General features: G+C 51.2%; 6 protein-coding genes and 1 long non-coding RNA gene across 37 annotated transcripts; 3 read left to right on the top strand and 4 right to left on the bottom strand.

Moving 5' to 3' along the window:
- Positions 1-12,323: 12,323 nt before the first annotated feature.
- On the bottom strand, positions 12,324-17,099 carry ENDOU (endonuclease, poly(U) specific). Of its 2 annotated transcripts, XM_056322287.1 has the most exons (8): positions 15,768-17,099; positions 15,549-15,584; positions 14,686-14,857; positions 14,356-14,555; positions 13,972-14,085; positions 13,785-13,891; positions 13,238-13,380; positions 12,324-12,865 (listed from the first exon to the last, which is right to left on the bottom strand). In XM_056322287.1, exons 1-8 carry the CDS (start codon positions 15,979-15,981, stop codon positions 12,751-12,753), a joined length of 1,101 nt encoding a protein of 366 aa, XP_056178262.1. In that variant the 5' UTR covers positions 15,982-17,099; the 3' UTR covers positions 12,324-12,750. The 2 variants fall into 2 exon arrangements, with proteins under 2 accessions (XP_056178262.1, XP_056178261.1); XM_056322286.1 differs by having other exon boundaries at positions 15,549-17,099.
- Positions 17,100-24,024: 6,925 nt separating this feature from the next.
- RAPGEF3 (Rap guanine nucleotide exchange factor 3) lies at positions 24,025-38,985 on the bottom strand. Of its 6 annotated transcripts, XR_008819060.1 has the most exons (27): positions 38,754-38,985; positions 33,735-33,788; positions 33,314-33,420; positions 33,024-33,145; positions 32,731-32,905; positions 32,408-32,492; positions 32,117-32,177; positions 31,798-31,874; positions 31,542-31,688; positions 31,251-31,360; positions 30,899-30,987; positions 30,213-30,291; positions 29,809-29,959; positions 29,631-29,713; positions 28,750-29,006; positions 28,529-28,675; positions 28,304-28,401; positions 27,971-28,096; positions 27,704-27,885; positions 27,536-27,626; positions 27,095-27,145; positions 26,824-26,911; positions 26,611-26,675; positions 26,322-26,376; positions 26,159-26,230; positions 24,687-25,421; positions 24,025-24,596 (listed from the first exon to the last, which is right to left on the bottom strand). XR_008819060.1 is itself a non-coding variant. In XM_056322359.1 (26 exons), exons 1-26 carry the CDS (start codon positions 38,835-38,837, stop codon positions 25,300-25,302), a joined length of 2,775 nt encoding a protein of 924 aa, XP_056178334.1. In that variant the 5' UTR covers positions 38,838-38,985; the 3' UTR covers positions 24,025-25,299. The 6 variants fall into 6 exon arrangements, 2 of the variants coding, with proteins under 2 accessions (XP_056178334.1, XP_056178335.1); XM_056322359.1 differs by having other exon boundaries at positions 24,025-25,418; XR_008819061.1 differs by lacking the exons at positions 24,025-24,596; positions 24,687-25,421 and having other exon boundaries at positions 26,158-26,230; positions 26,322-26,526.
- A 14,136-nt stretch (positions 38,986-53,121) lies between these two features.
- Positions 53,122-68,693, top strand: SLC48A1 (solute carrier family 48 member 1). Its single transcript, XM_056322393.1, has 3 exons — positions 53,122-53,305; positions 63,735-63,902; positions 65,718-68,693. The coding sequence occupies exons 1-3, from the start codon at positions 53,167-53,169 to the stop codon at positions 65,852-65,854; spliced, it is 444 nt and encodes a 147-aa protein (XP_056178368.1). The 5' UTR covers positions 53,122-53,166; the 3' UTR covers positions 65,855-68,693.
- Positions 68,694-71,277: 2,584 nt separating this feature from the next.
- On the top strand, positions 71,278-96,799 carry LOC130141425 (twist-related protein 2-like). Of its 3 annotated transcripts, XM_056322391.1 has the most exons (5): positions 71,280-73,132; positions 73,296-73,423; positions 77,305-88,382; positions 88,829-89,413; positions 95,597-96,799. In XM_056322391.1, the coding sequence occupies exon 4, from the start codon at positions 88,922-88,924 to the stop codon at positions 89,405-89,407; it is 486 nt and encodes a 161-aa protein (XP_056178366.1). In that variant the 5' UTR covers positions 71,280-73,132; positions 73,296-73,423; positions 77,305-88,382; positions 88,829-88,921; the 3' UTR covers positions 89,408-89,413; positions 95,597-96,799. The 3 variants fall into 3 exon arrangements, with proteins under 3 accessions (XP_056178367.1, XP_056178366.1, XP_056178365.1); XM_056322392.1 differs by having other exon boundaries at positions 71,278-73,132; positions 77,305-89,413; positions 95,901-96,799; XM_056322390.1 differs by having other exon boundaries at positions 77,305-89,413.
- An 85-nt stretch (positions 96,800-96,884) lies between these two features.
- Positions 96,885-188,378, bottom strand: HDAC7 (histone deacetylase 7). Of its 10 annotated transcripts, none has more exons than XM_056322379.1 (26): positions 188,241-188,350; positions 171,236-171,322; positions 116,054-116,250; positions 114,316-114,406; positions 112,157-112,268; positions 111,584-111,699; positions 111,293-111,415; positions 110,682-110,791; positions 110,139-110,255; positions 109,718-109,916; positions 108,613-108,821; positions 108,096-108,305; positions 107,043-107,268; positions 106,439-106,572; positions 105,678-105,798; positions 105,388-105,437; positions 104,165-104,272; positions 103,881-103,936; positions 103,575-103,662; positions 103,133-103,252; positions 102,580-102,677; positions 102,368-102,486; positions 102,033-102,166; positions 101,839-101,923; positions 101,458-101,596; positions 96,885-100,807 (listed from the first exon to the last, which is right to left on the bottom strand). In XM_056322379.1, exons 1-26 carry the CDS (start codon positions 188,257-188,259, stop codon positions 100,762-100,764), a joined length of 3,114 nt encoding a protein of 1,037 aa, XP_056178354.1. In that variant the 5' UTR covers positions 188,260-188,350; the 3' UTR covers positions 96,885-100,761. The 10 variants fall into 10 exon arrangements, with proteins under 10 accessions (XP_056178354.1, XP_056178360.1, XP_056178361.1 ...); XM_056322385.1 differs by lacking the exons at positions 171,236-171,322; positions 188,241-188,350 and adding exons at positions 153,573-153,993; positions 155,390-155,600; XM_056322386.1 differs by lacking the exons at positions 171,236-171,322; positions 188,241-188,350 and adding exons at positions 153,573-153,990; positions 155,390-155,600.
- A 26,834-nt stretch (positions 188,379-215,212) lies between these two features.
- Positions 215,213-240,198, bottom strand: LOC130141229 (endoplasmic reticulum-Golgi intermediate compartment protein 3-like). 13 transcript variants are annotated; one of them, XM_056322005.1, is made up of 5 exons: positions 239,894-240,178; positions 238,551-238,598; positions 238,132-238,251; positions 231,259-231,315; positions 215,213-215,787 (listed from the first exon to the last, which is right to left on the bottom strand). In XM_056322005.1, the coding sequence occupies exons 1-5, from the start codon at positions 239,997-239,999 to the stop codon at positions 215,720-215,722; spliced, it is 399 nt and encodes a 132-aa protein (XP_056177980.1). In that variant the 5' UTR covers positions 240,000-240,178; the 3' UTR covers positions 215,213-215,719. The 13 variants fall into 13 exon arrangements, 3 of the variants coding, with proteins under 3 accessions (XP_056177980.1, XP_056177978.1, XP_056177979.1); XM_056322003.1 differs by lacking the exon at positions 215,213-215,787 and adding an exon at positions 228,911-231,067 and having other exon boundaries at positions 239,894-240,198; XR_008819024.1 differs by lacking the exons at positions 231,259-231,315; positions 238,132-238,251; positions 238,551-238,598; positions 239,894-240,178 and adding exons at positions 218,488-218,548; positions 219,454-220,475; positions 232,962-233,126.
- LOC130141230 (uncharacterized) lies at positions 222,304-225,944 on the top strand. Of its 2 annotated transcripts, none has more exons than XR_008819027.1 (2): positions 222,304-223,936; positions 224,495-225,944. It is a non-coding gene; the product is annotated as an uncharacterized LOC130141230 (long non-coding RNA). The 2 variants fall into 2 exon arrangements; XR_008819026.1 differs by having other exon boundaries at positions 224,457-225,944.
- Positions 240,199-242,629: the final 2,431 nt, after the last annotated feature.

The following is a 242,629-nucleotide window of genomic DNA, read 5'->3' as shown; positions in this document are numbered from 1 at the left end:
GCATAAATGCACGCAGGGAGATGTGCACATACTCTGCACCCGTGGCTGTGCAGAAACACTGGGATGTGTCCCGCCTGCTCTGTGAACGGTAACACATGGGTGTCCTGGCTTCACCCTAAGCCATCATCCCTGTGGAGAGTGGGACTGTGGAGCACCCACGAGTCCTCATTTCCCAGCTGTGCTAAAAACCTGAAACAGTGTCTGGCTGCCATCGAGGCCTCTCCTCCCCACGGCCTCTCACGTGGGGACCCCATGTTCCGCATGTCCTTGCACAGCTCAGTGCCTCTCTGTCCCCCAGTCCTGTGTGCCGGCTGCTGCTGGCAGCCCAGTGGGAGCTGCTGAGCTCCTCATTCCTGCAAGCTGTGCCCAGCACGCGGCTGCCTCTGCCCTACACAGGGTGAGGGCGGGGGGCTCTCTGGGGGGACCTGCAGCTGCAGTCGTGCTGCAAAGAGCTGGGGAGATGCTGCAGCTCCAAGTGGGGACAGGGCTGAGCTGCGTGGGAGGCATGAGCTGGGCAGGAGGGTTGGCAAGGAGACCTTGTGTGTCCCTACACAAGTGGGCAGTGGCTGCTTTGGGGAGTGGGCTGGGGGTGCACCTACCTGGGGATGGGTCTTGCCCTGCCCCAGACTGCACTGTGGGCTGGGGGTTATTGCAGCCTGTGGAAGCAGGGTGACCCTTCCCGGTATGTATGCACAACATACATATGCACACACACATTCAAAACACTCCAGCACTTCCACACATACGCACACAGGTTCATCCATACATACAGAGGTACATCCATGTGAGCACACACAGACTCACAACCCTCTTGCACAGCTCTGCGCTAGATACCTACACAAATGTGCACACACACATTCCCCTGTACATCCACACTCCTACAGGCACGGACATGTGTGCACACACCCACCCGATGGCAGTGTGACCCCCACGATGGTGCTCTGGGGTAAGGACAGTGGATTGGCTGCCTGCTGGTGTGCAGGGTCCAGCTGTACCCCCAGTCCCCCTCCCCGGCCCTTTGCTTGCTGGCCAGTGGCCAAGCCCTGCTCAGTGCCAGGTCCCCCAGGCACGTGTGCGCCCGACAGCAGGGGGATAGTCCCCTCCAGCAGCCCCAGCCTGTGCCAAGAGGGTGAGGACCTGTGCCAGGCTGGGGCAAGCGCTGCCCTGCTCTGGCCCCTGCATGGCTGCATGTGTGGGGGTGTGTGAGAGCACAGCTGGCCCCCAGCACGCATGTGGGGCTGCGGGGACACCCCTGCATGCATGTGTGCGCACCCATCTCTGCAGGACATGGAGGCTTGGCGCTGCTGGGATGGCAAGGAGCTGGGAACTGGCACACCTACTGCACCACACGCTCCCCAGCACCGGTATAGTCCAGGAGCTGACAGGGAGATCCCTTTTTTCCCCCGTGTGGCCCAGATGGGATGGCTCTCCACCGTAAGCCTTGGTGAGTCCCCACAGGCCACCCCCCACCCCTCCCCACCTCACACCAGTGTGGGGGGAGGCTGGTAGAGGTCCCACAGCTAAGGGGTGGGGGCAGGACAGACTGGGTCTAGGTGCTGGGAAGGGCACTGGGAGGGCAATGCTGCATCTCACCAGCCCTAGTGAGGACCCACAGGAACTGGGGCCCTGGAGCTGAGTCCATCAGCTGCACTTATGTAGCCTTAATGACTAATTAGCATCTAGGACAAAGGAGTCCTTGTCAAAAATTGCCCCCCATCACCACACCATGATGACACAGCTGAATTTGGAGGATGCTCTTCCTCCTGGAAGGACCAGGGAGGCTGAGGCAGCTATCTGGAACTTCCAATGGTCAATGGTCTCATGCTCCAGCATCTCCAGTTGCGGGGCGAGCACTGGTTTTGGGTGCACAGCAGCAACCATTCCAGACACCTCCCAGATTTCCAAAGCTTTGCTTCAACTCTACCAGGATCTCCATCGGGGTCCATGTGGAGGTCAGCTTGGATGGCAGAGCCAGACCCTCTCTGGCATGCCAGCAGCCAGCTCCATCCTTGGGGGGAACTGGCTGAAGACCAGAAGGTTTGGGTTTGTGGTGTGGTTTGTTTTTTTTTTTTCCCTCTCCTCTCTCTTAAGGATACTGGAAGGAAAAAACCAGCTGGGGACCATGCAAGGTGAAGGATGACCATCAGAGCTGTAAAGGCCAGCTGGGAACAACCTCCTACACCAACCTTCCCCGGGCAGGTAGAGAAGAGCCTAAGGGAGGGATACTTCATCCCCCATCATCACAGCACTCTCAAAACTAGCCAGCTACAACAAGGTCTTTTACCATCACCTACTAAGTTAACTTCAATAAGTAGTTAGCACACCTTGCCCCGGCACGGCCACCAATCCCCCACAAGGTCTCAAAGGTCCATCTATTGTTTGTGCTGTTTCTTCATACTCTTCAGGCCAGTCCATCTGCTTCTCGACTCTGCTGCCATCTCCTTGCCTCTCCTCCCTTTGCTTCTTCCAGGTCTCTCCTCACCCAGTGCCCCTCTTCCATACCCTTTAGAGCTATTTAACCACTTAGCAGGAACCAGCCACAGCTGCACCTTATCCACATCAGCCAACCCACGCCCCTGAAGCCAGCCCACAGCTGTATATTATCAATGTTAATTAACCCAGCTTCATTCCTCTATACACCATCCCACATGAGACATTCCCATGGTACCTGTTGGGGCATCCAGCACCAGTTGGACACACAGCTTGGTGAATGGTGGTGGTGTCCCTGGAAGGGGACTGCCCACCTCACCCTGGGAAAACCACTGTTGGGAGCAACTCTTTGCTCCCAGGGTCCTGGCTTGAAATCACCCCTGTTTCTACAGTGGGGAGTGCCCAGAGCTGTATAATTGCTAAGTCTTTTTAAACCCCAGATTTAAAGGCTGTAATTCTGATATTGTTTGTAATCTGATAACACTGTGAGCCACTGAGCTCCTAATGTGCCCAGCTTGGGAAACCATGAGGATTTTCCCACTAAGCCGAAATATCAGACTGTTGATTCTTGAGTTAATCGTCTTTGCCTCCTTGGGGACATCAGATTTTGGCAACTAACTTTCTTGCTGATTAGTGTAGGCTGGTGGGAGTTGGGCATGGTCCCAAGAGGATCAGCATCGTGGCACCATGCTTGACCTTGGGAAAACTGGGATGTGCTAGGACACAGCTTGCCTGCACCCACCAGGCATCAAGGGCTAAATTGGGCTTGTGCAAAGCTGTGACACTCAGGTTCACACCACGTGTTGCAAACCAACCCATCATTTGCACGTTTTTGGCCTTCTGGATCAGTCTTTTCTTTCCATGAGTCCAAGCTATTGCTCTTGGACATGGCTGTGTAGGTGGGTAACTCCTGAGCACGGGGTGTCCCTGTCCCCACAGCATCCAGCATATCATAGGATGGATGGAAGGGACCTTAAAGATCATCTCGTTCCAATCCCCCTGCCATGAACTAGGACACCTTCCACTAGACCAGGTTGCTCCAAGCCCTGTCCAACCTGGCCTTGAACCCTTCCAGGAACGGGGCATCCACAGCTTCTCTGGGCAACGTGTGCCAGTGTCTCACCACCTTCATAGTGAAGAATTTTTTCCTTATATCTAATCTAAATCTACCCTCTTTCAGCTTAAAGCCATTCCCCCTTGTCCTATCACTACAGGCTGTTGTAAAAAGCCCCTCTCCAGCTTTCCTGTTGACCCCTTTAGGTGTTGGAAGCTGCTCTAAGGTCTCCCCGGAGCCTTCTCTTCTCCAGGCTGGACAACCCCAACTCTCTCAGCCTGTCTCCATAGAAGATGTGCTCCAGCCCTCTGATCATCTTTGTAACCTCCTCTGGACTTGCTCCAACAGGCCCATGTCCTTATTCTGGGGGCCCCAGCATCCTCCAGTCCACCCACCTAGCATCCCACCAAGCCCTGGAGCAGTGTGCATGCGGGCTCTGGCCACTCAGGTCCTTGGAGCATGGGACCGGGCAATGCTGCAGTACTGGAGACTGATCCCCTTGGATGCGCTGTGGGGATGGATGCCTGGGAGAAGAGCCTGGCCAGCCTTAGCTGCAGTGCAGCACGTCCTGGGCTGGGATGCCCTGGGAGCTTTCAAAGGCTGCACATCATCTAACTGGGGTCCATGGCTGTCCCACCACTCTGCTACGCCCCCTGTACCCTGACTGGGCCAGGGGAGGGCAAGGTCCCCTTCCCACATCCAGCCTGGTGGAAATGAGTCTGGGCTCCTCATCCCACTGGCTCCTCTGGAGCCTCCCGCCAGCACGGGGTAGGTAATTCACACAAATCCCGGCACTGGCTTCACTGAGCCCCTAAGCTCTTTGCCACGCTCCAGATCAGCTGCAGTTCAATCTGTTTGCAAAGCTGTACAGAGTGTTTACGCAGCGGGGACTGGTCCAGAGGATTAGGGGGAATGCTCCCCCTGCATCTGCTCAGTCCAGCCACGGCCAACGCTGAAGCATCCTTTGCCTTGGGGGGCCATCCTGGCTCTATAGGCCTTCCACATCCCCACCCTGCCATGGGATCCAGGGAGCGTCCTGGCTCCAAAGGTGCTGTGGGTCCTCCAGGAACCCAAAGGGATTTCGCTGCTGGCTTATAGTGGAGGACCTCATGGTCTTACCCCAGTGCTGACATAGGTCCTGGTGAGCTGGCTGGTGCCGAGGGCAGCTCAGGGTGACCAAAAGGGACTGTCAAGCAGCTGAGAGAGGTGTCATCCCTTCCCCTGGGCTCTGAGGAGTCTCAGGACATCCCTGATTGATGAACCCATGGGTACCTGGGCAATACTAACCCCATGCCATCCTCCAGCAGCAGCAGGACCCCTCTTGCAGGGTATTCTCCTTCCTGAGCCCCTCCTTGGTGTCCAGAGCCAAGCCAGAGTGTGGTGGCCATGCAGAGAGAAAGAGAAGCAGATGCCACCATGAACTGTGTCTTACCCCAGCTAGGCATGCAGGGAGCAGTGGCCAGGGTGAGGGATGACCATGGGCTGCACTTGCAGGTTGCCATCTGCAGCATTTGAGCAAACTTCTCCCACCATCTGCCCTGGTCTGGAAGCCTCAGAGATTGTTTGGCCCATGAGGGATGTTCTGGAGGTGTCACTTGGATGAACCCTGGTGCTTCAGCATAGGGGATGGAAAAAAACTGGGCCACCAGAAGAGTTGTGGGGATGCGGCTGCTCATCCTGCGATGAGGGCTTGGCTGAGGGCTGTGGTCACTGGCCGGGCTGCTGTTGGAGCAGGAAATTGTGTCCTGCAAGAGCAGAGCACATCGCTGTCCTGCACACAAGGATCTGTGCTCCTGGAAAGGGCTGAGAGCATGAAACACCCTGAAGTCAGCTGGGATGTGACCTGGGCTGCACACCCTGTCCCGGAGGCTGAGCAGCTCTGTCAGGACTGGTGACAGCTCAGGCAGTGTGAGCAGGAACAGGCAGCCCCGGGCAACCCCCGGCACCCTGGGCAATGCCCAGAGCCTGCACTGGCATCTGGGTGGCACTGGGCATCACATTCAGCCTCTTCCCTGACATGGGAGATGGCAACTGACACGCACCAGCCAGTGCATGTGTGTGCGTGTGCGCGTGCGCATACACACACACACACAAACACACACACAGACACAGATACACACACAGAGACACAGAGACACAGACGCGCACACACACACACACAGGGTTTGGTTGTTGGGGTTTTTTTTATATTATAATACAAGTTCAGGAACCTCCCAGCTTAATCCCCACCAGATAAACTAACATCAGAGAGATTTGGAGTTATTGATGAAGTCTTGCTGCTCGGGTGAGATTAGAGCTCAGCTTAATATTGTAGCAGGAGGGTTTGGGGACGGTTTAATCAGAATTTGTACAGGAATAATCCTGTCTTTAAACTCGTCCCCGGCCCAATCCCTCCCAAGTTGTAATCAGGCAGGAGCCTCTCAGATGAAGAGGCCTCGGTGGGTATTTCCAGCCCAGATATTGCAGGAGGATGTAAGCCAAGGGCAGGCAGGTGCTGAAGACCCTGCATGCCCCTACCCAGGTTGCTGTCACCTCCTCCAGCCCTTCCCTGAAGAGGAACCTGAGGCCCCCGGCTCTGATTCTTGCCGTCCCTCTGTGGGGTGACTCAATACCAGTTTCTGCAAAGGATTAAGCTTTTCTGGATTTGGCCACGTGCCCATGAGATGCCCAAGCCAGCATCGACCCTGGAGGTACCTGGAGCCTGGGGGACACTAGGATGTCACCTGGCCAGGAAAACATGAAGCCCTGCCCCCGGCCAGGGTGACACCAGGACCAGCCCAGCCCTGAGGACTAACCCAAAGCTGAGGGCTCAGCCTCCCTCCCACAGCACCCACCATGCTCCTCAGGGGGTCCTGAGCAAGCGGCTGTGCTGGGCTATTCAAAGGAGGTCTCCTATGCAAGCAGCTAACCCCACAAATAAAGATTAAATCAGCTGCAGCCAAGGTTGCAACCAGCTTTGAGAGCTGGGCGCACACTTTTGCCCTCCAAATCCTGCCGTGGGTGCTGTAAGCCACTCCCTTAACCATGCCGTGCCTCAGTTTCCCCCCTTCCGGGTCTGCTGGGATTGCCAGACCCTTGTGCAGCGCCAGTGCCTGGCAGGGACACGGCTGCTTTTGTGCGTGCCGGCTCTTTCAGGGAGCACAAAGACAGGACACGACGGCACAGATGGACCCTTTCAGAGGGGAGCGGGCTCCTTTCTCCGTCTGCCGCCGGGCTCTGCCTTCCGTCGCAATCCCCCTTAATTGAATCCGCACTTTCATAGCTCATTACCCCCCTGATGGATTGGATTAGCCCGGGCTGCAGCCTGCCAGCCTCTGCGGGGAACAGTTGGCTGCTCGGCGTCCCTGCAGGGAGCAGGAGAAAGGTGCGGAGGGGGCCCAGCGGGCTCCCGGCCATTAGCTGAAGCTCAGGAGCAACGGACGCAACCCTGGCTTGCCTCTCCAACGGCTGGACCCAGCTGTGGTCCAGCAAGCAGGCATCCCTGCTTGCTCGCTGTGCCATGGCCAGGGTGGAGGCAGTGCCCGTGGCGGGTGCGTGTTCCTCACCATGCTAGAAAGCCTCTCTGCTGTAGGGTGTTGGACCCCCCGGGTGACATGCTGTGGTCCTGGTTTTCCCCTGTGGTATTTATTTGATCATAGGAAGCGCATCCCTGGAATGGGAGGGATGTGGGACGGATGCAGAAAGGATGGGGGGGACCAGCTCCAGAGACTGGGGTATCAATGACCTAATACTGCATCTGGGGTGGCTTGTGGCAGCACAAGAGGAGAGGGGGCTTTGCTACCCTAAGCGTGGGGTGGGACACTGGCACGCGCTGATCCCCCCCCACCGCGCCTGCCACCGCCACTTGTGTGTCCATATGGGCTAACGGCCGCTGCCACTGCGGCTCCCTGCCTCACTCGCTCATTAACCTCTGCTCTGGGGCTGAACCCCCAGCCCAGCTGCCAGCAATGCTCCACGCCCCCTCCTTGACTGCTTGGGGGGCTGGGGCGGGTGGGGCTCTGCTCTCCCCCATCCCTTCCGTCCTCAGGATGAATCACTGAATCACTGTCAAAGGAGGATTTACCGTACCTAAATCCTGGCTGGCCTCCTACCCCGATCATGGCAAGACTCAGCCACTCTCTGCAGCATCCCTGGTGGGCTGGGGAAGAAGGAGGATGCTGCTGTGGGGCCTCTTCCAGCTGGTTGCTCATGGACCCCCACCATGCACACAAAGGCTGGGTTACTTTGGGTTGTTTTCTCAGTCAACTTGTTCTTAGAGCTGGGACAGAGGGTTTCTGAGCCACTTTGGAGTTTCCCATACACAGGATGGCACCTCCCTCACCGCAGAGCTGAGCATTGCAGCTGTGTGCTGAGCCGCGCTGAGGATGGAGCAGAATGCGGGGGGCATTTCTGCCCCCCTTAAAGTGCTGAGCCCTGGAAAAGGGAGGTAGTAGCATCCACACCAAGCTTTTTTGCAGGAGCACCCCAGCAGAGCTTCTCCAGTGGCCAGCAGCGAGGAAGGATGCTGTGGGAGCAAGCTGAGGGCCAGAGCTGTACATCCAGATGGAGATCCTGTCCTGCCAGCTCAGACATCTGATCACAGCGGATAAAAGAGTGCCTGCAGCATAAATGGTTTAGTGTATTCCCCTCTGCATCCTCATCCTCTTAGCAAAAGGTATAGCTGGGCACTCCGGCAGGCTCTCCTACCAGATGTGGCCAGAGTCCCATCGGGGTAGTTAGTGCCATATCATTTACGGGAGGGGATTAAAGAGCCTCCACTTAGAGTCATGGTCCCCAAGGCCTCTCGGATTAGGATATAATGCAGCAGGCTTTGCCTTACAGGGACTCAGATGGAACTGTAACCCTCTTCATCCTCACTTTGCAAAAGCTCTAATGGCCAGGAGCTAGTGGTGGTACTCATGGCTGTGGCTGTCCAGAGCCCTCAGTTGTAATGCCAGGATAAATGCTGGAGGGATCTCTTCCAAAAGCTCAGCTATTTCCAGGGTGAGACAAAATGGCAATAACAAGGTGAGATAGATGTTGTCTGTGGCAACATCCACGGTGGATGAGCTGGGACAAGGACCTGTGGATGATGAAGCATTCCTCTGCCTGGGACCACAAATTTTCCACATCCTTCCTTCAAATCATGGGGGACCTCCCTTCCCTGCCCCCAGAGCTATTCACCTTGCCCAGGGGTAGGGGAACAATTTGGGCATGCACATGCAGGTGACCTGGGAGATGCTCAGGGTGTCCTGCCTGGCCGCCAGCAGCCTCTCTCGAGCCCTGTGGATGTCTCCCAGCACCCTGGGCATCTCAAAGGGAAGCCCTCCTTGCCCCACTGTCTGCACACCAGCTCATCCAGGTGTGGTTCACCTTGGCCTTGCATAAACCTTGATGTTGGGAGCCCAGGCCAGGCTCCAGGGATGGAGAGAGTACCACTGCCCCTGCACTGGCAGGGGAGGGATGCTGTGATGGCCAGCCCCTCATTCCTCCTCCTCCCTGGTTCCCTGTGCTCAGCATAGCACAGGAAAAAGGGGAAAACATAGGAAAAACACCCTGTGTCTTCTGGTGACTCAAGATCATGCCCACAGAGCTGTGCCCGGGATCTGGCTGTCCTAATACTGGTGTAAGTCAGGAACATCTCCACTGCGGGGCCAAAGCAATTCTACCTGCAGGATTTTGGTGCCAGCCCCCACAGATCAGGTGAAGAAGCCCAAGCTCTGGCCCTGGTTTTGAGGTGGTTGCTGCACCCATCCCTCCCATGTGCAAAGAGGGGGCTCATCTGGCCAGACAGTTCTTGGGGGGAGCCGAGGGGATACCCCAATATTCCTTCCACACTGGGAGCAGGGGACGAACAGTCACCCAAGCCTCCCCACGAGCTCAGCTGTGGCGAAGGCACCCAGGCAGCCTGTGAGCCCCATGGAGGGAGGGCCAGCATCCCCCTCCAAAACTCCCCGACACGGCTGCGCTCAGGTGGGGGATGTGACGGTGCAGTGTCCCCCCCTGAGAGTAAGCACAGTCCCCATCAGGCACAGAGCTGGGGGGGGGGGGGGCCTGGAGTCCCCGAGCTGGCAACAGATGGCTGGAGGCAGCTTGCTGACACCTGCCCCTCCTCTCCACCCCTCTCCTGCCTTTTCCTTTCTTCTCTGTTTGCTTTGTTTGATTTTCCAACACTTTGGGTGAAGCTGGAGGGTGATGCCATGCTGCTTCCCTTGGCTGAAGGAAGCCCGTCCTGGGAGCTGGACTGCAGGGCAGAAAGATGCGGGGGGTTAACAGTTGGACTTGATGATCTTAAAAGTCTTCTCCAACCTAAATGATTCTATGATGTACTGGCCCCAGGGAGGGCCAGGAGGTCCTTCAGATGAAGGGTGATGCTGCAGAGAATGCCGTGGTGTCTCTGCCAGCAGTAGGTGGAGAGTCTGGCGTATGGCGAGCCTTCCTGACGGCTAGCTTTCCTCTGCTCTGCCTGGCCTGGCTGGCTGGGTTTGACCTGGACCCTCCTAGTCTTGGCAGGCTGCTGCCTCACATCCTGCAGCCTGAACGGATGCAGGCAGGGGGCCCATCAGATACACAGAAAATTGCCCACTTTGGCCCTCCTTGCTCCCCAACAACCTGTGGCAACCAGAGGAGTTCCTTCTGGATGTGGACAAAGGGCAGAACAGCTCCCCAGCATCCCCTGAGCACCTCCAAGCACTGGCCAGTCCCCCAGTGCTACACCCACCACCACAGCAGCAACCTAGGCCTGGGGGGACAACCTTTCTCTGTGAGGTTTTTGTCTTTGTTCACCCCAGAAATGGGCGCTGGAAAAGCAGCTTCCCAGCCCTGGGCACAGGGCTGGCAGTGACCACGGGGCAGAGGGGACTGGCACTGGTTGTGATGCCTGGCAGCACTGGAGTCCTTCTAGATGGAAAGGTTTGGCATCAAGGAGGCTGGCAGCAATGCAGGCACGTGGGCAGGAATGGCAGTGCGCTGAGGGGTGCAGAACCAGGAGGAGGAACTGGGTCCTGTGACAGTGCAGTCCTGCAGCAAGCAGCAACCACCCGCTGCCTCTTGATAGCTCTGGTGCAAACCTTTAGGACAGGCTCTAGGAAGGGTGAAGGTGCCTGGAGCATCCTTGTTCCACAGTCAGGCTGTGCCCTGCCCTGTGCAATCTGCCCTTGGCAAACCACCTCACCATGACAGCATCTACCAGCTTGCACAAGCCACCTTGCTGGGGGCCCCAAGCTGCCCCACAGCACTTGAATCTGCAGCATAACACCTCCATGGCTCCTGCAATCCGCCCCTGCTGTGCCCTGCTCCCAGGCACAGGAGAGGAGCAATGCCCGTGCTGCTGGGAAGGGAGCTGACGGCAGGGAGCTGACCTGCACCCTCCAAACTGTCTCTTCCCCAGTTTCCCAGTGCATTTCTATAAATCAAGCTCTGGCATGCTCCCCTCCCCTGCGGCAGGGTTTGGGGGTCACCTGTGACCCCTGGCAGATGGTGCGGGGACTCCCACCCCTTCCCCAGGAACTGTTGCAGCCGGCCATCTGTCAAGCAGCTCAAATCTCCTCGGTCCTGCCTGGGCTCTGCCACACAGCATCTCCACCCTGGGAGGCAGGCTGCTGCCTGCCCTGCCACACAGGGGGTGCAGGCAGGAGCAGAGGGGAGTGGACATCAGAGCTGGTGGCCGTCCTGTGCACTGCCTACCCATATCCAGGGGGTGGGTGGGGTAAGCAGGAGAGGGGGTTGAGCACGGGGGGGGGGTGTTGGGGATTATGGGACCCCAGTGCCTGGGGGGAAGCTCTGGGGTGGAGCTGGCATTGTCAGGCATGGGACTGGCAGGGGTCTTCTCCCAAGTGTGGGGCATCATTTCCCTGGACCAGCTGGGGAACAGTGAAGGGAGTTACAGTGGGTGCCATCCTGGGGGTCTGGATTTGTCCCCCAGAGCATGGTGCTGAGAAAAGCACCTGGAGCCCTGAGCAGCCTCAGCGCTGGGTGTGGGGTTGGGGGGTGTCTCTGGGGACCCACATCCCCTGGAGAGAGCACAGCTGGGCGAGGATGGAGGATCTACCTACTGCAGACCCTAATTTCCTTGTGGATTGTCCCCAGGGAAAGGCTGCTTCTGGGACAGGGACCCGGGGGCCCAGCAGCTCAGCCACCCCCTCAGTCCCCAAGTGGGGCAATGCCTTGGGGCAGGACCCACAAGCAGCTCCTGGGGCTGAGATTCAGCAGGGAGTGAGGCTGAGTCTGCTGCATCCCAAGGAGCTGGGTGTAGGGATGGATAAAAGAAGGTAGGGGACAAGTTTTGGGTGCCACACTGGAGGGGTAAGTGGCACAGATGGTGGCCCTGACCTTGCCTGGCAGAAGCTTGCTTTTCCCAGTATCCTCACCCCTCCAGTATCCCACCACCCTCAGACCTACGGCAATGAGGGGCTGCTCCCTGGAAGCAGGGGATATAAATGACCATCCTATCTGGCAAGATGCCTCAGTCCTGGGGCCTCTCAGCCATCCCCTGTCCCCTGGAACCCCCAAAAGAGCCAGGTCCCCAGTGAGGTGCCCTCCCATCGGGCCAGGCTGCTGCAAGCTGCAAGCACTTCAGGGAATAGGGGGTGGGTGGGGGGTACATTGCAACCCTGCAGCCCCCCCCCCACCTGCTCCCCCTCCTACACAGGGCTCCTGGAGGGGTTATGGGGATCATCACCCCAGGCTCAGGCTTTGCTCCATGTCCCCCACTGCATCAGTTTTACTGGGGAGCTCTGGGGCTGGAGGCTGCAGCAAGAGGGGAAGGACGAGTAGCTCATCCTGCTACACCCCACGGGCTGGATGCGGCCCTGGCAGCACCCAGGGATCTCAGCAGCCACCCTGGGCTGGCACCTGCTCTGTCCCTGGCACAGAAGTGGCGGGGCAGAGGAGCTGCTGATGGGTGAGCCAGCTGCATGGCAAGGAGCAGCTCCTGCACTGCAGAGTTAAACACGTCTCCATCCAGGGTCTGTATTTATTTTGCTTGGGGGTGCTACTTTCCACTGCAAGTCTCTCCCTTCCTCCTGCTCTTCTGCTGAGACCGAGGAACAACACTCGATGGGACCGGGGGGGGGCGCTGAGGCTGCTGCCTCCATTCTCTTGCTGTGTCCATGCGGGGCATGACCAGTGCTGTCCTTCCCAGCTCCTGCTGGTACCCTGCACTGGTCCTGCAGCACGGCTGGCTGTCTCCCACAGCAGGACCAGTCCTGACCAGTGCCACAGGCCCCTGGTGTGGGGCAGCCCAGGGCCCCAGAGAGGGGCTGCTGGCACCCCGACTCCTCCCAGCCTTAGGGTGAGATCACATAGGCAGTGGCAATGTACTTCTTGCCGTTGCTGTAGGTGGACTTGGTCCAGGCATAGGTCTGGATGCTGATGCTGTAGCCACCCAGGCTCAGGTGACATCTGTGGGAACACAGCCTGTGTCATAGCCCTGCTCCGTCCCAGAGCCCCATAATCACATCTCTGGAGTGCTCTTGGTATCCCCACATCAGCGCTGCTTCATCCCTGAGCCCTGCAGTCGCATCTCCAGGATGCTCTCAATGTCTGCACACCAGCATGGCTCCATCCCCGAGCCCCCTGCCCCCAGTTGCATCCCCAGAATGCTCTCAGTGTCCCCACACCAGCGCTGCTCCATCCCCAGCCCTCCGCACCCACCATTCCCAGGAGCTGTACTGGGCTCAGGGGCCAGCCCAGCTACCAGTCAGGCTCAGGAGGGCACTGCTGACACCACAGCCAGGGGACAGCCAGGCAGATGCAGACAGATACGGTACTTACGCCTTCCCAGGACGTGCAACGAAGCACAATGTGTACAGGCCAAACTCGAACTCAGGGCTGCAGCCGATGAAGGCAGAGCCCACCTCCTTGTAAAAGCCGTCCCAGCTGAACTGCAGCCCCAGAACATCAGGGTAGGTGTCCCACTAGAAAAGGGGGTTTGGGGCTCAGACCCCTGGCTCCACTTGGCTCCAGGTGCAGCAGGGCAGGGCATTCAAGCAAAGCCCATCTGCATATGAAGCCAGGCAGTCTCATGCCCTCCCCAGGGACAGAACCAGAGCAGCTTTCAGTTGGTCTGAGGCGCTGCCAGACAGAGATCCCCAATCTCAAATCTCTCACTTGTGGTTTGAGAGCCCCTTTTACCCACTGCGTCGTCTTTTCTGGACCTTCCCACCTGCCTTCATCCCAGGGTCCACACAAGGAGGCAGAGGGGACATGGAACAGTGAGTATCTCTGATGCTTCTGACTCGCCCCATTTGGGTTGTAGCTGATTTGGGATGCTGCTGGCTGGTGCAGCACCTCTGGCTGTGGACCCTGTGGGATCACTTACTGGCCCGTTGAAATTGTGGCTGAAGTAGTTGATGATGCCCTGCTTTTCAAGGAGGTAGAAGCGAATCCAGTTGTGAAATCCAGACACCTTCCCTTTTTTCACTTCCCCTGCACACAAGCAAGACCCTGGGGTGAGCCCTCAAGCCCAGCACTGCCCGGCACCCCTGTCCCACAAGTGCGGGCTCTACCTGAGAAGACATGCTCGAAACCACTGGAGTCCCGCTCACCATCCCCTCTGGAGTAGAGGCCGAACCACATCTCCTTCAAATCAGCAACAAACTCCTGCTTGGAGCCATAGCGGTCTACAGGCAAGGTGGTGTGGAGAGATTGGGATGGGAGCACGGGGAAAGGCAGAGCCAGGGCTTCTCTCCCCTCGCCTCCCCCCATCCTGAATCCCTGATCTGCTTTGCCCTGCTCAATTGTCCCATGTCCTGGCAGCTCTGGAGAGCTCACTCCCCGTGCTCCTCCAATCTGCATCCTCCCAGGTCATCTCCCACCTATCTTTCCTTTTGGATTCCCAACATCCAGGGACCCCATTCTCCCTGGTCTGCCCTCCTGTGCTCCACACTTACTTTTTTCATGGAGGAAGGTGAAGAGTTTCTTCATGAGCTCAGTTTTCATCACCTCCTTGAGGAAGCTGTCCTGCTCCCTCAGCTCCTCCGCTGTCACGTCCTCCTCCCTGCCAGTGGCCCTCTGGTAGTTGTCCAGCAGTTTAATGAAGCTTGCATAGGTGGGTTTGGAGAAGAGCTTCTCATTGACATATTTGTAGAGCCTAGGAGAGAAATGATCCTGCACTCAGTAGGGAAGCAGAGGTCCCCTCCAAAAGCAGCCTGGCTACCTGCTCTCTGCTGTGGTGACCCCTGGCTGCTGGCCACCCTCCAAGGATGCCGCTGCACACTCACGGCTGCGGGGAGCGGTCCTCCTGGTCACCCGTCTCATCAGGGGATGCCTGGTACTGGGGCTTAATGGTGATGTCGGTTGGCTGGGCTTTGTTGTGATCTGCCTGGTAAAGCTGCTCCGAGATGTGCAGAAGGTCCTCATCGGTGATGGTATCTTGCCTGCTGGAGAAACCCTCTGCAAGGAGAGGCAGGAGGTTGGCAAGAGTAGGCAGCAGCTCCCGGGGCTGCAGGTCAGCTGCCTACAGAGAAGTGAGGATGATGCAGCACCTGATGCTGCGTTGATGCATGGGTGTCGCAATCCCAGGACACTGTGGGAGCCAGGTGCTTGACATGGAGGGTTTAAGGGGAGCAGAGGTGATGGGGGGCCCCAGCTCTCACCAACCCCATGCCTTGGGGACAAGAGCTGACCACAGGGTTGCAGGCACAGGAGCTTTTCATTAAGCACTGTGTGAGCTGGGAAGCATCAGTCCCTGTCTCCCAGGCATGGCACTGCTCCTTGCAACATGTCTGCTGGGATCAGCCCCCTCTTGATCTCCCACATCTTAGGGGCATGGTGACCAGGGGATGCAAACACCAGCTCGCCCCTGCCTCTAGCTGTTCGGTGCCTGCCTGCTTCACCCGGCTCTGGTGAAGGGAGATGATGCTGGGGCTCTCACTGCACTGTCTGCTCAGCAACGACAGGCAGCAGCTTAGAGTGGCCAGTGATGGGGTGGTACAGGCACAGACATGGCCAGAAACCAGTGCAACACCCCAGTGCCATTGATCCCCACAAGCCATGGGAATCAGAGGAGTGAGCTGCCCTGAGGCATGCGGGGTGAAACCGGGGTGGTGGTTTATTGCCCTTGCTCAGATGTGGAGCTACTCACCGCGAGTGTGAGCAGCTTCCTTGGCCCATTCTCCACCTGCACAGAGCAGAAACAAAAAGAAGGTCAGGGTGATAGAGAGGTGGGCTGGGGGCTGCCCAGGACCACCCACACAAATGCACATCAACACAGGTGGACACATGCTTGTAACCAACCCCTTTGTATCCCACAGCTGTTCTCTAGCAGCTTCAGGATCACCCCCCATCACCCAGGGATGCTCACCGGGTTGGCAGTGTCTGTAGTAATCCTCGCAGCAGTTGTGGTACATCTCACACTCGGCGTTGCAGTGGCACTTGTCATTCTCATTGTAAGGCTCCTCACAGCGTTCCTTGCAGGAGTCAGGGGCTGTGTACAGGTCTTTGGAAGAGAGAAACAACAGTGTGGTCCTCAGGATGCACCACCACCCTGTGCCAGCCAGCCCACAACCTGGGAGCATCCCTCCTTCTGCCCATGTTCCCCTCCTGGGAGAGCCTGAAGGACCAAAAGCACCCACCCTGGAACTATCTGGGATCCTTTGTTAGCATTTAGGGGTGGCATCTTGACCAGCTGAATCCTTGGGATGCACATCTCCACGAGTCACTCCTCTTTGGCCATGGATGTCCACCACGTCAGGTCCACTTCACACCAGGAAATTGCTCCCCACCCTTAATTGCTCCTTCTGATTCACACTTTTAATATCAGGATTAAGAGTGGCCCAGGTCCTGCTGTCCCAGGTCTGGAGGAGGAGTGCCACATTCCAGACACCCTTATTTACAACTCAACTGTCGCTCTTTCTGCAATGTTGGGAAAACTGGGAACTCCTTCCTGAGCTATTTATATGATAAATGTGTCATTGAGCATCTGCTTTATTACACATGGTGGCAAAGCTAAAAATAACACAGCAACTCAAGCTATGCTTTGAATAGGGCAAGTGTCATGTCTCGGACACTTTGCCACCAAGCAAATAGGGGCTGCAGGAGACAAAGATGTTTGGTTTGTACTAGGAGACAGCCCAGAGACCATGTGCTTAAGCAAGGTGCGTTATCCTCTGTGCTGCTCATCAGCACCTGACAGGGGGAATGGGACAGCAGGCAGCTCGGGCACGGCTTTCTCCACATCCCTTTGCTCCAGCCAGGAAGGTGACCATCTCCAAGGATGTGCTGAGAAGCCACATCCCAACCAAGCTGCCAGCCTGTAAAGGGATACCTGGAGGGAAGGGTGTTGCTTTCCCTTGCAGACCTGCAATCACACAACATCTTGAACACCTCTGGGTTGCCTGCCTTGAACTCCAGCAGGTGAAACATGCCCTCGGGACAAATCCTGATAGAGTAGTGATGACAGTGACCTCCAAGTGTCACGCTTTGCTGGCTTCTCTCTGATCCCACATGGCTTGCTTTGCCATCTGGCATTTCACCCAAATTATTTGTGCTTTTCAGAATCATGTGATCGAGCTCTCGCTCATGCTAACGAGAGAGATAGAACCTCTTCATCCCACCAGCCAACCCAAACCCAGGCTGGCTGACTGTGCTGCAAGGACACACTGCTGACTCCCGTTTTGCTTCTTGCCACCAGGTCTTTTTCTGCAAATCCACTTTATAGCAAGAGGGCTGTTAGCAGGAAGGGGTTGCTTGAGATGCTCCTGGAGGCTGTCTGCCCTTGATGCTACTTTAGTCCCAACTGATGCAGGGAGAACTGGGAAGGGCAGCAGAGCGAAGGGGCATCCCATCATTTGGGTGGTGAGTGATGCTCATGGTGTCCAGACACCCTGCTCTCAGTCAGTCCACTCAGCAGAGCAGCCAAGTCCAGAGCTCTGATGGACTTGGCAGCTGAGATGCCTGTTTCTCAGACAGCATCCCTCTCGCTTCCAAAGAGGCAGTTGGGATAAGCCAGCCTGAATCTAGGCTCCTTTTCCAGCAGCAGTTCCAGAGGGGTTGTGCAAGGCAGGAATTGCCCACACATACGTCACCACTGAGACGTTCCTGGGGCATGTGCTGCCAGAGCATGTCGCAGCAAAGCACCAACACTGGGGTGTGCAGTGACTCAGTGGAGCTGGGAGCCATGCAGAGTCCCTGGAGGAGTGAGCTCAGCACTGCCCCATCTCCCGTGGGGCTCAGCTGCTTGTGCTGAGGCTTCTCCCCACATGGGGAGCATGAGCAGGGCAGGGGGAATGGTGCAGGAAGGGTCTTCACTCCTCCTCACACTGGTGTGAGCCGAAATAGCTGCAGAGCAGCTGGCCATCCGTGATGGTCACATTCAGAGGAGCTGCTGGAGCTTTGGGGGAGAGAAGTGTTGCAGGGAGAGCTGGGAAGGTTGCAGGCAAGGGATGGTGGCCAGAGCAGAAGGACACAGCCAGCAGTGCTGAGCACGGCACATCCACACTCAACTACTCAGTTGGTATTTGGCTGGTCCAGCCAGTAAGTATTTTCTGCCTGCACAAACCCAGAAAAATATTTCTTTCTCATTTTTAGCCCTTCACCCAGACCCATCCCACCCCTCAGCACAGCTTTTTGGACACAAACAAAACCACTTTCGTTTCTGCAAAAAAAGTTTTGTCCACAAAAGTGAGGGCTACTTCCCCAGCAGCTCCATTCCCCAAGGTGTGGGGCAATGTCTGAGATGTGACGGAGCTCTCCCAGTGGCTCTTAGCTCGATTTAGCACGTGAACACGAGTTGCAGCTCACATCAGAGCAGCATCTGTGTGTCCCTGGCCTGATCCAAGACCTTGCTGCACTGTGCAAACAGGCTGAAGATCAACGCTGCCTCTAAAAGGGCCCATTTGAAGGACAAATTAACTGACAACAAAAGAGCCATCAATAGTTTGAGCTCCCCAAATGTTTAGTTACATGCTCCTGGCCCCCAAAACCACATCTAACCCTGGGTGGAAGCTGTCTGTGAGATAATCAGGCAAAATCTCCCACCACGGTCCTGCCTAGTTGAGGATAAGGGAAGTTATTACACAGTGGGGGTGCTACAGCTCAGACAGGTCCATCACGGTACTCTGGTAGCTCTGGTCCAACGTGTGTGCCAGTGACAGACCACAGCACAAGCCAGTGAAGCTGCCCAGCTTCCCAGCCTCAGTAAGCCCAGTTATTCCTTCTAGCAAGAACAGCTTAGCACTTGCATTAAACAAGACGAGACCACGGCAAATCCTCCTGCTTTCAGGGCAACCCAGCAGCTGGTTTGCAGCAGAATTGGCTTGTCTTCTGCACTGGCCTTGCCAAACTCCTCACCATTCATCCCAGGGGGAGTCACCTGCTTCTGAAACATCAGATGCAGCCCACTGGCAGCATCAGAAGTGATGAAACTCCCTTATTGCAAACAGATCACCGTTCACATTTTGTGCAAGAGGATCGCAATCAAGGCACCTAGTCGCATGCAGGCTCCTGGTCAACCAGGAGCCAAAACCTGATGCTCACAAGTCACTCCTTGCTGCAGCACCTGCTTTAGAGACAGAGCTATTCTTTATCATCTCTCCGAGCCTGTTTCCTCCGGTAACAACTGCAGAGCCAGGAAGGACAAAACACCTGAGTTCATGTTGCATTTTCCATAGCATCTGACTGACTCCTCTGCTTACCTCCAGTGGCCATGAGGGCACTGCGCATAAGGTGTTAGAAAAATATTTCCCTTTGTCCTCCCACAGTGGGGCAGGATGGAGGAGCCAGAGGAAGGTGGGTTTGCACAACAGAAGCACAGCAAGATGCACCAGGAAGCAACTAGCGGACAAGGCTAAAGACCAGGGGAGGTCTCAACCCATCAAAGAGAAGGATAAACCACCCTCATCACCAGCAGAGTCCCCCAGAGCTCGAGGAAGCCCTCCAGCATGAAAACATCCCTCACCCTTTCCCTTGTGAACCTCTGCTGGATCCAACCTTGCAAGGAACCAGCTGCCCCATTACAGCCAGTGCTCCTGGCTTACAGCAGTACCCTCAGCACCATCTGCTTTCAACCCATCACTGGCCCCTTCCCATCAGATGCACTGGCCGGTTTAGCCCCTCTGCCAAAGCAAGGCTCCATTACTCACTGCCAGACACAGAGCCCAGGGCTATTCCCATCCCAACAAGGAGGATCCAGGTCTTCATTGTACCATAGACAGCAGGCTGGGTGTTTTGGAGAGTCCTGGAGAGCAGGTTGGGAATGATGGTGCTTCCTGGTGCTCCCTGTTATATGTGGGGCCCCTGGGGGCATGGAGGGGAGGGAGGAGCGTGGTGCTGCTGAGGACTTCACAGACAGGCTGCACGCAAACTTTGCCAAAACTCATTAGGTGCATGGCTTAATTATAGGCTACCTGGAGTGGGAGGAGAGCTGGTAAATCCAGTATTCCAGTATTGCTCCACTCCTCACATGCATGACCCCGGGGGGTGATTGAGGAGCACGAGGAAAGCTTCTCAGTGGGGTCTTCACCCACCCAGAGCCCAGCAGGTCCATTAGAGATACAAGCTGGTGGCCAGTACCACAGCTTGGTCCCTTGATGTACCACATGCTTCTGTACAACTGGTGCTAACTGGGGGCAACTTTCTGCTCCCCAATTAATTGAAGGTAGTGATGTCCCCTTCCTCAGCTTCTGTACCCCCCTTATGGCACAGACTAGTCTCAGTTGAAGCCTCCAGATCCTCCAGCAACACAAAGAAACCCTGAAATATCAGAGATAAAATCAGCCACAAGCCAAACTTCAGCATCGAGACTGCTTAGGAAGCAGGTTTTGCGGGCTATCCCCGTATGGTCTCACTCCTGGGGCAAGCCCAGAAGTAGTCCATCCCCATCCTGCATGGTGTAGAGGAATTATTGAGGAATGAAGCTGGGTTAATTAACATTGATAATATACAGCTGTGGGCTGGCTTCAGGGGCGTGGGTTGGCTGATGTGGATAAGGTGCAGCTGTGGCTGGTTCCTGCTAAGTGGTTAAATAGCTCTAAGCACTGGATGAAGAGAGACCTGGAAGAAGCAGAGGGGGAAGAGAATGTGTTGCCTGCCTGCCCTGGATGAGGAGCCCCAGATGAAGAGAGAATCTGGATGCAGCAGAGGCAAGAAGTAGAGTGGACTGGCCTGAAGAGGCTGAAGAAACAGCACGGACAGTAGAGAAACTTTTGAAACCTTGGGGGGGGGGGTGGGGTGGGGATTGGTGGCCACACCAGGGCAAGGCATGGGAACTACTTATTGAAGTTAACCTGGGGTGGGATGGTAAAAGACTTGTTGCAGCTGGCTAGTTTTCTTAGTGCTGTGACAGTGCAGGGCTGCCTTTCCCCAGGGAGCCTCTGCAGCCCTGGGTAATACCAAGGGGGAACTCAGTCTGTGCCTGGTGTGGTCACCAGTCTCTTTCCTGCCTGCAGCAGGGCTAGCCCAGGCTCAATTCAGTGCATCCGTGTGGAAGATATTCCCAGATGGTGGGTGCTTCGCTGTATCCAGTGGGAAAGACAGCTTTTTTGTTGCCACAGCCAGGGGAGGACCAGTCTCCCACTGGTTCACGGTCCTGGAGCATGTTGTACATGCTGACTAGTACACCCAAAGGCATGAGAGTAACCAGGCTGGAATAGCTCAGCATCCATTCTGCCTTCCAGGGCATCTTCATGCCACCTCTGAACCCTGGTGCAGCCTCCCTGTTTTCAAAGGGGTATTGCAATTGCCCCTGAGGCGAACTCCATCCCCATCCCTCCCCTGCCTAGCTCAGTTGCTTGCAGGGCTGTGCTCAAAACCGTATTGTGAAAATAATCCAGACCAAATTTACCATCCTTCTGGAGGCTGGTTTCAAACCTGCTGGTTTTTCCATTCTGGTTTGGAGAGCAGTACACTAAGGCAAACAGGAAGGAACTTCCTCAACCAGTTTTGCTGTTGGTATTTGTTGGGGAAGTTCAGCTCTTCTACACATCTCCCCATTTCTTCCCAGCCATGGTCCCTCAAGGGCTGACCTCAACCCATCCATCAGGGAACACAGCTGTATTGTCCGCAAGCATCACCCTTCCTTGTCTTTCCAGGAAAATGACGAAGAGACAGTGCTTGTTGGTGCTGCATCTGAGAGTCCATCACAGGCACTGGCTGGTTCCTGTGGCTTCTCAGAAGCCTCATCACAAGCCTTGCCCAAAGCCCAAATGATGTATACCAGCTGCTTCTCCGCCCCCCTGCCAGTGCACTGTGACAGACCCACTGGCTGGTCCCTTCTGGTCCACATCCCTCTGGTTTGGCCAGGCATTTGCCCGATGTGATGCCGGGAAGGCTCCCTGGCCAGAGGCTCCTGGAGCTTCTGTAAACAGCCCTGGGCTTTCCTGGGCTGCCTGCCCCAGTGGCTACTAGACAGCCTTGCTCCCGATGCTTTCATCACCAGAAACAACAGGTCCCAGACAGGGTCTCCCCACCAAGGAGGGGATTGCTGCCTGTGCATCTCCACCTCAGCAGGTGATAATTGATGTCCAAGTATCACCTGAGCGCAGGGGAGGCAACATCTAGCCTCCATGAGTGGAGTGGGCAGTAGCTGCCTGCAATTTTTCCTGCCAACACAGCAGCATTGCAACAGCATTAATTCCCCAGGGTGTGTTAGCTGGCACAGGAGAGCAGCGTTTGGTGTAATAAAGACCAGGTTTGGCTTCTTTCTCACCCCTCAGTCATTTCCTACCCTCCACTCTGGGCTGGTGACCCTGCTGACCTGTTCTCCCTGAGCGCAGCCTTGTTTTTCCTGGCATCTTTGTGTCACCCTCTGCTGAGGCTGCTTTTTGAGCCCATCAACTGCCTCATGCCCAAGCCAGCCTTTTCCCAGCTGCAGGCTGTGCTTCAAGCCCTATTGGGGGTGAGGAGCTCATGTCAGCAGGGCTGGACATTGTGGATGGATGGCTGCAGCCACTGTGCATCAGTCTTGCTCCTCTGAGATGCCCAGGAAGAGCAGAAGCCGCAGCGTCTGGAGATGGAGCGAGTCCCGCAGCTCTCAGTGAGGGATCTGGATGTCCACCATGGAGGAAGACACAAGTGGAGCCTGTCTCTTCTTGCAGAAGGCTGCTTTCCCAGCCTTACCATGGAGGATGATGCCTTTTGCCTTGGGCTTAACTGGGAGTGTCAGCTCCACCAGCAAAGATGTGGGAACAGCATGTTAGTCCCCATTTCTCAGCCACACCTTCCAGAAGCTGCTGACTGGGTGTGAGCACTCCCCACCTGCTGTCCTTCCACACCCCCATGGTCCAGCACATCTTGTTCCCATCTCTGCCTTCCAGCTGTGCTGGACCTGCAGGCACCAAAGCCCTCCAAGCTCCTGGGGACCACCCGCCTCTCCTTGCCCAGTTCCACATCCAGGGAGAAGAGTGGCAGGTGTGCACGGGGCCACGGTCCGGAGTCAGTCATTGGTGACAGAAGGGCAGCGTCACTGGCTGTCACCGAGCCCTGTGACCCTGTTCAGGGTGCTGGACCATGAGGGATGTTGCAGGAGGGTGGTGAGTCAAACACCCTGGGGCTGGGTCCATGCTGCTCTTGCATTCCAGAGGGGATGTGGATTGCCAGGGGTGCTGGGGGGAGGGGGAAGCTGGGAGTCCAGGCAGCCATCCAGTGCCCAGCTCTTGCCCCTTGCATTACACCCTCGCCCAGACCTTTACTCATGATCTTGCTGGAGGAGGCAGCCATCCAGCCTCTCATTTTTGTGCAGTCCAGTGTTTTCCGTGAGCAGGGCTACCAGATGCTGAGCTTCATCCCCATTCCCTTCTGCCATCTTCCTCTCCACATCCCCCTGGACTCATTACCCTCTTCCAGAATATTTATCCAGGTTTTCCTCTCACCCTTGGGACATCATGGGGCTTCTGCAGCTCCATTGGAATTGCTGGTGGGGCTGGACCTTCATGCTCATGCTCCCAGGGAAAGCACAGTTTGTGGAAGATACAGGCTTGTGGGTTCTGGAGGTGCATGGACCATGGCGAGCTCCCCAACGGGATGCTCTTCACAGCCTGCACCAGGAAAACCAGACAAGGGTCAGTTTTTTCCACTCGAGTGGTGATGCCTCCAGCCAAGCCAGCTGACCAGGCCAGCATTCCACCTGCAGCTGAAGAAAGGAAAGCCCCAGGATGCATCCACTGACCTGACCAGCCAACCTGCAAACTGAAGGTGATCTGCAGGCCCCAAACATCTAGAAAACGTGCAACTCTGGGTTGACCCTTCCTTCCCCGCACATAACCTTTTTCATTTCAAGGCTCCTTAGGTCCTTCAGGGTAAACATCCTGGGAAAAGTGACTGTGGGAGGTGTGGGCTGCCCAGTTTGGGTCCAGATGCCAAGGAATTTTCATTTCCTCTCTGTTTTGCCCTGGCTTGCCTGGACATGCACACTGCTGGGACCATGTGTGGGGCTGGAGTTAGAAACCTGGAAGATGCCAGGTGTCAACAGTGGTCTCCATTGAGCACGGCCACCCACTGCCTTGCAGAGAACCTCAGAGCTAAGCTTTGCATTAGGGAGGACCTGGGGTTCCTGGGAGGGACATGGTGCTGGAGCTGCAAGGAGCCCACATCCCATCTCATAGCTGGCTGCATCACTTGAAACATTATTTAGGTGTGATGGGGACTTTTATTTTAAGCAACCCATTCATCTGCATAGTGAGACTGAAAAGAGAAATTGATGCAGCAGTGCCTTGGTCCCTTGTAGCCCAGCTGTGCTGGGGAGGGGAGCTTTGGCTTGGGGCTTGGTGCTGCGGCTCTGAGGCATCCCGGCTGGGGCACAGACCTGCCAGGGGCTGTGAGCCTCCCCCGTGCTGGTACCCTGCAAACATGGGAGCTCTTAAGGGTTGTGATCTCCCTTGAACCCCATAGCTTCGTCCAGGCCTGCTCGGAGTGTTGGGAAGGTCATTGCTAAAACTGCTCCATGCACATACAGAGGTGCTCCGGAGGGAGGGATGGGGGTCCCCACCTCTGGGGTCCATCAGCTCTGCCTCCTTCAAAGCCATCTCCCCCAAATCCTGTTTGCAGCCCAGCAACAACTGGTCATGGGTTGGGAACGGCCAGATCAGATTACCACCTCCATTATGAGGCCACCACAGCCTCCTTCCGTGATGGATGCTGTCCTGCCTCTGCACCACAGCTGTACACATCTATTCCTGCCCCCATCCATGTGGGGAAACTGAGGCACGGAGAAAGCTATGATTAGGCCAAGGTTTGGCAGCATGGGCTGGTTTAAGCCCCAGCAGTTCTGGGGTGGGGATTGAGATACTTTTCCTGCATCCCTGAGACTGGAACAGTGGACACAGCCAGCACCATCCATGGGACACACAGGACAGAGTGAAGGGCAGCCTCCTCTGAGGCTGTCCCCAGGATCTGTGGGGCAGCACAAGCTAGACCCTGAGCTCAGCCTGGTGTCTGCATCCCGATGGAGACAGACGTAGTGTTCCGTGCTCACAGGGATGCTCTGGCTTAAGTCCCTCCAGGAGGAGGGGGCGTCTTCCAGCCCAGCACCTCCAGGACAGGCAGCATCAGGGGGCAGCCATGGCTCCTTCCTCCCCCTTGGCCGGTGCAGGGAATGAATCCAGGCTGCTGCATGGAGAAGAAAAGGGAGTGCAGCTTTGCATACAAAAATACCTTTGTTGCTTACTCTGCTGTCCGTGGCCCTTGCCTGCCTGCAGTCCACGTGGGCTCCCGGCTGCCTCGTGGTGCCACCCCTGGTGCCACCCTGGTGACTGCAGCCAGTGGCACAGTCAAGCAGAGGCTGCTCTCGGCTGGCTCCTGCGCAGCCCTGTGCCCAGTGCTGCAGTGAGCAGAGCCACAGGGCTGCCCCCGCTGCCGGCACACAGGCTGCCCCATCCCCGCTCAGGGACCCCTCCGGCCCGTCAGGACTCCAGGTCGTGGGAAAGCCGCAGCAGCTCCTTCTGGCTGTCGATGGCTTTCAGGTGCTGCAGGTATGCCCAGGTGGAGACTGGGCTCCGCATACTCAGGGACTGCTCTGAGCCTGCTGGGGAGAGCAGAGATCAGGGCTGAGCTCCTGCCTCTGCCTGGGCTCACCGACCCCCCTCCATTGACTCTGGCACAGCTTGCCAACCCTCTCTCATAACTGCTGGCTCATCTCATGGACCCGTCTTCAGTGCCTCTCACCTGACTTACTGACCCACTTCCACTCCTGCTGACTTGCCCCACTGAACCCCTCCATCACCTCTAGCTCAGCTCATCAAATCTCTCTATAACCTCTCCCTTGGCTCACGGATTCCCCTCCATTGCCTTTCCCTTGGCTCATGGATCCCCCTCTATCACTTCCAGGAACCCACTAGAGCTGAAGCAGCAGAGGCAAGTGGGGACAGACTTGCTTTATGGCACAAAGTGATGCCCCAGCCTGCTGCCTAATAACCAGAGTGCTTCGGGCCTGCTGGAAGCACTCTGTTACTCTCTTCAGCATGAGGAATTGCTGACTGGTGCCTCCAGCGAGCACCATGCCACCCACAGGCTCACACCACTTGGGAGAGGAAGCTCAGCCTCCATCCCTGGGTACTCCGAGGCATTAACAGCACCTGGACCAGCTTTCACCCACTGTAGCCAGGCTGATGCCCTTGGGACAGCCCCACAGGACACCCCTGACAAGGGATGGTGGGTGCATGCTCCCCTGGGCTGGCCTCCTCCAGCCCCACAGAGTCCCAAGGGGTGGGGGGTCTCCCAGCATAGGGGTGGGGGATGCAGATGGGTGAGCCCCAGACATACACGTGGAGATCCTGACGGCCCTGGGGTCCTCTGTCCGGTGAGGGGAGCGATTTCGCAGTGGGGAGAGTGGAGCTGTGTGTGGACAGAGAGCAGGAGTTCAGCTCCATCCCCAAATGAGCGCTGGTGCCTGGCCTCATCCTTGTCCCCACTGGGGAGCACTCACCATGTGCGTGGCCCCGGCAGCGCTGCAGGACACGCACAGTCTTTGCCATCATGTGCTGTGGGCAATGCACAAAGGTCACTTGCTGTCACCTGGCCCCACTTTGCTCCCAGGCTGGTAAAACACAGTCCCCTCCAGCTTCAGCGGCGGCTGCCCTGTGGCCCCTGTGAGGGGACAGCCAGGGGTCCTGGCTGCCAGGGGGGCTGTGCTAATGCCAAGGAGATGCTCTGGATCTGCATCCCAGGGGATGGGGGGACAGCAGGTCTGTGGGGAGCCAACCCACCCCACTCACCATCTTCTCAAAGTTGATGAGGTTCTCAGCCAGCGTGCGATTGCCCTCATGGATGAATGTCATGTCTGTGGGGGGGATTTAGGGATCAGATTTGGCTTCCTGGTCCCTGGGGAGGGCTGGATGCATCCAAAGGGGTCCTCGCCACCCCAGTCCAACCCATTCCCGCCTGCCCCCCCAGCAAAGGCCCCACAGCTCCTAAGCAGAGACACTCACCTTTGAGGAGAAGAGGCACAAAGGGGATGATGGGGGGGCTCAGCTTGGCCACGGCCAGGCGATAGACCCTGTGGTTCCATGATGGGTCCTGGGGACGGAGTGGGACCTCAGGGCCGGCAAGGCACACAGCCCTGGCTGCTCCCTGCCATGGGTGCAGGGCAGAAAGGGGGGGCAGCACCTCCACAGCACCGCTGTGACCTTGAACCTTTTGGGAAGCAGGGCTAAACCCTGCCGGGAAGGCGGATACAGGGCGGGAAGAGGCTGCGCTCACCAGCATCCGCTCCAGCACAGAATGCAGCTTCCGGATCTTGTGGGGCAGCCTCTGCAGAGAGGGGGTCACTGGCACTCGTCTCTCCTACCCTCGGGGAACCCCCCAGCACCCCTCCACCCACCCCATCGCACCTCTGCAACACCACCTGTTCTGGGTGCTCACAAGCAACAGGCTTGGAGCTCACTGCCACCCTGGTACAGGGAATTCTGGCACCCACCCAGGTCTAACCAGACCCCAGGGCTGATCCTGGCCAACTGCCTGGTGGGAAATGCATTCCTGTCCTTCAGCTGCTCCTGGCTCCTCAGAGCTTACGGCTGCAGGGTCACCCTGGATCCCAGCACCTGGGCCACCCTTGCCCCTTGCCCAAGTGAGAGGACCCAGATCCACCACTGCAGCCCTCAGAGGATCTGACAGGGCTGGCAGCAGCCCAACGATGGTTACCTCCCAGGTCTTGGCCAGGCGGCTGACAGCTGTGTTGCTCACACCAAACATCACTGCGAAGAAGGAATTCAGGTTCTTCTGCTCCTTGAGGCTGTAAGTGGGGACAGAGTCAGGCGGGGAGACCACCACTGGCTTTGTCCTCGCAGGACCGGGAAGCAAGGCACTCACTGTGCAGCCAGCTTGATGAACTTGCGGAGGAGCTGGGCTCGCCTGCCCACCTCGGGACAGAGGCACAGCTCTGTGGCCACCCAATACTGCAGCTCATTGAACCGCCGCATGACCCGCTCCAGGTTGGCCGTGGTTACATCGTGAAATTTCTGTGGCCCGATGATGTAGTGGATCATTTCCACCTACAAAGCCCAATGTGGTGGCTGAGGGGTGTCTCCAAAGCCGCCGCGGAGGTGTCTCCCACCGCAGTCTGGGTGCTGGCCCTACCTGGTGGATGCTCTTGAAGAGGTTCCAGTCGTAGTCAGTGAGGTGGCTGGCCAGGTCCTTGGAGCTGATGAGGTCCAGGGTCTCTGAGGAACCGACATGGGGGCCCAGCTGCTCGGGGTGGGGGGTCTGTGCACAGGGGAGGATGCCCAACCCCTCCTGCCATTAGCCACCACAGCAGAGAAGGCAACACCAGCCCTTTCCCCAGGAGAGAGGAGCAGGGAGGGATGGATGCTCCCAACCCTGCGCTGCTATGGAGGCACCACAGTCCCAAACCCCATTCAGGGGTCCAGCCTGGTGCTGCCCATTCCCAGGACCCCTCTGCCCCATGCTCACCAGACTGTCCAGCTCCTCCACGCTCACGGCAAAGAGCCTCTCATTGAGCCCCAGCGCTGTGAACACCCCCACGGCATCCAGCTGCAGCCCCACTTTGTCTGCGGGAGAGAGGGTGGTCGATGCTGGGATGGAGAAAGGTCCAGATCCTCTCTGGGCACAGGGCAACCACCACCATGGCACAGTGGCAGCCCAGGCATGGTGGCATCCCCAGAAGAGCCCGCTCACCTCCGGCCGAATTCACCTTCACCAGGATGTGCTCCCCATCCTGGCCGAGCTGGGGGGCGAGGGACCGCAGGATGTCCTGCACCGAGGCGTTGATGGGCAGCACTGTGATCAGGCATGAGTGGTCCGGTCTGTAGATCTCGTAGGGCACTACGGGGAGGTGAAAGGGCTTTAGTGTTCCTAGCCACCGGGGAGGGGAGAGTCTCCACCATGCATGGCAATACCTTTGTCCTGGGCTCTTAAAGCACAACTGCTGTTCAAAACTGCTTCCTCCTGGCTTGTGAGCCAGTTCACTGAACTCCGAGTCTGTGGCCAAGGTGGGAGAGAGCAGGGACAGTGCCCCCCCACTGGCCACCCCTCCTGCTGGGGGTCCCCAGAGGGCAGGTGTGACCCAGCTCTCCACCCCCCCGGTGCCCTGACACCTCCCAGGGCCGCCTCTACCTTAGGCTGGGGAGAAACACTGCTGTGTCCATTCTCCAGCCTGCAGAGAGAGCAGAAGTGGTGTTAGAGCCCTGCAACACACATCTGTGCTGGAGACAGAACCAAGTCCTGCAGCCCCCAGGATCCAGGCCACCACTGAGCCCCCCGAGCATCCCTTCCCCACCAGGCACCAGGGAATCCTGGTGGTGTTTGACATCCTCCCCGTGACTGGGAAAACCCCACACTGGGGACAAGGTGGCCCGAGAGCTGCTGGCATGTCCCTGGTCTTGGCAATCATTGCTTTGCTGGCCAAAAGCTTAGCCCCCACAGAAACATTCAGGTTAGAAAAGACCTTTAAGACCATTAAGTCCAACCATTAACCCAGGACTGCCAGGTCCACCACTAAACCATGTCCCTTAGCGCCATATCCACGTGTTTTTCAAACACCTCCAGGGATGGTGATTCCACCACCTCCCCGGGCAGCCTGTTCCAATGCTCGACCACCCTTTCACCGAAGAAATTTTTCCTAACGGCCAACCTAAACCTCCCCCATGAGATGTGCAGTCCCCTACTCCAGGCACAAGGGGTGCAGGACCCAGGGATGTGGGCATGAGCAGCGGCACCACCGGGGGACAGAGCCAGGCTGTTTTGGATGAGGACACCCCTCCTTCCCTGGAGGACTCACACTCGTGGCCGCCGGCGGTCCTGTGCTTGCTCCTGGACCAGACCTCCCAGGCGGGGGTCCTGGCTCGCCAGGTCCGCGAGGTTCTACAGGAGGAAGGTGCCCGGCAGTCAGCGTAGGGTGGTCACAGACAGACCCCTCTGGGGACACTCCCCTTGCCCCTTGCTCCTGCTCCCAGTACCTGCAGCAGGGTTGTGGTGCTGCGGTCGCCCTGCAGCAGCCGCCCGTAGAGCAGCACCCACTGGCTCACCAGCCGCAGGATCTTCCGACGCTTGTGCAGGGAGTAGGTGGCCTTCTCCTGCTCCGAACCCTCCAGCGGCTCCGCACGGAAACTGGGATCAGTCAAGGGCACCAGCACGAGTGGTGGGGAGCAGGCAGGGACCCCCATACATGTGCGCCCAGGACAGGATGGGAGATGGAGATGTGCCCTGTGCTCAAGAGCCTAGGGGATTTGGGGCTCCCCTGGCCAACCCCTGAGGTCCCACCAGGTTGACAGGGACCAAGCTGAGCATGCCAGTCCCTAGCTGGGGGTGTGTGGTGCAGGATGGAGCCCAGTCCACCCCAGCTCCAGCCACAGAAGGATATTGGTGCAGCAGAGCTCTGCAGAGCTGCGAGGTCGGCATGAACACAGTGTAAGTCAGCAGAAAGTCCCCCAACAGGGTATCTGGAAGAGACCAGGCCACCATCACTGCCCCTTCACAGTGCCCAGTGGGTTGGGGACACAGTGACTGCAGCCAGGCAGTGTGGCTGGCTGGGAAAGGATCACCCGTGCCCTGCGTGGGGTTGGCCTGTGTCTCCCCCATCGCAGTGACCATGCTCACTGCAGGTCTTTTTTTCCTCCTGAACACCGTGGAAAGGGCTGGCAAGGTTGCAGGCTGTGGGGGATGAAAAAAAATTTTAAGGGCTGCACTAAAAGCGCAGTGCTCGCAGTGAGTTGACTCCAACGCAGCGGCTGATGACGCCAGCTTGGCAGCTCTGATTTGTTACCCGCTGAGGACATCTCCTGGTTCCTCTCTTGCCCAGTTTTGCTCCTTTCCAAAGGCAGAGGGAGATGGAGGAATGCGGGAGAGGAGACGCTGCTGGCTTTGGAGTTGCCTCCCTTTCCCCAGCTCAATGGGGGATTTTAGGGTGAGAGGAGGAGCTTTTGGGGTCGAACAGCAGGAATAAGGAGCCCCACTCGGCGCTGGTTCCCCCACCGGCACCCTGTTCCCAGCCCCCTGCCCATCTCTGGGGCGTAGTCCCTGGAGCAGGGGAGGAGACCCCCCACCTACCCACGGGGTCATAGAGCGTGGCGTCGAGCCTCATGAACTCCAGCAGATGCTCAAGGATCTTCTCTGGCGTCCCGGCCATCACCAAGTACCTGGTGGGCAGAGCACAGGGCACATCAGGGAAGGATGCAGCACCCCAACTGTGGGCAGGGCCACCATGTTGGGCCACGAGGCCACTTGACGCAGCTGGTCAGCATGGCCTGGCACCCCTGTTCACCCACTGGGGACGCAGCCCTGCCAGCAAACTCTGCCAAGGGAAGCCAGCAAGTGGCAGAGGAGGCAGAGGCACAGACAGCATTGGCTGGCATTGCTGCTGGCATGGCTGCAAGGAGGGATGGGGACAGGCTGCTGTCACCTGCTGCTCCGTGCCTCGGCTGGCTGGCTGCTGCCACCCTGCAGGTTCTTCTGCAGGACAAGCACCACCTTCCCGTGCTCCTTCAGACGCATGGTGTTGGCCTCCACATCCTAGGGAGAGAAACCAGCCATGAGCCCAGGTTGGATCCATCAGGTAATGCCTGGCTGGCTGCTTGCACCCCAAAATCCCATATGGGCATAAAGTGCAGTGTCCTCCCCCTGCTAACACCATGGAGGATGCATGGTGCATCCCAGCTCAGACCCAGCACCCTGCAAGCCCCCTGCCCACCACCTTGAGGATGTGGTTGAAGTCCTGCTTGTCCACACGGAGGAAGTGGCAGTTGTCCTCTCGCAGGATGATGGTGGCTGCACGGGGTGCATCATTCACCAGCGCCAGCTGCCCAAAGTCATCCCCCTCATGCAGGGTGGCCACCAAGCCCTGGGAGGGGGCATGGACAGTGAGGGACAGGGTGGGAGCCCTCGTCTCCCCACTGGGGAAGACTGACATGGGGTGTCTGCAGACCCCCTCTGTGCAGGGATGCACCTACCTTGCCATGGGTGACCACATTCACCGAGCCCTTCCAGATGATGTACCATGATGTGCCTTTATCTCCTTGGCTGAACACTGCAGTGGAAACAGCAGTATCCAGCAGCTGAAGAGTGGGACCCTCCAAGCACCCCTCTTCAGCCACCCATCCTGAGCTCCCGTATCGGGTGAACACGGCAAGTGCTCTGGTCCCCTCCATCCTTGCTCCATGAGGAACATCCACACTGATAGCAAAGACTCCAGCCATCCTCCTCAGGCTGGGGACCCTTTCCTGGAGGACTGGCCAGCCCCGCACAGCTCCTGGGGCACACGATACTCACGCACAGTGCCTGCTCTCTGGTGCGACTCAAACATCAGCACGGATGCCAGCTCCCGCTTCACCTGTGGCAAGAGGCACCTGCCATTAGGTTTACCCCAGCCCAGAGCTGAGCGAGGAGGGGACACGCATGGGCATGGGGGACAGGGTGGGAAGGGGGCCCAGGGACGCTCAGAGAGGGCCAGGACAGGATGCCCAGACAGGAAGCAATGGGATGCAGGAGGATTTGGGGACTGGGAGCAGGCTGGGGGGGGACACACATGTTACAGGGGAAGCAGGGCACAGCCACACTCACTGAGTTGGAGAGATGAGCCACAGCTTTGATGTGGAGGAGCTCCTCAAATATAAGCTCCAGCTCATCCTCTGTGCGCTGGGCAGGCCTGTGAGGGGGGGGGCACGGCGTGAGCAGCCAGCCATGCCATTCTCCCTGCCCAGTCCCAAGAAGCAGACACCCCTCTCCAGGCATAACCCCTCTGGACGGGCAGCCTCTTTCTCTCCCTGGTCTGACAGCCGTAGAAGAGATGCTCAGGTTGACTCATCCACAGCAGCGCCTTCGGTACTCCAGACCCCCCTGGAGTGCGGCTGAAAAGAGCCCTGTGTCCCCCCAGCCCCACTCACGGCTTGCGCAGAGCCATGGTGAGCAGCGCATCAGGACCCAGCTGGGCTAGGAAGGCCAGTGCCTCCAGCAGCTCCTCCGCATCCCGGAGCCCAGCACCAAGCTCAGGGCTCAGCTCCAGCTCAGCAAAACGGTAAAACTGGGTTTCCTTGTCCTGGAAATGCCACTCCTGCTTCACTGCAGAGGGAAAGCACATGTGACCTTGGCCATGCACCCATGGGAGACCCCAGCAGCCATGAGTCCCGCCTTGCGAGATCCCAGTGCCACGAAGGGGGCTGTCACCCCCCGCCCTCACCATGTGTCAGGACACCTCCGTCCACCAGCACCTGGCAGATGCCGATGGCCTGGCTACGTGTCTGGATGGTGAGCCCAGCGCTCAGCAGCCAGTCCACCAGCTCCTTCCCGGAGCAGCACTGCCTGCAAGGGGAGAAGGCGTGAGAAACACCCCTAAAAGGGCTGCGGCACCCAGCACCCTGGGTGAACGCTGCCTGGGATGGGCAGAAGTCCTGCTGTCCCCAGAGGGCTGCTGGGATCCTTGGCAGCCCGCGGCACCCTCCAGCATGGCAGGGGTGCCAGCCATCCCACCTGTAATGCCGCAGGTGATGCTTGTGGTCCCGGATGAGGCTGGGGTGGGTGCTGGTGAGGTGGCTAAAGAGGAGCTTCCCGGCTCGCCAGATCTTCTCTGAGGATGCCTGAGGATGGAAGGGGAACTGGGGAGAGCATGAGTGCTGGACCCTGACTGCGCTGACACCCTGCATGGTCAACCATGCCTCCAACACCCCGCCAAGGTGCAACACGCCTGCATGCCCACCCCAGCACCCTGGCATCTCCATCACCCACCCCTGGGAACGGCTGAGCCCAAGGGAGCGACCAGCCCAGAGCTGAGCTGAGGGGTCCATGATACAGGGGTGCTCTGGCCCCCCACCCCTCACAGCCTTCAAGGCATGCTTCTCTATCTCCCACCGCCCCAAACTCATGTCTTTGTGGGTCTTCCCAGCCCACCCACCTGGGTAAGGCTGTGTCCATAATCCAGAGTGGATTCAGTGTCCAAAAGAGGGGTCTGAAAAACAAAAAAGAAGGGGGTTGATGGCTGCATGGGCTCTGCCATGCCCCCCTTCACCCCACACACCCCAGCAGGGCTCCTGTCCCCCGCAAGGCACAGTTCAGCTTCTGCTTTTCACCAGGCGAGGAGGCAAGCATCCCTGCATGCTCACCAGCACCCACCTCCTAAAACAAAAGTAAAACCTTTACTCTGCCCCATCCTTGCTGAAAACAGATGTATACCCAGGGACCTAACCCCCAGAAACCCCCTGTGGTTATGTTTAACTTCAGAAAGGGAAGTGCATTCAAATGAGGGAGCTGGGAGATAAAAGGAAGTTAAAAGTAAAAACTTTGCGAACAGGGATCAAAGACATCATATGTGAGACACGGAGCTTGCCACTGGAGGAGACTGACTTCAGAGAGACCTGGGGAAGCTGCCACAGCCCCAGGCGAGGGAGAGGTGTCCAGAGCCTGGGGGATTTCCTCCAGCTTTGAAGCTGGGTCCAAACAAAGAGGACAGAAAAGATTCCAAACTCTGGTGGGTTATGGAAATGGCCCAAGAAAGCCTTGGGGAATTGGAAGATCAGCTTGCAGAGGACACCAAGGACAGGACCCGTGGCCAGCCTATCCCAGTGCAGACGATGGCGAGCAAGAGCTCTTGCAGAGGATGAGGGTAGCAGAGCACCATAAGTGTGCCCAAACCCTTCCCTGCAGGCAACTTGCCAGTAGACTGGTCTCAAATCACAGCAAGGCCAGAAAAACTTAGGCATTAAATCCTGAAAAATCAGCTGTAACAAACCACCAGGACGCAAGGTCCCTGGCGCCCAGAGCAGCACAGCAGCAAAAGAGCCAAATTGCTGTGGGTGATGTGTAACCTGGCACTTCCCTTGGTACCAAAGAGCTGGTGAATATGAAGCTGTTTTTCCAAGGATTTTAGGGGAGGTCCTGGAAATGATGGACCAGCAAGGCAGAAAGTCACCGAGCACGTGCTGGGTATGGGGAAACAGCAGCGGGTATAATTCAAAAGACATGCCCAAAATAAGGCATATGAGAAGAAAACAGGCCTAAATTTCCCTCGCTCATGGTCAGAGGCTCTGAGTTCAAGCAGGAGCATGTGCTGGTGACTGAAAATGTGAACTACAGCCCTGACAGCTGTAAAAAATGCAAATAGTGGGATGGGTGTCAGTAGGAAGAGAGCAAAATAGGAAACCTCACTGATCCACAGCACACCCAGTTCACCGGCAGTTCAGTGCTCCCTTAACCTAAAGGAGAAAAACACACGCTTTGGGGATGGAAAAACCCCAGGTACCCACTGAGATTTTTGCTCTATTTAACTTATATCTGCACGTGATGAGTTAATCCAATGCTGTTTTCTAAACTGGCTTCTCATTAATGACTTCACTCTTTACCGATCCTAAAATAGCATCCCTCTTTCTGGCTCGGGGAGTCCCTCCTGGAGTGATCTGTCATCAGCATCAGGAATAGCTGGGGACCGTCTCTGTCAGCGGCATACGCAATGGTCTTAGCCAGGTCCCCACTCTCTGGGATGGACTGGCTGCTGACTGCCACAGCACCACCCAGAACCAGGTTCAGCTCCACTGGGAGTCATGCTGATCCCTGCTGGGCCATGCTTGAGTCCTCAGCTTCTCCATGACCACTCATCCCTCCTGGTTATCCCGCATCAGCAGGTGCCGTTTAATCCTTGTGTTAATTTTTCTCCCAGGTTTTCCCCTCAGGGAGGGGATGCTCCAGGTAAAAGCAGGGCAAAGAAGGGATGAGCCATTGATCAGTCCAGCTGCAGCCCTAATCCTGGTGCAAAGGCAGCCAAGCTTCCCTCCCGGCGCTGCTGAGATGGATGAGGGCTCCCTGGCTCCTGCATGGCCATGGCCCTGAATAAACAACCTTTCATCTTGGCTGTGTATACAGGCTGGGGAAAGCCGAGCACCCGTCAGACCTGTTCTCCACACACTGCCCGGCCAAGGCAATTAATGCACTCTGAGCATTAACCTCAAGACAGGGGTGAGGGCCATCCTTCCTTGGGGTGCTTTCACCTGTGCAGTGGTCACCTTGAGGGGAAGGCTTTGTGGTGTCCCCCCTGGTCTGCTTCTGGCTGTAAGGGGTCTGCAGCACTCGGGCTGGCGGTGGAAGTGGTGTGAACTCCACACGTGGTGATATCCTTGATCTGCTGGCTCTGGGCTGCTTGGAAAGGTTTGAGCAACCCGAGCAAGAGGGATGATCTGGATGAAAGCCTCAATTAAGGAAGCCAAGGGCAGGAGTAATTAGCTGCAGAAGCATTCTTTGGAAATGAATTCAAGGACAAAACAACCTACCAAGATCTGATGGGAAACCAAAAAGCCCTGGCACCTCCTGGCCCAGGCAGGAGGGTGATGGAGGTGGACACCCACTGATGGGTGCTGTGGGTGCTCTGCTTTGCGCTGCCTGCTTGCCTGTCCCACACCCTGCCCAGCTCAGGCTGCTCCCTCATTTTCTCCAGCCCTTTCCATACCCTCAGGGCTTCCTCATCCTTCTCCAGAGAGCCTGAGCCAGCAGTTTGCAATTGGCTTAGGAGAGGTTTGGGGAGCAGACGGAAAACAAGCAGCTCTGTGAATGCAGCAGGTCCCTGGGGACACTCCGACTTGGCCATGCTGCCACTGAGGCTGGGACACTGTGACTTACTCACTCTGCAAACCTTCCTGAGCCTCGTGACTGCCCTGTGGAACAGGAAACGTGCAGGCAATTGCAGAGCAAATGTTTACAAACAGGAGCTGGGCTGTGGCCATGACATGGAGTTATCTCCCATGGGACCCGGGGTCCGATTTCACCCCCTTGGGTACAAGTGAAAGCTGCTCCGGTCCTCAAAAAGCCTCTTCTGTCACCCTGTAAGTAAGGCCTGTCCTTGAGGCAGAGAGCCACGGTCCTGCTCCAAGCCACGCTCACAAGGACACTGAAAGAGACTTGCAAAAACCCTGCTCAAAGATGACAGCTTGGAGAGATTTCTCCCTCCTGAGGTTTCCTCATTGCCAGATCAGCTCTGAAACACATGCAAAATCTCACAGCTGGCCCCCAAAATCCCTTCCCGAAGCATCCTTGCTCCCCAGGTAACAGGTCCAGACCCACAGGATGACCTCCCCACCCTCACCCCCTGCCTAATTGTCACAGCATTGTGGCCGCCGTTTCCAAACAGCTTCCTAAGGAGTCACCTCTTTCCATCTTCCTGCTTATGGGACACGCGGGCACTGAGATCCTGCCTGTCTCCAGAAATCCGGCGGGCAGCTGGCCAAGACCAGCAGCGACTGTTCTGTGCTCACACGCTGCTTTTGTTTGGGATCCCAAGGAAAACAACAGGAGTTATTTCAGGCTTTACAGCTCCAGAGAAAGTCCTCGCCCATCCGCAGCCTCAAAAGGCATGGCAGCCAGCCAGGGGCTTGCTGTCCCCCCAGGAGCCTCGTTGGGGAGGGGGGCTCAGGGGACCTGCTCTGTCCCCTCTGTCCCCTCCACGGACGCAGTGAGAACTGGCACAATGGCACTTGTATTCGAGGAAGGGTGAAGGACAGAGCTGCTTGGGGATGCCGGGCTGCAATGTCCTGCTGATGCTAGGGGACAGGAGCCTGGGCCGGAGCCTCACAGCAAGCAATAGAACTGGGAGGGATTTGCTGGCACTGGGATCAGGCAAACAGGTCTACAGGAGGGATGGGACAGAGCCAGGGTGCAAGGAGGAGTTTCCAGGAGCCATAGGCTTGCAGCAATGGGGACAAGGGACAATATAGTTGCCCCAAGGCACAGCCAGATGGTTCCCTACTCTTCACATCTCCTGTATCAGCCCCAAGGAGTGGATGCACTGGGAGTACTTGCAAAAAAGTGGGGAAAACACCCCCCTTCCCTACAGAGATAGATCCACAAACAGCTGGTGGTTGCCCCCACGCACATGAAACCACTCGGGGAGGGGGCACTCCTGCCACACTTTGTGTGCCACCGTGCTGCCAGATTTTGTCAGATTTATCCTAGTCTGGCAGTTTAGCACAGTACTGCTCCAGCCTGCTGCTTTCCCAACCTCCCTGGCTTTTTGCCACTCAAGAAAACTCTCCCAGAATTAAGTTCCTAGAAGTTATGGGGAGAAAAAATATCAGGAAGAAGGGGAAAAGAGAGGAAAGCTTTCTTATTTGTGAAGAAGCTTGTGTGCTGTATGGAAATACTGAAAAGGGGGTTGTTTCCTTAAAGTAATTTCACTTTTTTCCTTAAAAACATTTGCCCCAGGTCAAGCAGTGTGGGAAGGGGAAGGTCATGAAGCTCAGCTAGGGCAGGTGAACAGGCTCCAGGTCACATCCCAGTCCAAAGGGGACAGCAAGAGGCCGAGAGCAGGGATCGAGTGCCTTGGTACCCAGAGATCCCCAGCAGCTCCTGGCCAGGGGACAGCACGGATCTGGGGAGGGAGGACAATGCCAAGCATCGTCCCACTGCCAAGACAGAAGTTTCTCCTGTAGAAACAGCCCGACCTGGCGGGGAGGGAATGTTTTGAAGCCAGCGCGCCACAGGGCCGCGGGGAAGGGCTCCCCTGCTCCCAGGCTCGGGCCCGGGTGCGCTGCCCGCTGGCCCCGCGCTGGCCCGCGGTAGCCCTGGGCTGGCTTCACGCCTGGCTGCGGCGAGGGGAGCAGGGCGCGGGTCGCAGACCACAGCCCCCTGCCTGGCCGGCTGCGGGGCCGGAGATGGGTTAAGCCCGGCCAAGCCATGCTCTGGTAAGGGGCTGGCGGCAGTGAGAAACCGGGGGGACCCCACTTGTCCTTTGCAGGGGCTCCACTGAACCCCGTTTCCTGAAGCCCTGCGGCCGGCCAAGTGCAGACCCCGGGGCGAGGAGGGATGCTTGAGAGGGTCGGTGGGGAAAGCTGGCAGCGGAGGGGCCTCCCTGCCTCGGGGGGCATCCCCCGGGGGGCATCCCCCGGGGCGCTCGGTGGTGCCGGGGTCCCCCTCCCGCCTCCCCCCTACTCACCCAGCGGATGCCCTGGATGCGGGGCAAGCTGCCCCCCTCGCCCTCCAGCCGGATCTCGTAGCTGGAGCTCCGGAACAAGTGCATCTTCTTGAAGAGCACCGAGAGCCGGCTACCGTCAACGCCGGGCCCCCCGGAGGGGGCGGAGGGGGCCGAGCAGCACCGCCCCCGGGCTCCAGCCCGGCTCGCCGTACTCCCTGCCAGCTCCGGGCTACCGGCGCCCGCGGGCCCCGCCACGCCGCCTCCCCGGCCCCGCGCACCTTCATGCGGCGGCGGCGCAGGGGGGAGAGGCCATGGCGGCCGCAGCCCGGGGCTGCTCCGGCGGCGGCGGCTCCGCGGTGCTGCGCGGGGCGGGGCGGGCCGGGCCGGGCTGGCCGCGCTCCGCCCCAGAGCGGGGCTGGGACCGCGGCCGGGGCAACCCCCCAGCCCCGCCCCGTCCCACCTGGGCTTTTGGGGACATGGGGACACTCCGCCCCCCCCCCCCCCCCCCGAGGGTCGTGGCTGTCCCGGGCGGGGGGGCTGCCCCTGACCGCCCCCCGCGGGAGTCCCCGTCCAGCTGAGCCCCGTGCGTTCCCCCAGGCCAGTCCCCGGGGCTCCCGGGCTCCCGGGGAGCCACTGTGCCCCACCGAGACCCCGGGGATCGGGGGGTCCCCAGGAGCCACTGTGCACCCCACCGAGACCCTGGGGATCAGGGAGCTTCAGGGAGCCCCAGCGCACCCCACTGAGACCCTGGGAATCAGGGGGTCCCCAGGAGCCACTGTGCATCCTATCGAGACCCCAGAGATCAGGGGGTCTCCAGGAAACCCTGCACACCCCACTGAGACCCTGGGCATCGTGCTGTCTATAGCAGCCCCTGCACTTGCTCTGTGCACCCCACTGAGACCCTGGGGATTGGGGAACCACAGGGATACCCCTGCCCAGGGCCCAGCATGGTTTGGGGAGAACAGGGCACAGAGGTGCTGGAAAGTGGGAGGTGATTTATACTGGGGAGGTGGTCCCCACCCTCTGACTGGGAAGGACAGAGGAGCAGACCTGGAGCGTGGCCCAGAGGTCCTGGGAGCACTTGTGCTGGGACTTTTGGCTAAAAAGAAAGGGTTTTCTGCCAAAAGGAGCTTTTACTTTTGAAATAAATCCTATGTTTTTATTTAAAAAAGACGACTTAAAAATGTATATATTTAAATCAGCCCCCACCCCAACCAGCAAAGTGATGAGAAATGTCAGCTGGATACAAACAGTTTGGATAGGCATCCTTGGTGCGCTCCTGCTTTGTCTCTTGATCAGACACCCCAGGGACTTTGGGGGTCACGTCAAGCTCCCCGGGACAGTCACTTCTTGGGGCCACCCCACGTGGGCCTGGGGAGATAGAATCTCCCAGTGTGGCCTTGGGCAAATCCAGGAGTAGTCATGCAGGACAGGGACAGCAGTCCTTCCTCCCACCATCTGCTTCTCCTGTGAGTGCTCAGAGGCAGAAAAGGCATTTTCCTGGAGACCTTGAAGCTTCAGGTGCCGCAGCCACTGCGCTCTGCTGCAAGTGGGATCACACCAACCACCCATGCACCATTATGGCGCTGAAGAGTCTCGCACTGAGATCTGTCACCACTGACACCATGCCTGGAGCCTGCTCTCACGTGCAGCTGTTTGGTCCAGGATCTCCAAGCCAAAGCAGGGGAGCTGCTGCATAACTGTCCTCTGTGCACCCTCACTGCCCCACTCCCCCCCACCTCAGGATCTCGCTAAAGGACTCCCAGCTAGTTTCACTGGTAACCCAGTATGGTCACTGGTCCCAGCTGGGGAGGGAGAGATGCAGCAATGCAGGGGCTGGATGAGGCCTGACACTACCTGGAAAACACTTCAAGTGGCATTTAAAATGCACAGTGAAGCAGTTCCCCGTCCTGTAGCACTGCTGGTCCCATTTCAATGCTGAGGCCCCATGGACAAGGCAGACGTGGGTGGGTTGGATGACCTGGGGACTTGGGATGTTTTAGGAATGGGCACCAAAGTTCCCATTTGATTATTATGCTGCAAATGATGCATCTTCTGCACCCCTTTCTTGAAGCCTGGCACAGTGGAGTGCACACACAGACTGTACCTGGGAAGTGCAGGCTCCTTCTGGCCCTTCTCATGGGGTGTTTATGTATTTACAACCTTAAACATAATGCCCTTTCCCAGGAAACCACCAGTGCCAAAAGCTTTTCCCCCCTCAGCCCTGGGCCAAGTGCCATGCTGTGGGCATGGACGGTGCAGGGGAGGTGACACAGGGATGGTGGCACAGGGTCTGCCCCAAAACATGGCTGCGAGTGCTGTGCCAGCGCCTTGTCCCAGCGAGCTGGGGCTTCTTACTTTGAGTCCCAGCTTGTTCTTTAGAGGTGTCTGAGCACCTCCACTGCCTGCGTGTGCATCTGCCTGCGCGTGCGTCTCTCCTGTGCCACACCAAGGGTGCCAGGGAGGGCTCTGAAGCTTTTTCCAGGCATCCACCCGCTTCAGGTGGCACTGGGTGTGCAACACTCTATGAGATATTTTGCGGCCCCTCCCAGCCCCTATGGCCCATTACAAAGGAAGTCTCCTCAGCCGCAGCCCACTCCTACCGCAGCTCAAAATGGGTCATTGAAGGAGAGTTTGGCACTGGCAAAGGTGGCTTGGGGTTCAAGCAACCTCCCTGCTGCTCGACTGCCTGTTGCTGGCTGGTAAAGCCTATCTGGGAGCGATTCTTGAGAGCTGCTCCTGCTCACAAGGAGCTGGTGACGTGACAGAAATGCTTGTGGGGCAGTGGGCCAAGATACGGCCTTGCTGTTGTGCTGAGGGAAGCTGCTGGCTCCGCTGCTGCAGGGAGGAACCTTTGGAAAGCTCCTTGGCCTGATGGAAAGAGCTCTGGGCTGCCTTGCACTTTGCACATCAAGGATCTGCTCACCTTTGATGGGCCCCTGGGTCTTTGCTGACATGGGTGAGGGATCCCTGCCTTGCACAGACATGCCCCCCATGCAAATTACAGCCAATTAAGAGAAGGAGGAAGAGGTCTGAGGAGGGCAGGAGGCTCTTGAAGCGGCATTTCCCTGAGGGAGCCCTACTTAAGCAGCTGTGTGATGCAGTACAATTGGCCCCACCAAGGACCGTGGGTGGTTCCTCTCCCTCTCCCTGCATCTTAGCTGATGCTTCCACCACCCCATCCGATCCGATCCCATCCCATCCGATCTGATCCGATCCCATCCCATCCCATCCCACCCCAGTTTAGACCCAGTGCTGAAGGATGCCCTGCCACTCTTGCCGAAGTGCTCTCCCTGCCCCTTTGCTGCCATCTCCTCACTTCCTCCCACTCTGCATTCCTGGGAACAGCTCCCAGCCCCGGTGGAATTCAGAAAACTTTCCAAGGCTGTAGCTGGTGCAGCTGTGCTGGCAGCGAATGGCATGGAGTGGGCCCGCTTGCTTGTGAAGCAGGATGGTGCATGGGGAGCTGGGGTGGCAATCCTCCACAGAGACCCCACAGCCACTGTGTGCTGTGGATGTTGCTAGAGGTCTGAATCCCTTGGGAAATCGGGAATTAGCATCCCACCATGGGCCGGTACATGTTTGAGCATCTCCCAGAGATGGTGGCTCTGGAAACTGAATAACTTTCATCCAGACCAGTGTCCTGTCTTTACTGGACCAGTGAGATGCTTTAGGGCCAGAGTGTGAGCACCATGCAGCAGTGCTGTATGATGTACTCCTACCAGAGCCAGCAATGTATGGCACAGGAGTGTCATGGAGCTATGTGGAACACTGCTTATCTGATGGCAGAGATCTCTGGGCCAGCGATGGCCAGTGTGGGATCCTGCTGCCAGGCATGGAGAAACCCAGCATCCAACAACCCCAGCTGCTACTGCTGCACTCTTTCAATTCTCCTGCAGTTTTTCCAGGTGCAATCCAGATGCAGGAATGCTGAAGGATTGCTGCTGTGCCACAGCTGCACACCTGGCCAGCATGCCAGGTCACTGGCTTCGGCCGCAGGGACACATTTCCAATGGGCTGCACCAGCTGCCTGAGTCTGATTAGCTCCGAGCAGAGAACTCCTGCCTTGCCATAAAATGCAAACAGAGCAGCTCTGCTTTATCTGGCTCTTTATCACTGTATTTAACTTGCTCATTTTATCTGCACTTGAATAATAATTAATCTCCCTGAGCAGGCAGGCATGGACCCATGGAAATGCAGCTTTTGTGCAGAGTATGTGCAGCTTATGGGACCTGCTGGAGCCAGGTGATTTTCAGAGGGAGGGGTTTTGGCTGCTGCTCGCAGATCTTTCCCAGTGAATCTGGTGGTGCTGGTGTTGGTGCAAATGGCTGTTTGACCTCTCAGATCTCATCAGTGCTCAGACCTTCAGTGACATGGGCTGGGAGAGATGCACATCCCATAACAAAATCCTCCAGGCTTTGATCTATGTGTTCCAGGACTTGGATAATTCATAAGAATGGCTGTTACCACCCATGTTTTGGCCAAAAAGAAAGAAAAAATAATAATTTCCATTTTCATGGGTAGTTCAGGGCACAAATGATTTATTGTTTCTTTGCCACCTCCTGCCTCCCTGAGATTTACTGCCCCTGGTGTGGGTACCTCAGCCCTTACAGGCAGGCTGAGTTCCCCTTGCAATGCTGGAGCCAAGGTCTCGTGGCTGCCAGTTGCTTCTCCACTGTTCATTAACACAAATCACTAATTTCAGGGCTGCTCTGACACACACCTACCTCCCGCCATTACCAAGGGACCACGGTGGCAGCTACCCAGAGCCGAGCCTCCAGGAAAATGGTGTCTGTTCCCTGAGAGACGAGGAGCTCCCTGAGGTCTGGGAGCTGTGGCCAGCATTCCCAGTCAGCATCTCGACAATAAACCCCATCTGTGGGATCGGGAAACCTTTCCTGGCCCCTTCCCAGAGGCTGTAAATCAGAGCAAGGCTTGCAGGGTGACAGGCAGGGCTGGTGTTTCCTCCCTGGGGCTTGCTGCAGCCCCAACCACCCACCTCCAGGGACATAGCAAAGCCACCTCCCTGGGTGGTGGTCAGCAGTGGGGGCTGGGGGCAGCAGCTGTATTTTGTGGTTGGTCATTTCCCTGGTTGAGGGACTCTGCATTCCCAGGGCGAGTGCCCAGACGTTGCCTACAGCTTGAAGCTTTAAATAGCTGAACATAAATAAAGGTGGCAGCAGAGACAGTCTATCCTGGGGCGAAGCTGAGGACTGGGTGAAAGCAATGGGCAAGGGGTAAAATCGTGGGGTGCTGCCGTGGGGCTGGGGTACAGCTCTGCTGATCCCCCAGCAGTGCCCACACTGGGGGCTGCTGCTTTGGTGGGCACCACTGGCAGCACTACCCCAAAAGCCTCACTAGGTGTTTTCTGGGGTGTTTTCCCAGCCTCTCCCCCGTGCCTGCAAGACTTACGAGGCCAATTTAAAGCCCCCTCCACCTCCAGGCTCCTCTCAGGTTCCTTCATAAATCAAATTGGGGATAAAATTGCATTCCAGGAACACAGTGAGCCGGCCCCGGTTTTCTGTGGGAAAAGCAGCAAACGCACAGTGTCAGCACTTAAATAAAGCTCAGGAGATGTCAGGCTCATTCTCTTTATAGCTCCGGGGCTGGCCTTTCCCACCGAGCAGTGGGTACCCGTGCCGGCCAGCAGCCTCCGGGTGCAGCAGAGCCATGCCAGCCCGGCGCTGTGGCAGGTGGCCATCAGGGGTTCAGGTGTTTGCAGGGCTGGGGCAATGGGTGACAGCACAGGCAGAAACCCATGCACAGGAGTGTGCTGCGACCTTGGTGGGCAGGTGGCTTTGGGCTGAGCTCTTGACTCTGCTGCTTGTGAGCTGTGCAGGGATGGGGTTTATTTCCTGCAATAGGTTCGGCTTCCCGGCTATGCTGCGTGCCTCCTCTGTCCCCTGGCCAGCCGTAGGACTAGGAGCCATCAAGCTCCATCCCGCTGCCTCCAGGCACATACAGGATGGCAGGACCCTGTGCCCTCGCCTTTTGGACACAACTTTGTGCTGGCTGATAAACAGAAGTTAATCCTGCAGCAATTAGGGGCTAAGGTACAGACCCAGATTTACTTGTTAAATTACAGGTGGTGATGCTACTCCCAAGATCACTCAATTGCAAGCATTTTAGTGATGTGCTTGCAAACCAGGATCACATCAGCAATGCTCTCATCTTTCACTTGCCCCAAATTGACAGGCACAGGTTTCTGGAGCGGCTCTTTCAGCCTCCTTCCAAATGCAAGGAGCTTGGTTGCCTCCATGCCCAGCGTGCCAGGCTGTCACTGCAGCAAACTGGAGCCGGGCATCAACACCCAAAGGGGCTTCAGCAGGTGAGATAAGGAGCTCTGAGTGTCAGGTTGTTTGACAAAGCATCTGGTGGAGCTCAGAAGTGCTAAATCGCGGCACTGGTGGTGGCAAGATGCACGGGGGCTGTGCTAAAGAGGAACTGCAGATACATGGGGCAGCAAAATGCTGAAACCTGCTTCCCCTCCTGCAACCACTACCCAAAGGCAGGAGTTAAATGCTGGTATTTCCATTACAGCACCTATTTTTGGCATTGTTTCATGACAATGAGTGGTAGGGTCTGGTGCATTTGCACAGAAGAAACTCAAGAAGAAATGGCTGAACTTTTTGTATTACTGATGAATGTATTTCCTGGCAGATGGTTGTAGAAGAAGTCTTTTATATTTATCATCTCTTTGGCTTACCAGGACAAGATAACAAATCAGTGTTGAAAATACGATTCTGGGGAAAATGGCTTTAAATTACTGCACTCTAAGCATGTTGTTTTATTCTTTAATGTAGCTACTTTATGTATTTCTTTTCCTCAAACTATATATATTTCCTTTTTATTGGCTAAGCCTTCCCTAATTTATATTTTCATTACTTTGATTAATACTACTTCCACAGTGACATTATTATTCCAGCGCAGTTTTGCAAGTGTCTTGTGGAAACACTTGGCGTTAAATAATCTTCGGATTTAGTCTGCATGATTTGTAATTTAATAAGCAGTTCCGCTCCTGCATTTTATCTCCTAATTGGTATAGAATTAGCAGCTCTTCTGGAATTAACACAAGCTATCGCATGCTTCTTTTTTGTTGCAAAGAAAACACAATAGGTATTATTTTAGCTGTAGTCGTCCAGCCATAACTATAGCCATATTAGGATCATTGACAGGATTGTAGCTCGAGCAGGAACATGCTGCCATGGAAGTGATGCTGCTCTTTTAGGAAGGAAGATTTCAGTCTCCCAGGCAGTTGCATTTCATACTACTTTAATTATCATTTGGTGAGCATGATGCATCTCATTCTCCTGGTATTTCCGTACCCAGTTTGCTTCTTCCAATTCTTCCTGAAACATGATTCCCAGATTTGCATCTCCAAAGAGCTGTAAACACTTCAGATATGAATCCAGCAAGGGCTTATCATCAGCCTTCCAGAAAATTATGGTTTTCACCTTCATTTGCAGACAAAATATCTTTGAATCATGAACAATTAGCATTACGATTGGTCTAAAAGTGGCAGATTTCACTTGGGAAAACCAAGATTAAATGAAGTCCTCAGCTGCATTGTGTTTTGCAGGCAGGCAAGTGCCGAAGCGATGCCAGGGGAGGGCAGCAGTGGCCATCAGCTCTGCAGAGCTGTGAGGTGTATGTCTGCCTGGCACAGAGGGCAGATGCCCTAACCCAGTCTGTCACATGTAGATGTCAGCACCCCTGCACGAGCGGGTCTTGGTGCAGAGGCTGATCCCAGGCAGGTCTAATTTATGGACATGAACCAACCTAAGGATGAAAACTAGGCTCAGGGCCAGTTTTTACTGCTGCAAATGCACTGCTCTACCACAGCTCAGCCCAGCCAGGCTCATGTGATGGCTACAGCCCCTTGGAAATGTTGAAATTAAGAGGCTTTGCCTTACAAAGTCCTTTAGACCCATGGAGGAGACACCAAAACAGAGACACTGGGTCACCGCGACACCACATTGCCAGAACAGACACCGAATAACCAGAACACCAAAATGCTGAGACAGAGAGACACGGCGGCTTGGTGGCATCTGAAGGACCTCCCCTAGCCCCAGCTCCAGCAAATTTAATTACAGATCACTGTGGTTTTCACAGTGAACAGAGTCAGGTAGGAGCCCATGAGGAACTGGCAGGCAGTTGTGGCAGTGGGGTTACGGAAGGATTCATGAGAGGAGGAGGAAAAAATGAAAGTTTTTCCCAAAGGGTCATTTTAAGACAGCATTTGCAACCCTCCCCCAAACCAGGAAGGGCTGGGACCTCCCCATTTCCTTAACTTTTCCTTCTTTCTTTTGCCTTTGAGTCTTTAATAATCACAGGGTCTAAATAACTATTTTTCCCAGTTATTCCCATATAGGAAGTGCTTCTTTGAAGGAGAGAAAAAAAAAAAAGCCTCAAGGACAAAATCTCAAGAGATGAACAGGATAAAACACCAGCTCATTTCCAGCTTTCTGAAAAAAAACAGGGCTACCCCCATCTCGAATGATTTTCCTCCTTTTGTTCCCAGATCGAGCCACCATCCAGCTTTCCCACCTGTGGCGTGTGGGCTGGAGGGAGGAGGAGGAAGGTGATCCCTCATCTGGTAAACACGGCTGTCTCCCAGCTGTTGCTGTGACTTTGCAGGCAGAAGCAATAACCAGAAGGAAAACTCTGCTCTGGGCAACCTGGCCACCAGGTGCTGGTGGGGGAGAAAAGGGCCAAGGTCCAGATCTCTGTGAAATTAAGATGCCATCTGGGGTTGCCTGCTGTTGTGGGCAGTGCCAAGGTGCTGGGAAGCCTGCATTGGCTTGAGAGGTGGAAAAACATCGTTGAGAAATGATCGTTAGGTTGAGAAATGCAAGCAGGCCAAATCTGAGCTGTTGAACAGGAACCTCTGTATTCACATCCGAAGTGGTTGCTCCTCCTTTCCCCACTTGCTCATTGCCATCTCATCTGCCTTCACCTGCCAGAGGTTTCTACCACTTGGAGCAGCACCACCCACAGCTGCCCCTGGTGGGGATGCTCCAGGGTAGAGATGTCCTGGGGTGGGGATGTCCCAAGGTAGACATGTCCTGAGGTGGGCAACAGCCGCTGCTGTGGACTCCTGCTAATGTGGAGCTGCCATAAACTGCTTGGGAAAGGTCTTTCCGGCTGCAGGAGGGGCTGGCAGCCACCACCACCACCATGGCACCACCATGGCCCGCCCCCCCCCCCCCCCCCCGCTGCTCATGGCTCCAGCTCTCCCTGCAGTCAGCCAGGTCATGAAGCTGGGTTTAGCCTCAGACCGCATCCTGGTTTTGACTGGGATGGAGTTCACTTTCTTCTCAGTAGCTGGTGCAGTGCTGTTTGGGCTCTGATGTGGGAGCACTGTTGATAACACACTGATGGTTTTAGTTGTCGCTGGGTGATGCTTATACCAAGTCAAGGACTTCCTGGCCCTGCCAGCCAGAGGGCTGGGGGGGGCACAAGGGGCTGGAAGGGGACACAGCCAGGGTAGCTGACCCAAACCAGCCAAAGGGATATTCCATACCATGGGACATCATGCTTGGTATATAAACTTGGGGGTTTGCCTAGGGGGGATCATTGCTCGGGGATTGGCTGGGCATGGGTCAACAGGTGGTGAGCAGCTGTACTCTGCATCACTGGTTTTCCTTTCTCCCTTTTTCTTTGGATTTTATTCTTTTCTCCACCTTTCCATTGTAACTGTTATAATTATTATTGTTGTTGTTCTTACCTGTTTACTCTGTTTAAATTATTAAATTGGTCTTATCTCAACCCACAAGTTTGACATTCCTTTCTGATTCTCCTGCCCACCCCTCTGGGTCAGGGGGAGTGAGCAAGTGACTGTGTGGTGCTTGGGTGCCGGCTGGGGTTAAACCACGACAGACTGCTTGCAAGGCAAAATAAACAGCTCTGCAGTAAACTGGGCATTAAACCACCCAGATGCCGCCTTCTCCAGGGCTATCGTGTCCCCATGTGCCCAGTCCTGTGAAAGCAGGGATTTCCTAATGATGTGGTGTGAATCTTGCCCTGGAACATGACCAGTGAGTGCTGGGTTAGCAGCTCCAGCTCTGGCTCATTGTGTCTGCTCAGTGAATCTTTTATTAGGCCATGCAAATTCCAGCAGCTTCTAATGATCTTAATCCCAAGGCCAGCTTGAGGTTGCTATTGCTTCCAGTGTGTTGGTGTCTGCACGCCCCTCTGCTTGTCTGAGGATGCTCCAAACTCCTTTTGTCCAAGAACAGACATGGTCCTGGACAAGGGTGATGCGGAGGCTTAGGTAATTGTGGAAACCACATCTCCTCTATCTTAGCATCCCCAAAAAGCTGGTGGTCAGCTAGACACAGTGCGGGACTCTTGTCCAGTGATTACATACATCTGGACAGGGAAGGAGGACCTATAGACTGATCATGCCCAGGCATCTCCATGCACACTCGTCTTCTTGTTACCTCCTGCAGATTTGGGGTTGTTCCATGGATGGAGAGAATCCCATTTGCTGGGAGGATGCTAATCCAGGTGGCACTGCCTTTGTATCTGGGGATCAACATGCTTTTGCACTGTAACACCAAACTGATCAAAAAGCTGATTGCTGCCCATACTAAACTCTTTAGGCATTGAGGTGCATGCTCATGCCAGCTGCCAGACCTGCCTTCGTGGTACTGGCAGGGATTTAAGGTGCAATGGCTTCTTAGGTGCGATTCTCCTGAGCTGACTGAGATCTTTGCCTTGGGATGAGGTGACTCACGCCCCAAAGTGCCCATTTCTCTACTGCTGGCTGGCCCAGACACGCATGTCTGCAGGGCACCAGCCTACCAAGGGTGATGTCAAGATCTCCTGGGTGCCTATCACGACCAGCATTGCCGCTCTCACGCTGTTTCTGATGAAGGCATGCACACGCTACTCTCTTCTTCATTGGTTTTTTTTTTTTTTTCTCAGCTGCAGCTCAACTTATTTGTGTGTTGATTCTGCTCCTGTGCCCTATCATGCATCTGAGCTGGCACTTGCACCCTCAAGCTGAGCTGTTTGACAGATCCATCCTCCAAACCTGCCCTGTATCTCAGCATCTCTGCATGATCTGCTCACACCCACCTGTGCCCAGCACAGAGCTGGGACACACTGACACAGCCTTGGGTGCCCAGGGGCACCTGGCAGCCCATCTCCCACTGGCTCGAAAGTCTCACCTGGTGGATAATTATTAATGTGGGAGAGTTGTTTTCTTCCCATCAGCAAAGGTGAAGTAGCACAGCACAATGAGTACCTTTAAAAATCAACATACGTTATCTGCACGAGGCCACTTTATTCTACTTTCCTGTAGAGGAATGAAGGCATTGGGTTGATTGACATTGATAATGTGCAGCTGTGGCCTTGCCTCAGAGGCAGTGGGTTGGTTGACATGGATGATGTGCAGGTGTAGCTCATTCCTGCTAAGTGGTTAAATAGCCCTGAGGGGGTTGGGTGGAGGGGAGAGGTGTGACCTGGCCTCTGGAGGAAGGTGATACAGCGAAGACAGTAGAATCTGACCAGTGGTAAAGCCTTGTTGCAGCCTGATAGCTTGCTTGTGCTGTGACAATTGGTGCCCTGTGTGAGGCTGAGTTAGACTCCAACTACAACACTTTCCAAAGCAGCATTTACTCTTTCCTGATATTTACCCATATTGATGTCCTGTTGTTTTCTATGTGAACAGCCCAAGGTCTCTTGATACCATCACCCAGCCTGGAGACAGATTTACCTGCTTGTGGTCCCCAGATCCCTCCACAGCCTTTTAAAAGACATGTTGACCACCTCTGAGGTCAGGCTAAGTGATAGACCTGCTCCCCTTAGTATATCTCCCCAGATCCTTCTGCATGACTTTCTGCTGTGGCCTGATCTTCCCTAAATGATCCATTTGAACCATGATTATCTACAAAAACCCCAGAATTTCTTGTTTCTGATCAGGTCAGAGGATTCTACCTGAAAAACTTTTTTCCACAAAATCTTTTTTTCTTTGGCACCAGCCGTTTGGGCAGACTCAGCAGGGTTAGGATGACATTACAGAAGTCATCTCCAAATTTCTGCTGGGTAATTGGCAGAAAGTAGGTGTGAGAAGAGTCTGGGCAGAGAGAAGGGAGATGGAGCTGACTTTACCTGTTTTGACACAGAATAATGACTGGTGGTTGCTGATGCTGCTTATTGTGCTTTCAGGTATGTGCGCACAGCATCTGGATTCCTGTGAAGGCTGCAGAAGGCAGGAAAGAGGGTTTTTTGCAGGTTTCAAGGATTTTATGCTAAAAAAACACTAACAGCATGTCCCTTCTGCAGGCAAAGGCACCCTGGACAAACAGGTCTTTGCAGCCAGCCATCCCAAGGGCACCCAATACTTTATTAATAGTCACTGAGACTTTGAGTTCTGACTGTGTTCAGCCCTGGGATGTGCCAGGCTGAGAATCAGTGTTGCTGAACCCAAACGAGCTGCAAGATTATCCACGTTTTCACCAGTGACTGTGATGTGCATTCAGCATCTCAGGCATGAGGTGTGTGTGGAATAATGTCTCACAACATGGTCCAAGAAATGCTGTTTCTCCTCTGAGCCCTGCGGTGAGCTCCCCTGTGAATTTTTCCAGGTCTTTAGCCAAGAATGTGATAAGGCTTCATGGGTCGGTCACACTGCATAAACATTTTCTGCTCTGAGATCCCATGACCTGCTCTTGAACTGGCAGAGCTGAATCCCCAGCCACATTTCTGAGCCCCAGTGAATGGGAGCACTTGCAGACATGCCATGACTGCCCTCATCATCATGGTCTCCAAAAAATGAGGATCCTCCACATCCTCCCCATGTTCTCTGATGCTTTGTCACTTGCTCCTCTCCACTTAGCACTCGTTGCACTACATCTAGATGCTGTGTCCAGTTTTGGGCCATCAATACAAGACAGACATCAATGAACTGAATTCAGTGGAGGGCCACCAAGATGGCTGGAGCATGGCTGGAAGCTGGAGTATGGTTGGAAGCTGGAGTTTCTCCATGAGGAGAAGCTGAGGAAATGGAGTTTGTTCAACCTAAAGAAAAGTCTCGGGGTCACATAACCTCCCTGAGCACCTACAAGGAGGTTATGGAGAAGATGGAGCCAGGTTCTCTATGGTGGTTCACAGCAGGAGGCTGAAATCATAGAGGTTCACATGGGATATGTGGAGAAACTCCATCCTTGGTGGTTTTCAAGACCTCGAGGGAAGGGGAGATGATGTTTCAGGGACGTTTCAGGCTGAAAGGGAAGGAGGCTGCTGCCATCTAGAGCAGGGAATCCTGTGCTTGTGGTCACGGCAGCCAAGCTGCACTTTCCCAGCCCTGGAAAGATCATCTTGGTAAAGACTAAGCCTGGAAAATTAAGGAAAAAACAGTATGAGCTGTAATAGAACAAGTAATGGATTCCCAGGCTCTGGGCAGAGCATGTCCTAGCCATCCTTGAGTGGCAGGCAATGCACCGCTGACATAAGTGCAATTAATAATTGATCTGAATGAAATAGGTGGGAAAAGCCCATTCCTGTCTCCATCCCTGCTGCATGTTTCTGCCCTGCTGCCCCCTGGGTTTAAGTGCAGCCAAACCCAGCCAACAGCTCAGAAAGTGAAAAAATGTTTGGGTGGGGGGAGAAAAAGAGAACAGAAACCCCCCTAAAACTATTTAAGAACCTTTATTAGGTGTCTTCAAACCACAATCCCACAACCAAGCAGGATGGTGCTGGTTGAAGAAGGAAAATGCTGCAAGAGAGGAAGTGAAAGCCGGGCAGTGAATGTCCCCAGCCCTCCCTGCTGCCCCAGCTCCCGGTGTCCCCCCGTGCCTCTTGTGTCCCCCCACCCAGCCCCACTGCCTCCTGACCCCCCATGATCCCCACATGCCCCCCATGCCTCCATGTCCCTGTCTCCCCACCCTGATGTCTCCAGCCACTGTGTCCCCACGCACTCCACGTCTCTTCTGTGTCCCCCTGTGCCCCCACCTCCCCATGCCTCTATCACCCTCATGTCCCGCTGTGCCCCCCACACCCCTGTGCCCTCACTCTCCCATGCTTTCATGTCCCGTGTGTCCCACCCCCCCAGCCACCGTGTGCCAACTCCTCTATGTCCACCTGTGTCACCCACGCCCCCGTGTCCCCACACCCCCTGTGTCCCCACGCTTCCCGTGCCCTTCACGCCCCCAGCCGTGTCCCCATGCCCCCCATGCCCCGACCCCCGTGTTCCCGTGCCCTTCACGTCCATCCCGTGTCCCTCCGTGTCCCCATGCTCCCCACGTCCACTCTGTGTCCCCCTGTCCCCACGCCCTCCCAATGCCCCCCCCAGCCCCCCCACGGCCCCCCCGCCGTGTCCCCGCCCCCCGCCGTGTCCCCGCCCCGGGCCTCCACCGGGTCCCCCGGCCGCCAGGGGGCGGGCCGGCGCGGGGCGGGGCCGGCGGGCGGGCGGCGCAGCGTCGCTGCGATGGCGGTGAGCCGGCTGCTGGCGCTCCGGCTGGCCTACGCGGCGGCCGGCGCCCTCACCGGCCTCTCGGCCTTCTTCACCTGGAGCCTCGCGCCGGCCTTCCGGCAGCCCGCCACGGCGGCGGCGGGGGGCCTCTCGGGTACGAGGCGGCGGGAGGGCCGGGGGGGTGCCGGGGCGCCGCCGCCGCCTGAGGCGGTTCCCGCGGCGGGGCCCGCCGGTGGGCGCTGGGGGGGGGGGCGAGGGCGAGGGCGACGGCTGGGGGCGGGGCGCGACTTCGCCTCGGCGCGGTCGCGGGCGGTCGCTGGGGGGAGCGAGGACGGGGTGGGGGGGAGCAGCTCTCCACCGGGGACGCGCACCCGGCACGCTGCGTGAGCCCGGAGCCCCCCGGGGGCCGTGCCGGGGTGGTCTTGGCTCGCCCGGGTCGCCACGCGGCCTGTGAGCGGCGCGAGCAGCAGCTTGTGCGGGCGCGGGGGGTGGCGCCGAGGCCAGGCCGGCGCCTCCGAGCCCCTCGCTGCGGCAGCGCGTTTCGTTGCCTGCCGGTGGTAAAACCGGGCTTGTGGCGTGGGGATACAAAGCCCCGTGGGGGCGGGAGCAGAGCGCAAGAGCGTGTGACCGGGGGGCTCGGGTGGGCTGCGCTGTGGTTCTGGACGTCTGTGGGTGATGCTTTCCCGAGCTGCTCGGGAGCTCCTGACCTCCTGGAGGGGCTTGCTGTGCCCGTGAAGGGCTGCCTTGTAACAAAAATTCTTTGGGAGACTTTAGCTTACAGTGTTCGTTGTATTTGTAACTTGAAGCACAAAGCCGTGGTTTGTGGGATGTGTTAACTGCATCTGTTGATGCTTGTCCCTTAGGAAAAAAGGAAATAGTCTATTTTATAACCTTACTGCTAGTAAAGATGGAATTATTCTTGTCTTCTCCTTGGTACCAAAAAGGTTTTTGCAACGACATCTAGCGAACTTTCTGTCTGTAGTGGAGTAGCTTCTGTTAATGATGGTGTGTAACTTGTAGGGAGGCCAAAGTTCTAAAAGTTTGAGGTTTAAATTGTGTGTTGCCATCTGAGTAAGCCCTCTAGGCTGGTCAGCATTGTTACTGAAAAGAGGATTTTATTTCAGAATTACAATTGAAAACTTTGCTGACTTTCCTAGTAAAATTTTAGTCTGTCAACTTGTCTTTGTGTGCTCTGTTTTTTCAGGAAAGAAAAGAAAAATGCCAGCCTCCTGCCATTTGTAGCCGCTGAAAGCATCTGCTCCAGGTGCTCTGAAGTAGGCATTTGGGCTATTTGTAAAGGCCAGAAGCTGTAAATTGCATCTTAATGTCCACTGAAATCAGTGAGATTCAGATGCCTGCATTGGTTGTGGATCTTAGCTAATGGTTGGGTTGGAGCGGAACAGTCCTCTCTTGGTGTGTCAGCTTAGCAACTCAAGGTTTTCTCTGGCAGAATTCCTGGAGGAAGAATAGAAACTTCGTAAAGAATCTGGTTTACTTCTGGTATTTGGACAACACCAGTGCTCATGTGTACCTTTTGGTATTTGCTGTGCTGTCAGGAGCAGCTGTGAGCTGTAGGGTTGTGGTTGTCTCTGCTTCCCCTCACTCCAAAAAGCTTTAATTCCAGCTGGGTTTGGAATTAAGCAGAGAACTTCTAACACTTTGCTTTAGTAGATGTCACAAGGGAAGATGGAGTATTGTACCCCAGAAATGCACCAGGCAATAGCAAGTAATATTTTATGCTGCATGCATATACTGTATTACGTTCACAGAGGAATTTCGGAATTCCACATTGTAGAAGGGGGCTGGTGAGAAAGCAGAGAGAGGAATCATCCTGTACTTTCTGTGCTGAAGTTACTTAGATTGGTTATCTGCTGGGAGAAGGAGGTTTGTGTTAATTACCAGGTAATTCAAGCTAGTTAAAGTAACAAGGAGGTAGATAAGCAAGAAACAAAATTTAAAAAATGGTCATTTGTTAGGTTGGACTATCTGGATTTGCCTGCTCTCAAACATCTGTTGAATTGGATACAGGTAGAGTCACAGTAGGATCACAAAGCCTGAGAAACAGATTAATAAATGCATGTTTTAGTGTTAGACAAAGCTGATTTAAGAGGTACCTGCCATGTTAAATTCATGGCCTCTTTTTCCTGCCCTTCTGCATTGCTTTTCTACCCCCTCAATATTTCAACAGGTGAAATATGCCCCAGGTATTAGAGATGAGACTTGTATTTTAGGCTCCCACCCCTGAACTCTGAGAGTATGTAGTGTTCTGTGTCACAAACATTATCCCCACAAAGGAGGGGTCAGGAAGGAGGGGAAATAAAGCCACTTGTGTATGGGGAGGACCTTTTAAATTTCTTCCGCTGCCAGACAAACATTAAAGTTGTGCCCTCAGTTCATTGCTAGCCTTCACAAGTCAACATTTCATGTCCTGCACATTGGAGTCTGCATGGATAGAGCCAAGTGTGGGTGCTTGTTTAGTTGTGGAGGGGTAGCCAAAAAACCCCTTAAAAGTCATGTTTTTTCTGTGCATTGAAGCCAAGGCTACTTGGTGAAGTAAGATTGTTCCAACAAAAAATCACAGCATGTGGGAGGTTTACATTATGCTTAGACACTGTGGATACTTCAGGTTCAGGTAAACAAGGTGTTCACTTGCTTTGTTTCTGGCATACTTCATTAATTCTTCCTTCTTCTATTGTAACATGCTAACTGGTACTTCTGCTGCCAGAGAATATTGGGAAAGGAAGTGGGTGAGCTGAAATTTTCCGCTGTGTAAGCATCGCAAAGTTAATTGTCAGGCATTGTTTTGTGCCCTTTAGTCTACTAATAAACCTGTTGCAACTTTCTGCGTGTTGTACAGGATAACATCATGCAGAAAGATGGCTTCTGCCTCAATATGTGTGACTAAACTCAAGTGCTGGGGTGCAGTGTGTGCTCTGCTGTAGCTAGTATCACTGTGAAATCAAACCCCTGTGCTGGAGTGTCTGTTGTTCTGGGTGGGTTCAATGTGTTCAGCACAAACGGGATTTTTTTGGGGGGGGAGGCCCTGCATGTGCCTTTTTCATTCAGAAGCTTCAAAAAGTGATCTGAGCACCTGAGGGTGAGTTGCAGGTTGGGCCGTTGTGGCTGGGAGGCCGTGTGTGTGGTAGAAAGTTGTTTAGGCTGGAGTATTTGGCAGCTTTGCAGCAGTTCTTTGTTAATATGCCTCTGATTAACACAAGGCTTTGCCTGCCAGCCTGCTCCGCAAGTGTGTGTTTGTACATGTTTATCTAGTTTTGACTCTTTCTGGTTTTCCCGTAGGCTCCTGTATGTTTGTCGTTGCTTTTCTCTTGCCTCTGTTGGTGAGATGGATTGCAGCCTGCTGCAGCTTTTGTTCATGTGCCTTTGGTTTGTCAGGGCTGTGTGTTTTCAGATATTTATCCATATACTTCCTCTCTGTAAGAAGTTCTGCTGGTTCCTGTATCATTAGAAGTCTGTATCTTTCTCTTTGTAATCAGTTTATCTTCTGCTTATCCTCTAGGGAACCTTTCCTGCTGCATTTTGCATGGAAATCTGCTGTCCACTGCTGCTTGTACTTCCACTTGCTCAGATACATTTCCTATAATTTAAAGACTTAGATATCTATTTACTCCAAGTTCTAGCATTAAAGTTCTGTGGGGGGAGAACTGCCACATACTGATGAGTCTGTAACTAGAGCCCTCAGTTACCTCTAGTTATGAAACCAGAAGCATGTTAATTTAAGGTGCTGAGCAAACTACCTTTCCAGTCTTCCCAGTTAGCTTTCATAATAATAAACCCACCCACCCCCAATGCCTAGTAAAATCAACTCACTAACCCTCAAAATCTTAACTATGCCCCTGGGCATGCATACTTGGAAATTTTGGGATCATCTTAGACACAGACATTGTGTATCATATCCTTGTTTTAAGCAGAAACACCCTATCGAGTGCTTCTGATAACCCAAGAGACAGCAACTTAATCGACTAATCACAGGACCCAGAAAGTCATTCCTGAGTTAATACTGGCTGGCTCGATGGTTTGCCATTTCATTTTGAACTAGTCACAGTGCCTTTTATAATTTACTGCTTGTTTGTATGTTTGACCTTCTCCCCTCACTGCCTTAAATTAATACTTTATTTTTTTTAAGTAGGCCATGAATCTCTGAGCAACTCTGATGTTTTCATTCTGCCAGAGGCAGTTTAAAAGGGAAAAAAGCAATTAAATGTTTTCAGGATGTATCCAGCCCTTTCCTGAGTGGCTTTTAATGTTCTTGTGTATGTATCTTCTCTTTTTAAATTTAGTAGAAAAAGAAGGGGGCTTTTTCCGCTCCAAAGAGGCTGTTTCCAAGCTGCTCAGATATTTCTGGCAAGATACAGAGCTCGTGCTTTGTGAATATAATGTAGACCAGATATTAAAGCAGCTGCAAAGAAGATGAAACACAAAATGTACTTTCAAGACGCTTGAAACTTTAAAAATACTTGATAAATGAAAGTAATAGAGGCTAGTTTATGCTGAACACAGTATCTGATGTGTACAGAAGTAGTGATTTTCTGAAGGCCCTGATGACTAATCTGCCTTGCATATGTTAGATACATTTATGCAGATTGGATTGTTCCCTATCCAGGACTGGAACAGCACGGCCAAAAAAGCACTGCAGTTATGGAGTAAAGCATTTGTAAAGGTTTGGATTTGCTTGTGAGATACTACATATTGTTCAATTAAGGTTTGGTTCATGACTGCTGTAGTCCATTGTCTTAAGGAACAGAGAAAAGGAAGAGAAAGCTCGCTAAAAGAAAATACAGAAAAGACTGCACATGGCTTATGCTTAATTGTAATTTAGTTAGGTTGCGAGGAGAGAATGAGTCCCTCGTTAAGTGCTGCTGATGTGATGTTGGGTTCCTCTTAAATATGAATGATGGAGGCACGTAGCATCTGAAATCTGTACATCTTGTTTCCTGCTTCTGAAAATGGCTGAGCAGACCAGCTCAGTGCTGAACAACAAGCTGAAATGCCAGGCTTTTTCTTCATGCACACGCGTGGCCCTATCTCCTTTCCTCCAAACCGAAACGTCATGGAATGGTAAAGCAGTTGATTGCATGTTGGCAGAGGGAAATTTTGCCAAGTCAAAACCAGTTTTTACTAGAATACTCCAAAGACTCTTCTCCTTTGAGAGCTGCTTTCCTAAAATATTTCAGTGTTGATCCCCCAGCTATTTTGGCAGAGGGCTGTTCAAGAAAACCCATTTTTAACCTCTTCCAAAAACAGCTGAGGGCTGAGCTAGCTTGGCTTTAGCTCCCGGAAGAAAACATTTTACTCTTTCTGGGAATCAACCAGACGAAGCAAAGTTCAAAACTTAGAAATGGCAAAATGAATGTAGGTTGGCAAAGCTCAGACTCCTTCTAAAGCAGGTATTTCTTTCTAATGCTCCAACTAGAGTAATAGAGCGTATAAAGGAAGATTGTTTAGATGGAAAATGACTGAAGGCTTTGTAAGCACTCTGAAGGAAAAAAAAAAGTCTTCTAACTAGTCACCACAGACTTCATATTTTCCAGGACTGTGCAAGTAGGTTTTAATATTGTTCTTTATTTTTATTGTCATTTTGTTTGCCGTCATTTTTGTCTGCCATCATCAACATGCATTTTGAGCTGCAGAAGGCTGGAATAAGAATGCTCATTGCAGAACAGCTTCTGTGTGTGTGTCTCTGTTTTTTTTGCCTGCATTGCACATTTGTTGTTTTTTCCGAGAATCTGTAGCGCCCATTAGTGTTGTACAGTGTCCTACTGCGGTGTGCAAATGTGGCCTGACATGTTTGGCCTCTGGCAGCTCTGACCTCAGGGAAGGCAGCTGTGCTGTTATTCCCCGTCAACAATGCAACTTGTTTTGCTGGGACCAAAGAATTGGTCAGTGATGAGCAGGGGTCTGAGAAAACCTTTTGTTTGTCGCAGGTTTTGTTTTTATGTTTAGAGTAAGGGAAAGTTTTGTTTCACTTGAGCTAAAGTATGCTAAACTTTCCAAAGGACTTATCAAAATATTTAGATACTGGTGTTTTTCTGTACCAGGTTACAAACCGAGGGCGAGTCTGCTTTTGAACTTGCCTTTTAGAATTCATTTAAACGTGTTCCAAGTATGCTGCAAGTTTTTGTATTTTGAATATGAATTAATCTTGTCAAAATACCTGTTAACTTTGGTTTAAAAAACCCCTGCCTCTGTTGCTGTTGTTTCAGATGTACTTGTGGTTGTTTGATGGGTCAGTTTCCTTTTCCTGGAGCTTTGTGTACTTGGGATAATTAGTTTTGATTTAGAGGTAATTTTCCCGTTGCTCTACGTCAGATCCCTTGATTGTGTCCTATTGAGCAGCTCTTATTTTAGGGTCATTCCAACCATGATGTGTGGGGTAAATCCACCAAGACAAATGTTTCTCTGAAAGGGGTGTGAGATTTTTGATGTTATTTTAAGCAGGTGATGTAACAGGAGCTGACAACCACCATTTTTACTCCAGGGCTACGTCTGCAGGTTCAGGTTTTGCTTCTGTGCATAAATGCAAAGTGCGTCTGTGAAGGAGGAGGGGATTTGGGGAAATCGCCTGAGGTGAAAAAGAAAACCTGAAGATCCTACAGATAATCATTCCAAGCTTTAAATGGGACAAAACTGTTATTTCCTGTGCCAATAAAAACTGTTTCAAAACCTGTTTTTGAAGCTGTACAGCTGAATGAGTTAGCTGTTTTTCTATTACCTACATATAGCTAATGGGTGTGTGTTAAATCTGGAAACTTTTTGCTCTCAAGGTCTACAAAATGAGAGATTTCACATAAATCAAAAATACTAGTATGGTTTTCATTTCTCTGTGATAATGAAAGTATTTACTGTAAATCAGTGCAACTCATTTGTTGTTCTCACCGCTTAGCTTATTTATATTGGTGAATGGGAGGTGATTTGCTGTTTCCTCAACCCAGTTTCAGCTGAATTAAACATGAATGAGATGCTCTATTCTAGCATTCATGGACTTGTTTCCTCTGGAATTTGTTAGAAAGTGTGGGATTTTTCCTCCTGAATGCTGTATGTAGATAAGCAGTTGGCATAAAGAAGGGTTTTTAGAAAAGGTACATGTTTTCATGTATTTAAGCATTTAATTAGTGATATTTAGCAATATACTCTGCTAAATTAGGTTCCCTGCAATAATTGTTTTCCTTGTGTATTCAGACTCTGAGTTTGATTTGCCATGCCTTACTATTGTGTAGCTTCATCCCACTTGGGATGCCCCTTGTATTCACATGTATTTGTTAACATCTGGATGGTGGTTTTGCTTTCTTTTGTGGCTGTTAGCTAGTTCTGAGTGGCACTGGTGGGGTTTGGGTGTCTGCCTGAGGATGATCTCACAAGCTCAGGATGAGCAAATTAAGCAGTTGAAAAAGTAAGTCCTGTTCCATTTCTCCTACCTGGCCCTGAATGCATGCAGCCAATGTTTTTTACGCCAGTGCTGATGTTCCAGTGCTGATGTTTTTCAGTGTTGTGAGCTGGTGTAACTTGTTGGTATGCTTTTCTGCGATTTTAGAAAAAAGAAGGGGAAAAAAAGAGAAAACCCAATTGCTCTGCAAGTTGGCTAGCCTCACCAGCAGTTCGGAGTGGTGTAGGGGGGGTAAGGGAGAGGAGGCAAACATGCAGCTGGAGGTGGAGGAGACTCCTTTCCCCTCTGTTTCACGTGGTAATGAGCGTGATGTTTGTTGAGCTGCTGGTGAAAGGATGCCCAGTCTTTTAACGACCCTGTGTGACCAGACTCGGTCCTTCAGCGATGGAGGCTGGTTTTTGCTTAGTCATGTATGAGGCAGTTATTCTAGATGTTAAGAATTAACTGAACACAAGAGTTTGCTAGACAAAGCATCCTTCAAAGTGCTGTGTCAGGCTTTAGGGTCAGGGGAAGGTGCAGGGTCAGGCCTGGGGGTGGGGGGAAGATCGGGTGGCAGCTCATGTGCTGCCCCTGCTCTCCCCATAGAGCTTGCAGAGCATCAGCAGCCCTTTTGGCATGGGAACACCAGCAACTTGACTCAGCAGTTCAAATAAGTTGTGCCAAGTCATCTGAAAGAGCCTGGGGTAGCGGGGGAAGCAGCTTGTTTTCCTGACTGAAATACACAAGTTCCTCCTTTTTTTTTTTAAAAAAAAATGTCGATTGAACTTTCTAGAGTACAAGTTTAAAGGTGAGGAAGTGGTTGTTTAAGCAAGCTGATAGGCTTGTCTACTAAATCCCATGGCAGGCTTTTTGAAGAGCATTGCCAATGCAATTATGGTCATCTGCAGAACTCCAAAATAACTTCTGCCAGTTTTGTGATCTCAAGCATGTGTGCGTAGTGCTAGTCTGTGTGGAACCAGTCATGGAAAAGCAGTATCGGTTGCTGATTTTATGAGAGTCTCAGAATTAAAAGCCTGACTGCCTGGAGCCAGAAAACATGCTTAGGTGCAGCAGTTCTGACCAGATGAAGTAATGGACTGATTCTGCCTTTCCTGTTGACTGTGATAAAAAGTCTGTAAGCTCTGTCTCTCCTGGATAGCAGCACTTTACCCTTGGGTTTTTAGTGTATCCTGAGTGCTTTTACTTTTATGAGGTTTTGGTGGTGGTTTTTTTTAAGGTTGTCCTTTTTCCACCCATCTCTTTCGGAGGCCACTGTTGAAGGTACTTTAATTTGCTGTGCCTCATCCCAAGACATTGAGGAGGCAAAAAACATTGCCGGAGTTCTGTGTCTAGCCTGGAACTGAGTTTTGTGTATATTCAGCTTCATTTGATGTGCACCTGCAGTGCATCCATTGTTTGTGTGGCCAGCTAGGTCAGAAAGCCTGGTAGAAATGAGCTGAAAAGCCAGTCCAGCGGGTTTGCAGGGCAGTTCTCGGCTCTGCTTATCTGTTTGTTTTGATGCAGTTATTTTCCTCTGTGCTCTAATACATTCTTGTAAACCTTGGGAAGCTGTGTGTATAATGACCGTATCCAGTAACAAATGAGCTCTGGCAAGACTTGTGACTGTCCTTAGTATTAAAATGTTTATCTTGTAGTGGGCAAGGCTGGTTCTGGCTTCCTTTGATGTTGAGAAGTAGCTGCAGAGGGAGGTCTGTGTTATTGCAGGATACCATATAAAGCAGCCTGGTATTTTTGCAGTGGTGTCTTTTTTATTTTTTTTAATTATTTTTTTCCCCTGCTGCCCTTAAAATCTGTAAAGGAGGTGGCAGCAAAGCAGAAATACAAGCCAGTTAGTTGCGCCACTGGAGGTTCAAATTTCAGAAGTGCTGCAGAGGTCTTTGCCAAAATGAGTCAAATGTTTTAAGTCTGTAAAGTGGCTCTAACTACAGGTTGAGTTTAGCGGCTTAAGGAGATTTAGCCATACTCTTCAGTGCTGTCACTTCAACAGAGGGACAGCTTGCTGTAACTGGAGTTCGTGATGTTGCTTGTATAATGGAGAATGACAGGCAGCCCTGGTGGGTTTTAAAAACTTTTGACAAGCTTTAAGCATGTGAGTGGACAGTTCTTACACTGAGTGTCTCGTCTAATTTTTTTTCCTGAAGTGTGATAAAAAGTGAGCAGTTTCTAGAACAAGGTTAGGGAAAGATGCATTGTTTTCCCCTGTATCAGAAACTGTTTACAGATATTGTTTGGACGCTTTCACCCCTTTCCCCTCCTGTTTCCTCCCTTTTGACAAGGGAGACGAAACTTGGTTATGGACTAGTCACCTAAGCTTAGGGAAATGCTTCTTGCTGTTTCTATTAAAATCATAGTAGATTTGGCTTTACTTTGGAAAAAAAAAATATATAAAACCCAAACATGCTCAGATATTTGGTTATGTAATCCATATGTTTTGGGCCAGACCCAAAAGTTGAGAGAGATTCAGACCACCTTAAAACTCTTAGTGAGCGTGCTTTGCCGTAAGTGGCAACTGTATGTATGAATCATCAGGGAGCTGAACGTCACACCCCTTTACTTGAAATGCTTGAAGTGTTTGGAGGGGATTTGTATGAATGCACTCTTTAACTGGAGGTACATTGGAGCTAAAAGACGTGATGTGAATCGCTGAGTACTGAACAGGTCCTGTATAACTTGATTTAGGTGTCTAAAATCGATGGTTGTGTAGTGGTGCTCTTTATCATTGTCTCACGTATGTAAAAGCAGCTGCCTGGCCTTGTGAAAAAGTGCACTAATTCTTGCCAAGTGCTTGGCTTGCTATGTGTGATGTCATGAAAGCTGTGTGGAGAGTTAAGTAAATATGCACTGAGTATACATTAAATGGGTCTATCCTAAACAGGAAAACAAGTTTTTTAGGGGAATACGTTCAATGAATGAAGTCCTTTCTGTACCAGCCTGTAATCAAGATACATATCTTAAAGCCTGTGCAAAAGCAGGGGGCCTGGGGTGGTCATGAAGAGTGATACTTGCACAGGCAGCCATTTATTCTGATATTTCCCCTCTCTTTGGCAGGGGACATGACCATGAATCATTAGTATTCCTTGGTGTTTCATATGGGGTTTAATGAGTTGTATATTTATTAGAGACCTTGCTGTGTTACAATGTGATGCATGGTACTGATTCCCCTTGCTGTCTAATTGAGCAGGTGTTCTGGCGCTCTGGGCCCTAATCACGCATGTGATGTATGTGCAGGATTACTGGAGGACCTGGTTAAAAGGGCTGAGGTTCTTCCTCTTCATCGGGATCCTCTTCTCAGCTCTCTCAGTGGTGGGATTCTGCACATTCCTTGTTTTGGCCATCACCAAGCATCAGTGTAAGTACTTTGTTGCAGTAGGCAAATGGGAGAAATGACTGGCAATGCTTGGATTACTGGGATTGGATTTGAAGGAACAGAAGACCCTGCAAAGCAGAGCTGGGGTGAATCTGGGGGTGCTCCTGCCTTCTCTTCTGAGAGGTGTTGAGAGACTTTGGGGGAAGGGTTTCAAAAATGAATTTAATTTTTCTGCTGTGATATCTCACTGACATGAGTAATTTCGCTGCCTGATGAGTGCCACTCCCTTAGGGCATCTTGTAATATTTGATAGCAGCTTTAATAGGCGTGGTCTATGGGACTGCTGGCAGGCAGTCTACATTTTCCAGCATTGTTCCCTATAGGAACTGAAATTTACTTCTGTGACGAATAAAGGGACTGCTCTGAACATTGTCTCACATGTTGATGAGGATATTGAAATCTAAACACCAGTCAGCAGGGAGAAAATGCCTGCTACATTTACTCAGCATACAAAGCTGTGTTGCTACAAGGTGTTTAACATTGTCTAAGGAAGGTTCACATAATTACTCCCAGTATTAGCTTAGCAGTAGGCAAAGTAGAGAAAGTTTGGGGGTTTAGGTTGTTTTTTTAGAAGTTGTCTGTGTTTGTTGCTTGCTGCATCTGGACTGATAGCCACTAAGAGTCCTGTTGTTGTTGTACTCATGGTGGTGCGCAAGCTGTGTTGGGGTCATAACCCACCAAAAGCCCTTGGCTTAGCCTAAGTATGCTCCCCATGGAGATTCGAATGCTTCAGCCTAGTGGAAGAGTATGAAAATACTTGTACGTAGAACACCAAATATTTTTCATCACCTCCTTTCTTGGAAACATGAGGAAAAACTGTTTGGGGGAAAATTTGGGTTTTATTGGGGAAAAGGAGGTATTTTAGGGGAAAGCCCTAATTTGGGAGTCAAGTAGAACATGTGCATAAGTTATTTATATGTGGAAAGTTTAGGGCTGGTAAATCTAATGAGTGGGATTTACTGAGTAAGTATTTTTTTGTGTATTCTTCAAAAAAATTATTTTTTAATAATTATCAAGCAGCTTGTACTTTAGAGCTGGAATTGTTCTAGGCATTAGGTTATGTAAATGTATTTCAAAATTGTTGACATCTCTGGGACAAAAAATCCCCTTAAACTTTTGAAAATAGATATGAAGACTGCTGACATGCACTGAAAAAGCAGAACCATACCCGCCTGACTTCAAAGCTGTTAATGTCATTCAGTACTGTGTGATTATTGCAGCACTGTATTGAAGACCTGCAGTACAGATTGAAGTGCACCAGTATCATATACTAGATGTCAGTAACAATGATTGGTAAAAATTTTTAGGAGGAGGCTATGTTTTATTTCCTGTGTTTTCCCTCCAGATGTGCAGATTTGTTTCCCCTTGCTGTGGTGGGGAGAAGGGAATAGTAGTAAGCCAGGGTGTGAGAAATTAAGAACTGCAGCTTGAGGTTGTTTTCTTGAGGCACATGTTTCTACCATCCTGGTAGAACTTCATCCCTTGGGCCCTAAGCAAGGTGAGTTTGGGTGGCTGACAGCGTGGTCTTACAGCTGTTAGGATCTGCTCTCTAGAGATGATGATGAGCTTCAAGCTGTGACCATAATACCTTTCTGTGGTAGAGATGAGGACATTTTACAATCTTGAATTGAGATAGCTGGGACTAAGGCACTGATAAGACCTTGTTCTATAAGCAGGGTTTGTAGATGCAGGCTGGAAAGCTCCTAGAAACTGGGGCCTGAGTTGGGCTCTTCCTGGCCAGACTGCATGAAGCATAAATGGGATTTTAAAATATATCTGTATCCTTTTCTCTCCTAGCCCTGACTGATCCCAGAAGCTACTACCTGTCATGCGTCTGGAGTTTCATCTCCTTGAAGTGGGCCTTCCTGCTTAGTTTGTATGCTTACCGGTACAGGAATGAGTTTGCAGACATCAGTATCCTCAGTGACTTCTAACGCTTGGACTTCAATCCTGTCTGAAGGTGCTGGATGTTTGAATTGCCCCCCAAAGGCATGGTACATGCAAGAGACGTATGAGAGGTGGAGAAGGAACCCACCCAGTGCTGCTCGGTTTGTCTGTCAGCGGTAGGGGTTTTTTCCTAATTGCTTTTACTCAACCATTTAAAGTTTGGCTAATGACGTCAGTCTAGTCTTTCTGTAACTTTCCTGTGTCTGGTAGTGAGGTGAAAGACTCCATGTGCTTACATGCAGCAGGCCTAGATCCGTTCTTTGTGTTGTTCCGAAGTCCAGGGGAGCTTTCCAGCGGGTAGGAGGTCCTGGGCCCTTCAGGAGCTGTAGGTTCTTACCTCACAGGTGCAGCACCCTGACATCTTGTTCATGCGAGTGCATCGCCAGCCTGCTGGAGATGGGTGCCTTGGGTGTGTGTAGCAGAGATCACTGCTGTGTGAAAGCTGGCTTCTTCTGCACTGCTCTGCTTCTCAGAGTGGAGAGATGAGCATTTCATTGTGGCAGGAGGTCCCTATGTACCTTCCAGCCAGCACCCCGCATCTTCCAGTATTTTGTTTTCAGACATTGTACGCAAAGCCAGCTCTCTCCTATGGTCTGGATGAGCCTGAAGGGATGCGCCAGCAGCAGAGAAGCACTAGTCATCTCAAGGCTCTGTCAGAGGCAGAGAATGCTGTTTCTGGCTGCTATCCAGGATCACTTCAAAAAGAAACTTTATTCTATATTTAACGCTCAAATTGGTAGCATGTAGAATCAGGTGTTTGGGTGAAAGATGTGCTAGGCAAAGGCTTACCTACCTGAACCTCCGGAGAAACATGAATATGATTCTTATAAAAAAAAAAAAAAGCAGTTCTGTGTTTCCTTTTCTTTGCTTAGCTTCCCTGTAACAGCAGGGTGAGAGAGGGAAGGAGACATGGTACTCAAAAATAAGAAAAGTATCCAGAGTCAGCTCCCAGCAAGCCTCTGTAATGAGTGTCACTGGTATAATGCAACCTTGGATAAATTGCTGGGCTCTTGTGCAGTGAGTCAAGGCCTTACAGGTCTGCACTCATGGGCTGGTGTGCTGGAAACAGCTGGGCTTGACTGGCACATCTTTTGCCTGATGGCAGTGAAGCTCTCCCTCTGCATTTCAGCCATGCGTGGCCCTGCTCTGACAAACCTAAAACCTGAGTCAATTTAGTGACCTCTTCAGTTTCTGTGTTTTGCTCCCTGTCAGCAGCTACCCTGAGAAGCTTGAAGCCTTCAAGTATTTACATTTTTCCTTGTTAACTGTATCTGCTTCAGATGAGCTAAAGGTTTTGGGCTGATGCTCTGGCAGAATCTGAGCCGGTGTTTTGCCATGTTGGGCAGATGGTGCTGGCCGCTACAAACTAAAAGTGGCAACGTCCATGAATAATTCTGTAGGTGGATGAGAATAGAGGCAGGAGAAGCCCCTTTTCTCCTTGCAGACTGATGGAAGATAAACAAGGCAGGTATTTGAAGGAGTCTCCCAGACGTGGTTGTCCTGCCGCTTCTATAGGTACTGCTGGAGCCTTCCTTGAAGAGCATTTTTGGCAGTTGGTGGCAGAGGGTAGGTGATGGGACCTGCTCAGGGTTTTGTGACCAAGTGAGGCGCAAGTGGAATGTCCTGTGTGCTCTGTTGTCAGCTTTCTCTTGTGCCCCACAAAACCCCCAGTCTGGTTTTGTGCAGCTGGCTGCTGGGGAGTACCTTGGACTATCCTTTCTGTTATGTTATCCTAGCAGTGCTCTGACCTTGCTGTGTTTGAATCCCGCTCCACACTCAAAAGGCTCCATCCACAGCTTTGCTGATACGTGTTTCGCTTTGGAAGATGGGTGGTTGAAGCACACCATTCAAGTTGTTGAGGGGATTTTGGAAGTGTTTGATAACACCTGTTGATAGCATTCTCCTGTTTCTTGGGTGGGAAGATCCTCATGTGACTTAATTAGACTGAGGAACATCTTTGGGTCAATGTATGTACCAAGGTTACAGCCAGCTTTTGCCGGGGGACCTGCTGGAGTCACTAAGCCCAGACAAAGGCTGTGGATGTGAAATGTGCTTACTTATGAGATTAATACTCAGGCTTTTAAATACTAAAATCTCCCTTACTGCTGATGTCGGGCTTCCAGTGTGCCTGGCAGGGGATGGAATAGCTCATCTCGCTTCTCTGCCCAAAGCCGTGGCACCCACTGTGGAGTTCACAAGTGGTTTTAGCATCAGTCATTTCAATAAGCCATCTCTTGTCTTAGGTTTCTTCCACACAACATTGCCCACACATTTGCTGTGCTGGGGCAAGCCTCAGCTCTGATAACCAGACTGGTGTGAGTGCTCGGGATGCAGAAATCCCAACACCGGTCAGGCTGGTGGAGCTCTGCTACTGCCTTACACAGCACCAAAACATTGTCCTTTTCTGTCACTAAATTACAGAGCCCTCCAGCCTGCGTGCCACTGGCTTCGTTTTTGGGCATGTGTCCAAAAGTCCTATCAGCTTACCCCAGAGTTTTTTAAAGTTTATTTTTGTGACTGTAAACTTGCCTACAAACAGCTCACTGAATCTAACCCCTGTTTTCACCCTGACATGTTTTAGCTCTGAAATTTATACGTGCATCTCAGCTTTTTAAAAGATGTGTATGTAAATATATAATATATTTTTACATTGTTTATGCTTTGTTTGCACGCTTGGTGTAAGATTTGGTCCTGCGGTGGGATGATGTAACTCACAGTGGGGTTCATTTGTGTGTATCCTGGTGTCTCCTTGTACTAAACGACACTATAACTTGTATGTTACACCACAGTAAGAGCAGAAATACAGTCATCTTTCTCACCAAACAAGTGTCTGGAGTGATTTTCCCTATCAAGTTGTTAAATTCTGTCTTTCTCACTCCCATGGTGGCAACCTGCAGGAGCATTACTCTTTGTGGGAAGGAAAGGGGTGAATTGTACACCCAAAAAAAGCAAAATGTTTTGATGTGGAGCTCCAGCATTTAACTCTGTCATGCTCTGTCCTTGCACCTTTATCAGCACTCCCAACATCTAGATCCACAAGCAGTGATGCCTAATGTGTTCCCTGCCCCCCAGCCCCCTTTGCATTTTGGGATTTCACACAAAGGAATTTTTGAGCAAATGATGTTGTTTCCGTTCCCTTTTTATTTCAGCTACATCCTGTGTGTAGTCTGCGCCTGCAGCAAATGGGCGAGGGGAAGAGATGCTTCTAGGTGGGGAGCAGCTGGATAATCTCCTGTGATGAGCACTCCTGGTTTCCGAGCTGTTGCCATCCCCATCTTGGGCACACCACTGCTACTGTCTGCAGAAGCTAAAACTCAGCCACCTTTATAGCAAACCTGGCTGCAACTTCAAAATAGTCTGTGGGGAGAGAATATTTTATTTTCTGTGCAAAACCCATATGCTGACCGGGGACAGCGTGCTGACTTTTTTTGCCCTCTCTGGGACTTGAAGACTTTTTGTTGTTAGAATGAGACAGTCTTGGTCTCTTTTAGCTGTCTCACAGTCCCTTTTACTGTCTTGGCAGCTTGGCCGGAACTTGCTGTCAGCATGTGCTAATTAGCCTGGTGATGATCCCAGCTATCTCAGGCAGCTTTTTGTTTTATTTTCCCCTGTTGGCCTCTGATTCCTCTTGCCTTTGCAGCCTGAAGAGAGACAGTACAGGCGCTGCTTATCTAATCTTGTAGGTGGATCATTTCACCCAGGCTGTGCCCATCTGAATGTGGAGGAGTTTGGGTTAAGCCATCAGTTTCCTAAAGGATGGCGAGAAAAGGATGTTTTGGCCTATGAAGGCACTGTGGGATTTCAGGGGTTGCTGGATGCAGTGAGAGCTTGGTGTCTATCTAGAAATGGGCTAAGAGAGATGAGTAGGGTCATTTGTCTGCCAACGAGTCCTGGTAATAGGTGTATGTATGTGCCTGGGCTGGACAGAGGATAAAAAGCCTCCTGCTCCTGCCCAGCAACAGGTTTGATGCCATAGTGGGGCAAGGGTTAGTGGTTTGGTGATACCTAATCAGGGTCAGACCCATGGGGATGATGCATTTGCCCTTGCCACCTCCAAGTCTGAGTAAGCATTTGCCCAGGCTCCTGGTGCACTGTGAACATCTGCACCTCCTGCATGGCCCTCAGTGGAGAAATCTACCCTTGTCCTGAGGAGCAGCGGGCTGGGAGGCACGAGTCCTGTGTGGAGGCACCTGTCCTGCAGCCCCAACTCTGTCTCCACCTGCTCCCGACATCTGAGCAGCTTTGCCTGGCTTCACATGCACCCACAGGTGAGATTCCCAAATCTCGTCTAGGTTTGGGTGCACAGAAGCTTCCCTCTGTGCTTGCGCTTCTGGTGTTAGGCCTGTCTAAAAATGGCTGCCAGGGTTGGAGGAGCAATTAGCTCTTGCCTGAACGCCAGCTGTGGTCTCAGCAAGTTCCCTGTCTCAGCTGGCAAGCACGCTCTGAGCAGGCTTCTCCAGCACCTGTGCAGAAAAGGGGAAACAGGAATTCTGCACCTCTTCTTCCTCTTAGGATTTTGGGAAAGAGAAAGCAGTTTTTGGAAGCTGAACAGGGAGGGGAAATGCAAGACAATGTATTCGATTCAGCACTGAGGGTTGGCTGGAAGTTTGGTGGGAACCACTGCTCTGCTTTTCCTGTGGCTGTGAGCACCCCTTGTGGGCTGATGCTGGTGGAGATCCTCCCCTCTCTAAACCTCGCTGCAGGCTGGGCACCACACTGAGCCAGCCCTTGAACAGCTTTCTGCCCGGTGGCAAGAGTCCTGTCGCTGATGCTGGGATCAGGACCCTGTGCCCCAACCCGTGACCGAGTCCTCTGTGGCGTGAGGTTTGGGGTAGCGGGAGGCCGCTGCATCTTGATCCCTGATCATCTGTTTTCTGTAGCCCAGCCAGTGAGTGAGGCAGCTAGTGGGAGGCCACAGTAATTAGAACATTTGGAATGAATTTGTGAAGTGCTGGGACAGTGTCTCCCCTTTGATGGTTTTCCTGCAGGAGGGAAGAGTCAAAGGCTCTGCAGCCCCGTGCCAGCCAGCGGTGCTGCATGGTGAGCTCTGATCCGACTCCAAATACACACGAAACAAGTTTGCTGGGCTCAGCTGCATCCTTGGCAGCACCACTTGGTGCCTTCTCTGAAGGGACTTGGAGTGGCTGTGCTGGGGACTTCTGGGGTGAGAGGTCCCTTCCGGGTAAGGGAGGGGGGCAGGAGCCCCAACGCAGCACCAGCAGCTTTTGGTGGCAGTGTGGGAGGTGGGGCTGAGCCCCCGGCCCGGCTGAGCACCCAGGGGTGCAGGATGGGCAGTAGCCAGTTGAGGGCAGCAGTGGCCTGACCGTGCTCGGGGGGTGGGGGTGGGGTGGGGGGTTGGAGCTAGCGCCCGCCCCCCCCCCCGCAGGAGCAAGCTCTTCATCCCCATCACACCCACATCATGGGGATGTGCGTCCAGGTAGGGGTCTCCTTGGAGCTGCTGGGGGTGGGATGAAGCCAGATGCCTTTGGGGACCACCAGCTCCCACCATGATGACCTGACTGTCCTAACCAAACCCCGTTTCCTTGAAGACCGAGTTCTGCAGAAGTCCTTGTTTCACATCTGTCTGGTCCCAGGGTGGCAGCAGGGTCTGACTGCAGGGTCTGACTGTGTCCAGCAGTCACTGCAGGACATTCTGTGGCTTTCCTTCCCTTGCTGGGGTCTCACAGATGGCTCTGGGAGCTGCTCCTGCACCGGGACATTGCTCCTGGCACCATTCCTGGCTCGTTCATGATGAAATCCCAGCTGGTTTTATTCTCCAAAGGAGCCACTGAGTCTCTGCTGCTGACAGAGAGTGACTAGCACTGTGGCACATGCTCCCGGGGTCGCCACATGAACCCTTCCCAGGGTGAGTGCCAGAGGGGACTTCTCCCCCCCAGCCCTGTCCCCGTGTCGGATCCAGGAGCTGAGCTCAGTGCTCAGGTCCAGCACCATGTCACCTGGGCTGGGGACTGGATGGGAGCCACTGAGGAACTCAGCGTGGTTCAGCCCAAAGGATGCATGGGCATTCCAGGGCCACTCGCTGGCATCCCCATCCCAGGATACTTGGGGATGTAGGTTCCTGCCAGGCATCACCAACACTGCTCCTGGTCACTAGCACGGTGGCGCTGGGTGTCATGCAATGCTCTCCGGTCCCACTACCTCTCTGGGTGGGTTCACAGCCACAAAACTGCCTCTCAGGCTGGCTGCAAGGGCCAGCGCAGAGCAGATAGGAAGGAGAGGGATCTTCCTTCTCTACTTGGTTTGCAGTGGGGAATCTGACTCCCCGGGGCTGCAGTCTCCCGCCCATGCTATGGGACAAGTTTTAGAATCATAGAATGGTTTGTGTTGGAAGGGACCTTAAAGATCATCTAGTTCCAACTCCCCTGCCGTGGGCCAGGCCACCTTCCACTAGACCAGGTTGCTCCAAGCCCTGTCCAACTCGACCTTGAATGCTTCCAGGGATGGGGCATCAACAGCTTCTCTGGGCAATGTGTGCCAGTGTCTCACCACCTTCATAGTGAAGAATTTCATCCTAATAGCTAATCTAAATCTGCCCTCTTTTAGTTTAAAGTCATCACTCTATGTCCTGTCACTACATGCCCCTGTAGAAAGTCCCTCTTCAGCTTTCCTGTCGGCCCCTTTGGGTACTGGAGGGGTGCTATAAGGTCTTTGCAGCTTGGTAAATGTAAGGTTTTTCAGGTTTATAAGGTTTTGCAGCTTGGTGAATCCAGACACCCTCCAAAGGAATGGTAGAGCAGCCCTTAACTGCCCTGGTCAGGAGGGGAGAAGCCTTCTCCTCTCCTGGGGAAAGGTTTCCAGCCCCTGCTCTAAGCCAAGCAGAGCAGCACCCCAGCCCAAATTACCTGCTTGTCCTCTGGTACTGGGATACAAGGAGAGCAGAGGTCTTGTGTTGATCTAAAGAGTCAGAGCAAACCCCTGGGCAGACTCAAGTCCATCATGTTACTGAGAGCCCTCTTCTACCTGCAGGCTCCTCAAAGTCACGGCGATCCCCGCCCTGTTCTCAGGGCATACCCAGCTTTACCATCCAACAGGACCTTTTTCATGCAATCGCCCCGTTTCCCTTTGGAGGAGCAGCAGCGTTCATATCACCTGGCACTTGGCAGCGTAAGGGAGTCGTCAGAAACTGGGCAGCATCTGCTGGATTTGGAATGTGTGTTGGGGCTTGCAGAGGATCTTTGGTGTGGGAAGGAGCCTGCCACGAAGCACAGCTCTACCTGCCGCCCACTGTCACACCACAAGTACAGGTCTCCAACAGCTTGCTGCAACCCACTGTCAGGGTCTCAGCACCCTCTGAGAGGGTCCGTTCCTTGCCTGCGTCGGTGGCTCTGATCCCACCTTCCTGCCTGAGCAGCGCCTGAAGATATTCAAAGCAACATTAACAAAAACAACAGGTTTTTTGCATTTTAGCAATCTGCTTTCAAGATGTGGGGAAGACGGAAGCGGTGTTTCAAAGGCTTCGAGCGCTGCAGCCCCGCCAGACATGGAGGCCTCCGCAGATGAGTCATGCTGGAGCTGCTGAACATGGGCCTTCCAAGGTGGGTTTATGTGGAGAAGGGTGCTCAGTGCCTGCTGGCCCAGGTGACACTGTCCTCAGTGTGTTGAGTCCATAAATCTTGGCTGTGTGTCCTCTAATTGGGCTCTGGAGCTGTGCTTAGGGGTGTCCAACAGCTCTAAGCATGGGGCAGAGCCTGGAGCTATGTGCAGCCAGGGCAAAGAGGTCTTCAGCCATCCTGGAGGTGGCCATGAATGGTTCTAAGCATGGCTGGGCTGGGAGCAGAGTGGTGAGAGGGACCAGCCATGTAGACAGCAGGGTCAAAGATCTGCCTGGATACTAGGTTCCTTGGGGTTGTCCTCCCACTGAGCTTGACAATGCCACATTGGATCCCATCCTGCCACTTGGCCAAAGTTGTGCTTGCAGGACCCATTGCCTGGCAGGGTGGCTGCTGAAAAGGGGAATCTGTCTGCAGTGCCAAGCAGAGCAAGGGAGAGGGGACCATTTTACAAGTCTTGCAGGAAAGAGGGACCTCAACAATGCATGGTAGCACTGCTCTGCAGGGCAGCCCTGCCATGCAGATCTGCCTGGATGCACAGTCTGCTGCAAGTGCAGTCCCCAGCTTTGCAACAGAGCTGGCCCACCCTGTGAGGAGGGAGCCGACTCAGCACACATTTGCTCTTTGGTTACTGGCTGTTGCTTGTAAAAAATAATAAAAATTAAAAAGAAAAAAGAAAAGAAAATCCCCCAAATTCCATTTAATAACTGCAACCCTTCCTTGCACGGAATGTCCTGGTTGGAGCAGGAGGGAGCTGCATGCTATCATGTGCTGGCTGGAGCAAGATGTAGCGGGCATGGGGTGTTTTTGGACACAAATGAGAGGCTGGGGTAGCACTACCTCAGCGGCAGTGCTGAATGGGGCCAAGACAGCAATGCGCTGGAGGCAGTAGGTATGGGGGTAGCCCTGGGTATGGGACAGTGCTGGATATGATGGGTAGAGGGTAGCAGTGGATGTGGTAAGGTGATCTTGGACATGGTGGGTCAGGATGGTGTTTGGCATGGCCAGTACGGGTTAAAAGAACAAAACATGGCTAGAAGGGAGCTTTTGGTAGTCTTTGGTCTGGCACCTTCCTCACAGCAGGGACAACTGCAAGGTCTCATTGTGTAGCCCTGCATCCAGCCCCATTCCTGAGTGTGGCTCTGGATCTGGATGGGGTGGAGAAGATAGGACAAGCTGCCCAAAGGGAGCATGGCATGGAAGAGGCCCTGTCTAAGATGTCTTTGATAGGCCAAGTAACCCCAGAGGTGTCTCGTTGCTCCCAAATGTCATATCTCAAGCTGGATGGGTGCTGGACTCGTGGACACGAGCCCAGACCAGGTTCTTCTGGTCATCATCTTCAGCCCCAAGTCCTGCCAGGCTGATGCTCTTCCCAAGGGAATTCATGGTCCTGCCTTCTGCTTCTCACAAGTCAGCAGGTAGAGGCAGGTTTTGGTAAAAACTAGCAGTGGGATTAAAAGTCCCCAATGGAGCTGGTTTAGTGTTGGGATAAGCTAACCAAAGTGCAGATGGAGCTGGGAGGCAGCCATGGGCTGAGGTGTGGGGGGCAAGCATCACACAGAGAACTGGGAATAGTTATTTTTAGGACATCTTTCAGTTTGGAGAAAAACCAAGTGAGTAAAATGGTTCAATATGGTTCCAATATTTAACAAGGAGGCTGAAAATTGTCGGGTTGGAGTATCTAGGAAGAGCCTTTGAGACAATATTTATGGAGAGCAATGATGTGCAGCCAAGAGGAGCCAAACCACAGCTTTGCAAAGAGGTTATTGGATGGTCCTGGTACCTCTGCGGAGGTTACTCTGCTGTCTGGAGGGCTCTGGTCCTCTCCTGCAACAGCCTATGTTGAGCTGGGTTGGCAGCAACTTTTCAGGGAAGGGCTGTTGCTTATCTTCCTCCTAAACTAAGAATGAAAGAGCAAAGAAATGAAGAAAGGGCTAAAAAGCCAATGATCTGAAATATTTATTGCAGAGTAAAACACAACTGCAAACAAAAAGGCAAGCAGTAGAAAGGGTGCCCTTCCCCTCCTCCTGCAAGTGCTTGGGGCTGTGAGATCCTCCACCAGATCCTATTTACTCCACGCCTGATGTAGCTGGAAACATCTCGCTGAGCCAGTGCTGTGCCAGGACATGTCTCTTGGCCCGCAGTTCCTTGACACAGTTCAGTGGTTTAAAGACCTTGTGGGGGAGAAATTATTCTGGGAATAATTATATTAAAAATCTTGTGGGTTGGTAGCTAGGTCCTGAAGCTGAGGGCTCCAAAGCCTAAGATCAACCCTCAAAAATAATTTTTTCTCCACTATCTCCCCAGTGCCTGGAAGGTGGATTTGATTTGGGATGTGCAGAGTTTGGGATGGGCACCCCAAAGCCCACCAGGCCAATGCATGCTCCTCTTCCTTTCCACATTGGAATTTTTTTTCCCCCCATCTTGGGGAAGATCTGTTTGGTGGGATGGGTTCAACCGTATTCTGGTTGGAAGGCAGCTTCACCCAGGAAGGGTGTTGGGAGAAATGGGGTGTCCACATTGCAAGTGTCAGCAGTGGGAAGAAAATTTCATCAGGAAGGGGATTATATTTCCAAATGCTGAATTTACATTTGATCTGGTTCCATTTTTTGTTACTCTAATCCTTTCATGCATCCAGGTCTTGCACTTAGATATTCAGATCCTCCTCTCTGCTGCCAGTGCCTTTGCACTGCAATGACTTGGTATCACTTGCAGATTGCTTTAACCTCCCTCTTGGATTTTAGGCAAATGAAGATACTAAGAAAGCCTGTCCCCAGCTAGTCCTCGAGGCACCTGAAGCCTATGGCAGTCCCTCTTCCATGAAGCCCCTTTTAGACTATTCCTTCCCCATTTGAAACCCCCTTTTCTCCAGTTTACCTACAAGTACCTATGGAGCAATTTATCAAGTGTGTTAATAAAATCCAGACAGAGGAGATGTACTGTATGGCCTTTGTTCAGAAAATAATTTTTGATCAAAGACGATTATTGGGTTAGCCCAAGGTGAGCTTGTTCTCTGCCATTTTTATCCAATTATCTCCCTATCTTTGATAGTTTTTGCCTTCCAGATTTCCTCCAAGCCCTGCACACTGCCAAGGTCACGTTCACTCTCCTCTCCTCCCCTTCTGACAATAAAAGCTCCATATTTACTGTCTTTACTCAGTTGGTGTTATTTTCCACTGAGTCGTATTTATTACAGATCTGGGTTTCAGTGCTCTAGCACACAATACTCACAGAGATTTGCCTTCACCTCCAAGGTGCTTGCTTCATAAACTCCTTGTGATGCACCTTTCCTGTGTCCTCATCCTCCTCACTGAATTGTGGAGTAATTTGGGGAGATGTCTGAATTATCTTTAAGACCAATCCTACCTGCACTGCACAGATATAATCCTCTTTTTTTTGCTCTCTTTTTATGTGTACAGCTAAAGGGCTTTCTAGCTTAACTTCTTTAGCCAGATCTGATTCAGCCTGGCTTAGGACAATTCTTACTTTACCCCTACAGAGTTCTCCAAGAAAGGGATGTTTTCTTTGATTCTTTTTCTTTCTACTTGTAAATGGAACTTTTCACTGGAGTTTTCCCTCTCCGTGTCAAAAAAAAAAAAAGTGATTCTCTAGTGAAACACTTATATTTTAGCTATCCATTTAGTTTAACCCATTTAGTTTAAGCTGCAGCTCATGATCACTCATTTCAGATTATGCTTTATCATGGCCTCCCTTGGCAGAAGGTCTGTTTCCCATGTCCCCTGACCTACAATGCTCTCTCCAGCCCTTGGAAAAAACAAACCTGCAATGAGACTATTTTGTTCCCCTGAAAACACCCAGCCCCACGGTGCTTTGTATCACAGGACATGTTCCTTTTTATGTTACAGCCTGGACAAAACCTTCTCATTCTGGTGATGGAGGAGAAGGTGAGGAGCTGGAGGACTCATTCCTCGATGGGGAGGAGAACAGCAAAGGGGACCAGGCAAACCAGCTCAGACCTACAAGGAACCCAGCTCCCAGTGAGGCAGCGATGTGGCATCTTGTCCTTTAGGAGTTTTTCCACCAAAATTATCTTCTCTGTGCCTTGTCCAGCTTTCATCCATTCCAGCTCAACGCTATGTGCCTGCACCCACCAGATAACTTGCTTAGTGTCACCTGGCAGCCATGCAAGGAGACCTGTGGACAGCAACGGGTACGGCTGAGCAGCAGGTATGGCTTTTCTAGAAAGCACAACCTAGAGCGAACCTGAAAGTGCCTTTGTTGCTTGGTCTGGAGAAGGAACCATTGAGAGGAGACCTGGCCATGGCCTTTGGGGGCTGATTTACAGAAGAGAAGAATGATCTGCTCTTCTTGTCCGGTCCAGATGGGGTAAGAAGTAATAGGCTTAAACTGCAGCACAGATGTAGGCTAGGTCTTGGGAAGGATTAGTGAGGGCAGTGGGTTGCTGGTGTGGACTGCCAGGTCCCCTTTGCTGGCAGGACAAACCAGACAGGCATTTGCAGATATGGCAGAGGTGCAACCCATCCATCCTGGGGACAGAGGGACACATGGGTCGACCTCTCCAAGTCTTCTCGACTGCAATTTTGCATGACTTGTTCTTTTATCCCAGTTAAAATTGCTGAATTTGAATTCATGACTTCAAATGAAGGAGAGGATGCAGCAGGATGCATTGGTGTAGGAACCACTTGCTGGGGACACGAGGTTGGAGGGGCTTCATAGCCAGCCCTGCTCACTGGCCTGCCTGCTGATACTCAAATCACCTCTGTAGCATCCCTGATTTTTCCACTGCCTCGGGCTCCTCTGCTCAGGACCATGTGTTCAGGTCTGTCTGTGCTCCCCCAACTCTGATATGATTTCTCCAAACATTACCCAACACCTTCCCTGCTTTAAGCTCTGTCCCTCAGGTAGCCACACAGCTTAACACACATCCCATCGCCCCCCCCCCAGCCCCAAGTATTTGATATTGATTGTCTCTATGTCCTGGACTCTGATCAGTCCAGGTTTGGTGCTGGGTAACCCCATCCCAACACAGCAGTGACATACAGGCATGCGGTGGGAGGAGAAGAGAAAAGAGTGTTTTTGGGTACCAGGGTACTTGGCTCTGCAGCCGGCATGGCCCTGGACAAGGGACTTGATCCCTTCCCCCTCTGTGCTGCACAGCACTTCCTTTTTTTTTAATAAACCCCTTGAAGTCATCTCCAGATTTTGCAGCTTGTGCCCTTGCCTTTCCCTCCTTTGATTCTTACTTGGAAGCTTTTAGCTGATACATTAGCCCAATAAAGCCCAACAATTGGAGAGAAACCCAATCTTGCCCCCACCCTATCCCCCTTCTCCATTGAGATCAAACAGGTTTTAATCAGAATAGAATTTCCTTTGACAAAATGAGTAAAATCTGCCGCTCGCATCTGCCCAGCCAGCCACTCCTCAGCCCTGGGCTGTGTATCTCTGCTTGGCAGAGGAGCTGAAATCCCCCCTTTCTGCTCACCCCCATCCTGCTGCCAGCCCTGGCTGCACAGCCCATCCTCACTCATGGCTTTGTCACCCCTGAGGGGCAGTGGGGTCCCACTGCACTGTGCCAGGAGCCCTCCCCTGCAGAGGTACAGAGGATGCGAGCACCAGCTTCAGCTGCTGGAGCATCCCAGCTGGCCCTCCTGCAGCGCCTGGCGTCCTCCCGGCGTGCTCAGGGATGCACTGAAGTCCTGTGGGTGATTCGGACATCTGCTCTCATGGCAGTCCCGTGGCTAGCTTGCAAAGTCCCTCTGCAAATGAAGGCTCCTGCCGTGGCGCTCAGGAAATGGGCCTCAAACCCAACTCCAAAGCACCAGCAACTCGTTCCAGCCGCGGAGGGAAAGTTTCCTTTCATCTCCAGCCAGGAGTTTAACCGGCCTTTCGTCTCTCCCCAGACAGGGCTTTGAAGGCTTGCAGCGTCCTCCCACATGTGCTGCTGAGGCTGGGAGTGGTGTTAGCTCTAGGACTGGGAGGAAGGACCGGGTGGAAAGCAGCATGGGAGAAAAGCATTCGTCCCTCTGGGAGATGCCCAGATGGAGCAACTGGAGGCACTCCTGCCAACCATCTTCACCCCGGAGGGTCATGAAGAGCAGGGGGTGTGCGGGGGCTGGGGACATCCATGGGCTGCAGCACTGTGGGACATGCTGTTCCATGGGTCTCCTGGTGGTTTTGAACTTCTGCACAGTCTGTTCTCCAGACAGTTTAAAAGGTTTTGGAGCTCTTTGAGATGGAGGCAGAGATGCTACCCCCTGCTTTACCAGGCTTTTGGAGGCTCTTTGGGCTTGGTGGGGCTGCTTTCTGCCCAAGACTGTGCTGTGGGGAGAGCAAGGGTGGTTTATAACGGTTGCAGAGATGGAGTTTGATTCTTACAGGCAAACGTGAGATTTGTGGGCATGGGTCCAAGTTGTCTAACACCCTCTGCTCCAGCACTCACTCAATCCCCCTTCTCCAAAGTCCTTGCTCCTTTTTCTGGCCCTCTGTGTTTTGTTGATAACAGACCAGGGCATGGGGTGGTGCTGATAGGGGGTGATGCTGATGGCCCTTGCGGCTGGGGGTGGGAGAGGGCCCATCCTGCCCTCTCCCTTCCCACCCAAGTGTGTGCTAAGATGTTGCTCATAACGGTGCTTTGCCAAGCATGGGCTGCCTGGGAGCCACGGGAAGTCACCAGGCTGTGAATGTGAGCTACTAATTTGCTATAAGATGCTGGTGGTTTGCATGAGCATGGACTCTCATGCAGAGCTGTGTGAAGAAAAACCAGTGTGCTGGCTTTTCTGAGACCCTATTTTCCTCAGTCCCTTGGATTGGCATGGCTCCAGTTTGGCTCATGGCTCGAAGGGAGGAGATGCAGAAATCTGAGTCAGCTTTGAGTGCTTACAAAGTTGCTCACATAAAAATAACTCAGCGTTCTTTGGGATGTTCGTCATTAGTATCATCCGTCTGTCTGTCTGCTCTGTACTTTTGTGGCCTTATCCTGCTGGTAGGCTTTGCAGTATTTAGATAACAGCTCAAGGAAAACTGTTAATGTTAAATGTATGTGCTCGCTAGCGTCCTCCTTTTTTGCCTCCTTGGATAGGACTGGCCTGGCTCTGGTTGCCCCTAGGAAAAAACCCACATTTCCCCCCCCCCCCCCCCCCCCCCCCCCTTTTCACTCCGACCCAGTTTCTGAACCTGAATGTCTGGTCGATTTGCTGTGAGCAGGAGCACGAGGGACCAAGACAGTTTGTTTGCTGCTTAGGAGTAACACCAAGCAAAATCCCATCTGGACAAAATGCTCTTGGACAGTGCACTCGTGGGGCAAATTCACCCTTTGCTATCACCTTCTTGCACAGATGTTTCCAGAGGCTGTTTTGCTCACAGATTAGACAAAACCTACCATAAATGTTTGCCTTGTTGCTAATGGCAGTTTTCAACTTCGCTTTCCCACAAATACATGAGCTGTTGTTGGAGGATTGCATGGCGCTCTGCGTGGGGCAGATGGAGGTCAGGATGGCTTTGGCTTACTGGATCCTTTCCAGTTCTGTGCAGAGAGAAGTAACTGCACACAAAAAAATACATATTTGCCTCAATCAAACTCCTTTTAAAGCAAGAAACTAGGTTCAGTGCATCAAGGGAAAAAAAAAAGTCAACTTTTGGGCTTTATTGGGATTTCAGGATCATGTGCAGGGGAGAGGGGAGGGAAAGCTTAGTAGTGGGATGGCAAAATGCATGGCCATGCACATGGTAGCTAGAAGGAAAAATGTGAAGGATGGATGAGTAGACAGCTACTTATGTATGGAAATGGAGTTAAAGCTGCAAGAGATGTCCAGAAGTTGGATGCTGAAAGATCTGTGTGAAATAGGGATGGGCACAGGGTGACCCACAGATAACACATCCTAAGGGTCAGGAAAAGGCAGGCAGAAATGGGCTGGTATGGAGCCCAGGGGTGCAGCTTGCAAAAATAATGACTGTATTTCCTCTTGTGAGCTCCCATGCTTCAGAAACTCTGCTTTTGTGGGGTTCATAGCTGCAAGGGGAGGCTTTGATGCCTTTGCAAGGGGGAAGCAGGCCCGGAGCAGTGTGGTTAGGCAGCATTTACACATTCAGAGAAGATTAAGCCATGAAACTCCCTGGAAGCAGAAAACAACCCTTTGGTTTCCCTTCCCACGGACCTGACTGGAGGCTGTAGGATCTCCTGGCTGGAAGTGACTCACCACAGGAGCAGCTGAGCTGATGCACAGTGTGATGGGAAGATGCTTTGTGCTAATGCAGCCACAGCTGTCAGAATCCCTGCTCCATCTGACAGTGAGTCACTGACCTCTCATCCTTGGGTGCTAGCTCAGGTCCAGCTGGGTACTGGGAAACACTAGGATGAAATGTAGAGTTCCTAGTCAAGCCCTTGCATGCAACATGCTCACAGCACACCTTATTTCCTTGCCCTCAAATGCCTCAAACAGATCTGTGGTTTCACCGTGCCCCGTTCCTTACCCACACCTGCTCACAAAGCACAAATCTTGGTGCCTCCAGCTGGAGGGAGCCCGGACAAGTTGTCCTCAGCCAGTGGTGCAGGAAGAAGTACATGGAGGTAGCAAAGAAGAGGGCAGAGATGGGTTTGCTTTGCACCAGGAGAAGGAGTTGCACATGTGGAGCTGTGGCTGGGTCCTGCAGCTGGGTCTGTGGAGCCGGGGAGCTGCGGTAAGCCAGGATGGGCACCTCACAAGGTGCCTTTGTGCCTGGCATTGAAATCCAGGACAAGAAATTAAAGCCAAGAATGACAGGTTTTTATTTGTTTCTGAGGTGCAAGACAACAACAGGTGTAAGCACAACTACTCACAAACTACAAAGATGATGGAGCCAAACTCTTCTCAATAGCATTGGGTGACATAGCCAGGGGTGAGCAACTCCTCATGTCTGAGCAGGGGAACTGGTCCAAGAAATGTTTGCTGAAGAGGTGAAGTAGACTCAGGGCTAGGCTGCTCACCAGGCAGGAGTGGGTTTACTGCTTGCAGGAGCATCTGGGCTGTAGGGCTCTTGCTCTTTCCTTCCAGGGAGTTTCTTTACCTGCAGAGACTGCATTTGTGCTCTTCATCCCATCTCCTGGGGGAATGTTTATTCTGTTATCTACCAACCACAGCATGCATGTCCCCCCACCTGCCCCATCAGCTGGGGTGCCCTTGCAGGGTGGCTTCGTGTCTGCGAGGCTTTGCATGGGGTTTGCAAAGCAGCTGGGTCCTTTGGAAGAGAAAGCTGGAGTAAATAGGAGGAGCAACTGCTTGTGATGATCTTCTATTACTACCAGGAAAGCAGATCCCGGGGGGTTGATCCACTTTATCACTGCCTGGGAATGACGGAAATTCAGGGGGAGAGGAAGGTTGTAATTGCAGGCAGTGCTTGGTCTCTCAGCCAAGGCTGTTAGCGGTGGTGGCCGGAGAAGGGCTTGGCTTGGTTGCTGTGCCCCAGGCAGGAGCCCATCATGCTTGGCTTCCCCCCCGAGCCTCGGCTCATGTGGTAGCCGGGGCTGGGGTGGAGGCTGCTTCGGTGGGAATTATTCAGCTTGTGGGGAGAGCGAGGAGGCTCTTGGCAGTGGGACCCAGAACAGGGCGTTTTGCTCCTTTGATGGCCAGATGGAAACAGATGGGGAAGAAGGGGGAAAAAACCCCCAACAACTTTCACATGTAAAAATTAACTGGAACGGGATGGTCGTCAGTGTGGGGTGGTGGCTGGCATCTGCACACAGCATGTGGGGTGTCCTTCCATTGCTTGGCCCCAGTGCCACAGCTCATCCCACTGCCCCGTCCCACAGCTCTGCTCCCAGGGAAGGGACAAAGCAAGGCAGAAAAGCACTGTGACCCAGTCTCACCAGTAACACCATGGCTAGGCCCCATCCACCCCCCCATCCCTTCTGCCCCCCATTTAGGGAGGGGGGGAGGGGGTGCGTTTTGGTGGGGAACATCTTTTAGTTCTTAAAAAGTTCAGCAAGTTCCAGGAACATTATGTCACTTTGACAAGGAAATGAATTGTGAGGCCATCAATCAAAGCTGCAGGCACGCAGATCAAAGGACCCCGCAGCGCTCGAGCTCCCTTTTACAGCCAGAGCCCTGCACAATCCCCCTTGCTCATATTCCCTGCGGTTGCTGCAGCAACAGCACGCTACAGCGGATGCTTCACATTTTTATTCGCGCCACACATGTTTCCACTCTAACACTGCAATAACTAGAAAAACCTGTGAAACCAAAGCTGCTTCCCCAGCCTCCAGGGGCAGCAGCTATTCCTGGCTCCCTTTAATGTTCTCAATTTATTAGTGTTATCCTCCTTTTTTTCACACAGGATAAAATAGAGATTATTTTTGTTCTCTTTAACAAAGAAAAGAAGCTTGCAAAAAACCAAACAAAACCAAAAAAAACCCTACCCAAAAAACCCTCTGCATCAAGGCTTGGCCTCTGATTTTTTGCCCAGAATTATTTGCAGGCGTAATCAGGTCCTCGGCCATCAAAGCGATGCTATCAATAGCACTGGGCTCACACATGGACTGTGTTACCCCTGCACAGCCTCATCTCTTTGCAGCAACAGGCAGGTTTGCAGCCCCGTGTTACCAGCCTGCAAACTGAGGGTGGAGCTGGGGGTGGCACTTTCTCAGCCTTTCTAGCCCCAAACGGCATTTGCACACAGACAGTGATGTATGTCCTGGCCCAACCCCACTCTGCCCACCAAGGGCAAGTCGTTATATCTGTGGTGGTTGTCCAGGTTGAATCCAGCTCTCTCATTCACTCCTCTTTACACTGTTATAGCAGATGCAGCCCTGGTTTATGTCACACAACACAAGAAAAATCATGCGTTCAACCCTGTCCCAAAACCCAAGGATGCAGAAGCCTTCTGTCCATCTGCCTTACATCTGTGGTGATGGAGCATCAGTTCCATACCGAGCTCTTCTGCAGTGTGCTTTGACCCAAGGACCCCATCTACCACCTGAGACCTCCTCCCATCATAGCCAACCCAGCTCAGGGTGTCCAACAAGGTCATGACAGACTTCATACTCTAGATCCAACTCAGGAAAGCCAAAAGATACGACATCTTTCACCACTGAGTAAGAAGCAAATCACTGTAATAACTTTGCTATTTGTGATATTAAGTGGTTCCTCTGCTCTCTCGTGGGGTGTCCTGAGTGGGACAGAGCTGGACCTGGTGACAAGGCAGTGCCATGCTGTCCTTCAGACCATGCAGAGAGCAACGGCCTCTTGCTCTAATGGACCACCTCTGCAGATCTGTGGTGGATGGGGAGAGGCCAGAACATCCTGGCACAACAGTCTGATGTTTGTGTGAGCAGGCGAGTTGTACTGAAACAAGGTGAGAAAGCATTTGTGCCAAAGCTCAGCTTTGCTGGGACTGAGAGGAAAGCCTGGTCCCCTGTGGGGACAGCACGGAGCAGAGCTGGGATCTGTGAGGGGCTTTGGAGACCTGCTGATGGGGAAGAGGCTGAAAGGGCTTGGCTTTATTTGCAGCCAAGCAGATGGCAGAGAGGGGGGTCAGACATATCCAGGAGTGAAGGCTAGTGAAGAGCATCTACAGGCAATGTGAAGCTCAGAGACAGAAATAGGCTCAGGCTGACCAACATGTGTTTTCAGCCTACCAAAGGACCTGGTTTTGATGGGATGCCTCAGCCATTTTCTAAAGAAACCTTGGCTCCCACCTCAGCTCCATGAAAGAGCTCCTACCTGAGGTCCCACAGCCTCTCTTAAGTTACTGCTGTGCCTCAGGCTTGTTTTTGCAGGTAATGGACTCCCTGCTCCCTTGCTCTCTGCCCATGTGTGGTTTGATAGTGTCCTTGCTTTCTTTTCTTTCACCTTTCCTTTCTTTCCAAAGGGCTGTCTGCAAGAGCCCTGCAAACCATCTTCTGGGCTCAGACCTGCTGAGGACATCCCAACACTGGGGACTTTTCCTACCTAAACCAGAAAAAAAAGCTGCTCAGGAAAGATGGATATGAGTAGGGAGAGGATGGAGGAAGACCAGGAGGCGAGGTGGGCAGAGGGGCTGGGACATGGTGTGAATTCAAATCTTCCATCTGGTGGCTTCTCACTGAATCAAGCAAGCTAAGCTTTTTTTTTTTTTCTTTCCCTCTGCATATTTAAGGTCTGAATTTTTCACTGATCTGTCAAAACGAGCGCTATAAAACTCAGCTAGCTGAAAAAGCCAAGTTATTGAAACCAGTTTGGTGACTCGTGACCTTTCCATGAAAATTTTATGTTAATATTCTTCCAAAAAAACCTCACTGGAAGAACAAATTGGAAAGTTTAAGGGAAAAAGTACTCTTGCCACAAAACATCCAAATCTGGGTAAAAAAGCCCACTCAAGCGGTTCAGGGTGCTTAGCTGAACCTTCCTGCAGATCAGAGCTCATTGTATTTCTCCTTTTGCTCAAGGATATCAGCAACAATACCAAACTTCACTTCCTTCATCCAAAACAATTCTCCAGGGAAATTAGATTAAATGTCTTTTTTTTTAAAAAAAAAAAAAAAAAAGGGAAAACAATAAAAAAATAATAAAAAAATAAAACGCAGGCACAAGCCCGTGCCTCAGCTGGTGTTAATTGGCAGCTTCCCAGCCCTTGGCAGAGCTGAGCCAGCTCCTCCAAGCGCGGGATCAGAGGACCCTGGATCCTCCTTAAATCCTGCCCTCCCTGGGGTATTTTTTCCTTGCCCTTTGTTTTCTCTCGCTTTCCCAGGCCCCTGTGATCTATTGTCTTTCCGCATTATGAACATCTGATATTAGTTGCTGTCTTGACAACGCTCGCGTGTGAGTAATGTGTTGAGCCGATGCCCTGCCAGCACCATGGGCTTTGGTGAGAAGGAAGGAGCAAAGTCACGGGGCTCCATCCCAGCAGGTCCGAGTATCAACCAGTTTCTGAGCATCTCTTACTTATTTAAGCAATATTGGGTGTTTTTCACACTTCGTTTCTCTGCTAGTTCCCATCTGTGGCTACTGCCATCCCTGACAAGCTGACATGAGCACAGGGAGGATGGGGCTGAGCCAAAGCCCTCTAAAAACCAACATCATCATCCAGCATCACTCAGGTCTCCCTGGGAGAGGGGCTGAACGTGGCTCTTTGAGGTTGCCATAACACTTGGGCCCCCACCTAGCATGAAGGATGTTCAAGAGAAACCTGTGGAAGGATGAGAAAAGCTCATTGTATTTCTCCTTATATATCCTTAAAATAGAGAAAAGCACCTGTAGGGCATCCGCATCCCAAGTGAAAAAGCAGCATTTGGGTGGGTATAATTCGGGAGGCAAAGGGGTTGGAAAGGGTTTTACTGTGAGCACTGATGGACAATGGGATGTGTGTCTGGTCAGCAAGGCTACAGATGCTTGGCAGGTCTACAGAGCATATTTTTAAGAAATACCTCATAGCTGAGCTTGAATGGAAGTTTTTCTACTGGAAACCTTTGTAACGTGCTTGAGCAAAGTTGGCCAAGTCTCTTGCTGTTATTCAACTCCACCCCAAAGAGCGGAGAGGCCATCCTCCTCCTCCTCCTGCTCCTTTCCAGGCTGTAGGGCACAAGTCAGATGTTCTTGAACAGAGGTTCAAGGAAAGACTGCAGTACAACAGTATAGGGTATCCAGGATGAAGATAGTACTGACAAGGTGAGAATATTAGTTTGTTATATGCAGCAAGACAATAAAAAAAAGGTCGTTGCCTTTTGAAGGACTGCATCCTCCTGGTCATGCTCAGCCTGAGTTGCTGCATCTGCATTGTTGCCAGTCTGGGGGGAGGAAGGGGATCCCACCACAGCACAGTGTAGGCTCATCAGTGGAGGGGAATTCTGCAGTACATTATATATTTCTGCTAATAAAATATACTATATATGGAAATTTGTTAGGTGGTATAGAAAGGAGCTAATTTAAAAGTATCTATAGAGAGACAGGCATATGTCAACTCAATAATTTATGTTTTATTGATATTATTTTGATAAATTACTGATACTGTTTTAAACTATTGTTCCCATAATACCCCTTTGTGCTCTCATTATTAGACAGAATAGCAAAGCAAAAGTGTAGCAAGGGCTACGGAGCTCTGCTGGGGGTGAATCCCAACATCCCCAAGGAGCATCATGCCAGGATTTCAGGATCCCTCCAAAGACACTCAGGGTGAGAGTTCCCAATGACCAAGAGCCAGGAGCAATGCCAGGAGAGCACGATGAGCAGAGACAGCTTGGATGAGGCCAAGACATTGTGAAGAAGAAACACATTGGAGAGGCAGAGAGGGCACAGGCAGGAGATGGAAAGGTCATAGGGATTCCCAAAGGTGTAGGAGCTCTTTGGGGGCAGGTGGCTGGATGTGGGAGGATGGTGGGCCACCAGTTGACTCCAGTTTCATGTGCTGATTCTAGCAGTGTGGTAACAGAGGGCTGAAAACTATCGAATATAAGGAGGGGCCTGTTCAGAGTATTTTATGGCTTGGTAGTCTGACCTTGGGTAAAAGAGGGTGCAGCTCTCCCAGCATTTCTGCAGGGAGGAGAAAGTGGGTTTATTTGTAGGCAAAGTCAGGACTGCTGTGAGGAAGTGCTACTGCTTATAGTGCTTGATTTCCTGGACGTCGGGGGCTGAGCTGGCTGTGGATCCAGCCAGGAACAGAGTCTGGACCTATCTGCAATAGCTGCTGTATTTATTTGAGAGGAATATGATGGTGGATGAGTATTGGCTTCCATCTGTATAATAAGGGCTATTGTAGACTGCCAGAAATGTACAGACAGAAGAGAGATGGATGGATGGATGGATGGATGGATGGATGGATGGATGGATGGATGGATGGATGCAAACTCAAATTAATTTTTAGTTATGCCATTTTTTAAGAGCAGTATGGATGCCTATCACTGTTGCTTCTTCCTTTGGACTGAGAGAATATCTCTATTGCTCTTCAAAACATACGTGGTGGCCCATTTCCACTTGAATCTCTCATGGATAAAAGTCTCCTATTCCAAACTGAACAAGTGAGTATCTCTGGCTGGCTTTTGCAGGGCCAACTGAGCTTAAAATGTTTTAAAAAGACAAAAAAAATCAAAAAAGCCTCCCCTGAACTCCAAGGCTGGTGCTCACATTAACATAGGCAATGTCCCCTGACATCCGGGCAGGGCAGCAGACGGGAGCATCTGTGCCGGAGGGCTTGGTGGTGTCGGTGGAGGAGGGAGGGAGGAAATCTGGAACCCATAAGCTCCACTGATGTTTGCATTACCTTGCACGGCTGCATTGGTCTGTGCCTGGTCCGCCCACAGTGCTCCTCGCCCTATCAGCAAGAGCCATTCCCCAAAGTTATCCAGACACCCTCCTCACTGTAGCCCAAAGGACAAACCAACGGAGCTCCTTGGAGGGCTCTGCAAGGCTTGGGAAATTTGGGGAGGCTGAAGGGTGGATGCTCCAGGGTGCACCTCTTGAGCAGGCGCTGGCTCCTCTCCGGGCCTCCTTGCCGCTGTGCCGTGGCTGTTGCATCTTGTGAGAGCCCAGAGCCCTTTGCCTGCAAGGAGTTGAGAAGATGAAAGAGGAAAGCATGTGCCCAGACTCCCCTGAAGGCAGCCTGGTCACCAGCGAGGAGGAAGGTGAGCGGCTGCATAAGAAATGCCTCCGCAAGCGTGGCCAAGGGGGCAAGCCGCTGGAGGACTGTGGTGCCCCCTCGCCGCAGGGCAAGCGGAGCAAGCGCAGCCCCGTCCCGCAGTCCTTCGAGGACATGCACACACAGCGCGTAATTGCCAACGTGCGGGAACGCCAGCGGACCCAGTCACTCAATGACGCCTTTGCAGAGCTGCGGAAGATCATCCCGACACTGCCTTCCGACAAGCTGAGCAAGATCCAAACCCTCAAGCTGGCTGCCCGCTACATAGACTTTTTGTACCAGGTCCTGCAGAGTGATGAGCTGGACCACAAGATCACCAGCTGCAACTACCTGGCCCACGAGAGGCTTAGCTACGCCTTCTCCGTCTGGAGGATGGAAGGGGCTTGGTCCATGTCCACATCCCACTGAGCCGGGGTATGTATCACCACCTCCCCACCAACCTCTGCACGTCCCTCGATCTTGCATCCTCCATCCATCTCCCCGGCTCTGTCCCGCGGTGGGGAAGCACACAGCAGCTGCCCCCTCCTCACACTCCACGTGCAAGCAATTTGCTTTAACAAACCCCAGACACTGCCAAGGCTGGCGCTCGGAGGAGGTGGTGATTCCCGACCTCACCGGGGCCAGGAGGACATTGCTGGGGGCTGAGCTGTGGAGCCCTCAAGCGACTGATCTCATTTAACGAGGTCTGGTCCAGGGCAGGCTAGTGAAAGGTTTAAACCCAGGGCTTAAAACTCTGATTTATCCTCCCATGGTAACCTGGGAGGGCACCTAAATCAGCACACACCCTCCTGAATGTGCTTGGGTTACCAAGGTGTCAAAACCACATGAACGGGACTGGCAGTAGCTCAGCAGCCATTGGCCAACAGCTGCTGCTGCTCCCACTGCGCAAAGACCCCAGCCTTGTCCTGGCCACCTGGGTGATATTTGGCAAGTGGTCCCTGAAGCCATTGGGTGGCCCTGGGGTCTCCAGCCTGCCAGGCTTTCTCCTACCCCTCTCCTAAAGTGCTGCACGTAAGATGGGATCTGTAATCCCTTTGGATCTGTAGGAATAAAATATTGAGCGAGTATGCCAGGGCAATGACATTTGCCCATTTGTTGCACTGCACCCCTTGTCTGATGTACCCAGCACCACCAGCCACCACGGGCACAGCTGCTGAGAGGAGAGGGGGTTAATCTTATTTTCTGTGCTGTAGGTCTCGTTGGGCTGAGAGAAAGGGGGAATGGGGGGAGAAGGGTCAGCTATGTGCTAATGTTTCCTGTGGCCCATGAGCAGGAGCAGAAAACTCCGGAGGACATTCCCAAGCCGCGGACTTCAGGGACACTTCTTGGGAGCCCAGCCCAGCTCCCAAGAGTCTCCATTGTCCCCTAAACAGGATCAGGGTATCTAGCTTTCCTCCGGCCCTAATTCATTAGCCCCTGCCTTGTGTCAGCCCTGGCACTGGGGCTGAGAGACCAGCAGGTCTTCTGGGGAATCCAAACTTAAAAGGACTCATTTTTATTGCACCCACCACTACGAAAAGACAGACCCTTACTATTTTCTGCAAGTAGTTGGGGTCAGCCTCCTGCACCCTCCTTGTGTGCCATTTCTCCTCCTGGCTGGTTGCACTGCAGTCCTGATTCAGTGCAGGCACCTGCATGACTGTGCCCAGCCCTGGTTTCCCTGCAGGTAGAAGCAGCATATTTATAACACGAGAGACTCCAGACCTTGGGATGAGAAGTGCTAAGGGCTGCAAGACCCTAATTTAATCCATGCTGACCCTCAGCTGTGGCAGGGACTGGTGTGATGCTGCAGCCCAGTGTGGTGAGACCACTGGTCCCTGTCTCGTCACATCCTGCTGAGGACAATGATGGGCTCCCGGTGCCCTTGCCTTTAGGGTAGATCTTGGGGAAGCCATAGTGCAAAAAAAAAAAAATCTGCCCTCCAACTTGGTCTCACATTTTGAAAGGCCAGAGGGAGTGGTAATGGGAGGAAAGTGGCCTTTCTGAGACAAAATAAATTATAGCAAATGCCTGCAAAGTGGCCCAAGTGATGCCTGGACAGCAGGGCACCCTCCACTGCAGCCGGTGTCCCCCTGTAAGCACCACTGGCCCTCCTGCCACTGGGCTTTGCCACTTAACAGCCCTGAATTTCAGGCTAGATCTGCAGATGTAGGTGCAAGGGCTGGCTAAACGTGTTGACCAGAGGGATTTCATTTCAGGATGTGCCACATTTAAAGTCTCATTTTCCTGCAAGTCTTGCTGAGATCTCTTCTACCCAACAGGAAAACTGTCAGTTTCCTAAACCCATGTATGGATCTAAATTTTTTTGGGCAGACCTGGTTGTTTAAAAAAATGACTGTCCTTGCTGGAAGCAGGATTACTGCCCCTGAGCCATGGCTCAGGACACCTTCCCCTTCAGGACAGCCAGAAGTGAAGTGTGCAGTCACTTGTTCTCACTTTGAGAAGCCAAAAAGCTGCTGGGGACAGTTGGGATGCTGAGCCCCTCGAGCAAAGCAAGCCTGTATCCCCACCAGAGCCTCACTCGCCCTTTTCTGGGCATCACATTTTTGCAGCCGAGTGAGTTTTCCAGTTTGTAACTGGGTTATCCCATGTTGGGGGATGCGGGGTGCTTCATGGATTCACAAGAGAGGTGTAATCAGCACGTCAAGTGTACGGGTTTCTTTGCCAGATGGTTTTCAGGTTCTTCAGCACTATGCTGACAAAGTCTGTGCTGGTGACTTGTGCACTTCGTTAAAGCCCAGCTAAAGGCATCTTCACCTTGGGGAGGTGGAGGGGTTTTGAGTCTCCCTCCACATCGTCCCCAAACTCAGGGCCATTGGTTTCGGTGCACGCATGTCTGCTCCCAGTTGCGTGTGTGGGCTGATGTGCAGCTCTGCATCCGGTCATTGGCTTTAAACCTGTTTATTTAAGCTGAGTGCTTGGCAGGAATTGTGTTCCCATGATAAACAGAGGCATTAAAGACCCTTAGTGATCTTAAAGACCCCTCTGCTAAATGAAAAAGCCTGCATGTAAAATCCCTTGTGTCCTGTGAGCATGGTAGGCTCAGTGTGCTTATCATTGCTGGTTAATATTCATTCTAAGCTTGCTCCGGTGCTTGCCTTGAGGCAAAGCATCCTTTAGCTGAATAGATAATAAGCTGCTTTGTGCCAGCCTGCAGTGGCATTCGGGTACCAATTAGCAATTCCCAGTTGGGCAGGGAAGTAATAGGAGGAGGATTTGTTAAACAAAGACCAGAAAGAAGGAATGGCCACGGGGAAGCGATGCTAGAGTTGGAAAGGCTGCATCTCTCTCCTGTAAGTGAATTAACCCAGTGCTTGCAAAGGGACTGTAATTTTATAATGTAAAGCAGCTAACGGCTGCTGCGAGTGCCAGCATACTGGTCTCCACTGGAACTCAGCCTATTGAATATCAAAGGGTGCTGGAATAGCTGGATGTGGATATGCCCTTGTTAACCAGGAGACATCATCCGGTGAAAGAGGGATTGAGCCCTCAGGCAAGAAAAATAATGTTTGAAGTCCCCCAAGCTCATGGTTTTTCAGCACAGGCTTGAGCACATTAAAATGTTTTTTTTTCCTGCTGGAGGAGAAAATGAGGCTGGAAGCTGACACTGCTAGGGAGAGAAGACTGGGGAGTTGTAACGGGTGATATTCCTTGCCCTTCATTTATCTCCCTGGATTTATTGTCTTTCTCGCTTTGCCCTCACTTAATTGTCTATCCTGAAAGACCTTGGGTAAATCTTCCCTTTGGGGACTGTTGCTCTTGCTTGGATTCTGCTTTGTCGGGTGTCTGTTTCATTTTCTTTTATTTATAAATATGTCTCATTGCACAGTATTAAAACACCAGAGTATTAAAGGAGCTTGGGGAGATCTCACTTCCTGATTCAGAACTGCTCAGAAAATGCATTTAAAAGAGCAGCTGCTTCAGAAACCTCTCCGAGATCCCTCTGCAGATTAGCAAGAGAGCACAGTTTCGTCTGCTTGAGATTCCTTGCCATCCTGGATCAGTCCTTTGAAAGCAGTGAGAACGGGTTTCCCTCACTCACTGCTGCTTAAACTGGCCAGGGTGGTCCAGGACCTCTGGGCTGGGCTGGAGCAAGCCCAGGCACTGGGCTCCTCCTTGGATGGGTCCAGCAGGCAAGGAGTTGCACTGGCAGGAGCCACCTCGCTTTCACTTTTGGTTTGAGTTCCCAGAAGAGACAAGGAATTGCCCATATCCTGGGAAATCTGTGCCTGGGTGATTTTTCTTTTTTCCATTCTGGTCAAGGGGCCGTGTTGAGTACCAGCTGCTCCCCGCCATGTGCTCTGGCAGGATGCTTCTGGGATTTGCTCCTTCCTCTGGCAAAGAGCAGGTTTAGAGGCCAAAAGGTTCCTCCAAAGGCTGCCGTCTTCCCACACAAGTGCAGAGCTAGTGTAGCATTTCCCATGGCATCTGCAGGACAGAGAGGGAGAAGAAATGTTTGGTGCCTTGAAGGCTCCGACTTTGATGCCCCAGGACAGTATGAGCGGCGCAAGATGAGGGATGCCAGACATCCCCCAGAATCCCAGGGCTGATCTCTGGGTAAGGATGCAGGACCAGATGGGGCTGGGGATGATTATCCTGACCACCACCAGCCCAGCCTCTGCCAGGGCTGTCAGGGGACACTCTGACTGCTGTGCAGGAGCAAGGAATGGCATCACCTTGCTGTCCCAAGCTGCTCAGCCCAGAGCAGAGAGAGCTACAGGCTGTCCAGCCAACAAGGACATGTTAAAGAGGGGACTGGGGCTGCCATTAGTTTCATTGTCAGAAAAACGTTCTTCAAGCAAAAATTTCCACCTTTCTGTTAAAGATGGAAGCACTCGCCAAACCTGCCTGGTGGAACCAGGCTCCTCTCCATTGCAGCAAGACAGGTTCTCTGCACTATTCAGGATTAGTTAAAATTAAAACAGAGATAAAAATTACAGAGCCAGCCCTCATGAGCATTAAAATGTCTGCTGCTTTATGATCCCCATGAGGAGACAGGCTTGCTAGATCTCAGCTGCGCTCGCTTAGCCCAGAGGAATGCCTTTGAAACGAACCCATATTTCACCACTGAATGTCACGGGAATGCACCTGGGATCTGAGGGGGAACGAAGGAGATGCGTTAACAAGATGGGCTTTGCATTTAATTTCCTTTTATAGGGCTGTATCTGAACAGAGATGAGGGTGTTAATGCAGCAGAGGGAGGGAAAGACAGTCATCAACTGGGGTGTTGAGGACGGGATTGCAGAGCTTTGCATCTCCCCAGTTCTGTGGTCTGGTCCATGCCAGCCCTGTGAACGCCCATCACCAAGTCCTGCACACTCAGAGCAAGGCTGGTCTCCTCTGGAGGCTCCCGCAGTCCTTTGGCAGCCGTCGAAATCGTGCCATGAGTGCGTTATTAGGCATTAGACCTTGTTGGCTTGAGACATGGCTATGCCATGAGACAAGGGGAGATTATGAAGTTTTATATAGGCTGCATATAGGACAGCCCTGTCCTGCATAGGACATCCCTGGGCAATGCCAGCTGGAAAACAGCCTCTTTGGTTGCCTGTTGTGCCAGACACTGTTGCCCTTGAGCACTGTGTATGTGCACAGTGCCCATCACAGACCTTTTGGACCATGGTCCCAAACAGTCAGCAATGGGACACATCAAACTTTGGGAACTTTTTCTCTCTCTGCCACCCAGCTTGGGCAGGCTCTGGCCTGTTGGTAGCCCTGCAGGCAGCCCTGCCAGCCTCATCTGCATTATCTCAGCCAGTGCCTGAGTTGATTTATTGGAGGGTTTGACTTATTCCTCTCCAGGCTCCTCTCCAGAGAGTTAAAGGTCTCAGAAATTGTGCAAGGAGGGACTAAAAAAGCAAGAGGCAGAGCTGGGGAGGGGGTGAAATAAAACCAGAGACCTGAGGGTGATGGGGAAGAAGCTCAGAGGGCAGCAAAATGAAACCGTTGCCCCCACAGGGCTTGATTCTAATTTCTAATCTCATCCAGCCCTGGCAGGAGATGTTTCCCCCTGCCCAAGGCCTGGATCAGGCTGCTCTGCCCCTCTCCTGCACTCGGTTCACCCACACCATGCCCCCTGGCTCCAGGCTGGTGTCCAGCGTCAGCTGGAGGCACCTGGCAGCTGCGTGGGGTCCCTTCCAGCATCACCCTCCACTGCCACCCACCCTGGGGACAGCCCTTCATGCTCTGGGCTGGAGAGGAAACAGTTCGTCACAGGTTAATGCCTGTCCTCCTTGCAGAGGGGAGGGAAAGAGATGAGAGGTTTGGTTGCTTTCCTTCTCCATCCTTGCTGTGCTCCCAGAGGAGCATATTGGGGGTAAAAGCTGTGGGGTTTTTTTTGAACACCCACTGTTGTGGGCTCAAGGTGCCCATGTTCACGTCACAGTCGACATTGCCCAGTACATCCCATGCGGCTACGGGGAAGTCTGTGAATTCCAAGGCATGAAGGCTCAGGAGCCAGAACCAAACATGGCTCTTCCCTCCGCTGGCTACCCAGCCAAGCACTGGATTTGGCATGATTTTGGGAAGCCTGGGCTGGCTGTGCCAAGCCAAAACCTTGGTGACTTGGCAGCCAGGTTGACCCTGCCTGTCTCCCTTTAGGTCTTAGGCCTCCACTTCAATGGAAACAAGCAGCAGCTCGCCAGCGCCCAGGCACCCAGACCCAGCCACCTTGCTCTCCTCCAGCACCTGAAAAAATGACAGCAGCCTCCCCAGCGAGCAGGAGAGCACAAGTCCCATCCCACCCTGCCAGCCTCCTTGCCTGCTGGGGCTGCTCTGACCCCTCCAAACCCTGGGGCTGGGGCAGAGGGACTCAGACCAGGACCCAGGTGGTTTTGCTTGGAACAAGCTTGTTTGGATGCTGTGTACAAAACTCTTTAGGTTGTAATTTATTTTTGACTCGCAGGTAAGAAATACTCAAGTTATCAACTCCTGTAATAGCTGCCTGTTTTCCCAAGCCTGCAGGAAAGCTGATGTCTCTGGCTCAGCGGACTTGGTCTTCCCCACATCCCCACTGCCTGCAGCCAGGATTTGCAGGCAGCTGCCTTCTGCCAGGACCAGGCAGGACAATTCCTTTTGGGATGATAAGTGCTCGTGCCCTCCCTCACTGGTCTGGTCCTCACCGCTTCCCAGAGTCCCCCTGGGATGTGAAAATGCAGCGCCCAAGGGTTTGGCCAAGGACTGAGCATGAGTCGTGGGTTTTGTCTGCTTTTATCCTGTTCTGGAGGTCTGCACCGTAACAGCATCATGGTTTGTATTGCTAACTGGCATGTGGAGAGGATCTGAGGGGGGCTGCTGAACCCCTCAATGAACCTTGAGGCTCACAACACCCTCCATTCACTCATAGTCCATGGATGTGTCTCAAAACCACCCACTCTGTTGGAACAACCCAATTTCTTTGAAATTACTGGAAAAATAAGGCTGGAGATGTAACATACAGCCCTTCCCTCTTCCCCATGAGAATTGGGGGAGTTTGGGGACATCTCGGGAGTGGTGCTGCCCTGGGGAGATTCAGGCTCTTGCAGGGGTGAGATTGACTTGGCGGGATGTGGAGACAGTGGGGGGGACAATGGAGGGGTGTTGGGGTTTCTGCATGATCCCAATAAAGTCCGGGGGAATTTTCCAGCGTTCAATCCTTTTGTTTCCAAAGGAAATGGTGCTCTCATTAAGCATGAGGTGGCACAGCTGCGCACCCACCCCTGCACCCTCCATCAGCACTGGTGCCTGGTCATTGTTAAGTTGGGCAAAGGAGAATCAGGTATTTTTGCTTGTTATAGCAGAGAAAGGGGGGGGGGGGAGGGGGAAGTCCCTTTAAATGAGGTTGTAACAGGCATGCAAACTGAAATAATCCATGCGGGAGAGAAGTGTTATAAATGACTCAACAGCAGAGTTTCAATTAGTGATCATGCTTTATTACACACCAGAGAATCCAAGGAGAAGCAACAGCAAGGTTCAGACTATCTTTTTCTATATATTTCTCAATTTTTTATGTACAATGTGAGTGGATTCCCTGTGCTGGGGAGCTGACCACAGCCTTTAAAAAAATCTGAATGTGCTTAAAAAAATATAAATTCCATTAAAAATAGGGTTGTGGATGGCTTTGTTAACTGCATCAGACAAAGTATTTTACACATGAAAAATGAAACCACCTTTAGAAAGATAAATTTTCTTTCAAAAATTAAAATGTCCTTTAAAAATAAAGGGGTAATACCTCTGCAAAGTGGAGAGTCAGGCTTCCAAGCCTAATTTAAAAAAAAAAAAAAAGGGTAAATATCTTTTTAAAATTTATTTTTTAAGTAACATTTTGTTGAGTCTTTTTTCTTTTTAAATAAATGTGTATATTGACTTATTTTAAAATGAGGGAAACATCAGCCCTAAGGAAGGAACAACAATTTGAACCAAGGTCTTGGGTTTTTTTTCAATGTTCACAGCCACAACCATAGTTGTTGTTATCAAAGACACAGAAAGTTGCTGGGGGAAAAGGTGTTTGGGACAAGGAGGGATAGATCTGGAGATGTTCTGGCCCTTAGCATCTTCATGTGTCTTGGGAGAAAAGCCCAAATAAACCTCATCCCTGAGGGACAGTTCCTCCAGCACAATGTTGGACATCCCACAGCATCCTTGGCATGGGTGGCCAGGACATCATCCGGCATTTTTTGCCACACCAACAAACCTTCCCACTGGCTGGACAGTACGAGTGTCTTCTGTGGGAGCTGGTGCCTGGTTTGGAGGTCCCATTCTCCATTTACAATGCGGTGGGGCAGGCTCGTCTGGGATGCACGGGCACGGCAACAGGGATGGCTCCTCCCTGGAACTGGAGATGTCCACCATCAGCTTCATGGTAGGACTCCTCTGCCTGATGTTCAGCTGTTAAAATCAGGCAGATGGGAACTCAGTGAGTTCATCCACCCTAACCAAGAAGTAGTGGGAGCACCCAGGCAGTGATGCACCCACCCATACCTGGTCTTCAGCATCACCATGGAACTCTACCCATGGAACCCCACCACCTCCTCCAGCCTCCATGCTCAGTGGACACCACTGAAAGGGGCATCTAGGGGGGGACCTGGGGATAAGGAGGTGCTACCCCATGGGGAGAGTGGACCCCTGCAAGGAAGCACATGACTCTGCTAGAAAAAAATGTGCTCGCACAAACACGCCCTTACTGCCATGTTGTTTGGCCCCATCTTTGGGGTTGAAACCACAAGTCCCCAGTTGGCAGACGGGGCCGGCACTTTCCGTGAGCTGTTTGACACATCAGCTGCTGCTGTGGTGACACAACAGGGGAGCGAAGGCAGAGGGGCTACTCAGTTTTGGATCTGGTTTGGGGTGACCTACCATGCCGGGTGCAAAAAATGAATGACTTCTTGGCCATCCAACCCAGCCCTGGCCAGGTAACACTCATGAAGGTCCTGCTGGGTGCTCCTAGACAGATCTGTCAGGCTGGAGGCTGGGAAGGGTCAGCCCTTGAATTCATGAGCTTATTTAATCACCGCTTTTCTTCCTTTGGGTTCTTGCCCTGATAGACCCAGGGGAAATCTGAAAATGTTAAGTACTAAAGAAGAAGTGAGGAAAGAGGCTGTTTGCTTGGGGCATGTCCCTCTGCAACAGCTTCCACAGCTGAGCTCACCCAGTTCCACCCACGGTTTTCTCCTGGAGGGAACTGGAGCATAAATCCTCATTCAATGTTGACCTTTGGGCTTTCTTGGCGGTGAGGAGCAGCTGTGGGCCATGCCACATCAGGACTGCTCCTGGGGTCCAGCATGAGTCCAGCTGGGATCCACTGTGAGAAATGAGGGTGACATTGGGACTGAGCAGGGAAGTGGCACTGAGGCTGACCGGTGGAGAGATGGTGGCACTGGAGGAGCCGCAGCAGGGTGCCCAGTTCGGCTGATGGGAAGGAGCAGAGGGAAGAGGCCACAGTGGCTGGCACTGGGCGAGACACCAGTAATGCTCAAGTGCCCAGAGGCTGGAGAAGCAGCAGGTCCTTCCCACCACCCAACCTTGGCAGGAGAATCCACAGAATGGAGGGCCAGTATCTACAAACACTAGGCTCTGGAGAAGACAGAGGGTTGGAGGGGAGGGGGGGCAGGCGCTTTTTAACCCCTTCCTGCCCAAGCTGTCCTACTGCAATGTGATGCCCTCCCTCCCGTCCAGCCAGAAGTTGCCCATCACAGGACCACCTTGCAGGGCGAGCGCAGGTACCAGAGCGCCAGCAGCAAGGAGGCAGCTGTCGGGGTGCATGGGCAGTGGCATCTCTGCTTGTCACCCAGCCGTGATGGAATTCACACCTTCCTCAGTCTCTGTGTCACTGGCCAGTGCTGCTGGACCCCAGCTCTGGGCAGTTTGAGACACAGAAACGTTTTATTCTTCCAATATATTCCCCCCGGCCCCCTTTCTTTTTGTTATTTTTTGGTTTGTTTGGGTTTTTTTCTTTACAAAATCTCCTCCCTGTGTCTGCAGATGGATCTAGCTGCCTCCTGAGCTCAGACAGGTATCAATGTCCCATCCACCCCCACCACCTCAGCCCAGCTGTCCCCAGACTCTGCTGCAGCCCAGCACCACGATGCCTGAGAGGGGACCTACCTACCTCTCAGAGTGAGGAGGCACATGATGCCCTGTTGCAGTATGAGATGGGAAGAAGGCAAATCTAGGTGGACACTTCATTTTGGGGGGCCTGCCCCTGCCCCCCCAGCCCCACAGGATCTCAGCTGGAGGAGCCCATTGGGGTGCTGGGGGTGTAACTGCAGGGTGGGCTCAGGGTGGTGACTGGAAGACAGCTTGGGCTGCCCCTGCTTCAGGGATTACAGGGGTCTACATTGATACAGATCCTCAGGTCAGCGCGTTGCTGAAAGGGCTCAAGGCACCTTGGTAATGTCCACATGAAGAGCTGTTTGTTCTCAAAATTCCCATGGAAATAAGAATACATACGGTTCACATTAGCACACATCAATTGTATATAGTGCAAATCAGAGCCCCAGCACCAGAGGGTTCACGGTCTAGTTAGTGGTTAGGATGACCCACAGGTGCAACCCTGGGCACTGCAGACACTCCAGCCCTTGCTCTTCCCCAGCTGCAGGGCATCGGCGCATCATCTACAGCTGTCCAAACCCTTCTCGTGCAGAACTTGCTCATACCCCACGTCACTGTCACACTTGCTCCTGCCTCATGCCCCACCAGAGGAAGGGGAGCCAGGAAGCCTTTGTGGGAAGACACAGGGAGCCTGTCCCTCCCGAGCAAAACACAGGGCTGCTTTCTCAAAGGCATTGCTGCCTGGCCAGAAAGGAGCTCTGGATGCAGTCCCGGGGGTGGTTCTAACCACCCAAAGTACAGCCACAACGTCCGTCCCAACACCCACCCCCCTCCCCAAGGGTGAGGAAGATCCCAGGAGAAGGGCAGGTCTGTATCTGGCTGCCACTGCAGCCAGAGGGCTGGAGGCCTCTCATGCACACCCCTGGAGGGGTTTCACGTCCTGAATGTTGGGAACTGACTGCAGGCACGGTCTAGGTTTGCAAGGCCATGCCATGCAGAGGGAGTTAGTCTTTTTTCCATCAGTCCCGAGGAGGAGGACATCCTCCAGGTAGCTGCAGGAGCATCCTTTCTGGGACACCTGCAGAGGTGGCAGCCAAAGGTCCAGGCTGTTTCAGGACCATGACTTGAGGAGTGAGGATCACGTGGCAAATGGGAAGCCAGGAGTGAAGAGCGACCACTGGGCTCAGGAGAGTCCAGCCACATCCTGGAAGTAGAGGAGCAGAGAATATCACTGCTCATCACTGGTTCATGGGCTCCTCTTCCTCCATCAGCTCGTCTTGCGGCCTGAAACGGAGAAATGTGACACATGAAATGAGGAGACCTGTGTCACACAACATATACCGCTCAGCATCACGGAGCCTTCTGGCAAGTCCAGCTTCTGGGGCTATCCAACAAGCCTCCCAACTTGCCAGTGCTTCCCACCCCACTGAGACCCATGTAGACTCTGGCTGAGTCCTGGTGAGGATGAGAAAAGGTGGTGGGCAGGTTGGGGATGCTGCTGAAAGGAGGTGACCCACCTCCACACCTCCAGCCTCCAAGGAAGGGAAGAGGATTTGGTCTCATTTTCATTTTGTTTGGGAAAACCCCAGCACTGCATCTCCCAGAAGCCAATCCAGGTCCTGACCATGTGGATGCAGAACCTCAACCCACCACCCAACAATGCTGAACACTGGGGCCAAATCTGCCAGGACGTGAGGGCTGCAGGATCAGAGATCTCAGTGGGGAGGACAGTTAAAATTTCTAACTCCCCCAGACCAAAACCTGCTTTAAGCCAACACGGTCCTGACCTCCCAGAATCTCATCTGGCTGCAGGACATGGCTTTTCTCTGCTGCCACCCCCTTGACAGCAGGGCTCGGACCCAGGCACACAGGGAGTGAGCGGCACCTACATCATCCAGGCACCCACATCCCCCAGGATTAACTAAGAGCATTACCTCTTCTCCACCATCACAGCCACCGAGAGGGAGGCCAAGGCTGTGACTGTCTCCACCTCTTCTGCCTCGTGGTGCTGCGCCTCCAGGAAGGAGCAGCCCAGCTTGGAGGCAAAGCGCTGCACAGCCACCCAGTATTTACCTGCAGGAAAAGCAAAAATCAGGAGGTGCCAGGATGGGGTGCCCCAGATCTCTGGGCTTCCCTTGCAGTGAATGCACACGAGGTATCACCCTCCCATGAGAAGGATGATGATGGAAGAATCCACTAGAGTCTTTTATGCCAGCTGTCCCCTTGGAGGTCATAGGGTTTACTGGAGAGGGGAGAAAATGTTAACTCCTAACTTCCACGTTAACTAACTGAGCCCCCAGCCCTGGGACACTCACTCTGGACCTGGATCACTGTTTCCAAGGAGCGCACTGCGTTGGGGTTTGGTTTCTGCCTCATGCTTTCTTCTGGGAGAGGGTCCAGCTGTGGAATGAAGACACAAGGGGGTCAACAAGAGGGAGCTGTGCCCAGGGCTCGGCTTGCAGGACCAGTACAGCCCCACTGCCACGACCCGCTGACCCCCAGCTCTCACCTCGTTGCCCAGCAAGGCTGACACACAGGCCTCGGATGCATCACAGATGGCCGTAAGGTCATGGCCACCTTCTAGTGCAAGGACAATGGCTCCACCAGCCAGGCTCATCAGCTGCTTTGTCATGTAGCCGAAGCCTGGAGGAGAAGCCCGAAGAATGGGGAGTCAGTCTCCCTGCTCTAAACGCTGGGGCCCTGGCCCTCAATGCTGGGCAGGTACAACCCCAAAGATCTCCTCTGACTCCCTGGAGAGCTGCCACCCCTATGCAGTGGCCCCAGCCTGGGTAAACAGTGGGAACAACCTGCCCTGAGCCAGCAGCACTGCTTCTACCTCCTTACATTTAGCAGAGACTTTATAGCCGCCCAGGGGTGGTGGATGGCCATCCGCTGCATCGAAGCCAGCTGACACCAGCACCACATCAGGGGAGAATTCGTGTGCGATTGGCATCACTACTGTCCTGTGTGGGTAAAAAACAAATATGAGGTGTTAAGTGCTGGCTCAGCCTAACAAGGAGGGAAAGAGGAGATAAGCAGAAACACAGGAACAGTACCTGAAAGCAGCCAGATACTCAGGGTCACCCATCGGCGGGTCAAGCCCTCCAGTCCAGGCTACGTTGACATTAAATCCCTCACCGGGGCCAGCACCAACCTGTGAGAGAGCAAGGACAGCAATGAAGGCCTGGATATGGCCTACAGGGGTGCCAGGGCAGTGCCCTGAGTGGGCTCCATCACTTCCAGGCTCTGGGGAGGCAGGGTGTCCTGGACGCTCTACCCTGTGCCACAGGAGCTGGCTGGGTTTGCAAAGCTTGTTGAAGAGCAGGAGAAGCTGTGGCATTTTTCTGACACTTCCCAGATCCTTGCAACCATCAGTCACTGTCCCTCTGCCGCTGGCTGCGGGCTGGGATGAAGCCCCACCTTTGCAGCCAGCTGGGTGAACCAGGCAGGATCAGGCACCAATAAGGAATGAGCCCACAAGGCACTGACACAAAACTATCCCCTGCTCAAACTTGTCAGTGCCCTGTTGTCCCGGCTGTGCCCTTTGTCACCAGCGCTGCTTCCTCAGGCAGAGCTGCACAGACCTCACAGCACATTGGTGCTTTTTACCTCATCAGCAGCCCCGCTACCGGGGAAGAAGTTGCCATCATCATGACGATGCAAAGAGATGTAGAGAACATCAGGGTCCCTGTAGAAGATTTGCTGAGTCCCATTGCCGTGGTGAACATCCTAGAGGGAGAGAGATATTGGGAGAGTGCTCTTTTTTCCAGCCTTGAGGGTGGCCCAATAGCCTAATGGAGCTAAAAGCAACTGGATCTCTACCCTGCTCCAGGGCTGGGTCCTCCATCCCCAGGATCTGCTCCTGCTCCCCCATCCTGACATGCAGGAAGGTTCCCAGCCACACTCCTTCCGGGCAGCCGGTCCCCAAAGGAGGAGGTTTCACTGCTCTCCGGTCCAGCTCCAAATCAGAGCTGCAAGGAGGTGCAGACACCTGCTCCTGGGGATGTCCTGGAGAGGAGTAGGGACATGCTGGGGAACAGAGGTGACTTACCCAGTCCACAATGAGGATCTTGCTGAGTTTCCCTTTCTGCTGCAGCTGCCTTGCAGCAATGGCCACCGAGTTAAAGAAACAGAATCCCCTGCAAAGAGGGAGTCACAGATGGTTAATGCTCTGGGACCCTTCCCTCCTGGCCCACATGCTCCCTAAAGGGTAGGCTCACCCTCCCCTCTCCCCCTGGCCTGGATACAGATGGGTCCTGGTGTTTATTCTGGAATGATTTTCAGCCAAGGAGCTGTTTTTTGTGGCTTCCCACATGCCAGCCCCAAGCCCTGCAGCTTGGGAAGGGACGTCTCTTACATGGCAGTGGAAGGATCCGCATGATGTCCAGGTGGCCGCACCACAGCAAAGCCATTCTGGGGACAAAAGAAAGGTGAGGCCATCAGAGCTGCTTCCCACAGCATCACGCAGCCTCTTTACACCCCGGCTGGCTGGTCCTGCTGCATGGGGACAGCTGGGGACGGAACCTGCAGCAGCACAGGGCTGGGAGTACCCAGTACTGGCTGGTGAGACCCCACAGCCCTTCTCTTGCCTGGCCACGGGGCGATGCACAGCCCTGGGACCTCTACATGAAGCCAGCCTACCTTCAGCTCCCTGGTGGCCACCCTGAAGGCCAGCTCAGTGACACTGCCTGCAGCCCAACGGGCAGCGTTGGAGGAATGCAGCTCGTTCCAGATGGTATCACTGTCCACCTGGAAGCAACGGGATTGATCAGGTAGGGACAAGGCACCAGTGGAAGAGATCCCAGTCATGGGACCCACGCTCTCCGCCAGCTGCCCTACTTGAGACTAGGGGCTGAAGTCCTGTGCAGGCTGAAGGGCCAGGCACCGTGGAGCCAGACCACCTTGCACGCAATGGGGCAAGCCTCCCACCAGGATGGCAGCTCCTCCGTCTGCTCTCAGCCCCAGCCCCCAGCCCAGTTCTGCACAGAGCATCTCACCCTGCACCCTGGAGCTGGAAGGACTGACTGAGAAAATGCTCATTACCTTCTTTATCTTATTTTATTGTTTAACCAAACATCTTGGTTTGATCAGGGTCACGTCAAAGGCTGAGCCAGAGCCGGAAAACTCAAGTCTCTTCTGATCAACGCCATGTGCGCAACTCAAAGGCTCCCCTCTGCCCACGGAGAAGGGCAGCTCCAGCTGCCCGCGCGCGTGGGAGGAGAGCAGGGAAGGGGAGGCAGAGCGGGGAAAGTAGATGCAAACGGGGCTGAGAAGAGCTGGTGCCCAGCAGTGGGGGCAAGGAGAGAAGAACCAGAAGAAGCAGCAGGAAGACATGGAGTGAGACCCACCCTGAAAGAAAGAGAGGACAGAGACGGTGGGGAAGAGGAAGAGAGGAGAACGCAATGAATGGAGAGAAACCAGGATGGCAAGCTGTGAAAGGAGAGGCCACAGAAGTGTCTGGAGAGAAGTGGTGAGCTGCTGTGCCCATGACACCACTTCTCTCCCTCAATGGTGACAATGGTTTGCGGCTTCCCCTAGCCATCCTGCCAGTCTGCTCCCTTCTAATGCCCTGGGCTCTTAGAAATGGCTGTGAGGGGCTTTTTGGTGCTGGGTCCCCTAGAGTAACCAGGCATAAAGGATCCCCTTTCAAGGGTGGGATGCTTAGGACCATCCCAGGGACAGGGGGGATACAATGATATCCTGCCCACATATGGGAGTGTTCCCGCCTGAGGCTGCCCAGCCTTGGCAGCCCAAAGGCTGCAGGAGCTCCCTCTCCACTCAAGCCCATGAGGGGGCCCTTGCTGGGGACAGATGAAAGGAACAGCCCCATCCAAAACCAGCCAGAGCAGAGGTCAAGCACTTACCCCCACCCCTCCGCAGGGCAGCATGACAAACATCCGCTGCGACAGGATCCCTGCAAAGAGAGGGGACAGCAAGGACTTCAGAGCTGAGAAACTGGAGAATGGTGGGGGACAGGGCACTTGGCACAGGCAGGGAGGTTTGGCCCGGCTGCTTGGCCAAAACAGTCTGCAGGGCAGCTGCTTGGTGTGGTTCCCACAGCTGAGAGTGCTCCGACACCCGGAGTGGGTGTATGGCCAGGGACAGGCAGGTGAGGGCACTGCTGCCCGAGGGAGCCGTGTGGATGTGAACTTACCTGCCAGCTTCCCGTTGTCCAGTTTCAGGCGGTTGAGGGGGTTAGTGCCGTAGAGGAAGACATGGCGCTCGGTATGGACACACTGCAGCTCTTCCAGGGTGGCTTTGCGTCCCCGCAGACACTGTGGCAGACAGGGGCTGTGACCAAGCAGCTCCAGGTGGGAGATACAGGCTCTCCCACCCAAGCACGCCAGCCTCCGAGGGTAGAAGTGGCATATCCTGCTGACCAAGTACAGCCACATTTTGTGTCACTGCAGCTGGGGAGGAGGCAGCTGCAAGGTTCAGCACGCTGCTTCTTGCATTGGATTTGAACTTCAGCACCCCCTCATTTGCAGGGATCAGGCAGGAAATGCCAGCACCACCTTCCTACAACTGCAGAGCCCTGTGCAGACCAGTCAGCCCAGCTAGACCTGGACAAGGTTTCTAACAGATTGGAACTGACACCGATGTTCCCAGAGTTGGCAGAACACCCTGTTCCCGTAGGGATCACACTTCTCCCTATGCCCATCTTCCAGCAGAGCAGACTGCTGCTGCCATCTGAAGCTGGAGATGGTCAGACCAGCATGCTCCAACTTGGCACTGCCAGCAACGGACAAGACCAAGCCCTCTGGATAATGGTGGTAAACAGGCTGAGATGATCTTGGAGCAAAAGGGATGGAGATGGGAGCAGGATAACCTATCACACCACTGGCGTGAGATCTGCTGTACCAGCATCCCCTTTCTGGACAGGCATGCTGCTCAGACCCTGCCACATGCACTCACCTCACACTGGCTGCGCAGGCCTCTCTCCTGCAGACGGGACCAGATGCTCTGGATCCTGCCTGCATGCTCTGGGTGGTTGCTGTTGTCACCACAGGAGCACTGGTGTTTGAGCATCACAGAGTCATAAACCAGCCCTGCAACACACAAGGAGAGCTGCTACTCCTGAGACTGAACTGGACACCCAGGCCTCGATGGTGCTGACCCTAATTCAGCTCCTTTTCAGGGGCTGGCTGAGACCCTAAACACTTGTAACTATTTGGTTTCACTGAAACACTTCCCTCAAATCATGGGAGCCTGTGTCCCAACACGTTTGAAGCAAATCCTGCCTTGGATATATGTAAGAGAGCTGAACCTTGCCAGCATCGCTGGACCAGGACAGCAGTCAAGGGGCCAGGGAGGCAAGTCCTGCTTGGAAAAGCCACCGTAGAAGGTGACCCTCATGGTCTTTCTGCAGCCAGCCAGAGCACTCCCAAGGATCTATAAGTCTGGGAGTGACTAGGACTGATGCTAAGCTGCCCCTGGGCATCCCCAGCTCTCTTGCAGCTCTTATCCTCAGCCCCTGCAGCTCCAGCTGTGACAGCCCTGCACAGGGGCCGGGCCATACCTGTTATGAAATGTGGCTTGGCTGGCTGCTCCTGCACAGGCAGGGAGAGTGTCTTGGAGGCTGTGTCCTGGGCAGGAAGGGAGACAGTTGCGGTGGCAGGAGATGACTGGGCCCTGGAGAGGGGCCTGTGCGCTGCATGGATCGTGGGGACAACGGGAGACTCGGCCAAGGGCTGCCGCTTGAGGAGCTGCTGCTGCACGCGCTGGTAGGAATCCCAGAGATAGGCCTGATGGAGAGAGGCAGTGGTGAGCACAGTGTCCAGAGCAAAGTGCCAAGGCAGTGAGAGTAGAATCACTCGGCACAGGGAAGGGAGCCCTGCACTGCGCACCCTCCCAGGGTCTGGATACGACAGCCCCCTCCATGCTGTGGGGCTTGGAGCCAGTTTGCAGGAGCTGGGACAAGTCATGCAGCATCTGCTGCTCTCTGCTGGCTCAGTCCTGCAGTGCTGGGCAGCCCTGCTACAAGGCGCAGCAATCTGGAAAATGCACACCAGTCTGGGGATGATGCCCAGCAATCTGGAGATCATGCCCAGTCTTGCTGATGCCAGGGGTGGCTGGAGCTCTTGTCTCTGTCCTAGCAAACCACCCCAGGCTCAAGGAAGGTACAGATGTGGTGCCTGTGTCCTTAGCCATACAGCACCCCTTTGTGGGGGTGGCTTTCACGGTCTTATCTGAATCATCCAAGGCTCAAGATACTACCAGCTTTGCTGGGTTTGTGTAAAGCCTTAAATGGGAGACACCAAGGGATGGAGAAAAGAACTGCTCCAAATTGCAGGGCAGTGATCTCTGCATGCTGCCTGTTCAGGACTAATGCTCAAAGCAATTAAGCCACAACTGGAGAGATGGACAAGGCTAGGAACTCCACCTCTTACAGTCCACTCCTGCCTGAACCTGTTATGAAAGCTTCAAACCACCCTAAGGGCTCCACACAGCTCAGGACAGCCAAGGAAGGCACTATCCTTTTTTCCTGTGGGCTCCTTGTGCCCAGCTGCTTCAGGTTGGCAGCCTCGATGCCCCCCCCAGGGCTCTCTCATCCCTGGCAGCCCTTGCATACCTGCTGTAGGACAAGCTCCTCTTGAGGTTGCATCATCTTTGGCATCCTCTCGGGCTCCTTTATGATGCTCCCTGGTCGTGTGGGCTCCACATGTGCCCTTGCCGGGTCACTACTCTCAGCCCCAGCCTCTGGGAGTGTCCCCTCCGCCTCCATGTCCTCAGAAGAGGGTATCTGCCGTAGACGGGGCTTCTCACTGGATTTAGCCATGCGCTGCAGTTGGAGCGGTCACAAATGAGCACAGACAGGTATCAGGGCCAGGCCAGGCCAAGAAGATTATGAGGGGTGGCAGGGCATCTCAGGGCAGGAGCATGATGAATGAGGGAGCCAAGGAAGCCAAGCATGTACCCTCAGCTTGCTGCTATAGGCCTGGGCAAGGCAGCATCTTGCATGCCTGGCTAGGGCTTGGCCCTGGACATCTGGCACCCACTGCCTGGCAAGCAGGGATGCCACCACGCACCCTTCTAGCATCTGTCTCCCATTGCCTCCTACATGCCCAGGCTGGGCCTCCACGACTTACCTTGCCCAGATGTGTCTGCTGCTTGAGTCTCTCCAGGAACTGGGTGTGATGCTGCTGGTACACCAGTTGCTGCTGGATGGCCTTGGGGTTCTGGGGCAGGGGCTCTGAGCGGGTCCTGCCCAGCGGTTTATGGTGGCCTGGGAGCGACAGACGCTCTGCAGAGATGAGCGAGGGGGTGAAGGAGAAGGGGACTGTTCCCAGACCTGGCACTGGAGGGGAGAGGAAGGAGAGATGAGGGATGGCATTCTCCACTGGGCAGACATGATACCCTGTGCAGCTGTCAGTCCACACCAAGACAAGCATCAGTGCTGTCTAGACCCGTGCGGACTGTCTCCAGACAGCCCTAAAAATGACAGTGACCCAGCCCTGGAGCCCAGTGCTGGTAGGCTAGGATGTATGGGTTGTGCCTTTATGGTTCGCTTCCTTCTGTCCCTATCACTTTGGCCTCACACAGCCCACAGTGGTCTGGGGACAATATCTGTCTGACCTCAATCATCTCAGTCCACCCCCAGCTTCACCTTCAATGGGAGAAGCTTCCTTCACTGCAGGTATCATGGGGCAGGGAGAGATGGAGTCAGGAACCTGCACATAGGAGCCAGTTCTCTTTCTGCTGGTCAGAGCAGATTACCCAGAGGGGCTTGGGGGAAAAGAGGCACAGCCAAAAGGTCTGAGCTGCCCTGCTCAATGCAAGGTCTGTAGTGAAATCTGCTGGCACAAGAATCTAGGAAGAGGCAGGAAAGACCCCTTGGAGGGGGACTTCTGGGCTGCGGGAAGGGTGAACAGCTCCACAGCAGCCCAGCTCAGGCAGGGTGAGGGGCAGCTGGAATGAAGAGCCAAAACTAATGGTGCTCTCTGCATTGTCAAGGCCATGGTGCGTGCTGAACTCTCGTTTCATCCATGGCAAGGACATACTTGCTGGCTAGCCAGAATCAGGGTCAACTTCTTTCATTCTCTCTGCCACGGCTCATGGGAGAGTAATGGAAAAATCAAGGCCACTGAGCTTTCCTGGCACCCAAAAAACCTGCCCACCCCAAGCACAGCTCCTCACTGAGCCCTGGACAGCACTGACACAGCCTCAGTGCCTGTCACCAAGCTCAATGCTTACCTGCCACCAGTGGAGTGTGGGTGACCGAGGGCTCAAGGATGATGACGGGCTGGAGCCGAGGGGATAAGGGGCTCGCAGCTTCATGCTGCTCCAAGCCAGCTGGTATTAACATGGGTGAGTGTGTGCCCGTGAGGACAGGTCCGTTCAGCACAGGCACCCGGTGTGCCAAGCTGGAGAGGGGGCGGAGATCTGACTCTCCCTGCAGAGAAGAGAAGAAAGACTGGGTTAGCAACCTGCTGGAACACAGCACAAGGAGAGGACAGCACATCCTCACTGTGGCCACAGGCAGTGCCTGCAAATACTCAGAGCCAGCACACACCTGACATGAGCCCAGGAACCCCAGGCCCAAAGAAAAGGGCTTCCCCTGCCTTGTGGGAACCCTCTGCCCAGTTCTGGGGCTACCTAAAACCTGGCTACCTACCCTGGTGCTAGTGGTAGCCGGCAATCCCAGCGTGATAGCCGGAAGGGAGGTTGCACTCTGCAGGGCAAACTGGGCCAGTGAGCTCTCCTGCATCATCAGGCGCTGGGCCAGGGGTGTCTGCATCAAAGACAATTCATTAGTCTCCTGCTCCAGAAGCGGCAGAGCTCAGCATGGGACAAGCAGCTTGGGCACAGGCAGCAGAAGAGGAGCTGAGCCCCAGATGCCTGGGGGAATGCCTGGGAGCAGGGCAAGGGGCACTGGGGACCCATGGGGACAGCACATACACTAGGAGACAAGAAACGCACACTGCAAAGGAGGGCAGTGCATCAGGAGCAGTGCTGCGCCAGACACAGGATCCCACTGTGCAGGGAAAGCAGGGCTAAGGGCAGTTCCTGGGCAGCAGGGTTCCAGGGCTGGGGTCTCTGGGGGAGCATGCTACCTTCATCTGAGCCTAGGATGGGAGTGGGAGATCAGGGCACCCAACCCTAGGGTCAGGAAGCCCCACACTGCAAGACCCCTGGCTGTGAGGCTGTCGGAACTCACCTCGTGGGCCATGCTGGAGGCAGCAGGGAGGGCTCCATGCTCAGCGGGGAGACTGTCATTGGGAGAGCTGCAGCCAGACACTGGGGTGCTGCTACTGCTTGGGGAGGAGTCTGCACAGGGAAGAGAAATGGGGGCGATGGGCACAAGCACCTGGAGAAGGGCTGCACAGCCCCCGCCTCAGCCCTTCATAGCACTCTCTCCCTCTAACAGCTGCCCACCTGCCTCCCAGGGCCAAATCTCCCTTTGGCACAGTGGAGACAGAGCTGCCTGCTAGCGTGGGAAGTACCACACCACGGCGAGGAAGCCTGACCAGCTGCATTTGCTCAGGGCTTTAAACCCTTCCAGCCTTGTAGGTCCGTCCTGGGCCAGAAAAGCAGCAGGGTAGAGCTGCAGCAGCATCCTTTCCTGGCTCATCTGTCCCTGCACCATCACGGCAGAGAGCTCCCTCCATGAGCTGTGCCCTCAGGAAGGCACTGATTACATGCCAAGCCCTTGAGACATGGCCCCCCAGGCAGAAGGGGCGCAGGATCCTGGGCAGACCATAGCTGCTCCAGCCTGGCCCCAAGGTCTCTCCAAACCCCAAGATACGACTGTCCAGGCAAAGCCCTCACCAATCGCTTCAGGTGGCCGCCTCTTCAGTGAGGGGGGAGCACTCTCCTTCCGCATCAGGGGGTTCTTGCGTCGGTCAAGGCACTTCCTGGGCTTGCAACGCACCTTCAGGTTGGGCTCAGATGCTGTGAGCAGATAAGGCAGTTAGTTCCAGCCCCGCTGCTGACAGGGGAAAAGCTGGACTGGCTTCCTGGGGTCAGGCCACCCCACTTTTCAGCTCCAGCTGTCCCCTGCAAGTGGGCTGCAAGGGCATCACAGTGGAAGGGGAGATGGCATTATCCCCAAGTCCTTACCTGTCTTCCGCAGAGGAAAATGCTCTGGCGGGTCAAGAGAAGTGCTAGGGACAGGGGACAGGAAGGTGCTGAGCACAGGAGGGGAAGGGCCTTCAGGATCCAGAGGCTCCAAAGACCTACAGGGAGAAGCCATCTTGTTAGAGACCTTTTCTACTTGGCAGCCATGTGCCACTCACATTACACCCTCCCATGCAAGGGTGGCCCATTGCCTTTCTTGGGCATGGGCTAGTCTTCTGCCAGTGGCCAGAAAAGCTTGCCCTGTCCACTACCACAAGCACCTATACAAGGGATCAAGCTGCTGTTTTTGCCTTGTTTTGGGACAAAAGACAAGAAGCCTGACAATACATTTTGGGTCACGAGTGGGACAAGCCATCCAAGTACAATGAGGTCACGGAAAACAGTGTGGGAGCTTCATCCACCTCCTACAAGCACTTAACACAGAACAAAGCTACCTAACCCCAACAGATATTAGCTAAGCAGTATCTCTAAAGACCAGGAAACAGAAGATATCAGCGAGATCTTGCTCAAGATAAACATCCACCTTTTCCAGGTTCTGAGGATGCCCTGTTTTACCTGTACGGCATGGCTGAAGGGGTGGGGTTGCTGGTCCTCTCCAAAGCTGCTTGCTGTTTCTTCAGAATGACCTCAGCCAGCTTCTGCTTGACCACTGTGCTGGCCACAGCACCTGCAGAAAGACCAGCAATAAGCACACAGGGTTGAGAGCCAACACAGAACACTTAAAGGGCTCCCTGCAGACATGAGTGTGGCCCCATGGCTCCGCAAGTAATGCCAGGATGTCTGGAGACCCCTACAAGCACACAGACACTGAGAAAACCCTGTGGAGATGCTTGGTGCAGTTCTCAGGTCAAGCCTGGCTTGGGGAGAGAAAGGCCAGCTGGGGCAACTGGAGTTTCCCAGATGGTCAGGGAAGCATCCCATGCTCTGCTCTCCCACATCACCTCAGGAGCCTGATCTTTTCGCATGCAGCTTGCTAAGCACTGGGAACATGGCTGGTGAGAGGCACAGCATTGCCAGAGGCAGCTCTCAGTGGCAGATCTTCCTGCTTCATCTAAGCCAGAGAGAGCAGGTATAAGCTGACATCCACAGAATAAAGAGAGCATGAAAGCACAACATGGCTCACACAGTAGCAACAAAACTCCCACAGGTGCATGGGATCCTTCTGAAGCCTCTCCAGAGACACTGTGCCCTGGGGCTCTTTGAGCCCGTGTTACATGCTGATAATTTCCAGTTAACAGCATACAGCTCAGCCTGTCCTGCACCTCAACCCCCTGCACAGCTGTATTCTGCCCTCACAAATGGGGACAGCTTGCATGAGAGACAGCAAGAAAAAGAAAACACTTCCAAAAAGTTCAGGGACCAGCTCTGAGGCTCCTGAATCTCTTGATGCAAAAAAGCATGAGACTCACCACACCTTGCTGGCAAACAAACACCAGTGACCCACGTCCAACACCTGGCTCCACCACAGTGGTGAAACACCCACACACAGAGGTCTGACTGCTGCTGGGTACTACAATGGCCAGTCCCTGACTGCTGTGAGCCTCCCATGCCATTTCCCACCTCAAAACAGGGCCTGTTCCCATGCTCCTACCCAACCTCAGCCATATCCCCAACCATCTGTTTAAGCAGGAACGCTCTGTGGTTACAACAGGGATGCTCCACGCTTCTGTTCTGACATGTGGCACCTCTGAGCACAAGTTAAGTAATGAATTTGTATGATTAAATCCCACATTGCATAAAAGGGCTGTGTGTAGGCTGTCTTGCTAAGCCATGCCAAGCTGACTGCATTCGCAGGAGCTGTTTGCTCAGGAATGGCATGGGAAGGGCAGGCACTGTGTATTCAGCATTGCAACTACCCCCATCAACCCTGCAAACTGCGGCAGAGCAGCCTGTGCTCCACAGCCACTTGGAAGCTAAGGGAAAATAACAGCATCCTGACAGAGCTCAGACTGGATGGGCAGGCGGACAGTAGGCTCACAGACACTGGGACAGGTGCAGTGTGCCCGATGCATGCTGCAGCTGCATCTTTGGGTTGTGATGCAGAGCTCTGCTCATCTAAAAACTCGGTGAGCTCCTTGCGCGCTACCTGCAGCGCCTGGCACTAGATGGCGCCGGGAGATCACAGCCGACAGGGTTTGCAAACTCTCCTGGCCAGCGTGGGGGCAGCTCACTAACCTCTCCCCACTGCCACCGGTGCTCCAGCCTAGGGCTTTTAAGTTCTACAGGCAAATTCATGCCCTGCTCAGTGCAGTCACAAGCACCATCAGCTCGGATAGCACCGCTGCAGCGGCCGTAGGGCACAGTGCAACATTAGCATGGAGAGCTATTCTGACCGTCTGGCTGGCATCACTAAGGACACCACCAGCCAGGGCAGGGCCAAAAAAAGTTTCTTGCCAGCTGCTAAGCGCAACTTGCTGGCATCGCTGTTTGCTGCTCAGAATGTCCGGACTTCCCTGTGGACATGGAGTTGTTCTTATGGCCCCACATGGACACAGAGCACGGCTCGGTTTGATGCACGGGACAGAGATACTCAGTGCTGTGGATGCTATCACATGCCTTTAGACCAAGAGTAAGCAGAGATTCGTCTGGCTAAGGGCAGAATCACCTGCTCAGACCCCTTCTAAAAGCCACTCTGACCTCGCTCCCTCTGTGAGCAGAGTACCCTGGCTTCAGGGACATGGCTCCTCAGGCAGCAGACACATGGAGGCTCTTACTTCGCTTGCTCTTGTCCTTGTTGAGGATCTGCCGTAGTTCCTGCTCCTGTTGCCCAGGCTCAGCTTCACGGTGCGGGGACTCCATGGTCACCTGTGAGAGGAGAGGGACATCAACACCAGGAGACCCTAGCTTCACCCAGTGTAGACCAAAGCCCTCCTATCCCCTCCCCAAGCCCAAGGCACAATGACATGGTGATTGAGCATGTCCGAAACAGCAGTTGTGTCATTTTTGGAAATGTGATGGGTATAAGAACGTGTCAAGTTGTGTCATCATAGCAAACCTGAATCTCCAGAGTTGCTCTCCCCAGGGACATTGTAAAACTCAAAGCAGTCTGTTTCAACTTGCTGCCTTTCATGGTGTTTTGACACATCTGTAGCTAGGGCATGTTGTAATACAACAAAAAATAAAAATCATAGTTGAATAAAAAGGGTTACTACACTAGTCTTAAAAGTTTGGGTCTTCGTGTTTTTCAGAGTTGGTCCCACCTCACAGAGAGGTCAGAAAGCACAAATGCCTCTTAAGCACCCAACAATCATGGCAGCAGCAGCATCTTAACTCTCCTTGTGTGGACCAAGCTGATGCTCAGCCTCTCCGAGAAAACCTCAGTATGAGTCCACCAGGGCTTCCAGGTAAGATTACTGGAACCAGTGAGCCCATGCCACACACAGAGAGCAGGGCTGGCGCTCAGGGGCAGAGCACATGGGACGTGAGAGAAGAGGATGAGGCTGGGCTTGTTTAGTCCAGAGGAGAGGGGGTACAACTGCATCTCTCACCATCCAAAGGGGTTTTTACAGAGCAGATGGGACCAGGGCCCTCCAAGGAGTGCAGCAAAAAGATGAGCAGCAACGGGACAGATGCGCAGCAAGGGAAATCCCATCTGCATATATGGAACTGATTCCTGCCATGGGCACAGCGCAGCCCTGTGACTGGGACAGGCAAGGGTGGTCTCTGCTCTTAAAGATGGTCACAACTTGCCTGGATGTGGTCCTCTGCAACCTGCCCTACCTCTGAAGTTGGGCCTGCCCTCAGCAGGGGCCTCCAGAGGAACTGTCCAAGCTAAACCTTGCAGTAATTTTATGACAACGCATAGTCTGGCAGCAGCGGCTGTGCAGGGCAGGGGTGCTATTCTGGGTGACACTAGAGAACTTCGGTGCAGGCTTCCCAGAAAAGCAAATGAGTTTGTAAAGTGAGTAAGCCATGCCTTTAGGGCAGAGAAACAGCGGTGGCCAAGCAGAGTGGCAGATCACAGACACCAGGCATCCTGTCCAGTTGCTCTGGCTCCTCACTCAGCACACATGGTATGTGGCTGAAAACATTTCCCTGGTTTGCACATCCCAGGAGGCCCCAGTCCTCCCACTGGCCTTGGCAGGATGGAGATTTGGCCTAAAAGTAAGGCGGCGGCACCACCCCTCCCCCAGCCTGACTCCCTAAGTGGTGTCATCGCACCAGAGAGGTCTCCGGGCTGGCTAAAAAGCACTACAGTCCCTCCAGCTCAGGGGAAAGAAGGAATTCACCTGGGAAGGTTATTTTGGGATTGGGATTTCCAGCCTCTTCCTCTTGATCCCTGCCAGAGACAGAAGCTCAGACAAAGCCAGCCCCAATGCAGGGCACTGCTGGCAGACATGCACGGTACATGCCTTGGGGGCAAAATTAATTCATCAAACTGCCCAGTCCTCACCCAGCCACTACTGGAAGTGGGTGCAGGTACTTCCACTTTGCACCCTAGGGCGCCCATACCCTCACGTGCTGGTGGGTGAGCTGCTCCACTTGCTGCTGGTGCAGACTGGCGAGGAAGAGCTGGTGCTGCAGCTGCTGCGTGTGCTTCAGGGCCAGCAAGGTGGTGTCAGAGCCAGGCTTGACCACACGCTGCCCAATCCGCAGGTCCATGGGAGCGGTCTGGGGCACCCGTGGGGAGGTGCAGGGGTTCACAGCAGCTGTCAAGACACAAAGAGGGGTACAGCTCAGTCCCTGTCCAGCTCAGACCACCCTGTTAGGCAGGTAGGGAAAGCATCAGGATGGGGCCCAGATATATCCTGATACAGAAGAAGCGCACTGTGGGGAACATGCCCTGCCATTGAGAAGGGCTTGCCATACACCACCTACTGCCTGCAAAAGCCTCCTCTGTCATCTGGGCAGAAAATTCTGTAAATTATACACCTTTGAAGAGTCTCCAAGGTGCTGCAGGCAGCTCTTCCTGACACCACAGTTGAGAATTGCTTTGTGAATTTAAGATGCTCCTGCCATGCCTGGACATATGGCCTCCCTGCATGGTAAATCCCTTGTCCTCGTGGGAACACCTGAAATAGTCCCAATTACACAGAGCATCAGAGCACCCACTGCAGCAGGGGATTTTCACTGACCAGCTCCTAAAGCTTTGCTTAATTTATCTTGCACAGGCCACAGGCCAGTGCAGAGCAGAGCTGGTTGCCTCCAGCTGCAACAAACAGAAGACAAACCTGCAGATGAGCCACCGAGCCATGTGGGTAATGACAGCTGCACTGGTCCTCCTGCACCTCTGCAGAGAGATGCTCCAAACAACACAGCAAGCAGGCAGTGAGTCGGCCAAGTGCAGTCAGAAAGGGGACAAATGAGCATGACAGTAACTGAAGGATGCACTGGACAACCCAGATGGGCCCATGACATCCCACAAACCAAACACAGCTGGGTGCAAAGCAGCCATGACCACTGCAGCTTCACCCCAGGCACTGCACTACAGGGGATGCTGGAAATAAGCAGGTGGGCAGGAAACAAATTAATATTTTCCGAAAAATTTTACATTTCAAAAAAACCCACAAATGCAAACGTTATTTTATAGACAAAGAACCATGCCCTGTCTGTTCAAACCTCAGCCTCAACAGCATCTGGGGGCTTGTGCTGATGACTGCAATATTGCAGAAGAAATCTCCGCAGGCTCATGCCCTGCAATGCAGCACTTACACAGCACTACCAGAGGGAAACCCAGCACACTCTCACCCCAGCCCATGCCTCCCTGCAAGGCAAAGGAGCACAAGCATGTGCCCAAGGAGGGCACAGGGCCTATTAATAACTGCAGGCATACATCCTTGCAGACCACGGGGATGGGGCGCATAGCCCTGCTGAAACAGGGCCAGCTCTGCCTTTCATGCATGGTCCAGGCAAGGAAAATTCCCTCTGGTAAAGGGCAAACGCTTCTCTGCACCAGCTTAATTCTCCAGGACAGAAACATCCCTTACATCAGCCCCTGGTGGGGAAGAACCTGATGTCCCCAGGAAACCCCATCACAGGGTTTACTCCCTTCTCTCTCCATCTTGCTGATAACTGCCTGGGATTTAATTTGTCTCTGGCTAATTGGCTCTAATTGCTGCACCCTGCCTGCCCCACCATAACTGGCCCAATATGGAAGTTGAGGATGATTAACAGCCACAGCCTAAAAGCTGCTGAGCTCCTTTGCTCTGTTATCACCAGTGCCTCTGGGCTGAACATGGTGCGATGCCACAAGATGGGCAGGATGAGCCCCACAGCCCCCTTTGGGGATCAGGCATGGCAAAAGCAGATAAGCACATTTAGCTGCATTTTTATGAGCAAACAAGAGCCCAAGTGAAATTATCCTAAGCAAGAAGACCACTAGTCTTCTCTCAGCTTTTTGTTTTGCCTACCATGTGCCCTTCAACGCCTGCAAGAAGCCAGGCAGGGGGCCTGAAAAGGCTGATGTTCTCCACAGGGCTGACAATTCATCCCAGCGCTACCCAAGGGGCTGCTGCACTCGGTCCCATCTCCTTGCAGCATGGTGCCAGCACTGGCACCCTGGGAGGCTGTACCTCCCAGCTTCAGCAATCCCCCAAGGGCCTCAGATCTTGCTAAACATCAACAATTCGGAAGGATGCAAGCAATAAGCCGGGCTGTCGCCTCCTGCTTCTCAGCTCACATGTGTTCCCATCTCCCAGGGAGGAGGAGGAAGATACCAGAGTGATGGGCACTGGTCAAACCCCCCGGGGACGCTCAGTGGGAGGAAGGCTGGAGGGAGGCAGTGGCATGGTATATGTAGTGCTATCCAACGTGCCGGGCTGCTGGCAGCCAGACAAGGACAGACTTTAATGAACAAATCTCATTACAGGTAGGCGAAACAAATGGGGACTTCTGACAGCTCCCAGCTGAGCCAAATCCCTGCCATGCAATGCTGTCTGTCTGCAGGAACTTGCTCAAGCTCAGCCATCCCCTGGTCCCCTCCAGCTGAATGTTAACTGTCCTACTGCATACCACGAAGGGGCAGGAGCTAGGAAATGCAGCAGGGCTGCCAGGGGACTGCAGATATCGGCTCAGTTTTAAGGCACTGAAGAGGGCTGCTTACTTGAAGAATCATCATTCAGAGGGGAAAGTAGGGGTATGAGGAGGAAGGGATCAGCCCACCGAGCCACTGCCTCCGCCCTCGCCCTCGGAGTTGATGACATCTGGAGAAGAGTGGCCACAGCCTTTCTCCACTTGTGATGCTAAAAATGCCCACGGGGAGCTCCCATCAGCCAAAGCCCAACAGCAGCAGTCTTGTTCTCGCCTCCCCATTGGCAGCATCCTCAGGCTCAACACAGCCTGATGCTGCCCCTCCAGCACCTTCCCAGGGCAAAAAGGGGCGAGAAGGTCTCAGGGGCAACCACAGGTGAAGGAGGGGCTATTATGGGCCCCTCCAGGGACAGACGGGGAGACCCAGATGGTAGCACAGAGCCAAGGAGGAAGGCACTGGTGGGGTCTCTGGGAATCTCTCTACCTCATTTATTTTAGTCTTTTTAAAAACAAACTCTGAAGCAGTGGAAGAGGAGAAGTGGGAGGGAATGTGTGTGCTGGGGGAGAGGGAGGACGGGCAGGCCATTGGCCAGCAGCCAGAAAAACAACTCCTCACCGCTTGCCCGGAGCCAGGAAAAAGGCTGTCAAGCATCCCCATCGCCAAGAGGCACTGGAGCCAGGGAGGAGCTGCTGACAGAGGCTGCGTGGACCCTCCTGCCTGCCATGCCCCTCCAGCTCTGCACATCGATGGTGCAGGGAGCACCTCACAGTACACAAGGGCTGCTCAGGTCAAGATATTTTAGCAAAATCTTCAGGACATGGGAGAAAGGGAGGATGGGATGAAAAGAAAGGCACTGTGGGAGCACATACTGTCTCCCTGGGGTGCCCTGGGGTGACTGGGCATCCCAGTCTGTGCAAAGACATAACAGCTTCGCTCCTGGCCAGCACAGACTAAATCCACAAAATTCAGGGCAGTCTTCCAGAGCTTCGAAACACAGTGCTTTACATGCAGAGTGCCAGGGTGGCAAGGGTGGACTAGGACCAGCAGCACTGGGAGCACAGCCCAGGCCCTGGGCAGGAGCCTCAGGCACTGGCACGGGACCTCTCTGGCATGTGGCACCTGTGCATCGTAGCTCCCCAGGGATGCCCTGCTTTCCTCCTGCTCCAGCAGCTCTGGGCCCCTTTGCAAAGCCCTTCGTACCCTGGGAGCTGTTTGTTTCAGCCATGACCTCCTGCTGCAGCTTGAATTCATTTGGGGTTTCATGCTGGGACCTCTGCCAAGAGTTACAGTAAACAACTCCCCTCCCCGCAGCCTCCGATGCTCACACATGATTCACGGGGCAGGCAGCCAGATCAGCAGCTCCTCCCCTTCCCCTCACCTAAAGGCGGCCAAAATCCCAGCCCCCTGATGGCTCCTGCCCGTTCTTTACAGACCCTCACGAGCTACCAGCACCACAACACATGGCAACAGAGAGGCTGGGACACAGGCTGAGACAGGGACACACAGGCCGAGACTGGGACGCTCTGCTGGCTCCATACAGCCTCGGGAGGCTGAATCCATCATCCTCCTCACCCCCATGGCCAGGAGCAGGGCTGAGTGTTGAGGGAGGGACAAGTGAGCTGGGAGCACCCACCCAGGGAAGAGGCGGAAAGTTTCTGGGACAGGCTTCTCTCCCAGCTGGATGTCCAGCTGCCAACATTTTTGTGAATTATTTTTAGTTCGCAAGAACATTCACATGGGAAGGCTGGTGCTGGTAGCAAGTGCCTCTTCACATGAGTGCCGGGGCTGGCAGGGACTCAGCAGCCACCATGTCACCAGCAGCAGCGTGGTAGGACTGGGGCAACGCTTGCAGGGCAAATGACCCTGCCATTGAAACACAGCAAAACTCAGCCTCTCTGCAAGGACATAATGCCTTCTCAGTCTTCTCCCTGCTTCTGCTGAGTAATCATTCATTTCAAAGCTTATTTGCTCAGCTCAGACAACCCAGGAGGTATTTGCGGTGCAAAGCAAGACAGATCAGCCTCTATCCTGAGCCAGAGGCAAAGGTGGCCATGGGGATCACTTGCTGCCTTGCCCCTACTTGTACCATGTGGCACACCAGTAAAGCAGAAGCATCAGGGATGTCCCATCATTGTGGCACCAAGCAGTTGGTTTTCTGGGTCACCCTGCGCATCCAGGTCACCAGGAGGAAAATGCCACTATGCCAGCGTGCTAGGAGGAAGCAGAAGTGAACCACACCACAGTCCCAGCATGTGGAGGAGACTACCCAGGGCTGCTGAGCCCATTGAACAAACCGCTCCACACCTGGGCAGGTAGCAGCTGCTGCAGCTCCACCCTTCCTCCATGGGATGGGGAGATTGCAACACAGCAAGAGGAGCTTCAGCACAGAGTCTCTCTCCAGCGTGCCCTGGGAAAGCCTTCAGCAGTATGAGCATGAACGCAAGCTCTATGTTCAACAACTTGGCACGGGTTACCAGCATCTTCCAGGCTGCCGGCATGGTACAGCACAGGGAAAACAGGCAAAGTGCTCCAAGAGCCCACGCACTCACCAGCAAAGCGGGGAGAGACATGGAGCAAGCATGCAGACAGCGACAGGCTCCCCACTTTGCAAACAGTCAAGCACCTCTCGGACTACTGCTGAGCTTTTGGCCAGGGTGAAATCTGGTGCCAGAGAGTTTCCTAGGCTGACAGTGGTACTCTGGTGCTTGTGTTGCTCACTCCCCAAAGGGGGAAACCGCTGGTCATGCTGCTGCTCATCTCAGCCAGCCAGCCCCACACTCACACTCACCACCACCACCACCACCCCGCCCCCCCTCCCCCCAAAAAAATAAAAGGAGTACAGAAATCTTTGCTTTGGCATTTCCTGATTTTTCTAGAGGCAAGATCAGCTGTCAGCAAATGTAAGAGGGAAATAAAACAAGCAGCAAACAAACCAGGGGGGCAGATTATTAAGGAGCATGCCAGTCGCATCCCAACTACGCCTTTTTGTGCATCCCTGCCTTCAGCCCTGACTGCCATGAAGGCAGGCTGCTGGGTTACCGTGCTGCATGCCAGTGCCACCCATGAGGCGATCACACACAGCGAAAAGCTTTGTCTCAAGTTTGAGCAGCAGTTAAAGGCAGGGTTCTTCCAAAAACCGTTTCCCATCTTATGTTGATTATCTGTGAAAGGTTCAGAGTTCAGCTGGGTTGAAGAATGCGCGTGATTAAAAACATTCCTCTTTTATTAAAGGAAAAGGTCTCCTCCAGAGTTATGCACAAGTAACAAAAATTAGCTGGAGGGAATTTGTTCAAATTAAAAACACTTAAATAAGAAACCACACAAAAAGGACTATGTTGAAATAACATGAAGATCACAAAACCAGAACTCAAGAAATAGGAAATCCCAGAGTCGGGGTACTTCGCATAACCTCGCCCTGGCCCCTGGGGTGTATACACCAAGATGCTGGGTTTAATTATGGGACCAAACACTATGCTCCCCCAAAAGACAAGCAAAAATGACAAACCCAGCATCACCCTGGTATCTATGCCCAGCTACACCTGAAATGGGGACACAGGCACTACTGTTGGGGCTCACAGCTCTTGGGGGACAGTGGGAACCCCAAGCAAAGAGCCCCTTTGCTTCCCCTACCTCCATCCGCTTGCGTGTCCCTGGGGGGCTTCCTTGCAGGGCCCTGTGGAATCTGAGCGTTTGGGGCATTTTCCTCCTTCCTCGACTTGCCAGGCAGCTGCCGGGGGAGCACAGGGGAGCCACCACGCAGCTCTGGGGAAGGCCCTGCACCGCCACAGCTGTCCCCGAGCAGAGAGGCTGTATGCAGCATCCCATATGAGCCATCAGAGAACAGATGATGCTCAGGGAAGATGTAATGTTTGGAGCAGGCAGTTGCCAAATTCTGATAACTCTTTATGGAGTATGTTAACTGGGAGTTTCAAGGGCTTTATGAATTGGCCAGATGTGGGTGGATCCCTCTCCTCCCTACCAGACATCAAGGAAAGGCTGATACTTCTCTATGAAAAGCCCCCCCAAGAGTTTTTCCACAAGGGTAAAGCCATATTTTTCTGATTCTTGCAACCTTTCTTCGGCAGAAAGTTTCAGAAAAAAATTTGAAACAGACGATGATTAAAGTTTGGCAAAGTCAACCATGCATCACAAAACCCTTCCTGCAACTAAAGTAATGAACCAGGATTAAAAGCAACACACCTGAAACCACTCAGATTACGCACATACACCTGTGAGCAAAGCACATTATTTAGGTATCTCAAGCACATAAATCAGAAAATACTCTGTTCAAGCCTATAAATGAGATTCACATCAGGCCTCAGGAAGTGGGTCAGGGCAAGATACTTCCCCTGATTATTTGTGGCTCATGACCTTTGAGTCAGACATTTAACAGCCCTTCATGGAATTTTCTCCCCAAAAACGTGCCTAAGTAATGTTTTGAAACTCATGACTCCAGGACCCAAAGATCTCAGGGTGCACTGAGGCCAGCTTGCACTACAGGGACACAGAGCAAAAAGCTTCATACCTGGATCTGCTGCTACTTTTAATGCTCTGTGTTTCAACCCACACCCCAAAATCAGTGCTCCCATCCAAACTTATCAGACATGGGATCAAGCTATACATTCCCACAGCATCCATACAGAGCAAAAGGCAGGACTCCACTGCCAAAGGCAGAGGTATAGTGAACCTTTCAGGACTGGATAAAACATTCATGGAAGTGGTCCGGATGCATCCGCAATAGAAATGTGGGTGCCGATGCTCTCCCTGAACAATGAACCCCCTCCTCACTGGCCCAGATCTACGTGAGGGCCCTGGGCTGCCCCATGATGCAGTTGGTGGGGTGAGCAGATCCACACCAGTGCATTTAGATGCCTGTTTCAAGACAGGTTTTCCATGTGCTCTCAAATCTGCATGTTAAGATTGGCCTTGAAAGTGTTCTGCCTGCAGGGCAAAGCTGGTCAAGAGGATCGCAAGGTAACCCTGCATCATGCTAAATTATGCCAAAGCCCCAAACCTTAATACCAGACCCAAACATCACTGCAGGGAGGACTTAAAGCACCAAATAATGTGCCTTATGCTCACATACAGCTCCCAGAGGAACCGGAGCAACTTGCAAATGTGCCAGGGGCCGAGTTCCCTGGATGCTGCCTCTCTCCCAGTGATAAGTTTTTAAAGCCTTCAAAGCACCCCAACCATGAACATGCAGAGGCAAAATGTGCACAGCAAAACCTGACAAAAGATTTCGAGTCTAAATTTGGGATCATTTGGTCAGAGACATACAGGTACTAAGCCACAGAAAGAGCTGGGCACAGGCAGGATTGAATCACATCACAGGCAGGCAATATAGCAGCTGTGGTTTCACAAATAGCTGCTTGCAATCCCACTGTAAGGCATTCCAAACTCTGCCAGCTGTTCTTTGGTCGTGCCATGATATATGGCACCATTACCCATGCCTATACAGGCAGGTATATGTCTGCTTGTGCATGTCTAAAGTAAGTAAGTAAACAAACAGCATTTTTATCAGTTTCTTTGCAAGATCAGGTCCCTGTGGCACATGGTTTGAGTGTGGGCAGCACAAGGTGCAAGCTGGGACTGGAGAGCTCATCTCATGCAACCACAGCCAGGACATGGGACCAGAGGGACAGCAAGTAGGCTCGAACCCCACCACAGCTCTGGCACAGCTGGACACCTCTGGCAGTCATTTCCTGCCAGCAGTTGCATCCTCCCACCCCCACCGGTTGAAAACCCCATTCCAAACAGCAGCACAACACCCCGCAGGGGAGGATGCTGTGTGGAGGAGTGCAAGGTATCCCCAAGGAAACCTCGCAATAACTGCCATTTCCTCCGAAACAGAGGGAAATTCATGACCAAAGGGCTCTGTTGAAGGAAAGCCAAGGTTGCCTGGTGGTGCCTCTTGCTCCCCAGAACAGCGTAGGCAGCTTCTGCTCTTGGAAACTCCTGAGCTTCAGGAAAAGTCCTCCCCTCCCAGAAGGGAAACATTCCCCATGGTGCAGCCCATCCCATTAGACTCCTTCCCCTCCAACCATCCCCACCTGGTCGCAGAGCCCAGCGGCCTGCTGGCTACTCCCTGACTGAGTACCACCAGCAGCAGGTTGGTGTAGCCGCACACATCACTCTATCCTGAGTTGTGCTATGGGGAGGCAGTGCTGTTCCTCCTGGTCCTCCCCTGAAGCCCTTCTCCACAGCTGATGCTAAGCTCCACTGCTCCTCCTGCCTCATGGAGGACTGCTATGCTTTCCCACTACCCATGTCCCCTCCTTGCGGACACAGCTACAGGAGCTGCCAGAGAAGGCGTGAGGGTTTGCGGTGTGCTCCTGAAATCTTAAATATTGCCAAGGCCCACAGGCAAAGACAAATGTAGATGATAGGCAGCATCTCCAGGCAAGCAAGTACCCCTGCTCTGCCTGAACTGGAAGAGGCCGGTGTCTTCTAACAGCCCCACCTTCTCACTCGGCCAGGCTTCTGGCAAGAGGCCACAGTCCAGTCTAGAGCCTCAGCACCATCTCCCTGCCTACAGCCAACAGAGATCTTCTTTGGAGAGAGGGTTTGGCACTGGTCCTCGCAAGATAACCTCCTCTGGGTCTCTGTTCTCTGAACAGGCAGTTGCCAACAGAGGCACAGCCGCCTGGCAGCCCCACAGACACAGCCAAACGCTCCCAGGAAGCAAGCAAGCACCCTCTTGGCACAGGATGCCTCGTTTGATTACATCGGCATGAGAGGATGCGGCCTCTGTGCCAAGGGAAGCAGAGGAGAGATCAAACGATTGTATGAACCTCTCCTCAATTACCAGCTGTTTGCATAAGCGGAGGAGCATGTTCCCAACCGGTTTGGACAGCACGCCAATGGGCTTGTCAGCATCTCTGCCCTGCACCACGCGGCTGCCTGCAGCCTGTCCAGGGGCCACTGCAGAGGGGTTCTTGCTGCTCTCACCCCCTGCACGCACAAAACCACTGTTGGGAGCATCCACCGAGGCATGGAGCAACTTGCAGGCACAGCACAGAGCAATGCCTCCACCCACTTGGCTCAAACCTACAACCTGCTTTGCCTTGCACCACCTGCGAAGGGTCACCACTGCACAGGGGCTGCTGTCACCAGCGCTACAGCTCAGCCTACATATTTATTTTTTTTAACTGCTGCGTGCAAAACAGCAAAAGCCCAGCTTGACTCATAAGTCCCCAGGGAAGAGCTCAGGGCTCCAAAGCAGTGTCTTGCTTGATCTGGAAGTGCTGAGACAAAAAACCTGGACTCCCACAATACCCACTCTCAGTAAGTGACTACTCAAGAGGACCTGCCCATTAATTGGAGCCTCTGCGTGCTGCAGAGAAGGAAATCCCTTTGGCAAATGCTGGCCAAGGCCCAAGGCTGGGCTGGAAGGCAGATTCAGTCATGAAAAGAAAATTTAGAAAATCAAAAAACCAAAAAACCCTCAGGCCCAATACAACGCAGAGAACAAGAAGCTGGGAGAAACACCAGCAGTCCCAGCTCTATAGGAATAAGACATATCCCACACAAAGAGGCACAAACAAAATTCAGTGTGTGGATCTACAGACTGCTCAACCACCATCAGCAAGGGCACAATTGGAGTTCACTCCAAAGCTTGCACCAGTGCTGACCATCAGGCATTTGAGCAAGGAGACTTTCAAAACTGGGGAGACCCAAAGACGCCAGGGGACAGCACATGGCAGTCCCTGACCACTACGCACTCCATCTCAGCGTCCCCTCCAGCCAGTGCTGTAGATCACCAGCACGCACAGCGGAGACTTGGTTTCAGGATGAGCACTATTTATGGCAGAGGAAGGTAGCTCCAACATTTTCAGTTTCCTGCACAATACACTTCTGGTGTCCTTCACTGTGTGGCTGTCTGGCACTGCCTCCCATATCTGGGTGCTCGCGACGAAGCCAGGAAAGCCAAGCCTTTGGCTCAAAGTTGGCATCTCTGCAGCTGGGCAAGGTGCATGCATCAATCCTTAATGCAGAGGTGGCTGAAATGTGCCTGGATATAACAAGCCCTCTTCTGCCACACCATGAGGATACCAGTGACAGCCACCCTGGGGGGTAAATCTGGGTTAGCACTGGTGCATATAAGCAGCTGAGGGAGATGCTGGGAAGAGATCCACAATGCTGAAGCCAGGGAATGCCACCCAGGCTACAAGAAACAGCATGGCCAAGTCATCAGGCTTGGGTCTCCATGAGAGCTGGGGGGGAAGAAATGCAATGAGGACCTGGTGAAATACAGGCAGCCATAGCCTGCCTGGGGAAATGCAGGAGAAAACAGCAGTCGGCAGGGCGAACCTTGCAGAAGGATGCAGGCTGGCTCCCAGCTGACAGCTGCAGAACACGGGTGCCCTGAGGCAGTCAAAGTGCCTGTCGGGACCGAGGGGTGTGGTGGGGCGTGTGTGCTCTGTGCTCATGTAGCAACACTGCCCAGGGTGTTTTAACCCAGAAAGCAGGGTTAATCCTGCTGATGAGCTGCTCAAGCATAGGGGAGGGAAAGGAAAATAAATAAACCAACCAACCCCTGGTGAGCGCAGCACAGCAGCATTAACCTCAGAGACTGAAGAATCAGTGCACATATTGGGATTTGGGCCCTCAGCGCCTCTCAAGATCAGACCTAGCGTGAACTCAGCAAAATCACATACCCACCGAGGACCCTAAAACTCACTTGACAATCAAACAAACAATGGTCCCCGTCTGGGCACACACTGCAGAACTGAACTGGACCCAGCTCCAGATGAAAGGATGCTCAAGGTGCATTTAATATCAATCTATCTTCATAAGACCCCTGTAATGCCTGCAAGGGTTATTTCCCACCCACTTGGCACACCCACCTACAGATGTCATTGTGTTCCTCCGAGTCCTTGGCGGTCAATGAGCCCATAGAGCTAAGCCCTGCAACACGGGCTGGGCTGATGGCATCGGGCGAGCACCACAACTACCACGGCCAAGGCTGGCAGGAGCTCTCAGATCTTCTCTCCCAGTAGTTGCAGACAGGCGCGGCCACGCACCACACCCTTGCAGTTCTCACGGGCAAGTTAGGAACCTTGGCATAGCCCTCCGCTTGCTGGCAGCCATCCCTATCAGACTCATTAAATGCAATTAAGCCACAGCGGGTATTCCTCCCCCCCCACCCCCCACCCCCCCCCACCCCTTTGGGGGATACTGCTTTTAGACAAAATAAAGAGGGAGGCTTTGCATGGGCTTGGGCAGGTAGCTGGCACCCAGGCCCCATGCAGCAGCAGGTGGAAATGCCGAGGTCTTTGTTGGGGAAGCAAAAGCCCCAGCGGACCAGAGAGATCAGTTGGTCCCTGATGCCAGCCCTCCTCCTGCTCCCACGTATGCCCCGTCCAACTCCTGCTGTGGCAGCTGCTGGAGATGAACACAAGAGCCTCTCTGCTTTGCAAACGGCAGTGTGCAGTAAGAGACCATAATAAAGCTTACACCCCAGCTTGCTCATATTTAAAAAAAATGGGGAAAAACATTCTGCCGCAAACCTAAAGCGGTATTTTATTGCATCAGCTCCTCCAGCACCATTTCTAAGCTGGTTTACAGAAGAATTGATATTCTGCTGCGTTCTCCATGCTCATAGCCTCCCTACAATCACAAAACCATGGAGGCGGGAAGGAGACAACTGAATTGTGCATCTCCTTCCATGCAACTTCTCCTCCCTCTCACACCTCACCACTGGGTGGCCAATGCCAACACAAGCAACAGGATACGTGTGGCCAAAACATAAGGAAGGCTTCAACTGCTGAGGACATGCAGGTGAGGTCATTACCCCGACGTCCCAGGGGCAAATACTACTTTAACAAGCCTGAAGATCATTCAGATTTTCACTAATGCAAAGAGCTGGCTTCGATGGCCAACGAGTAATTGCTCCATTGCCCCAACACTGCCAGACACCTCCTGTCAGCAGTGAAGTCCAAGAGCTCCTGGTATTCCTGGCAGGTTATGCAGGCTGTTGTCAGCCCTGGGTTTTGTCAGAAATGTTCGGCGGCTCCAAAGTGGGGTAATGGAGGGTGCCCCTGAGAACGGCATGTGAGGGGTACCACACAGGGTGGATGCTGTTTGAGGAGGACAAAACAGCCACACTGTGTCCTGATCTACTTTGGGACAAGCAAAGAGGAAAAAAACAGCCAAAAGGGATCCTTAAAGTTTTCTGCTCTCCTATGGAAAAATCAGCACTGCTGCTAAGTTCTGGGGCTGTCCCAGGACAGACTCAATGCCAGCATACGTGCTATTTGAATTTGCACTGTTCTCAGCTGGGATCCAGTTCAGTGAGAGATGGGCTTTTCCCAGTTTGGCTGCTACCAGGAAGCAACAATCAACCCCATAAAACTGGTAAAACTCTCTCACACAAAGTCTCAGAGATGTGTCATGGGTGATTTCTCCACCTCTGAATGATGGGAGAGGCGTGGCCATGCTCTGCCCAAGATCTTTGCTTAAGTTTTTTGGGTTTACTGGTGTTAAAGGGATTTAACCAGAGCAAATTATGATCATTTCCCGTCTTAATTAATTCTGCTTTCACTTCCAGGCATATGGGAGCCCAGCCTCCTCAGGTGCAGTGAGGAGCTTTGACTTTGCACAGCCACAGCAGTTGGAGCTGTGCAAAAACACAGGAAGGACTTTGCAGTGTTTCTTTGCCATCATCAGAGGCCAGTCCACAAGATAAAGAACTAAGAACACACCCAAAAAAGCCAAAGCCCCCTTTCATGGCCATATTTATCCATTACAAAGCAAGCAGTAACTTTGCCCATTCCCCTTTCCCACTGCACACCTCTTCTAATGCTTTCAGAGGCACCTCAAACCATGCCTGCCAAGGGGCTTGGGATTATCCTCCCATGCCCTGCAGCCCCACCACAACACCTCCAGGCACACGTCCGTCCGCATGATGACACAGCGCTCAGAGTGTTTATAACATTAGGATCCCACCTTCCCTTCCCAAAATACCTTACACTGGGCGCCATCAACCTCACAGCAGTCTCACCCCACTGCAGGAATAAGGGATGTGGAGGCAGCAGCATCTCCCCTGGCATTGCTGAGCACCATGAGTCCAGCCACGTCTGTGTGTCCACTAAAAGCCATGTTGCAGAAGCATCTCCTCTGATGGAGCTCAGAGTCCCGGGCTTGCACTGGAGGATGTACCTGGGCCCACTGGCTGCCAGCAAGGCCATGGGACCAGATGCATCCCCACTGCCAAGACTGTGCAGAGGAGGGGAGACATCAGGGATGTCTCAGGCCAAGATGCATCACCCCCCTGACCTGGGCGGAGTGGGTCAGTGCTTCAAATAGCAGTAATTGTGCCTATTGCACAACTGCCAGAGAGAAAAATACTCTCCCCTCCCCACCCACCCCACATCCCTTTGAGGCAAAAGGGAAGAAGGCTGGAAACATCCTTCCTCTCCTCGGGACAATGTGATGGAAATAGCAAGGGAGGAGCAGCAACAAAGGCAGCCTCGGCTTGAGAGGATGCGGTGCCTGGCCAGCAGCAAGGAGGTGCGTACAGCTCCCAGCTTCCTGCCATTGTCCCAGCGAGGGGCCAAGCTCCGTGCAGCTGTACACCCGGGGCAGCAAAACCAGAATTGCCTCTTTTCCCCAAAGGACCAATGCCAAAAATGCCAACCTGCTGCCCCATCCAGGAGGGGTGGCCATAGGCACAGACTCCACCTTGACCCAGGACCCCCAGGGCACAATGGCAGGTCTCTGATTCAGTCCGAAATCCACTGGTAGCCACCAGCTTCCGTGGAACACAGTGATCCCTATGCATGAACCCACAGAGGGGCTGGAAATCAGAGTTTTTGCAAAAGGCGTAAACACCATGATAAAATCCACTCCTAAGACTGGTGGGATTTTCCACTGCAGGGGGGTGGGGGTGGGGAAGACAACAGAAGACACTTTCTCTGGACCCAGCCTGGAGTGCAAAACAAAGCCCCCAGGGAGCAAGTTCCACCCTAAATTCCTATTTTCTCCTTCAAATGGGAGGTGCATGTGTTCAGGCTCCTCCAGCACACACACCAGCAGCCGGAAAATCCTGCAAGGGCCAACAGGAGCCTGTCCTGCCAGAGGACAGCTGCTGACGGCAACCTGAGCAGATGAGGGTGGCAGAAGCACCTGGACAGGGCAGAACCACTCAAACTTATGAACTGGTCCCCAAACTCAGAATTGTGACTCAGGTTGGTACTAGTTTGGTTATTCACTTCCCGTCCTGGAGGGCATTACAGGTTATCACTTGCAGTCCTTTTTCACAATGAAAGTGGTGACAGAAACTGTTATAAAATAAGTAAGTAAATCTATATATAAAAGGCTTGAGATGCTTTTAGGACCTGAGCTGGGTTTTCAGGACTGGCACCACACAAAGAAGTATCACAGTCAGTAACACAGCAAGACCCACAAACCCTTCAGCACTCCCCACCACATCAGCAGCCTCGAAGGGCCACAGCAGGGAAACAGGAGGATGAGAAGGATGGATGATGCCACACATCCCTGCTCCTCACCACCACTGCCCAACCCTGTGATCCCAGGTGATGGCCTCAGCAGAGCCCACTGGAGCAAGCCCTGTGCAGACTGGCCTCCCTTTACCTGCTGAAAAGTGGGGCCAGGCACTCTGAAAGCCTGTGCTGCTCACCAAGCTGCTGGCATCGCTCCCAGAGCCCAGGCAGGCAGGCAGCACTACAGAGCTACTCTGCTCCCTGAAGATTCCCAAATGCATTTTTGCCCTGCTGATGTGTTAAAAATAGAAAGCATCAGTATTATTGTCCTGCAAGCCTATATAGGAAGAATACATCCTTGCTGCTAAAAATCTATGCAACAGAGACTTACTCTAAGAGGGACACATAGGAAAGCTCTATTTCTGGAGCAAGTAACTTGGGAAGTCAGCATAACATCCTTAGGAGTATTTGTTAAATTGACGCACTGCAGCACTAACCACCAGTAGTAAACTTGCCTTCCCCCTCCCCCCCTCGCTTCCCTGGTGGTTTTTTTTCCAGGCTTTTACGCATCTGCCACGGGCCACCAGCCTGTGCTGGCCCATGAGAAGGGTGCAACAGGCTTGCACGATGCTCCCACCGAAGAACAGAAGAACAGACTTCCCCGGTGCTGCCCTTGCACATGGGAACAAAAGCATGATTCAGTTTGGGAGTGGTCTTGTCACCATCCTCACTTAACACTTTCCAGCTCTAAATTAAGCCTTGCACCAGGAAAGCAGGAAACACGATCCCTGTGGCACAGGGAGGGAGAGTCTGGGGATGCACAACAGAGCAGGGAACTGGAGGCAGCCGTCCACTCCATCCCTGCTCTAGTTCCCAACAGGTAAAAGCAGTTTGCACACCCCTTTTGCAAAAGCAGTCTGCATGCTTCCCGCCAAAGGGAAAAGCCACCAGCGACCTCTGTGGCAGGAGATCTGCTGTCCCCCCTTCCACACTCCCATCGGTCATCCCTGCTGACTCTGGAGGGAGGGGGGCCTCAGCCTGAACCTCATTCTTGGAAGATTTCTACACAAGCTCGGCCTTTCCATGAGTGTTTGTGCCAACGCACTGGACCACTCCCACCCAGCTGGGATCAGGCTCTAGATCCAATTTCATTTCTCAGAAAATCACACGGGAGATGAGAGGAATGTGTTGGGTCACTTCCAGCTCTAGGCGGGAACCCTGCCTTCTGCAAAAGCAGCCGTAGGAGACAAAAAAACATTGGCAAGGGGATTTCTGTCCTTCCAGCAGCTCCCTAGAGAGCTGTGTAACATGGAGATGCACCACCAGGACCTACCATCCAACACCAACCCCACTTAGCATGCTGCTGCGCTCCAGATTTGGCAGACAGGAGCCACAGCCGCAGCACTCGCCCCTCGCCCTGCCAGCACCCAGATCCACTTAAGCACCCCAGGATGGCTTAAGTGATCGCTCAACTCCCAAACAAAACCGCCTCCAGCTTCCAACCTGCACCCACTTTGCTGCAGACAGGAGCACCCTGCAGGAGGGCCTGGGAGGAGGCTGGGCTTGAAAGGTCACACTGCCATCCCCAACACAGGGCAAACGTCTCCCAGTCATCACCACTGAGGCAGTGAGGCTGTAAATACACTCCTGCAGATGCAGTGAACAGACCAAGCATAACTCACTTCACCCCCCTCCCATTCTCCCCAAAACAAAACACACACCCAGAAACAGAAGGAAACCAGGAAAAACCCAACAGTAATTCAACAACTATTTCAAGCGTTTTCATTCCCAGGGGGAGGCTGCTCTGCCCTCTGCCGTGCCCCCCTCACCATACCGGAGCTGCCCGGCGCCCCTTCACAATCCTGTGCCAGGTGCTGGTGGGCCAGCTTGCCAGGGCCGTTCTCTCCTCATTTAATACCGTGCACATCTCAGCTGGCATTTCAGTGCAAAGGCAATCCCAGATTTCTCTCTGCTGAGCCAGTGAACTTGGAAATGCATGACGACTTCAGCAGATTAATTGGAAACACAGCCTGGGTGTTGCAATCCCAGGAATGACTCCAATTTCAGGAACAAATGTTTTCATCTCTGACTGGGAGCAGTCACCCAAGTGGAAGGGCGCATTTTTGTTGCTGTAGCTCACCCCTCCCCTGGTGTGTGGGTGGTGAGAAGAGTGCTGCATCTCACCCTGATGCAGCTGCTGCGCTGGCGCTTGCATCACTGGGGGGCTGCTGCTGCAGGGATTCCTTATGCTCCCACCTGGCACCAGAGAAGGACAGCCCAAGGTTTTCCTATGTCGATCTCCTTTTGCAGGACTGTGCTGTTCCCCGTGGGGTCTGCAGCCTCCTCTGCCGACAGCAGGAGGAAGGAGAACAGGAGGGGACATGGGGGGCCCCCTGCTGCAAGTCATCAGCTCCCCAGGGATGGCAATACAGTAAGCAAAGCCAGCACCATGGCTCTAGGGGTCAGCGGGCAGCTCCTCCACAAGGTCCTGCTGCAACTCCATGCACATCACAAGGATGTTTCCAACTCTTGCACAGGTAGTTTCCCAAAAGGCCATTGCCCCTACCCAAAGCCCCAGGAGGACCAACTCTGCTGCTCCCTCCATCAAGGCTGGAAAATATGTCCCTTTACTGCATGACTCTTGCATCTTCCATACTCACACATGGAAACTCTCACCCTGAAGAGCCCCAAACTCTGCTTCTGCTGAAGGACATAGGCTTCGAGAGCTCAAGGATTCTATTTCTGTGCCCACAATACCTGGATGTGACTCTTCTGCTCTGTGTCCAACAGCCTGGATCACCACATTGCACATGCCTCAGCAGCACTGGAAAAGACACTGATGGCCAGCTCAACTCAGCTCCCCCAAAATCAAGTCCAGGAGACAGGACCTGTTCCCACAGTGAAGGTCCCGGACTGAACTTGCCAGACTGGAGATAAATCCCCGTAAGACCATCAGCTCCATCTAGCGGCAAGCCATTCCCATGCTTCCATACTATCCGCCCCCTCCCTCAGCAATAACTCTCCCCCTTCCAGGAGTTTCAACATCAGTTTGCCATTTCTTTGCTCAGCCCTGTTTCCTGCCAACCTCCCGTGCTCTCTTAGGCAGTCCCTCTGCAGCCACCACCACTCTGGATGTTCTCCCTTGCTGCCAAAACCAAAAAGCTCTTCCATTGCTCAGCAGCTGTGCAACGGCTTCCCCACTTCTGAAGCTTAAGGTGATAAGGAAAGGAGAAAAGCTGGTCTATCCACCCACAGAGCTCTGGCAGGGGAGTCTGCTCTGATAGCCTGCTGCCAGGGCTCTTGAAACCCAAGAAAAACTGTGTGGGCTGTGAAAAGGGCATGTGGCTGCTACTAGGGGCGGAGGGGGGGCGGGGGGGGAAGCAGCAAGCTGGGAACCCAGGGACAGATTCAGCAGCCAGCTTGCTCAGCTCCAGCGGGCCTGCACATGTGGGTCAGCAAGCACCCAAAAGGAGGAACTGGCTCTGGAGGTGCTGTGGCTGCTATAACTGGTCCCTGTCTCCGCTGCAGACAGACATGGAGCAATGCCTGGGAAAATTCTTGATTTGGCAGAGGTGCAGCAGGAGACTCTCCTACAGTGAGTGGCAGGGATCTGGAGCTAACAGCAAGCGAGCACAGTCCCTGCCTTGCACAGCCTAGATGAAGGCCATGATTTCAGCTAGATAAAAAGTATTTTAATCTTCCCAGATAAATCAGCTCCCGCGGGCCTGATTTCTGCCAGCTTTACCTCCTCTCCCAGCTGTTTGGCCTCCCCTTTAAGCAAAGCCCTGCCAGAGCTGAAGCCTGACCCAGGAGCAGGTGCAGCCAGCGGCACAGACAGCCCTGAGCCACACAAATGCTTCCTGCAATCCCCCCTGCCCCGCTCCAGCCTTAAATCCACCAATCCCAGCCCCAAATCCAATTCCCTTCTTAGTCTTTGCCTCATAGAGCACTTTTTCTGCATTAAAGCCACAACTGTCAGCCAGACCTTTGGGTTATGATTTTTATTCCCTGGCATAAAGTTCCTAACTCCTTTCTTATTCAGTGAAATAAGAATTCCTAGACCTGGGGGAGCTGCAGCACCACCTCTCACCAAGACACCACTGACCCCTGCTCATGACAGTACACACTGTGTGGGGCTGCTTGCTGCTCTCACCCAGGTCTGCTTCTTCCCACATCAGCCACTGTCCAGCCACGGCAATTGCAGCACACTCTTCAGTTGAGATTCTTGCAGACAACGGCTCAAATGGCTTCCTAAAACACAAATCTGCTGGAAGCCATTCACCCGCGACCAAACTCTTGCCTCAAAGTCAAGTTAAGTCATAGCCCTTCTGCCATCAGTTTAGATATTCTGACAAAATAAAACCACCAGGTTTTGTAATGAGATGCCATGTAGGGAACTTTGCTCATCCCAGTGCCTGCTGTGAGATCTTTATTTAGGGTATCCCTATCTCTCCAGCTGGGAAATCTGTTATGCTAATGCTAAGTACATCAGAAAAGCAACCAGCAGCATGTAATCAGGAACCTCTCTTCTGAACTGGGTTGCTGGTATCAGACTGGTCGGTAGGTGGGTGGGCTCTGGCAAAGTCTCATCACTCATTCCCGGGGTCACAAATGCACAAGAGCTGCTGTGAGAAGAACACGAAGCCACACAGACAGGGGGGAAAGCTGTGGGGTTTTGCAACAATCTCTTTCAGCAGACAGCACTGCTGGGAGGTGTCCCCCACCAAGGCTGAAGATGGCAGAAGGGAGGACATGTAGATTTGTGCAGATAGAGCACACACCCAGGCTCAAACCAGGCCTAGCCCACAAATCCTTCTGCAAGTTTCTCTGTCCCACCTCCAGATGTGCCAGCACCCCATCCTACACCCTGCACCCCTCCCAGGCTTCTCTTCAGACACACCCTCCACCTTCTTCACTTGGCACATTGTCCCAGACACGTCTGCATGGTGAAACTGCTTCTCTGTGCCAGCACCCCAACCTCTCCAGCAGGGAAACAGCCAAGCGCTATCACTTGTTCCCATCGCCGTCACAGGCTATCATCCAGTCTGGGCTCCTGCAGAAGAGACTGTGAACCTCCACACAACCAGCACAGTTACTCACGATTAAGCTGGACCCAACTAGACATCCAAACCTGACAGCAAGGAAAAACAAACAAACAAACAAACCAAAAATCCTCCCGGTTCCTTTATCTTGACAGATCTTTCAAGGGTTTGTCATCATTACTGTTACAAATCCACACCTCAAAACACAAACAAAAAAGGCAGCCAATAAAACTGACAGGAACCACAAATGAGACTTGAAGATCTTTGGCTAGGGAAGGAGCTGACTCCAGACATTTCTCCAGGGACCCCCTTCTGCTGTGATCTGACACAAGAGGAGATCAGATGTTGCATTGCTAGGATTGTTCACATAAAATGGATGGGGCCAACACAGAAACCACAAGCTAACCTCTGCCTCCAACACATCATTGGTTTTTGCCCATCAGCCAAAGGAGCTAAAGCCTTGACCAGCCTGAGCTTCATCATCTCTCCCTGCAAGATAGATCCGACATTTTTGTAGTTTGGAATCTTTTCTGTTGAGTCACTGCCCTTTCTGAAGTAGACAGTGCTCACCACAGCACTAAGACCACTCAAAGAGTCATGAGTACACAGATGATGATATCTCCTTACTCCTACTTGGTGCTTCTTGGCATCACTCAAGCAGCACAGACTCAGCAGAGCCTTCAGCCCTGTCCAGTTATTTTCAAGGACTCAAGCACAGCCACCATGGCATTGCCTGAGCAGGCCCAGCATCGTCTCTCTCCTGACAGCTCAGGAATGGTTGCTGTTGATCCATGACAAAGAAACCCATACACTACCTGAACCACAAAGAAGTACACACAGTCCCACACACATAGGGTGCCCAGAAGACACAAGCTGCAGGCACATCTTTACTGCTTGGTTGCATTCACATCAGAAGCACTTCACAGCTACAGACCACAAGCACAGTGCTCCTAGTCTTCAGAGTCTAAAGTTTATCTTCCCAAGGAAGAAGGCTAACATTCACCTGCAGTACTTGCAAACAAGGATATGAAGCAGCACAAAGCTGATGACTAGCTCCCCAGCTCCCTGCAAGGCTCCTACTTGTCAGTACAGGGTTCCTCACGTTGCTGCTTGCCCCAGAATTAAGGCTGCACTGCAGCAAGCCTTCTTGGTGACAGATGAGACACAGAACCACCACCCCCTGCTCAGTTACAACCTACTATTGGTATTTATTTTAATCAGAGTAACCACATGGTGTGACTGAAGTGCCAAAGCATATCTCAAGAGCCCCTACAATTAGAATGGCAGGCTGGGGACATCAGGGGCCTCTTTCTGCAGTGCCTTTACCTGCAACTGTTTAGCATCTCTCAGTCTGCTTATGCAGTACTCCTACCCATATTGGAGGTGAACAGAGAGGTAGCAACACCTGCGAGCTTGTCCTTCAGGTTGTCCTGTAAACTGCAGTTGCACACTTGCACTGTTGTGTTTCACAAGTCACACATCATAACAGCTGTTGGCCTGTTTGTTTCCCTGCTCCTAAACCAGCACAATTTGCACCAAACCATAGTTTCTCCATGGTCTCAGTAGTTGTTTTGCTTCTAAACTTCCATTGACAGACTCAGAAATAGCCTCTGCAGGATATGCTGGGAGGTGTCTGCAGATTGCGCACACACAGGGCTGACGGTCACCAGAACTCTCCAGCGTCTTGTCTCATCCGGGATACATGTGACAGTGCCCTAACTATTTCCCAGACAGTCCTGAAAATTAAGACTCTGGAGTCTGACTTCAGGGTAAGATCCAAATCCACCAGCTACAGCTGTGATTCATCTGCCAGACCTGACATTTCAGTGCAGATGTCTGAGCTGGCTGCAAGACACCAGCAATAATCCCATTGTGGACCTCCTAACACAGTGCAGTTTGTCTGCCCCAGCAGATCTTCCACCTGCCCAGAGTGTGGCAACGTGTGGTTCAGGCTCAGATGTAAATGCCAGCACTGCAGACATCTAAACCTCATGGAGTTAAACCTGATGCATGCCCTTTGCAAGAAGTGAGCGGCAGCTCTAACTGCATCGATCTGCTCTCCCCAAACTGAAGTGGAGCCCAGATGACTAGTTCAGCTTCCTTTACAGAGGTCAGAAAGCAGGGTCTGTCCCCCAAAATGCATGTTGAAATCCCCCACAAAGCATGCCCACTGCGGTGAGGCCACACCAGCAAGAGCTTCATTTGTGACAATTTCACAACTTCTCCAAGACATGAGGAGTTTTAACAAAACCCCTTCCCACAATTTAAAGGAACTTTTTAAGGCTCTGTGTTGCACATGGAGGCTACCTGAGACCTACTGAAAAACTGAATTCATAGTCTAAAGATGACAGCATCCTCCAGGCATGCAAAATCCTGGGATCTAACAGCACTCTGGAGTCTGAGCAGAAAGACGCTCTGAGCATCTTTGAAAGCTGCAGCCAACCCAACCCACAGATGACACCAAACTCCACCTGTTTTCTCTCCCTGAGCATCCCCAGATTTTGGGGCACCACACAGCCCTAAATGGGATTTTCTAGCACAAAACCCAGTCTAGTGCTGGTCCGGTGAGTGCCGAACACCCGCCTGGCTCAGCTGTGCCATCCAAGGAGGATGGGCACAGCCACGCAGCAGGTGTTTGCAGGTGCTCCATGTCCATACAGGTGTATGTCTTGGATGTTTGCCTTCCTGGCTATTTATCTCCGGGCTGTGTCTGCACACAAACTTATCTCCAAGGCAAGGGGTGTGTTGCTGCTGCACACACTGTTATCTCAAGGGATGTGGGCCTTCCTCCGAGGCAAACGCCACATGGGTGAGCTTACCTGCAGGCCCTGCGGCTTGGTACCCATGCTGGCCTCGGCTCCTTGGCTGTGTGCAGCAGTGCTGAGGCCCACAGGAGTGCTTCTGCTCCTCTCCATCCCTCCTGCTCCCTGCCTAGCTCAGCGCCAGTCCCTTTTTCACCACCCAAGCCAGTGGCACTGAAAAATACAGCAGCTCTTATGAGAAGGGAGGGAGATGTGGGAAGGGCAGAGCAGGGAGAATGGAGGGATTATGGGGTCCTAATGGAGAAGTGCTGAACCCATCTGGATACGTTTGGAGTCTTCCCACAACTACTCTTGACAGAACCACCTCAGGAAGAGCCCCAGTTTCTATGTAAACACCTCACCTCTTACCACCTCACCCCATCTCTCTGGATCACAGAGGGGAAAATTACCTCAGTCATTCCTAACAGTCATCTAACACGGCCAAACCCTCCAGAGAAACCTCCCAGCACATTCTCACCACTGGACCGCTCCTGGCCCACAGAGGAGGCCTGCCTGCTGCAGTCCAAGGCCATCACCTGTCCTGGGAAGGGAATAACTTGTTCTCACATCACCACAGCATTATTTGGAGACTTTCGTCTCAGTCTCCTGTGCACACATTGGCACTGCTTGGCTTCACAGGGTCCAGCCCTACCAGATGTGCTCTGTGGTCCCCCCCTGGGCACTTCTCAGTCACTCCATGTCTTACCAAAACACCCAGAACAAGCTGCGGTGGAGGTTCCTGCAGCACAGCAGGGGAAAGGATGGCTCTGAGCCTCCCAGACAGAGCTCCCGGCAGTGCCCCGGGACGTTTGCTTTTTTCACAACACCAGGATACTGAGTCATGGTCAGCCTCCCTGTAGCTTGCACTCACCCATGCAACTGCCTGGCTGCTGGGGCGCACGTTGGGGCTCATCTTACTCAAGACAAGGCTTTGTCTCCGGGCTCTCCACGCACACTCGACCCTCTCCCTGGGCTCAGCAGCTCTGAACCTGCCAAAACACAGAAGCTGGGAAACTCCTCTTCTGGCAGAGCTCCTGAGTGAACACAGCTTTTGTATTCATTGCCTCAGATCTACCCGGCCTCCTCTATTTGCCCATGAGCCCCTGGCCTCTTACGCCTGCAAGTTCAGCTGTCACAAGCTGTGGGAAACCTCAGCTTTGGAAATGCTGCATTTACAGTGATGCATCTCGGGAGACATTTGTAGTTTAAACTTATTTTTAAGGGGGTTAGGTGGGTTAACCAGCCTGGTTTAGGAATTGACCCTTGGAGCAGACAGCAATGACCAGTAACTGCCTGCCTTGCAGCCTACATGAGCTGTAACCCTACCTCCCTTACTCTTCCTCCCCCACATCCCGGGTCCCTTTGCTCACACGGTTCCTGCAATTCCTGGCCCTGGGCTTCCATGAGTTGCACAGCTTCCGCCACCATCTGGGCTCCATTTAGGGGAGCTGATGTTTTTCACAGGGCTGTAATCTAAACTTTAGTATGGAGTTTACATCTTGCATAGCAGCGTCTCACCACTGAGCCTGGCCACGCAGAAGGGGTGTCTCGACTGCCAGGGTCTGTCCTACCACAGAAGGATGCAGCATGTCAGGCGGCTCCATGTACTTGGGAATTGTGCTGCCATGACAAGCTGGGAATCAGGTCAGCTTCCCCTGGGAGCCTGGGGAGGCTGCAAATGGGAGTCAAAGCCCTAAATCAGCATTATCCAGGCTTCATCTCCAGCAGCAGGAAATTCTCCTAATTTTTGGCCTTAAACTCTACTCTTATCTCCATCCAGACACTGCAGTCTTTCAGAAGAGTCAGGTCCTGCAAGCAGTGATGGAAGTTGCTCCTTGGAGGGGGGTGGGGGGTGGGTGGGTTCTTTTGTAGAGGCAGGGAATGGACACCAAGAGCCACTGGGAGCAGATGAGCGTCCAGTGTAGCATCACAGACCTGCTGCTCTTCTGCTTGACCCAGACCAAGCAGATACAGGCTTTGAAGCCAAGTTCCACTAGTAGCAATGCCAGACTGCCCACAGTCTGCTGCCTGAGCCCCTGCAAGCCATGCCTGTGCAGCAAGCAAGGAAGAAGAGACTCAAAAGGGCCAGTCCATTCCCACCACCATTTCTGACCAGCTGGCAGAGTCCAGCTTCAGGCTTGCCCTTTTGAGACACAGGCACCCTTGTTGTCTCCAGCTGCAAATGGATAACTGAGACCATGGCTCCCAATCTCTTCTGAAGCAAAGTTTGGTTATAAATTTGGTTGCGTTAAAGAGGTTTGAAAAAGCACAAGCGTCCCCCGATTATGTGTCACATCAGATCACGCTATGAGCAAGATGGCTGTGTCAGAGCAAACACCACATCACCTGCCTCTTCATTGAGAGGCAGAGGTTGGACATCCCCTTGCCCCCCTTGCCACTGCCACTCCTTTAGCACTCCGCCTCCCCTCCCCATCACAGTTTCTTACCTCCCATACCAGAGGCTCCTCAGCTCTGTCCCTACAGCCCTAGCCAGACAGCAGGAGCCCAGGCTCCTGCTGAGCTCCTGTGGGTCCCAAGTCTCACTTGCTGAGGTAGCTGGACCTATGCACCATCTCTAAGGGTGCTTAGAAGCTTATGAAGGAAGAAAGCTTCTAAGGGTAGCTTATGAAGGAGGAAAGCAGATATCCATTTTATGTTATTTTTGTTGGCCAGCCGGGAAACCAAGTTTTGCAAGGGCTATTCTGGGTAAAGAAGAAGATGGGTACACTGGGGAAAGCCTGGGGAGCTGGAGATGTGAGCATCGGAAGCAGAAACAAGTCAGGGGGCAGGGATGCACAGGGGCTTAGGAATTGCCTGGTCTATCACTGCTTGCATTCAAAACACTGCACAGACACAATCAGAACCAAGCAGGCCACAAGCTGCTGCGCTGTTCAGAGAAATAAGTGGCCTCTGCTGGGCCAGGGCCAGAGCCAGGGATCTTTCAGCAATGCAATACACAACACCATTGAGTTTGCAGTCACCTGCTCTTGCAGCTGCCTATACCACAGAGGTGAGATGTCGGATGTTTTAGGCAGCAAGATCTGCACTCCCAGGAGCACGCCAGGACACCTAGTTAGACTGGGCTCTCCATCCTTTTAGGCTCCTGCTCCACTGTATATTAAACAGACATCAAAATGCACAAAAAGCATCTAGCACAGAGCTGCTCCGAGCGCTCCTTTCCCAGACCAGTGCCCTATTAAACATGAGTATCTCCAGTCTCATATCCACCTATTCCCTATGAACCGACAGCAGAATCAATCAGCCAGGCTGCAACAGGATGACAGACCCACTACACGGTTCAACAAAGCTCCTGACCCAGCTCCAGGCAGGCAGGGCTGCCTGCAGGCATGTGACAACCAGCCACTGTCCCAACACGGGATGTCAGAGCAGCAAGCAAATGAGGGCAGCACACAGAAACCCCAGCTGCATACAGGCCTCTGCCATGGAAGTGCACACAAAAGAAAAGCCAGCTTAAAAGCCAGAAAACACAAGCAAGGTACTGCGTTTGCACAGGGGCTGGCATGACAGCTCCTCTACAAGACATGGGCCCTGCTCTCCAGCCCCCCCAGTTATTTATGAACTGCAAGGGCTTGCGGCCACAGCACCATCCTCCAGCCAACAGACTTTGCTGATGGGCACAACACTTTTTGCAAGAGTGTTGCTAGCTGATCCTGGGCTGTAAGGATGGTCCAAGCACTGCTGGTGCAGCAGCAGCTCCGAGGCAGCCCCCTCCTGCACCCCAGGCCACCGCCTGCCCCCCGACACGTCAGCACCAGACTTCCTCCACCAGCTGTAAGGTGGGCAGAGCCCCATCCAGCATCCAGAGGGGTGGCTCTGCTATCCCGCCAAGCAGCCAAGATGGCTCGATCCCAACAATCCATGAGGCTCAGCCAAAACCAAAAAATAATGTTTTCATACTTCGACTTTTCAGGCAGGATTTAGTCATTTGCGGACACGAGGGCTTGGCAGGAGTGCGCTGCCTCCACTTACCTACTCCAGTAAGCAGCTGTTTACAATGGCAGAGCCTTGAAGATGGAAGGAGAGAGAGTTGTGATTTAATCCAGGTGGATTATTCCTGCTCCCTTTATGGAGCATCCAGCTGATGAGGAAAGGGGGATTCGGCACCTGTGCATGCCCATCGCATCTGGTGCAGAGCCAAGGATGGACCCGCCACACAAGACGACCTCCAACGGCTCTGCAATGAGCTGTTTGGCCAAATCCAGCAAGGACTTTTGCACCGTCTAGCTAGTGGCTTAAAACTTACTTATAGGAAGAAAAGCCAAACCCTTTCTGAGTACACTTGCTTTAAAGAGGCTGAGTGTCTGAGACTTGGTCTGTCATACTAGAAAAGCAGGTTGTAAGGGTTGTACAAGCCCTGTTTGCTTACCCCTGCACTGGGGCACTCAAGAGTCTGCCTGATACAGGCAGGGAGACCAGAAGTGAAGTGGTAATCGATACAGGCTCATAGCAGCTAGCTAGGGGTATCCCTCAGAAATCCTTCATGCAAAGGATCCATGGGTTTGGCCCCAGCCTGGGCCTGAAGGGCAGGTTACAGAGCCAGCCTAATGCATGGAAAGCTTTCAGAAAGGCTGAAAAAATTCAGTTTTTTAAAAAAACTGCATTGGCTGGGGAGTTGTCACTGTTGTGTCCCCCTGGCCTGTCTTTCACTTCTGCAGCACCATGTGCTTGGTGCCACTTTTGTGCTCTCCTCCTCCACGCTGCAGCTCCCTGGGCTCAGAGCAAGACCTCCCCATGTCTCAGGAGCCAGTCTTTGTGTTTACAGTAGCAAGGTTTGCCTCCCTACCTGCCTTTCAAGACCCCTCTCCCACCAAGTCTCTGGGCCTGCCCATCCTATGCTGGAAATTGAAGCATGGAAGAAGAGCCTCCTGCCAATGACCAAACTTGATGTGCCACTTCCACACCAGACAAAGATATAGATAATAGCCAAGCTCACCATGCATAGCATGGCTGTCCCATCTCAGCATCCTGCAGACCCCTTTCAAAATTCCGTATTGAAGGTGGAAAGGGTCTCTGGGTTATTCTTCCCAACCTAAGATAGGCAGCCTTGCATCTCCCCACTCTGCTGCAGCTCCCAGGCCAGGTCACAAGTACAACCAGGTGCTTCCAGACTCTGTAGAAGTGATGCAGTTTATCTATCGGGGGTTTGCAGGAAAGAGCTCATGTGCAACTAAGGAAACAACTCCTGCCACAACACAACCTCATTTTGCCACCACTGTTATGAGCACCTGTTTGGTTCCTCACCCAGGACCTTACCTTAGTCCTAAAATCACAAGCAGCCCAAGAGCCTTGGCAATCACTGTTTCAGCGCAAGCCCAGCTCCAGGGAGCCCTAGGGAAGTCTCCAATAAGGCAGCAGAAGACCTTTGGACAACTCAGCATCCTCTGTACATCTCAATACACTCCGCAGGAACTACAAGCCCAGCTCTGAGCAGTCAAGACAGCCTAGGAAATCTTCTGTAGAGAACTCAAAGTGCCAAAACCCCTTGCACTCACGAGCCAAGGCCCACTTTAATCCCCTAATTCTTCTTGCCGAGTAAACAGCAAGGTTTGCCCCTGCTACCACAAGAAGGATAGAGCCATCTACACTTGCCAGAGCCTGGCCCACCAGAAAGGCCGGACTTCTGTCATGCAAATGTGTCCTCAGTTTACTTTACTGAAGCCACCAAGCCACCAAGTCCCTCTCTTGGTCTTAACACGTGGCCTTTGGCGTGGGGTGAGATAAGCTGGGAAAGCAGGTTACAAACACATGAAGGAAGCTCTACCAACACCTCCAGTTAGCAAGAGCACAATGGCTCCAAACATCACAACAGGCAAATGGTTTATCCAGCTGCAGAGCCAAAACCTCCCTGCAGTGTCTGTGAGGGTGCAAGGCCATGAGCAGGCTCTGCGGCACATATTCTCTGAAGTATTAAAAAAAAAAAAAAGGAAATTGCAAGGAACTACAAGGAGTTTGCCACCACTGCATCATGCGTCTAAGCTTGTTTCTTCTTCTGATGAGCTCTGACAACTGGAGGATGTGAGCTGGGAGAAGAACTAGGCTGCAGGAGGGTGCGCAAGGCTCATCACATGCCAGCACTCCCTCCAAACCACTAAATACCACCAGATCTGTTGGTGAGACTTGCGTTAAGACAGGGTGCCTCTCTGCATAGAAAGAGGATAGACCACGTCTGATCTAGAGTGCCAGAATATGAGGATAGCAGTAGGAGGGGAGAAAAAACTCTCCTGTTCATCTCAGCAAAATATGAACCCTAGTGCAACTCCCCACCTTAGTGTCAGACTAAAATTTTTCAGGCATGAGCCCAAGACTTATGTGCTGCTCCTTTCCCTTCTCCCACATTTCTGTTATTAAACCGACTAATGCTACTTATCTACAAATCCTGCCTCCTCTTAAACCAGCAAAGCCACACCACGGTTCCTGCAGTGTTGACAGTCTGCCATGTCCCTTTGCTTGAGTGGAGAGCCCAAGGGGATGCCAACAGCTTGCTCCCCACAAACCATACACTATCTGCCTTCAGAGCTTATCTACTACACAAGTTCAATCATGATGTGGTTCCCACCACGGTGCTCTGCAGCCAGCATCCACATTTTCACACAGTGATCAAACAACTCAAAGCATCCAGAAAACTGAACTTCCACGGGAGCCTAAGTAAAGCCAGTGTGGAGCAAGTCTTCAAGGAAAGGGAGTTATTCCAGAGCTGTGCTTCGTAACCAAACACAGGATAAAGCTCAGCGAGGTACAGAGAATTCACTGAGGCAGCACACGGATCAGCAGCACAAACCCATTAAGCCCTGGCCACTGGCAGGAGAAGTTTTTTTACCAAGGAGCCTCTGTGCCCTCCAAGCGGACTCCATGCAGAAGTTGTACAGCTGTCCCAAATTTGAAAGACAGATAAGGCTCAAGTGATTCATTCAGTGTAAACCTTTATTTATTCTTGCTTACCCACAGAAGGAGCCAGCAGCTGCTAATGCTAAACTGGGCCAGCTCCCAAGCACAGACAAAGGCCTGCAAAAATGGGTTTAAGGAGGAACTGATTGTTCAAAAAGCAATCCTAGAAGAGGGAGTTAGAAAGAGGGAGTGCAGCACAGTGCAGGAGGAAGAGGAAGCCAGAGAGCACCTAAAAATAAATTTTATAAAAAGTAGTCAGGCACAGGACAAAGGCCTTGTCTGCACGTGACCATTACCCGCAGTGTAGGCAGGATGCAAACAGTACACAACACTCACTCCCCAGCAACCCCACATACACAGCCTCAACCACCCCACAGCACACAGCAAAAGCCATGGCCAGCACCTTTTGCCCCCAGGATGGACTTGTTTCTCCTGTGCCATAAACCCTTCAGATGCAGGGCACTGCTCCTGCTCATTCCCTAACCCCAGCACGCTGTGCCTGCTCCGCTTCTGGGTGGAAACTCATCTAAGCCCAGCAGAGCTGGCATCAGGCAGCTTCAACAATAGTTTGAAAAAGTTAAAGCAATTTAAGTGAAGTCTGGAAAACAAGATCTCTCCCAAAACACACTCAAAAATAGCTAAGTCCTGCTGAAGGACTACCCATCTCTGCACCCATCTAGGCAGCACATTCATTAGATCTGAGGAAGAGCTGGTGGGTAAATGGTGAGTTCCCAATGAAACAGCCAGAAAAGGCAGAGCAGGTAACACATGAGCCTGTCCTCTGTTTGCTGGTATAACTGGGACTGATGCTGTCTGTTCCCCTCCTGCAGTCACGAGGCTGCAGAAAACTCCCACATAAGCACCGAGCTGGGTCCCTACGTACAGGCAATCAAAACTTCAAAGCCCTTACTTAACCTGCCTCAGTAGTGGCTGCGTCCACCAGATGCAGATCCGAGCTTCAGTTCAGGCCCGTGTGTGAACTGTTCTCCGTGTGACGTACAGAAGTATGCTCCCATGTACACCTTTAGCCAGCCTACCTGACTAGTGAGGACTCACAGCCATGCAAGGAAGGAAAAAAAATCCCCCAGTGATGGGAAAGGCACTCACAGGATGGGCTGAACATCACCAGCGTGGCAGATATCTTCAGCCTTGGTGCAACACTCTGAGAACATCCAGCTAGTTCTGCTCCCAGGAAGCTACTGCTCCGCATCCCATATGCACTTCTGCTTCACTCCTGCCACACATGTCATCAGTGCAGCAGTAAGACACATCTGATAAGGCTGCTCATAGATAGGTCAGATGCAATAGGCCACTTAACAGACTCTTGCGTACTGAGTCATCCCATTGCCTGAGCAGTCTGCCTCCTCCGGAGTATGTATACCAGATCCAGCAACTCTTTTTCATACTCACGTACATGTGGCACTCTTTTTGAGCGCACAAGCTTGAGGCTGCTGAGTAGGGCTCTGCCCAAGCTGTTCCTTCAAAGCTGCCATGAAACACAAACAAAAATGCATGGCATAAGTTTGCTAGTCTTTACCCTATGGACCTTGAACTCATGACTACTGAGTAATGCAGCTTGCTCAGCTAACCAGCAAGCTAAGAATAGAGACCTTGAAGTGAAACCTACTGGGATTGGCAGCTATTTTGATCACACTTGGCCAGCGGAGCAGCGTGACATAAGAGGATACAAAGAGGAAACTGCACAACAACTCTCACCTCACCGAGAAAGATTTGGGTAACAAGGTAAGAGCCACTGTGCATGCCTTTCAGGCAAAGTAAATGCTGTGATGAATCCCCAAGGCCATCATCACACTGTTTTGCCAGCTCACTCCTCAAAACCCAAGCTGTGGTCTCTGTTTGCAGCAGTGTGATACCAAGCAGGTTGTTCCCGGGCACAGCACCAGCCCAGTGGTACCCTGAGCATCCCGCAGGACCAGCTGAGCCCACCAAGAACTGTAGAGCTGGACCCCAGTGGGCAGCAATCCAGTGTGGCCACTGCTTTTCCCCATCTGGGATCCAGCAAAAACCCAGCAGTCTGCCTCCTGTGCTGCCTGCAGCTCCGCCACACAGCCCATGTCAAGCAAAGCACGTTGCCACTGGTTCAGCCTGCTCAAGCACCTTCATGGAGTGGGGCTGCCAGGGATCCTGCTGTGACCAAGCACTTGCATGTGGCTGAGCCAAGCCTCAAGGCGACCAAAGCAACCAGAGCACCCACAAATCCCAAACCTTGTCTTTCCTTTCTAACATCAAGGAGAACCTTGCAGTGCTTCAGCGTAGCACAACCTTAGAAGAAAGGGTTGCGATCATGCCCAGTCACCAGATGTGTTTAGGAAAAATCTGGTCTCAGTTAGCAACCAACATTAAGATTAATGCAAGGAAATTTAAATGGCAACTCTTGGAGCGTATCTGATTTCAGCCCTTAGATACTGGGAAAATAAACACACAAGCTACAGTTTCTGGAAATCAAGCTCACCACCTCGTACCAGTCCCTGTAGCAGCTCTCTGCTAGTTCGTAGTGTGTCCATCTCATCAGCATAAGCATTTGAATACTTGTGAGGCCAGTATATTCTGCCAGCTTACTCAAAACCGAGAAATGTATTTTCTACCGGGTTTTGGACAGGAATAAGTCATAAGCAGGGACTGACAGAGCCTACAGTGCTAAGTAATTTTATTCCCCAAACTGACCAGCTTAGTCTGTGATAAAAACACCCTCCAAAACTTACACAGGGCATCTGAGGGAACACAGCACCTCCAATTCCAGTCATCATCCAGACAGCAACCGCTTATTAAGGCCTCTGTCAAACCGCCTGTATTAAATCACAATTTCAAAGAGGCTGAGCATTCTGAATAAAGATCACAAGATGCAGATTTGCTTAACACTGCAGTTCAATTATTACAGTGGCATGAGCCAGTGCTGCTGTCCTCTCTGCCCGCTCCATGCCAGCAGGTGACAGCCACATGGTTGCAGGGACTCAGACAAAACCCAACCACCCTGACACTGTGGCAGGGACGTCCCTCAGCATGGGGAACCCCTCTTCTGGGACACTGCCACCTCCAGCTTATGGCAGCTCTGTCCTGCGACTGTGCTGTGGGGATAGAAGTGCCATCATGGACAAGGAGGACCAGCCAGTCTCAGGCCCAGCACAGAGGGGAGCAGCAGAGCCACGAAGGGGTCTGACTGCAGGCACACAAGGAGTGCCCGGTAGGTTCACCAGGCTTCAGTGCATCCCTGAGCCATGGAGAACTGTGCCCTCTGTGGAAGCAGTTTTCAAGGCAAATGGACCATACTGCAAGTCTGCCCACCAGCACCTCCACACTGTCACTTGGGGACCCCTATACCGCTGCAGCGACACGTTGGTGCAGTCTTTGAAGAAGGAAAAGAAGGAGGCAGGCATGATCCTGAGCTCAGCAGAAGCCAGGAGATGAGCCCCAAGAAGAGCAGAGGCTCCTGCGAGATGCTCTGTAGTGCCTGCAGAAATAGTCAAGCCTCCACCCTTGACATCTTTGGGACAGCAAGGAGCCATATGCTGGTCCCTGCCTCAGTCCTGGGACAAGGTCAGAGGCCAGAGGACCAAGGGTGAGCCCACACAGGTGGCAAAAAATGACACAGCAAAAACTGACTGAGCAAGGCAAGGGAAGTGAGAGAACAGTGCTCCTCCTCTGCTCTGGGCTGTCAAGGGAGCAGGGACACACTTCTACTTCAGAGATACCCTCTCTGCTGTAAATATTCCAACCCTACAGCCAGCAGAAGATAATACTGGAAAGCAGGAGCTTTCACTGGCCTCTTAAGAATTGCTGAAGGCAGCTAGATGAAGAAAAGAGTCTGTGGCAGGAACAGAAGAGACTATTTTCACTTGGTAGTTGCACCCCCAGGCTACGGATGGAAACACATCCTCTGCAACTTAAGTGCATCAAGCCCTGAGCAAACCTGTAAAATTTACATAAGCCTTTAAGTTCAGAATACAGATAAAGGAAGACATTCAGAGAGCAAGGCTCACTTTGTCTTGAATGATTGCTAGGAAGTTCTCTACTGTTTTCTGTGCTGCCCAAGGCTTTGCTCTTATGCAACAGTGGCTTTTAAAAAAGCAGCCTCACAGCATCAACACTGTTCTCCCCTCCCTTGGGTAAGAGATTCTCCTTCCATGAAGGCTCAAGAACACCCCCCAGAGAACTGTTCCCAGCACCAGGTCCCAACTCCTTCCTGCAGCATCAGGGAGTCCACTCCTCCCCAGAGGCTGCTCCAGTGCCCTGCTCCCACCCTCTGTGGACTTGAACTCCAAAACACTTGCAGGACCGCAGGATGCTCCGGAGGCTCCTTGGGCACACTGCTCTCAATGACCCAAGTAACAGGCTGATATCCTTCTAGTTACAACTAGAACACAAACCAGATCAGGACACCTACTGTTTTATTTCCATGAACACCTACCCACAGTCCTTGCAGAGGGGGAGTTGTGGGAGAACTGGGTGTACTTGAGTAAAAGGGAAGGTGGAGAAAGGAAATTAAAGAGGCAAAGTAGGAGAGGAAGGTGGGAGAACAGATGAATGAAAACTCCAGGATCACCTAACGTGACCCAGTTGAATCAGTACGGGTGAGAGCAATCTTGTCACGAAACCCGAATGCATCAGGAAGCCCTACCTGCTTATTTCATGCCTTATAACATCGATAGAGTAATTTCTAAAATAAGCTAAGGTTTGGGTCTTGGTTTTGTGGTATTACTTTAGGATAGCTACAGTAAACCGGGATAGCTTTTTTGATCCTGAGTTACACACTGCAATGCACAAACAGCCCAGCTAACAGTGGGCTAACACCGCCAAAAACTAGGAGCCACATATGGCTAGCAGTGACTCCCACTCACCGGTTAAATGCTGTGAGGATGCTCCAGGCAGGCACTGCTGACAGGGATACCCTGCACATGTAAAAAATTTTCCACCAAGAGAAATGAGTCTCTTCTGGAAGCCGGTGTGAGATACTCTCGGTTTCCAGCTCTTCCCCCAACTGTATCTCCACCCTCCTCTTCTCTACTTTTAGCACCCACCTTTCCAGCACAAAGCCTCTGTCCCCCTGAAGCACAATGCTGTCATTTACTGCGACACAGAGAGGCTGCAGGGTAAGCATGACCGTGTACCAGACCAGTAGCAGTGTTTGTTCTGCACTAATGTGAGCGGTATTTTGATCCAACTGTGCAATGTAACCCTGTGGAAGAGCTAATTCTCCTGCTGGCATGCATTCCTACTCCTGGATACAAACACCTCATAGGATGAAGCCTAACGTATCCACCTGCGAGTGAGTGGTATGGCTTCCCACTGTGCTGAGGTACAAAAAGCAAGCCAGCCAGATACCAAGGAAGACTCTAGCCTCAGAGACACCTTCATAATTCTCTACGTTGACAACAGCACCAACAGGCTGAGAGCACCATCCACCATGCTTAGCCTTGAACATGGACAGACTAAACTTTTAGGATAAGGGGGACAAACAGATACACATGATGGATATGTTAAGGCATCACAGTGTAACAGATAGACACTATCTCACTCCATCCCTTCCTTGGGATCAGGACCTCTCTGGAGATCCTCACTTAGGATATTCCCTCCTGGCTCAAGACCTCTCTGGGTAACAGTGTAGCACTGACTCAAGGCTCCTTCCTCAGCATCCTCAGTTATCGCCCAACAGGGACCACAATGACAGGGACATATGGCACTCACACCAACTGTCACCCCATCAACCCACTTACGGGTACTGCTGCATCATGCTGAGCATTCACTGTCTTCAGCCCCACTCTGCCAAGGGCAGATGTGCCTTGGCACTAATTGCTCCTCCAAGGTGAGCCTGGGAAATTTCCAAAGTCAGTTCAACAAGCACTGGGGCTCAGTTTGCTATTTATAGTTTGACAGCTAGGACAATGCCACCCAATCATAGTAGCTTCACTTGCTCTGGCTAAACTCAAACCCAAATGACTAAATCCTGTACAACATAGAGCAGTCTTAGAGCTGCCTAAATTCAGCATGCATTCATTCAGTGTTAGCAACTGCTGCTATATCTGGAAGACAGTTTCAAGTGAAGATGGAGCTCTCCAAGGCAGAGAAGGAAAACAAATCTTTTGCCTACATTCTGCAAGCCAGCACTGCTCTCCCTAAACTTCCTTGGCTCAGCTTAAGACGACCCAAGCTTTTCTGCTAAAAAGTTAATGTTAATAACTGGCACTGAATCCCACCAGCCCCTAAACACCTCCTGAACTCTACACCTCCTTGAAAGCCTCATGAGATCATCACATCATGCAGCAAATATACCAACTCAGACCTTCTCTGAGTGACAAAATTGTCCCTAACATACTCCAGGCCCAGCCCTGCTCTTCGGGGAAGGCAGTTCAGCAGAGCAGCCCATATACATCCAAAGAGATGGAAGCAGGGTGACCAGAAACAAACCACATACACTAAGGCATCAGTGAAGGCAGGAAAACATTACAGCCATTCCGTAAGGCTGTAAGCAGCAGGGGTTTCTGCAGTATTTTTAGGACAGTCAGAGCGGCAGAGGAGAGACGGGGCTTGCCAGACAGAAGCCAAACCACGCACGGCTCTCAAAGCCTCGGTCACAGACAGCTGCTCAAGTCTGACACCAGCCCACCCTGCTGCAACCAGCCTGTTTGAACTTGGCAAGGCCAGGACACGCTCCTCCAGCCATCTGTCATCTCCCCATTTTACTAAAGACACAAAAGTCAGCAAAGAAACTGCAAATAGGAAGCCAGCAAATCCTGAACTGGGGAAGGATGCATTCCTGCCTTCAGGGAGCATAGCAAGGTAATGAGGCATAGACACTGGGAAGCACTCTGTAGCTTGCAGGACTGACTCACCTACCCATCCTGTGCTGTTCCGTTCCTCTGTAGCAGAGAGCAGCTACAGGGCTGGATGGAAACCAAAAGGTAATAAATCAGATCCGAAAAACTAAGGTCTCGACGTTTGAACCAGAGATTGAATAGAAGATTCGCACACCTCCCCTGTGAGAGTCAGGCAACAGGGCAGAAGGAGCTGCCTTGTTTTGGAGTATTGCCAACACATGCATTTGGGTTTTTTCCCTCCCCAAAGTCCCAGCTGTTAAATAAATGATCACAGGATTTCCCAGACCCTCTTAAAAAGCACGTATACCATTGCGAACAGGAAAAAGCCTGAAAATCTGAGCCACAGACTCCAAATATACAACATCTCCTTACTACTGACATTTTCAAATCTCATTTTTCTTTCAACAGTTTCTGAATGGTTAAGGTTTTGCAGCATTGGCTTTCAGCTTCCCAAGAGTTGTTCCTACCCCAGTGCCCCATGGTGGAAGAACTGTTTGGCTTAAGCCATGTATCCCAAAGCCATTGGTGTGGCCACTCACACCCCTAGAGCCACCTCAAAAGACTTGAAGCAGCCACCCTCCACTCCTAGCACCAGATATAACCGGGGTCTTTACTCCAATCCACAGCCCACTGAAGTGTGAACACAGAAACCAGGGCCACAGTTGGGACAGCCATGCTCCAGCCACCGCAGGCCTGAATTCCCCATCTCTGCCAGAGGCACAACACAAATCCAGAGCCAGAAATCTCAGGAGGACATGAAGTTTAACACTTTGCTAACCAGATATAACACTGTGTTGCACTGAAATACCTCTACCGGATCAGAACTGCACTGGACAGCATCCAGCACCCACCCAAAGCATAAGTCTCTCCCTGCCCTGGGGAGGTTCCTGTCCTAGCCCCTGTAGGATGCAACAAAGCCATTTAATAAACTGCAGGAATAAAACCACACTCACATGCCCCCACCTACACTCACCTCCATCCTCCTGCTATGCTGTTCCAGGATGAGATACACACTTGCACAGAGCAGCTCTAACATTGTGACTTGTCTGTTGCCAAATGACACGTCCAAAAGGTTTAGAAGCATGTTCAGGACAGATCTAACTTCATTATCGTCCCATGCACTTATGCCTGCTGAGCTTCCAGCCTCACTGCAAGCACTTTTGCTGCCATTTTCATGCTCCCACTTCCTGCTCACATCAGGCAGCTGAGTAGGAAGTGCTGAAATCCTCTGATTCTCACTGCAAACCAGGAAGCACTGGAGATCTCCTGAGAAAGGCTGTGATTTCCAGGCTGAAATCCTCTGCAAACATCTGGTCAGAGGCATTGCATCCGGGCCCTCAGAGAGTGGGGCCCATCCTCCCCATCCTTCCAGACTGTGCTCCTTTGACCGTCTGCTAGAACACAGGGCAGAAACCACTTACAGATCATCCAGTTGGGCAAAAAACTATTGCACCGTCCAAATCCTCAGCCATTCACTTCCCTACCTCTCCCATGACAAGTGACACCTTGTCTCTCCTGCACACTTGCCACCGAGCCAAGTCCAGCACATGTCAACAGCCCCTCTGCAGGAGCCTCCCAACATCCCGTTACTCAGCAGAGCCTCATAACGTGCCCAAACCCTGAATAATACCTTTACCATGGAAAAAGGTGTGGGAAGATCTGCTTTTTGGGAGCCTGAGGATTGCCAGCAAAGGGCAAATCTTGGATAATTCACAGATCTGTGGGCTGCATTGGCTCATATGCTCAGTCCCCAGACAGATCGAGGCTACTTGGGTTATCGACAGCTCTTTTCCCAGTACAGCTACTTACATCCTTTGTCAAGAACATATTCAGAGAGAGATACCATTTCAGTAAATACACCCAAGGAAGACACAACCCAGCAGAGCTGTTAGTGCTGTCACTCCTCTGCCCCTGAAGCCTTGCTCCCTGCAAGCGGCAGCTAGCCTTCAGAAGGGAAAGGCAACAGGATTAGAACAAAAATGTTCCAGCAAACAACAGGCTCAGGTTTACCATACTGAAACACCTGATCTGGAAGGTGGCCGCAGGTCTGCAGACCTCATTCAACCAACGAGTCAGGGACTCCTGAGCCTGAAGACTCTCCCTTGGCTCTGGCAGCTTGTCCAGGCTTACACCAGCAGCCACACGTGTGCATTTGCATGTGACACAGTCTCCTACCGGGATGGATCAACTGCTCTTGAAGGCACAATCACCCGATGCATCCCCAGGCACTGACCCAGGCTCTCCATGGCTGCCAGGGTCATCTGTGTGCTGGGCTGTCCGATGCTTCCTTGCCCGGAGCCTGGCACGCCAGACGCACTCCAACACCAGGGGTGACAGCACCGCCAGCAACCCTCCTGTGACACCGGGTGCTGCACCACCCCCAGCCCAGCCGTGGCTGGAGGCTGCAGACCCTGAGGCGGTCACCGCAGGGGTCCAACACCCCCAAGGAGTGAGACCCCTTGGATTCACACCGGGCAGCTCCCCGCTGTGGAGGGGGCTCATCAACCCCAGCGCAACACAGGGCCCGGCTTCACGGCACCCCTTCCAAGAAGCCTGCCAGCCCCCAGGGGTGAAAGGCCTGGGGCGGTGGGCAAGCACGGCCCTTCAGGGGGCCTGGCCAGGGGCAGGCATCGCCCCGCGGGGCTGTGAGGGAAACGGGGCCAGGCCTCGCCCAGGGGAGGCCTCTCCCGCATGGGGACGGGGTCTCGGCCCCGGAGAGGCCTCCGCCCCGCCCCGGTGACGGACCCGCGCCCGCCGCGGCGGAAACATCCCCGCCTGGCCGGTGCCTACCTTGGGCTGGGCCGGGCTGAGGCCTGCGGCGGGTACAAAGGCGAGGCCGGCGCGTCCGCGGGCTCAGGCGGCGGCGGAGCGGGGGGCGGCCCCCGGCCGGGCCGCGCAGGGCGGCGAGGCGCGGGGCTCCATGGGCTGGGCGGCGGGCACGGGGCTCCGTTGCCGGCTCTACTCCACCTGCCCCGCCGCCACCGCCCCGGAACCGGGCGGGGAGGAGCAGCACGGCCCGGCGCGGCCCGGCCCACGGTGCGTTGTCTGCGGGCGGTGCCGCCCCGCGGCCAATGGCGCCGCCGCCGCCGGGCCGGGCCCGGCCGAGCCGCGCCCGCCGCCGGCATCCTCCCCAGGACCGTGCAGCTGCGAAGTGGAGCGCGGGCGCTCGCCTGCGTTCAAAGATTTAGGACTGGCCGGGGGGGTTCAAGCACTTGGACCAAGCCCAAGTTGCGCCAAGGGAGGTTTAGGTTGGCCGTTAGGAAAAAAATTCTGCACTAAAAAGGTGGTCGAGCCTTGGAACAGGCTGCCTGCGGAGGTGGTGGAGTCACCATCCCTGGAAGTGTTCAAAAAACGCGTGGATCTGGCACTGAGCAACGTGGTTTAGTGGTGGACCTGGCAGTCCTGGGTTAACGGCTGGACTCGATGGTCTTAAAGGTCTTTTCCAACCTGAATGATTCTAACCTGGGATCCTGCACCTGGGACCAGCCTGGGACTCCTGCACTTCAGGGAGAACCGGAATTCACCCACCTGAGCCAAAATGGGGCTCCTTGAGCTAAAACAGGGCTCCTTGAACTGTCCTTATGGGCATGCAGAGCCCCTCAGCCTTGGGCCTAAGCCAGGTGCTGCTGCTCATCATGGCACTATGGGATGCTCTGTGGTGCCTGGCCACTGCCACTCGTCGTGGCTCTGTGGGATGCTCTGTGGTTCTCAGCTGCTGTGTGTTCCCACAGCCATGCATACACGCACAGGCTTCCCAGTGCTCGTCCTGCAGTGCCTGGTGCACACACATGCATGAGGTGGCAAGCTGATGCAGGCCAAACAGAAAAGCATCATACACACTACAAGGCACAGCAGTGCAGAGTCCCAGCGATAGCTCGATGGGACATAAAACCCACCATCAAAGTACCTAAAAGCATTTGCAAGTGGCAGCTTTAGCTGCTGGGGCTGCTGCCTTTGGAGCAGTGCTCTGTCTGAGCTGTGTTCTGCTTGGACACGTGATGCCATGTTTGGTTTACATTCTTCCTTCAAATGGAGACTATTTCAGTTCTATCTTAACATTTTTTAACTCCATAGAAAAGTCACACAGTAAGGTGCTCGCTGAATTTAACCCCTGGGGGGTTCAAAGGCTCCTCCTTGCCAACCATACTGTCTTCAGTCTTACCAAACCAATCTTACTGAGATCAGTGAGCCACAGAGAAACTTTGCTACAGCTTATATATCCCAGCCACAGAAAATGTAAGGCTCAGGCTGGTTGCATGCAGGAACTTAAGAAACTCACCTGTTGCAGCAACAGCTCTTTGGTAAGAAGCTCTGCTGTTACTACAGCTTTTTACCTTGCTTCCCAAACCTTGCCACCTCAGGCAGGGTGATGCTCTTTGCTAAAGAGAGTCCAGTACAATTCACAGACACATTTAAAAAGGACAAACCAGGAATTACACATTTAAAATTTCTCGCAGCTGGACCCTGAGCCCACACTTATTTGCTTAATTAAGTTTTGGAAAAGACTCTTCCACCACAGATTTACTTACATAATCTGAAATCCAGCAAAGCCTGCAGTGAGAGCTGTATGGCAGCACAGAGGACCCAAAGCTGAAAACGCAGAGCCGTCTCTGCGAGATTGGTGCCGTTTCCTGCCGTTGGGACTCGGTCACCAGTGACAAGTCCTTTCAAGTGGCCACATCAGTTGGATTTGATACATCCAGCTGGTAAAAATAAGAGTGGCTCCAGAAAGATATGGGATGTGCAAGCAGGAAAGAGACATGAAGGTTTCCATCCTTTTCTACTGCTATTTATATTAGTCTTAAGTGTATTCTCTTTGAAAACTAAATGCTATTAATCCAGAATATTACACAGATCGCAGTCTGCCTTAAACCTAAGGAGCGTAGCAGCTCTTTAATTGAGGTTGAGTTAAACATTCCTTTTCAGAGCAGTATTTTCAGGTGCTTTAAAATCCACATGAATATTTAGGTTGTCTTTCAATCATCCAGCATGTAGCATCCTGGCTTTTTGACACTCTGGTCAGGCTCAGTACCTCCCATTCCTACATCCCATTGGGACTGGGTGATGTTTTCTTTTCGAAACAACAGTTCTACAGCAACCCTGGGACAGGCGGATGCCTCGGGAGTTGGAGTGCTGGTGGGAAGGGACTTCTGGAAGCTCCACTCCAGCTTCCTGCTCAGAGCAGAACCCTCACCACCACCACAGCAGGGTGGTCATGGATTTGCTTCACTCAGGCTGGTTGTCTCCGAGGATGGAGATGTTCCACCTCTCTGCATGCCCACACCAGGGCTGTGAAACACCTCCACTTGTCTAGCCTGTGCCAGCCAGCCACAGACAGTCCCAGATGCCTTTTGTTGTAACATGCGGCACCACTGGGAATAGGCTGACTCTGCCATCTTGTACTTGCCCTCAGGTTGTAGTAAGCTGTGGTTAGACCTCTCCTTCATCTCCTCTTCCGCATCCTAAAACACAGTAGCTCCCCTCACCTCTCCCTCTAGCCTGCTTATTCTTGACCCTGAGCATCTCAGCAGCTGTACTGCAAATACAGTAACTGGTAGAGCAAGACCCAAACCTCAGGTTACTCACCCATGGGAGCACCCTCATCTCCAGGAGAAGGGACCCAAATTGTCTCATACTCAATACATAAGTTATTATATAGAGCAGACCTGCTTCAACAGGAGGGATCGTGAGCAGCTTGTTCCAGTAATCCCTCAGCTGAGTGGTTAGAGGGACCCTGGGCAAGTGGGAAAATACAATTCAAATCCTTGTTGCTAGAAGCCAAATTTGACCCTGAGTCCCGTCCCGTCCCGTCCCCCCGTCCCCCCTTCCCCATCCTGGGAAGCCAAGCCACCCTATCCAAGCCACCAAACTGCTGAGAAAAGGGGCAGTAAATATGCTGGCAGAAGGCCCTAACCTGAGGAGAGCTTTGCAAACCTAACTGCATAGGCACTTCTGCATAGCCCTAAGTAAAACTCCTAAATAGCGTAAAATTGCAGGCTTAAGACAAGCCTTTCTCCTGCATGTTTCCCAGTGACTCGTGCTGCTGTCGGGGCTCTCCCATCATCCTGCTGCAGCAGCTCACCCACAGGCCCTCTTGGGGGTATTGGGGCTGGGTGGGGGCAGTTCTCGTTGCAGCCAGACACAATGGGATGGGAAGGAATGAGCTGAGGGCAGGACAGTGGGAGCATCCCCATGCAGGACATGGTGGGGACCTAGCACCTCAAAGAAAATGAGACAAATTCAGAGCAAATGAGCTGGTGCTCAGGGGCTTCAAAACCCATTCAGAGACACAGCAGTATCACCCAAGATTTCCTTGCTAACCATGGGGTGAACAGCCTGTGATGGCAGTTATTTGGCCACAGCTCTTCTGTAAGAGAACAGCTGCATTTCCAGGAAATCCAAAGTGTGGGGATTCTCTGACCACTGAATTACACTTCTCTTTTCCAAAGAAGAAATCACTTCAGATGCAGAGCAAAGTTCTGCCTCATCCCAGAGCGAGACCTGGAGGAGCAGCTGCTCAGCTGCAGCACCCTGTGTCTTCAGAGGTCAATCAGTGCGTATGTAGCAAGATAAACATTGAAACACCGGTAGGCAGTGGCTGTGTTTTTGCTGAGCTATTTTGCTCACTCTTAGGATACCAGATCAAATATAGGAAGTTACACACCAAGCATGCATGCATGCATGCATGCACACAGGCTGACACGCAGTTGTAAGCCCCAGTTGCCAAGCAGTTTATTTTCAGCACTCCGTGAAGCTTCAAACTGCAGCCACTCCTGGTGCCTCTCACCTTTGGGGCTTTCTCCTACCCTTTTATTTATGCCAGTTTTCTTCCAGATTGGCCTTTCATTTCCAAACTCTCAAAACCTCATTGATCCGCAGTTTCATTTTGAAAATGCTTGGCAAAAGCTCGTCTGAGGACATGCATGACCCTCAGACAACACCTATGGACTGATAGCAGTTCAGTCTATAGCCAGGATAGAGGGAAGGGACAAGAGCTTTTTTAATAACTCATAATTACAGAGGTTACACTTAGTGCCTCTCCACTTTGGAAAATAACACTGGAACAGAAGTGCTGGACATTAAAGGTGGTTGTAAATGAGTCCCAAACTCAAGCTGGGGGAGATAATAGGGAAACCTCAGCATCGGTGCCGTAGAAGAAGCTGACTGGTGGGGGAAGCATTGACATCCTTGATTTCATGAGCTGCAAAAGCACTGGCCATTTCCCAGGCTGGCAGAGAAGCCAGCACGTGCTGGGGGCTGCTTGGAGGCTCAGACCCCTGCTGGGAAGGGGGTCTACATATGCCCCAGCATGGGCTGTGCTTTGGGACCGCGTGAGGACCATGCCACAAAGCAAAGCGGTGACAAGAATGACACAATGAGTTGCAAAGCCTCTCTGGATGCATGAGCAATGGGAAACCAGAAATATGGGATAGGTGAGCTGCCTTGAACCCACTGCTGAGCACCAAGGGGGCTCCCAGGGCTGCGAGGGCTTGCCCGAGCACCACCTGCCCGGCCAGGGGGTCCACACTTCAAGCCCACTCTGTCCTCACCTACTCAGTGGAACCAGCCAAAAGTGTGATTAGTGGGGACCATTCTCTATGGTTTATGTTGGGCAGCAGCAGGAAAAAGGGTTTCATCCTCCCCATCTTGCTCTTTCTCCTGTTCATTGCCCTAGATTCATTTAAATTCATCCTTCAAAAAGGCTCAAACACATTGGGAAGGGCAAGCTGGGGGCTGGTCCTCCAGACCTCAGCCAGCGCCTTCATTCCTGCACATTGCTCCCCATTCCAGCATAACCCATGGGAATCTACCTCAGGGCATCCTGGAGAAAGCTGCTGTTTTTCTCTTACAAAATAACAGCTCAAATAACAGGTCAGATTTGGGGTGGGCTGGAAAACTGGAGTTTTTCTGGTCTCTGTATTCAGCTTTGAAATTTGTGATTTTTTTCCACATTCATGTTTTGAAAAGAACCACCCTGGCTCCTCCTCTTACGACCCCATGCAAAAATTACCTGCACACAAAGAGCAAAATCCACCTCCAACAGCAAAAAGATCCCACCAAGACCTTCCTCCATCCAGGTGGCCAGAGCTGAAACTGTAATTAATAGGAACTTGAGCCAGCCGGCAGCCTTGAAGCATGGGGTCAATCGAGATCATTCAACCAAGATAATTTTGGAAGCACAGGCAGTATTTTTAGCCTGGAAAGCAAGGCACTGCTTCCCTTTCTTGGGTCTCTCCTCCCTTACACACCATTGCTAGCAAAGCTGGGGCTCTGCTGTGGCCAGGCAGGGGGACATGTGCAGAACCCGCTGCTGGTTGTGGAAGAAGTGTGCTATTTTGATCCGCAGAGATGAATGTGCTTCACCCCCACAAGTTGTGCAGCCCTCAGAGTGCCAGCGAAGGAGACAAAGGCACTCAAGGCTGCCTGGGCTCATCTGAGCTCCCCTGCAGCTGGCTCATGGCAAGCAGGGAGGATTCCTGCAGCATCCCCATGCAGGCTCAGCCTCAACGCTTGGGATGGAGGAGAGCCAGGAGAAGGTCTTGGTCTGCTTGGGAGGGAAAGGATGGTGGGCAACAGTAGTGGTTCCCTACCAAAGCCTTTGCTGAGCAGCCAGGTGTGCTTCTTCAGTTCCCACCCATCACACCATGCTCTCAAGTCATGCAGCAAGCCAGAGAGCTGGAGAACATGAATGTAAGGCTGGAAATGTCTCTAGGGCTGGGGGTTCACTCTTGACCTCCTAAATGGCAGGAGCCGCAAGGCTGGGCATATGCCTGGGGAAGACCTGTGCATGGGGGGAACGGGCAGCCCTATGCTCAGCAGCTCTCTCAGCCTCCATCCCCCATCCAGGGGCATCTCAGAGACCCCCAGCCACTGCCTCCTGCCTGCCTGAGCTCAGAACCACTGCACTCCCCTTTCCACATCTGCTGCCTGCAGCCTCTTTGCCCACCGTAAGCAGGAGTCTGGAACAGCAAGAGGCCACACAGGTGGTGGCTGCAGCAGGTGAGGAGTGACTGTGGTTTCGATCAGGCAAGAGCAACGCTCCCTCGAGGAGAGCATCCTCTGACGTGCGCACAGCTGCCTGGCCCGCCCTGCTTTATGGAGCCACACTGGGAACCTGGGCTGCAGCCAAATTTCTCCTGACATGGGGCTGTCCTAACTGGAGCCCTGGGAAGAGAAAGCTGCCTGGTATGTCCACTGTGGTGTGTAGAGGTGATTGGGTGAACACCTGGCTGTTGCTGGCATCAGGAGGGCTGTGTTCGAGCATAGGGGTCCTGCTGATCACAGGGAAAAACTTGGTAAAATTTGGGAACAGCAGCCAGCAGTCCCCCGCCAGGACTGACTGCATCCCCTGGCTCCATAATTACCTGAGCAAAACAAGGGCTGCATGAACATGAGAGGGGAGTGCACAGAGCTGCAGGTGGGACCCACAGCCTCAGTGGCAGCCCAGCACCCTCCACCCTGGCTTTGTGCTGATTTGCATCCTCCTCCCTCCATCCACACACTCTCCATCCCAAACACACAGCTTGTCCACCTGCCTGCCCTGCAACCACAAAGCTCTGCTCTTGTTAGGTCTGGTCCTGGGCTGCGCATGGCCTGGACCTCCCAGGTCACTTACAGACCTCACAAAATATGGAAAAAAAAAAAAAAAAAAAAAAAGGTTTATCCTGCTTTCCGGGAGAAAATGGGGTTGTGCTTGCTTTGGATGTATTTTGGCCTCCCTGGGCTGCAGCTGGAACTCAGTCTGGCAGTAGGATGCTTTAGCCTATCATAAGATGCTGAAAATTACTGTTTGCTCTCACTCAGTAGCTGCAGATGTCCTGTTAATGCTCTAGCACATGGCATCTGCTCCAAGCATGCCCTTATCTTCCACCTACAGACCAAGGCAGGGACATTACCCACCTCACTGGGTGAGTGGTGGGGGAGATGAAGCTGCCTCTGCTCCCCACATCTGCACAAGCTTCACCACACCAGAGTGGGGCCACAGCTAACACAGCACCCAAGGCAGCACGTCTTGGCACTGGCAGGTCTGGAGATGCAATTGGAAGGAAATCCTGTTCTGTTTCCTCAGATCCTATACAAAAACCTCCCTCTTTCTGGCCTCAACTCCAGCCTTGTGCTGGTGACACCACAGAGTGCTGCCTGACATGGTGCTACCCGGCATCCCTCGGCAAATGGCTTGACCAAAGCAGCCTGTGGCTGCAAATGCAGCGGGGAGCCTGCTTGCTGCAACAAGCAGGGATTATAGCATTCCTCTCTATCCCTACCTTTCTATCACAGACTTTCTCCTTTCCCCCTATTCTGCCTTTTCTTCTCTGCTGGGGACTAAATTTGGGATGCTTGGAATGGTTTGAGGCCAACCTGCTGAGCCTGCCAGCAGCAGTAGGACTGGCTGACCCAGCAAGCAGGTGGGCAAGTTGCTGACTTGGCCACAAGAGTGTTTGATGCCTTTTTTTATTTGCTGATGTACAATATGAGAGCAGCAACTTATGCATTGGGCAATGCATGGCTGGGCTGGGAAGGAAGCGCCAAGCGGTGCTTTGGGTAAAACGCACCGAGTGGTGGGCAATCGGTCGGGTCTTCAGGATGTGTCCTGGGCACTGAAGGGTTTGTGTTTCATATTTCAGGGCCTCAGCTGTACAAGTGAAGGGAAACGGGGCCAGAGCAGGGGCTGAGCAGGTCCTGGCTACACTGGGCAGGCGGTAGGCCACTCCTGGTGCAGCTTTGGCCCAAAGTTGCATCCTGCCTGGAAATGCTGGGCATGGCTGAATCAGCTCGGCATCAGCTACTGCTCAGCATTTAAACTCCTTGACTTTAATTCAGTAAATGTAAAACTATTCATATTTAATTGCAAAACATTGGGAGCGTGCAAACACTCTGCATACAGGAACTTGTATAATAAATAGTTTCTCTCCTCCGCAGGCCCTTGTCTTGCACTGCCACCGCATACGCTGTGGAGGGTCCATCCTCTGTATGGATTCAGCTGGGCATTGGGGTCCAAGGACTATCAGAGACCTCATAGCACCTGCCAGACAGCCAAATTGGCAGAAACCCTCAAGGGGCTGCCACCAGCAGACCCATTTTCCCACAAGCCCCATCCTCTCTGCCTGTGCTTTTAACTGAACAATGACATTTGCTTGGCAGCCCTAAAGTTTGTTTTAAATAGACACTCCTTGAATAAGACCTACAAAAATACCTTCACCATCCTGCTGCGGAGCATGAAACCACAGCAAAGAGGAACCATCGACTTTTAAAAAAAAATTATTAAAAAATCACACTTCTGCCTGCCTGTTTCAGCCTCCCGCTGTTGTTAGTGCTACCACACATTGCGCTAAGCGAAGAGCAACTGGAGGGAAGGGGCAATGCCTGCGGGTGGGTTAGCTCCAGATCTGCAGTCCCCAGGCCCAGCACAGCTCTGTGGCCACCTTCCCTCGCTGCTCTTGTGGGGCTTTCATACAGCCCCAGGGGAGAGAAAAACATTTGTTTTAAAAACAGGAAAATGTGATTGTAAAACCACAACAATGGGCTGGGGAAGGAGCCGGAGCAGCTCCGAATTTAGCTTTCGAAACAGTTGACTAAATGTTTCTGTAGCAAACCCTGCCCTTGGCCCCACGCTGCACGCCCTCTCCCGACTGCAGGAGCACATGCAGTAACTCTGTGGCTTCATCGTTTCCCTTACAGCCGGGTGCCAAATCCGCAGCACCTCCAATTTCAGCAAGGCACAGCCCAACTTATACAGGAGTTTCTATAAACTTCTGCCTTTTTAACATAGCCTTAAAAGCAACTCCGATGTGGCAGTCACATGAAAGCCCATTGTACATATATGTTGACCCCTATGTGCTTTTCCTTGCCTTTTTCACAGAAAGGGATCGTCTAAGTTTATGGCAGTTTGCAAATGTCACCACCTGAGTGACTGGAAATTATTTCCCTTTAAAACGTCCAGAGGGTTTGTATCCAGATAAAGAAATAATAGCCAGCAAAACCGTGTTTTCCTAAACACCAGGAGAATGAACAAAAGCCTCTGACGTGCTCCGGGCAGTGCTCTGAGCTGCTGGGCACACTGGCATCAGAGGCTGTAACCCCCCAGTTACGGCACAACCTCCTTGACCACCGGTCCAGAGTCCACCCTGGGTCCACACTGCCAGCCTGTCTTGCACCTACAGCAAAAAATGTGTTCTCCTCTTCTACCCTCAGGGTGGGTTTGGAGACCACCCAAGCATCCTGCGTTCTAAAGGTTTAAGCATGAACTTGCCCAAGGGTTAAAGCCAGCTGGAAAGGGTTCAGGGTATCAGCTTTTGGGGTCCTGCCCTTCCCAACTCCCCTGGCCCCTGCCGCAAGGCTGGGGCCAGAGGGTTCCCCAGCAGAGAGGGGGTTTGGGTGGCTCACAGGTCTCTGCAAGTAGCTTTTCCTCTCCAAACCTTTGAGGTGTATAAAGCAGATCTTTGACTAGGAGGGCACAAAAAAGACAGCTGCACCTCATATTAAAGCTCCTCAGAGCCTGCCTGGGCACAGGAATCATCCAAGTTTACTTAAACCTGGCAGCAACTGCTAAAAAAGAAATGGCAGCTTCTTAACCTGACCTGGGCAGTTGTGACTTTCTCATTAAGCCAGTTAGAAAAGGAAAACATTCATCTGAATCTAGCAGCTTCCCATAGGCTGGCTGATAGAAAAAACAACTGAACCGACCTAGGAGGGCAACTTTCCATGGGCACCGTATCAGTCACACAAGTGAAAAACAACATGTGAAATCCCTGGGCAGAGCAGGTACAGTTCATCTCCAAAATAGCCCAAATGACTCATGCCCTAGAAAAGCTGTTCCCCTCTATTGACTTGAAGTGACGCTCAGGTGAAGACATCTAAAGGTAGGTGAGATGAATTCATGCCTTCAGGGAAGTCCCACTGGCAAATCTACATGCTTGGCTCCACCAAAGTCTAACACAACTCTGAAGGCACAAGGACAGACCCTGGCTTTGGCAGGCCTTGAAGAAGGGTGGTAAAACCTCAGAGTAGGTCAGTGAAGATCCAGATTTTGTATGTCCTGCTGTGTAATGAGACACTGTATGCATCCAAGGGCAGGTTATAGGATGAATGAACTGCAATCAGAGGTATTTGCCAGGAGCAACAGTGCAATATAATTCTGCTTTTCAGTGCAGAAGGACCTTATTCAACAGCAGAGCAAGATCCACTTGGGGATAAACAGATTTCTGTGAGAAATAAAGAGCATTTAAGGGATGTTATAATCCACCCAGGGCCAAGGTACTTTCTCCATCAGTTCAATAGCTTGAATCAATACCTGCTTGCTTATTAATAAGAATGTGAAGCCCACCCAAGTGCTGCCATCCTGGGATAGGAAATACTGGGAGGCTGGATTAGGCTACAGAAGGAAGACCGGTATGTTTTAAAGCTTTGTGACAGCAACTGTGTTGTCCCCTTCCTGGACAGGATCTACCTGAACAGCCAGAGAGCTCTCTCCAGACTTAGCAAAGCAGCTGCGCCACCAGGCTAGGCAGGTCTGCAGGGGAAAGTGGATACCTGCCTTTCTATTCAAAATTGCTCAGAAAACACACAGAAATGAACAACTGTGCTAGCAAATCTTTCCATCCACCAAGCTATGACCTCAGCTCCCAGCCTTCCTGCCAAGGCTGGTGCTGATTCACCAGTGAACATGTCGGCAGCACAAACAGGCAACGTGAAACAGATTGTATAATGCTCAGAGTCTGCTGAGAGAGACACACTGAGAAAGCCAGGATCTGGACACCCTGATGGCCAATGAGGTGGGTGGGAGAAGGACTTGCCAGCTGCTGCCAGCAGATGTGTTGAGATGTGAGAGCATAAGCAGCAAAGTTCCTACTATGGCGGGAAGAGTTGTTATAGGATCACAGCACAATTCAAGTTGGGAGGGACTTCTGGAGATCTAGTTCAACCACCTGCTTGAAACACAGACAGCTGAGATCAGAGTAGGTTGCTTGGGGCTTTGGTTTTGAAAGGCTCAAGGATGGAGCCTGCACCACCTATTCCAATGCTTGACTGTCAGCACAGGGAAAAAGTTTCTCTTCACATCCAGCCAGAACCTCTGTTATTTCAGTTCATGCTCATTTCTCCTCCTGCCATGCAGCATGATGAAGAGCCTGGCTGCAGCCACACAGCTCAGGTACCCAGAGCATCACCAACTACAACTAACACCAGGTCACTCCCTGTAGCATAACCTAATCTGAGGATCTGAAAGCATCTTCCAAAAGCAGGTCAGGTGCCTCACCTGCAGGACCCAAGGCAGACGCAGTGCCACCAAGTGGACATAGACACGTGTACAGATGCCATTGCAGTTTGCTTGGAAACGTCCAGAGCTCACGGTCCACGTGAATGTGAAGTGCCTGATCCACAATTAATTTGGTGAGGCAAATAAACCCAGTGGCTCCTGACAGCCTGGAGCTGCTTTCACTCAACGAGTCCACCTTCTGAAGTCAGTCTGGCACCAGCTCTCCTCCTCTTCTCCCCCCAGCCCCACAGATCTGACAGCAAAACTTTTGTCAATGCCTCAGCACCTCCGAAAGCCACAGAGAAGCCCAAATTGACTTCTGACAATTGCTGAACGAGCACGTTCAGAGTGCTAAAGATGACAACCAAAGCAGCAAATATACTAAGTTGTGAGGATGAAAATGTCTAAAACCCCTGGGCAAGGATATGCCCAAAGGCTGCTGAGCAACCATCTCCTACCCACAGCTTGGCCAGTCCTGGTGGTTTCTGCTTTTAACTCGCCCAAAAGTCTCTTGTGAGGGAGACTATCAAGAAGAACAGCTCAGGCTGGTCAACACAGCACTGCTGGTGAGCCTCCTGCATCACAAGCTCCCTGGAGCCACCACGAGTGGAGCTGAGATGGCAGCCACACCAGCAAGCAGCCTTGCTGCAGAAGCGGCCAGACTTCCAAGTGAAGGGGAGTTTTGGTCTCAGGCTGAGGTCATGTTCCCATTTCCTGCTTGGCAGTGCTGCTGACAGCCTTTCCATGGTCCCCCAGCCCTCTGGGAGCCATGGCAGACAGGCCAGGGCTGCTGGGGACTCCCCAGCCAGCTCATAGCCTGCTCCAGGCTGCCTCCTCTGCTCAGCCCTCCCTTCTTCCAGGACAAGTCCATGTCACTGCTGTCCTGAAGGAGACATTCTCTGCTGTGACATTGCTCAAAGCTGCTTCCAGCACTGGTAGAAAGTGAGTGCAAAGGGAAAACCTGTGAGTGTGGGGACATCCCTTATGGCTTGGGTTTCCTCCTGGAGCTGGGACATGGGCCAGCCATGGTAGGAACAGGAAGGATTTCTGGGTGCAACGACACAAAGTGCTCTGAAGGTGCCAGTAAAACCCCCTTGTGATGGCATAGGATGGAGGCAGATGTTACCAGAGCCAAGGAGAGCAAGCTGGGATGTATAGATGAGCATCCTAGCACTGCTCATACCACAGGTCACAGAAATCCCAAGAGAGTGAGGGGACAACCCAAGACACAAATGTCCCCCAGCCAGGGTGGTGGCAGGGAGGGTGGCCAAGAGATGGCCAAGGCTGCTCTGCAGCAGATGGCAGGGACCCAAACCTGCCTCTGGCCAGCTCCCTTCCTCTCAGAGAGTTTCCAGGACAGACTTTAACACCTTGCTGGCCAAGCCATTGCTTTGGTTGTGGTTGATGGCATCTTTGAAATGGAGCTAATAATGCTGACGGGTTTTTATCTTACAAGGGAGGTAAAATAAAGTTGGAGGGAGGAGGCTGTGGGAGAAGCATCACAGCCAGATGCCTATGAATTTTTCTTGGGACAGACAACAGCTGGATCCCACCAAAAAGCTCCTCATCATTCACACCAGCCTCTTCAAGGGCCACCCTCCTTTACGGGACAAAACAGTAAGGTGTCAGCCCAGCTCGGAGTTACTCACCTTGGCAGCAGCTCCTGGGTTGCCTACTCACTCTTCCCACTGCTGCTGCCCACACCCTGACCACTTTGTAGCCTCTTCAGCTTTGACTCAGGGTCTGTTTCCACTCCACCTCCTCTTGGAGAAGTGAAGGTTTCTTTTCCTCTCCTATAGAGCTATCCCAAAAACAAGGAGCAGAAAATCCTTCCCATGCAGGCTCCCATTTCCAAAACACACCCTGGATTTTCTCTCCTGACCTTCTCCACTGCAGTTGTTCATATCCACAATGGATATGAACATTTCCAATAGAGCTATTTTTAAAACCCAATGCTTATACAATGAAGCTATCTAGTCTGAGGTTTCACTGAGCAACGTTTCAGCCCATGAAAAGGTCCCCGTTTCATGGGTCCTGCCCTCATGTGAGCTTTGAACACGATGCTTGACAAGTTTTAAGGCTTTCTTTTAATAACTGTAACCTCATCATCCCCATGACCGTGTGATTACTCATCCTTCAGATTCAAAGTAATCGGCTGGAAATCATCCTGTTTTGGTTTAAAAAAAACAAACAAAAACCCCAGCCAAACAAACAAAAAAAAAACCCAGACATGTGGCTCATTCTCTGCCATTGCTACAGGGTTTGGTTCTGCCTGCCATTGCAGGGTGAGGAGCTGGGTTCGCCATTGGGGCTTTTTCTAAACACCAAGACAAATTTATCTAAAACCATCATATCCTTATTTCCCAGAAAACACTGAGAAAGACCAGGTGAACATGGTCTGGGCATAAAGTTCTGAAATTGCTGCCAAAGGAGATTTTATTTGTCAAATCTGTATCTTTCCATGTTTTCTTTGCCCAATGTCAGCTCAAGCTCTAAGCTCATGCTTCAGCCCTAGAAGGGCATTCTCTGACACATAGGATATCAGCCCATCAAGAAACAGTAAAAGAGGCTTTTTACCCTTTTCATCCTACCAGTAGGGATCCTTCAGGTTTTTGATAAAGAGCTCACAAACACCCATGGTAAGAATGAACCCATCTGTGCCATCTAAGCTTTAACCGCCAGGCTTCTTGACTTTACTTCTATTAAATAAAGTGGTTTTAATAACGTTGAGTACCACAACCTAGCCACTGTGCATGGCTGTGCCTTCAATAGATCCGCTAATTGACCTTCTTCAGCATGCAGAATAGGTAAATTCTCTTTTTTCACTCATTGTCATTAGTTGATGGTATTTGCAGTTTTCCTCCCTGTGAGGAAGCAGCTCTGCCACGGGTGCCTGCCCTCTCTCCTGCTGTGTGAAGCCTTCCTGGCTGCTTCTTATCAACAACCTATTTGCATCACAGTCCCATCTCTGGAGTTTTTACTTTTTTCCTCATTTTTCTCATCTTGGGCTGTCACAGACCAGTCGCTCAGTGACACTGCCTCAGTTCCTCACCAAAGCCCAAGACCCAGCATGGTCCTTCTTGTTCCCACTCAGAATTTTATGGCTTGAATCAAGACACCTGCCCAAGATTTCTTCCCACAAGTTCTCACCTTTGGTCCCCGTTATGGGCTGGCCACGAACTACAGTTCATAAGTCCTCCAAAATTGCCTGTTGGATGCAGCACAATCAAAACAGTTATAAATGCTGCATGAGAGCCTCTTTATTTTGTTACCTGAAAAGAGTATTCTTCAAGTTTCAGTCTTTCTAGGACTGCATTGTTATCCAAGGGCTTGCACCAGCATCTGAGAACTCAAGTACAGCCTTAAAAAAAAGCTTATGACCTCTAACACAGAAAGATTTTTAAGCAGCTGTCTTTTGCTTATTTTGTCCCCTGCAGCGCTCCTTGAAGTCTTCAATTACCCTGGAGCATCCTCAGCAGCTTGCAGAACTTTGGCACTTGCCTTGCAAACATCTCTAGCTGCTTTCCTCACTGAGTTCCTTCCCTCTCTCCTGCAAAGAATCATTTGGCCTCAGTGTCGCAGATAGGGAACAAAGGCAATCCCAAACCAGAGCTCATAACTGATGAAGCTTCAATACAAGAGGAAAGCAACAGAGGAAAGAGTGGGTGAAAGAGAGGGTCTGCTGCAACTTTCTCCTGCTCCTTGCTAAGCAACTGTAACTGACTCTAATTTGCACCAATTGTTGACCATGATCAGGTGGTGTCTCCAGCTGTAAAGAACAGCCCTGAAGCTGCTTTCTTGGCCTGGAAGTAATTGTAGAAACCCTGGGATTGAAAGCTTTCCTGCTGCATGAGGTCTACAAAGTTCCTCCAATTTCTTTCCACTTCTCAACACATCCCATCATGTGTAGGGGTCAATTTTCTGTAGTGCTGTGTGTCCCCACCCCACCAAGCCAGGAGACAAGGTGCTTGAAACAGAGCTGTTGTACTGCAAAGGTCAACCATCCAGAAGTCATGTTGGATGCCTAGAGATCATGAGATCTAGCTTTAAGGGTCCTGATACTTTAAAAGTGCTAGCTCTTCCAGTTTGTGTCCCTGTTTCTGAAACATCTAGGGCACCCTGCACACGTGCTCAGCTTTCTCTACAGCCCAGAAACAAAGCCAGTTGATTTTAGTTGGAAATTCCCAGGTTGGGGTGTGGGAGCATAACACCAGTTCCAGCACTTTTGAGGTAGGATAAAACTCAAGTTCTTCTATCTCGGCTTCCCTCCTAACTGTGGTGTCATGACCTGCATGTTTCTATCCTGATGCAATTTCTTAAACTGTTTACAGAAGGAGAGTAAGGAAATACTAGGGGGTGGCAAGAGAATAGAGCTGTAATACCTGTCTTGGGGTGAAGAAAGTGGAGAGATGCTCCCCATGTCCTGGCTCCAGTCACTTGGTCCAGGCCAGGGCTCTGCAAGGAGAATACTGGTGTATGGAGAAACAGTTGTTAATTTAATGCAAGCAACTGCTGCAGCTAATTGTGTATGGTCATTGTTTAGCACCACAGAGCCAGAGTCTCAGGGTCGCCCATGTTCAATAAAGCCATCCATGCTGTGGGTCATATGGCAAGACAGTGTCCACAACGCAGCGCACACAGGAGTGTCTTGAGAAGCAGCAATGAGAACTTCATGCTTTGAAGGTGAAAACCTGTAACTAACTGAGCATCTAGCCTGGAAGTGGACAGCAACTCTGGTGTAAGACAACTGCAAGAGCCAGTGCTGCTTTCTACCACGTTACACCTAAGGCAATGCTTTTCTCACCCGAAAAACGGGCGCTATCCCCACCTGCTAGGAGATGGTAAACAGCTGGATTTGATGATCTCAAAGGTCTTTCCCAACTTAAATGATTCTAGAATTGTCATGTACTATATGGTGAGCAACGGATGGTGAACATGAGCAAGAGCTACCTACCCTGTCAGCCATTCCCTTCCTGGCTGATGTCCACCAAAAGATCTTCTGTGTTAAGCCCTTTACTATGGCCCATGCATCACAGCATCTCTCAGCTACTTAAAACACAAGAAGCTGTACCAGGTGAGGGGATGGAGATGCTGACCTAGGGCTATCCAGGCAAGAGCAGTCAGGAATAACGCAGCAGGCACCAAACAAAAATGGGTCTACCAGACTAAAAATCCCTGACTCCCTGCGTGCTCTTGGGCAGGGTATGGTCTGGGTCACAATGTGCTGGAGCTATGAACACAGCACATACCAACTGTGTTTCCTGATAAATGCTACCCAGGCTCTTGAGCAGGCCGGCAGCTCACTTGGCAGTAAACAAGATACAAACGCAAGCTTTAACAACTGATGGGATCTTCTTCTCTGTACCTCACCATTCAGTCCCCTCCACCCCTGCATCTCCTCATCCTCCTGAGCAGCTCAGGCCAGGGGATGCCTAAAACCACCCATGCAGCAATGCTGGCATTCACAGCAACATGACAGGTGTTTAGCAAAGCGCAGAGGATAAAGAAAGCCCAAAGACACATTTAAACACAAAAGATGGGTTGGACGAGAGTAGCCCAGAGATGATGAGAGTACCTTTGCTGTCAGTGCTCATCTGCCCAGTCAGAGCTGCCTGCTGCCCCTTAGGTTTCCGTCTCTTTTTTGCCCCACTGCATGTGACAGTCCCCAGGCAGAGCAGCTCTTTAGTGTGGTCTGCACTGTATGTGGTGAGGAGCCTGAGCCCTGCTCTACAGCTTTCTTCTCAATGCAGTTTCTATGCTTGGTTTCAGAATGACAACCTCTGATGCTGTGCTGCCTCGGGCAGCGGCTGACTCTCGCACAAGTGGGTTTATCTTGCATCCTTTCATTTTACTCTCACACCCAGCTGGGGGCCAACCAGTTTCAAAATAAAATGAAGCTGCCAGAAGCTCTTGGGACTCTACCAACCTTTTGCAAACACTTTGAGCCGTCGCAGAAAATGGCCTGTTTCCATGAATGCTCCCACTGGCATAATGGGTCACCTGGGGATTCCCGGACAATGAATATCCCTGGAGCAGATGCAGCAAGATGCCCAGTTTCATATCTGGGTGGTGTGGGGAGACTAAAATTGGAGCAGCTTCGGAGCCACCCACACTCACCCAGAAACGGAAAAATCCCTCCCTTAGAGAATTTACAACCGAAAGCTCAGATTTCCAAATGGCAGCAGACACCCACACAAACGAAGGGCCGGTCCCAGTTAAGAAGATGAAAAGAGAAAGGACATGCTGTCCCCCCAATTCTGCAAGTAGGGCAAGCCAATAGTCAAGCAAAAGGGGCTTGCTCAAGGGCACCAGGGGAGTCTATAACAAAAGCAGGAATTGCCCCAGCTCTCTGTTTGGCATCTCAGAGCACCAATACCGTCCTCCCTGTGCGTGGCAGCCTGTCCCTCCAGTGCAGTATTTATTGTAAGCTGGCTGTTTCTGCAGTCATCCCTGCCAGGCCACGGCTCTGCTTTTGTGCTGGTCGAAAGCAGATGGAGCAGCCTGATCCTCCACTGAGCAAATGAAGCTTTTTACATGGGCGACTGTTGATGGGAAGGCCTGGAGGTATTGCTGCTGCTGTAGCAGCAAGACAGCCCGCAGCAGGACTCCAAGAAGGGGGCTAAGAAAAAGAAGGCGAGTTCACAAACTATCATCATTTAAAATAACTGGAGGCAGAGAACCTGGACCAGTTCTTCTGCTGGGAAGGACACCACAGCTCAGACAATGTAGCAGTGCCTTTTCCCCACCACGCTGGTGGAAATTAGTTTTCTCCCTGTAATTGTCCTTCTGTTCACAAATCGCTAATGTGTACTTTTAGTCTAAATAACTTTTATTTTGGGTTAAAATTAGGAGAGAGCCCAAGTGAAGTTTCCATGAGGCAGAAGACTTGTCTCTCTCCCCTGCCATGAAATGAATTGACTTCCAATAAGCTCTTACCTAGGAAGGACCATGGGACTGGAAGTGGTTCCCAGGGCCGTTAACTCCAGGGCCAGCATATACATGAACTAAGTAACCTGGTGCAAAATTGTCCAGAGCAGCCCACTCCCCACATCCCCACTTCTGAAGTATTGTCCACTGTGGTATTTATTACTTCAGGGCAAAAGTCACCAACTATATCTTGGTACATGAAGAGACTATGAGCCTCTGTTATTTTTGGAGGGGTACAACTAGCAACAAAAAGTGGCCAGCCCCCTGGGTAAAGTTCAGAAAGACCCAAATCCAACACTCTCACGAGTAAGATATATAATTTTCTTTCCCTTTATATCATTAAGGTATCAGGCATGCGAGAGGTGGATAAAAGAGTACGTTCCCCAACAGAAAAAGTTTTTAAGAAATATAGGGTCAAATTATCTTGTTATGCAATACCCCTGCAACTTATAAAATCTAAAGCTGCAAGACATAAATCAACCACTAACTGCCTGGTGTTAAAGGGAAACTTCCTCTCATAGCAACTTATTGCGTAAGCGCCTTTTAGCAGGAGCTCCTATCTTCTGAAATCTCTGTAAGAGGTTTGTTGGACTACAGGGTTGTTGGGTTAGTCTTTATGATCCTTTCTGTGCCCTTTTGCTCTGATCCATCTTACTGTCCCTTCCAGTGAGCATCAGGGAGGAGGCGCAAAGCCAGCAGCTCCCTGCTTCATGCTAGGGCTATTGCAATGCACGGCTCGGCTCAAGGTGAGGTTAATCCCACCACCATGGATGGCGTCCCCATTTTCTCAGCCCTAAGGATCAGGGATTTTAGCACCTTCCCCTTCCCTAGCTCTGACTCAGGTCCTGGAAAATTTCGTAAGTGATTAATGAGTACTGTAGACTCTTTTTCATGTGAAATCTGTTCCTGCCAGTGACTTTGTTGGTGCTGTTCTGAAGGTTGTCTGCAAAAGGCTCTCAGGCTGGGCACTTGCTTACCCTGGGCATGCAAGTTGGAAACCACAGCAGGACCCTGCTCAGATACACACAGCAGCATTACTGAGAGCACCCCGCAGCTGCTACTGCTCCACCATCCACGGAGAGCTGAGTGGTGCCACAGGGCTGGTCCCCCCCAGCTGTTGTGAGCGTTTGCTGTAAAAACCCCTGTGAGTCTGAGCAGGGGGTCCCAGTGAGACACATGTTCCCAGTACAGAACTGCATGAGAAGCAGCAGCCCATGCTGCTCCTCGAGGCTGTTCAGCATCCCCCAGAGCTGGCTGTGATGACACATACCCACCCAGCTGCTGGACACCAGCTCCAGGTCCAGAGCTGGCCAGCAAAGTCTCCATCCTTGCAGAGGATGTTCCTGCTTCAGTTCCCATCATCCATAGCTTTCCCCAAGCCCATCAGTAGACTAAATTGATTTCCACCAGCCATTTCTGGCTGAGACTTGTTTTATTTATATTTTAACTCTTGCTTTACTTTCCCCTTGCACTAAAAAAAAAACAGAAACAAAGAGAAATCACTGCAAGTGACAGCCACCAGCCTTTGTAGCACCATGTTATGCCAGAAAACCCCCATGGGGGCAGGGAAAGTGGTGATTACAGTGCCCTTCTACCCGCTGCTCCCCCCATGCCATGAGATACATGAGAGCTTGGCTCCAGGGCTAGTATTAACGTGCTGTTGGTTTGGTGACTGTTCTGCTACAGTTATTTTTAGCCAGTGACGCCTTGGGTATTTCGCTTCAGGATGTCCGGTCTGAGCCTCTTTCTGGGAATCCCATGTTCTCTAATTGTAAACAGCCCCATTCAATTGCTTGCAATCGCAAGAGGCCCTGGCTTATGCAGCGGGGCTGTCAGGTGTGAGTCAAACAGGAAGCCACTGCTGCACAGGCAAGCGAAGTATTAGCCATGAAAAAGTGCCCCTGATTATCTCACAGGACCTGGCCTTGCAGCCTACCACTGGCCAAGCTGATTCACCTGGCTGCTGTGAGGCTTGGGGGTTTGGGATGCTGCCTGCGCTGGGGTTTGGCTCTGCACCTCCCTCACATCAAGGTTTATTTGGAGGCTGTGTATTGCCTGTGCCACCCCCTGTGAAAATGAGGGTTTTGGTAATTTTGAGGCCCCAGCTGCTGGTTTTGAAAATATCGTCACCGTGGGAAAAGGGCTCTGGAGCATTGGAAACTCTTTGCGTGCGAATGCATGGCGTCAGGGACACCAAGGCATCAGGGTCTGGAAGGTGCCGGGAGGCTCTGGGTGTCTGGGATGGTACTTGGGAGATGTGGGGGCACACGAGAGGAAAGCTGCAGCTGGAGGGGGTGGTGGTTTCAGTCCTCTCTCTCTCCCCATGAGACACTACATCACACCAACCTCAGAAACCCTGCAACCAGGTGATTTGGTCTTTTGCTAAAAGCAGCAGCACTCTGCTGGCCTGTGGACACAATAACCAGCCTGGGGTGACTCAAATGCATGGCCCATGTTTCTCAGCACCATGGCAGAGGCTGCAGGCAAGCCTCCATCACCCTCAGGAAAGCTGGCACCAGACAGAGGGAAACACAGGGTCAGTGTGACCAAGATGAGCCTGTAACCCCGTGAAAACATGGGTCAGTGCCTTGATGACTGTCAAGAGATGGCAGAAAGGCAAGGGATGTAAAGACAGCGTCACTGGATGGTGCACATCAACAGAGGTTCCAAAAGTGCTTCATTCCCAGCGGCACCAGTCAGCCCACCCCACTAGCAGGCCCCCAGCACGTGGGCTGGAAACATGGGTCTCACTGGATTTCCCTTTCAGCAAACAGCTGTGACACTGTGCAGCTCCCTGGGACAAAGCAGCTATCCTCCCTTTACAGCTGCTATAAAGGTCCCAAATGTTACCAATATAAGATCAGATGCAAGCCTCTGTTTATTCCATTAGCGGTTTATCCCTACTTTCCTCCCCCTTATGCTTGGGAGCCCAGGAAAAACTTGCAACAGCGGTTTTGTTCATACAACCAGATTTTACCAGTGCTTGTTCAGCTGAAAGAACCTGAGACCCCTCCAGCATTTCCAGACCATGATCTTTGCTACCTGCAAACCCTCCTGCGCACAGGACCCCAATTGCCTGGGGAGCAAAACCCTCAGGGACAGCAAAATACTTGCGCTTCTCTAAAATCTAGGGATTACGGAGCTTAAGTTTTGTGACCTGCACATCAGAAGCAAATTGTATGGACATGGTCGAAAAGTTGGGGAGACGCCTGGCTGGCCCTGTGAGGCACAGTTGCATCCCAGGCGGCTGGGATGCCAGTGGCAGCCAGAGACTTGCAGCCACGAGGATCCGCTCAGGATACCCATGCTCCACTGCCATCCTTATTGCTCACTCCTCCCGTGCTCCCCCTCTTTGTGAGCTAAGAATATGAGCCAGAACTGAGCCAGCTTAGAAAAGAACTCTTTCACGGCTGAGGCATGATGGTTAATGGCAGAGAGCAATGTTTTCAAAAGGGGCTGAGGGCAGGATACTGTAAAGTATCTAAATCTGGTAGGAACATGAGTCATACCGAGCATCCACAGGGATGCAGCTTCTAAGGCACCTCAGCAAATAGAAAAAGTTCCCCAGAATGGCCCATGCACGGCCATGTGCACAGTTGTGCCCATCTCTTATCTGACTCATTTCAGTGTCTGAGGGGAAACCCTGGCACTGATAAACAGCTCTCCACTCCCTGCCTCCAAATTTACTAACTGAAATCTGGAGTCTATTTTTAACCCCAAAACACCCACTGCAAGTGGGGGTAGCCAGCAGCACGGCACAGCAGGTCAGCCGGCACCACTGGTTTGGGACTGCGTCACTGCCAGCCCCACTTCTGAGTCTGAGCTGACTCGTGCTGTTGTTCACTGGGGTAATTTGACTGTGGCATTGGCAAGTTAACAGGCAAAGTGAGACTAAAACAAGTCACACAGGCACTTTCCATGCTCAGTGGCGGCACCGTGCCCCCAGATGGGGTATGCAAAACTGAAAGGCTCCAACTTTTTATTTTCTAGCACCTCCCTCAAACAAGGGTACGGTATAACCTGCTCAGCAGTGTTGTTTTCTGAGGGGCTGGTTCGAGACGGCAACATAGCAGAGGGGCAAGAGAGATGGAAAAAAACCTCCAGGTTTGAGATGAGGTTGCACTACAAGGTGGAAACCAGATTCAGGCCATGCTGCAATTTGAGAGTCACTTTCTTCTTACTTACTTCCCTCACGCTCAGTGCTGCAGTGTACAGGGGCACACATCAAACACAACAACCAGGACTAACGCAAGCATGCACAGTGGCTGTAGGATGCAGCAAGGTGAAATGGCAAGACCTCAACGCTCTTCGGGTCTCAGACCCTGATATTACAGGTTGTCCGCCCAGAGATGCTCAGCCCCTCTGTCTGGAAACAGCAAGAGAAGCAGCATTTTCATTTCCCAGCCAAAGCAGGAAGGGCAGGGGCAAGACAAACTGTGTCAAAGCCCAAGCTGCTGCAGAGCCGTTACACACAAGGTGACGCACACCCGAGCCTGGGTGATGATGTGAAGGCTGGCCCTGCTGTTAATTTGGAAGGGAAGTTGAAGCCAGGGCTGGTTGGCAAAGCCATCAGCTGCTTCAGGTGTTCACAGGAGCTTTTTATGCTCCTTCTGCATGGAGGGAGAGGAACCACCCTGGCTTTGTGGTCAGGGCAGGACACCTCATGCTTTCCCTTGCTTGGTTTTGGAGAAGTCAGGAATAAGGTTTCCAGCCCTCTCTCAGGGAAACACCTCTACTCCCAAACATTGCAGGAGAGAGGAGACAGTCTGGTTGCAATTCCTGCCTAAACAAAGGCTGCCTTTTACAGCTGCGTCCCACCCTTTCCATGGGATGACACCTGATGTTTCCTTTCTGAAGGCCTCACACTGTCTGCAAGGTCTTTGGTAATCATTGATTCTGGATTAGCTTTTTCTGGCTTTAGGAAAACTTCTGTGGCCAACATGCCCAAACACCTTTGCTCTTCTCCCTGTAAATCACAGCTGCCCCAAAGGCAGTGCAAGCCTGCAGCTCACGTTTGGTCACCTCCGACTGCTCCACATGGCCAGGAGCCCCTATGAACCGTTTTCTCCTATTTTCTGCCTCTGCCCAGATCCTCGTGCAGATGCTCGGCCTTCTCCTCGGGGCCCCAGCTTAAATGCTTCAGGTTCTCTCTCCTCCAGGGCATTTCAGACCAAAGCATAAAGCTCAGCAGCCCAGAAATAACTTAGGAGGCATAAATCAGCCTTGCAACCCCAAGAAAGAGGTCCCCATTTCCCCATTGGAGACACTACCGGGGAGTCACATGCCAGGCAGCCCATGACAAGGGTGGGCTGTGCGCCTGTCCCTAGGCTGCAGTTCCTGCTCCATTGCAGAGATGTACTATAAAACCTTCATTTCCTGACACACATGGGATGAGGCCAAGGGGTCATGTTTTGGACAACCTGGTTTTTCCATGGTAACCAGCAATGATGTCACTGATGTGCAATGATCGGAAGGGGCCTGGGGAATGAAGAGCTCTCAAGGAACGAGGTCGGAGAGGAGGCTGAGACAGTGGGGGGCATACTCACAGAGGGCTGGGGCCACATGAGAGCAGCTAGGGCAATGTTTTCCTTGGATGGCCCTGAGCACAAACTGTGGCCAAGCTGCTTGGGGACTGGAGCCTGGTGCAGTGGCTGTAGCAGAGACCATCCTGCCCTCTCCTCCTCCTCCAGCTCCAATCCCTCTGTGCGTCTTCTCAGCATTTCATCCCCCTGCAGCCAAAGGGGCCCAGCCAGCTGCTCTTGCGCAACACTGGCTAAAACCTCCAACCATCTTCTCTCTCTGTGCATGGGCATTTGCAGGATTAATCCCTCCCACCCTTTGCCTTGGGGGCTGTGAGATGCTCTGTTCCCCCTTCTCCTGCCATTTCTCTTCCTGCTTTGTTCCTACAGCTGCTCTTCTTCCCATCACAAATTCCCTCCCTGCAGGGGAGCCCCTTTACAACATCAAGATAATTAAAAACTCGGACAGACAAGTACATGCGGCACCAACAGTCAGCATCTGTTGCCATGGGGCGGTTTGAAAGCTCTCATGCAGCAGTGTCCGTCTGTCTGTCCAGGCTTCCTGTGATTGCAGCCATCTGATACTGCAGTGCCTCACCTCTGGTTATTGTGCTGCAGCGAGGCCCTGTCTGGGTTAGCTCATAGATACTACCAGGATAAACACACTGAGTAGAAACATCCCTGTGTGTGCAAAGCTGCCAAGGAACCTCTGTTCTGCCTGTTTGTGATATGACAGAAAGGCCTAAGCATCTCTTTTCCACCCCAGAAACACCTATGCAGGTGTGAAGCATTGGCTCAAACCCTGTCCCTCACTCATCTCTGATGGGGCTGACCTGTACGTGCAGTTGTAACCCAGGAGGGAGCAAGGCTGGCAGAGTATGGCAGATGAAACATGAGCAGCCTGCACTTACAAAGGAGCTTGGAAACACCGTCCATTTCAGCCACAGTGAGCAGAGACAGAGTACAGTAATCTATCACAGATTTAATTGGCAATTGACAATAAAACTTTCACCTGCTGTGTCCTCAGAGCATTCATCTGCCTAAAGGTCCTTCTAGCGCAGCAAGCAAACAAGCATCCAAACCTGGCAGCTTTGACCCAGGCCTCTAACTCCTTGCTCATGTGCTGAGTCTTTATGTGAGACTGGGCATGTGGTTTAAATGGCCTGCTACAAATACACCTTCCGTGGCAGTAAATGAAATAGTGTCCCGTAAAAAAAAACAGCAACAAACAACCCCAAAAAATTCTTTACAAGGCACACATCAACAAAACACCAGTCAGTGACTGGTGAGCCTCACGAAGAAATCGGGTGCTTGTAGATGTAGACCCACACTGAGGCAGGTCCCCAAAAGCACAAGGCAGATACGTTACCACTGCCTGTGGTAACACATAGCTATTGTCAAATAACTGTCAAAACCAAAGGTGTTCAGTAGCAGGAGGGCTTGGCAGCAGCGTGAAGACAGCACAGCAACTGTCTTCCCTACATTTTGGACCTCACTAAAAGATTTCATCCTAAATAGAACCATTTTCAGCAAATAGCATCATCCAGCACACTCGGCCTGCTGCATGTTGACTCAGGGCTGTCTCTATACATTCTTCCTACAGATGCACAATGCCATCAGCGCCACTTGCAGGGGGGAAGGCGGGGGGGAACAAACAAAAAAAACCCCAACAACATGAAAGACCTTCCAAAAATGTTGCACGAAAAGTGAACACTCAGCAGAGCAAGGTTTCCTGCACAGTGAGAGTTGGCCAGTGAACGAACAGGAAATCACTGCTTCCTGCCTGCAGAGGAAGCGCCTATCTAATGCCTGTGATCAAAAACAAACAGCACTTCAATTAAACAAACAAAGGACCTAAAACTTCAACAGCTCGCAGCCTGGGTCAGCTCCAGTGGTAGTGAAACGCGTCCAAAAATAAAAGGCTTGTAACCTTGCAAAAGGCCCTCATCCTCTTCCCCTTGCAGTGACGCTGCTCACACTGCATGTGCAGAAAGCAGAAGGGATTGGGCAACCTCCTGGCCATGTCCCTGGGTGGGTGCTGCCATCCCAGGAACCAGCTGCCCCAGGGACGCAGAAGAGATGGCCTCCAGCGATCAATGTCCAAGACTCTTGGGTTTGGTGAAGGCCCACTGCTGACAGCCAGAGCTACATCTGACCTCAGCCCCACACATCCCCAGTGCCTGATACTGCAGGCAAGGCAGGAATCCCAACCTCTCCAGCCTTATGGCTCTGAAGAAGAGTTTGAGAAGCATTTGCACAAGGACAGCAGCAGCAGCTCGGCGCCTTCTGACCCTCCGCAGATGGGAACCGACCTTACCTCTCCCACAGCCTTAGGGGCTGTTTAAATCACTAAGCTGGCAGATAGCACCTTCTTCCTGCCCAAGACCCATCTCAGATGCCTGTGACTTCGTGTGGCCTTAAGCCAGGTCCCTGAGTCCAGTCTCCACTTTGCTTGTCTCAGTTTAAGTTCCACATATAGGAATGTTTCCTTTCCAATCTGCTACAGAGGATTTTTTTTTTCCTAATGCAAATTCACTTGTCTTAAATATAATGAATTCAGGAAATGGAAAGAGGGATCCTTTCCTATTACATCTGGGCAAGGCAGGATTTATAGTCCCTGGGCTATAAATCATTCCTAGGAGTCACAGAGCAATATGATCTTGAGCCTCCCATAATTTCAGGTTTTCACCCCCAGTAAAGGGGCCGCCAAGAGGATGCCGAGAGCTGTAAAACACCTAGGAATCTCACAGTGTTATTCCAGCTTGCTGAAAACTTTCTGGACAAATCACAGCAAAGAGTTTGATCCGAAAAATCAGCAGGATTCAACAGCCAGGTCCTCCCCATCCCGGTGTGTGCTGTCAGTGCTCAGATAAGCCTCCGTGCCAGGGGCAGCAGACTGCTGCAGTATTTATCAAGTGAGTTACAGAGTCTTGGTCATTCATTTGGTGAGATCCAAATTGAACATGTGCTGTTTGCCAGATTTAAGGTACAGGCACAAAGGGATGGCAGAAATAGTTTTGCTCCTAACCCAAAGCCTCAGGACATCTCCAACTCAAAATCCATCTCTGGAAAGCCTATATTCCCTTCAAAGTTATGCTGTCCCCAAAACCCAGAACACACCCCTTCCTCCCCCGTGAGACTGCCTGCCTGCTTACAGGTCATCCAGCCTTGTGTCCGTCCATCCAGTCTGCTGTCTGTCCAGCCAGCCCAGGGTCCTTCAGGCTGAGCCCTGAAGCTCCAGCTTTGCTCATTCTGCACATGCCCTATGCTCTGGGCTTTTCCAAAGCCAGGCTGGCTGGAAAAACTGCTTGCCCAGCATGAAAGCAAGCACAGAAGAAAAGAAACAAAAAGGCTGGGGGTGTCCCAGGACTTTGTGTTTGAAAGGGAGCACTTTTCTCTGTCTTGCTGAGCATGCTTGAAAACGTGGTGAGAAATACTGTTCAAGAACAAAAGATGGCAAGCAGTTACCAGGGAGGAGCAGGCTAGTGTGAAAAAGGAAGGCTAAAGCAGGCTGAACGGCAGTATTACCTGTCTCCTAGCTTGCTGAGGACCAGCACAAGCCACAGACTAACAGACTAGGGTTGCAGCAGCACTGGAGGGACCTGCTGATCTTAGAGAGAGGCTCCATCTCCTATTCCACCCTCCTTTTCAGGGGTGCAAGCTGCAGCACTTTGAGTCCCGACATACCTGCTCTGCTGCAGTTTTTTTTGTAGGTTTGCACCAAAGCTCAGGATGGGTTTTACAGACCTGCACGCATCCACCAGGCAGGGCACAAAGCAGAGCACAACGATATTTTCCCTGTGGTACATTTTGCAGTTAAAAGATGCCAAAACAACAGCAAAGTAGGTCTAACTAACAGGCTGAATAGTAACTATTCCAGACTCACCAATAGCCCTTCAATGGCCTTTGACAGCAAATTTCCAGTATGAGGGAATGTGTGTGGCCACCACACAAATCCCCATTATTTAGCAGTTTGTCTGGTGATATTATAGCCATCACGTGCAGCCATCACAAAATGCTAAATTCTTGCAGCTCCAGCAGGAATTTTTCTGCCTCATCCGTCTGGTTTGTTTGGGGGAAAAAAAAATTTACCTGTTTCCTGGCATTATAGCTGCTCACTGGTTTTATTTGCTTTTAAAGTAAACTTCCTGATGAATTAACCAAGCCCAAATAATACATTCTTAAAGTGCATCTTCCTGACAATGCAAACACAATGCATGGCTGTGTCTGTCCAGGAGAGATACCAAGGGGCAAGGGACACTGGAAATAAGGTCAAAGCAGGGTACTTGTCACTTCCGATCCCTGTGCACCATGAGGGTGGACATACATGTTGTATCACCTCAGTTCCAATTTACCAACTGTTCCAGGTGGCCATTTCTAAGGGCTTTGTCCCAATTTCCCTTCCATGTGTGACAGCCCCCCACTGAGCAACCCCAAGCTCAGCTTCACCAAGGAAACAGGGCCATAACGCCAGGACAATGAATGCCAAAATCTCTTGTAGCCCAACAAGATACCAAGAATCTACATCAAGTGGAACAAGTGTCTACAGAGCAGCACTGCCATCCCACTGGTCCCTCCCACCTTTGCCCAGTCTGCCCACTTGCCTGCTGGTGTGACACGAGCTGTAAGAGGGAATGGCTGGGGCAGGGTGCAGCACTGGTGAGGGCAGTCATCACCATGCCTTACCAGAACATCCCAGCAGGGACAATACAAAGAGGGCCAAGCACCAGGCCACAGTCTGAACACAGAGCTCCTTTGCTGAAGGCATGGCCTCTCCAGGCATTTGCACTCCAAATGCTCTCATCCAAGTCTTTTAAACAATGTCTGGTCCTTCGTACTGCGAAATTGCAGCCCTGGCCTAGCAGATAAAAGGGTTGCTGATGTTGTTCCATCCCTTGCTGGAAAATACACGCAACATCCCTGGAAAGCTGATTGCTAATATGGAACTGCTGGTCAATTTCCTCATTGTGTAAATGCCAAGAACACAGATGAGCTCCTGGAGGCTGCTATGAAGGGGACTATGGGCACAGAGGTGGGTAAGACTGTCAGTGGCAGAAGTGGCAGTAAAGTTCTCATCTCCTCCTGAAAACCAAGAGAACACAATTATGCCTCTGAAAGCTCAATTAAATCTGGAAGTTTCATCAACATTTATATTAACACATCAGTTCCTGCTGGAAAAATGCCAGTCCCAGACAGTAGCGCAACAACTTTGGAGGTTTCCTCCTGCCACAGACATGAGATCTGTTCAATATCAAGTCTGAAGATGCTCATTTTGCCTCCCTTATTCTGCTACTTTAAAGCCCAGTTTTATCCAACTCCTTCAGCTTAATAGGATTTAAGGTGAACGTGACTGCTTCCCTTGTATTGATAGGCTCCGATCCCCCCTGGAGCAGAGTAATCCTATTCACGTTCACATAGCCCAGTGTACACTCCTAAGCCATCTCTACCCACAATGCCTAGTCCATTTTCAGAGACATCGGAGTGCTGCCCAAAGTTGCAGGATTTAGTGGAGGTCTGTCCAGACTAGAAATGTGATTTTATGGAGAGAAAAACTCAAGTGTGCCTAGCCTACTCTGACTTTCCACGTAACAGACTACACTGGCTCTCTAGATGACTTCTGCACAAGCCACAAGTTCTGCAGGTCTCCTAGAAAACTTCCAGTCACGTTTTGAACAGCTTATATGTTGCAGAACACAGGATGACTTTTAGGTTGTTTATAGCATAAGAACATACCATGCTCCAATGGCTACCTGAACCGATGCAGGACCCCAGACGGTCTTAGTAATGCTTTGATGAGTAATAAAATTGGCTTTATACCTTTTTTGATCATTCCCTGTTTATAAGGCCCAAGCTCATGTTTGGGGTTTTGTTTTATCAACTGCCATATTACACCAGAAATAGCACCAGTAGGTTTCTTCTTTCAAATCCTCCGATACCCTCTTCAAGGCATTGCTTCCTAAAATAGAGCTCCCCATTGTGAACATGCCCTACATCTACACTAAGCAGCATCAACATTCCTATTTTCAAAAAAAATTAACTCTGGCGAGATTAAAACATACTAAGGACAGAGTTGCCTAGGTATCACACTGGGCCTTATGGGAGGAATGAGACATGTCCTGATTACCCAGAGTGGTGGCCAAATCCTATCCAGGGTTGGTTTCCTAGAATAGATCCAGCAGTCACCATTTGACCTACTTTCTCTGCTCTCAGCTGTAGTCTTCCAGTGTTTTCTAACACAAAACCACATTGTTTGCACTTGCCCAGGTTTACTTTGTTTATCAAGATTTCTCTCCAATCAAAGGTCTTTCCTCTGTCTGTTTTTCCTGTCTTTTCCATGTATAAGCCATTGGCTGCTTCTAAAACCCCTACCAGGAGGATTCAACTTATCCAGATTACAAGTTCACATCAAATATATACTTTTAGCCAAGATGGACAGCCCTCAGAAGAGCCACCTCTTCTCCTCTGCCTGCAAAGGGAGCCAAGGCTGATCAACTCACCTGTGCTTGTTCACCTTAACTTGCATCAATTCCACCTGACTAGCTTATACATGGGATGGAGGGCATCAATAAAACCATTGGAAACCTTCCTATTTGTAGTTATCCCAGACTTTTTCCTTTTCCAGGGCAGAAGAGAGAAATTTGGGAAACTCACCTGTAACAAAGCTTTTAGGAGAATTTCTTACCTGAGGATCAGTCACTATGGCACAGAGGCTTGCTATGGACTTTCAGGGACCAATCTTTTCCATGCCCTATCCCAAGGGGCTCAGATACCCTGTGGTGTTTCCTAGGCTTACATGCTGTTTCCCATGAATGTTATTTTAGTGCAGACAGTGGACACTGGAGACAGATGGAGATGAAGAAGATAAACTCAAAGGGGGGTTTACTGAGACATGGGGGCCATTAGACAACAGCATATGGGCTGTATTTAGTTGCATGCAATCGTCTCCCCAACCTGGGAGTCATTCCATTTCATGTCATCTTTGGCAGTGAAGCCGTAAGGACTTCCCACCAAGGCCATTTGATCCCACCAGCATGTCACAGTTCATGGCCCCTCTCAGCAGCAGCACTACTATCTCTTGTGGTGTTGTATTCTTAACCAGATCACTGAACTAACCTTGAGCAGCTGAGGTTAAAAATAAACCCATATGGCCCAGTTTAACCACACTGCAATCACACAAGTTCAATGGCAGAAGTGAAGGGGCAGCTGAGAGATGGGAAAAGTGGCAGAACTGGTGGAGTACCTTCCCTCCAAAAAGCAGCTTCTGCTCCATCTCACTACTTTTCCCTCCTTTGCTTTTTCAGGCTTTAGTGGTTACCAGTCTAAGGAACATGCCACAACACAGCAACATCTCTCTTAAGCATGCAGTGTTTCCCACTTGCCAAAGAACACCTAGTACCACAGTCCTCAGGCCGTATTTTGCTGCAGGTTCCTGTATCACCATGCAGCCCACATGCATCACCATCAGTTTTCCCCCAGTTCCCCTAAATAACATAAAGGTAGGAAACACACTGCAAGTTGTTCAGTAAATAGAGGAGCCGATACAAATGAGAGAAGGGATTTTTTTTGACCTCAGACATCCTTCAGAGCCACAATCCCTGCTCCTTTGTTCCCACTGTCACCTAGGCACTGCAAGCAAAATAAGGTTGCATTAATGGTGGAGTGACAGGACACCAGCGAGTACATGAGAGCATGTGAGAGCTCAGGGAGTGCAAACACCGTGAAAGGAAGGTTTCATGAGATAAGTGTATTTTAGCTGTTTGCAAAGGCCTGCCAGAGAGAGCAGGAACACAGAGCTGTTCTGGTGCACAGAACAGAGCAAGTGTCCTGGGAAGCTGCTCTGGAGGAGGAGTGGCAGGTTTATAACGTGCTTTTTTGCAGCATGCAACCCCTTGGGAAGATCTTAGGGATTCATCTGGGATGGGCCTTGTCTCTCACAGTCTCCCGTGTGAATTGCTTATTTTCTGGGGACGGTAAGACTGGGGCCCCATATTAGAAGTTGCACATTAGGCAGCAGCTTCGCCACTTGTCCTGACTTCCCTTAATTAACATACATCACACTGCTGCTGAGACATCCTGCATTTTGCCTCCTGCTTTTTGTGCATGGTGACTCAGGTGAAAGTAGATTCCAAATAACGGTCTTTACAATGACAACAGGCACTGCACCTCTGCCTGCTTTCTGCGCTCCCAAGCATGGACCGCAGCAAGCCCTGACAGCCGATCTCTGCTTCAGACGTGGCGGCTACAGCTCGGCGATCCCCTGTGCAGAAAGTCCCCTATGTTCCAGCCCACCTCTCTTCTCCATGTTAAAAACGGACTGGAAAATTCCTACGAGGATATCATAGGCAAGAGAGCAGAAATGCCAGACACCAGCAGGAAAATCTGCAGCATCCACACAAGGCAGCGCTCGCCTCCGAACCCAAGCACCCCGGACTGTGGAGGTGTCTCCCACCTGGTGCCTTTCCAAGCTCCTCTTTCAGCTTCGCCCCTGGATTACACAGCCCCAAAGCTGCCGGGGAAGACCTCTCTCCCACAACCCAGCGCAGAGTCACATCCGATCGAATCATATTTGGTTTTCTATGCCTTTGAGATCAGGATTCCTCCCACCTTGCCGAGTGCCAGGTTTTGGCAAGTCTCACAAGGAGCGGAGCCAGCGGGTCACCCAAACCCAGGCACACAGCTGGGTGGCAAAGCCTTCTGCAGCACGCGCGTGTCCGATGGGGACTGCACCCGATGGGGACAGCATTAGTGCTTTCTCAGGTTGCGCCGGTTGGGTTTTGAGAGTTTTAACGTTTACAGCATCTGCTCTTGTGCTGCACACAATCTCCACAGCCTGAGAGCTGCGGGAGGACCCCGGCTGCTGCAGTGACAGACGCGAGCACCCACCGCGCACGGCCGCGTTTGCAGATGCGGTGACCGGCAGAGTCACTAGCAGGCTACTCACCCTGGGTTTGTCCTTGCATCCAGAGGAATTAAAGCCCTGGGAGATGAGGTCTCATTGTTCAAGATGTGCTTTAAGGGAGGCAGCTGCTTTCTTTATATCTCAAGATTCACTAAAGTTCAGGAAGAGAGAGAGAGAGAGAGGGGGGATGGCGAAAGGGGAGGGACTGAGAGAAGGGCCCAGAGGCCGTATAGAATGACAATGGAAGGAAATGCTTTATCAAACCTAGAAAGCCAACCCTGCCCTGGGAACACAGAGGGAGAAGGGGGGTGGTGGGGAAAGACTTACAGAAGAAAAGCGACTTCAGCTGCCCTGGGTTCCTCCCTTGGCAGTGCAAGCCCTCCTCCCCCAGCCCCTCTCTCCCAAACACAATGCAAGCCGGTGAAAGCCATCAGCCTCAAACACTTTTTTTTTTTTTATTAACTAGAAGTTTCAGTTCTTGAAAAAATATTTTAAAAAAATCCAACAACCAAACCCTGCCCGGGAATGGGAATGTGACGCTCTTCCCCCTCCCCCAGCTCCAGCCTTCCAAGTTTCTATGAGTCAAACGTTTGCAATGTGTTACCGAAATGTTACCAAGCTGGAATGCAGCATCTGAGAGGGTTTAGCTAGTAAAACTTTTGTTTGTTGGCTGGGAGAAAGTGTCACCGGCAGAGAATTCAGTTCTCCTCCTTCCTTTTGTTTTTCTCCAGCTATGCCTCATCAGGAGAGGGTTAACTGGTTGTGCAATGCTGACACCCTACCAGGGTGGCATTAACCCAGCACGCTCTGTCTGAAATGGAAAGGGAAATTGCACTGTTAAGCAAGAGAGGAGACCAAGGGAAACAGTCAATCTGATAGAGCAGGTGGGAAACGGAGGGTCCGGGGAGAAATTAAACTGTACAAACATCCTAGGGCACAGCTAGGGACAGACCTCAGTTACCGAAACATGACTTCTCAGGCACAGGCTTTGGGGTCAGAAAAGTACTGTTTCCTCATCTGACAGTCCTTAGCATTTGACCCAAGAGAGTAACTTTCATCTGAGACAGCCACTTGCTGGGCCCAACACCTACAGCATTTTCCAGAAGCATCTGCCCTGCACTTGCACACAAACATCTCGATTTTTTCATCAATAACTTAACAGCCTAACAAGGAACACTTTTTTTAATGATGTGAAGTCACCACCAAAACCAGTATCTTTTTCCTTGTTTGACTGCACCTGGCTTTAACTCCTGGAAATTGATTATTGTTATGCATTTTATCACTTTCAAGTCTAGTCAAATCCAGTATTTTCCAGTATCCCTAAACACACAGTTGAATTACGGGTTGAGAGATTGTCGGGTTTTGATGTACTGAACAGATTAAGTTCCTTTAATAGTTTACTACAAGTCATGCTCTCTCCTTTTCCCACTCCTGTGGGATGAGCTGATCTCTGCCCTGCCCAAAGCCATCCTTGCTTTCAAGGATTTGTTTAGGGAAAAAACATACAGATTTCAAACAAGAAATCAGGAAAAAAGAAGTCCAATCTGAGGATTTTATTTTGAATTTGCTCAGAAGAGTTAAGCCAGCTGCACTCTAAGGCGCTAAACTGTTATCAAGTTGGGTAAGTTTCAAAACCACATAACTAATTTAAATGCCTATATCTAATTTTCACTAAAGTTTTCAGCACTTATAAATTATAGCAGCTAAAGAGAGAGCTTCCTCTCTGGTCACTCAAGAGGTCTCCAAGGTGAGATTTTGTTGTATGCCTATTCTTGGCTCCACTTCCACTGCTGTCCCCCCTGATCCTCAAAGGTCTTGGCCATATCGTTACCTGCTCCTCACTCTTAATTTCTTATCTTTAAGGAGAAGCCACTGGTGTTCATGCAAAAGGCCTGCGGGGTTCCTACATGCTGAGGGATGCAGATGGAGTGTCTTCCGCTAGATCTGTAGGGAAACTAGAGCCATAGCACAATAGCTTTGCAGCTCTGAACTTTTGAGCATCTCACTTTCATGGTGAGAGGACAATCTTATCCAAAAAGAGTTAGTGAAGATGATGAGTGCCAGAAGGAAGGCAGGAGAGTGGCGGAGAAGCTGAGGGACCGTCCTTCTGTGCTTGCTAAGCCTTAGTCTTTCCAGGAGGTGGCTCCTTCCACCTGGGATTCCTAGCCCCAACCCATTTCCAAGCCTTGTAGCCTTCACCTTTCTGAAGGACCTTGTCTTCAGGGTTCAGCTCCCAGAGAAAGATAGTAATGATTTTTCTGCTTCACCCATTGCCACCCCAAGTGTCCCTTACAATAACAGCAGTTGGCCTAATGCATAGGACACCTGGCTTCAGGTTTTGCCTCTGCCTGAGGAAGGAAAATCTCCAGCAGCCAAGAGAATCCTCCCAGGATCCTTGCAAGGGGACGAACTCCACTTCTTCTGCTAAAGATGCCCTGCTTTGTGCAGACAGCACACAAATTCTCCTGAGCGTGGAGTCTGGGCTCCCTGCCTCACTCGCAGGTTGGGGAATCATAGTCAACTGTCCTGGCTATTTCCAGTCCAAGCACAAATTACCTTTTAATGCCAACTGGAACAATATCAGCAGAAAAGAGGGAGCATGGTCATCCTTCTCCCACCTCCAAAAAACAAGTGATACTGGTCCTGCTCTGGCAGGCAAATGTGAGTTCCTGAGACTAGAAACAGCTGAAAATGCTCAAAAGCAAAAGTTTTGTTTTGCTGTCACAAAAATGAATGAGAAAATGGCTTATTTTTGTCCTTACAACTGGGAGCAGCAAAATCACATTCATGGCAATATTAGGGCACATTCTGGCAGGGGGCTGGGAGGGATCATCAGGCTGCAGAAAGCTGCAATTGAGGGCCGCTTTATCCTCCAGAAGTGACATCCTGGGGTGTCCCAGGCAATCCTGTCTTGGAGAAGTCCCATGGGTAAAAAAAACTATGCTGAGGATTTTTCTGGTTCTGTTCTCAGATAAGAGAACCTGATATCCTGAAAGAGGAAAAAAGGAAAAATAAAGAACCTGAGCAAAGAGCTGAGGGGAAACGAAATGGCCATCGTAAAGGTGTGCTTAGGATAGAGTCTGGCATTCGGCCATGCAGAACTGAGTGCCCCCAAGCAGGGTCACTCCTGCTCCGGCTCTGAGCCAGGCTTTTATAATGAGTTACAAACTTTTACCTAGTTGGGTATTTGCATTACTCCCATGTTAGGTGTAAGGACACAGAAAAGTTGCCAGAAGCAGAGTTGTTTAAAGGCCAGGAAGAGATAAGAGATATTGCCTTGTTTAACAAAGAGACATTTCCATATCTAAGGAAGTGAGGCAATCCTGTCTAATTAAGACGACTGACCAAAGTCTCCCAGGAGGAAGAAAAAGGGTGAAAGATTAAAATATTTGTGTTGCAAAGGCTGAACGGACCAGCCAGGAAAGCTTATGTTCTACCAACTGGAGAACCCAAAAGACATTGTGTGGCAGTTTGAGCACTGGAAGTGTTTATGATGGTGGATCTAAGGAGGTTCCTGAAGGTGTTCACGATGGGAGGTGTGTCTGAATGGTTTGGGGTGGCCACCCAAAATAAGTTCTGTCTCAAAGAAGTTCTCTCTATCAGAGGCACCTGAGGCCAAAGGCAAACTCTGAACACTACCCTGCAGCACAGTTAGATGGTCAGTTGGGTAAGCCAGAGAAGGATTTTGTGCACGTTTGCAGCCCAGCAGTCAGAGGGAGCATTTCCCACAGTTGCTGGTTGAAAAGACCCTTGTCTGAGTACCTGAGATGCACATGGCTGCTTTGGCACAGGAGCAGTTGGGTCACTTCTGCCCTGAAAGAAGAACAGTCAAGAAAAGCAGGAAGAAACAGAGGCCATACAGAGCTTTTGGGGTAGACTAGCTGTGGTATGCGTGCATGCACAAGGGCTGTGAGTGTATATCGTATATCGACACCAGCTTACTGCAAACGTGGGTGGTGGGTTCATGCTGTAGAACGAAAGTGGGACCCAGTGGACTTTGAGGTGGGAATGCAGAGACCCAGGGATGGAGCAGGCAGTGAGCAAGGCTTTCAGAAACCATGCTACGACCCACCTTCTGAAGGAAAGCATATGCCTAGCTCTCTTTGAACTTCTGCAGTTGTGCAAATGTTTAGACCCAGTGCTCTAATCTGTGCTGGCTTTTTCCAAAAGCACTTTTTCAAGGCTTTATCATGAAAAATCCCAAACCTCTATGCATTCCAGTGGGGTCCTGAAATACCTAGCTATAGCTATACACAAAGCTCTCCTAAAGGGAAACCTTCATGTAGTCCACAATTTGCTGCTTATTTGCCATTCATACAGCTGCCTAGTGGGTACACCCTGCTGCATTTAAGGATGCACATGGAAAGGAGGAATTTCAAAATCTCAGGGAAGCTGTAGGCTACCACAAAGGAACTTAGAGATATTATGTGGAGAACACTCACACCATGTGAGAATGATGTTCCAGGACACTCTCAGAAGATGCTGTGCATGTGCACAGGTAGCTTGCAAGCTTTCTGCAAATATGTAATCTGCACAGCAGATTGCTTTGGAACCAGGAATGAAATGGCTCTGAAGGAGCTACTTTGGCCTTGTTCTGTGCTATCCTCTTTTCTGCAGACAACAGTCCCAGTTAAGCCTGGGATGCCTCCTCTCAGACTGTACCTGACATTGACAGTTGCTTTCCCAAGCCCTGTGTGGCCCAGCACAACAGACACAGTGGCTCAGCATGGGCTAACCTGCGCAGTTCTTCAGCACAAGTTTTCCCCTCGCTGCCATCCCCCTCATGCTGGTACAGCAGCCCAGTAAAGAAGTCCCAATGTCCCCATCAGTAGGGGATTTGGGGCCACAGCAGAAAGGCATGCTGGTGGCATGGCAATGCCACGTTGCCCTCTGGGGTCGCATGGCAGAAGATGCGAGCAGCTCCAGGGGCAGTGTTCGCTGGCAGATGCTGTGACATCTGTCAGCACTGGCTTCTCCCCTGGTGTGCTCGTAAGTGCGGCATGGTCACATCAGTGTGGACAGTCAGTTCATTTAGGGCTGGGAAAGCTGAAGCACCATAGGGAGGAGAGGAAGGGTTCTTTAAATTTGTATATACAGATACAGGCAGGTATTTTGGCAGTCTTGTCAGCTAGAAACTGCTCAAAGGAGGAACAGTGTTCCATTCGTATGCTGGAAAACTACAGGCCGCTCTTTCTGTAACTACTGAGGCTACAGCACTTCTGAAGTGAAGTTTAGGAGCATAAAGGGACAGATGGATTTTGAAAAACCTTTGGGTAACAAGCAGTATGAGCTTTGCTGAAAATCCTACTAGATGCCTGTATCTGTTTTGAACATGCCTTCAGGACCTTATCTCTTCCAGTCAAAGCACAAAGACCCAAGCTGTGCTGCTGGGTCCCAGGGTCTTGAGCTAAGTTGGATGCATCCCACCTGCCCTGGCAGACTTACAAGAGCTTGGTCTTTGCTTCCAGCAGCCACAAGCCTGCTCTCACATCACCCAAGATCCACCTGCCTGCCTGAAAGGCGAGTGGAAAAGAGGACTGCCAGAATTGTCCTTAGACACTAAGCAGGCCATCAGTGACTTAAAAGCTGGGGGAGCAGCAGTCTGAGTGCAGGCAGCGGGAGAGCTGCATCTCTCCTTAGAAGACAGGAAATGAGCAGGTTTGTTTCTTCACGAGCAGAAGAGTTTTTTCTGCAAGGCATGCCCACTAAAAATACTCTGAGCTGTTAAGGACCAAGGTGTACAAAAGAGGTCACTTGTGAGAGCATGCCACGGGGTGCTGGGTGCCCCATGTCTAGAAAGAAGGTGGCAATGCTCCATGTGTGGCACTATGGCCTCCTTACAACCTCTGCAGGGGAGACCCTGGGGTGATGTTCAGCATATCCAAGGGGCAGGATTGGGGTGTCCAAGACCAATGAAAGGGGATGCTCTCTGAATCCTGCCCATGTACTTTGGCTCTTTTTGTCAGCTCTGAAGTGAACACAGCAGCCTGGCTCAGCCTGTTTGTTAATAATTAGTACATGATGTAACTTAAGCCCCAGCTATGCTCAGCAGGTTCTTCACAACAATATTGGCATTATGTAGGGAACAGAGATATGAACCCCCCAGGCAGGTCACCCCAGGGGACTCAGTGCCCCTGCAGAGCACACAGCAGCCCCCAAAACAGGTGATACCAACAAAGCTAAAACCCCTCAGGAAAGGGAACAGCTGTACACAGTCTCTGTCCATGTGTCAAACTGGCAACATATCCAACACAAAGAACATTTTGGACACCTAACATGAAATGGGCAGGGAACATACACTGACACTCTTTTACACCTCTAACACCAGAGCAGACCTTTCCACTGGGATGCACTTACTAAGAACAACAATATTCCTCATGGGATATTTCCAGCAGCAACTGCTCAGTGACCACAAGCCCCAATGAAGAACAAGGGCCAGGTTAAACTCACCCATTCTCCTAGCTCCAAGCATGTAAGGGCAGAGAAGGCAGCACATCAGCATGCATAGTACTCCTCCACATCACACCAGCACCTCCTTGGAGACTTCATCCAACAGCAGACCTGCTTGAATGATTTCACATCTTCTTGAGTTTCAGCTAGCAAAAAGACATTTCAGATAATTTTTCTCCTTTTGAAAAAGCTGGTCCCTTAGCAGACAACTCTACAGCAAGGGCATGAGGAAGAACATGCCTGGCCTCAGTCCCAGTAAATCACAGCTCAGAGACAGCTGAACTCCATTTTGTGATTATTAACCCCAACCCTACTCCATGAGTTTGGCCTGTCTGAAGCTATATATAGTGATGGGAGCAGGTATGGCTGGTGAGAACTGTGTGTAGTTGTTAAGTACAGCCTCCAACTTTCCAAAAAAATTATTAAATAAAGGGGTTTTTTAAATTCCATCAAAACAGGAAGACTATGGCTGGGAAATGAGAAGCAGCTGTGAAGAGGAGGGATGAGATGTCACACAGGGAGGCCTGACTTCAAAACTTAAAGGTATGAGAAATTTCACAGCCTCTTTTCTAATCCATCATGCCACCAGTGGCCCGTGGTGGCCCTCAGCTCTGATGACAGAGTGGGAGTGGTAGAGGTAGGAGCATCTCTAGGGTGGGCTCAGCAGGAAGACCTGCAAAAATGACTGTTTGCTCCTCTATTGACATCAGCAATCTCTTGCTGTGCCTTTGTGACAGATCCTAATCACTACAGATAGACTAAATGTCAAGGACAGGTGCTGAATCAAGGGAGCTCCAACAGTGATTCTGTGTGTACCTGGCAATGAAAAGCTTAAAACAGTAATGGTGAAAAATTCTGAACATACACATATCTAACATGTAACCTAGGTGCTGAGGGAGTGAAGGAGAGAGCCCGGATGAAAAAGTGGAGGTGGAGAAACATGGAGGTACATCGCTAAGACCATTGTGCTCTCACAAGCTGTTGGCCTCTGCATAGATCAGCAGAAGATGCTGCTGTTCCTCATTGTGATTCATTTTGGAGCAGCCAAAGAGGCATACACCAGGCAAGATGCTGCTGCATTAGCAGTCTGCACACAGAGGCTTCCCTTTGGCCCCTGTTTCAGCCTGAGAAACACCTAATGATTAAAAAGAAATGCTTATAATAGTATCCAGGGCTCTGAACTTTGTGTCAGGCATAGGGAAGCTGCTTCTCAATGTGCACATGCAGCAGAAAGCTGCTGCAGCTGTAGGTGCATCTACTTTGGATAGATCCTGCTCTTAAATCAGTGCTGGCATTTTTACAGAAGTATAAGCTACCTGGATTTTGCTACGTGCATGTTTCCTTAGGCATTTGTACTATTTAATACCAATTTATTTAAATTGATCATTTTACCCTCCAGACTTTACCTGGGCAGACTATTTCCACAGTCAAGTGTATCTCAGTGCAAAACTTCTCTTACCTGGCTCGGTCACATTTACTTGGGCAGAGGCTTGCTCCTGTCCTCTTTCCTTCAGTGCACAGATAGACAATCCCTGTCTCCAGTGACAAAAATTTGCAGTAAAGTAGCATCTCAGACTTGAACCTGAACACCCTTAAGTCAGGGGCACGACAAGGTGGCCATCTCTCGTAGATGGACTTATTCCATGTTTCTGCGGGAGTTCAGAGGCGGCAAGAGCATTGTGGGGGAGGAAAGACCCCTCTCCAAGGGCAGATGGCTTACTCTGAAGACCTGGTACCCGTTACTGTGGTACCAGCATGGAGGAGACTCATCGCTGGCCACTAATCTCTTGGGTTTTCATCAGTGTTTCTCCCTGGCCATAACGGCAGCTCTGGCAACAGCCATTTGCACCTGAATTGCTGTTCTGGCAGATGGTGCATCAGTTTAACGTTTAGTCTGAAGTTGAAGCTCAGGGAGGCAGATGCAAGTGCTCAATTCGTCCTCTGTTTTGGATACACAGATGTCAGTGTATCAGCTGACCAGGTAAACCCAGATGCATGTGTTAACTTGGAAAGCATTTTTTGCACTTCACTGCTGGTGGTTCCTGGGATGTATGTTCCTGGTGTTTCCCAAGAGCCTGTAAGCTTACTCTTCCACCCTTGCTTGTAGTTTCCTGTTTTCCAGGAGAGTTTAGGGTGAGAACAGCCTGATTCAGGTTTGTTTTCACACAGCACAGCCTTCTCTTGAGCAAAGGAGAGGGAGGCTGGCTTTACTCAAGCTGTGGTTTCAGCAGCTGCTGCCACCAGGCACCCGGCAGTCAGGTGTGCTGCTCTCAAGTGACCGCACAGGGCAGATTCGGTGAGAAGAAGAGGGGGGAGCTGAGATCAGGGTGTTCATCTGCAAAGGAAGGAGCTTCCAACCGAAGTGCTGCCTGCATGGTAGACTTCTTGTGGGTAGCTAACTTACCCCTCCCTGCTGAGGCTCTGAGAGCTTCAAATTCAACCTGATGCTCTTGTTCTGCACCTGCTGCCACTGAACTGCTCACCCAAAGGACGGGTCTCCTCCTCTTTTCAGCAAAATGCAGGAAATGGAAGACCAGACTCTTTAAAACATGTCTCAGGCTTACCACATTTTTCACACTTCCAGGTTGATAGGATCTGTCGTCTCCTTCCAATGGGCCCTAGGGAAAGGGTGCTGCCGTCCAGACAGAGCTCCTAAAGGCTGTGCCTCCGGCCCACATCTCTAGCCAGGACCTCAGTGTCCTGCTTTGAGTCATTAAGCCCAGATAATTTTCTTTAAAGAAGGGTGAGCAGAACACTCAGAAAAGTCACCCACCCCAAGCAAGGCTGTATCATGCTCTTTGATCTGTTCATCCTTCTTAATGTGCTGGTCAGACACAGTGCAGAGCAGTTCATTGGAAAACAACCCAAAGGAGTTAATTCAGGCATGACAGCTGCCAGGAATTCCTGAAAATTACCCCCTTCATACTCAGTTTTGCCCCTGGCTTTGTTGTGCCAGTTTTAAGACAGCTGCTGTATCCCATCCAACCTGCTCAGTCCAACATGCCAGAGAATGATGTCTCTCAAGCTTTCTTCTGCCAGCAGCCTCTGCTCTCACCAAACCATTGTGTCAATCCCATCATAAATTCCTGCTCCAAAAATGACTGATTACTCTTGTGAAACTGGGAATGGGAACTCTTCTGAGCATCTTCATCACTTATAGGGGAAGCTTCATGCCTGTAGGGTCACTGGGTGGCTTGGTAATTGGTCATCTCTCTTTTGAAACCTCAAGCTCTGTACCATGTACTCCCTGCACAGGAGGCCTTAAAACTTCTCTCCCTGTGTTGCCTGCTTCGGAAAGGGATGTCTCTACAGATTCCTTTGAGTCCTGAGAGCTGCCACATGGGCACTGGTATCCAGCGGAATGCAGAAAATACAGGGCAAAACCTGGGTGTCCACAGAGATGTGAACACGACAGGAGGATTGAAAGGGCAGGGAAAGGAAAGGCTCTTGGGAGAGGTCTCCATGAGGTCCTGCTGGACCTGATGCTCCCTGAGAGGCACTTATTTTGATCGTTCACAGATTGAAACCTGACCGTTAATAGCTCGTATTTTCCCTATTAACCACTGTCTCTTCAGAGTTCATTTTTTGCCAGCTGCTCTTCATCCATCTCAACCAGGCCCTTGGAGAGCCAGGACAGTGGCACAGACCTTGAGAAACTGGCTTTGTGCAAATGCATTTGAAACCCAGAACTCTTTTTCTGCTCTCTGGTTTGTGCCAGCCAGTAGGGATTTAACCCCTTGTCATTTCGTCGCTTCAATCTCAATCCTGTGTGCAGGCAGGAGAAGGAGAATGGGGGGAGACAGTCTGATTGATGTGCAAATCCCTAGTCAGGAGAAGTTTGATTTTCTGAGGCCAGAGGTACTAAAGAGCTTGGACAGGAATTTGCACTAAACCTTTGACACACAAGACATTTCCCTTTCTGGCCAAGACAAACAAAGGAAGGAAGTGTCTGGGACTTTTAAAGTGATCTAGTGGAGGCAGGTAAGGGCAGATAAGGGCTGAAGGAAGAGTGGGTTGGGTAAGGGAAGTATCTAGTTTTGAAGATTTGTTTGAGTCCTTAGTATTTTGCCAATCAGACTTAGGGGAGGTGAAGCTGCCTGGGGAACAACTGCTTGCAATAGGAGAAACAGGCTAAACATCCCTGAAGTGCTGAGTACAGGGTTTCTATTTGCCCTCTGTTTTTTCTCTTTTTCCACATACTTTGCAAAGTTCTCTGTGTCCAATGCTTATCCCATGGCCAAGGCTTACAGGATTCCCATGCTCGTTAGCTGACCACCATCAAGCTCTGCAAAGTTTCCTGTCAAACGATGCTGGGCTCAGGTGCCTGGGCGATGCCTGCCTGTACCATTTCTGCAGGATCCTATGATTTCTTAGCTGTATTGCTTGGTGTAAAAGGATTTTCCCCTTTCCAGCACCTGTTCAGATCCTCTAATAAAAAGAACAGCTGGAGCTGTTCCTGCACTGCAAAAGGGGGGGAAAAAAAGCTATGTGATGGATGGACTGAAAAAAACAAAATGACCCCATGATTAATACAAGTGTCAGCCCTTCATTAATGCTGTTCTCTGTCCCCATACCACTTGTATGGGTGATGCAAGGGATCCTTATGTTTCCAGTGCTGGGAATGGGACCAGCAAAGAGTCCTATGTGGGACAGCAGTCAGGATGAGGCCTGGCTCCTCCTTAGCCATGGTATCTCTGCCTGACTCCAGGAGGGCATCCTGCACTGTTGGCTGCTGTGGGAAGCCAGGCATCTCTCCAGCTTAGAAGCAAACAAATAACTTTCCTAATTTAACATCATTGATTCCTCATCTGTGCAGCAAATGGTTGCTAGAAGACTGTCCCTGCTGAGATATAAAATCTTGCCTGTGTAGGGTTAATTTTCCTCTCAGGGTTTCAGTTTCTCCTTGGAGTTAAATCTGTGGTGACTCCACAGCACTAATCCCTCCATTAACAGTTTGCTCTTTGACTTCAGCTCTTTCTATTCTCCACAAAATTGTTCCAGTTTCTTTTAAAACTCTTTTCTTACTCAGGATGCAACACAGCAATATCGAGTCAAAACATGGGGAGGCTGTTGATGTTTCCCTTTACAGTACTGCAAAACACAGTATGGATGGGCATGGAGAATATATTTTAGCAAGATCCAGGGGCCAGAGGGAGCAGGAAGGTCCTCAGTGCTGTGCTTGCAGCACTCCCATGTCACAGATCACGCTCCTTGGTCTTACCCTGTTGGGGTGTTTTGCAAGCTGTAAGTCACTAAATACAGTGCCTGTTCAGAGACTGGTCTCCTGGCCCGGGCTGCCAGGGTTTGGACAGGTACTCTGCTGAGGCTGCTCCACTCGCCCGGTCCAAGGTTGTGAAAACAAAGCTGCTGCTTTCTGGGTAATATATAAAGCAAGCTGGACAAGTTCCTACCCAGAGTGCTCAAGGTTATGAATCCATAGTTCTCCTTTCCTATGGGGACCTTGTTTGTGATTCATTCCTGACAGCTGCTCAGGGGCTTCCAGTCCATGGGCTGGAAGCGATGAGCCCTGCAAAGCGACGAATGGCTTGGCAGAGGCAGCTATGAAGGCTCCCTGCAAGGACTGAGCCCAGTCCACGCTCGTTTGTTACTCCTAAGCAAAGACCTGCACGGAAAGCCATCTGTAATGCAATCGAATTCTTTTAAAACCCAGAAAACTGGCTGGAGCACCATCTTGAGGCGGTTTCTGGAAGCTGTGGGCAGACCATCTCCTGTAGCATCTTTCCCTAGGCTGCGGGGGAATGAAGGTGTGGGTGTACCTCTGTGAGCACTGCTTGGGGTGATGTCCACCCATCATCATGGAGCAGTTGCAGCTGGATCCAGCCAGGCTGAAGAGCTCCCATCTCACCAGTAAATACCAGGATACAGCATGACATTGCGATTCGAGGTATTTCAATAGCAGGTCATTACCTTATTGTTCCTTTCTTCAGCTGGGCACCCTTGGACAAAGTCTCTGTTACTGGGTATTCTGCCATGTCATCAGTCAATCTGGCAGGTGGCCCCAGGATGAAGTTTTTTTTCACAGTCAGTCTCTCCTGTATCCCTAGAAACTAGAAAGGAGTCCCTTGAATCCTACTTTTTTTCCCTCTGCTGACTAATTTGTGCACTCATGTCGTCTGTGACAGTGGTGTAACTTTTTGCCTATGCTTCTCTGGTCTTGATTAGTGTTTGTCACTGGAGCACAGATGGGTCTACCTGAAATTAGAAATGCTTCTCTAGAAATACTTGGTTTATTATTACTGTGCTTGATTTGTTATCAAATTTTCTAAGATTTCATTTTAAGAACCAGTCTGCCTATATCTTCTGTTGCTTTTGACCTCATGTTTGTTATCCCACTATATCTTTTTGATAGTATTTGGGCAGTGTAGAGTTCTGCTTGCTTGCTCTCTTAAAGTGGAAACTATTATATTTTTTAATTCTGCTGATGCTGAAAACAGCTGCAATTTCTAAGAAGTAATCTTGTCTGTACCCTGACATGTTCCAAGCAAACTGGGCTCTCAGCGTACAGTGAAGAGGCTGGAATTGTTTTTTTGCAGGGATTTACTTTCAGTAATCTGACCATTCAGGTCGTTCACAAAGATTACTTAATTTTTCAATATGCGCCAGTCTGTGATCAGCTTTCTCCACTGCTGATCAAGGTCTCCTTCACAGTGAGTCAACTCTCTGTTGCTGATTCCTGAGGAATTCTGACCAAATACTGCACGGGCTTAGAAAACCTTTAGCCTCACTGTGAGTGTCCTGATCTCAAGGCCACTTTGGGGATGCTCACCCTTGGCAGTAGTGGGTTAAACAGCTCGGGGCATGTGTTTAAGGGTGATGCATCTTGGAGTGTTGTTTTTCTCTATACATCCCATGTTCACGGTATTAAATACTTCCTTCCTTTTTGGCCCTGGAGGCTGTTCTGAAAGCTGGAAGCCCAGTGTCTGTTTGAGCAGGGCCTCTTATCTGCAGCTCAAAGGAAATTCTGCTTGACTGATGCGCTCCAGCTCCAGATGAAATGCCTCCTGCCTGCACATGCAGTGAGTTTCACAAGTGAGAGGCTGAGATGCTGTGAGCTGCTGGAGACTTCTCCTCAGGAACACTGTCTGTGAAAATAATCAGGGGTTCTTGTTTCATGCAGTCAGCGATTGCAGAGCCAAAGTCACTGCTGGGATCATCGGAGCACCATGGGACTCGTTCAAAGCCTTTAGGGCAAGACATTTCAGGATTTCAGCACTTGAGAGAGGGGGTTGAAGGACTTGGTAAAAACTTACATGGGGAGCAACATCTCAAAAATGAAACATCAAACAAAATCCCGTCAAATGAAATACGATCACAAGGACTGAATTAAGCCACTGGAAAGTCTGGGCAGGTTTAAGAGCTTACTTCTGTTGAAAAGGGAGAGTTTTAAATTTTCAAGTATCTTTACATCACCTAACGGCATGCCTCAGGGCACAAAGTGTGATCTTGATACTGTGCTAAAAATAAACCACTTGGGAAAGCTTTGACAGCCTTCTGAGTGCATCAGTTACTTTGAACCAAAAAAGGAGAAAAAAAAAAAGAGAAAGACTTTGAGGGCCACCTGGATGTCGTGTGACCCTGGAGACTTTGGCCAAGCAGTAGGCAGTAAATACAGAGCCAGTGTCCACCATGGTTGTATCGAGCCCACCCCAAATGTGGGCTACAAAGATGCTATAAACGACACAAGTACCGTATGCTGCTTCTTGTCTAATTCAACATAATTTGAAGCCACTAAAACAGCTGGTGGGATGGTACTGGCAGATATACACAGCACCGTGTCTGTGCTACACACCAGTGACATTTGTTGGCTGAGAGAGGTCCTGGATGAGAACAAGCGGATGAAGCAGAAGCAAAGTTTCCAGGAGATGCAGTTGTGAGCAGCTGAAAGCACATCAGAAAAACCTGCCATCCTGGTGAGATATCTCATAAAAGATTAAGCCATTAGACTTGCCTGGGTGAGAAGCGGCCACCTTCAGCTCCACTTGATGTAGAAGTGAGCAGGGACCTATCACCTCACTGGGTGGAGATTGCAGTTTATACAAAACAATTTCACCTCTGTCACTTCATTTCCTGAAAGCTGGTGGAGGAAGCATCAGAATTAGGGAGTGATAGAGTTTATTTTCTTTTTCTAGAAGACACTGTATATTTTTATTCTCCCCTTTCTCTTTTGTGTGTTTAGATAAAAGTTAGGACAAAAAGACTTTGAATGGGTTCCAAGTTAAAGCCCAAGAAAACAAGCTTCAACCTTCAAGGCTGAGAGGTTTAGTAGTTCAGTTTTGCTCACACAGGGAATCATTTCATGGAACCTTTTGTTTGTGACTTTGGCCAAGGGTAAAATCCTTCTCAGCAAGGATGTACTGACAGTTCAGAGAACTAAGTCCCAGGAGAAACACAGCATGAGAGAGAATAGGGATTTTTGAGGAACAGACAACACAGTGGAGATCTGTTTGCAGAGATACTGAGGTTTCATCCCTGTTTGGGAGAGCAGGCTCAGTTTGATCTCTTTCTTCATGAATTAACACTTCTAAAAGGGTCTTTCTGTCTGCAGCCACTTTGCACTACATTTTTGTTATCTTTAGTTAAAGCTGCTGACAGCTTCTTGTTTCAAGGCGTATTTTAGTTTCCTGCCTGGAAAAAAAGTTCTTTTTTCATGGCAATTATAACTATGTTATTTTCCAAAATATCTACAGAAGCCTCCATTAATAGAGATGAGAAAGAAACATCCCCCTGCTTGATCAACGACTAGTTACATCATTCCTGACACATTCCTTCAACCTGCTCTTAAAAACTTGCTTTGCTTCTAGCCTTCCACTTTGCAAAGAAAGAAACCATTGAAAAATCACTCCAGAGTAGATCCAAGACTGAGTGACAAGAGGAGAATTTATCTGAAGTGTTTCTTTAGCTAGCTCATGTACCATGTGGAACAGCGTCAAAAGCCATAAAACTGTATTTACTGCCTCTTGTTGAAGTGCAGCGCTCATAACATCATTGTAGAAGTAAATTATTTAGCTTGGGGTGGCTGGATCTTGCCAAATTAGTATTGCCTGTTTCTTATTTTCTTTGATGTTCTTCTTTAGGTGCTGACAAACAACATGTTTAACTGCTTGTTCCACTGTTTTCCCAGATCCCAACACCACGTAATTCTATCTTGGATCATCAGCCTCCTTTTTAGGAGAAATCTTTGGCCTTTTTCCTGGCCATTTTCCACCCTCCTCAGGTTAGTGGAGGCTTCCTTCTCAGCTTTCTCCCACCTGTTGAGTGAATTTAATCTTGCCTAGATGGCTTGAAAGTATGTAATGAATGTTAAGTGCATTTCTAGCTTGTTTTTTCCCTACCATATTGAGTTTTCTTCCCTCTTTACCACTTATGCCAATTATGATGCTTATCTGATCAATTACCATTTGAAGTTAGACCGGCATATTGCAACCTTCTTGGCATTACCCACTATTAGCTTCTTCTCTTGATAAAGGCTTAGATCTATTGTTTCCTTGGTCTCCCCTCTTCACATATAGAAATTTATCCATTACTTACCAGTGAAATAATTTCGTACTCAAGGAAGAATCCAAGGAATTGTAAAATCAGCTGTAGTTCATCTCAGATACACCCAGAATAATAGGCTGTCCTGAACTCACTGGTCACAGATGTCTGACAGCCCTTTTCTTTTGTTTCCATGGAGCTTTCTATAAGCTCAGCCACATTTCAGAACTTTTTTTCCATATTCTTTAAGCCTACGCAAAGCACCTAAACGTTTCGCTAGGCAGGGTCTTCTTGACTACTCTTACCTGCAGCTGCTGCTAAGTAATCCAAATGTACCATGTTCTGTTTTTTCCTAAGTTGTGCAGGAAACAGATTAATCCTTCAATATCTATGTTTTAATTAACATGTTTAAAACATCCACTGGCTATTATTCTTTCTTTCTACACAGTATGTTGGGTTGTCATCACTTCAGCTTCTCTTCTTTTCCCATTGCTCTCTGAGAGTTTGGCTCATAACTATTGCAGCATATTACTGCTGCAGTCTTACCAAAATCTTAACGCCACAATTTCTCATTACTCTTATGCTACAATAGTAGGACCACATGCCTTTGGAGCAGCAGTTGGCTGCTGGAATCAGAGGATCTGATTTTCTCTCTTGCTCTGGCTTTCATTAGTTGACAACCCTACAAATACCACAGATCCTCTTGTACCCTTTCCTGTGGTCTGGAATCGGGATTCAGCCCCAGCCCTTTTGCCAGAGCTAAGGCCATTTGCTGCCTTGAACACTATCAACATGGAAGGCTGCCAGTTCTGCTAATCTCAGATGCAAGTCACTGCTCACCTGGACAGCTCTGCTGTCCCCATCCCTCTGCTGACCTGCAACACACTCCAAATCCATAAAACAAGGAGAGACTCCCTTGTAGCCACAGCAGAGAAATGCTAAATCCAGTGAGAAATACAGAATTAGACATACAGTTGGTCTGGAATAAAGAAGGCTGGAGCATTGTGTCGCCCACCCCAGGCAGTCATTGCTGTGGGAAGAGTTAGGACCAGATATCAACTGAGATTTCTGCAATGCATTGGCTTCTGAAATGTGTAGGATTTGGTCTTTATTTCTGAGCTATTACAGTCAACTGTCTTCTCTACATGTCCTTCTCCCATCTCCTCATCAATCATTTCTAAAGAATAAACCAGCCACACTTTCTGTGCCCCTATTACACTCCCAGCTGAACCATCATCAGTCCCCTTGACTGATGCGGCTGGGTCCTGGCCATTCCCACCACCAGAAAACCTCTGCTCCACAAGGCTTGCGTCCTCACTGGTGTTAAGAGCCGTCTGAATTAAGTGACAGGCACTGCATGCAGTGCAAAGGGTGCATCAGGAAGAGCCACTTTGGGCTTTTACTGCCTGCACTTGCAAGGTAGCTCTGCGCTACCTGGTCTTGGGACATGGCATGAAGGCTACAGCCCCTTGTGAGGAGGGAACTGGGTCAAAATGGAGAGCTGTTAATGGTGTTCTCCAGATCCCAACTATTCTGCATGCTTAGGGCAGAGTTTTTGCTGGCCTAGATCAGATGCTGGTGCTCTGGAGTTTCCTAGTCTCAGTGAGAGCAAATGCTCTGGGCTTATCATTGCATCAGAGCAGTTGGAAGACAGTTGAGTGTCTAAGTGCTGATAGAGGGGAAGGCTTTGCTCTTGGAGATAAGAAGCCCTCCCTGAGGAGCCAGGAGAGTTCGTTGGTATCAGAGTGTCTTCCAGCACTTTGCAGACATATCCTTCGTACATGCAAGATGGTGAGGCAGTCACGTAGACAAGCACACGTTGAGGGCTGTGTTTTTGAGGTCAGTTAACTGAACCCCTTGCTATCTATTTTCTTTTCCCTATAATTATTTTTCTCTTGTTGATCAAGCCTTTGTGGTGACCTCATTGGCTCACCAAGCTGTAAACAGACAGTTGAAGCCTTGTATTTTTGAAGATAGATGCATCTAGAAGAGAGAGGCACTTCTGGAAGGTATTTCAGCATAAGATTTTGAAATGCTTAACAGCCCTCTTTTTTTTTTTTGCTCTCTGTGCACACTTGAGAAGCTGCCCAGCTCTTGCTGCAGGTTACAGAAGATACAGTTTCATAAGCATCCCCTGTCTGGTTTGAGGGGAACCAGGAGTGCCTGAAGTAAAGCTATTCACTACCACCTCTGGACAGAGCTCCCTGTATCGCTCCATGGCAGCAAATCCAGTCTCTGGTGGCTATGTGTCATCTCATGTATCGGTAAAGCACAATGTCCTGGCCATCCTCATCTGGAAGAACTCAATAGCTCTGATTTCCAGCATCGGGTAACTTGGGTCAGTGCAAGAATTGGGACATGCACAGAGGCTGTTCTCTGCTGTACTTTCAAGGCATTTGAGAACAAGAAGGTCAAATATTTTGGTGACACAGAGGCTGTTTTTACACAATGTTGCTCTCCTAGTTTCAGTATACATTATATGGAAAAAATATTTCCTTTTTAATTTTAAACTTTCTTCCCAGCCATTTTCTTGGGCCCTTCATAGATCAATTGCAAAGAAGGATGAATGCCCTCCACAGGCAGCTCCTGCTCTCTAAAATCCTCATCTGTTTTCCCTCCCTGTTTACACCCAAGGTAAACAGCCACATTTCCAAAAATAGGTCTTTTCATCCAAATAAGGGGGCGGGGAGGGAATGGAATATTGTTAAAACATAATGCAGCTGCAAGGCAGAAATCTAAAAGCGATGCAAAAGCATAGCTGTTTTTTCAGAGGCTGGAGAGAGCACGGTAATGCAGACACCCTCACCCTGTGCCTTACAGCTCATGGATGGAAATCCTCTGCCATCTGCCGGTACTGGTTGCTAAAGGCCTCGTCACATACGGTCAGAGAAAACGGGCATCTTTGAACTATGTAAGCCCTTGTCTAGGGGAAGTGTTACCTGCTGTGGTCTGGTAAAGGATGACTGCAGTCCTCTGCATATCCTCCAGCTTCTGAACAGGTGGAGACCACAGGCTTTTGTCAGCGTAGCTCTTGGCCAGGGATCTTTACAGTGAACACCGAAGCTACGAATCAAATGCCTCTATATAAGTATTGATATACCAGCAAAGCTCTAGTTTTGCCACATTCTTTCCCCAGAGGAGTGTGTACATCCACATGTAGAACTGCAGGTAGCACAGCCTGGAACAGTCAAGTCAACACAATCTGAAAAGGTGAAATAGAAACTGAAACAACATTTTTGTTACCAGTTTTCTTACCCATAGAAGCTTCACATGTACTTCAATGCCAACAAGAAATTTTGATGTAATTAACAAGAGAAAGATTTTGAATATTCAGCCAGGACTCAAACTTCGTTGGGAAAACCTACCGCACCTCTGTGTCTTGTTAGTTCTGCCGCTTGCTGGTCAGCTGAAGCTCCTTGAAATGTTCTGAAAGCAGTGCCTGTGAGGTTAGGACAACAGCATTGCTAGGCTCTGTCTTTCCTGCTTCAGGGGAACCACTCTGGGGGGTTCAGAACCCCTTCATTGTGTCCAAGAAGAATCAGGCTAAGAGTTTGGATTTTTGTTCTTCCTTTTCCTGCTTGATAAAGGACTCTGAGCCTGCTGGCCTGTGTGCATTTCCTCTTCAGTTCATTTGGTTTTATAAAGATTATTTATTCTTACAGACCACGCCACATCTCTGCTCATAGATTCTCACAAGTACAACATCTACTACACAGGCAGATGAAAACCAGGGCTCAGATGTACAGTCTTGCCCAGTAACAGGAACAGACTGCTGTGAGTAAAGGAACAGACTCAAGATGAAGAGAAGTGGATTAATTTCCAGGGCATGGTGGGGGTTAGAATACCAAGCTGGTTCAAGCCCTCTCTATTTCCCCGGACTTCACAACAGACAGGTGCTTTTCCAAACTCGGGAAATGTCAGGGCTAATAAACCAGGATTTCTTTTCAATCATCTTGGAGAATTTGATCAGCATTATTTGATGTAACATAACGGTTTTGGAGCCAAGGACTGTTTTCAAGCTATCTCCAGAGTTATTTGTATTTTTCTTCTCTGCATCTTGTTGCAGCCCTCTTGCTTTTCCTTCCCACCGTTTATCTTTCATGACACCAAGCCTTGCCTGTTCTTCCTGTTTGGCTGTGTGGTTAGTAATTTTCTCATTGGCTGCTATTTTTGACTTCCATCCAACCTTTGTATGGTATTAATAGCAATTTCACAGAACCATAATCTTCCTAAAAACAGTTCTAATATTAGCAGGAGAAAGAGCCAAAACCCACTACCAACCTGAAGTACTTGAGCTCTGAATTTCTCCACTGTTCCGCCAACACTGCCTACAGCCCACCTCAGCCCCTGCCCCAGGGAGCTGAAACCTCTCTCCATTGCCTGACTTGCACAGCCTCAGCCCCACCATGACAGGCAACGGAGAAGCAGCTTGTGCAAGCCAATGTGCACAGAGAAGAGAGTGAGGATTCAAGAATCTGAACTTACCGGTAGTCTAATTAATGCCTCAATCTAAGCCAGGTACAAGCAGTAACTTAGCATTCATGCAGTTCCAGCAGCGCTAACAACTCATATCCAAGTTACTCCATTTCTATTAAAGATTGTGAGTTTTCGGGACATAGGAGATGAGCAGGTGCCTGACATGGAGACTGACTCCAGAGGCGTGCCACAGGAGGTGGTCAGAAAGGATGAATCTGGGCTGTGGTTATCTCTGCGAGGGACAGAAGAGGGAAAGGCAAACATCGTGGATACTACTGTTTGTCTTGGGCTTGCTGATGTAACTGTCTCAGCATGGTGGATTGGAGCACAAAGCATAGGTCAACGAGGTTAGTGGAGCAAAGAAGTCAGAATGAGGGTGGTTTTACATTTGTTAGGGTGTTTGTCAGCATCTGGGTGACTTGTTTTACTTTGCTGCAGATGCAGACCAGGGAGTTGGATGCTGAAGGGAGATGGCAGGCAGAGCGTGTAAGAAGGTCAGTCAGCACACAGTGATGGAGGCAATAGTTCCATTATCGGTGCCTATGTGACCAGTTAACTCTGTTTTGAAAATGCAAAACAGCTCATGAAACAGTGTATGAAGCCTGCCCCTAAGCATACTGGGCAAGGTGCAACACCAAAGCATAGCAGCTGCTATTTTTCAGCCATTGTGGTGTTTGTGAGCAGGCAACTGCTTCCAGGCACAATGGTCACTTTGCCTCTCTGGTATTCTAGGTGCCACAGGTGATGCCAGCCACCGCAACCAGTGTTAGACTGGGAGTGGAGCAGGTGAGCAGAATGCCATGGTGCTTCTGAAGAGGCCATGATTGCAGAAGAGGTCAGCATTGACTGGTGTGAAACTGACTGGCACTCCATTTGCAGATGACAGAGGAACTGGGTGATCATAGCAATATCCTAGTCAGTCTTCATTGAGGATGGATTCTGACTCCCAGCCCTCTCAAAGCTAAGTTGAACCCATGCTATCTTTGCACAGGGTGGCAGGGAGGGGTTTTAAATTCAGTGTAGTGGAGAGGGTGATTCTGAGCAAGACATGTTTGGCTGGAGAGAGGGTTCAGGTTCCTCTGTGCAAAACACAAGCATCTGCTGTGCAGGGCAGTTCCATCCCATCCGTGTTGTGTACTTTGTGTAGTCTGTTTTATGTGTCTTATGCAATACCTTACTTAAGTCTTGATGTTCCTATTGATTTTTGCAGCTGACAGGCCCACTGACAGCCATACAGAGGGTCCGACATGCCTTGACTCATCAGCAGAATGTAGCTCTTCCTTTTTTGTGTTAGAAGTTTAATGCACGGATCTGTCTGCATACCTTGCCTCCCAGAAGGTTACAGATGGTCATCTTTTTTTGTGGTGGTGTTCCAGGCAGTGTCAGTACCTCCACTCTTGAGCTATGCATTTTCACTGAGCCCTTTTCTGGGATTTCTTCCCTGCATCCTCGTGTTCCTGGGTCTTGGAGACAGGCTTTTGGTGCATCTGTCATCCCAGCTGGGGCCATATCTTTTTGTCACAGGCCACAGCATTTGACTTTTCCAAGACTGCTGCAGATTCTTCCTCATGGCCCCAAAAAGTCATCTTGCCCAATGGCATCTCCCATCTGGGAGTTGTCTTTCTTGGTGAGAATTTTCTTGCATTTTTGGTTTATGTTGTTTGTGTTGTTTGTGCAGTGTTGGAGCTGCTCTGCCTGAGGGAATAGCAATGGTAGAGTCAGGGGAAGAATAGCAGTAAGAGTCTATGGTTAATATGCTGATATGCCTAGACTTTGTAGGCAAAGAATGTACAGTCCATCTCAGAGCAAGTACTTATCTGCAGCTGGTGAGGAAGTAGCAGGGATGACTGGAGCCATCTGGGAGAGGCTCCTCAAGTGGTAGTTGAGCAGACTGAATCTCAGAAGTGTTAAGGCTTATATGTGTGGGGCTTAATGCTTCAGGTGGGTGTGGGGTTTTATTGTCTCTGGGTTTTGTTGTTTTTGTGGTTTTGTGGTTTTTTAATGGCAGGCCATAATTGAAATCTAGATAGTATTCCTAAATGGGAACAAGACCTCTAGAATTATTAAGCTATTTGTGCAGTATCCAGGTAACTTGTTCTGTATTGTTTTTGCAGATCCAGGAGGATAAGCTCTGCACCAAAGGGTGACAGAGGAGGCAAGTGGACCACTCCAAGAAGGTGAGTTGGTGTGTGGTGTCAGAAGGAACTTGTGACTGGTGGCTGTATCACTAGCTTATGTTTGGTGTGGGTTGTTATGATTTGGGTTTTTTTTGTTGTTGTTTGGGTTTTTTAATTGAAGGAGCAAAGTGGGATATCAGCACTGGAGCTGACTCAGGCAAGGTCAGGAATGTGTAGTGAGCTGAAGTAGCTATTATTTTTCAGGTGTTGTATGGTGAAGTTATAATCATCCCATTTTTTTTGATTTTACAGGTAGTGCACAAGCCTCGGCATAGCAGCCCTAAACGGCAGAGGCTGGGTGGCTGAGTGGCCAAGGTAAAGAAGATGGAGGTGGAAATTGTTGAGGTTTCAGGCAGTATCTTGGCATGTGTCTCTTGCTTTGTTTTTGTGGTGCTGCACAGAGCCTTGGAGGAGCGAAGCCGCTTGATGCTGTTGAGTGGTCCAAGAAGGTGAGGCTGCTATTGGCAGGGTTGGTGTCTAATAGCAAAGAATCATATGGCAACTCAGTTCTTCTGTGTCTTAGACCTCACCTGGGTCTAAGGACCCCTGTGGGCCACTCCCTCTGTGTTGGTTTTCCTCATCTGAGGTTTCCTTCCTGACAGGCTCCTCTCAATCCCTGCTCTCCTATCTTGTGTTGCCTCTGAACCCGCTCCCCCCCCCCCCGCCCCATATTCTACCCTGCCACTCCACCCCAACCCACCCATTTCCCGCCCCTCCCCCCCCCCCAACTCTGACACCCTTTCCACTTCCTTACATCCCATCTCCCACCCCACGCTCCCTCCTCCTATATTTTGGATTTGTGCTGGAGACTGTTGATAACACAGGGATGTGTTAGTTATCACTGAGCAGTGCTTGCATGGTGTATGGGGCTGTTCTGCTCCTTGCTGGGCCCTACCAGCAAGCAGGCTGGGGGTGCACAAGGAGCTGGGAGGGGACACAGCTAGGACAGCTGACCCTGCCTGACTGGAAGGACATCCCACACCATATGATGTCATGCTCAGCAATGAAACTGAGGGTGGAGGTTGGTGCAGGGATGCTACTGAGGGACTGGCTGGGCATACATCAGTTGGTGGTGAGCAATTGTTTTCATTTGCATCCCTTGTCTTCTTGGATATTATTTTCTCTCTGTGTTTTTTTTTTCTCTGCCTTTCTTTAAATTTCTTTTTAACTATTAAACTGTTTTTATGTCAAACCACAAGTTTATTTCTCAGATTTACCTTTATGATTCTCCCCCATCCCACTGTGGGGGAGTGAGCAAGCAACTCTATGGTGCTTAGTTGCCAGCCAGGGTCCCCCGTGCCACTGGTGGTGAGAAGTGAGCAAGCAGTTGTGTGGTGCTTAGTTGCTGTGCTGGCTGGGATTAAACCATCACATGAGGTGAGTTGCAAGCCCACTCTGGTGAACACTTTAGGCTCTCCATGCTAATCCTACCATTTTCTAGGCCATCTTTGTTCTTCATTGCTGCTTTATAGTGTCTTTTTCTCTGTGAGCAGTATTGCTCATGCTATGCAAAAGTACCTGTCTCCCAACTTCTAGGAAATAATTGCCAAAGACAGAATGGAACAGCCACAGCACAATCTACAGCAATTCTGCATCTTGAGGGATGCAGCAGGCCACTCTCTCTTGTCCCTTACTCTATCCAGCTAGGCTGGAATGTATGGTGGTTGTAGAAACTGCTACACCCTGTGCCACCTCCTCAGGTTGTTAGCTTCACCCTGCATGTAGGCAGCTGAGGCCATCAGCTCTGCGTGGGACATAGGCAGCCTTGGAGAGCTTTATACCAAGTCATTTTGCTTTGGGCAGCAGCAATTCTGCACTACAGGAAGCCGCTTTCTGAAGGGCAAGGGGCTGAGATGACAACAGGCTGCTGCACACTCCAGTCAGACTAAGAGGCTGTTCTTTGGGGACCTGGTGCAGGGACAGCTGAGGTACATCCTGCACTGCCAGTGACTCTTCACAAGGGAATTGTGCTCTGGTTTTAGCAGGAAAAGGAGTCTGTCACAGGTAGCCATTATCGCTGTGCACAGTTGCTTGTTCAAGTAGAGGCGTATTTTTTGTGTTGCAGTCTTGATGTCAAAACTGTCAGGGGTTCAAGTTACAAAAGCCTTTTGACATCAAAGCAAGATGATGACTGGATTTCTATCAGCACTGTATTTCAGCTGTGTTGCTAGCTGAAAAGGGCTTGGAGGCCAGGAGCTACTTAGAGGAGTCTGAATTAAAGAAACTGAGTGTTGAAGCCTTTGTTTCAAGGAGGTGAATTTGGCAGCCAAAGGAAGAGAGCTGCTCACCTGTTAGACTGGCAGAACAACCCATCCAGCCTACTATAGTGTGCTGAAGGCAGCAAAGTGCAACTGTGACATATGCTGGCAGGAAGGGCAAGGAGTGCAGAGCTACACTCCTGTACAAAGCACAGAGACCTGGACATCCCATCTACAATCATCTGCTGAGGACATCTAACGTGCCAGTGTGCCTCTGCTTCTTCTGCTTCATGTCTTATTTCTTTGCATGGTGGAGGACAAGGTGATAAGGAGAGCAGATTACTCATAGGACAGGGTTGAGGAAAGGTGGAAACAGCACAACAAAGCCCAGGGATCACCAGCACATGCTCATTTGCAGATAGGCCACTTGCATCTGGTCTGCCTGGGTGCACGGTTTTCTGCTGAACACAGCTGCCCCTCTCACACAAAGCAGCTTTCAGTCTCTTCTCACCTGCCTCCAGGCTGTTGCCTGAAGTTGTGTGTGATTTTTTTGTTTGTTTGTTTGTTTGTTTGTTTTTTAAAGCTGTCTTGTCAGCAGCTCTTGCCTCACTGCTGTCACTCCCATAACCCTGATGCCACATGCAGACCGATATAGCAATCCTTGGGGCTTATCCGTGGGAAAACCCCCTGTGCCACAGGTTCCAGGGGCTGCTGCTTCTCTCTCGGTAAGGGGGTGGGAGCATGGACAGGAGCAACCACCCGACTTTAAAACCCATCATACGCAAAGGATTGAAATGCTTGAGCCACGTGGATGCTTTTGCATACGGAGACAATAAGTATTAATGCCTGGGCCGGGAGTGGGCAAAGGGCAGAGCACTGCGCACCCTGCAGCCGCAGCGAGCAGCTCCTGGGGTCGGGCGCTTAAACTGGGCTGAGATCCCGGCCAGGCTCGCCCAACTAATGCTCAGGGTCCGTGGAGCGCTGCTGCCATCTAGCGATCAAAAGTGGGTACCGCAACTACTCCGTTGGTGGCGTGCTGCCACCTTCCTACCAAAATTGGGTACTGCAGCCGTCAGGTAGGTGAGGGCGCTGCTGCTCCCTTGAGACCAAAGCGTGCTCTTGCTGCCACCCGGCGGCTAGTAATCGGTACTGCAGCCGTGGCGCCGCGCATGCACGTGGCGCCTCCCTACTCGTCGTTGGTGGCCGTTGTTAACGGCATTGCGATTCCCGCGCTGCCTGCAGGGTGGGACCGCTGCGCCCGCTGCTGCCCTCCGGTAAGGAGGTGCCGCAGCCGACCCCCGAGCATGTTGCCAGCGCGCGCTTGGCAAGGGAGTACGAAACTGCAGCGCCGCTGCAGCTCCGGGACAAACGCAGCCTGCCGGTGCTCGCTGCTGCTCCATCGGCCCCGCCCCAGCGACAAGCCCCCGCACATGGAGACGGTGCGGGTGCGGAATGGCTGCACGCCTACAGGGTAACGCCACGCTTCTGCCCGTGTGGGGCCCGACCGGGGTCCTCCGCGCCGGACCGATTCTGCCGACAGCGGGGTTCGAACCCGGGTGCTCGGCGCCGGTCAAATTCAGCAAACGGCGGGGCTCGAACCGGCGAATTAGTTGCCGGGCCACTTCTGCGCATGCGCTGCTCTTATTTTTGCCAGAAAGGCTTCTCCACGCGCGTAAAAGCCGATTTCGAAAAGCGCGTGCGCTGCCGGAAACCACGCCCCGCGGCGGCAAGCCTATTATGCGCATGCGTTGCTCTTCGTTTTTCCAAGAAAGGCTTCTGCGCATGCGTCAAAGACGATGTCGTAAAACGCATGCGCCGAAGGAAACCACGCTCCGTATCATCAAGCCGATTAGGCGCATGCGCTGCCCTTAGTTTTGCCAGAAAGGCTTCCGCGCGTGCGTAAAAAGCGTTTTCTAATACGCATGCGCCGACGGAAACCACGCCCCGGGGCTTCAGCCGGTTATGCGCATGCGCTGCCTTTAGTTCTGCCAGAAAGACTTCTGCGCATGCCTGGAAGTCGAATTCGTAACGTATATGGGCTGCCGGAAAACCCGACCCGCTGCGGCAAGCCTATTCTGCCCATGCGCTGCCCTTGTTTGCCAGAAACGCTACTGCGCATGCGTGTTAGGGTTAGGGTTATCGCCAGGCCCGAAATGGTGGGGTCTGGGGAGATTCTTTGTGATTCCCAGAGTGAGATTAAGACACAAACGAGGTCAAATGCCGTAAAGAAAATAAGTTTAATGGTGCTTGCATAGAGGCAGGAAATGGAGAGAAAGAGAGGAAAAATAAAGAAAGGTGCAATAGCTACTACCGCACGGAGCTGGGGGTCCTGTCAGCCCAGATCAACTTCACGTCAGGTGGGGCATTCCACCCGGTGCTGGTTGTCACAGTTCTTTTATAGATGTTCCAGAGCTGTTCACCCCGAAGTCTCTGCTCCTTCCAAGAACTGTTTTGCATAGCCTCACCCCTCACTCGGCAGTGGTGCAAACACCCATACCGTATTTTCAGAGAATTTTTCATCCTCTGTGGTCTGGGTGTACTTGCTGGGGCGAGGGTACAAAACAGGCAATGCATGGTTTTCGTGGTCGAACAGATGCAGCAATGTCTGGGTAAACATCCGTGGTTTGCCAAAGCAAGATGTAGACAAGTTCTTCACAGGGTCTCTGTGTTGTTTTGCGGTCAGCCAGCAATGTTGAGACAGATAGCACAGTCCCAATAACGTCCTTCACACCACCCCGTGACTCAACATTGCTGCTCCGTGGGTGGCGTAGATAGAGATAAAGATTCTGCCAACTATACAAACAAGGTTAACAATCTATCTAAGCATTAAAACCATTTACCATTATCAATCTAACAATAACAAACAGTGATTAGAAACGACTAATAATAACTATAAATCCCTAACAAATGTTAGCTAACAATTCAAAACTCAAACATGTCATAAGCTAATTTCAAAACATTATCATAACAGGATTACGTAACAAAACAAAATAAAACATTTCTTAGCATATATAAGGTTTGTTTGTGGAGGTTAAGAATCAAGAGCCAAGAGGTGGGCATTTAAAAGGGTAAATTTTCATGCCCCTTTAAGGCTGGGTCCAAATCGTGGCTGCGCATGCATTTTTCATTGTGTAGTTTTGGTCAGGGCGTTAGCCTGAATCTTGGCCAGGAGGGTCACGGACCAACTTGTTTGTCTCACCACAAACAATCCTTATCATTTTGGAAAAGATGGGAGCAGGAGATGACACACTCTGTACGGTTTTGCTGTTCAGCCTTTGTCTCATCGTGACTACAGTAACCATCAGTATGTGCTTCTGTGAGTGTTTTTGGTCACGCCGGTACAGAAGAGTGCGATCTCTTCCTTGCATTCCGCCCCGAGTAGTGGAACCCATGGGATACCAAAGCAGAGTGCGAGAGACTGTTATACAAACAAAAGAAAACTGTTGATCTCCAGCAAAGTTACCATGTGACTGGTTATTAGTTTCTGTTCATCTTCGTCACCTTGTGAAGAAAAATACCAAGGACCAGGCACAGACTATCATGGAGGGAACAGATGGAGTTACCACCCCGACATTATTCAGGACTGTGCTGGACTCACGAGTGAAGAAGCCTGTTTTCCACATCACATGAGACTTTGCTGGACTGTTATTCTGTTATTCAATTTCTAGTTCATGTTTGTTAATAAATTGTTATTTGTTGTTCACTGGTTGTCAAGTGGTTCATTGAATTTACTTTGCGTCTAACACAGTTTTCAAAATAAATCAAAAGGGTTGGTGTAAAAGAAGAGACTCAAACTCTTATGGGTCTATGCAAACCTAGAGTAACCCATAAGAGTTTGAGTCTCTTCTTTTATAGTTTTGGCACCCCAGATGGGACTCTAGGTCATGGCGGGGAAGGAAGGATTGCAAGGATCCTTGCTTAACATCCTACAAAAGACGGCGGCAACAGAGTTGGTGAGTGCAAGTCTCCCCACCAACAGAATTAGTGAGTTTGAGTCTCCCCGGCAACAGAATTGGTGAGTTCGAGTCTCCCTTTTCTTGTATTTTGTACGGTGTTAAGTCAAGTAGATACCTCGGAGTACCCATCGCGATTAAACTTGCAACATGGGAGGTTATCCATCAATTCCAAAAGGATCTTCTCTGGCAGAATTATTAAGTAATTGGAACAAACTATCTGGTACAGCAGGGTTGACGAAATCAAAGGTTATTACCTTGTGCCAAGATGATTGGCCGTTTTTGACGAGAATAAAAGGGGCTGGACCCCAAGAAGTGTGGCCACCTGAAGGAACTTTTGATCAAGTCAGAATAAGGTGTTTGAGATTAATATTAGAGGACAGGAATCCTCAACAAATGAATTATTTGTCTTTATGGTTAGAATGGGCTGATTTAAGAAAAAGGCTGGCCTTTAAGAAACCTATGAAAAGGGAGGAATTATTATTGGCGTTTTTAGAAAAAAAACAGAAGTATGGTAAGAGTTCAAGTCTCTTAGAGAAAAACCAGAAGTATGATAAAGAGTTCGAGTCTCTTGAAGCTGGACAATTTCCTATGGTGGTCGAGTTTCACTCCAACCCAAGGGCAGGTCCCAATTCTGGTCCAGACGTACCACCTGTTGTTGCAGTCTCTACTCACCAACCCTGGAAACCAGGCGATCTAATGTGGTGGCAAGAAAAAATGCCGCGCTTGAGAAATAATGCTGAAAAATGTGCAACATTTTTATCTAGCATTATCTGAGATTATAAACCTAATTGGGAAGATATGCAAACCTTGTTACAGGAGCATTCTTTTCCATTCCCGTTGACCCAGAAAGTCAAAATTTGTTTGCATTGACTTGGGAGGGTTGCCAGTACACCTGGACTCGCCTTCCACAGGGATTTACCGCTTCACCAACTTTGTTTTCTCAGATCCTTAAGCAGAATTTACAAGACTTGGAACTACCAGCCAAATCAATATTGATTCAGTATGTTGATGATTTACTTATCGCTAGCCTGACTTATGAAGATTGTGTAAAGGACACTGAATATGTTTGTAACAAACTTTTTTGAAAAGGACATAAAGCATCCCTTTCTAAATTGCAGTTTTGTGAGCCTGAAGTTAAATACTTAGGGTTTATCTTAGCAGGGGGAACTAGGAAGTTACATCCAAGTCGAGTACAAGCAATACAAGAAATAGCAAGACCACTCACCAAGAAGCAAATGAGAGCCTTTTTAGGTCAAGCAGGATTTTGTAGGCCTTGGATTTTAGGATTTTCTGAAATTACCAAACCATTAGTGGAAACCACCAAGGATGTGCACCCGGAACCGATACCCTGGACTGAGGAGCTAGAAACAACATTTATGAATGTTAAAACTGTGTTGGTAAATGCACCAGCTTTGGGACTTCCAGATTATGAAAAACCATTTAAACTTTATGTCGCAGAAGCTAAAGGAATAGCTAAAGGAGTGCTGGTGCAAAACCAAGGACCTTATGAGAGACCAATAGCTTATTATTCACTCACCCTAGACCCTGTTATCAGAGGATCTCCACACTGTCTGCAGTCTGTAGCTGCAGCCGCTGAACTAGTAGAAAAATCGAAAAAATATCGTCTTAGGTTTTCTTTGCTATTCTATTTGTATTCTTAATCAGCCTACATTGTTATATGAATTGTTAATAGTTAATTATTCCCAGATTCTTGTTTGCTATTAAATTGTTATTGTGTTAACTATATAATCTGTGTTGTCGATTGTACATTTCGGCGTACTACTCGAATTTGTTTAACGCCATCGGGTAAAACCATAGTAGCAAATTGCATGTTAGCTATAACGTGTTGAACTAATCTTATAAAACATGGAACAGCACGTGGCAAAAACAATAAGGTGGCTAATCCACATAACAAATAAAATAGAACTCGTTTTACCCAGGGGCTCCCGGGAAGCCAAGAAAACAAGTCAATGTTCCAGTCTTTCCAAGTTTGGGTTAGGGTTAGGATTAGAGTAAGGGTTAAGGTTAGGGTTAGGGTTGTTAGGGTTAGGGTTAGGTACATGCCATGCACAGCTCAACAAGAGGAGGTACTAGGAAGGAATTCTGTTGGTAGTTTTCACATTGCCCTGGTAGACATGTGAAGTGCACCACAAAAGTAGGGCTACCTGCTTTCTGGGCTGAGATGGGGAACTGCTGACTTTTGCACTCGACCGGAGCCAAAATGCTCCACAGCACACCCCATGCACAACTCCACCAAAGAAGGTGCCAGGAAGGAATTCTGTTGGTAGTTGTCACACTGCCCTGGTAGACATGTGAAGCACACCACAAAAGTTGTGCTACCTGCTTTCTGGGCTGAGATGGGGAACCGCTGACTTTTGCACTCAGCTGGAGCCAAAATGCTCCATGGCACACCCCATGCACAACTCCACCAAAGAAGGTGCCAGGAAGGAATTCTGTTGGTAGTTCTCCTGATTATATAGAAGCGAATGCAACAGCTACTAACCTGCAAGTTGTGAGATGTTTGACAGTGATAAATGTTAGTGAGAGTCGAGCAGTCAGGTAAAGCCTATTCAAATAAAATGTGCGTTACTGCAGTACTCCAAAACCCGATTAGGATGATGAAGTGGAGCCCATTGTCTCGTATGTGGGAACTATATCTGTGGTAAGCGATGACTGAGGACACTTTAGGTGTAATGGTGAGGTGGTTGGTGTGATGTCATAACAAAAGGGAGTAACTTCATCCTTGAATCTATGTATGGTATAGTAATGAACAGAAACTGAGACATTATTTCATGTCATTAATGAGACAGTTGCTGGAATATTATGCTTAGTTCAGTTCTCAGAATCTTAAGTTCTTGGAAAATGGTATGTAACACAGAGAAGAGGCATAAAAGTTTAGCTTGGGAAAATTGGTTGTACAATGCAAGAGTTTCAAATCAAAGTTTCTTTCAAGTTTGTCTGAAAGGTAAGAGATCATCTTAAATTAGTTGGTGTAGTATTTTATAAATTGATTTTAACAAGAACTGACATTTATGCAAAAGACATATGTGAAGAACCTATTGCTTAACACTAAACCCATTCACATTTTAAAAAAAGTGAAACTGAGATCTAAGTGAAACTGAGATCTAAGTGAAGGCAGTTAGCCACTGAAACTTCTAAAAGAAGTAGAACATCTGTCCCCTTTGCTTTTGCATCAAAACTGGATTCTTTTCTAGGTGGTATATTCAGGTCTAAATTAAGCCTAAGTTACAGGTCTCTGAACTACAGCGCAGAGAACCCCTCCATAGACAGCATTCTCAAACGAGAAATAAATGCATGTATGATTTTGTTACATATACAAACACATAACATTAGGCATTATATGTTGGTGATGTGGTAATGTGATGGCTATTTAACAATGCTCCTTCCTCATCAGGAGAAACAGGATTTCTCTTGTTTGGAGATAGACACAGCTTTGAGGTCAACCCATTTCTTCAGCCAGCTTACATTTTTCTGGACTCTTCAACTTCAGCCATGGCAATTAATCTAAAAAGTAAGCATCATATCTTTCCCTTTTCACATACGCAAATATGATTTTTAAAAAACAGAAACAACCAAAGGAAAGCGAAGCCAGATACAGTTAATGATATTCACAGAGGAGGAATGTATCACTTAGTCCTCAGAGCAGACTTTAGGGGACAGAAACAGCAACCAGTTGTTACCAGTATTTATCCTAGCGAGTGCTAGCCAAGTAGGAAGGCCTCATTCTGTACGAGTACTTGGTGATACCAAGGGTCTGCTAAAGGGAATTTTTGCTTCCTCCTTTCATCCAGTTCAGTCACCATAATTCAGAAAAACCTGCTCAGCTGTTTTTCTTTCTCAGCATTTGTTATTTTTGATGCCATTCCTATAATAAACTGTGCAGTCTGTTAGATAGATTGGCTGCAGTACCCATTTTCCCCCGCTAGATGGCAGCAGTACGTCAGCCAAACCAAGGGTCATCGCCCCATCCCAACTAAGGGCGGCGCATGCGCAGGATCGGCTTGACGCCTCGGGGCGGGGTTTCCGGCTGCGCACGCGGCCCCGGGAGGCGGGTTCACCGCCGGCCCGCGCGGCGCGCCGGGAGCCCGGAAGACTTTGGGGCCGGGACGTGCGGCGGCGCTGGGTGAGCGGGCGGGCTGCGGGCGGCCGGGGGCCGGCGGGCGAGCCCGGGCGCGGCCGTCGGGCAGCGGCCGGCCGGGAGGGGGACGTGGCGGGCCGCCGATCGGCCGCGCAGGGAGCGCCTGGTGCCGGCGGCGGGCGGGCTGAGGCGGGCGGCCCGGCCCGGGACCGGCGGGGCTGCCGCCGGTTCTCGTCTCCCCGGCAGTGACGGTGGTCAGCGGGCTCCTCACGGGGCTGCCTTTTTTTTTTTTTCTCGGAGCTGCGCCGCTACCTCGGCGAGGAGCGGCGGCAGGGCGGCCCCGGTGCTCGCTCGTGGCGGCGGCGCCCGGGAGAGGGGTCGGCCCGCGCCGCCCCGCCGCCCACCCGCCGCCGCCTGCGGGCTGCCCGGGCAGCCGCCGCAGCCCTGCGCGGGGCTTTGTCTTTCCCCCAGCCGCTGGCCTGAGCCGTGGCAGCCGGCTGGGGCTGCCGGCCCCCGCGGGCCGCAGAGAGGCTGCCTCGGGGCCTGCGGTAACGCTGTCGCGGGGGGGGGGTGGGGGGGGGGTGGGGGGGGTGTGTGTGGCTCAGGAGCCTCTTCCCGCCCCTGCGAGCGGGCAAGGGAAGGAAAAGCAAGCCGGCGATGGGATCCCACCCCTCGCCTCCGACTGCTGATTTCACTAAAAAGTACTGCAAAGGGCAAGCGTTTAACTGCCGGGGAGGGTAGTTAATCCTAGATATATCTTTCATAAGCTATCATTTGTAAAAGGAGTTCTCTGTGCTGGGGAGACCAGCCAGGAAAGAAAAAGTTTCCAAAGAGGGTTGGAAATTTCTGTCTTCTAGTCCTAGGGAAATGAAACTCAAACCATCTTCTGGTGTGCAGCCCAGCAAGTTCTTGTGAGCCTGTCTGGGAGAAATTAGCACCTAATTAAAAAGGTGGGAGTGGCAGCCAGGGAGGAGGGTTACAAGAAGGCATCTGCCTTGAGGCTGTGCTAAAGAGAAACTGTAGGTACTTGTTTCTCAGCAGTTCAACTGAGGGATGCCTCTAGGAAGAAGGTCCTGGTGCCAGGGCATAATTTTCCATGCCTTGTTCTTTTTTTCTTTAGTGACAGAATGTGCTGAGGGCTGAAGGTACCGGCTGGATGCTCAGTGCCCTCCCATTTCCCTCTGCAAGGGTTTTGGGTGGGTGAGAGAGGCAGCAGCTGTGACCCGGCTGCAGATGTGCTGGGCACGTCACGTCAGCCCGCAGCAAACGTGGAGTTTGACACCTTGTGTCTCGTATGGGACAAGACCCTGCTGGTAAGCAGTTGCTGGAGAAAAGCTGGTGCATAATCAACTTCTACCTTAATTGTCCTGTGCAATATCATCTGCATCTGGGTTCTATCCACAAAGCTGAGATGCTGGTTCCCCTGCCTTTCAGGACTGCTACAGGTGTGTGTTTTCAAGATCTGTTGGTCTAGCCAGCATGCTGTAAGGGTATGGGTAACAAGGTTTCTCAGTAATGCTTCTTGTGCCTATCTTTTACCAGACTAACTTGGTATCATTTTCTACTAAGAAAGCTTACTCTGTATGCTGCTCAAAATACCGGGCTGCTCAGGAATTAGAGAGAGGAGAGAGAGGCCTCTCCATAGTATTCGCAGCACTGTTGATGGGAGCTGTTTGCTGGCCCTTGTGACTTTGCCTTTTCCCAAGGAAGTATTGCTGGACTTGCCTGGTGGGTAGAAAAGCTGAGTCCCTGTGAGATCAAACAGCTTGCTGCCTGGACCCTGGCAGAGCTGTAATTAGATGAGTGCAAAGTTGTGACCTTCAGTGTCATCCTTACTCTGTCTTATGTGTTGCTTCTGGCATGGGGGGGTGGTGGGGTGGGCCGGGGGGGGAAGTACTTTTTTCTGTCCATAGGACAGAGGAAAGGGTGGTGGCTTGTTTAAGGCAATTGGGAAGGTTTCTTCTTTGTGGCCTGGTTGCCTTGGGAGTCCACGTGCTGCTTTGTAAGGGAAGGTTGCAAGGATGTCTTCCACCTTGAAAGGCAGGATGGTGGATACACATACCTTCTCTTACGCTCATGGTTATAGAAGGTCACCTGGGTGTGCTGAAGCTTGCTAGAATGCTTGAATACCTGAACTACAGGCCGTGAGATTCCTGCAGGCCCTGCTGGGGCTCCCAGCTTGTGTACTGGGACCTTGCTCCTGGGTTTGCTGGTGCCTGGAGGCAGAGACGTGCTGGAAAGGCTTTGGGCATTGTGGCTGTTTCAGCCAGCACCCCACTCCTCACTCCAATTAGCAGACTAACAGTCATCAAATAGTACTGACAAAATTAAGTACTTCAAAATATTGAATGATAAATGATGTACCATTTTTCTATAGGACGATGTATGTATGTTTATCTAAAAGTTGGGAAATGTCCAAGGACCCTTATTGCTAACATGACGGATGTACTAATTGTTAAGTCCTTAGATTTGTTATCTTTAAAAAGGCTATCTGGTCCCAAGTTCCTGTTGTTTATACAGCGTGGCAAAGACAAGGACTTAAGTCATGGTCACTAGTTTAGTGAGATATGTAAATGAGTTCCTGGAAAGTTAATGAATAGGTATGAGTTGCTTGTATAAAGAGGGGACTGAAAAACCCCCTCGGGGTGCATGACTTTGGTGGAGTGATCCCCCATGCATCCAGCGTTGCCGAATAATTGCTCACTCGAATATTGGTGACTGATTCTTTAAATCAATTTGGTGACCCAGATGGGACCTCCTCTGCTCGCCTGTGGGACCCATTGAGCGGGCACTCCTTAGGGTACCCCCAGGGATTTTCCTGGAGGGGCTCCTCGTCTCATCTGGATCACCGCAGGAGCAGACAAGGACTCCATCTTACGGAGCGAAGGTACTATGTTTATTAAAATATTATATTAAAATATTGTATTAATATTATATTTTAAACAGTACTGTTTCGGATATTTCTGTTCTGGGACCGGTCCCTCTGTAAAGCTGTCCGTAAGACATAAAATCATTGTATGCTTATGCAGGATGGCGTATGCCAGGTAGCTAGCACCACAGGTATACATCTGATTCTGTTCTGGTATTTGTTCCGGTATTAAGGTAATATCGGAACCCTGATTCTGGTTTGGTCGGAAGACTGACACGTTTGATGATTCGAAGTCAATCTGTGTATATAGGATTAATAATTATAGGGTTACTGATAATAATTATAATACTCATTTTATGCTGGAAACGTGAGAACATTTCTGTATTAGGTATATTATGAAAGTTGATATGTGGTTATTGTCTTGAGCATCCAAGGGGTGAGTGTAAACCTCTGTATGTTTTAAAGTGCATATAGTGTAAAGAATTATTGAGTATATGGTGGGGGTTGCTGCTAAAAGACAAAATTCGACTCTGAGCAGTTACTCTGTGCTGTTTTGGCATCAATTTGGTGAGCCAGCCAGGAGAACTCTCCACCAGTGCTGGAATCCAGGGGCCTGGGGACCGTCAGGGCCCCCGACTGCATCTTCTGTCGGCAAGACTCCCCTACCCCTCGGCTTCTCACACAGGTGGACAGGACTTCTGCACAGCATAAAAGGTATTTATATTTATTCTTTGTTTTGAATATTTGATTATCTTAAGATTTGGTTTTACCCCATAAGACGAAAGATGGGACGCTCTCTTGCAGGGTTAGAAGAAGGGACGCCTTCTGAAAAGGGTAATAGCCCTATTTGATTGTCTTAAGATTTGGGAAGCTAAAAACTTCCTTTAGGTTGTCTTCAGATTTGGGGAATTCCTAGAATGTAACAACTGAAATAGCGCTCTGTGTCTTGTTTGTTCTATGTGTTGTCTCGTTACAAGTTCAGAATTGGAGTTAAGAAATGTATGTTGAAAAAAATAATATTCTGGTAATTCTAGGCAAATAGCTGAAAACTTAACACTCTGCTTAAGACCAGAAAAAATTAGAATCTGTTTTTTGGCAACTGTTTATTGAAATGTGTACTTTGTGTGATAATGCGAACTGTCAGTGTTCCTAAAGTTGTATGTAAGTGCAGGGTACCGTGTAACATACTGCCTGTGTGACTGAGGGCTGCCCAGAGAGTGTGATGTGTGCAAGAGACGCGGTGTCACTGCGAAGTGAGTGGGGAGTCCCAATCTGCGTGTCTGTGTTCCCTGCGAGGGGCCGGCCAGAGTGGGATGGAGCAATTGAAAAATCGATTTATGAAGTGTTGGAATGCATCATTAGCAATTAGAGCGGGAGACTGTAGAAGAATGGCTGCAGAAGCATGGCTTTAGAATCTCTGAAGATCTGCACAATCCAGGCCCGGTATTAGAATAGGCCTGTAATCAGAATTGTACTGAAGTTGCTGTGCTGAAGATAAGAAAGGTAGTCTTGAGCTATTCTTGAATCCTGAGACTGAGTAATTATGTTGTGCCAACAGGCCGTGGCTGTAACAAGCTACAGCTGCTGGGAAAGCAGGTGCAGGGCCAAGAAAGATAGGGAGCGGTATGGGAAAATAAGGAGTAACAAACTACAAGGCTGAAGCACAGCAACACAATTAGCTACATGGATAGAATGCTTATTTTAGTCATGATAATTAGGGGTGTGAGAACCACGCGTGTTTAGAGACTACTAACCGATTATATTTCTGCTTTAAGAATATGCATGTGTATCGGTTCTATGTAAGTAGTGTTAGAAACTAATAAAGTTGAGCAAGATGCATAACTCATATTGAGTGTCTTCTTGACTCCGGCGAACCCTTCTTCCAACAGGAGACTGGACAAAACATTAGTGCTAACATCATTTGGAAAAAGCATGAATTAGCCTCTGCCCTTAGTGTCGTAGGTGCTGTCTGTATACTCCAAAAAAGGGTGGCAAGTGTCTAAGATATATTATCTCCTCTGAGAGGGGGGGAAAAAAAAAAAAAAAAAAGAGACCAAGAAATAAGGCTAAATAGAAGTCTTGAACTGTGGTGTATGTTCTGAGATAAGTATGGTACCTTCAGTAATAACTAATACATTGTAGACAAATATATCAGACTTATTAGGAAGATGGGGGGCAGACCGAGCCAAGCAATAAATACCAAAACACCCCTGGGATGTATTTTGAAGCATTGGAAAGAATTTGGCGGAATTCCCAGTGGAAATCTGAACAAAAAGATATTTTAAAAATATTGTCAGAATTGGTGGCCTTTGTATACATTAGGTGATGGTGAAAGACGGCCACTTGGAGGAGGTCTTATATTACAACACAATTTTACAACTTATGCTGTTTCTTTGTAGAGAACAAAAGTGGGATGAAGTAATGTGTGCAGATGTTTGTGTGACAGAAGGAGTGCGGGATTAACACCACCTGATCTTTGATTATGGCTTTAGAAAAGGATAGGGAAAAACTGAGACCTAAACTAGAAAGATGTTCTTGTTGAAATTTTCGTATGTTTAAAAAAGGAAAAAAAAAAAAGCTCAGGTTGTGGTTCCTTCTGTGGAGCAACCAGAATGAAACATGTTGTAAGATAAAAAAAAATTTGTACTAATGTATGTAAGATCTGAAGCGGGGTATGTGTGTGGAGAGTCAAAGACCTTGTGAAAGTGTTAAAGTATAGGGGTGAGTTTGTACAAAGCCCCGTAGCCCCTCAAAGGTGCGGCTGAGCCAGGCGGGACGCATGGCAGGGTGTTTGCTGTTTGCCTGCGAAGGCGTGGTATGTAAGAACGCAGACTTAAAGCAACAAGGAGCAGGTTTGCATTCAGGGTCAGAAAGAGTTAAAACAGAAGTGCTGTAGCAGAGGCAGGCTTGTGTAACCTGCAGAGCAGGAAGAGCATCTCCTGCCCCGAATCCTGATGGTAAGGAGGAGGGGGTTGCTGTTGCTGACAGTTGAGCAGAAGGACCTGACAATGTTACCCCTTGCAGCACAACAGGACCGGTATCGGGCCCTTTAGAGCAGGCAATGGGTCTCAGGAGAATAAAGGTGAATCTTTGATGGGGAAATTTAGATGTTTGAAAGTTGGTTGTGAAAGACTTGTCAGGATGATCTAATAGACCTAGATAAAGGTTCAAGTTGATTGTTACTAGATAATCGTGATGTAGAAAAAAAAGAGGTGGAATTTTTAGTGAATACAAAAACAACTTATTTGATGTTAAACTTAAGTGAAAAGAATTTGTTACAGTTGTGGGAGCTGCTGGCCACCAGGAAAACATCCTGAAACCTTTAAAGTACAAACTAAGAAAACAAGAATGCCAAATTCACCAAAACCTTTGTTGGGATGAGATTTATTAGAACATCTAGACATTTAAAAAAGGAGAAATGAAACCAAAAGTTTAAAATGATCAAGTGATTGAAATCTTGAGCTTATCTTTAATTCAACAGAAAAGTGGAAAAGAGGACCTCCGTGAAGTAAAAGAAATCTTTAACCAGGTATATCTGGAAATAAATTCCAGGTAAGGCAAAAAAAATGCTTTACCTGTTACAGTAAAAATGATAAGGGAAGGCCTGCCTAGTTCAGGTAAAACAATATCCCTTGGTCAGCGGGGCTGTGGGGGGTATTGGCATAAAAGCTGAGATAAAATACACTCTGTAGTAGTTCTACTAATGTAAATCTGTGTGTTTTGCTGTGACAGTGACTTGTTATGGGATGTGCAGGTGAAACTCTGCATTGACAACTAAGTACAAGGAATAAGGTTGGTCGGGTGCCTCCTACCATAGTCAAGGGCAAGACTGGGTTGGCCTCTGTGTTTGCCACCAAGAAGAATCTTGAGCTCCGCTGTTGGCTGCAACCCAGTAGGCGTTGAGCGGTGGGAACATGTGCCATGCCAGACCTTGATGTGAGAAATGGCCCCCTCTGTTATAAGAGGGTCGTCCAGGAAGGAAGAACATAAGATGGCCCATTGAGGCACTGATCTGGAAACTGGAAACCAGCTGGCCGACCATGAGGCTAGATGAGCAGCAGAGAAAGTAGGAAAGGAGGAACTATCCTTAATACCAGACGGTAAAATCCAAACTCTAAGTACAGATGAGGAGTCAAACTATTCTAAAGGAGACCTAAAGCTAATTCAGGACATGAATGGTAAAATAAAATTAAATAAGTGGGCTTATTTGGCAGATGGCCGTATAGTGGTACCACCCAATTTAATATGGACCACAGCCCTAACAGAACATAATAAGACTCATTGGGGAGCTGGTATGTTATATAATATAAGTCTAAATCAGAAACTGATAGGGCGAAACTTATATACTGTAATAAAACAATGCATTAATCCCAATGTAGGAAACAGAATAAAACTAGGGAACATTAGTAGAGGAAATTATCCAGGACAACAGTGGCAAGTTGATTTTTCCGAACTCCCAAGAAAAGGGGGGTACCGATATTTATTCGTTATGACCGATACGTTTTCAGGTTGGCCAGAAACTTTCCCTTGTCGAACAAATAAAACAAGAGAGGTAACGAAGGGATTGTTAAATGAAACTATCCCCCACTTTGGGGTTCTGGCAACAATCTCTTCTGATAGAGGCTCACATTTTTGTGCCAAAATAATATGAGTGAGTATGGTATTGGGAATAGATTGGCAATTACACACCCCTTACTGGCCTCAAGCAAGTGGAGAAATAAACCATTTAATTAAACAACAGATAGTGAAAATAGGACAAGAGACAAATCTAACTTGGCCACAGTCTCTTCCCTTGGCATTATTAAGAATACGAAATAAACCGAGAACAAAGGAGAATTTGAGCCCTTTTGCAGGAGCGGGCTGGAAACTAGGACCATGTGTGGCAATCGGTCAGCTGAGGGGAATGTGCTCAAGCTTGTCTAGACAACAATTAACATGATGAGGCATGTTTGCAGAGCACAGGGGAGTGGGAGACGGATGGCGCCAAGGAAAGGTAACACCTTGCGGTTAATTGCTGGTAGTTAACCACCAATCAGGGATTGCCTAGTATGCAATGCTTAGCTTCAAGAACCAATTAGTTTAAAACACGCAGCTTCTTAAAATGTATAAAAACGCATGCTTCTGTACAATAAATTGACATTTGCTTGCATCAAGCTGCGTCCCGTCTCTTCATTCGCCGCACCCTTTTGAAGTATTATATGGGAGACCATACCAGTTACAATTTGCCAGAGAAGATTTAAGGCAGTTAGGGGAGGGATATTTGTGTGAGTATGTGAAGACCCTCCAGGGAGAATTAGAAGTTATAAATAAACGAGTATTGGGAACAAGGGCCAGAGGGTTAGATTAACCAGTCCGTTCCTTTAAATCTGGTGACTATGTGTACATAAAGACATTGTCAGGGCAACCTTTGGAAGAGAAGTGGGAAGGACCCTATCAGGTGCTGCTGACAACCTTCACTGCCGTCAAGATAAGAGAATAACCAGCCTGGATTCACTACTCTTGGATAAAGAAGGCTCCTGAGAAATCATGGGCTGTCACCCTGGCAGGACCCATGGGACTATGGTTCTTTAGATCGTAAAGAAATCTCCGGAGACACAATGGACTGTCAAAAGGATCAGGGACATTTGTGTAAAGTTATTCTGATCTTAATTGTAACTGTTGTAGAAATATTAGAAACTGAAGCATGGGTAAACAATACCAGTCTTCAAACATTGCAAATGATTGTTAATGCTACGAAAGCTAAGGAATGCTGGATACGTACCTCTCTTCCTAAAGGAGGCTTGATAACACCCCTGTATGGGGTGGCCTCCCAAAACTGGAATTATCTCGATGACAAATGGACTACCTGGCCAGACTTTTGGAAAAAGCCAGACTACGGTGGAGGATATTGCCTATTTGATAATAAAATATGAGTTGGGTCCCAGATTTGATTTACAAATATTATTAAGCCTAACCACCACAATATTTATGAAAAGTGATAATAACTGTCATTGGAAAGCTCAAACAAGACAGGAGGAGCATGTCCTGGAAACCCAGGGCAAAATACTTGTTCCCAATCTGATGGATGGAATGATTAAACAGAGATCCATGAGATATGAAACAAGGTGCAGATCCTGCATGAAATTACTAAAGATGATTTATCGTGGAGTTTTAAAGTTATATGGGACAAACTGACTTCGTGGTTACCTAATTTGGAATGGTTAAAATATGCTTTTATTATAATACTTATTGTAATAGTTTTAGGAATATGTGTATTACTTCAATGTTTTGTTTGGTGGTGTCGAAGAATGATCATAAGGCATAATGATTTTTTGTAGTTGCAAAAGAATTTGCAAAATTTACTAGAAAAGGGGGGAATGAATGGTGAATGATGTGCCACTTATCTAAAGGATGATGTAATTATGCTTATCTAAAAGCTGGGAAACATCCAAGGACCCTTATTGCTAACATGATGGATGTACCAATTGCTAAGTCCTTGGATTTGTCATCTTTAAAAAGGCTATCTGGTCCCAAGTTCCTGTTGTTTATACAGCGTGGCAAAGACAAGGACTTAAATCACAGTCACTAGCTTAGTGAGATATGTAAATAAGTTCCTGGAATTGTAATGATTATGTAAACGATTTCCCAGAAAGTTAATGAATAGGTATGAGTTGCTTGTATAAAGAGGGGACTGAAAAACCCCCTTGGGGTGCACGACTTTGGTGGAGCGATCCCCAATAAAGACTAAAGATAACCTTCACTCACTTGAATATTGGTGAATGATTCTTTAAATCAATCTAGTTGAAGATGCCCCTGCTTCATGCAGGGGGGCTGGACTAGGGCACCTTTAAAGGTCCCTTCCAGCACAAACCATTCTATGATTCTGTAAACTACCACTGTCATTCCAGCCACTGTGTATTTATATATACTTGAGGAAGTCGAAGTCCTTCACAACTGAAATTTTACTCTGAAAGTTCTGAATTGCCTTGAAATTCTCAAGAGCTTTTCTCCAAAACATCCCTTCCAGAGATACTGATATTCAGGTCCTGGACCGAACACCGTACCTGAGGTTGTTTACAGCAGGGCAGCAAAGTTTTGTAGAACAAGTGAGGCCGAGAGACTGCCCAGACACATTCTCCTCCATGTTCTCCCAGACCCATGTGGCAGCACCTTGAGAAAACACTTTTTTCTGTTTGTTCCCGATATAGTTCTAAACATCTCTAACAAAATTTCACCAATGTCCTCCCCCCTGAAGCAGTCCTGCTGTTACCACAGATAGCAATGCAAAGATGTTCAAAGGAAATGGTCTGAAACACTTGGAAGCTAAAGGTCACAATAAGCAGGAAAAGAAAATACTTTACCATGTACATGAGACTGTTCAAACTTTTTGCCGGTGCAAAGTGGAAATTTCCAGCTACCTGCAGGAGACAGTAATCTTTCATTAAAAAGCCTGAATCTACATAAACAAAGCAGTCATACCGGCGGCTGGATTTTAAAATTTTTATCGGAATAAGATAGACAATAAGCAACTCATTGTCATGGGTGACAATACCAGCAAATATTGTCCTAAAAGAGATGTGAATTTCCCCTCTTCCTCACAGGCAGTCATGTGGAAAGCCATCATCACATACCGATGTTGACAACAACTGTTCTATGCAGAGTATTTTAGCGGACGTAAAAATGAGAAGAAGGAATCAAGTCTACTGGGAGGGAACTAACTGCTGCTGTAGGAAATATCAAAAGGTATCACAGAAACGGAGTGGAGAAAGTAACTGGGAGGGTGAGCAGGCAGGGTAAGAAAACCCTTAATACAATAAACAACAGCGGTCCTATGTATGCATCCATGAAAACAAGCCGTGTTCAAAAATAAAGCACTAAACCTACCACCAAAAAAACCCCCACACTCCAAAATCCCCCAAAAGACAAAGGTTATTAAAGTTTTAACCTTGAATATGAAAAGGATATGGATATTAGGTGTCAGTCCTCCCTGACACTCGCTAGCAATCATACACACCCTCCCCTGGAAGATTTCAATGCATCAAGGTCACATGCTACATTACACCTTTGAATGTCCGTGCAAACCTGTTGCATACATTAACTGCTGACCCGATGAGAATGGAGATGTGCAAAAGTCCAAGTGCCTAACAATGGCCCCCAGCAATTTCCCTATTGACACCCACCCACCCTTGGACCCTTGCTACCCACAGCACGCCCCTTTGAATCTTTCCTGCTCACCACACTTTGTGGCACAGGGTCCTGTAATGGTTCAGCACCCATGATATTCAAAACACGATGTCTGGCTTCATGAGCGAAAGGGCGGGGTGTGTTTGGTTTTGGTTTTGTTTTGGTTTTCAGAAAAGAATGTTGTCTCCAGGAATAGTACACAAAGATGTAAAAAAACCTCCAGATTTTGAAATAAAGTAGTAAAAAAAAATTACCCTGGGCCTGACTGCTAGAATGTACTTGGGTACGTAACCTGCACATCCCAGTGTTTTGAGCTCGGTAACCTGCCAAATGATAGGGTAGTTACATAGTCATCTGGTGTTTCTTGTACTACATTTTCATACACCTGTTGCAAACAACATCTCTTTAAGCATCTTCAACCTTGACAACTCCAATAGTCTTGCTTCCACTGGTTTTCTAAAGAAGGGAACATTTCACTCCCCCCAGCACCTCTGCTGACGAGTTGTTGGTTACTGTTATCTCCAGCACCCACCGGTGGTCTCTGTTTTGAGACTAGAAGGGCAGGTGGGACTACCTCACCGCAAAGAAGCTGCCTCTCCCCCTCCAGAAACCTCGGTAAAAAGACTCACTAGCTAGATGGTAGAAAAAGCTAAGCTTCTCCAGCCAGCCCACGTCATGAAACAGGGAATTTGCCCCTTCCCACCCTTTTCCTGACCCTCCTACTGAACCCCTCTACAGGCACAGGTACCTTGCTGAGCCCAGGGGTTATTACAGTCCTGTGAACACTTAAAAGTTGGAAAAAAGAGCAGATTGCCCCGACTGTGCCTTCTGACGCTCATCAACACCACGCAACAGGCTCACGGCAAAACCCATCTCTCACCTTGTTGACCTCCAGGAAACCGTACACTCGGCAGCCCTCTTTCTTCTGCTCTTCCATTTTCTGGCTAAATCCTTCCCTCCTGCACTGCTCTATGCTATCCGGGTTCTCAAAGGCCCAGCCTCATCACCTGTATGCTTCTCTGACATCGTCACAAGTATTGCAGCACCAGCAAGAGCACAAACATCATCTTTACAGCGATAAAGAGACACTCCAGCTCAGGACTCAAATCCCTGGTGGATTTTGTTTCAAAGCAGCAAACTTCAGGAACTGGACGCTGAAAGGTGGTCTAATGCTCCTGAAGGAGCTTGAGCTTCCTGACGTACTTTTTGAGATTTTGGCACGAGGACGCAAGCTGTTTTAATGCAGCGCTTAATTCTGAAGAGGGCTTTAGCTGTCCATTCAGACAGCCAAGTCCATCCTTGGCAAATAAATTTGCCGCAGAAATGACATTTGTTTCTGTGGGAAGTCTCCCACAGTTCTGAGCAGCTTGGAACTTCCCCATGTGAACACAGCATCTTACCTGTTTCTATACCTCCCTTCCTCCGTTTTTAGGGAAAGACTGCCAACATCGGAGGCAAAGTTAATGGCAAAGTTTCTTCCTTGCTCTTCTACCTCTGGACTCACCAGAGTCTCTGTCACGCTCACCAGAAAAAACAATTGTCTGTCTCTGTTCCATGTTGTGCTGGACAAAACAAAAAGTTGAAGGCTGGAATCGTGAATCCCTCAAGATGGAAACATCTCTGGGGAAGGATGCAACTTGACAGATGTGACAAACTAAATTACTACAGAGACAATAATAGCAAAAGATAGTCCAGAACCTGTGGACTATCACGAATCCATTCTTACACAAATTTGCAGGTAGAAGGAATGAGAAACACCGAATGACACCCATCACTTGTCTGAGTGATAGGTGTCTGGTCTTTGCTCCCATAAGGATGCAAAGCCTGCAGCAGAAATGAGAAGGCAAAGCCATAACTGGGTTTTATTCCGAGACAGCTCACAAAACAGTGAAATAATTTACACAGCTCCCCTCTGGACACCAAATAATCCCAGAAAAGGTTCTGTTTGCTAAGATACAGTCTTTGTGCTACTGCCCTTAAACAGGCACGCAGACAAAACAGACAACCTAACTGTGCACGCTCTTAACAATCGTGAGCGCAGCACAGGCGTACGATAACACAACAGCTCTCACCATTCTCTGAACAGGTGCTCAGGAGGATTTCACTGTACGGACCTTCACAGACATTTTGGAAAAAAACCTCCAACACATATGCCACATTAACTGTATCGATTCAAGCACTAAGAAGATGTAAATGTTACCAAATGTCCTCTGACTCTGCCCTGTAACAGCTTTCACAGCGATCGGCATCCAAAGCATTTGGATCAAACACCTTTTCTTCTTCTTTCCCCAGTTCTAAGACAAAAGAGGATTCATAGTGACGAGGCACGTCTAGAAACACTATCTTGTACTTCTGCTCTATGCACAGAAACTGTTCTACACGTGAAGGAAATGATTTTGTATCAGAATCTGCGCATCCTGCACCCGAAGCTCACCTGAAAGAATGCACAGGGCCTGTTGAGCCGCAAAATAAGATCAACAAGCAGAGTAGCGTTTGCCATCTGAAGAACGCCCTCCATAGAAAGAACCAGCCACCTGTAAGCCTTGCCGGAGCGCCAATCAGATGTTACTTGCACAAAGGCTTTGTTAAAACTTTGTCTAAAGCAGACCCAAACAGCAAATTGCGACCGATACAGGACCTGCTACACAAACAACATTTTAAATAGCAGACAGCAGTGCATAGCGCATAATCCTGTCCCAAGGTATGTAGGGAACACAGTTACATATTGCTGTGAAACTAGATCACAGCGGGAATCTCCCAAGCGGAAAACTGACGCTAGGCTCTCCAGTACAACGATGCTGACAATGCACACACATGAACCACTGGCTTACTAGAAATCTCCAAGGAATTTCTTTGTCATGATTTTACAATTCTGCAAGTGTCTGTGCCACCTGTGTGTTGAATGCGCGGCCACAGTACAGCTGGGGCACAAATGCAGAAGGCTGCAGAGGGACTCTTAAGAGAGGAGATGAGAGCTGGTGACAGCTGAAACCTGCCAAAGGGCAAGACATGCCTCCAGAAAACTCAAACAGGACCTTTGTTTTCCCAAAACAAATGTGAAAGGTATGTAAAATTTGGCGTTCGGAATAAGCAAGCCAAGGAACTGCATGTCTAAAATTTTCAGAAACATGGGTTCTTATTGGAAGAGGCCCCTTAAAACCAGGCTGCTCCACTCACAAATCCTGAAGGACAGGACCAAGACTGCTGGATTACAAAAGCCCTCTAAGGCTCACTGTCTAGGCACTGCCGCACTACGCTCTTACGAGCCTCGAAAAGGCGGCTTCTTGCATAACTAAGGCCAGGGCAGGTGATAAGTCAGACACTGCTGAGGGGACAAAATGTTATCAGGACCCTCTCTGCTGAGATTGGGAGGTATAACAGGTGGACAGAAGTGAGTATTTAAGACATCTGTAGTAGCCACAGAAAAAAAGAGATTTTAATTAGGAAGTATGAAATATGCATGAGAATCAATCGTTAACCTCACTTTATGGTAGTTATGATCAAGCAAATAAAAAATTTTAGAAAAATATACCCATTCTTAAACCACTGTATGAGACTTACTTTCTACAGCTTACAACATTCAAACAAGGTGAGAGTACAATTAAGAATTCAACCAGTATGGGTTTTGATCCTGTAATTACACTAAAAGACAGCATCAGGAAGAATGCAGCTTAGTAATTCCTATGCTTTGTCAAAGCCATGATTCCTGCCATTTGAAGAACACCTGTACAACACACGGAGTCTTTCAAGATACAGCAACTAGTAACAGCTTTCTGAATGTAATCAGTAGCTGCCTGTCGAGTTGTCTCAGAGAGCACCCAGAGGTACTGCACACAGCTTGGATACTATAAAGAAACTGCAGTACATAAAACCCCACATGCAAAGTTTCGTGCTGTTAACACAGTCCTCGACTTGCATGCAGATATGACACATGACGCTGGAAAACTCGGTCCATGTTAAAAGGAAACGAAACAGTAAATAAAAATAAAAATAAAAAAAATTCAATCCTCTATCGTCATCCAGTGGAAATTAATGAGATGACATCCCAGCACGGAATGCAACCTACCATAGAAATCATTAAGCTATTAACTATTTGAATGTAACTACGATCAGGAAAAGCCTCCACATACTACTCCATAATATTTAGGTATGCTTTACTAAATTTAAGGTTAATGTTAGATAAAATGTATTTTCAACTAAGAAATTTAAAGTGCCGAAGCAGCTAAGTGGCAGAACCAGGCCCCGTCCCTAGCATAGCCCTAATCCAAGGCTGGTTTAAAACCCAGTCCAGTTAATCAGTGGGAGAACAGAGAAGCAACAGATGATCAATCTGTGGACACAGGTGCTTTCAGAAACACAGGCGGTTTTGGAAAAATTGGTGCATGTGAATAGGAACTGCTCTTTCAAAGACTAAGCGCGCTTGAAGGAGCGTGTGAGTTAAAGCAGGCAGAAAGAAGATCACGATCCAAGGAGGAGCTTGGAACCGAGGCAGAGATTGGAACCGAGCAGGTGAATCAACTGCGACAGAGTCAGGTGATGGATTCACAGAACTGACAGGACCAAAAGAAACTCCTAAAAACTTCAGACATTGACTAATGATCTGGTAAGCGTATATAACCTACGCTGTATCCCTTGGTTCTCTGTCACCCACTGGGGGGGTGGCCCAGCTCCGAGTCATGACTAAAGCAAGCCCGGCGGTAACCACGTCTGTGTGGATTTTTCCTTTACCAGACAATACTGCTATAGTTGCCATTTAAATAACTGACTGAACATCAAGTGTTACTAACAGAAACTGATAAGAGTTTCACAAAGGTGGGTGGACACTTCCAACCTAACTTGCCACACGTGTGGTGGAAATCAAACTCGCCATATCCTTTTTCCAGACAGCAGAAGAAATTGCTCGTTGCATGCAATGCAATTTGATCGCTTTCTAAATGCCTCTCCTGGATGAGACACTTTGCTCCCTGCAAGTTTCTCTTCCTCTCCGTTGATAATATAATGAGCGAGAGCAACCGGTTCAGACCTAGTAATCCCAGTGGAGACTGGCAACACAAGTAAGGCAGGAGGCCCATATGTGGAAACAGGGAATTGGGTACAAAAAAGCGGGGTTTGACCCCAGACATTACATTCGTCATGCCACAGCCTCTGAATACAGAAAGGCTGCTAAGTGACACAACAGTAAGAATGCTGTCACCTCACTTCTGTGACACCAGAAGGTCTCGTACCTGCCCACTGTTCAGCTCCTGGCTTAGTTTAGCCTTTCAGCTTTAAGAACAGAAAAGCTAAATCTGAGTTACAACAAATCAGCAACTTTAGTTCATGCCAATACACAAAACTACACCATCTCCCAGAACAGATAACAAGGACCTCACGTTTTAGAAAGACAAAGTCTTGCAGTATTACCGTTAGACTGCAACACTACCAGAATCGTTCCCAGTTTGTATTGAAGTAGAACAGTAAGCCATAACATGTCAAAAAATACAGAGGAGAGGTTTATGTAGCCAAGGACCACTTACTCCAACTTGTAACTGATAAATCAACTGAAATCTATTAATCAGGTATGCATTAACACACACAAAGCAAACATAGTAAGACACAAGTTTAGGCTTAAGGGTCAAGTCAGCGGAGCCTTCCCCGGAGAGAGGCTCTTTCCTCTAACCAGCTCGTCCCATTTCTCAGCCTCCTAGGATTTAAAAATGCAACCAAAGTCAAGTTTTGCCAGAGTAGCTGCTTGATTTCTAGTAGGAAAAGCCTATTCACTCAGCAGCTTTGCTCCTGAAACGCATCAACGAGTCCTTGTCCCAATTTCAGAGGGACCAGGCAAAGACTTGCCTCGCAAAAGTACCGAGTATAACGTATATACACACACACAGGAGCTTGTCTGATCTGCCAGTGTAATAGACTTGTGTCCTATAAACTTTTCAATAGTTTGTGGTGTTTAAAATGCTGTGAATTCAGCCATCCCTTGTTCCCATGAATCTCATAGCAGGCATACGGTGATGGAAAGACTATGCGAGCATCCATCCAAGAATGACAGCATAGCATCTTACCGTGTCTCTCTGCTTCTGGAGTCACACGATTGGCAGCTTTATCCAAGCGCTGTTTAAACAGCTTGTGCTCTACCTCCTGCTGAGGCTCTCCTGCTCTGTCCATGGCATCGATGCTCAAATCTGAAAGCAGCGAGCAAGGAAAGCGGTCTATGAACACACATTTATTATGGCCTGTGGCAAGCCGAGGAAGTGAAAAGACAGAATCTTTCAGCCAGCAGGGTAAAGAACGTGCCAAACCGGGAGAGCATGTACAGCTAGTGTCAAGGGCCCGACAGGGAATAAAACACACGGTGCAGCACACTAAACGGCCCTCCCAGGTACGGGGTTTGGTTTGGTGTTCAAAAAGGACAGTTTCCAACTTCCAAGAAAGTGTTACCCTGAAAGGCAGACGCGCTTAAGGCAAAAACATCTAGACTGACCTTCGGTTCCGCTCCCCTTGACTTGTCGACGGACGCTTCCGGACGAACCTAGGGACAAAGGGAAAACAAAAGGCCCCGGTTTCGCGGGGAAGCAAACCAAAAGGCCTCTTCCCCTCGGCTGCTCCGGCCCCGGAGCTGACTGTCACGACACAAGATCAGCCAGACACCTGAGCTGCCGCTGCCTCCCAGCCCTCCCCGGCAGTTAAAAGGCTTGCGGAGAAAGCAGCAGTCGGGGGCGACGGCTGGGGATTCCGCTGCCGGCTGCCTTTTCTTGCTCTGGCCCGCTCGCAGGGGCGGGAAGAGGCTCCTGAGCCACACACACACCCCCCCACCCCCCCCCACCCCCCCCCCGCGACAGCGTTACCGCAGGCCCCGAGGCAGCCTCTCTGCGGCCCGCGGGGGCCGGCAGCCCCAGCCGGCTGCCACGGCTCAGGCCAGCGGCTGGGGGAAAGACAAAGCCCCGCGCAGGGCTGCGGCGGCTGCCCGGGCAGCCCGCAGGCGGCGGCGGGTGGGCGGCGGGGCGGCGCGGGCCGACCCCTCTCCCGGGCGCCGCCGCCACGAGCGAGCACCGGGGCCGCCCCGCCGCCGCTCCTCGCCGAGGTAGCGGCGCGGCTCCGAGAGAAAAAAAAAAAAAAACAAACAAAAAAACCCAAACAAACAAAAAACCACCCACCCAGAAAAGGGCAGCCCCGTGAGGAGCCCGCTGACCACCGTCCCTGCCGGGGAGACGAGAACCGGCGGCAGCCCCGCCGGTCCCGGGCCGGGCCGCCCGCCTGCCTCAGCCCGCCCGCCGCCGGCACCAGGCGCTCCCTGCCGCGGCCGAGCGCCGGGCCGCCACATCCCCCCCCCCGACCGGGCCGCTGCCCGCCGGCCCCCGGCCGCCCTTCAGCCCGAGCGCGCCGCCGCACGTCCCGGCCCGAAAGTCTTCCGGGCTCCCGGCGAAGGCTCCGTACCTCCACGGCCGCTCCAGCGCGCCGCGCGGGCCGGGAGCGAACCCGCCTTTCCCGGGCCGGATGCGCCATCTGCCCCTACGCACGAGGCCGGAAGCCCCGCCCCTAGGGGGGGGGGGGGGTCAAAGCCGCTTCTGCGCATGCGCCGCCCTCGGTCGGCCAGAAAGGCTTCTGCGCATGCGCCAAAGCGGGATTGCGTCATCTGCCCGTACGCCCGAGGCCGGAAGCCCCGCCCCTTCGGCGTCAAGCCGCGTCTGCGCATGCGCTGCCCTTAGTTTGCCAGAAAGCCCTTCTGCGCATGCGCCGAGGCGTGTTGCGTCATCGGGCTGCGACGAAGCCGGAAGCCCCGCCCCCTTCGGCGTCAAGCCGCGTCTGCGCATGCGCTGCCCTTACTTTGCCAGAAACCCCTTCTGCGCATGCGCCGAAGCCGGATTGCGTCATCGGCCCGCGACGTGCCCGCAAGCCACGCCCCCTTCGGCGTCAAGCCGCGTCTGCGCATGCGCTGCCCTTACTCCGCCGGGGGCGGGCGCGGTGCTGCCGCCTGGCGAAAAAAATTGGGTACTGCAGCCCGTCTAGCTAACGGACTGCACAGTTTATTATATAGGCACGGCATCAAGAGGGGAACTCTGCCCACGGCCCGTTAGGAAGTTGCCTGGCGTCCCATCTCGGTGGATGAAGTTCTGGCAGCGAACATTCTCGATTCCACTAGTCTAGCGAAAAAGAAAAAAAAAAAAAAAAAAAAAAAAAAAAATCACTCGAGAGACCAGGCTTACGCTTTTTTTTCCCCCCTTATAAAAACACTAGCAACAGTGCCTGAACGGGAAAAGGGGTCACGAAAGTTTTTATCGTAAAATGGAAGGGCACGAAAGAGAACAGAATTCGACAGACGATACGTAAACCTCTGCAGCTCTTTCCCCGTGCCTATCGGACATCGGTTTCCAAAAACTTTCTCGGGTGAGCGTCTTTTGTCTTTGAGCAGTGCAACAGACGCTTTGCAAACAGCACAAGTCTGCTTTTGAACCATCGTTTCAGACTTTGCAATCCCTTGAGATGGGGCGCTTTGTACTTGAGAGAAACAAAACCCACTCTGAGTCTTTCCTTTAACGATACAGGCCTATTCCCCTTTCCCTTAGAGAAACAACCTACTCGCTTCTGATCTCCCGAGGAATCTTAATACTCCCAACACACTGCGCCGTCAAGATCAACAAAGCAGTTTCCTACCACGTTGCCAGCGAGCGATAGGACCGTCTCGAGACGAAGTTTCCTCGGACAAAAACCCGAGCGATCTATCTTCAAGACTCGGTCCAAACGGCTCCGTCACCGTTCCATCGCAGTCCCCTTCGGCTCCACACCACTGCCTTGTGGGAACGCCCCCTAGAAAAAAAGAAACGCTTTCATCAGGGTAACAAGCAGAATACAGCTCTAGCCTCGAGGACGGCTGGCACGCACACGGCCTGTATCGCCGCAGTCCCCTGAGCCGCAGCTCAGCGCGCGCCGACAGCGGTGACGGAGGACGCGCTGAAGGCGAAAAGCCGAAAGCCAACCCCCCGAAGCCCAGAACCGTGCTCAGGCACCCAGGAGTTAAGCCTAAAACCGGTTGAAAGAGCTGCCTCCTACCTGTTCCCCCCGCCACCTCTCCCCCTCCGAGGCCAGCACCTTTCCTCGCGATCCCTTTTCGCAAACAAAAGACGGACGCCTGCGGCCTCAGCTCGGTACCGAAGCACCACGCTGCGCTTGCCGGCGGCGTGCTCTCTCGCAAGGCTGACAGCTTCTCTGCACGCAACAGCCGAGGCCCTGTGAAAGGGGAGGAAGGCAAACACCCATCACGTCTCGCCGGGGTCAGGAGGGAGTCGGGGTGCGCTGCGGTCAGAGCCCAACGCCTTCCCCAGAGGAATTACCGGGCCACAACAAGAGGCAGGAGCGATCGGCAGACAGGCAGGTAACACGCACGGCAGCGATACCCACGGCAGACTGGCAGGACGCTTCCAGCCGCTTCACCCCGCCGCTTTGTTTCGAATTTCGTTAAAAGGCAATCCGATTCTTAAGGCTCACTCTGCTTTGAGGAGCTGCTGGAGAAAGGCTAACACGTGGCATTGGCGTTACCGTCGGAATTCCGGCGTAAAAATCACGGCAAAGCCGTGCCTTGTCAAGCGGCTTCCCAAGCAGGCTCTGGAGCCTTTCCACGAGACGGGCAAAGCCGGAGTCCCGCGGGAACCCTGTGCCAGCTCCGTCAGTAGGGCCCAGCTCTCCGACAAAGCGCACCGCCGTACGGAAACGTCAAGCGGGTTTATACCTCGGGCTCCTTTACAGCCTCGGAAAACAATACTGCCCGGCCGGACGCGCGGCTCTAAGCGCCTAGCAGGCCCGGCTGCGTTACCACGAGGGACCGACCATTCCTCCCCGGCCGTTGCCCGAGCCGCAGCGCAGCACTCGGAAGCGGCGGGCACACGGAGCCTCGCGGGCCCTCGGCGGCTACAAAAGGGATCCCTCCGTAGTCAGCAGTCCGACTCGCAAGCACGAGGCACGCGTGGCGAAGTAACATCTCGAGCGACCTTCGGTTCCGCTCCCCTTGACTTGTCGACGGACGCTTCCGGACGAACCTAGGGACAAAGGGAAAACAAAAGGCCCCGGTTTCGCGGGGAAGCAAACCAAAAGGCCTCTTCCCCTCGGCTGCTCCGGCCCCGGAGCTGACTGTCACGACACAAGATCAGCCAGACACCTGAGCTGCCGCTGCCTCCCAGCCCTCCCCGGCAGTTAAAAGGCTTGCGGAGAAAGCAGCAGTCGGGGGCGACGGCTGGGGATTCCGCTGCCGGCTGCCTTTTCTTGCTCTGGCCCGCTCGCAGGGGCGGGAAGAGGCTCCTGAGCCACACACACACACCCCCCACCCCCCCACCCCGCGACAGCGTTACCGCAGGCCCCGAGGCAGCCTCTCTGCGGCCCGCGGGGGCCGGCAGCCCCAGCCGGCTGCCACGGCTCAGGCCAGCGGCTGGGGGAAAGACAAAGCCCCGCGCAGGGCTGCGGCGGCTGCCCGGGCAGCCCGCAGGCGGCGGCGGGTGGGCGGCGGGGCGGCGCGGGCCGACCCCTCTCCCGGGCGCCGCCGCCACGAGCGAGCACCGGGGCCGCCCCGCC

The sequence above is a fragment of the Falco biarmicus genome, chromosome 19 (genome assembly GCF_023638135.1).
Source record: "Falco biarmicus isolate bFalBia1 chromosome 19, bFalBia1.pri, whole genome shotgun sequence".
NCBI lineage: Eukaryota > Metazoa > Chordata > Aves > Falconiformes > Falconidae > Falco > Falco biarmicus.
This window is presented reverse-complemented; position numbering and strand designations above follow the sequence as displayed.

Coding starts and splice junctions, on each gene's coding strand:
- HDAC7 (XM_056322379.1), bottom strand. Junction 103,253..103,574: donor AGATCCTCATTGTGGACTGG/GTAAGTCACCTC, acceptor CTCTCCCTCTAG/GATGTTCACCACGGCAATGG. Junction 102,487..102,579: donor GAGTATCTGGCTGCTTTCAG/GTACTGTTCCTG, acceptor TTACCCACACAG/GACAGTAGTGATGCCAATCG.
- RAPGEF3 (XM_056322359.1), bottom strand. CDS start 38,837: ATGCACTTGTTCCGGAGCTCCAGCTACGAGATCCGGCTGGAGGGCGAG. Junction 29,007..29,630: donor GACCGCCGGCGGCCACGAGT/GTGAGTCCTCCA, acceptor CTCTCTCTGCAG/GCTGGAGAATGGACACAGCA. Junction 28,402..28,528: donor GAAGGTGAATTCGGCCGGAG/GTGAGCGGGCTC, acceptor TCTCTCCCGCAG/ACAAAGTGGGGCTGCAGCTG.
- LOC130141425 (XM_056322392.1), top strand. CDS start 88,922: ATGAAAGAGGAAAGCATGTGCCCAGACTCCCCTGAAGGCAGCCTGGTC.
- LOC130141229 (XM_056322003.1), bottom strand. CDS start 239,999: ATGCGCAGACGCGGCTTGACGCCGAAGGGGGCGTGGCTTGCGGGCACG. Junction 231,316..238,131: donor TCCAGAAGCAGAGAGACACG/GTAAGATGCTAT, acceptor TGTCTCCTGCAG/GTAGCTGGAAATTTCCACTT. Junction 231,068..231,258: donor TGAACAGTCTCATGTACATG/GTAAAGTATTTT, acceptor TGTTTTCTCAAG/GTGCTGCCACATGGGTCTGG.
- ENDOU (XM_056322286.1), bottom strand. CDS start 15,981: ATGCTCCCAGGTTGTGGGCTGGCTGGCACAGGGTGGTGGTGCATCCTG. Junction 14,086..14,355: donor CACCTTCCTCCATGAAAAAA/GTAAGTGTGGAG, acceptor CCTTGCCTGTAG/ACCGCTATGGCTCCAAGCAG. Junction 13,381..13,784: donor GCCACAATTTCAACGGGCCA/GTAAGTGATCCC, acceptor CCCCTTTTCTAG/TGGGACACCTACCCTGATGT.
- SLC48A1 (XM_056322393.1), top strand. CDS start 53,167: ATGGCGGTGAGCCGGCTGCTGGCGCTCCGGCTGGCCTACGCGGCGGCC. Junction 53,306..63,734: donor GGCGGCGGGGGGCCTCTCGG/GTACGAGGCGGC, acceptor CTAATTGAGCAG/GTGTTCTGGCGCTCTGGGCC. Junction 63,903..65,717: donor GGCCATCACCAAGCATCAGT/GTAAGTACTTTG, acceptor TTTCTCTCCTAG/CCCTGACTGATCCCAGAAGC.